Below are 280,131 nucleotides of genomic sequence, written 5' to 3'. Positions count from 1 at the left end.
TTAACCCTATAGGTGCCGAAATCCAATGCTTTGTGCCTACAGTGGACTAAGGCCACACCCCTATTACTGCTGTGGCCCAGCCTGAGACATTACTCCTTCTACTGAAGACTAGACCATCTTTACAACCTTCTCCCCTCTTGCTTTTCACACCTTCTTGCCATTGCTTTGTGGTGTTAATAAATGTCACCTTTTCCCCCACCTCTCACTCCTGTTTGTATCACAGGATGCAGTGAAACAGAGGTGCTACGTGAGAATCCTGGAGTAGATGTGCACTCTGGAAAAGCACACATAAACTGTTCTAGTGTTGTATTTCTTTATTGTTGCAGTCCCTTGCTACATATGTAATGTCTCCCTCACGATGGAAGGTTTTGATGAGTGATATGATGGATCTATCCTGTTACCTGTTATATGACCTGTTAACCTATTAGACATAATCAGTTGTCAACTGTATATAGAATTTATTACGAAAATGACCACCAATGTAAAGATGATCTAACAACCTTCTGGTCTTAAAATTACTTGTACTTGTCTATTGCAACCATTTAATGACTATTAAAAGTGCATTGGTTGTATTTAATGTACTCATGCCTTTCATGTCTTTGTTTCCTTGTGGGGAAGCATGATATATATTCAGGTTTCAGTTTCTCAGTTGTGGTTATCTATTGTAGCTTTTGATCTCCTTCCCTGTGGAGCCAGGAAGGGGCTGGCCCAGGTTTGAATAACCTAATCAGATCAAAAGGTGCCAAGCTTAGCTTCCCCCACCTCTGTCTCAGATAAGGCGGGGACACAAATTAAGTGTTCAGGCAACTCTTCTGTCACTATTGTTCAGTCAACGTCTGATGAAGTTGTCTTAGTGTCTACCTGTATATAAATACCTCCAGCTGATCAAGCAAGATCAAGTAAACACCTCAAGTAAGATCAAGCTGAGTCGCTCCGCAGGGGGTTTGGGATGGGGTGATTACCACTGCGTTATCTGCTTCGTGTGGTATTGTCTGCCTCTGCATCCCAGACTACTGACAACCCACCAGCTGGAATACAAAGAGGAGGAATGGGACTCTTCTATACAGTGTTCCCTACTTGGTCAGTTGTGGCTCTTCTGGGGGCATTGAGGAGAGAAGGCAAAAAGAGGGAAAAGAAGAGTTTTGTAGGCATAAAATGGTTAGTAAAATATTGACACTTATTGCAAAAGCTGATCATTCCATGCCGCCTACAGGAACCCTGCTAAATATATTGAAAACTATGAGATTAACTCCATAAAATCTAATTAGATCGAATCTAATTTTATCAAATCCAAATCAATCAAAAATCTAGCTATTCTAGTTTTTATATAAAAACTCAAATTGTCATTAGTTTTCTATATATAAAATGTAATTTTATTGGATTGACACCTTGCTACCTGATGTGGCGGACCAGTGGATCCTAGTGCCATTTCTTCTCAATTTCTCAAATAGGCACTCGATGGGGTGCTGACCTGGTACAGCTGGCCTGTTTTGATCCTTTTTAGGACATGTTAATGGATGACAAATGTGTGAAAACCACACGCCGACATGGAATCTGTTTCCGCTTCTGTCAGTTCTCTGCTGCTCTCTGGTAAAGTAAGTCCTGTTGTGGGTGTTATTCATGCATGTAACCAGGAGTCTCCTCCAGATCTGTCAGACAGGGCATCACCTGCTTGACGGTATATGAACATTTTGCTGTGTTTCATCATGCTGAGTCACTGTGAGAGGAGCTCTCTGCTTTCTTGAGACAAAAAAATGACCAGCTTCAAAATCATCTCACCTGTAGTTTTTCCTTCCACACTATAAACTATATAAGCCACAACATTAAAACCACTCCAAAAGAAGTTGTCCTGTTGTATCTGACACCACACATTTACCAGTAGATCCTTTAAGCCCTGTAAGTAGTGAGATGGAGCCTCCATGGATTATATATTTGTTTTTCCAGATATTCTTTCGGATTAAGATCTGAGGAATGTTCCTCAAACCATTCGAGAACAATTTTTGCAGTGTGGCAGGGCACAGTATCCTTTTGAAAGAGGCCACGGCCAGTAGGGAATTCACCTGCCATAGATCGGTCTGCAGAAATGTTTAGGTAGGTGGTACATCCACCTGAATGCCAGGACTGAAGATTCCCCAGTAGAAAACCTTTCCTCCGCTGGCTTGCCTTCTTGGAAGAAGGTGCCATTGCAACAAGTGGTTTTAATATTGTGTCTCAACAGTGCATTTCAAAAAGCTAAAATTCATTCAAATGTGTCCAGTTCTGTTGCTTCAGCAGAGACATTTTTATCATTTTAATCATTATTCATCACACCTGTTTCATCACAAATGATATTATAAAAAAAATTAAAGGCTGTTTAAAAATGGTATTTAGTGTAAAAATGATCCTTTCCACAAATTATGTAAAATACTGTTTTTTTAGTAATGATATAGCACAATGACACTATAGTGAAGCCTCTCTTTTCGAAGAATCATCATTTGACATGCTCTGTTTGCTGCCTCTCTGATTGGCCAGTCTTCTGCAGTGGAGAAAGATGTTGAGAGGATGGATGAAGGTCAATAAAGTAAGAATCGTCAAACTAAGGTTCACCTGAAACATAAATAATAAATAATCATAATAATTGTAGCTTTAAACATTGTCTGTAAGGTAGTCTACTATTCTATTAATTGGACTATTTCTTCTAACAACAGACTAGTCTGAAATTTTTCAGTCAAATCAAAATGGCTTTTAAATCACATTTGTATGGCTGTTTTAGGTATGAGACATTAGACTTACATAGAGGGGATTCCCTCCAAGAGCTTCTACCAGAGTAAAGCATGGGTACTGCAGCACTGACACGACCGCTGATAGAGACATCGCCAGACCGTACATCTTACCAAAATGTTGTGCAGGGAACCTGTTAGGATTCAAATTCCATTCACAGTTCATGGCATTCAACAGGGCTACATGCAGGTTTTTAACTTATCAGTTATATCTATTTTCATTTGCATTCACTCACGCAATGCTGATGAAAGCAGCGTTGCCTCCATAAAGAAAAGAGCGGTTTAGGACCTGAAGGATGAATGTGGCATATTGGAGAGGGAGGAGAGGAACGGTAGCACAAACAGAGAACAGAAGGCACTGAAGAGAGGTGAGAAAGAGTGATAGAACAGAGGAGCGCAGGTCTGCTTCGTTTTCTGTCTCTCCTGAGAAAGAGGGAGAGTGATTTAAAAATGTAGTGATTTAAACATTTCCAAGATATATGGTAGGATTATATCTAATCTGCACAATACAACCCGTCCACTGACCTGGGTTCAGTGCTTTCCTCTTGTGTCTGTCCATTAGAAGTCCATTCCAGGGAGCAAACAGAATCCCACTTAGCTGAGTGAAGGCAAACGCATTGGTGTACTGGCTCACTGAGAAAGAAATATGACCAGGATGAAAAGTTTTACTACTGAATGCATAATTCAGTCATGTAGCAAATGGGAACTTTTTTTAAACGGTCTTACACAGAGTGCATCTTATAGAGTAAATGACAGGTTTCCGTTTATTTACCTACTGCTGGGTCATGGTTTGCCAGTAGATCAAGCATGGGATTCAGGGTTCCAATGAAGAGGTAATGACGCAGCTGCATGACTGAAAGCCATATCAGATGCCAGAGAAAGAACCAGGATAGAACACAGCTCTTAAAGCTGCTGTCTGGAGAGGGGGAGAGAGAGAGAGAGAGAGAGAGAGAGAGAGAGAGAGAGAGAAAGAAACTGAATAAGAACGGGAGCATAGCTTGGTGTTTCAATCTTTTAGTGATGTCCTTCCATTTCAAACTCATGAAGTATTATGATTTTAACAAAAACAAACAAAAAGAAACATTTGAGACACTGCATTTCCCCCTCAGATAGTGACAAAGCAGTACCTTTCTTCGTGATGTCTTCCGTCCTAGGTGAGTCATTGGTCTCCAATGGCTCAATGTTTCTGTCGTTCCTACTTCTGTCCGAGGCGTAGTTCAGCTCTTGCTGCGTCTCGCACTGTTCCAGGTTATAGCTGGCTGATTTACCACAGCTGATCCTGTACCATGAGAAAAACAGTGTCAGGTGTTAGGATCAGGCAGTATAACTGATGGAACGAGTGTAAGTGATGATGTTTTCACCCATATTTGTAGTTCGCTGGGACTGGGTAGGGGACATGTGATTTAGGCATGAAGAAAAGAGTCCGAAGCAGATGGAAGACATTACAGGCAGTCAGGAAGAGGAAAGAGGTGCGAAGAGAGATCCCTTTTTCATACAACACCTTAATGAAAAGATTCTGGGTATAATTATACAAGGCTGAACTTTATATTGAATATACACATTTGAAAAACTTTAAAAGATTTGGCAGATTAGACAGATTTAATAATAGAGAAACTTTCAAACAGCTGGAAGACAATGAAAAGCAAATCATGATTGGTAACTCTGCACATTAGGTTTCTTTTAATGTAAAAGTAAGGTTTTCTTGATGTGAAAATGTTACATTATGTTTTAGCCATTGGGTGTTTATTTAAGCACATTCTTTACCTTGATAATCAGGAAAATTGCAGAAGAAGAGTCAAAGGCACCATTGTAAAGCGTAATGATGGTGGAACGATGAGTTCCAAAAAGGTTCCCCACCTAGTGGTGTGGAAGAAAACATTTATTTTTACAAACATTGAATAACCTGAATGACTACATACAGCATGATATACAAAGGTCATCAACTTAATCAATTAGTCACTAAGTATTATAGTTGTATTTAGATAAAAATGTGCTTAAACATGCAGTTTGTGTATGATTGTCAATACCTGTATGTTTGTGAGAAGAAACAAAATACCTCCCACAGCAATAAATGAAAGAGCTGGGAAAAACAGAAGAGCCAGAGCTGGAAGAGTAAAAGAAGAGTCATTTAATCAGCCCATAAGAGTACTTGGGTAAAAATCATTTCAATTAACTAGTTCTGCTTTACCTCTACTAGAAAATGCCACAAGCAAAGTTCCTGTGGTATACAGCGCTCTATGAAAGTAAAATACAAGTGAATACAAGTCATAAAAAAAAATGTGTGTCTTAATTGTGATTTTGCAGTATTTTGTATCTCCTTTATTTATCTGATTATCTAAGGGGCCAAATGACTGGGACACATCAAATAAGAGTAGTTTGAGACACTGTAAACGTAAGTGTGCAAGTAGTGCAAAATGTTAATAATAAAGATTACATATAATTAAGATTTTATGTATTTGAACTGATACCATCACTAAAGTGACAAAACATGAAAAAATCCTATGGCACCCAACCAGGGTGTTAACACCAGAACCAATGTGTCTACAATGTCACTCACTACATCTTAATAATAAATGCCATAAACAATACTTTCATTGAAAGTAGAATTGAAGGTATCAATCTTGATTAAGTAATATTATCCTGTCTAACTCTTCTGCAGTCTAACCCAACATTCAATTTCTGATGAATATTTTCATAACTTCAGATAAACCCTCTGGGATTGATGGATACTACTGTGCAGTTTAGCAAGATAACATTATCCATTGCTGCATATCTGTAATTTAAATGGACTCACATTGCCAGAAATCTAGTAGCCATTGTTCCAAAATGGTCAAAAATGAAGCCATTAGGAAGAGTGAGAAAGTTGTTCATGAAGGAGGCAACGGTGAAGACAAGCGACAGTTGCTTATCTTGGGCACTGCAGCCTGGGAGAAGACAAGCATAATGAATGATTGTATGCATGGAGGAGGTGTTAACCCAGGGTCAAGAAGGAAACCTTCTCAACAAATTAGAATACACTATTTAAATATCTGTGCTCACCTACATCCATATTGCTATTAGCTTCGGTCACATTGACACAAAGATCACTGAAGTATCCATCTGACTTCAGAACAAACACAAGGGAAGCCCATCCAAACACAACTCCGGCAAAAAACAGACACTCCAGGAGTCCTGTAACTAGGGTGAGTCTGTATCGACCCTTTGCCCCAGATACACAGTCAGATCCATGCATCTTCCTCCGGTTCCTCACCGTGTCTCTAAGAAGACACGTTACTCTCCGTCAAGCCAAAGCAGAAGTGTGTGCCCAGAGGAGCAGCTGCTCTCTCCTACTTATCCTGTATGCTAATGCCTCAGACGTGGTTTTAATGTTCTGTGAGCGGCTTTTCGCCCAGACGCATCATCGCTGCTGTTCTACTGCATGCACCAGTGTGATAGTACAGAGAGAGTGCTGGGATCAAGCACCCCAGATGTATGCATGAATGAGATAAAAACGCTGCACTTCTGTGAACCAAACGTTATTTCTGTGAGTTCTCTTTGCATTCTCCATAGCAGCATAAAGGACTTCTGGAAAGCCATATGAAGTACGTAAATAAAGCAGACAGCACTTAGGAGGAAAAGTGGTGATTTAAAAGTGAAGTAATATTCAATGTTGAATATGCCAGGTCCCTCTTATAATTTCAGTTTTATTTACTATGCAGTTCACGTGATAATTTACACTGTACATAATAATTTTGTTCCTCTTTGTGTGTATCAGTTCCTTATAATACCCAAATCCGGTGGTATTTTACACTTCTGTTAGGCTACAACTCTAAATAAAGACAAATATTGTTTATGATAGAATGATATATTCTACCAATAAAAACTATAATTTCCAATACACCGTGCCTGTAATTTACGAGTTAACACATGGCAGTAAACAGTAGCTCTACACGCCCTCGCACTCCGGCGAATGGGCCTTAATCCAGAATTAGGACTTTTGTTTTCTCTAATCTCCCTGGCCAACAGGTTTCCTTTTGGAGCGTTAAACTCAAAAGCCTGTTGTGCAAAATATAGGCTGCCAATTAATATACCAATTTACCAGTTCATATATAATTGCCATAACTCGTCTAACAACAACATTACAAAATATCCACAATTTAAAATAACCTTTTTAAATATTTTGCACTGTTTCATATATAAGGCCTATATAGGCCTATATAAGGTTTCAGGCTGTAACAAGGTGTTAGCTAAATCGCCTAATAAAATCATTGCTTTTTGCTGCTTTTAAAGCGTTTACAGCTTACATTGAGTATAATTTAAGCATATACAAACGTATATCCTTGACCGGTCAGTTTTCTCTTCAGTTATCCTGCAGAGGCAAGGGGCAGAAACATGCAAATACATGCGATTTTGCAGTAACGCCAAACGAAACGGACACGCGCGTTCACGATTCTTCTGGCTTCAAAATCTGTGACGGTATTGCTAGGGTGACGTACATACAATCGTACGGATTTCTTACAAATTACAACACAATTTCCCATATTGCATACCATGTATACCATGACATATGTTTTAATGAGTTGTTAGGTCATCTGTTTCTTTTGAAAGATCATTTTTAAAATAACTGATTGTAGATCTTTAACAATGCATCATTCAGTGCAGAATATTTCCAGCTAGTCAAAAGAATAACAGTCTGGATGATTTCAGAAATGGTTGTAATGCCCTTGGACAGTTACCATAATTCAGACGTGACCGTGACTGCATCTGTGACTGAATTCCAGGGCTTACTTTTAGGACCACGGTCTTTTAGTGCAAATTAACAAACCTGAGGATTGCAGAAGTTTTCTAGTTAAATGAAAACCACATTTTTGCCAATAATTACAGATATACAAGGGAAAAAACGTGGGAGAGCTTAATATGAAATAGACCAGATAGTATCATGAGGAAAGATACACTGAAGCAATACTTCAGTATGCCAGAACGTTAGAACTTTTTCACAACTAGGTCTTCTAGCAGGTTGGTGATCCTGATCAATTCTGTCTGAAAGCTGTCTTAAAACAACAAAGAGAAAGAATCGCAATTACAAGTCCTGACCTGAAATGAACTGTGGACTGAACTAAAGAAGCATGTCTGAGCAAGGAGGTCAACAAGCCTGAGTTACATTATGTTTGTCAGGGGGACTGGGCAAAAATGTCAGTAATGTACTGTGAGAATCTTGTGAGAAGCCACCCTAAACATTCTATTTATGTCAAAAGGCTAACAAACAATACTTTGTGTGTCTGTGGGATCTGAAAATCAGAAATGGTAACTGAAACCTGAAATGAATCTTTTCCTGGCTATTATTGTGAAAGCAGTTCGTGAAATAAAGTGCACAACCTAACTGACTTAATACAGGAAATGTATAGCAATATTAGAGATGTTGAGTTGGTAAAGAGTGCCTTTATCTCATGTGCATATGAACTTTTGGCCTAAACTGTATAAACATATTTCAAAGCAAACAATTTATAATTGCAATTTATAGTGTTTTGGGTCGCATATTTATCCATCGATTTCAGTGTTGATTAAACATTTGAGTTAACAATTTATATACCAGTCAACAAACTGCACAAGGCTGGCAAGACATCACAGTTCAATATTGTGGGGTTCATGCTTAAATAACCAAAACACAGGAGATCACAGCTTTTGCTTCCAGTATTAAATGTATATTTCAAATAATACTTCAGACAGAAAATCTAATTTACTGCATTTGCCTGACACCTCTCATGCCCAAAGTTTTTCCCTGAAGCTACTGAGCAAAGCACCTTTGAAACTGCCAAAATAATTATTCATGTTTTCATTCATGTTTTAACTGCACTGAGTTGTTAGATAATATCAGACTTTATATATATATATATATATATATATATATTTAAAATTCTGAATGTCTATATATATATATATATATAGACATTCAGAATTTTAAATATAGAAATATTGTTTTTTGATCTTCAAATGGTACGACATAGCCAAAATTGACATACATTCATACAGTTTGCTGGAAATGTTTCACTAGGAATAACCCCAATGCTGCTGCTGCTGCGGATGATGATGATGACCCACATCTACGATGTTTGTTTCTTTCAGATGGCATTTAGTATTTGACTAGCTAGACAGCTATTTTTTCACAGAACAGAAAAAAATCCACAACCAATGTCTATTCATTCGACATGTAATTGGTATGCATAGTTGGATGGTTGGGTTTACCTGACTCACATGTTCTAACCACAAGATGGTGCTCTCAGCACATTTGTTCCGCGATCATGCACTTGTAATTGGGCTGTAAAACGGAGATTCGATTGATTTAAAATGATTGGCCATGGGATTAACTAATCGGGAAGCTTTAACAACAATTCCAGTCACACATACACATTTCTCGGCTAACACATACAATAAACGACAATTAAAATGTGCATTTGGCAGGTACAGTTCTGAATGCGACGTGAGCTTCTTTTTTTTTGTTTGTAGGTTACAAGAGACAAAAACATCGCTTCAGTCTGACACAGACTAAAGAATTCCCTCCCGCGGCCCATCCCCGCCCTATCCTGGTTCTGTGCGCCTTGCTCAAGCCTAGCTGCGCAGGGGAGGGGTCAGGAGCAGAACTGGGAGCGAGGAGAGAGGAGTGAACAAGGAGACCGAGATAGCTTAGGTGGGTTTTTGAAAGGACCGCAACGTTCATATCTGTCTCGGCCTACGGTTTTTTTTGGGGCCACACATGCGTTTGAATGGACACGATACCGTTAACATAAGTACGAAGATACCGAACACGGTGAGCCAGATACGGTGTGTGTGTGGCGCAGCGGGCTACGACGCCCAAATTTAGACCCGCTGGAATTACAATTAGTTCGTAGCGCTCGGAGGATCGGTCGCGTCGCTGGCGTCGATAAAAACGGAGCCTGTTTCTGTAGGCCAAGACCACAACTACACGTCGGACTTGCACAAAAAAAAACACAAAGGTAGACTTTCGAAACTCTTCTCTTTTTTTAATCGCGTGTGAGTGAAAATTCCTGGTGTTCTCAAAGCTTCGTGAGGGGTGTTTTTCGCTAATGCGATACTTGGGATTTGTTGGGTGGGAAAGTTTAGAAGTCACCTGGGCTAACGATATAACAGCCGTCGCGTTAACGACCAAACGCGTTAGCGGTTAGCATGCTAGTAAAGTTAGCTAGCTTAGTAACGTCGCCTGGTTGGCTAGCTAAGCTGCCGACTACGACTCTCGTTTGCGTGGTCTGTTGTGAAAATGGCCAGTGTTTCAAAGCTAGATTGGGTTGTGTTTAATTCGACCATTCGTTGGGTTTAAACCCCCCACAGCCAGCGAGCGCGTCCGTGTGTCGCATGAGGAATCCCCGGTGGGGAAGCGTTCATCCAGGCTGTGGTCTGTCATATTCTCGGGATAACTTGGCTCGGCAAACCCTAGAAGTTGTTCTCTGCTTACGTTGGTTGTTTGTATTTTGTGTATAATTGTAGGTGTCTGAATAACGAATATTACATTTGTTTCGTTCAAACATTTGTTTAAAATGCCATTTAGTATTTCAGTTATGTGCTTTTCCACTTCTTTGCTTGGTTCGGGTTCAAGCCAGACATAGATTTTTTTTTTCGTTGCACCTTTATGTAATTGGCACAACATTTGTGCATGTGTTTTCTTTAAGTATTAATTTGCCATTTTAGATAGTTTACGGTGAATAAACCTGCACATGTGCACATATTAGAAGCCTGAAGGTAAACTTGGCGAAGGGTTTTGAAGTTCAAGCGACCGTCTTGGGTGATATGAAGGTGGACAAGGCCCAACGACACCTGCACTTGCGGAAGTGCCTTGTCGAAATCTGGGTTGGTGCCTTGGTTGGTTCACCAGTTTCGAGGTATCGTTTGTAAACTGGTGTTGTAATCGCCTAGCACGGTCAGAGGCCATACGTTGGATCATAACGTGAACTAGCTACTGTTTCAGTCTTCTGTCCGCCGATAACTTTTGTGTCGTTTCATCACATTCGCGTTTAACCTGGCATGCAGTCATTTGGCGGATTTGGGTTCCGTAACCAGGCTGTTGTTTTTAATTAAAATGCGAAGTATTTCTTTTTTTTTTTACTAAACGTAAAGTTTAGCACAGGAGTTGGTAAGCTGGAACCTGTTGAGTCGGTCTTGTGTGGATGGGTGTGTATGTGGGGGAAGGGACAGGCGTGGCTCCATGTTTTTTCTTTGTAGCTCCTTCTTTGCATTTACAGACAACGCAGCCGCCGGTGTGAAACAGGTCAGCGTGACTACCGACCGACTGGCTACTCGCTTACTAATTCTACGTCCATCTGACTTGGCCGATTTATCTGGCATGAGTCATTTGAGATTGTGTTATAAGTGTCCGTGGGGGGATTCATTGCTTTTAAAATGCTTGGGATCTTTCCCGGTTTGCCTACGGGTCTGTGTACCTTGACCTGTGGAGTCCAGAAGGGGCTGGGCGTGTTAATACTCGCAGGTTTCCTCAGAGAATGCACAACGAATCCCCGAGTGCTCCGGCACCAGACTGAGTTGGTGAAGAATGTTGTGGCCGGTGAGGTTTTGAACCAGTTGAGTGCGCTTTTGAGACGTATCATTTTTGAAACACTGTAATGACTGGGTTTACTGTTACACGGGTGTGTCCGTCAAACACGGAAGGGGTTGAGCACTTTTTAAAAACACACGTACAGCTAGTTCCTGCGCTTGCGGTCTTCATGGACTATGTCGGTACTAGAAAATGTAGAATTTGGGGGACCGAAATATCACGGCTAATGCATAGGTTAAACGAAGACGTCCGTTGCTTTTTACACCTTTTTGTCCCGAGGGAACAACGGTTCAGCGCCAGTCCAGTACACCCCCCCCCGCCCCCGGAATGCTTGCTTTAAAAGGCTATGTCATCGGCTCTCCAGTTTCCGGGTTGTGCTGACCACACGCGGCCTGAAATAATGAAGTAATGACTTGGGGTGAACTTAAAACGCTGTAAGAGTTTGAGCTTCATGAATACTCAAGTTACTCATGAATACTCAAGACATGTTAAAAGTCCTGAACTTGGGCTGTGTGTAAGGCGGGTAAGCTTGTGAATCCGTGTAGGTAGGGATTGTGAGGAAAGGTCCAAAGTTCGAATTATTATTTGGAATCGGGCCAAACCCATGGGATTGGCATTTGACATTCAAATGTAAACCTTAATCAGTATGAATTGTGACACTTGTATATTGATCAGCTAATATACCACTATCGCGGACAAATTAAGGTGTCTGAAGTTTTGGGAAGAAGTGTATTTTCCATCCACTCACAAAATTTGACATCAACAGAGTTTTTACATTCAACAAGTGATTTCATAGCGTTAAATTATAACAGGAAAGAAAAACCTGGCAAATGCAGTTAGCTATCTCTCTTCACCCATGGTAGTAGGTGGTCATACTGAAGAAACCTGACTTTCTTGTTTTCATTTCTTACCTTTTTCTTTGGACAACAGTCTGTTGGTTTCAGACCTTCACCATAAATTTCTTCTGCATTACCCTCTTTGGTGGTATATGTTCACCACTTATTCTTTAGATATTGTCTGCTTTCTCTTGTTGTAACTTGGATGCCATGGTAAAGTCAAAGAAATTCAGTGTGTAAATTTTCATTCATACCCACCCACCCAGATACCTGTTGCCTAGCTTCAGTGGGATATGCACACACTGATGTCTGTTTACATGTATTTCAGTGTTTCAAGCTCATAGCTGTAGGTTTAAGCTGCATAATTCAGTCATTATGCGATGGCCTGAACAGTGGTGTTTGCAGTCTTTAAGGTTTCTATTTTCCATGGACACAGTAAGGACCAAGCTAAACTGAATTACTTTGGTCTAATGTAACTTGTGGCTAATGGTGCCTTTCCTGTATCTACTAATCATAACTAAAAATTTAGTATGTTGATGACATCACCATGATTGCATCTATCTGTTTTCGCTCTGTGCTCAAGGCAGTATCAGTGGGTCTTTGCCTCTTACTTGCTGATCTGTATGTACAGATGGGTCTTTGTGATGAATATTTTCTATCTTTGTGATGTAAAAACTGAAAAGGCTGTCAGGAATGCAGTCTAGCTTGGCTCAGTGGTAGTGGGTAAGCCCCCATAAATGTAGCTTACCTCTTTGACATAATTTCGGTGATCAAGTTGTCTTTGACACTTTGTAGTTGAGTTCCTTGGTTGTTTGCCCAGCAAAACCTACATAAAGTTTCACTCTGTTCTGGGTCAGGCCTATTTAGAGGCATGGCATTTTTTCTCCTCTGTCACAGACTTTGGAATCCTTAGTACAGTTGCCAAAAATAAAACAGAGCTGTTATGCACAGAGGATGCTCCATTAGCTTATCACTATAAGCCTAAGTATCCAGAAGTGCACTTTGAAGGTATACCCTTTGAACATAAGACTAGGTTATTAGGCAGTGTATCTATGAACAGGCATGTATTTCAACGCATCTTTGAGAAATTAGTATGAAAATGTGGGTGTTCTTGTATTTTTAAAAGTTCAGAACCCCACTGAGTTGGTGCCTTCTGAAATTCGTATAGGTGTTACAATTCTTGCATGGAAGTGTTGATTTTTCTGCATGGACAGTTTATATTGTGTGTGTGTGCGCACTGGTAGCTTGGGAGTTCGAGTGCAAGTGTTTCAGGAGAAGGTGTGCATCATTGAAACTCGCCCCCCTCAGACTGAACCATTCTGAGTCACAGCTTTCACGCTGAATCGGACATTGTTAGACTGAGAGCAGACATGGAAATGGATAGGATAGGAGGCGGAGAAAAGAATAGGGGTGTGTTCGGAGAAGGAAGAGGACTTTTTAGGCATTTTTAAACTGCTGGAGAGGCCAAGGCAGGCTCTGACATGCCACCAGCTGGAATGTGTGTACGCATGCGTGATTTTTTGATGAGTGTCTTTGCTCTTTGGAAGGGATGTTGTGGAAGTGCGTTGAAAAACAGTTTCAGTAGTCGGTGAAGCTAGCTGCTGTCTCTGTGTTTTCAAGGACGCCCCCCTCCCCACCCTCCATACACTCTTGGACACACATTTACTATTGTTCCCCTAACCACCAGATGGACAGCTGCAAATATTTCCTCTCTCTCTCTCTCTCTCTCTCTCTCTCTCTCTCTCTCTCTCTCTCTCTCTGTGGTTGCTGCAGTGAGGCAGCGGGCAGAGCTCTACTAGAGTACACTTCTCGCTCACGGCTGGCGGGGGCCATGGCTGCTGTGCCGTTTTAGCATAGTTTTGACCTCGGCCAGAGCAAGCTTCATTTTCGAGCTCCCTCTCATTTCGGGAGCTACTGTTTGCTTTGAAATGTTCTTTCTGTCTGCTCGCTGATCTCATTCGAGTGACTGCAGACTTGTGCTCTTGGATTTTGGTTTGGCTGGTGAAGTAGTTGGACTACACAAGATTCTAATCATGGATATTTCTCTTTGATATGGTTGTCTTGATCTGAAGAGAAAACTTGCCACTCTTCATCTTTTTGCCTAGGTTTCGTGTTCTGCGGTGTCATGTTGTTTTTAGACTCAAACTTTGGCTTACAGTCTAGTTATTTCTCGGTCTTAAGTCTTCTCTCTAAGGATAGGACCATATTGGGCCAGGTTCCCTTCCTTTTTAGCTGTGACCTTAAACACGATTATAATGAAGGCAAAGTGTTCAGTAAAGTTGTAGTCGAGCACTTGAGTCATGAGCACATGTATTTTCTATTTTGAAATTTAAGTGACGACACGTTTCACAGATAAAAAATTTCCACCAGTGTGACTGGTGCATTTTTGCAATGCCTTCAGAAGTCGTGGACTTCTTCCAGCCAGTTTCTCTTTGTGTTAGAAAGCTTTTGCCGTGTGGAGCGCAGCACCCAGAAATAGAGCACAGCAGCTCAGCGACAGCTTCTCACCTGCCGTTCACACCGTGCGTCTCCCTGCTCAGCTAACGGGTGCTAACGAGGAAACGCAAATCAGCACGGCCGTTTATTTTTACGCACAGCGCGTGTTGAGAAGGCAGGCAAGCGAAACTTCCACATGTTACCGAAAAGCTCGCACTTTGGAAGTGCAGGCGGGACATTAGCGTCCGTGTCTGAAGCAGGTGCGTTAGTGTTTCTGTTCTAGACTAGGCACGCCCATGTTACCAGCGGTTCACTTTCAGCTCTTACGAAGAGAGCCTTTATGGCTGGTTGGTTTCAAAAGTTTTTAAATTGTCTTGAAATAATGATCCCTGTAAAGTTTATTCTACGTAATTGCGGCTTTTATGCAGTGCACAATGGCTAAAATTACAGAAGTTTACAAGCTAAACGTTTCTAGCCAATAGAAAAAAAATAACATTTTAAATGGGGGGAACTCGTACCAGTGTCTGAAGTACTGCTATTTTGTTGCAAATGCTGAAATCACACATCTGATTACCATCAGTGTCACTAGTGTTCTGAAGGTGAATAAATAATTCATTAGATGGAAATGACTGTTCTTGTTAAAATGACCTTTCCACTTGCCTTGCAGCGCTAATATTCAACACTGGCCATGGCAGGTCATTTAAATTATCAAACACAATAGGTTGTTTTGTATAGAATTTGTTTACTATTTTGGCTGTCATTTTTAATATTAAGTTCTAATTCACCCATAGTCATTCTTTGATCAAAGGCTAAATGCCTCTGCGAAGACAGTTTCACATGCAGAACAGGCAAAGATGCTTTGTAGCATCTCGTTTTTCTTCAGTAAATACAACTGGTCTTTGTCATGGCGGCATCTGCGTGGACAGGACCTCTCTGCGTGTTTAATGTTGGGAGATGTTCCTCTTGACCAGGACGGACGTTATCTGCTCCTCAATTTCAGTGTATTGTGAGCCGTCTGCCTTCTTTAGTGCACCGAGTAGCCGAGCGGCCTCCTTTAAGAATGGAGCCGCTCAAAGGACAGATGCAGGTGGACTTGGTGAAAGTGAAAGTTTGCTGTATGCTTACATATAGGTGGGCAAAGAACACTGCAGCAGTCTCTGTGCTGTTTATTTGACCTCTCTGAATGAGAGTAAAAGTGAGTCTTGCTTCCTCCCAGTAATGTACCTGCTGTGAAAGAGCTTCACATTCTCAGGCCCTGTATGATGTGGCAGTTCAGTGTATGTGGAGGTTGCCTAATACTGAGTTGTTGTAGTTGTCTGGTGTGATACGAGAAGACCTTGGCTAGTTTTATGTTGTGACTGAGCTCGTTATGCCTGCCTGAACATGATAGATATTCTCCATCACACGCATGTTAATCATCCTTCTTAAAAACCAGTTTGGTTTCCTGTCAATGGTGCTGTGTGTGTACCGTCAGTGTTGGGACTGTATCGGAAAATCGGTCTCACTTTCATCAGGTCTCTTGGTTTTATCTTTTTCAACATGGCTTTCATAGAGCATAACCTTTCAGCAGCTTTCTGATTAGTTTAACATCAAATCCCATATTTTAGACATGTGGGCAGATTTATAGTTACCCCTCCCAAATATTCCTAACCGCTTTCAAACCCTTTCCTGTTGTCCCAGAAGATTTTTAACTTGACACTAAGCTGCTTACTAGATAATACAATAACAGCTGCTGTCTTTATGCTGCTATGCTTCTTTGAAACTAGGCTGCTCTGTTGTAGCTGTCAGGCTAACCGTGTGCTTGTTAGTCATTCTGTCCATGTAGTGTCCTCTGGGAAAACCTTTTTCCAAGGTACACTTAAAATTTTTTTGTTTCTTTGGTCATCATGTGAGTGTGTTTCGGAGAGAGTGCTGGTATCTCGGTCCATTGAGAATAAACGTGAATGAAGGTGTGTGAGATCTTTCTCGGTGCGTACGCAGTGGTGCGAGTGTGTAACGCTTTCTCTTCTCTCTCAGTGTGTATGGAGCAGTGTGAGAATGCCGCATCTCTCCTGGCGTCTGTGCGCGAACAGGAGATGCAGTTCGAGCGTCTGACTCGAGCTCTGGAGGAGGAGAGGAGGAGTGTGGGTCCCTCCGGCACCCTGCCCCGCCCCCTCCCTACCCTGCAGGTAACACCTCCTCCAACCAGTCACGTGACCGCAGGGGTCATGCCTCGTTGCCCCATCCCACCTCCCATTCTCGTTCTTACCATAAGGCCGTACTCACACCCCCCCTCCCCACCTATGAATCTGTTCGTGTCATCATGCACGGTGACCATCATCCTGCATCGTCATGTTCGTAGCATCATCTCCCTTACAGTGCATGATGACTCACCACATTTCCCCTCATTAACCCATCATCCCTCCCCCTCCATCCCTTCATTTGCATTAGTTGCATCCTCTCTTCCCGGTTGCCCGGGATGCACAGACTTCCTATTCATCTTGCCATAAGTCTTCCACATTGCCTCGTAGCATCATGTCTGCATCGTTGCATCACTGGAGAAATGCTGGATCACGTCACCTGGGATCAGCTTTCTTACAGCAATCATGCATGCTGCTGCCCCGTCGCCACTAAAAGACCACGTGCTTCACTCATTATATATATAGTTGTCATCTCCCTGTTTGTCAAACGCATGCTTGTATGTCTTGTATTACATGGATGAAACCTATTATATTTGTTGAGTGCCAGTGGATCACCTGAAATGATTCTTCTTGGACCAACATTGACGATTAAACTAGAGGACATCTGATTCATATAACCTTGGGCCGTTGTTACGTTTAGAATTAGGTGCTATATGAAAACGTCATCACTTTTTGGATTTTGATATATCCTGATAAGGCTGCACCTTGAATGGTGTGATCATATTTCTACAAGGAAACTTTCGCTGGTTGGAGATATTGTGGGTTTTTTTTTTTTTTTTTTTTTTTATCAGATCCACAAATGTGTTGACAAAAGGTGGTGAAGGGAGTTTCTGATTTAAGTCTACCAGTCCTGGCTGTCCGAGATGAAGGCCAGGCCGTGGGGCCCAGCAGCTGTGTTGTGGATGTCCTGCTTTGCAGCTGGTCTCATTTCAATGTAGCTTTTCTCCATATGGCATGCAGTTGATTTAAGGTTGAAGAAAGAATTAACACCTAGCCTGAATACCTTTTGCCATTTCACAGTGGTACAATGGTAATAATGCAATAAAATAGGACATTGTTTTAAGGAATTCAGAATATTTGCCTTCTGTTATTAGTGATAAATGAGTGATTCTTTTTAAAGAAACATATCTATACATTTACATTGCAAATTAGAAGCATGTAGTTATATCACAGCCCCATGCTAAAGTGAATATTATTTTTTTCCTTCATTGTGCTTCAAAAACAATTACTGTGAACACAAAGTATTATGTAAATGTAAAATAAAAAAGGAACAATTACATTTACAGAGGTGTTTAGAAAGTTTACTGGACACTAAAGGATATTCACAAACTTGTCCCAACACTACCTGCCTTGTCTTGGCTTTGAGTTTTGGGTCCTTGCCATTCTGGAAAGTGAATCTTCACCACAGTGTGAGGTCCTTTGGTCTCTAGAGTAAGTTTTCCTTGAGGATATTTGTTCTTTTGATCCTGTAATATTCATCCTTCTCTTTCAATCCTGACATCCGTTTTTGAGAAACATCCCTACAGATTGGTGCTACCACATACAGGCATTACCGTGTGGAAGACGAGGACCATGTCCATGAGCGGTGCCCCTGGATTACTCTAGGTCATGAGCGGTGCCCCTGGATTACTCTAGGTCATGAGCGGTGCCCCTGGATTACTCTAGGTCATGAGCGGTGCCCCTGGATTACTCTAGGTCATGAGCGGTGCCCCTGGATTACTCTAGGTCATGAGCGGTGCCCCTGGATTACTCTAGGTCATGAGCGGTGCCCCTGGATTACTCTAGGTCATGAGCGGTGCCCCTGGATTACTCTAGGTCATGAGCGGTGCCCCTGGATTACTCTAGGTCTTGAGCGGTGCCCCTGGATTACTCTAGGTCTTGAGCGGTGCCCCTGGATTACTCTAGGTCTTGAGCGGTGCCCCTGGATTACTCCAGATGTAGTTTAGGGGTTCAGTCTTGATCGGATGCGATTCATGATCTATTAGGTGCCTTTTTCCAGCAAGCTCCAAACAAGCCATGTTTTACTGCGGAGTAGATTCTGTCTGGTCATTTTACCATGAAGAACTGATTGGACTGCTGCAGAGATGGTTGCCCTCCTGGCATGTTCATCCTCATGCTGGGCCTCTAGGTTATCAGTGACCTTCAGGTTTTTGGTCATCCGCCTAACAAAACCTTTTCTGCCCCTTTGATCCATTTGTCTGGGCAGTTGGATTTAAGCAGATGCTCAATGGTTCTGAACTCGTTCTATTTTAAGAATGAAGCCACCGTGTTCTTTGGGACTTTCAAAGCCGCATATTATTTATTTAATTATATATTCTTTGCAGTCTTCTCTAGATCCATGTTTCCACAGTCATGTCTGAGGTCCGTGGACGATTTATTATTATTATTTTTTACAATTCCGCGTGTCGTGGCTTGTTTTTCCTCAGTCATGCTCTGTCCGCTGTGGGAATTTATGAAGACAAAGGTGTGGCTTTTTCAATTGCGTCCAGTCCGCTGAATTTATCCTTGAAGATGGTTTAAAGAAACAGGATTGCTGACCTCAGTTTCATAGCTAATTTTGCAGCAAAGGGATCTGAATGCCAGTTTAAATACAACATTCCAGGTTTCTATTGTTGGAAAATTTACCTTTGTAAAAGTGAGCTTTTGCTTTCTGTTTTGCAGAGAGATTAGAAATTTCATTTGTTTTTGTATGTATTTTAGAAAGTTAGGAGGCCTGAGTATTTTTTGAATACGGTCTAAATATGTGCACATGACTGTCTTTTGTGGTGCATTTTACGTATTTGTTGCTTTCATGGACAAATGTACTCATACATACACATGAGTTTTTAAATAGCATAACCTTAAATCAAACTGTCCTGCAAAGACATCTGTTTTTCTGGCAGCTTGTATGAACAAAAGCGTGCTTCGAGCTGGAACGATGGAATAGTTGATGTGCAGAATCAAAATGATGTCTTTAGTGCTGCTTGGTTATTTAGCGTTTGAAATTTCTGCCTGTTCTGTTACTTGTGCTAGACATGAACTCGAGAAGGAAAATAATAGGCATTGGGTGTTTTGTAGTCAATTTCTGTGATTGTGTGGGGTGCGGTGTGTTTTGTAACCCCTCCCTCTACCACCCCAGACGCTGAATCTAGTTTCAACGTGTTCAGGCAAATCTCCCATAGTTAATTGGGGCTAGTCTGCCCAGAAACCCCCTGAAAACCCTGATGGTTGTGTGCTACATGCTAGATAAGAAAGGGGAAAAAAAAAACTGGTTCTGTCAGTGTTGTGCTCTTTGAAATGGATTACACAAAGCTTTGACCCTCACCGGAAGTTGCTCAATGTCTAGCAGACATTTTACTATTCTAATCTCCTGTCGCTTGTGAATGACACATGCTACTCCCTTTTATGGTAGTCATATGCTTTGTTGCCGTGTGAGGTGATAGGTTTTATCAGTGGTATGACTTTCGCTCCTTTTTACGCTTATGCACGTCCTTTTCTATGTGAACTACACTCATTTCGTGTGTGCATCTCTGTTGCTGTGATCTCAGATTAAGGAGATGAAGCAGGGACACAAGCCAGTGGATCTGGAATATTTCTTTTCGCCCTTGTCTTCCCTTTGTTGACATAGTTGTGGCAGAAATAAAGATGTAGGGTAGGTTCTGGGCCTAACAGGTTCTCACAAGCCTGGGCCTCGCCTAGACCTTTTTACCCAGCTCAGAAGCTCCCTCTGAGGAATGGAATGAGTACTGTGCTCATTCCTTTTCTGATTTTTGTGTGTCTCAGCATAGTTGCAAGATTGAAAGCTATGCTCCACTAGCCTCCTTTTACTTATTAACAAACTTCGTTCATACGTTAGTTTTTGTTAAGGAACGTGTGTGCTAGCGTTTGTCTGGTTGTGTGTGTGTGTGTGTGTGTGTGCTAGCGTATGTCTGGTTGTGTGTGTTTTGCACTGATGGAACGCCATTTCTCCAGTGTCCCAGAAACTTGCTGCAGCTCTGAATGTTTGGAATAGCTAAGCAGCCCTCGCACTGGCAACTGTGACGTCTCTGCCATAATCCTGCAAGTGTGTGCCCGTGTGTGGATTTTAATCTCTTCCCCCCCCTCTATCTCTCTCTCTCTCTCTCTCCCTCCCTCTCTTCATCCACACCTGCTCCCCCAGAACGGCCGTATTCCTGGTGATGCAGAGTTAGAGAGACTCAAACTAAACGAGGGATACATCAACGGGACACAGGTAGGGCGGGTGAGGGCTGTGAGGACGTCTGACCCCTGGTCTGCAGCCAGGTGGCGTTTTGTAAGACTTTCCACCATACGGTGGCTATTCACCATAGTGTGTTTGAGCATTCGTGCTCACCTGTTTTCATACATGTGCCCTTTACAGTACAGAATGTTGGACCCTGGTCATGTTGTCGAGGAGACGGTCACCGTAGAGGAGGACCCCCGGGACACATCGCCCGTCATATCCGTGGAAACCAGCGAGGACGGCACAACCCGCCGCACTGAAACCACAGTAAGAACTTTCACACGTCTGTATTCCCAAATCAGTCCCCTGCGCCTCTGTGCTATACACACGTTAGTGTGTCCCTGGCTCTAAATACTAGTGAGAAATCTAGAAGTTTCTTTAGAGGTTATTGTTAATCTCCAATGTAATTCTGATGAGAGGAAAATAAACTTTAATTTCTTATCAGGTCAAGAAGGTTACCAAGACTACCACAACTCGAACGATTATCCCCTCAGTCTCCGACACACTGTCTCTGGATGGCACTGGTTCCGTCACCGGCATGGGTGGTTATAATGCCCCAGTAGACCGCATGTATAGGCAGCCAGGTGGACCCATGGATTACCCAACTGCTACAGTCCCTCGTAATTACCACTATGGACCACCAGGGGGCTACGAAGACTACCGCAGTGCCCCACCCTCTGAGACCTACGCCAGCCTCAACCGTGGTGTCCGCATGGAGGATCGCTACAGGTGTGTCAGCGTTAGTCATGGCAGGCAGATGAAGGCTCGTTTAAAAAATATCAATCACTTGTTTGCGTCAAGTAAAATTCAGCAATAAAATGCACCACATTGTGGTTTTTTTTTTTTTTTTTGTTACGTTGCCAATTTCACAAAGATCTTTGAGTTTGTTAGTCATGTTAAATTGCCATGTGGCTTTATAAGAAATTCACGTCCAATATTTTGGGTGTGGCAGTAATAGTCTGAAGTAAGGGCGTTACAGATCCCAGGTCTGTGTTTGCGCTCTTCTTAGTAAACCTGGTGCGTGTATCTCTGCAGACCTGTGGACGGCTACCGAACGCTGGACTCGGGTTATCGTGCCCACAGCAGACCCCAGCTGGACCCCTACGCAGCCCAGCCTCAGGTGGGCCGCATGGGCAGCGGTATGGAGATCTCCGGTATGCAGCGCTTCATCCCGGAGCCCTACGGCCTGGAGGACGACCAGCGAAGCCTGGGATACGACGATCCCGATTACGGCATGGGCCCTCCCATTCACTACAGCACCATGCCCCGGCTAGCGCACGCACACCACGCTCCCCCTCCGCGCAGGACAGGGTGAGTGGGGGGGGGGGGGGCAGTCTTGTTTCTTGGCACTTTGGTGCTTTACAAATTGCTGGGTTTTTAGGGAGTAAAAGTGACCAGTTGTTTTTGGGTTGTGCCAAGACGTGATGGCCCATGTGATGCTGGTGTGCACAGGTCGTATGAGGGCACTCTGGATGGGGATATGAGTGGGGCGGGCGACATGTACTACTGGGGAGGAGGTGCACCTCTGGCCCAGGGAGAGAGGGGCAGCATGGCCTCTCTGGACAGCACCCTGCGCAAAGGACCGCCCCCAACATCATGGAGACAGCCCGAGCTGCCAGAGGTCATCGCCATGCTCAACTACCGCCTAGACCCGGTCAAGAGCAACGCTGCTGCTTACCTTCAACATCTCACCTTTAAAAACGATAAGGTACATATGCGTACATTCTCACGTTTGCACGCGGTGCGCACACCACACAAGGAGCAGGGGGAAAATTCCTCTTTTTCTCTCCTATCTAGGTGAAATCGGAAGTAAGGCGTCTGAAGGGCATTCCCGCACTGGTGTCCATGTTGGACAATCCAAAGAAGGAGGTTCATCACGCAGCATGCGGAGCACTGAAGAACATCTCATACGGGCGAGACCCTGACAACAAGATCGCCATCAAGAACTGTGACGGAATCCCCGCCTTGGTGCGGTTACTGAGGAAGACCAGAGATCAAGATCTGACAGATACCATCACAGGTACACGCCCAGGACCACACACACATACACAGCAGCGCTTCACCGTAACGGATCGTGTTGATCGGTACCTCTCGTGATCCTCAGGCACACTGTGGAACCTCTCGTCTCATGACTCTGTGAAAATGGAGATCGTGGACCATGCGCTGCACGCTCTGTCCGACGAGGTGATGGTGCCGCACTCGGGCTGGGAGAGAGGCAGCGAGGGCGGAGAGGAGACCTGCAAGCCGCGACACCTGGAGTGGGAGACGGCCCTCACCAACACGGCCGGGTGCCTGAGGTACTACCTGAGAGGCTGGGGCGGACCGGCGGGGCTGGGGTGTGGGCCAGTGCAGGGCTCAGCAGAGCCATCTGAGGGAAACCGCAGAGTAGAGAAGGGCATTTTGTTTTTTTATGTTGGAAGTGCTCAAGACACATCTGTAAGGGACCAATGGGGGCAGGGGGGGGTGTGTGTGTGTGTGTGTGTGTGTGTGTGTGTGTGTGTGTGTCCGTCCTGCATCAGGAAGCTGCTTCGTTTTACACAAGAAAGAGGGGAAGTTGAAAGGGAAATGCTTTGTGATTTGAGTTAAAGGGGTTGGGGAGGGTGGGGGGTTGTATATGTGTCAAAAGCTCTGTGAAGGAGTTTTGGGACAAAAGTGAAATGTGATCTTTAAATCCACTTATTTGTCTTGAGTGCTTCTGAGATGCTGCTTTTTGTCTATAAAATGTCCTCTGTTCACTCTTGCCTTCCACCTGATTACATCCACACCAAGCTAAACGTGTCTTGTTCTCAATCTCTTGGACTCCATTACATTACTCCTGTCTTGCCTTTTCAGGGTATTGTCCTTTAGCAGATTATCGTAATGAGTTAATTAATGGTCAACTTCACTAACATTTAAGGACTGGAGTGAAAATGTGCTCTGTGGTGGTTGTCATGCAGCTAATTACTGCTCTGTGTTAATGACGACACATGTCTGCTGTCAACAGTTTGCATTAGGAGAAACAAATGTAGGTCATATTTGGAAGCATTACATGAAGCTTGTGCTCTTGTTCCCTTCCTGTTCTCCTGTACAAAATACGATGAGTCATTAAGAGAGCAGTCAGATTTTGAGAGAGCATGGCCTCACCCCATTGACCTTTAACGCGGGGGGCTTTGCTCTTTGCAGGAACGTGAGCTCAGAGCGAAGTGAAGCCAGGAGAAAGCTCAGAGAATGCACTGGGTTGGTCGATTCACTCATGTACATCGTGCAATCCCAGATTAACTGTAAAGATGTGGACAACAAGGTAATATTGGTTACAAAGGACTTTTGTTCTTTTTTTTCCCTTGCCTTCATTAAGAAACCGTGTAATGTTTTGCAGTAGGAAACTCTGCCAAGGTGTCCAATTTTCAGAAACCCCATTTCCGTATTCATCTAAGATTTTTTTCCGTGTCTCTAGTTGGTGGAGAACAGCGTCTGTCTGCTGAGGAATTTGTCCTATCAGGTGCACCGGGAGGTGCCAGGTTGTGAACGCTACCAGGAGACCATGCCTGTCAATCAGGGCCCTGCCCCTGCCAACCAGAAAACAGGCTGTTTCAGTTCCCGCAAGGGCAAAGGTGTGTGTGTATGTGTGGGATATATATATTGGTGGGATACTTTGAATATTTTGTGTAATTCTGCTAAATATCGCAGATCTTAGCTTTCTTGCATGTGCTTTTGGTCATGTGGGTATATGTGGTGGTGTAGGTTTGTGAATGTAAGCTTTTTGCTTTTGGTGGCTGGGGTGCTGTGGCTGTGTTTCTCTCACTGAGATCCTCTCTCCCTGCCGGTGCATTCCTGCCCTGGCCTTTCCCCCCCCCCCCCCCCCCCCTTTGCTGTTCTTTCTTCTTTCGGTCCTGTAACAGATGAATGGTTTTCCAAAGGTAAGCCTCTCCTTTTGTGAACTTTGCTTGCTTCTCAGAGATCACTGTTATACTGTAGTCATTTCACCTCACCATCACCTCTCCTTGTATTGGCTTAGGCACATCTATTGGTAAATTCAGGCACTGCTCTTGCTTATGTAGGTAAAAAAAAAAAGTAAAGGTGAATATAGTCCATAGTCTATTATTCAAATATTTTTTGTAATACTATACTTGGCCTCTAGGGGCACCATAATCCCCAACACTACCTGTGCACCTTACAGCTTAACTATAGTTTGCTCAACTAGAACACTTGACGTTCTGTTTGATATTAGGACAATGTCTCACTTCTGGGACTTGGACTTGACTCACTGATTTTCCTACCAGATTTGTAAAGGCAGATGTGGCATCAAGTGGATCACTTCCAGTCTTGTAGAACCTGTTCTGTAGATCTGGCATGTGTCAAGTGTTTGCCCTGTTTTTGTTTGACTTTTTTTTTTTTTTTTTTTTTTTTTTTTTATATCTGACAATTTCAGGGCGGAAGGAGGATGATGGATCTGCAGACACAATTGACATTCCAAAGAGAACCACACCAGCCAAAGGTAAAGAATCTTGATTGTATTGAGACCATTTTCTGATATGTCTTATTGTCAGTGTTTACTAACGTATTCTATACTGTAACATTTGATAAAGAGCAGAGTGCATGTAACTGTAATTTTTTACAGCAAAGTTAATGAACAGTAATAACACTTGCTAAAATTGATCAATCGCCCTCTTCCCCTCAGGTTATGAGCTGCTGTTCCAGCCGGAGGTGGTGCGTGTGTACACGTCACTGCTGAGGGAAAGTAAGAACCCATCTGTTCTGGAAGCTTCCGCAGGAGCCATCCAGAACCTGTGTGCAGGCCGCTGGACTGTGAGTACAAGCCTCCTGCCTGACACTCGATCGCTATGAAACACTATTGCCATGGTCAGTGACATTTTTGCTTAGTCATTGACGCAAGCCCTCTGTGGTGTCTCTGTCTCTGTCTCTCTGTCTCAGTATGGGCGCTACATAAGGGCGGTCATGAGACACGAGAAAGGGTTGCCCATGATGACGGAGCTACTGGCTCATGGGAACGACCGTGTGGTCAGAGCCATGTCTGGGGCTCTGAGAAACCTGGCTATCGATGCCCGGAACCGTGACCTGCTTGGTTAGTATTTGTCCATGCAGACTCATCTGTGCATGCGTATGTAGGGAAAGCATTTGATCTTCGGATAAACGACTGCAGATAAATTTGGAAATTTTAAGTGTAACAGTAGCAATTTAGCAAGTCTTGTGAAGATTAATCGCATCATAGTCCTTCTGCTTTCAATGCTGAGTGGCAGACTTCACAGTTCATCTCTGCGTAGGCTATTCTTGGTAGCTTACTTTCACACTATCAAATCAATTTAGAAAAAATAGCATGTGGTGGCAGATTGCCTATCAGGCATGAGCATGGGCTGCAAACTTCTACCAACTTTTGAAGTAGGAGCCTATAAAGAGCAACACCACAGGGAGAAAAACCCCACTGCATGTGAAATGTTTATTATGCCTAGAGCAGTACAATGGTGGAATGCTTCATGTTCACATTCCTCTCTTTCACTCGCGCGCTCTCCCTCTCTTGCTCTTTCTCTATATCTATCTATCTATCTATCTCTATATCTATTTATCTTTCCCTCCCCCTCTCTATATTTCTCAGGTAAGCATACCGTGCCTAACCTTGTGGCCAACCTGCCGGGTGGCGGGCAGAGCCAGCCCGTCCGCGCCCTCTCTGAGGAGACTGTGGTGTCCGTGCTGAGCACCCTGGCAGAGGTGGTGGGCTCCAGTGTGGATGCCGCCAAGACCCTGCGCAGCTCCCAAGGCATCGAGAGGCTGGTGCTCATCAACAAAGACGGGTCAGTCCGCCCTCGCTCTAAAGTTCCACCGTGACTGTTGGCGACTTTTTACGCGGGCCACTTGTCTACGTCTGCCGAGTTCTCTTCGGTTTGGGTGGTTGACCGTAACCACGTCTTGACGTGGCCATCTTTGCATGCGGAGGGATTTTAGAAAATATTGGTGTCTGCCTTCCTTCCTGCAGCAACCGTTCGGATCGGGAGGTGCGCGGGGCTGGCCTGGTGCTGCAGATTGTCTGGGGCTTTAAGGAGCTGCGCCGCACGCTGGAGAAAGACGGCTGGAAGAAATCAGACTTCGTGGTGAACGTCACCCACCCCAGCAGCAGCCGCAGCAACGGAGGCTACGAGGACAGCAGCACCCTGCCGCTCATCGACAGAGGTGAGGAGCCCCGCTCTACCCGTTCGTCCTTCCCTTCTCTCTCGCTTGAGTTCCCAGCGTGAACATTTTTGCTTGAGGCATCGTTGAAAGTGTGTATGTATTTTTTTTTTTTGCCCTCCAGGGGGGAAGCAGGACCGAGACAGGAACATGATTCCACTGAATGACATGGGATCAGGTGACTCGCATTACTCAGTCATAGAAGCTCTTGCTCCTTGATGCAATGGAGCTGAAAAAATATTCAAACATTTCGGGTGAGATTGATGGAAATGTTAATTTCTGACTTTGCTTTGTGTTCCAGACGCTTACACTACACTGGACCAGAGAGGAAGAAGGAACACTTTAGATGACACTCTAGAGCCTGCAGACAGTGACGCAGCTCAGGTACAGACGAACGTTTAAAGGACTCGCACCTCCTCTCACTTCTACAGCAGTGCAACTCCTGACATTTTCTATAAAATGAGAAGAGAAGACTTCAAGCACAACTCACTAATATGCTTTGTTACATGACTCTTAATTCCTCACTCTCACTAATAACAGAGATAGACAATTTCAATTAACCCCCTTGACCTTTTCTTTGTTTCCTTTCCCTTTCTTAAATGTTCTTTTGTCTTGGTGACCCTTTTCACCTCAACATTTTCTTTCTCTCTACCCCTCCTCTCTATCCCTCCCTCCCCTCCTCCTCCCTCCCCCCCCTTTCTCTCTCTCTCTCTCTCTCTCTCTCTCTCTCTCTCTCTCTCTCTCTCTCTCTCTCTCTCTCTCTCTCTCTCTCTCTCTCTCTCTCTCTCTCTCTCTCTCTCTCTCTCTCTAACTCACTCAGGGAGGGATGTATGGGGAGAGGCGGGGCTCCATGCCCTTGCTGGACTCTTACGACGGTTAGGCCACTCCCCATCCCTCCACACTCAGTGCATGACCGAGCATGGTATGTGTGTCCACTGCCTCCTTCCTTCACTGCATGGGCTCTCAGTGTATGTGGTGTTTGTGTCCTATTTGTCGCTGCAGCTGTTGCCTCCTTGACGATATGATTTGCTGTTCTTGCAGTCTAGTTGTGCGGTTGCTCCTTTAGTGTAGTCTTTGTATATCCGTGTTGTTCGGGTGTCCACTATGGTGCCATGGCTTACGTGTAGTTGTATAACCTTCTCCCACATGTACGCTCCTGATGGGTTTGTGCATATGATGGCACATGCACAAAACGCCCTTCATACGTTTTGTGACATTAAGGTTTTTTTTTTTTTGTTGTTTATTAATCTGCATATCCTTTTTTAAAAAGGGATTGACAAGTTCACTCTTGTTTAACATGTTGCTTAGCTTCAAAACTAAAATGAATATTGAGCTTTATTTATAGCAGTGTTGCATATATTACAGCCACTAATCTATAATACAATTACCAATTGCTTTAATGATGTGCCTGGCTGTTATATGAAGAAAAATGTTTGGCAATAATCAATCCTGCATTTTGTTGAATGTTTATTTAGGACTAAATTATTGGAGGGAGCTCTATGCATTCATAACAGCATAGTTTTTTGGTGTAGAAATAGGGGTGTGATTAATTAAAAATGAATAACATAACTGGGAATGACATTGGAGTTGTCTATCCCCTTGAGTTAAAAGTTTGAAATTTGTCTACCTACATGTTTCTCTTGACTCTCTTCACAGAAAAACTGATAGTGTGTATTACTCGCGGTGAGCGCCCCCCTCCTGCTTACTGTCCCTGCTGAGCCGCCGATCTCATCACGAAGGGACCACAGACACACTAATCAGTGATGAAAAAGAATCTCGTCCTCAATCATTACCCCCCAACACACCCCTCTCTCTCCTTCTCTGAGATCCTAATGACTGACAGCCACTGTTTGAGGAGGCAAACACTACATTGACATTTTTCCACGTGGTACTATTTGACACAGACCACAAATTTTTGCCTTTCGTGTGAAAGAATAGTTTAACTAAAACAAGTCTCTTCCTCCCATTCCTACATCTTTTTTTTCTATTTTTACTTTTAGTAATTCTTGTAGAACAACATCGTATGTGAATGTGGTCTCTACAAAAGCAGTTATGACTTCATCGATTGGGTTTCTTCTACATTATGACCTCAGTCCTCCCACTACATTTGACATTTGTGACCTCGTTTACTAATAACTATATAAGTTGGCGCTATATTTATTCGTCCCACCACTACATTTGTCACTGTATTGTGCTTGTCTGTATCTTTTAGACACTAATGACTTGCATTATTTCATACTCATGCTTTTCAAACTGCCACTACCTTACCTTTTTTCTTAGGAATTTATGTAGCTATAAGAATGATCTATACTTGCATTGGATTTTTTCCCATGTTTCAATTTGCTTTGCAGTAGACAGTGATGAACATTTATGCCAAACACCACTGTCTTGTAAGTGACAATTTAAGGGGAGAGAACCTATGTATATACAGTATCTCAAAACGTGTCATTTATGTTTTGGGAAGGGAATGGGTCCATTTTGTAATTTAACCATTGCCTCACAACTAAGTTACCACTGAAGCAGATACCACTCGCCCTTGGTCAGTTTTTGCAGCTTGTTTGTTGTTGTTGTGATAACTTGTTGACTCTCTAAGGAGACTGGTGATGCCAATTGTGTAGTTAGATATTGATAGAGGAGAGGTTAAGCAGTGATGTTCAGTTATGGGTAGAGAAACCTGTTCTAATTGGTTTGCCCTGTATCAAGTGCTCTATAAGGCATCGATGCAAAGAAAATTCCCCCCTTCTCAAGATGTTTGGAAAACAAAGTGAGAAATGGTTCCTGATTCTCAGTTTTTAGACAGGGTGCCATATTTATAAAACACCTCAGAGTGGGGAGTGCTGTCTGTGGATCAGATGACTAGGATGAACAGTTACCATAGAGCATATGATCCAAAAACGGTGCTTGCACTCTGAGCTAAATCCTGTGGACCAGTTGAGTTCTTCATTTCCTGTTGTCTGAATATAGATGAGTGTGTAAATATGATGGCGTCTAACAAATCCGCCCTGCTTACACTCGAACGCTTTGCTCACAGATCAGTCACCTGGGCTTCTGTGTGAGTGTGCGTGTACGAGTATGAGCATGGGTTTTGGAAGAATGTGTGAGGAAGTGCTAGGTGTAGGCTTTAGGACCCAGAGTGGGCCCTGTGTTCAGCCTCTCCCCTCCAGTGCCTGTCTGTGTTGGGTGTGAATGACGGAGTTTGCTTTGGTTTCCACGTGATGAGCATGGCGCTCGTTCCTTAAGACTGCAGATTTGAAATGCACAGTGCGTCTGATGTAGATATTTGCTGAAGGAATACTCTAGCACTAGGAGTTAAGGTTGTTTGAAATCAACCCCACCATACACACACGCACACACGACCAATGATTTCTTTAGTTTTACCTTTCTCTCCCTAGCGTTTTCCCTGTAACACACTACAGTAATCTGACCAGTTAAACAATGGATTTTTAAAGAGAATCTAGAAAAGTAAGGGACAGTCGACTGTGTTTGGTTGTTCATATGTTTCATGAACCTGTGGACTTTCCGAGGGATGGAAAAGACTTCTTAATGAATCTCTTAAAATGACAAGAAATCTGTTACCAGAGAAATTGAGGCTGAGCTCGGATTTTGATTCTAGCTTGATATTTAGATAAAAAATAAAAGCACATTTAACTATATATACCAGAGAATATTTGTTAATTTTAATTATTTTCCCTCTTGGTTTTATGTCTCTTTGTTATTTTGTTTTTTCCCTTTTTTATATTATGATTTTGGGTAATTGTTTTTCTTGGGCTGTTGTGGGTGAATGCATATGCAATCAGTTTTATTTTTAATTAAATGCATTTACAGTTTATATCTTTTAATTAAAAACAAAACCAAGAAAAAAAATCGTTCATGTGTCATGTATTGTCCGTTGTCATACAGTTTATATGCAAGACTAAAAAAATCTGATCATTCTGGTAATAAATATTTCATCTCTTTTCCTTGGCTCTTAAACATTGCACCTTTCTTCCTTGAACATGTAACTTAGCAATACCGTTTTTAATAAAAGGATGATTTTTTTTTTTTCCAAAGCTTGGACGTTTTTATTGTGTATTATTGACGTGAAAATCGCTGTAAAGCTGAAATTCCTCATTCGTAATGTTACGGCTCTGGCCACTTCCATCACTTCCTTGGTAATGCGTTCACAGAACGAGTTAGAATATGGAAGCAAATCTCACTAGATTTTGAAGTGTAAACGCCTTTGAATTTCTAGAGCTCAAAATATTTGCATTTAAATTGGGCACCCCCTCCTGCTTTCAACCCTTTTTTTTCTTTGATTCATTTTCACTTATTTTTAAATATTTAAAAAATCAAAAATGTAACTTGCATTAGTTGACGCTAAAATTCGGATGCAATACAAAATCCAGATTAAACGTCCATGACACTAAGGTTAAGCAATCGAGGCCATCTCTGATCAACGGTGGCCGAGAGAACCCACCGCGCTGCAAATATGCAAAGCAAATTCATCAATGTTAAACGTGCAAATGCGAATGTAGTCACAACACGTTAAAGTGCATTTTAGTAAAGCTCTTCAAATGTAGCTAGCTATTTAGAAAAGTTATTAAATTGGATTTTTAAACAGTTTTTAACCATTAGTTTGTTTAAATGCCTAGCTAGCCAAGTACATTGTAAAATGTACTGCGGCAGTGCATTTTGACATGGTAGCATGAATCGATAGATATGTCTATAATTTTGCGCTACGGGTGTGAGCTGACTGACGTGAAATTAGCATGCGCAGTAGCCCTAGTTGGACAACTCGATGGGTAGATTTTCAGAACACCGGCATATCTGTGTCATTTTTGCTGACTGAGGGGACGAAAACACGAAAACTGACTGGGAGATAGCTGCCCCACACAAGCTGATAGCTATCACTGCCTCCTGTCATGTTATTGCTGTTAATCACCAGCTAACTGTGTGCAAGAAAAAAGCAGACTGGAAACAGCAGGTCTAAAACAAACTCCTTGAATCAGTCCTTGAGTCGGCTCCCCTTCAAAGAACAGTTTTTCTTTATTTCACTCGCTCCTCCTTTCTTTATAATGATATAGAATAATCAATTTTTAATTCAGCCATATTAAAAAAAAACCACACAGAAATTGTAAAACTATGTTGCATCTGAGGGCAAAAAGCCGGTGTTGCACCTAAATCTGTGACCACAGAGACCATTGTTGCGCATTCTCTGCGCAACAATGTTGGTACAGTGAAATGGTACAGTGAAAGGTAGTGTTGACATATATTCTGGTATAGGTACACAATAATTTATTGTAATTTAGAAGGAAGTTAATGTAAGTAACTAAATGACTTGTCTATCATACATGCACAAGTAAACATTTTTGATGTTTACAATTAATTTCACTACGTAGAAAGAATACAATAAAAAAAATTTTCCTGAAACACTTGGCTAAATTGTTCAGTTTGTACTTACTACTGACATGCTATAGAGTGGTTAGTACGATAATTTACCTCTTTTCTCATAGGAATCTGTTACTATCAAATTCTGTAACCGCAGACCGCTGTTGCACATTTTATGCCTGTGTGTTGTCTCTTAAATATTACAGTTCAGATGAATCCATGTCCAAGTCTTTAATCTCCAGATAACTAAGAGGTAAAGAATCGTACCTTATTTCTCACACATGCGGAGAATGTACAACAATGGTTTCTGCGGTCACAGATTTCGGTGCTCACAGATTCCTGTGTAACACCAGTTCCTCGAGAGCCAACTGTTCTTGGATTATGACGTACATGGAGGTGTGAGTGAAGCCTTTCTCCAAAGTTCCAGCACTTTCCAGGCCTGGAAAACAGAACGTTAAAAGTCAAGCATTTTCCAGGATTTCAAGCACCCGTACGAACCCTGCATTTAGATTACCTGATATAAGCAGTGACTGAAAAGTGATTTTATCAAGGGTAAGGTAAATGATATAGTATGTCTCATAGTATGTTGCTTGTGTACTGATGGTCAGAGTTGTATAATCCAGGTTCAGAAAGTATAAATCCTCACCAGGATTTTGCTCAAGCTTGCTAGATTAGCTAATTAGTGCAATCCAGGTAAAATTAGTGGAATCAACACAATCCAGGAAGCCTGAGCAAATCCTGGTGAGGACTTTTACTTTCTGAACCTGGAATTGACACCTCTGCCTGCGTAAGATAATTCGTCCAGACACATCCGTTGTGTTATGACTGGATTTGCAGTGTGTTGTCATTTTGATGAAGTTGCTTTGCATATTTGCAGCGCGTTTTTCTTTTGCACCGCGATGGGCTTTCAGGGCCACCATACTAGCTAGTAAACCTGACAGTTGCAATTAAGAAAGACAAACTCGTTCAGTAACATCTTTTGTTTTTCTGCGAGGAGGTCCAAAAAGTCAAAAGGTGGGCAAATAATAGACAATTGTACAATCTCACATTAGGTAGCTAACATAAATTAGCTGTCAAGCTAGCTACCTGTCCCCTAAACGATGCTTATTCAAATTAATGCAAATTTATTGTAGTCAAGCTTTGTAATGAGTATGTGTTGCTCCATTTCTTCGGTAGTATATTTTTTAAAACTAACTTTAGTTAGCTAGGCCTAAATCGACATATATCTTGCTGACTATTACCTACCTAGCGACGATGGAAGTTTGTCATGTCGTGTTACATCGGTTTCAACTTCGTCATTTACTTCTAAGCACTCGTGTAGTTTACGACTTTGAGTGTAAGTAAACTGTAAGATTTATGATACACGGAATCTTGTCCAGTAATGTATGATAATTAATCCTCCACGTCTTCAAACTCATATAGATAGCTGGTAATGTTTGCTGTGGTGTTTCATTTAAGTATACAAAACTACACCGATGGTTGGGTGTGATCATTCATATATTACATTTTTAAATCTGTGTTTATGTCTGATGGGCATCAGAACTGTATACAGCTACTGTGTTTAGTAGTAAATATGACCATGTGTCATTACAACAACATTTTTTCTGTTTTCGTTTCTACGTCGAATTGTTTCATGTGAAGTTCTCAAAATGTGGAGACACAGGCACCCTGGCTTTGCTCTGCTCCTCCTCCGTGAACTACAGAAACAGCAGCATGGCAGCCTCCACTGTGACACACTGCTGCAGGCCGAGGGTGAGAGAGAAGGGAAAGAAATACTCCTGCCAGGCCTGTTCTGTGGTTGCTGTTGAACTCCCTAAATATTTCTCACTGAACCATATAAGTGGATTAAATTACTCCTTCAGCTTTATCTATTTATTACATTAATGTGGAAAAGTAAAAAGTAATAGAAGCCAGCACCACTCTGCTTTTATTTGCAATTTCTAACCTCTTAAGAATATAATTTTTTAATGATACATTTTAATGGGGCTAAAGATCATTTATTTAATTTTGTTGCAGTATTTGTGAAGTATATGTAAGCTTAAGGCAAGTTTTACCATTTTGTGTTTAACTTGGGTCATTTCTGTGTGCCGTAAAAGGGTTGCTTAAAGCTTCTATAATGCAAAATTATTATACTCTTACTCTCCTAGGTGTCTCCATTCCTGCACATAGCTGTGTGTTGTCTGCCCTCAGCCCAGTTTTTTCAAGAGTCCTCGCCAACTCTCCTTCACTTCCAGTGGGGCAGAGCAGACTGGTCAAGCTTCATGCAATAGGGGCTAATGCCCTTCTCAAGCTAGTTGGGTTCATGTACTCTGGGGAGATAGAAGGAGAGAGTCTTGGTGAACAGAAGGAGGTGTTTGATGTTGCCCACAGACTTGGCTTCAGTAATCTGTTAGGTGGGAAGAAAAAACATGCAAATGGGCATCAGGACAAAGCTACGAGTTGGAGGGAAATTGGTCTGCAGACAGAAGAGGAAAGGGAAGCGCCACTGGTCCTGACAGAGGGCCAGAGCTTTACACATGCAGGGACTCAGACAGATAGTCCTGAAGGTATTTTTACAGATGCTTGCTGTGTGTTGGAGTCTGGACTGTCTACAGTCAGGTCTCCTGCTTTAGCTTTCATGTCTAGTGAGGACAGCACCATTTCTCCACTTGCTGGTGTTGACTTGTTAAATGACACTGCTGCTGCCTCGTGCTCCAGCCTTAGTGAAGCACTGGCTCCTGCTCACTTGAAGTGCTGCCAGCAGATGGAAGTGAATAGAGGCAAAAATCCTAAGAAGACAGACCAGTTAAGCAAAGAAGGTCAGGAACAAAAACAAATAGAGTTTTTGAATGTTAAGCAAACTGGATCTGAACCTCTGAATCCTGGGACCTTGGAGAGAACAAAAAGAATTGGGGGTAAAGACTTCCACAAGCTAATTGAGAAGCTTGGTCTCCAAAATAGCTCTGCTTTTGAACAATCTGGAGAGACTCGGATTTCACTGAAGATTAAACTGAAGAGGAGAAGCAGAGAGGCATTGTGGGAGATTGTTAGCATCCACAATGAGAGCCAAGCAGATGAAACAATAGTGAGTAGATCAGCTGCTTCAAAGCTCTGTCATGCTGGTCCAGGAATTATGTATTGTGACTTTGAGGTACTTCCTTTTCAGAGGATAAGTTGTATTTAGAAAATAATTTATACATGTTGGTAGCCATCTTACATTTAATTGCATTTAAATGTTTTTTATTAAATCTGCTGCTGATTCATGACGTGCCCTCCCCCCTCTTGTCTCACTACATTCATACAGAACCAGATGACCAGCCTTGGACTTCAGATGGACCATTCTCCAGCACTGCTGTGTCGGAGCCTTGGAACTGTTACACTCACACCCCCTTCAGACATGAACACATCATCTCCTGCAACCCCTGCCAGAGCCAGTTCAGAAAAGCCTCATCTCCCTACCCATGATCCTGTTCTTCTCTCCTCTCCTTTACAAATGCAGCCAGCACCAGAAGGTCTGCCACAGGCTGAGGAGTCTGATGAGCATATTGTAAGGCTGCTGGAGGATATGGTTATGATGGGTATAAACATCTTGCCCTCAGAATCAACGGATGGAAACGGCATACATCATTTAACCCAGCTATGTTCACACCTGGATCCAAAAATGGATCAGTGTGAAGCTGCCCCAGCTAATAATGACAGCCATAACATTGAAGCTAGTGAACGTTACACTGGCAAGATGACGTCGGTTTCCTCTCGACAACAAGCAGCAGGTAAATGTCCTACTTGTACAAGTGTTGTTCAGGTTTGTTTGCTTGATTTACTTTCCAGAAAAGTATAAACAATTGCACTGTTTACATCTGAGCATTCTTCCTAAATTACAAAATGATGCATATAATTTTCTTTCCCCAGAAATAATTATAAAAAATTTACCAAAAATAGTTGCTATAAGAAATGAATGAGCAGTTGCTTATTTTCAGTAAGTTTTAAAACTTTTTAAAATGAAACGATGGTAATACAGTGAATAGTTACTGAATATGATTCGTCAACACTTTAATCGTTTTTATTTAAGTGAACAGTTATTTTCTCTCCCAAGTATCTATTATTTTCATCTGCACATTTTGCTCTTTCCTGGCCTCAAGACATGTCATGTTAGGAATATGTTGTGTATTATTTATGAGAAGCATAAACATGTGTATGGGTATTGATAAATATCATGCTTTGATCATGCTTTGTTGTGTGTAGGTTCTGCAGGTCCAAATTTAGAGTGCCAGTCCAGATGCAGGACAGTGGAGCTCAAGAATATGGCATCAGTAGGAAGTCATTCAGCATCATTTGTTGAGTCTCTGCATGTTGCACCACAAAAAGAGTCTCATTCATCATCTGCATTTCTGTACACTGTATCAGAAAAAGTCCCAGCATTCACCCTTCCTGTTTGTACTGAAAATGTCTGGCTGCCACACCAAAATGTAGGTGAGTTGAAGAATGTGTTGGACAATAATTTATGGACAAATAACTATGTTCAATCAATGAAACAAGCTCTTTGTAATACCAGTGAAGGACGTCGTGGCGATGTGCACATTTCAAAGGTGACCACAAGCGGTCTAGCACAACATTCATTAGACAAAGTAAATGTAGTCACCGAAGCCAAAAGAGACATGGCCAACTCGATAGCAATGAAGCACGCAACATGGTTTAAGCAAACAGCCATTGTGGAAGCCCCAAATTCTGATAATGGGGCCAATTTCAATGAGATGAGACTCCCAAGATGCCTTTCACCCCTTGCATCAGAAAAGCAAGAGTCTGGTACTCTAAACCCATTGGAAATGTCTTCATGGCTGTCTGCATCACCTGTTGACCACCAACCACTATTGATGGTTTCTTTACCCCTGCCGCAGACATTTTGTGGTAAAGCTGACCAGCTGAATCCATCACATACTCCTCTGTATGTAAAGCAAAACAATTGTGCTTCCTTGTCAAGTCAGGGGATGGTGCTAAGGAAACGTTCAAGTAAATTCAGACCAAATAAGGATTACTTTGAAAAGGCCACTAACAACAGATTAGGGCTGGTAACTACACAAAGCTGGTGCCTTGAGACTCGGACATCACCAAGAACAGTGGAGAAAAGCAAGACAGACAGACCAACAGATAAGGCCTCGTGCATCAAGAGGACCTGTACGAAAAGATGCAGTGTTGAGGCAATGGCTAATGAACAAGACAAGAAAAGGACCAAGATCACTGCTTTTAAATCAAATGGAGTAGATGTACAAATGGTCAAACCTTGCAGTGTGAATGAAGGGAATGGGGCAAGCATTGACACCACAAAGCAGACTGGTAAGACTTGTACTGAGGAAATGGATTGGCTGAGGTCTGGCAAGACAATCAAAAGAGTGCCAACTAATTCGACATCCTTAGGAGATAAAACTCCATGCAAAACAAGCCGACCTCTTAAGTGCAGAAAACAAAGTGTATCTAGACAAGGGACTGATCTGAAAGAACCTACTCTTGTAGTAAAACGTGGGCATGGGAGGCCCCGTAAAAAAGCAGATTGTGCTGCAGGTTTTGTGCAAAACTTAAGCAAGGTAAGGAAATTGAATAACTTGTCTGCAGGTTTTGATGATTTCAGCTCTGCTGACCATTATAACTTACAGTCTACACAAAGGAGCAAAATCCCTGAGTCTGTACAGAATGAAGGACATCTGGAGAAGGATAAGAAACGAACTGTAGTAAAACGTGCACGTGGAAAGGCCCGTAAAAAAGGGAAACATGATTTGGGTCTTCTACAATCTGAAAGCAAAAAGCAGGCTATAGCTGGGTTGTCTGAAGGATTTGCTAAGCGCCATGGTTTGCCCAAGGCAAAAAGCCTGGTGAAAAATGAGTGTAAAGACAGTACAGCACTAGAACCACAGCTCAATAATGTCTCAACAGGGCATGGGGAAGTAAACACTGATATGAACGCTGAGACAACCAAACAAGCCATTCGACATGCTAGCCAAAATAAACGGCCAAGCATTGTTGATCATATTTTCCACCAGGCCGTTTATTCTAAAGGAATGACTGAGAAAAAATGTTTCCTGCCAATGGGCCTGCGAGCAAGGTCCAGTTTTCAGAGCGCAGAGAATTCTAAGACGACTGAAATAAAATGCTGCACCAATCTTTCACCACCAGGACTCACCCCTAAGAACTTGAGAGAATTTAGAGTACGGAGCCTTGCAAAAAGAAGCAAGCTGGTGATGGGCATTGACGAACAGGAAGAGAAATGGGCAGCTGGGGAGAATACAGTAGAGAGAAGGGTGGAAGAGGGTGGTAAAGAACAGACCAGGATGGTAGTAGATGGTGAACTGGAGGACGTTCTGTACACAAGTAAAAACAAAAAGACAGACTTGGAAAACGGCACGGTCAACAGTGGGGACAGTGAAGAGATGCAAAGTTCATACAAGTGCAAAAATGGATGCTTAATTGATGGAAACTGTGTGACAGACACTGGTAGAATCCAAGCAGATAAAAAGACAGATGTTGGCATTAATTCCATTCTTCCTTATTTGTCTAGTCACGACATTGATCTGAATAATGAACTTGGTTCTGACTTCTGTTCTGTTCCGTTTATAAACACATGTAACAATATTCGTGCCACTCAAAGTGAAAGTAGTAAAATTACCGAACATCCTTTTAGGTCTGAAGATATTACAAATAATGTGACAATTGAGAAATCAAGATTAGGCGCTAAAAATGCTTTAAAAGCTGAACAAATTTCAGAAAGCTTTTGGGAAATGCAGACTTCAGGTTGTAGTGAATCAATAAAGGCAGTATCGGACAATACTGGAGATTTTGAATATGGGGCCAAGACAAGTGATGGTGATGTGGAAGTGGTAGAAGAGACTCTGGTTACTACAGATGGAGATAGGGCAGATAATCCTGAATGGAGCGATGAGAAGACTGGCATGGATGGAAGCCACCCTAGTGCAACGATAACAGAGGGACGGGCTACTGCTGAGGAGGACAATTTAAAGGAACCGCAGTTTCCTGAAGCTGAAATCATTTCATCAGATGAAGGTAATGGTATATTTTTCCACTATGAAGTATTTTTTTAATACATTTGTTTGGCCAAGTGAAACGCCCAAATTAGGTTTGCCTAACTGGAAATACACATTTAAGCATTAATAAATTAGGGAAACGTGATGCACATGACATTAGGAATGTCTACTTTTTTGGTTTACCTAACAGACATGACAAGAATTCATTTTTATTTTGAAGTTGATTTTACCATGTTGGCAGTCTAATTTCTCTGCATCTCCACTGTATGACCTGCTTATGACTAAAGGCATTGATAGTGTTTATAGTTCTGTCTGAACAGTATTTACACTCATAGCTAAAGCATACACTGAGTGGGAACTAAACACACTTGCCCTGTATAGGCTATTAGTCAGAGCCAGTGCTGCAGAGAATGCTGTCTACATGTATGCTTATAGCCAACTTTAAGCACATGCACAATTAATGGGGAGAAGATTTGTTTATTTAATCAGGACCTTACTTTCATTTTTTCTAAGGCTAGCGTTAAACAGTGAAACTTTCATGCATCTAGTTACATATTGTGAACTGTAACATTTCAAAACGTTTCTGTACAGTTTGACAGTTTAAAATGTTTCTTGCATGATTTCCAATGTTTCTTGCATGATTTCACTGTTCAGCCAATTAGCAAATTAGTTTATTTTGAATGCATTATTGTTCATTATCTAATCTATATATAATATTGATTTTCTGGTTTGTTTTATCTGTTAAAGCTGTAACACAGACACCATCAAGAATAAGCAAAGAAGTTCTTCCTGAGTCTGAGGAGACCGATGTAATCAACCCCCTGGGGAATGCTATGGGTCCTTCATCAGTGCCTTCAGCTAGAGTGAACTTTGAGTCCACAGACAACTGGGACTGCGATGAAGACGAGGAAGTAGTTGTGGACGATGTCTGGGGCTCTCCTGGTGTTCTGCCACATTTATCGATGAGGCAACTCCTCACCATTCTGGATGAGGACGCAGGGGAGGACTTGGAAGAGGAAGATGAAGAGGTTGATGTGACTGGAGAGGAGACTGATTGATCCCACCTTGCTTTTGCAAGACTGGGGAGTATTTTCAACAAGTTTGGTCTAAACCATGCACCTAATGTTTCTTTAAAGGTTTCCTGGGTTGTTACTGTTATACGCACAAAATAGTTAATTTGTTAAAGTATTTCATCGTTATTTAATAATGCATATGTTGGAAAACCTCGTTCGGGTGATGGATAGTGGAGGTGTGTATTTTGTATTCCTGACTCAGGAAGTACTGTAAATGTACGTTATTTTTGTTTTTCTATTTGCCATTGTAAAAAGGCAGGATTTGCTGTAAAAATAGTGACAATATCAAATGAACAAATTTAATACATGTTTTACAGACTGTAAAATTACATATTGTTTAGCGAACTGATTCGTTATAGCAGCTAGCTAGCTCGCGCGCTGCCGACCCAGGAGGCACCGGAAGTAGTATTAGTGAGCGGGACCAGCACACGTGTTCCGTCCACTGAAGGTTAAACGTTGCTCTCGGGGTTCTTTGTAAGGCGGGACCCCTCGGTTGGATCGCGCTTACCGGTGAGGTTTCAACGGCGTGACCGAAAACGTGAAGTCGCCGAGATGGACCCGATGAAAGCCCAGCAGCTAGCGGCGGAGCTCGAAGTGGAAATGATGGCAGACATGTACAACCGGTAACGTTATCAGCCTGCTGGCTAGTTAACTCGTTACCTGCAGTTCATCTTGAATGGTCGCTCAGGCTAGGCTTTGCTTTAAAGACTTTTAATTAACATTGTTGCAGGGTTTTCTATTGGGCTCTTTATATTTGGAAAATGCATGACTAGCACTCGTGGGTGTCTTCTAAACGTTATGCTAGCTGGGCTGGTATCTAGGTTAGCTTGGAGCAAATTGGGTTTGGGTCTATAAACTAATGTGACATTTATGTCGGTTGATGGACTCGGGTTCAAGTTAGGTTAAACTGTAACTGACTATTTTGGAATTTCATAGGAAATGTGCCATTTACATCTAATGGTTACTTTAGCTGTTTACCTGGCAATCAAACACGAACCTCTTCAATCTCTTGAATTATCTTTAAAGGTTAGCCAGCTTTCACGTCCACCAAAACCACATCAAAGTGGCAATCAAGGCAGCTTATTGTGGTAAACTAACTTTTCTCTCAATGAGAGTAGTCTGAAAAACTACAAAAGGTCTAGATCTGTCCTGCTGCACACGACCAACGTCTTGTCCAAGGTCAAGTGTTCATTATGTATAGTGATAGAAATTATAGGTATGGAAAATAAGATGTTGAAAACTGTCTCCTTGATACTTGTCCTTTGAAGAATACTCATTTTGACATAATTCAAATTAGATATGTATGCTCTATATAGATATATACTTGATTAAATATATGAGAATTCATCTTGTGAGTAAGTTGTAGTGTGTGTCAATTGTGTCACAAAAATTGTGTCAATTTTGTAAGATGCTTGCCACAATTATGTGTCACAACTTTTATTCAGATTCGCTGGTTGCCTGGTGTTAACACGGATGAGAGAGAAAAAACTTCACAACTCAATTGCATAATGGAACATGAAATTCTTTAACATTGTTTCTTAATGTACTAGACAGAAAAGGCATCTTACCAGACAGACCCCACCCGTCATAGGCACTAATTAAGTTTATCCACAGCCATACATAATGGATGCAATCAAAAGTCGCGCCATCCACGGTGTACGTGTAGATTGTTTTACTTTCTTCTTTCTTTCTCTCCTGCAGAATGACCAACGCGTGTCACAGGAAATGTGTGCCCCCTCACTACAAGGAAGCAGAACTTTCTAAAGGCGAGGCAGTGTGCCTAGATCGATGTGTTGCCAAGTACCTGGACCTGCACGAGAGACTGGGACGCAAGCTCACCGAGCTGTCCGTCCAGGATGAGGAGATGATGAGAAAAGCTGCTGCAGGCACTGGTTAAAGCCCATTCAGTCTGCAGAACTGGGCCAGGCCCATCATGAGAAGACGTTGCGCACCTGACCTCAGCCTTCATGTGTTAAATCTCATTGAGATTGGCAGTGGTAGAACTTTAATATGTTTGAGTTATTAATGGTCCAGTAATTGCTGGAAAGCACTCTCTGGTGAAACAGGCAGTAGTTGTGACTACATGATTGTTGATGGAGTCATCGTAATCATTATTTGTTTTGCCTTGAAGTATGTGTGGACAATGTTGTGTATGAATGCTGAAAGTTTTTTTTGTTTGTATTTGATATCAACTAAACTTGTCCTTTTTTTTCTTTTCTTTCTTCCCCTTTATATATTTAACTCTGTGTGACTGCTGACACACTAAGTTATGTAAAGTTTTATTGCATTCATTCTACTTTGGGAAGTTTACTTTTGTTGCACATCTTAATTAAATCTGCTAGAGTTTATGCATTCTATGTCCACCTTTATTATTAATTCCAAAGAAAAATTAAGGGAAACGATTTAATAATATTGAACATCCTTGGTAAAGCACCACTCATTTGTCTTAAGTTAAAATAACATCTTAACAGGTATTTTGGAACAAGTGTGTTTTGTTTAAAGATTACTACAGGGATTTTTGCCTGCTCTCATGCTTTTGAAGATGCATCTTCAGTGATTGCAGTACATTGCAGCATGACATTGTTTGAAGTGCCTTACAGTCACATGCTTGTTTACGTTGGCATAAATATCCTAAAGGCAACCGTCGGAGCTCCTTAAATTCGAACATCAGGTAATTTATCTCTTCACTGGGGCCCAATGTGATTTCTTTTCTAGGACCCAAAATCCTTTGCTGTGCCGTAGCTCAGTGCTTCCTAAATGTTTTGTCCCTATTCCAAGTCCGAATGCACGTGCAATCCGACCGTCTGAAATGGTGCTGTATCTTTAAGATATCGCAAGAAGGGAAGTGAAAGGCAACTTTCGCTTCCTCTTGTCAAGTTTGTCTCAGTTATTCGTTTTCCAGTCTTAACAAAAAGCAATGTAGCCTATTAAGAGCAGGATCATTTCAACTCTGAAGGGGGAACATTTGGTGCACGCGCTATTCCGTTGCATGTCCGTTAACTCGTTAGTGTCGAGTACGACTTCACGGGACCCGAGTATAGATCGGTAGGTTTGCTATATTTGTTCAGTCTGTTTACAGTACGTAGTGTGCAAGTGCAGCTGGTTCGACATTTAGACGTTTTGGGCAGGTAACAGAAAATATGTGAGTATGGCTAAATAGTTAAATAATCAGGAAATAAACAGACGTCGTACCGTAGAAATCTTAAGTTAATATGCATTGTCAGATGATTTTGGTGTCATATTTCTGAAACGTTTGAATGATACTTCTTAGTTTATTTATTAGAGGCTTCGTTTGCTTGTTACTCAGAATTCATAGACGTTCCTGTGATTTTGGACGGAATCCTAAAGTGTAATATGCCTGCTTCGCTTTATTTAACTGCCGTCGTATATATTATGACCTGCTTAGTTAAATGGTCGCTTTAATTTTACTTAAATATTTAAATTATCAGGTATAATCGCACTTTCCGGTGCTTAATTTCATGATCATTGTTTTTTCGCACTTTTGAATGGCCTTGAAACGGATTTCAGTTTGTGTGATTTGGTTAGACGTTCTACCGTTTGGCCACCAGATGGCAGCAGTTAATACAGAAGACAACATATACTGCGAGGCTGAACTGCAGGGTGTGCCCCCTGCTGACGACCACGATGATCGACAGCTGCCGTGTCAAGAAGGAAACGTACAGGGACAGGTAAACGTGAATTACACAAAGCTTTTGCGAATTCTCTAAAGGAGTTTTAGATTGCGCATAAGCTTCGGGTGGTCATGTAAACGGCAATTAATGCTGTCCATATGTTCAGTTTAATTAATTAAAATGACTACATTTCCTTTACGAAATGGAGCCACAAAACCTTAAAGCCTATTTTTTAATCTCATCAGCCAATGAACTCTTCTTTCTCAGGAAGACGAGTTTCTGGGGCCACACCCAGACTATGATGAGGAAGAGGAGGAGAGGAAATATTACAGGAGGAAAAGGCTGGGCGTGGTTAAGAATGTGGTGGGGGCCAGCTGTGGGGGCATGATCATCTACAGCGTTTACATGGGTATGTTTCCTCCTCACTACTCTGATCGTTCATCAGTCAGTTTGTTGGCACATTGAAAATATGTAAACGTGTCTATTTTGTTAAGATTAGATGCATCACCAATAATGGTTAATAAACATTCAAGTGCAGATGTTCAAAAACAAATAAGTAGAAATAACAGTAGACCAACGCTTTACACGTGTGGCATTACTGTAAGCTCGCACCATGCCCGGTCTCATGCGTCGTGCTGGAGCGTTCTGGATGGTGACGTGCACAGTGGTGACGTGCTGTGTTTGGCAGGCCTGCTGCAGATGCAGTTAATCCTGCACTATGATGAGACCTACAGAGAGGTGAAGTATGGCAGTCTAGGCCTGGAGGACATTGACAGCAAGATGTTGATGGGCATTAACGTCACTCCTATCGTGGGCCTGCTGTATACGCCTGTGCTCATCCGGTAAACGGAAGCCCTCTCTCTCTCTCTGAAATGATTCTGCCTATCTTCAGTCTGTCTGCATCTGTTCCCCTCCCTCTATTTCTGTCACCTTCCTGGAACAGTTGGAAATGTGATAAGTTTATGCAGCTTTCATTTGATTAGCACTTTCACCTGTTCAATATTCATTACATGATTTTTTTTCCTTCTTGCATACTTTTCATCAAATTACATAGTTTTGCTTTTTACTCTTTTAGCTGTGGATTAGAAATGCAGGTATTGGTTATAGTTTGAGTTTGTTCATGCCCACCTCCCTCCTTTTTCTGCATTTCTTTTTTTTTTATCACACATCCTTCCCATCCTTATTTCATCATACACTTCATTTTCCCTGGTTTTTGCTTTCGTCCTGACTCTAAAGGCCATGATGTCACTACAGAGTACTCACTGTCAACTGTGTGTGTGTGTGTGTGTGTGTGTGTGTGCACATGTGTAACTCAGGTTTCTGGGTACCAAATGGATGATGTTTCTTGCTTCTGGAATCTATGCCCTCTTTGTCTCAACCAATTACTGGGAGCGATATTATACGCTGGTACCTTCAGCTGTCGCCATAGGGGTTGCCATAGTTCCACTATGGGCCTCTCTCGGAAACTACATCACTAGGTGGGTGCTGCTCATTAATGGTGTTTTCTCAGGTAATTCAATAACTTACAGTAATTTTGTGCAGTCCTAATTTAAATAAGCAGTGTGTACACCCAGCAGTCATTTTAGAGATGCATCCATCTGTGTGTGTGTGTGTGTGTGTGTGTGTGTGTGTGTGTGTGTGTGTGTGTGTGTGTGTGTGTGTGTGTGTGAATGCAGGATGGCCCAGCAGTACTACGAGTATGTCAACTATAAGGAGGAGCATGTTCAGGAGCAGAAGAAAGTGCCGAAGGGCGCATTCCATCGTTACATCATCATCTTCCAGTCCGTTTTCTACATCTGCTTCCATGTGAGAACATTTGTCTATTTTTATAGGCGTTGGTAATTGGTTTGCACTTGGTGAGTGTGTGTGCGTGTGTGTGTGTGTGTGTGGGGGAGTGGGGGGGTGTTGATGTATGATACACACACACACAGGTGCTTGAGCCCTGCCCTTTTCCTGCGTTACTCTCACATCCATAATCGTCTTTCTATCTGTTTATTTCTATGTTTTCAGCTTAGTTTCGTGTTTGCAGAGTTTCCCATGGTTCTCTTCCTCAACAGTTTTCTGAGTAACTACAATCACACTCTGTTCAACGTCAAGCTATGTGGTAAACTCCGCTTTTCTGCTTCCTGTTTCTATTTTTATAGCTGGACCATCCAGCCTATATGTATCATACCCCCCACCCTCTTGCCCCTCTCCCCCCCCCAGGTGCGGATGGGAAGGGCGTGATCGAGGGCTTCAACAAGACCGTACTGCACCACTTACCTCGCTCCATGCTCCTCATTGAGGTGGAGAGTGTTCTAATGGGAGCTGCCTTCATCGCCATGATCGTAGTGAGCCTCCGTTCTCCTCACATTTGGACCTGCTTTCACTCTCCCCTTTTCTCTCTCCGCTCCACCATCGGCTCCGAACGCACCGGGTCGTTTGTAATAACGAAGCCCGAAGCTGTGGTGCGGCCGTTGGGAGTCTCCTCGGTGCGGTGTGGGACCCAGTGGGAGGTGGTAGTAACCCAGGGCTTCTCTCACAGTTCCTGGCCTTGTGTGGCGCGGCGTACCGGCCCACGGAGGAGATCGACCTGCGCAGCATCGGCTGGGGCAACATCTTCCAGCTGCCCTTCAAGCACCTGCGTGACTACCGCCTGCGTCTGCTCTGCCCCTTCTTCATCTACTCGGGCTTTGAAGTGCTCTTCGCCATCAAGGGTCTTGTACTGGTAAGCAGCGGACGCCTTTCCTCCCCGCTGCCTCGTGGGTGCAACTCGCGGCTTCAATCACAAGAGTGGGAGACGTCTCAGATTCTATAATAGCTGTGGCAGGAGTAAATGAATACATCCCAGGTGTGAGGTCAGCCTCGTAGGCTCAATGAATTACGGTTGCTTTTTTTAGCACATAAAGCCACATCTTTATGTTGACAGCGACTTTGTTTACATGACCCATGTATTTCTATATGTGTTTATATATTTGAAAAAAAAGGCTTTTTGAAATGTTAAACATTTCATGCCTTGAGCACCATGTAAGGAGATGGAAGCTGGACAGTTGCATCTCCTGGGAGCTTCCTGCTCTATGTACCTCTCACCCCCTCGATGGATGAAATCACTGAGAGTAACCCAGAGAGCTCCAAGTCCTTGCATCTCAAATCCCCTCCTCTTTTCTCTCCCTTCTCCCTCCAGTCGTATGGCGTGTGTGCGGCGGGGCTGGAGAACCTGTGGCTGCTGGTGATGGTGTACGGCCTGTCGTCCTCCGCGTGCTCAGCCCTCTCTCTGGCCCTGCTGCTGCAGCGTCTGCCCCGTCAGGCCCTGCTCCTGGGGGGGGCAGCCGTGCACCTGGTGCTGCTCGTGGTTCTCATGTGCTGGTCCTCCACTCCCAGGAAACCCGAGCAGCTGCCTCAGCTGCTGGTGCTGGTGGCTCTGTGGGGCCTGGGCACTGCTCTGAACAAGACCAGCCTGAGCAGTGAGTGGGGCGCGCACGCACACACACACACACACACTCCACACCGCACACACACACACACACACACACACTCACACACACACACACACACCACACAGACCACACCACACACACACACCCCACACCACACACATACAGACACACACACACACACACACACCACACCACACACATACAGACACACACACACACACCACCACACACATACAGACACACACACACACATACATACACATACACACACACACACATACATCTACATCATCATCATCATCATCATCTACAGGTGTAAAACAATGAACCAAAAAGCAAAACCTAGTCCAAACTTAATAACATCATGGATGCCATTGCTTTATTTCTTTCTGTTTGGAGCATGTACAGTAGCCCTGCTCTGGCTTCTGAGGGAGAGTGATGTTCTGTACATGTCCCTCTGTGCAGCTCTGCTGGGCATGCTTTACGAGGACAAAGAGCGCTTGGACTTCGTCTACACCATCTACCACTGGTGGCAGGCTATCGCAATTTTTATTGTCTACCTCTGGTCTAGCCTGCCTATGAGGGTAAAGCAGTTTGTTTGTGCGTGTGTCTTTGTTCCATGTTTTGTTAAACTAGTATGCCGGCAGGTATGCAGGTTTGAAACAAGCTGCAACAGGTTTTGCACCAGTTTGTGTCTATTGTAACACAGGGATTATTGAAGGAGAGTGAATAATGAGCAGAGTATTAGGAACCTCAGCCGTCCAATCACAAGTCTCGACTGATCAATAGCGTGCTCTTTAGATTTAGCTGAGAAACCTTGGCGCTGTTTTTTTAATCAATAAACTTTTATGATTTGAACATATTGAAAAGACAATCAATCTGAGACTATCACCTTTTTGTTGTCTTTTATTCTCTCTCCCTTTTTCTCTCAACATTTTCTTCTACTTCAGGCCAAGCTTGCAATCCTATTGGTTACTCTGCTGGTTGCAGGCTTCTGTTATTGGCAGATGGAACGTCGTCTAGCCAAGAAAATCCGTTTCAGGTTGCCACGGATTCCCCGTCCACGACACAAGGTGAGTCAGCTGTCCACCTGTTATTTACCACAGAGCTGTGTAGGTTGTGTTGTGTGTTCTTACTTTCAGCTCACGATGACACAATTAACATTTCTTTAATGAATGTTCCCATTTAAGAAATTACATGATTTGGGTAAATACGGTGTTTTGAGCCATCAGTAGAGCAGGCAAGTTATATGGCTTCACGTTCAGTGTATTGGCGTGAACAAATGACCAGTTTTGCACCATGATGATTTTAGTCATGTATTTCAGTTCTTGTTCTTCAGACTAGTAAGAACTTCACCTTTCACTCACAGAACCATCTTTCTGTATCATCTCTTTCCATGTAGGTCAAAGGTTACCGGTACCTGGAGGAGGAAAACTCTGACGAGTGCGAGTCAGACAAGAGCGATGTGGAGGATGAGGATGAAGAGGGCGGGCAGAGTGAGGAAGAGAGGGTGCAGCTGGATTCCAACTCCCAGGACTCTGATTCGTCAGGGTCAGAGAGAGGCGGAGCTAGAGGGCGACGGCGGAGGCGGCGAGATGATACAGCCTATGAGCAGGCAGGACACAGAGAGGCATATGACCCGGCCATGTGACCAAATACTCTCCCCTGAGATGGGAGGAAGGGCTGATCATGGCGCCAAAACAACCTCCCAGTGAATATATGTGAGTGAGTGAGTGAGTGAGTGAGTGAGTGAGTGAGTGAGTGAGTGAGTGAGTGAGTGAGTGAGTGAGTGAGTGAGTGAGTGAGTGAGTGAGTGAGAAGGAATGAACGAATGAGTAAAAAGATCAATTGACTGAATGAATGAACACGTGAGTGGGTGGATGAATTAAAAGTTCATGAGTGTGAGGATGAGAGTAAAGGATGAGAGATTGTTGAAGGGGAGAGGGTCAAATTGATTGTTTTGAGAGGAAAAAGGAGTATTAGGTTTTTTTAATCAAGAAGATAGAAAAAATTACCATGACAGAGAGAAGAGGAAGGTCTGTAAGTATTTCAGTAAAATGAGAAGTGAAAAGAGGAAGCAACTACTACCTTATAAGGCCAGGTGGTGTGTTGCTATAGCAACAGACTGCACTGAACTGTTGGTCAAGGTGATGGTGGAGGTTTTCATCTGCTTTTCATTTGCTTCCACTTTTCCATCTTCTGCTTTCACACTGGTTGATTTCAAGAAGAAGGTCTGTTGTCATAGTTAAATGACTTTAATTGAAAGAGGTGATATGTATTTTTTTCCTTTTTTAACTTCTGTGTTTAAAACATGTCTGTTACTATATTTTTAATAAACGTGTTTACAATCACACACACACTTTTCTTACTCAGAGATTCACTCTCAGTATGACCACGAAAGTACATTTGAGGCAAATATGTATTTGTTAGTCATCGACCATCTTCTGTTGCACACCCATCTGTCCCATATAGCAGTTACACGTCACAAAATGTCAGTAGCACACTTGATGTGGACCGTCCAACTGGTCCTCATTTCCCGTGGAGCGCACACACTACTCTGGACGTGAACCTGGATGTAGTCTCGCCGGTTCATGCAGTGACACGTCTCTGTCCATACCACAGTTCGACCACTCCCAACAACGCTTGGAATGACAGGTGGAGCTGTGAGCGCTTAAACCCCCCCCCCCCCCCCTTCAGTGCTGCCCCCTGCTGCTGCTGGTGGATTGGTGCCCCAGTTTGTCCTGTCCCTGTCTCCCGGTAGTCAGGTAACTGGGGTGAGGGGCGGGGATTAGAGAGGAGACTGGACAGAGATGGATGGAGCAGAATTAATGGAGAGCATATGAATAAGTGTGAGCAGGATCACACTTTCTCAGTAATGATTAACTATAATAGAATGTTTCATTAACAACATTTTTCGTTAATTTTTTTTGCACACATGTTCTTCACACTGTCTGGCTTACCGTCCTTACAGCTTACGGTGTACTGATGATTTCATCTGTTACACAGAACCTTATTTACAAAGCTGTGTTAAATCTAAGGTGTCATCAGTGAATTTCACTAACACTCTTGATTTGTATGTCTGCTCACTGCTCAGGTGTGGCGTGTGATCATAAATTATGATTTAACATGGCATGTTTAATAGCTGTAATTTCTGCTGTCCTGTAAGGAGGCGTAAAAATGTGCATAATGATTTATGTTCAGTACTTGAATATATACAGCTTTGTATGTCACAAAATCTAGGGTGACATAATTTTGTGTGTCTGCACACGTGTGTGAGTGAGACCTACGCAACACTGCACGTGTGTGGAACCCGCTTGTGTGTTACATAGCCTACAGAGAGGGGTAGTCATCAGACACCTCCACAGAGCATACAAAGACGGGCTCCTTCTCAGACATCTTTAGACAACTTGTCTCATAGGCCACAGAAAAAGATAGAAAGATTTAGAAGCTCAGTAGAATTACAGTGAGGTCTTGAGTCGTTAAATTGAATATCTAACAATTATTGAAACCAGTCATACCATCTCTCTATTTCATTATAAAGGCGAAGCTATGTTGATACATTCAAAGATTAAAGATTAAAAAATGGTCGTCTAGATGTTACATTTATGTTACGTTTTTTTAAGGTATCACTTCTGTAAATATAGCCATTTACGCCTACAGCTTTACCTTTGCATTACTGAAAAACCTTCTCTGTAGACTGAGGTTGTGAAACCTTCCTTGTTCAAACACAAATACACCCACAGCACTGTGGATGGGGCACAGAACATTTATTCTTTCCACATGCCAACCAAACCTGCCTCTGTAGGGACTACCCCAGTGGATCAATAACCCAGCCTGCCTCTGTAGGGACTACCCCAGTGGATCAATAACCCAGCCTGCCTCTGTAGGGACTACCCCAGTGGATCAATAACCCAGCCTGCCTCTGTAGGGACTACCCCAGTGGATCAATAACCCAGCCTGCCTCTGTAGGGACTACCCCAGTGGATCAATAACCCAGCCTGCCTCTGTAAGGACTACCCCAGTGGATCAATAACCCAGCCTGCCTGTGTAGGGACTACCCCAGTGGATCAATAACCCAGCCTGCCTCTGTAAGGACTACCCCAGTGGATCAATAACCCAGCCTGCCTCTGTAGGGACTACCCCAGTGGATCAATAACCCAGCCTGCCTCTGTAGGGACTACCCTAGTGGATCAATAACCCAGCCTGCCTCTGTAAGGACTACCCCAGTGGATCAATAACTCAGCCTGCCTCTGTAGGGACTACCCCAGTGGATCAATAACCCAGCCTGCCTCTGTAGGGGCTACCCCAGTGGATCAATAACCCAGCCTGCCTCTGTAGGGACTACCCCAGTGGATCAATAACCCAGCCTGCCTCTGTAAGGACTACCCCAGTGGATCAATAACCCAGCCTGCCTCTGTAGGGACTACCCCAGTGGATCAATAACCCAGCCTGCCTCTGTAGGGACTACCCCAGTGGATCAATAACCCAGCCTGCCTCTGTAAGGACTACCCCAGTGGATCAATAACCCAGCCTGCCTGTGTAGGGACTACCCCAGTGGATCAATAACCCAGCCTGCCTCTGTAGGGACTACCCCAGTGGATCAATAACCCAGCCTGCCTCTGTAGGGACTACCCTAGTGGATCAATAACCCAGCCTGCCTCTGTAGGGGCTACCCCAGTGGATCAATAACTCAGCCTGCCTCTGTAGGGACTACCCCAGTGGATCAATAACCCAGCCTGCCTCTGTAGGGGCTACCCCAGTGGATCAATAACCCAGCCTGCCTCTGTAGGGACTACCCCAGTGGATCAATAACCCAGCCTGCCTCTGTAAGGACTACCCCAGTGGATCAATAACCCAGCCTGCCTCTGTAGGGACTACCCTAGTGGATCAATAACCCAGCCTGCCTCTGTAAGGGCTACCCCAGTTGATCAATAACCCAGCCTGCCTCTGTAGGGGCTACCCCAGTTGATCAATAACCCAGCCTGCCTCTGTAGGGGCTACCCCAGTGGATCAATAACCCAGCCTGCCTCTGTAGGGGCTACCCCAGTGGATCAATAACCCAGCCTGCCTCTGTAAGGGCTACCCCAGTTGATCAATAACCCAGCCTGCCTCTGTAGGGGCTACCCCAGTTGATCAATAACCCAGCCTGCCTCTGTAAGGGCTACCCCAGTTGATCAATAACCCAGCCTGCCTCTGTAGGGGCTACCCCAGTTGATCAATAACCCAGCCTGCCTCTGTAGGGGCTACCCCAGTGGATCAATAACCCAGCCTGCCTCTGTAGGGACTACCCCAGTTGATCAATAAACCAGCCTGCCTCTGTAGGGGCTACCCCAGTGGATCAATAACCCAGCCTGCCTCTGTAGGGGCTACCCCAGTGGATCAATAACCCAGCCTGCCTCTGTAGGGACTACCCCAGTTGATCAATAACCCAGCCTGCCTCTGTAAGGGCTACCCCAGTTGATCAATAACCCAGCCTGCCTCTGTAGGGGCTACCCCAGTTGATCAATAACCCAGCCTGCCTCTGTAGGGGCTACCCCAGTGGATCAATAACCCAGCCTGCCTCTGTAGGGACTACCCCAGTTGATCAATAACCCAGCCTGCCTCTGTAGGGGCTACCCCAGTGGATCAATAACCCAGCCTGCCTCTGTAGGGGCTACCTCTATTGATCAATTTCTGGCCCTGGAAGTCATGGTGCTCAAATCTCACACCAGTCACAGAAAAATGGCAGAGAAACCTTGGAGGTTTCTCAGAGATCTGGCAGACTCAGATTCATGTTTATCTGAGCATTTTATCAGCTGTGGTCATTTGATGTGCTATAACTTTCTAAAAAGCAAAGTTAAGGTATACAAATAATGACAGGAACATAGACCATGTAGATCAGTATAACCTGGAAATGCACACTGGGTTCTGGATGTTTCACACACACTCAGAGAGATGTGTGCCTTCGTGGGCCCTGAGCTACAGGTAGGGCTGATCGCAGCTCACACGTGTTGTGGAGGTCTCGTCCTGTGGCTCCGCGTTTAACTCTGCCAGCCCTCCAGCTTCAGCTGCAGTGAGGCCTGCTTGGGAAACACTTATACCTGAGGGAGAGAGAGAGAGAGAGGGAGAGAGAGAGAGAGTGGGAGAGACTGCAGAAGTCTGTGTAGTTTGTCTCATGTTCACCTTGAAGAACCGTGCTTTACCCATTCCTGTGTTAATTGCTATGTTATCACCTTCATAAATCTCCTGTTCGTTGTGAGAAAGAAGAGAAAGAAAAAAATGACATGTAGGGGAAAGGGTGAATACACAAAGAAACATGCTGTCAAAAATACTCTCACATTATACTTGGTCTTGGATGTAAGTGGCAGGTCTGGAGCAGGTCTGCCTGGTAAGGTTTTGTTTCCATGCACACAGTGCCTTGGACTGCCAGTGGAGACATACCAAACAATGTGATGTGTGAAGCTGTGACAGTCGTCTACTGTCCAACACACTGCTGTCCACCGTGTTTTGCAATGAGACTTCTTACATAGCTACATTTAAACAAATATCACAATTATATATATATATATATATATATATATATATATATATATGTGTGTGTGTGTGTGTGTGTGTGTGTGTGTGTGTGTGTGTGTGTGTGTGTGTGTGTGTGTAGAATATAGGACATTGTTTTATACCATGTCCAGTGAGTAAACTGATATGTACCCTCACTTTTAACCCACAGAGTGAAGTTGACCATAATCTCTGTAAGGCATATGGAAAACATGCAGTGTTAAATGGGGCACTGGGAGACAGAGAGCTATACAGATATAAATACATATATATATATATATATATATATATATATATATATATAAAGAAGGTTAGTTTCCATCTGGTCTATCACTGTAGCACTTTGTTTTATTGGGTTGCTATAGTAGCACAAGATTGATGTTGCTGCTTATACTTGACAAGGTAAAGTTTAAATGACCTTAGTCACTTTCAGAACTGAGTTACTTTCCTTGCACTGACCCAGAATCATTCCATAACAAGTGATCTTACTTTATCTGTGCTGTGGTTATTTATTTCAATGCTTTAATTTTTATTAAATATTTTTTCAACATAAAAAGAATTCCATGATTGCCATTTTTCAATGAAATAAGTATCCTAATCTTCCATTTTATTTATTTTCTCCTCCCCTGAGTTTCTCTCCTCTCTCTCTCTCCCTCCTTCCCACTCTACCTGATGATGGGGTGATTTCTGTCTTGCGTCTGGGGAGCTGAGCTCAGCAGGATTGTTCCTCTGGGTCTAGTACCCACGTTGGTGGCCCATAAAAGAATGCACTGGGTTTCAGTCAGACTTGCTGAGTGAGAGAGACACTCATGTCCATATTCTAAATAAGGACGTAGAGAGAAAAACACAATACTACTCTAACAATGAAATCTTTAAATAATTTAAATATTCATGTAAAGTCTTATGTAACAGGAATAAGATAGTAGAAAATGTGATTTCTTTGGTAAAGTAGGCCCCATGAGAATCTTTCTGTAAAACGATGAACCATTTCAAGAGAAAATTACATAGAGCAACATGTTCATGCTGTCAATGCGATGGACGTGTAATCTCAGCAACTGGTAAAGCAGTTTTGGGAAGCTAGCAGAGGTGTAACACTGCAACATGCTGTTAGTGTGTAGTTTTAGAAAAGAAATGACAAAGACACAAAAGGGACCGTGTGGGTGACACCTCACACAAAGAGAGGTAGAGTGAGGGTATAGCCAGAAAAAGAAGAACGTTGTCAGCGCTCAAATGTCCAGCATGCCGGAAGACATTGTGTTCTGAGGACAGACAGAGAGCAGCATCACATTTTTATATGAAACATAATTCTGGGTTCTTTACTTCTTAGCATGAGGTGTCGGATAAGGTATTGTGGTCTTCGAGTAGCTTCAGCTAGTTTTAAGCTAACAAATTATCATCAACATAATGGTTTTCAGAACAGAGCTGCCTGCAGCTTTTCAGAGAGGTTCTAGTAAAAGTGCATTACTGCAATATGGTACCATATATGAGCCTGTGTTAGGAGTTCATTGGTGGGAGGTAACCACCACAAACGAGTAAAGTGCCCCTGGAGAGGCAGCTCTTGTACCCAAAGCTAATGCTAGCCTACCAAACCTCAACTGTGATGATCCATTCCCAAATTGACCAGAAAGCTAATGGACTGTGGCCAGTCAGTCACAAGTTAGTTATTGGAATCAAAAGTCTTAATTAAAATAAATAGATTTGACCTTCCTTTCTCTTCACAGTCATCATGACTCGTTGTGGAGAGAAGCTCAAACCTTGTAACCACAGACTCTGAGTTCAGCACAGGACCCTAAAAGGTAACACACACACACACACACACACACACACACACACACACACACACACACACACACACACACACACACAGAGAGAGAGAGAGAGAGAGAGAGAGAGAGAGAGAGAGAGAGAGAGAACTACTGTGCAAAGAGACGTACACCAAATTTTTTTTATAAAAAAGCATGCAGATGAGTCTTCAAGTCTATTCTTGAGAGCGGTTTCTAGTTGCCATAGCTATGTGTGGGTGCTCCCCCTAAAGAAAAATGCATGATTGTATAACATAAAAATGACCTCGGGATTTTATATTTTCTCTTCCTATAAGTCTTACACTTTCCCAGTATTCCTAATAGCTTCCCTGATTCGTACTGATTCTTCTCATCTCTGCCTGCTCTGTTGTAAATTCAACATCTTTCCCTCTAATAATATTCAAGGGGTTACAGGAAAATCAGTAATGAGTATTTGAGCGTGTATGAAATGGCCAGGGAGAGCCACTCCTTGTGTGTAGAATGTTGTCTGTGAGTAATACGCACATACACACACGCTTATCTCGAATGTCACAATAACAGGTACGTGAGATTCTCAAGTCATGTTACTCATGGTTTCTCTCTTTCTCTCTCTTATCCTTCTCTTTCTATCTCCCCCCATTCTCCCTGTAATTTTGTTGGTTTTGAGCAAAGGAACTTCCCTGGTGAGGTGTACATCCTGGAGAAAGATGAATACCCTCACAGGGACTGCCAGAGGAATGAATATCTGCTCTTCTTCATACCTGTCCAGACTGTATAATCTGTTTCCATCTTCAGGCCTGTCAATATGATATAATCTCTTGGTTCAAGCTTGAGGCCGGTCCGTATAGTATAATTGTCATGTATGGCTCCGCCCTCCACCCCTGTCTTGTATCATGTGCTTTAGTTCCGCCTTTGATTTTGGTTTCCTTGGTTTCGCTTGTGTTTCCACGCCCCTGTTTCCTGTGTCCCCGCCTTTGATTATTGTTTTCAGCTGTGTCTTGTTTGGTTCCTCAGTCAGTCCTGTGTATTTAAGCCCTGTGTTTGCCAGTCCTGTTTGTCAATTATTGTATATGCTCGTTGTGAGTTTGTTCTTCTGTTATTCTTTGCTATTCCTCTATAATCCTGCTTATGGATCCTAGCTCTGTGTTAGTCACTCTTTCCTCATTTAGTTAGGTCTTATGTTTAGCTGCGTGTTTGTTACATCTCTCCATGTTTGCATTTCCAGATATCTCTCTACTCTTGTGTCTCTGTGTGGTTTGGTAGTTGTGGCTGTTTTATCCTTAGTTTGGTTTGATGTTACTTTCTTTGATATCAGCATTGTTGTCTCCTTTCTGTTCTTATTATTAAACACATATTCTCCTACATGTGTGTCCAGCCTACCTTGTCAACACATTGCAATAATCTCCTGGGTTGGCCTGTCCATATGGTATAATCTATTATTTCCATCTTCAGGTCTGTCCATATAGTATAATCTATTATTTCTATCTTCAGGCCTGTCCATATGGTATAATCTATTATTTCCATCTTCAGGCCTGTCCATATAGTATAATCTATTATTTCCATCTTCAGGCCTGTCCATATGGTATAATCTATTATTTCCATCTTCATGCCTGTCCATATGGTATAATCTATTATTTCCATCTTCAGGCCTGTCCATATGGTATAATCTATTATTTCCATCTTCATGCCTGTCCATATGGTATAATCTATTATTTCCATCTTCATGCCTGTCCATATGGTATAATCTATTATTTCCATCTTCATGCCTGTCCATATGGTATAATCTATTATTTCCATCTTCAGGCCTGTCCATATGGTATAATCTATTATTTCCATCTTCATGCCTGTCCATATGGTATAATCTATTATTTCCACCTTCAGGCCTGTCCATATAGTATAATCTATTATTTCCATCTTCAGGCCTGTCCATATGGTATAATCTATTATTTCCATCTTCAGGCCTGTCCATATGGTATAATCTATTATTTCCATCTTCAGGCCTGTCCATATGGTATAATCTATTATTTCCATCTTCATGCCTGTCCATATGGTATAATCTATTATTTCCACCTTCAGGCCTGTCCATATAGTATAATCTATTATTTCCATCTTCAGGCCTGTCCATATGGTATAATCTATTATTTCCATCTTCAGGCCTGTCCATATGGTATAATCTATTATTTCCATCTTCAGGCAGGTCTGAAGATATGGTCAGATATGTCCTGCTTCCACCTCCAGATCCGGCTTTAAACATGTTAACCTCCTTGTCACTCAGGCTTGTGTGTGACCCTTTTGTGAACTCATTAATAGTTGGCTACTGAATGTGTCACGAATTGCACAATCTTCTGTCAGCCAAAATATATTTATGAATATGAACAAAAATGTCCTTCTCTGATCTTTCCCCCTGCGAGTCTATTTTTTTTGTGTTCTCTCACGAAGTTATAACGTGTGTGTGTCTAAAATGTTCACTGCAGAGCACAGCAGTAGAATGAGCACATATGAAATGAAACCATGAAGGATAACTACTGAGGAAGTTTTAGAATTGACGGCAAATTATATCGATACTGATGATGTGTGTGCCTCAGGACGCAGAGAAGAACAAGGTCTGTGTGTATGAGGTTGGCCATTTCGAGGGTCGCAAGATGGAGATCATCGATGACGATGTCCCCAGTCTGGATGCCCACGCCTTCACTGACCGAGTTGGCAGCATTATGGTGAGATCTGGCACGCAAATACTTACGTGTCTGTGTCTGTCTGTCTGTCTGTCTTTGTCTGTTTTTGTGTGTGCATACTTGAGTGTGTTTTTCCAAGAATTATGTTTAAAAGAAAGTGGAAAACTTGCCTAAAGGTTGAGAGTGAGCTGCATGTTATGAATCTTCCAGCCTACAAGACTCACTCCACACACTTTTTAAGTAGACTTACAAAGTAAATATCACCCATCCCCAATCTTCAAACACCCTCAAGTGTATGTCCAACGTGGTTTAAAAAGATTTATCCCCTGAAAACTTGGCAGAAAGGTCCACTCTTCCCTACATCTTCACTATAAATCACTTCACGATCTCTGTTCAATCCCTTTGCTCTCCTACTGAAGGCTTCTCACTCTGTTTGTCCCTGCTCTGTCTGTCCCTGCTCTGTTTGTCCCCACATTTCATCTCTCCTCCGTTCTTCTCCTGTCTTCTCGTCTGCCCTGCTTTCTCAGCTGGGCTACCATGCCACCCAGTGCACACTGGAGAAGAGTGACACTAGGGCCACATTAACATGCATGGCCACCAAGTGGGGGAGGAGGGGGAGGAGCTAAGGGAGGGGGGGGGGGGGCAAGTGTGGGCAGCCCTGGACAGCAGAGAGGCACAGACAGGAGATGGATGCCTGTAGGGTAGCGGAGGAAAGACGTAGGGGTCTGATTATTCACCTACCTTAGTGGGAGGAGAGGACATGACAGCAGAAACTGTAGATGTCAAGTGTAGATGGAAGTGTTTGTTAGACATGCAATCTCTCTTTCATCTCTTTCTCAACCTCACCTCATCTCCCCCCGGTCTCTCTCCCCTCCTCTTCTTACAGTCAACACTAGGCCCTTAACAAATGACCCTGCATTCTGTCCTCTGACTGGGAGACAGGGCAGGCAAGATGACTAACACGGATGGTTTGGATGATGGGGTGACCATCAGTGTGACCATGTGAGACTACACATGTGCTTATGGAACTGTAGTCAAAAGAACACCTGGGACAAAAACCTGATATCAAACATACCATAACAGGATATAACTGGTCTCAGCTTAGGAAAAAAGACTTCTACCAACTGTAGTGCATCAAATCTAGCACTAATATGAGATCTTCATCTTAAAATGTTAAATAATCTCAGCTCAAATATATATTTAGAAGTACTTTGCAAACTACACAAAACAGACATTTTCTATATTACTTTCACCTGGAAATTAAAATAATGAGTTGATCAATAAAAAATGTATGCTATACAGTATTTGTGAGTGTAATTCTTGGAGTCTTGGAGTATCTAGCTAATACATACATTCAGAGGGACCAGCAACATTACATAACGCACAACACAGCAACACACAACACAGCAACACACACACTTATACAACAACACACAACACAGCAACACAACACACTACATAGCAACATACAACACACAACACAACAACACATAACACAGCAACACACACACTTATACAATAACACACAACACAGCAACACATAACACACATCACAGCAACACGCAACACACACTTATACAACAACACATTCACAGCAACACACAACACAGCAACACACACAACACAACAACATACACACTTACACAGCAACACACTACACAGCAACATGCACACTTTGCACAGCTGGTGAGGAACCTTTGTCCAAAATGTTTTTACTGGAAACCTTGTGTGCTGCATAAACTTCAATTAAGAGATCGTCTGTCCTCAAAATATAGAATAGTTACTTTTCAAAGATATTCAATATTCCAATATTTATATTATTCGTTTGATACCTTTCCCTGAGACCTTCTACAATGTGGAAAATAAAATCAATGTAAAGTGAACATGAATATATATATATATATATATATATATATATATATATATATATCATATGAATATATATATATATATATATATATATATATATATATATATATATATATATATATATATATATATATATATATATATATATATATATATATATGAATTATATATATTAAACTCTTATTTCCATTTCCGTAGATATATAAAAAGCTATTATTCCTCAGACACACACTTCCTGCAGCGCAGAAATATAGTAGCCAGGCGTGGGACGGCAGGCAGAGTGTGGTGTGATTGATCTGTTTCTCTCCTTTCCCTTGTTCCCTCCATTGGACTGAGGAATAAGGTTGATTGTGAAAGTATGGAGGAGTGGTGACTGCAGGAAAAGTTACCTGAACTGCATGTGAGGTGTCTGAATAACAGGGTATTGCAGTACAGCCCTGCCACCACTAGAGGATGTGATGAGCTGATACATTCCGGCCTTAAGAGGCAGCGTCTTATTCTTCTTTCTCTTACTCTGCTTCCATTTTCTATGGAAACTATCCTAATTTCTCATCAGAAGCACAGTCATAGTATGTGTTGTCTATCCATATATAGTAAAACAAAAATATATAGTCTTTCTTTTATAGAAACCCGTGTTGCAAAGCTGTAAAACCCAGTCTTTTGCTCTCTCTCTCTCTTTCTCTCCCCCTCTCTCTCTCCCTCTCTTACACACACCATTTGCGCTATACTCGCCCGTTTGCGTCATAGTCACGTTGCGAGTTCACTGGGGGAGATGCAGTTCTTTTTCTGGAGTCCAACAGAAAGACTTTTCACAGTGTGTGATGTAAGCTATTTATCTCTTCCTTAAACAGCACAGTGGGTGTTAACACAGCACAGAGGAAAATATAGATATACATATCGATCAATATATAGATGGATTGATAGAGCGAGAGCAAGAGAGAGACACAAAGAACAAGCGAATGAACCACCTGTTGTTGCATGTCTCCTGTCAGTTATCAAGAACAAGGCTGCAGGTGACAGGTATGATAGGTGATATATAGATAGAAGTGTCAGAAAGCACCAAATCCATCTCAATCTTGCCAGCTTTATCCCCACCTCTCTCTCTCTCTTTCTCTCTCACTCTCTCTCAACCCCTCACATCCCTCTTGTTCTCTCTCTCCTCCCTCTATTCTTCCCTCTATCTCTCAGTGGCTGTTGGTGTCAGTGTTGCGTTCGCATCTGCGTCATTTGTCTGAGCTATGTCTGAGTGACTGGACTGGGTTAAAAATAAAAGCAGGGAGCTGTGTGTGTAGAGTATGTGGTGCATGTAATGTGTGAGTGTGTGTGTGTGTGTGTGTGTGTGTGTGTGTGTGTGTGTGTGTGTTAGATAATGAGAGGGAGAGAGGAGAGAAAGCATGTGTAAGTGCATATGTGTATTTATGTGTGTAGAACCAAACCCAACCTGTAGGTTGTAAGATTCTACAGTCGAATAAGAAATTCTGCAACATCCCAGGTTGGGAGAATCATCACTTGATTCACTTGATAGAGATCAGAGATTCAGTTTACATGCAGTGGCTCATGGCTTTATTTATCCAAATAAGCTCAGGGCTTACTACAGAATCAGGACTTACTTACTAATCAGGGCTTACTACAGAAAGAGGCATGTACACTACAAAACAAAGTCAACCTGCAGGTTTGGGGTGTGGAGCACACATTCCCGAAACAACTCCGTGCCACTCTGTGAAAAATGTCATTGAGGAGTGAATTCATGTGTAAATGAGAGATACAGAGGGCAGACAGGATATAAACAATAAATAACAATGAAGGAATTACCAGCGGTATATCAAATCTGCAGACTGCCCTTGCTTTATAGTGTACACAACTCTTTCTGTGTGTGTAGAGAATGCTGTAAATATGCACTCAGCCTTACATTTAGCCGAAATACATGCAATGATCACATTCTTTACACTCCTGTCACGAGGTGCTATATGACAAACCCAGCATGGGAAGCCACAGAAGAAAGTAAAGAACATTTGAGAGGAAGTGAGAGGAGTCTCATTAGGACAGAAGAGGACAGAATGAAAGCACGGGGAACACAGGGAACCTGTTTAACAAAGGAGAAGGTGCAGAGTGAATGGAGTAATTAGCTGAAGGTGCTCGTGTGAAACGGAGAGAGGGAGACAGAGAAAGACAGAGACCATGAGAAAGAGTGAACGAGGGAGAGAGAGAGCATGAAAAAGAGAGAGAGAGAGAGAGAGAGAGAGAGAGAGAGAGAGAGAGAGAGAGAGAGAGAAACAGAGAGGCTGAACGTAAGGCGTCCTCTGGGAGAGGCAGTGTGCAACCTGACGTCAGAAACTAAAAGTTATGAAAGTTTAATCATCACATAGTGATGCAGGAGTGGAAGATCAAGGAATAGATAAATGAGCACATGATGAAACAAAGATAGAGGCTATTGTTATACAAGAAGTGTGAAAGACGTCTCTGGATATTACAAAGGTATGAAGGAAATTATGGATCAATAGTTACATTTCTGTGACATTTCTCTGACAAAATAAAGATTAAATTATAACACTGAACGCTGAAATACGTTGAACCTTGACAACCTGGTGTAAAATTCCTTAAATAGCTTTTGTTAATGTGTCAGGAAAGGGGCATGCCATCATAGCATGAAAGATTCATTCCTTGATGTTAAGTGAGCTACATGTTAAAAATGCTTTCTGAGTTAATGAAATGTACTGGGTGCAATAAATGGGCTGCAATACTGATGACGTAGTACATGTACTGACATCCAGTAATCTACACTGACATCCAGTAATCTATACTGACATCCAGTAATCTACACTGACATACAGTTGATTATTATCTGATTATTATCCTTTAAATTTGTATGATTTAGGAAGATTTAGACGTGATATAGACATAAAACCACATGTACACAAACATTTAATACACAGACACACAGTTTTAACTTTATTAAGTTAACCTTTCAAACACTTGTTAACACATTTAATCAGCCAATCACATGGCAGCAACATGCATTTAGGCATGTGGACAAGGTCAAGATGACCTACTGAAGGTCACACTGGGCATGAGAATGGAGAAGAAAGATGATTTAAGTGACTTTGGATATGGTGTGGTTGTTGGTGGAATACAAGATGATCTGAGTATTTCAGAATGTTGATCTATTTTCATGCACAGTCATCTCTAGAGTTTACAGAGAATTGTCAGACAAAGAAAAATCAGTTCTCGGGGCAAAAATACCTTGTTGACATCAGAGGTCAGTGGAGAATGGCCAAACAGGCTTGAGCTGATAGAAGGCTAACAGTAAGTCAAATGTTCACTCGTTATATGGAGATAACATATGGAGATATGCAGATGAGCACATTGAACCGTGATGCTGATGGGCTATAGCAGCAGAAGACAATGCAGGCCACTCCTGTCAGCTCAGAACAGGCAAATGAGGCTGCAGTTTGCATCACCAAATCTGCTCAATACAAGATGAGAAAAACAATGCATGATGAGTCTCGATTAGGGGTGTATTCAACTAAGGATTTTCATAGTCGAATCTGATTCGTCAGATTTTCCCTTTAGTCGACTAATAGTCGAATCAGGGGTTTTTTAAAGAGCACCTTAAACGGGATCCCGTTCTCATTCAGGACTTTTTTCCACTTCAAAGTAAAAACCTAAAACACTCAGATAAATGAATAAACATGGTAGGTTGTCTTTATTCAGCTTTTATTTATTACTTATTTATTTTTTAATGAAACGTTAGAGAACATTAACCGTCAGTGCGCATATCGAACTGTCAGACAGGCACTGTGCAAAATGTCAAAAATATTTTAAATAAAATATGCCTGCCTGAAAATATATATAAAACATTTCCACACAACAGCAAACTAATTATAAGGAAAGGTTCAAGTAACGGGGTTTAAAAGCAAACAACAACAATAAATGTTTATAGGATTACTTGCCGAGACGCACCGCGACGAGACGACAAACGGCAAACGTTTTTTTCGCCTTACGCGTTTTAAATGGTATGCCATGTTGGTTGTTGTCGTGCGAAATAAAAGACGTTGACGACATAACTTGCACTTTACTTTATTTGATTCATCTTTATCTTTTTCAAAATACTTTTGAAGTTTTTTTAGTAGACATTATAATCTCGGCGGACGCTGATCCTGTAGCGTGTTCAGCTCCGCTCGTTTGGATTGTGCAACTGCAGGGTGTGATGTATTAATGTGTAGTAAGGAAGATGCCTATTGTTAATGCGCACACATCATTTTAAAATATTTATTAACAGAAATTAGAATGATTTTATTTGACAAAAGGCTATATATAACGAAAACAAAGACATTTAATGTAACAACTAATGCTTAGCAGCGTCCTTGGGCACCCCCATGCAGTTAGAATGGTACATTCGACTATGACATTCATGGGGTTGTTAAGCTGTGACGCATCATCTTTGCGAAACGTCACGTCCGGGTCCAAACACTCGCTGCATTGAGTCCCTTAATATGCCGCAGTGCTGTGTGCCCTGCTGTTTTAACAGATCCGAGTCTAAAACAACGACCCTTTTGTCTTTCTACCGCTTTCCTTGCAATGAGAAAGAGAGAAGAAAATGGTTGCAGTTGATAAGGTAAGTTCTATTTCTAAAAAAAATCTTGACAGTGCCTCCGTGGGCGCTAATGCTAGCTAGCTAACCCCACAGAGAAAAAAAAGCCAACTTGCCCCTTTTTGGATTGCTTGATATTCTAGCTATGGGTTTAATACAATGTTTCTTGCCACATACAGATATTTTAGTTCTTGTTTTGTTTTATTTGTTGTCCAGCTAAAGTAAAACTAAAGTAAAGATAGCTCTGGTTAACTTAGCTAGTGGCGCTAACACTAGCTAGATTAGCTAGCTCGTAAAAGGCAACACCAGGATATCTTTTTGGATATCCTTGATATATTGTATGGATACACACACAACGGTTAGCTGATCAGGAGTGTCCGTAAAAATACCAAGCAAAAATACAGCTGATGCTACTGTTGCATCCTATATTTACCTTTTTCAGTATGCATATACATTACTGCTTAGCCCGTTTCCATTAGTTTATTACTGCCGTACACTTACCATACATAATTCTCACATTTTATTGCAATATATATATATATACACACACAATTTTATAAGGTCCTTATTTCTTTAGCACTTTGTTAGAGGAACCCAAGTAAGCTGTGACTAATGATTAATGATAATTTTTTCTTCTTTTACAGACGTGAAAACTTCACCCCAAACTGCAACTCCAGGGTGTGTAGTTGGCACTTTCCCAATGGCAAAGCTGCTGGACCTTCGCGATTCGCTTGGAACCAGGGAAAGGCTTTTCATTTTCCTGACCACCCCAGCAATCCCCCTAAGCAGAAGAAGCAGATTGTCCCTTCCAGTGATGATGCAACAGACACAGGACACACAGCTGACATGGCAACCCCACAAACCCCTACTACATCCCAACCAAGTCTTGTCATGCTTGAGGTTGAGAATGACATGCTTAGAGAAGAGAACAAAAAATTGAAAGAACAGTTGGAGAAACAAAAGCAAACCTTTTCTTTCAGTCAGATTTCCTCCCATCCTAACAAAGTCCAATAATACACTGGATTACCTGATGCTGCCACAGTATTTTTTTTGGAAGCACTTCTTTCTAGATTTGAGCTACAGTATCATTCTGATTGGACTGTCCAAATTATGCCCCTTATTGATCAGTTACTCCTTACTTTGATGAAGCTTAAATTGAATTGTGGCCATGTAGACCTTGCAACAAGGTTTAATTGTAGCACAGCAACTGTAACTAACATCTTTACCACCATCATCTGTGCTCTGTATGATATTTTGTATGTCGGTCTACTTGAAAACATCCCCTCCACGGCCAAGAATCAGACTTCGCTGCCAGACTGCTTCCGACCTTTTCCTAACTGTAGAATAGTCCTTGACTGCACAGAGGTTGCTGTCTCCAACACAGAGAGGCTTGACACACAGTGTCATTTGTACAGCCACTACAAAGGACGGACCACGCTAAAGGCTCTAATTGGTGTGGCTCCCAATGGTGTGATTACTTTTGCCAGTAACCTGTACGGTGGGAGCGCCTCAGACAAGTCAATAACAGCTGACAGTGGACTTCTCCAACATCTACAAGCAGGTGATCTGGTTATTGCAGACAAGGGCTTCACAATTCGGGACATTTTGCCAGAGGGAGTTCTTCTTAACACCCCGTCTTTCTTGCTCAACGGACAGTTTACACAGGAGGAAGTAAACAATAACAGACTTATCTCCTGTGCAAGGATACATGTGGAGCGGTCTATTCAGAGGCTGAAACTGTTTTGCATTTTGGACCACATCCCTTACCAGTACAGGAAAAATGTTAACAAGATACTGAAAGTATGTGTGTGTCTTACAAATTTGCAAACCCCAATTCTCCGTGAAATTCAATGAAATATCTGATGTATGTAAATCAGTTAGCAGGACAGTGGCAAATTAAAACATGTTTACAATTATTGTGACTGAAGAATGATTTACACAACTTTGCAGAATACCTTTATTAAAAAAGTAAAACCAGATTAAAATGTTTGTCTTTTTTACATTCAGGTAAATGTACATTCAGATGTAGGTTGCCTTGGATCTGATGCCAATAGTGGTGAGTTTGTTTTAGTTTGAGGGAACTTGTCTCTTCATCCAGCTCTAGAAAAAAGTCTCTCTTACTCTCTGCTGCCTGCTGGACAGTCTTAGTTCTGGCGGACCATGGGCATTTCACCTCAATGATGCAGTCATCAGACACTGTCCCATCTGGAGATCCACCAAGTAGACCACTGTCAGACAGGAACAATCCCCTCTCCTGGATCACCACACCAGCGTCCGCTGTGTACTGCTGCTTTGCCCGCGACTCATGTAGGATTCCCCAATCACATGCCTTTAATAAAAACACAGTCACTTACTCTTAGATACACATAACTTAAGTTGAAATATTCATGAAGACCCACAACTTACTTTAGATCCTTCTTTGAGGTTGTACTGGCCAAGCAGTGTTTTGAATAAGGAAGGGGGGTAAGATTTCCAGGTTTGGAAACCGCAACTTAAAACTGCATAGCGTTAAGCTAATAAACCATGCAACATTGACATCAATTGCAAATTATTTACTAACCTCGTGATGTGGATGGGGCCATCTCAGATACTCTCTTGGCTGCAATTTCGTCCGTTTTCGGTGTCTTCGCCCTTTTCCACACGCATTCTACATCGGTGCGGGACACGTTTTTCTCCACCCAAATCAACAAGGCTGCCATATGATGGCACTTGTCTTTACCGATTGGGCAAACGCAGCTGCTGTACCTCACTGCCTGACCCTCAACGTGTACCTGTATTAAACGTTATTTGACCCATACTCACTTCAGTCACCACACCTCAACCTCGTAAATCGTCTTTTTCATGGACGCCTGGACTCTACCCCTAAATATACCACCTGGGAGAACAGATACACTTAGTACTCTATTGGAGTTGAAAGAGTTTAGACCTTTTTTAACCCTCAATGGTGCCTCACTAAAGAACGAAGTTATCGTAAACAGGTTTACAGGCTCCGCCATCCTTGTTTGTTTGGACCCGGAAGTGGCTGAAACGTCACGCGTGTCGTCACACTTAACAAGCGGATAGTCGACTAGGGGGTATAGTCGACTATAGTCGAATCAGCGACTATTGCAGGTCACCCCTAGTCTCGATTTCTTCTGTGACATTCAGATGTCAGGGTCAGAATTTGATGTAGCGCCATCGGTGTTTGAGGCTTGTGGTTGTTGGTGCAATGGTGTGGGTGAAATTTTCTTGGCCACTTTATTATGTACATGTGTTCAACAGGTCATTAATGCAAATATCAAACCAGCCAATCACATTGCAGCAAGGCAGTGCACTTCAAGATGATGTTCTGCTGAAGTTCAAACTCATCAACAAAATGAAAGAGAAAATTTTGATTTAAGAGACTTTGAATCTGTTGTTGGTGCTAGTTGGGCTGATCTGAGTATTTCAGTAATTGTTGATCTATTGAACATCATGAACAACCATCCAATAGCTTGGTTTTCTTCCAGATTCCACCTGAGATTAACTCCAGTCCAAATCTAACAGGCCTGTCCTGTTCTTATATGTCATACCACAATAGAATAACCTATCTTGAATGATTACCCAGATTGTTCATTCAGGAGGAGCATCAGTTCTAATACTGCATGTTTTCTTTTAACGCTCATGCTTTTAGGATGAAGCGCTGGTATCAAACTTACACGCTTCTCACCGGCTTTTAATTTCCTTCTGCTATTTGTCAGATGCACAGAAAATTTCACTCAGATACTCAGATATGCACATCACTCAGATGTGCATAGCAGGTAAATATAAAACACTCAAGAAATTGGCAAGCAGAATAAACAGACCGTGTGTCCACAAAACTGACATGATTATATTATATATTATAACAAACAAACGTTTTGAGTTGGAATGGGAGCAGAGGGAGCCTCTCCAGATGCTTTTGAATTGCAGCAGAAATCAATACTGTCTTATTGCTCTTTTATTGCGCACAATGATGTGAATTTGAAGAAAAAAGAACCCTCAGTGTGCAGTGAACACCAGTGAATATGTAGCTCCACACCCTTCTGCTGAGATGCGTAAATGCGTGGCGTGCTTGGCTTAAATATCTCTGCCTGCAAAAGAAAAAGTGAATGATGGTCCCTATTCATGCTGTGTATGGCCAATCGGAAGTGACGGCAGGAGCTGATGAAGACAGAGAGCATGACTTGTGTTTCAGAAGAGTGTATGAGTGCGAGAGTGAGAAAGAGTGTGAGAGGGAGTGGGCAGGAGAGAAAAAGAGGAAGAACAAAGAAAACACGTTCAATGGCTGCTGTCAAGGCATACAAGAGGAGTCTGTAAGCCTGTCCCTCAGTTGCTGTCAGAGGCGTGACTGGGTGTCTCTTTCTAATAATGCTCCTTGTGCGTTGCTGTGATGCCACTATGTTGCGCTGCTGCAAACGCACAGATCTGAGATCAGTCAGCTCCCTCTAGTCCTGCTGACTACTGAGTTGTCACTGAAAGCAGCACAGTCTGAGTTGAACTAGTAGTTGCACTAAAGTTTTATTTTGCACTGAACCACCTGGGCCCAAGATATGATTCATAAGATTTACTGTTGACAGTTTGCAGTGTTACAGTTTCAGGTTGAGGTACCTGCCAACTAAGATGCTCCTCTTCAATTTACTCTGAAACTCCTGGTCCTCAGGATGGGTCACCTGTCTTATGTCTGAGCGAAAGCTGAACTTCACACGAACTTCACTTTCCAGGAAGAGTTCTGGGAGACCTTTGTGAATAGACAGCAGTAAATCTATTTTATGAATGCTGGTCTGACTGCTGACATTGAACTTCACATCAATATCTTAGGCACTGCCTGTTGGGTTCCAGCACATAAAAAGGGGGGGGGGGGGGGGGGGGGGGGGTTGGGTTCACAGAGATGCAAGTGTATGAAGATATAGTTGGTCATCTCCAGTGAAAGTCTCACACCCCAAAGGGGTGAATGTTACTAAAAGCACTCCAGTGGCAGTTAACACAACACACAAAGCAGCGCAACTAAAATTCAGGTCATCAGTGAAGTAGGTATGAATCAACCTTAAAGTCGCTGTGTGTTTGCAAAGGTGTATTTTGTCATTTCATGGCTGTAGTCAGCTCACCAGAGTTCAGAAACATCCCTGAGGCAGTGTGCGATTCAAATTTGCCTCAGACTGTTGATCCAGATTACGAGTGTAGACACAGTAGATGTAGGCCTATACAAAAATAATACATTATGACTTGCGAATATATACACTGTAATAAATTTCTGTAGTTTTCACAGCATTATTACTGTAAATGATCAAATTCTTACTGTAGAACCTGTTTACAGCATGTTACTGTAGTTTTCACAGCATTATTACTGTAAATGATCAAATTCTTACTGTAGAACCTGTTTACAGCATGTTACTGTAAATCTGCAAAGCATCATGGTCAAAATTCAGTGGCGGGTGAATTCTACAGTAAATATAATTTTGCTGTGAATGATAATACAGTAATTTTGAGCGGGATTTATTCAGCAATTTAAACAGAAATCCACTTTTGCTAATGGTAGGCAACATCCACACAGACAGAGGACAATGTCTTTATATCCTTCATAGCTGATACATGCTGTGTAGTTCGCTGTATAACTATATATATATAAACCCGCGATGAAAATTAAGGCGGTTTTATATGAACCCGCCTTGAAATCACTGTTTTTATTGTAGGCACGTACACCAGCAGCCAGTCCTCTAGTGCTAATGGTTAGCTCAGCTAACGCTATTAGCTCGCATCTTTCAGCTAATAAACAGTCGGTCTGTGTCGAGGTAGTAACGGGTACTAAGCGAGATAAATAGCATTGAAAGCTTTGCTTTCATCAGTTTATTCCAGTATAGTGTAAATGAACATGAAACCGGTGTTTATCAGCTCTCACTTCCACCATTCTAAGATGCTGCTACATAATCCTACACTGCACTGGAAGAGGGAAACGTTAGAGCATTTAGTGAAGCTCATCACTCGTTTTTTTGCTAGCCGTGAGTACCAAGTACGGAATACTGTGTTGCCAACTTAGCGACTTTGTCGCTATATTTAGCGACTTTTCAGACCCAATTAAAGGATTCCCCAGCCCAGAAAAGAGGAATTTAATTGTTTTATTTCTAAAGCTTTTTGTGGTTTTATACAGTTCCACATTTAATATTGTACCTTGTATTTAAATGTTCAAATGTTCTAAAATGTTTTAAAATATTCAAAGCAATACAATAAATTTAATTTTGTGGGACAACAATGTCGTCTTCATTTTACAGTATATAATCCTTTTTACAGTAATTAATTTACTATATTAAAATGAATACAGTAATTTTAAGCTGTAAAGCTCTTACAGTAGTTTAATCATTACTGTAATAGAAAATACAGCACCCTACTGTGGTAAAAAATACAGTAAGAACTATAAGTACTGTGAGTAAATTTACAGTATGCATACTGTGAAATTGATTACAGCAACTTACCAGCTAATTGCTGCCAGCAAGTTACTGTAAATTTCACAGTAATCTTTTTACAGTGTACACTACCAGTCAAAAGTTTGGACAAACCTGACTAAATGCATGTTCTTAATAGTTAAAGAAGGCATATTAATCTATGCTTAAATTTTCTTTGATAACAAATATAATTTGGGGAAAGGTGTTAAATGTATATATATGAATATATGAATTAATTCTCAACACACATACACACAGAATTCATGTTAAATGCACCCTCAGCAAATTGTTTTATTTCAGAACTAGTTCCTCACTCTACAAGTGCTCTGTATATGTGACAATGTCTTCAGGATTGATGGCTTCAGATAGTTAACAGAACACCAAGATTGTGCAAAGCTGTCATCAAAATATAGCATAGTTACGTCAAAGAATCTAATATCTAAAGTAGTCTATATTTGTTTATTAGAGCATAATAACGTGTTATTTCATTGGTTTGGCATTTACCCTGTTTTTTTAAATGTTGAAAATAATAAAAATAAACAGAGTAGGTGTGTCCAAACCTTTGACTGGTAGTGGAAAAACTCTCATGAGAATTATCGATAGTAAGTGATGTGCTGATAGTTTACTGGAATTTACAGTTCCTCTTTATGAATACACATAAATATTAATGCAGTATACTAAAAGCAAAAAGCTAAACTGAATAATTGATGCGGAAATAACATTAAAAGCAAAGCAGAGGGAAAATGAGAAGATGGAACTGGGGGATCATTACTGGTTCTTAGTCACAACTGTGGAGACAGAACTGAGAGGAAGAGAGGGTGAGAGGGGGAGGTCAGAGTTCTGCATAAAGATACAGATGAGAGAAAGTTAAGAGGGAGTAGAGAGAGAGTAGAGAGAGAGAGGAGAGAGAGAGTAAAGAGAGTGATTAGAGAGTAGAGAGAGGGAGTAGAGAGAGATAGTAGAGAGTGATTAGAGAGAGGGAGTAGAGCGAGAGACTAGAGAGAGAGAATAGAGAGGGATTAGAGATAGTAGTGAGAGAGAGTATAAAGAGTAGAGAGAGAGAGTAAAGAGAGAGTAGAGAGAGGGAGTAGAGAGAGATAGTAGAGAGTGATTAGAGAGGGAGTAGAGCGAGAGACTAGAGAGAGAGAATAGAGAGGGATTTGAGATAGTAGTGAGAGAGAGTATAAAGAGTAGAGAGTAGAGAGGAGGGAGCAGAGAGAGAGACTAGAGAGAGAGTAGAGAGAGGGAGCAGAGAGTAGAGAGAGAGAGTAGAAAGTAGAGAGAGAGAGAGTAGAGAGGGAACAGAGAGAGAGCAGAAAGAGTAGAGAGAGAGAATTGAGAGATAGAGTAGAGAGATAGAGAGTAGAGAGACTAGAGAAAGAGAGTAGAGAGAGAGTAAAGAGAGTAGAGAGAGTATGGAGTAGAGAGAGAGGGAGTAGAGAGAGAGAAAGAAGAGAGTAGAGAGTAAAGAGAGTAGAGAGAGAGAAAGAAGAGAGAGTAGAGAGAGTAGCGAGAGGGAGTAGAGAGAGAGAAAGAAGAGAGTAGAGAGAGAGTAGAGAGAAAGAAAGAAGAGAGTAGAGAGAATAGAGATAGTAGAGAGTAGAGAAAGAGTAGAGTGAGGGAGTAGAGAAGTAGAGAGGGAGATGGTGAGTGCAGAGAGCGAAGGACAGAGAGACACAGAGACTGAGAGAGAGAGAGAGAGAGAGAGAAGAGGCAGCAAACAGAGAGAGAAGCCGGAAAAGAGGGAGAATGTGCAGAGGCTGAGAGACAGCATGAAGGGACAGCAGGAGCGTATTAGATTTTGATTATGATTGTGTATCATGGGACTTCTCATCATGTTGCTCCCCACTGTCAGTCTTCCCAAATCAGGAAGAACAACAAAAGGGGCGGGTTAACCTGTTGTCATGGAGATGGACATTGCACACTGGCATCAGTTCTTAGTCATCAGTGCTTTGTTTTCATCACTGGTCCACAGTATCTTTAAAAAAGTATAACTCTGTTAGGCTTAAGAGTATAACTCTCTTAGGTTTAAGAGTATAATTCTGTTAGGTTATAAGTATAATTCTTGTTAGGTTTAAGAGTATAACTGTTAGGTTAAGAGTATAACTCTGTTAGGTTTAAAAGTATAACTGTTCTGTTAGGTTTAAGAATATTACTCTGTTAGGTTAAGAGCATAACTCTTAGGTTTAAGAGTATATCTCTGTTAGGTTTAAGAAGATAACTCTGTTAAGTTTTAGAGCATAACTGTGTTAGGTTTAGGAGAACAACTCTGTTAGGTTAAGAGCATAACACTGTAACAATCCAGCACTGTGATGAACAACTTTGCATGGTGAATATTAAGAGAAGAAGACCATGTATAAAGGGGAAGGCAGAGACTCACTGCTCATTTGATGCTCTGTGTTAATGAGCAGAACTCACACACTTAATCAACACTCCAGCTCCCACAGAAGCCAATAGAGGACTGAACTCCCAAACAAGTGGGATGAACAGCATGGTTTAAACAGGGGGCCACAAGAGTGGCAAACGCAACACACGCCGCCAAGATAGGTGGGAAATATGCAAATGAAGACACCATTGCCAAAGATACGCAATACACAAAATAGTGCAATATGCTTTCAGAGAGGTGTGAAAGTGTCCACGTGGTGTTCCCACCTACTCCTTATCCCAAAGGACAGAGTCACATGACTTCTTTGCAGTTTTTGGATTAAATCCTTCCACTTACTGCTGGATTATCAGTGCAAAGCTCCTAAAAATATCTGAAATAAACACCTAGACTAAATGTTAGACTAGTAAGTAAAATGGCTGTTAAAAACATGATGAATTATAAAACACATGCACTTCAATTAAGAGTTTAATCTTTATAATACTTTTAAATTGCAAAGTCCAAAATTATATTGAATGTAAATAAATTTAAATTAATACTTAGATTACATTTATATTATTTATCCTGTATATATTTTATTATATTAATATATTACTATATATTAATATAATATATATTATTATAGTGTTGTATATTGTTACTATATTAATTTGTAATGCCACTTTTGTTTCTACCCAGTTAATGTTACATTGCTATTAATTGTTATTAATTCTCTCAAAAACAATTCTGATTTAATGCACACAATACACACAAACAGTTTCATTTCAAGTCTAAGCAGTTGTTTTTGTTTTAGGGGGGAAATAACCCCCAATCTCTTATCCTCTTTGGTGTTGTAGGAAAATCCCTGGTATGAACACGTAAAAAATCTCTGATTGTGACTGGTAATAATATTTAGAAGTTCATATTCTTTTTATCTCTACATTTACATTTACATTTACGGCATTTGGCAGACGCCCTTATCCAGAGCGACTTACATTTTTATCTCATTTTTATACAAGTGAGCAATTGGGGGTTAAGGGCCTTGCTCAGGGGCACCTCAGTCATGTCCTCAGGTCTGGGGATCGAACCCTCGACCCTCCAGTCACAAGATCAGTTCCCTACCACCAGGCCATGACTGCCCTCTCTCTCCATCTTCACCTGCTTTTTGGAACGGATCGTTCGCTCTCGGTCCATCCTCTATGACCTCTTCGATGCGTTTGACTCCTTTTTCACTTCCTCCTCAATACAGTTCTGGCATAAACGGTGTCAGTCATGGCATGCCTCTGGCCTGGTGATGATACATGCAACAATCACACATGCACAAACACACAAAGGCTGCACAAGCAAGCGCAAACTCAAACACACACAGACATGCACACAATCACTCCCAGCTGGTTGGTTGGTGTAGGTGGAGCGGGGAAAGCCTGTTTGTCCACTCATACAGTGTTGGTGTGGAGGTGGAGAGGGAGAGAGATGCGCTGTCCAGAACATGAAAGAGTACGGAGGCGGTGTTGAATAACAACATGGACATCCTCGGGCTCTATATTCTCCACCCATCTGTCTGTCTGTCTGCCTGCCACACTGTCCGTACTTCTGTCTGCCTGCCTGTCTATGTAAATCTTGTTATTAAGAACTTTCACCATGTTTGACCATGGAAAGCACATTCATACCTGCATACACAGTTTAGTGTAAGTAGTAGACTCTGTAGTTAAGTGATGTGTTAATATAGTTATGAACTACAATATAAACCATATAGTGCCATGGAGCAGTCCAGAATTGCTGTATGGAAATAAGTAATATAAGTAATAAGAAATAAGTAATAATTGTGATTATTAATCTTCACCAAGTTCCTTGACCTTAAGGTTTAGGTATTTACGTATCAGGTAAGTTGTATATTGTGCATTTACAGAACACATACTTTTATAAGTTTCAGCATTCAAACTTTATTTGAATATATGACTTCGTCTCCAGGGCACAGTTTCTACTCTGCAAAGTAGGAGTCTACCACAAGCATTGCGTTTCATTCAAACCTCTCACTAGGAATGCGCAGGAAACTACTCCCAAACGGGCTTCGCAGCCGACGCCAACTGTGTAGCCGTGTGTGTAATTGCTTGCCTCGTGCTGCGTTCATCTCCTCCTCGCGATTCAGATGTTAACCGGCGCTGTGCCCGCTTCCCCCGCCCATCCCTTGAGTGCGTCCCCATCCTCGTGGATCTGTAACGTACATCTCTATCCAATCTCTGACCAACTTCCCTCTCGCCTTATTGATGTGCGCGTTCTCGAGGAACACTCATCTGCCCCTCCCTTCTCGATGTACCCCTCCTCTTCCGTTTGCCACCCTCGCTGGAGCCTGACCCAGCTAATGACGTAGGAGAGATTCCGTGGTGCCCACTACCGTAGGCGCCCGCCGGCTTGGGTATAAAGTGTGTCCAAAACGAGCTTTCGGCACTCTCTCAGTCGCTCCGACTCGGGAACCAGAGCATCAGCGGAGATAGCAAGGAATCATTCGCCTCCTAAGGCTAACTCGCTTTCGGCTTTGGTTCAGAATGGAAACGTCTACTTTTACGCGGAGCCTGCGAAGCTCCTTTGCGCACGACTTTAAGAGTGAGTATCTAACATTGTTGGCTTATTTTTCCATCTCTTTATGCTTATTTGCACTGTCGTTATTCATTTACTGACTTTAGACTGAAAAGTGTCATTTCTGTACGCTAGAAAAGATCGATTTTATTCACTTACATGCGATTTTACGCTCCAATAACTGAACGAAGCAGTACGGTAATAGAAATGTTACTGTGTGCATCCTGAAAATGCTCTAAGTTAGAACTTGATGTATAAGAGGTATAATAACTTTTGAAGATTGGAGAACTTAGTTATAAAAATGATCATACTTTGGCCAGCTCTCTAAGGAAGTCAGAGTTAGTGCAAAGCGCTGTCATGCAAAGAAACTGTATAACTTCGTATAGTTAGACTTTTAACTATCACGAAGTTAAAATTCACGATAGATAGTTTTATTGATGTGATTTTAATGTTAGCTATTAGTTAGAGACACAACATTAAGAATACGATAGGACACAAGTCTGATATCTGTTTCATAACCTCGGTTGTGTCCGTTTCACAAGTGTTTGAATACATTTAACAGTTTCGATAACATCTCAGCACCAAAGCATATGGACAGCTCCTAACAGCCTGTTTCCAGTTTGAACTCATTCTAATGTCACGCGCTACGCTTGTTCCGTCAGGTGGTCTCGCGCTCTGGCTGGTTGTCTGGTTGGTCGTGGTGAAACCCGCTCCTGTACAGGGCTGTCCACACCTGTGCGTGTGTTACCCGAACCCCATGACCGTGAGCTGCCAGGCGCAGAACTTCACTTCCGTGCCGACCGGCGTGCCCTACGACTCACAGCGCGTCTTTCTGCAGAACAATCGCATCACTGAACTGAGAGTGGGCTCTTTTGGCTTTGGAACTCAGGTATGAGAGAAACAGAGAGTGTGTGTGTGTGTGTGTGTGTGTGTGTGTGTGTGTGTGTGTGTGTGTGTGTGTGTGTGTGTGTGTGTGTGTGTGTGTGTGTGCGCATATCTAGACTTTAATGATATAATGTGTTTAATAAGTGCACATATATGTCTGGTTCTCAATCTCACCTTCTCACTCCCCCCTCCACCTCACTTACTCCCCTCACACCTGCTCCTCCTCATGTTTCATTATTTATTACTTTCTTTTAATCTTCCTTGCACACCTTTTTCATATCTCCCCCCTTCATCCTTTCATCTTTCTGCACACCCTACCTCTCCTGCCCTCCAGGTCCTGTGGCTCTTCTCAAACAACATCACCTGGATCGAGGCCGGGGCCTTCAGCGAGCTGCGTGACCTGGAGGAGCTGGACCTGGGTGACAACCCCCACCTACGTCGTCTGGAGGGTGGAGCTTTCCGCGGCCTGGAGAAGCTGCAAAGCCTGCACATGCACCGCTGCCGTCTGGCCGCCCTCCCCCACGACATCTTCCACAAGCTCTACAGCCTGCAGTACCTCTACCTGCAGGAGAACCAGCTCCACTTCCTCCAGGATGACCTGTTCGCCGACCTCATCAACCTCAGCCAGCTCTTCCTGCACGGCAACCGCATCCGCACGCTGTCCGAGAACGTGTTCCGCGGCCTGGTCAACCTGGACCGCCTGCTGCTGCATGACAACCGTATCCGGCAGGTCAACCGCCGCGCCTTCCGGGACCTGGGCCGCCTCACCATGCTCTTCCTCTTCAACAACTCACTCGCCGAGCTGCCTGGCCAGGCCATGCGCGATGTAGAGTCCATCCAGTTCCTGCGGCTGAACAACAACCCATGGGCGTGCGGCTGCGAGGCCCGTCCTCTCTGGGAGTTCTTCAGGTCCAACCGGGTGTCCAGCTCAGAGCTGCTGTGCGCCTCCCCCGCGTCCCGCCGCGGCCTCGACCTGCGCTTCCTGCGCGAGATGGACTTCGCCCTGTGCCCGCTGCCCGATCCAGGCTCCATGGCCGGAACCACCACCACCACCTTCAGCACCAAGACCCGCTGGTGGTTCTCCAAGCACAAGCCCGTCAGCTCCACCAAGGGCGTCTTCGAGAAGAGCTCCGAGACCGTGAAGCCTCACCCGTTCTCTGGCAAACCCTCTGTTACATCTACGTCCATGAAGTATGAGCTGGGGGAGGAGGAGGCTCTGCTGCCCAAGCTGGACCCAGAAGAGTACTGGGCCAACTACGGCAACGAGGATGCCGGCATCACCTCGCTCCGCTGTTTTGAGCTGGAGTGCCCACCCGACTTCGACGCTCTGCCACCTTTCTCTTCCTCCTCTTCTTCTTCCCCTTCCACTCTCTTACTGCTTGCCATGACCGTCTTGACTGTCTGTGTCCATCTTCTGTTTGGCTGAGTTTTTGTGTTTAGCGAGGGATCTTCATCCCCCTTTTCTCCTTCCACTCTCTGGAGAAGAGAAAAACCCCTTTACTCAACCTAACTCTCACATACTTGGTTCCTGGTTAACTTCCACCTAACCTGTATCTCTGTTCTGTTCAGTTTGAGCCTCTAGTACCTGAAGGCATCTAGAGGGCACTACACTGATTTAGGATACAGCAGGGGAAGCAGATAACACAGGACAGGTACTGCAGTGCAGGCCATTCTTCACAATGGAAGGGAATGATAGCATCTACCAGAGGGCTTAGTTAGTCAACAGGTACACTGTCCTCCTTCCTAGTGGACATGTTTACTAAATAATATATATATATATATCACAGTCCATATGGACTGAGGATATATGGTTCCATCCTAGATGTATGTACAACATTTGTATACTTCTGCCTTTTTGGCTGGTATTAGTGCTACTTTAGCTATTGTAACTGCCGCTTGCGATAGTCCCATGACTAGAACTGTCTTTATAATTGCAGCTAGTACTGTTATTCAAACTACTCCAGTCTCAGTGCTGCTACTAGCACTGGTCACAGTAATGTTGTTAAGTTGACATGACTTCTAACACTAACGTCACTGGTGTTAACAGTTCTTCGGATTACTATCTGGATCAATGGCTGTCCAACGTCATTCGTTATATAATGGATATCAAATGATATCATGTGATTCAGGGTGAGCAAAGCAGACAGATGGAATGTGAAAGCAAGGAGTGAAGCTGTGACAAGTGACAAGGAAACATTGAAGATCCATGGAAGAATGAAAAGACCATGGAGAAAGAATGTGTCTGAAAGAAAGGGAGAAAGAGAAAAACGAGACAGCATGCCGAGGTCAGAGAAAAGAAGGAAAATATTTCTTTAGCATTCTCATTGTCATCTTCAAGCAATGACATCATCAGTGCCACTTGTAAATACACCATGATATTGTCAAGGTGGAGAGCTGTAGAAAAAACTTTGTGTTTAGGTCTGTGGTCTGATTGGCTCAGAATGTTCCTGTAAATGATGTCATCTGTGTTGTCCACAAATGGCAAGATCAGCCTACCAGCAAGAGAGAGCAAGTGAATGAATTTGCTTTTTGTCTTTTATGTTAAACTTTGTCATGGCAGTGTTTCACTCCTATCACCATTTTGGAACATATTTTCTTCATATGTTTTTTATTTCTTATTCAAATATAAAGACATTTATGTATCAACTTGCTCACTGTGAGACTCTCCTTTCAAGCTCTTTCAACTCTTAGAGATTCAAAACTCAACTGACTTCACCTAAAACATAAATCAACATTACCTAGGAGTCTCATACCAAGACAACTGACCTAAGACCCTCCTAAAATCGGACTATGGATGATAAGAACTCGGAGTAGTTCGGAAGATGAGTCAAAGTGACTATTTTGCCTAACTTAGACTGACTGTTTGATCCAACAAACATTCATTGTTTAGTACTGCTGGAATTGTTGAAAATGGACCACAATACTTATTGGCTGAATGGGTATATACTAACAAAATTGGACTGATGTTAGTAGTATGAGAGCTCACAAATTAATTATAAATAGAAAACATATGAAATTATGACAGATTGTCTTGATAAATGGGCATTGTTATGACTAATACTGTTGTACACAGACTAAAGACTGCAGTCTGCTGGAACGGTATAATGTTCTGATTCCTAAAGAAGTGGTAGACGATGTTAGCAGTGTAACCAAGAGAGACAATATTGGAATGCAAAAAGGTTATCTGTTTTTTGTTCTCTCTAATCCATCCATCCATCCATCCATTCATCCATCCATCCTCCTAAGCCCTAATTGGAGTGGGGACAGACATGGCGATGCAACAGTTTTGCACGTCCTGCATTTCTGTTCTTTTATTTTCCTTTACAACCATCTTCTCTGCCACAGATCTGCACCTGAATCTTCTGAGTCTTTTTCCAGCTGTTCACTCTCTTGGTTTCTGCGTGGAGAAGTTCAGAAGCGTGAGACAGGAAGCGACAGTAATGGAGAGGGTTGCTATTCTCTCTTGGTTGCTAGTTTCTCTTTTTACTGTAGCGAAAAATGGAACAGTGAAGGTGGAAAGGACAAGGACACAGAAAGAGAGAGGAAGAGAGAGATAGAGATAGAAAGAGAGAGAGAGCAGAAGGCTACTGGATGGGTGGTGGTGGGTGGTAGAAAGAGATAAAAGAGAAATGGTCAAGGAAAATCAGGAAGAGCTACACTCAGATGGAGGAAAGTCCATTTTCTGCAGCTTGCTCATGTGGGCTGAAAAGAGCTGAGGAAAACAATGTAAACGAGACAACTGAGAATAATGGACCTGGGGTTTTAAGTCTGATTTCAAAGGTGTCAAACAGATTATAAAATACAGCTGGATACTTCTCTACATAATAATTGGGCTTCAATGGTCAATTTGAGCAATATTTTGTGAACTTTGGAAGCTAATAACATTTTCTTTCATAAGAGGAGGTTTGAATGTTACCATGACAATGTTAGTCTTAATATGTAAAGTTTATCAGCCATCAGGGTAAGGTCAAAGTGCAAAGTGGTGCTCTTAAGTGACCATATTTGTTAGGTCACTCACAGACGACCAAAGCTTAGTTGTACCTTTTTACCCAAGTATGTATGTATTTAGTTTAACAATGAATGTAAGCGTATGAAAGGATGAAACATGCTGTCATTTCAGCAAAAAGAAAAATAAATATTTGTGGTTTTCAACAACGTTTAGTGGGAGTCTCTTTTCATTCTATGGATGCAATCCAACAGTCAAAGGCACTTGGGAAAGAAATCACATACACACTCCCTCTCTCTCTCTCTCTCTCTCTCTCTCTCTCTCTCTCTCTCTCTCTCTCTCTCTCTCTATGTATCTATCTCTCCAAGAAATCTTGCTGTCAGCTTGCTTGTCTATCTGTCTCTCATTGAAGCTCTACCAGATGGCATTCGCTGAAAGAGCAGCTAACTGATAAGTCCTGCTTCCATCTCCCGCTATGAGCTAAGCTGGGCCGCCTTACCAAGACATCACTATAGCCCAAGGGACACCACTATATCCCTTAAATAACACTGCACAAATGCTCCACTATTTGATGGTTTACAGACAGTTTGACGATACTTCAAGCTACTTCAGGAATAATTGGGCAGCAGAGCAGCCTACCATGACATCATTTTGACATCTTCTTTATAGTTCAAGTCTGATTTGTACAGGTGATAAAAGAGATCATAGCATGGTTTAAACCAGCCAATTAATTACTTTAGCATGTCATCTTCTCATGATGTGCGTGCTTACTTCTAGCTTTAGGGTTTAAAATGTATGACATCAACTGCTTACTGCTTAAGTGCGCAAACTGTGCCCCCTCATCTACCCACTCACCATCTGTGAGCCTATTGGCTGATAGCCACGCCAGTCAACAGTAAGACACAATGGGTTAGCGCTGAGAAGGAGGAGCAGGGACTGTGTCATCATCACAACCAGCTGATGATTGAGGAATATTAATGGAAGTCACGGGTGAGTCATTGAATGCTGAATGAAATTAGGAGGAGGGGAGAGGAGAAAGTGAGAAAGGAGGATGAGAGGCATTAGTATGAGCTTTTTTGGGCGTGGAAGTTAGAATTCATAAGAGTGAGCTGCTCAGAAGATATAGTGCTTCGCCCCCATTCTTAACACATTCTACAGTATCTGCGTCGTTGCTGCCACAAATTACAATAGGAAGAACTCGTCAGATACCCATGTGTGTCATTACAGTTGACGATTTCACACATACGCACAAAAACAAGTGGTACAAACAGGTATGCATATATTTTTACACCAACAGAGACAAACATTCAGACAAACTATTTTCTTTTCAAATAGGCACACACTAACACTAAAAATGCTTCGAAACACGAGCATCTCATCTCAGTTCTGTTTGGACATCCTTGTCTACCGTTTAGATCACATTCTCTCTCTAAGCCCCCCAACAAGCTTCTGTTTCTCTCTTTCTCAACAAAATATACAAAGCAGTTAACAGAAACACCTAGGTATAAACATAACATATATAAGAAAAAGACGTATAAAAGTATTATAGGCAAAATTATAGCTAGGAATAGGGTAATGGAAATTATGTAATTTATAAAGCTATTACTAATCAATTAAGGAAAAGGAAAATAAATAGGTAATAATCAATAGATTAGATTAGATTAAATTGAACTTTATTAATAAGTCAGTCAATATTCATGTAATTGATTATCCTGGTTGTCTCTGAGGTTGTGACAGGCTGACACGTATGGTGCTGCGTATGACCAATTCACTCTCCTCTCCTAATATGTACATCGGTTTCTCAGTGTCATTACAGCGCTGAAACTCTCTCTCTCTCTCTCTCTCTCTCTCTCTCTCTCTCTCTTTTCTTTCGTTTGATACCCTCCCTCCTTGGTGCTCCTTTTTGGCTTGACGTCATCAATGTCACTCTTACTATTTCACTCTTTCTCTCTCCCTGCAGTTTGCTCCCACACTTCCGTTTCTCTCTTGTCTCTCCCCTCTCGTCTCTCTGTAGCTGTATATCTATCGTCCGTCCCTCTCTATTTCATTATTTATTTTCAGTGCTTTGTACTTTTTTTGTTTATTCTGCAGGCATTGATTTTTGCACTAGAAAGCAATGAAAAGGTTTTTCTTTCTCTCTCTCTGTCTATGTGTGTCTGTCTAATTCTGTTTTCTCTGTGTCTGTCTGTTTCTCTCTCTCTCTCTCTCTCTCTCTCTCTCTCTCTCTCTCTCTCTCTCTCTCTCTCTCTCTCTCTCTCTCTCTCTCTCTGTCTGTCTTTCTCCCCTTGTCTTCTGGGCTTAATTTAACAAAGCAAAGCTTAGGGACCACAGTGCTTTGTCCAGCCGTGAGTCAGTTTCGATCTGTTTTTGAGCACCACTGCTTTTGATCGCTTTCTCATTATATCTGTGTGTGTGTGTTTGTGTGTGTGTGTGTGTGTGCGCGCGCGCTCGGGTGCGCACACAAGCGTGTGTTTGCATTTGCGTGCCTTTTACAGGGAGATAGCCAAGAGATGAAGAAGAACGAGGGAGAATGAAGTGAGATTTGAGTGGGTGTGCTTTCTGAAAAAATAAATAAATAAATCAGTTCTGTATGTTCTAACTTCGCCATGTTGCTCGCACTTGCTGTGTCTCTTGGAGTCCGTTTCTTCTTCTCTGAATCTGACATTCACCAAAACGTCAACGTGTATTGCACTGTGGAAATCAAAATGAAGAGGAAGAGGGTAAGGGAAGCAGTGCAAGGGAATGAAAGGACCATTAGCAGAGCTAAGACAGCGTTGGAGCGATGGATAGAAGATGAGTGAGGGAGAGATGGAGAGCATGGGTGAGAAAAGAAGTGAGAGGAGAAGTGAGAATTTTGAGTCACATTCTTGGAATGCTTAATTGTTGCAAACATTTGAGGGCTTATGTAGTGCCAATTCTGGAGCATGCACACACTCACACACACACACACACACACACACACACACACACACACACACACACACGCACACACATATTTGAACATGATAACACATTCTGTGTGCGTCCCATTTGTCCTGCAGAGAGGCAGACGGTTTTAAATGGTATGCGTCATCACTCGTCATTGGACCAGTGGAGGGTTCACGTGTTTGTTTCACTCGTGTACCTAACACACACGCACGCACATACACTAGCATGCTCTCTCTGAGACCACAGAGCACGTAAATATAATTCCTCCTATGCGTCTCATCTCAGGGTGTGTGTCTACTTAATACCTCGAGGCATCTGGGGAAAGAACGCCTTCTAACCAATTAAAAACTTAATTAGGCCACTCACAGTGTGAGGAAATCTCAGGATCTTTGTGTTAGGAGGTGCACATCTGTTTATGCTATCTCAGTCTAATACAGAGAACATATGTCCATCAGTACATCCACATAGTCTGTGATTCCATACCATTGGATCAATTACAGCATTGGCAATGAGTATGAATTAACACAAATACTTCATATTTTATAGAATTTAACCGGTCTCAGAATTAACATTAAAATGTAATATGCAAAATGGCGATATAATCCTGAATTTGCATTTACATGTTCTGCTTGGAATGCATTTTCAATATGCATTTTGACACAGATTGAGTGCTGTTGGTATTGTTATGTTATTTCAAACAGGAGAGGCGCTATTTCCCCTTTAGCGGTTCAATTTTGACATCTTTTTAGCATGGTGGTGAGGTTGAAAATCGCATTTCAAATGCATCATCACGGAATGCAAATGCATATTAAGTGAATAAAATTTAAATTATAATTTTGATTTATTCAAATTGGGAAATGCATTTCAATTTAAATAAAGCCACAAATAAAGCCTAATTATGTGTAAATTAAATATGAATAGATGTCTACCAAAGTGCATTTGAAAAATGGAACAGTTTTCACTGAATTTGAATTTTGTAACAAAGGATGACACAAGGATCAACAAACCTGGAAATCTGTTGCAGTGGCGGACTGTTGGTTGTAACCACTATTTGCCTTGTTCTGATGCATTTAGTGTCTTTTTCATTACTTGCTGTCACGGTGAGGGGGCCGGGGCGCCACCAGAGGGCGCGCATCCCGGCCAGCAGCCGATCCCAGCACACACCCCCGCGCACGCAACCACTCCCACAGTCGCAATCACCATCATACTAAGCACCTGTTTCTTGTTTACTTTGCTCTTCTTAAGCCCGCAGGTCGTCTGGTCCAGTGCTGCACATTGCCGCTACATGAGCGTCTCTGGTCTCTGCGTGTCTGTCACTGCGTTCCCTACCTGCGTGCGCGCTACGAGCTTTACCTTGCATCACTTGCAGTGCGTGCTTTAGGAGCCTTACTAGTGTGCGCTACAAGCTTTACCTTGCATCACTTATAGTGTGTGCGCTAAGAGCTTTACTGGTGTGCGCTACGAGCTTTACCTTGCATCACTTGCAGTGTGTGCGCTAAGAGCTTTACTGGTTTCAGGGGGGTCCCGTTAGTGTGCTGTAGGCACAAAGCTAGCATTCTTTCAATATTGTCTACTCTAGCTACACCTGAATGATGATTCAATATTTCCTGTGGCACCTGAGCCACCTGAGCCAAAATTGAATGGGTTTTATAGTTTACTGCTAGCTCCTTTTCTGTCTCTACAAACAGTACTTCAGTATGCCAATTTAAAGGTTGTTCTCATATTGTAAATTGTATTGTAGTTGGGTTCCAGTTTCCCTCTGGTCAATGGAATCTTTATGTGCTTCTGAAGAGTTAATTGGCTTATATGAGCCACTGGCTAGACAGATCTTTTGTATCTTTCCTTTGTGTACCTCACTGAAGATGGGCCAAGTAACTGATATTGCCGAATGTGTGCAACTGAGATTTTGGTGACTAGTGAGCACCCTTTGCTTACCAGCCTGTTAACCTTTATTTATGTAACCTGTTACATAATTGTGTGATGGGTGAGGACTGCAAAATAAAAACAGAAGCGATCACATCAGTCTCAGGGAAAAGGCAGGATTTAATGAATAATGTGTACAAACTCAAAACCTGTGAACTATTCTAAATTAAGGATACAATAACCAGCAGTCAGCTAGTGCAGACACAAGACATATAGACAGACAAATGACCCTTGGGTGTTGGGTTGCCCACCTGAGGGGCAAACACAATGCAACAGGACAACATGTAATACTGCCGTTGCTGTTGGGGGCCGCTGGCAGGGGGTTGTTTTTCAAGTAGATTATTATATGTATTTCTTACACTCAACTCATTCCAACTGACCTTTATGTATTGATCCTGGGTGACCCATCCCAAGGGACATGGCACATGCAGTGGCACATACAGTTTGCAGGTAGGACAAAGGGGTGATGAGATGATCCAGGTCCCACTCGACAGACCCCAGGAAGCATGAGGAGAGTCAGATGCTCTCCTGACACACGTGGCCTCCAGGATGAACTGATACAAGAAGGTGTGTGCCTTTGTGTTTTTGGAAACTGGCCTATAAGTGATAGAAAAGTTAAAAGTGGAGAAGAAAATTAACCACCATACCTGTCCATCACTGACACCACACTTGGTAGCTTATAGTTACCACTGAGCACCCTTGAGCCACTATCTCAACTCTCCATTGAGGCCACCAGCCTCATTTTGGGGCTCAGCCACTGGGACAAGATTGTTTCCATTCTGACTTTGCAGGAGGCTGCCTCTACGGTAAATGGTTTGGATGGATCTGGGTGTTAGAATATGGAATTAGTGAAGATGGTCTTGAGTGCAGTGAAGGTTGCAGAGCTCCAGTCCAGGTTTTTCTGCTTTCCCTGCAGGAGGGTGGTGAGGGGATAAATCATAGAACTAAAGGAATGGATAAACTACCTGGATAGAAGCTGTGGATGGAGTGGATTGAAGTTTGTAAACCCTAGAAAAGTTCATGGCACGTCCGGGCCACAATATCACTGAGCTTCTGCGTCACTGCTTCAACCTTACTGAACTGCATCTGCTCACAGGCCTCACTGATGACGCAGACAAGGAACTTAACCTGGCACAGAAGGTATTAGCACTTCTTCAGCTTGCAATACAAATTATTGATGTGCAGGAGAGTGCCTAGGACCTTATGTACATTGCAGACATGTTGGTCCAGGAAGGGAGAATAGATCAAAATGTCATCAATGTAAGTGACGACAGAACTACTCAAATACTCCCATAGGACCTCATTAATAAACACCTGAAAGATAGAATGGGTGGTTGCTAGGTCATGTGGAGGAACTAGGTGCTCACCGTGACCAGAGGCTGTGCTGAAAATGTTGATCCATTCATTCCCCTCCCTGATACATATCAGATTATATGCGCTGCATTGATCTAGTTTGGTGATCTAAGCAGTCCCATGTAAGTGCTCTAAGGCAAGTAGAGTGGGCACTTCACCAAGAGGACATTTTTAGCCCATATAATCTACCCAGGGACAGAGGCCACCTCAGTGGGGAGTCTGCAGTCACCAGCATGGTGCCCTAAGCCTGGTCTTTCTTGACTAATGATGAACAGCAGTCTAGTGTGCTCCAGCATAACTGGCTAATATATTAAATACAATTCACATTGAAATAAAGAAGCCTTCACAACCATCAGAGTCACCATGATAAACGTCTGGGATAGCTACATGATACCGACATGTCATGGAACTGCTACCAGCTATGGGAGTTGAGTTCATTGACAGAGCTTCCACACAGTAGGTCCAGGCACTGTTCCTCCAGCTCCTGATTATGGTGACAAATCGTGTGATCTGAGCTTCTCCATCAAGCCCACTCAGTGCTCTCCTCTCATCAGGATTCACGTCCTGTGACATCTCTTACTAGATGTAGAGCAAGACGTGAGTGACAGGAGCAAGAGGGATTTAAATAATAAAGAAACCATACAAAGCCCAAAAATCAACAAAGAGAACAAGGGCAGTTGGACTAACTTCTGTAGCTTTGATGTTTTCTGGACCATAGCATGCATGTGTCTGTGGTAGGCAAGTGCAACATAAACAGGCATAAATAGTGAGGAACATTTGGTACAAGTGAAGGTGATAAAATGATAGGTGGGAGATTATGATCTAGGGTGTGATCTGGAACTGTGATTGGTGGTTGTGCAGGATGAAGTTTGGCTGGGTGCCATTCAGGCCATGAAACAAACATTTCAGTTGTCATTGTGTCATACAGAATGAACATGTAAAAACTTTTGAAAAACTTTAAATACATTTGTGATTCGATAGATACAATCCTCATTTGACTATAAAATGTCATTCTTAAATTCCAGATTGTCAATCAGCTATTTATATTTTGCATCCACTGTGTCACAGTGATTTATTGTTTAAATCCTGGCTTGGAAAATGTTATGCACAAAAACCATTGTTTTTGTACCATGTGGGTCCTTCCACAATATGCCTCCAGGAACAGCAAATGTGCACCTGTTCCTGGCCACATTCCACAATTATAAATTACTGTGTGTATATATATGTGTGTGTGTGTGTGTGTGTGTGTGTGTGTGTGTGCGTGTGTACGTGTGCGTGTGTGTTTGTCTGTTTGTTTTGAAGAAAGAATTAATCAACCTGGTAAGAGCAACCAATCCCATTATACACTCTAGTGATTCAGAGAACAGGAGTTATGAAGAAACACACATCAATGAAGTGACTGTACAGAGCTGCTTTGAAGGGAATAATGAATGAGTGAAGGCTTGTGTGTACAGGTATGTAGGGCTTTACACTAACATCCCTCCTGTCAATATGTCTGTGTGTACTATTTCACCTAACAGTATGTGAAATATATGTGTGTTGTGACTGTACTGATAGAGGAATAATTCACAGCTTGGATTTGATGTGATCTATGTGGTATTTGACTCAGTGTAGTTGATTCAACAGAGCTCACCTGTGATCATTTTTATGCATGTATCCAAACTGCATCACTGCTTACACAGGGTTTGGTTGCAAGTTTTGAATTACATTTGAAAAAATCTACAACATGGTATTTGTATTTTATTATATAATATTCATATTTATGTTGTGACAAGCAGTTTTTTCTGAATGCTTACGTAAGCATAATCAGCCAGTGTGATGAAACATATCCCTATGGCTGGACAAAGTGCTTTTAGATCTTCTATATAGATTAGATTAGATTCAACTTTATTTTCATTGTCAGTCACAAGTACACAGCAACGTAATGAAGTTCATCTGAGGCCACGTTGTACAGCACCGCAATCCCACAGTGTAGAGCGGCCGCTGCATCAGAAACATTCTATTTGTATATCATAGTATTACTACCTAAAGTTTTGCAAACGACATTTTCATTTTAGCAATCAAAGAAAAACATTTAGCAATTCTATGAATTTTTTTCATGATAAAAATTTTAAATACAAATGAAAGCTTAAAATGGAAAAAAGTGGCATTCTTCTAAAATCGAATTTTAGAATTTATTTATTAATGCATGATAAAATAAACTAAAAATTAAACGTACACTGTAAGAGAATACAGCATTGAAGCACCTGACACTTGTTCCTGGTTGAGCTGTATATACAGAATATTCCTATGAATTGAAAAGTGTGGTGGGGGTTAGCATCAGCAACAGGCTGGTCACCATCACCCGGCTTGTTCAATGTTTGGCCACCAGAGGTCCTCGTCCCTGAAGTACTGACTGTCAAAGCTACTAATTATACATACTGTTCACTGGTAACGCTAATCAAAAAAAAAACATGCTCAATAAAATGTAGGTTACTCGTGTTCAACGGTTTATTCAGTTAAACATGAATTTGTAAGCCTACATACTGTACATTAAAAGGGGTTGATCCCAGCATGAATATTCTGACAGAAGCCGTTATTTTAAATTCAAGGTGAGTCACCTACATTTGATTAAAATATGGTTAGCTAGTAAATACATATCTTAGTAAATTTATCTTCTGAGTTGCGGCTAATGTATGAGGTGATTTTAATAAACCCTCAGCTAACCCCTCTGGATAATCATAAAACCCGATCAGCAAAATCAAACAGTTGTACCAAAAACGGATGCCCATCTGTGGCTGGACATTATTTCTATATGGTCATGGCTAGAGCTAAAATTATCACTACGCTACGCTACCAAATGATAAAGTTATATGAATCACTGCATTAAGACTTCAATAGTAAGTAACGTTAACTGATGTTGATGGTCTCAGCCACAGATAACAGCCGACGATAGCATTCGCTATAAGTAGCTAGCCACATTAACAAGTTAATGCCAACTATAGCTACCTAGCTGGGTTAGCATTGATTTGAGTAGCTGATGTTCTTCAAGCAAAACGTTCAAATTACTTCATTTATCGAACGCTTTATTATAACTAGAGGTCACAAAATTAAATGTTAACAAACGTGTATCTTTGTCTATTTTAGGCTTCACCCCAAGAAACGTGTGAAAAGGAGGCTTGAAACGGCATTCAAAATGCGCACATCAGACACTTTTTTCGCATTTCAAATAAAAAATAATAACTTGTTTACAGCCTATCACTTCTTGTGTGTTCATTTTTATTCCATATGCAATACCCGGATTTACTAAATCAATAAAATCTAAGTTGTTTTAGAAGTAACATAAGAAGTAGACCTAAACAATTTAACACATAAGAGACGTTTAAAGGACGTTCCTTAAACGTCCGCTCATTGTCCTCTGGATGTTTCCAGGTGGTCCTACAAACGTCCTTTGTAACGTCCACTGAACGTCCCCTGAAACATTTTGGCGACCCTACAAAAAAACGTCCAGAGGACGTTCGCAGTGTTGGTTCGCGGGACGTCCTCGGGACGTTTTTTTGTTAGCTGGGTAACGCCGTTAACGGCCCACCACTTATATATATATATATATATATATATATATATATATATATATATATATATATATATATATATATATATATATATATATATATTCAGAATAGCAGATTAGCACTTCTGCATTTGTGAATTACCTTTATTATCGATTAATATATATTTATTATATTTATGTATCCAGAGTTGTATAGTAACGAAGTAGAACTACTTCGCTACTGTACTTAAGTACTAAAATGCTGTATCTGTACTTTACTGGAGTATTATTTTTTTCTCCTACTTCCACTTTTACTTCACTACATATTTTCCATCAGTTTAATACTTTTACTCCGATATATTTTTTACGTGCTGTATAGTTACTCGTTACAATTATAAACATGTTAGCTGGCGCTGTCACCGGGTCAAGCGATCAGGCTGTCTTATGAAAACTGCGCATGCTCCGGTCGCGTCTCGTTAACTCTGCTGCTGCCTTCACTGAACACTTGAGCTTCGTAATCTAGGTTCACTTGACACGCTGTTACTGCGGCAAGGGTCCGCGCGGCAAAAATGACGCAATCGCGGTGGCTCCGTCCATGCGCGTTAACCACGCGCGCAGTCGCGTCGCGAGGTCGTGCACCTCTCGATTTTTGTGCTTGTGAAGTTACAAGGTGGAATTCATGCACTTGTACGGCACTTTGAAGGTCCATTTTCAGTATTTTCCAGCACCTTCAGCTTCATTTACATATTTATACAAATACACATATATTCGAAATGATTCCAAATAATTCGCTTTTTATCTCATTAAAAGAGATGGTACCGTGTTTGGTAACAGCAGAAGAGCGCAGTAAGCACTAGTTGGTTAGATATCTTAGCTAACTAACCTAATTATGTTCATGGCGTGCTGTAGAATTCACTTAACATTAGCTGGCAATAAAGGCGACGTGCTGACTAATGTGCCCATTTTATAGTGTAGTGTTTTTATAGGGTAAGGGCATTTATTGGGGGTAAACGCAGGGCAGTAAGCTCACCATTAGAATCCGACGGACGGATTTTACGTCCAAAATACACCTCGTTTTCTCAGCTAAATTATGGCGAATTTGTACTTTTGCGTCAAACCTACAACGCAGCGGGACATAGGTTATCTGTTTTTTGTGTACGAAGTGTTAACCCCAGTTTTTTAAGTACATACAGAACACTTGTATTTGTGATCTTTGACATCTTTGATTTGTAAGTGATATATAAAAACAATTGATAATCAAACTTTGATGGCTTTCTTTAATTAATTCAAAACACAATACTTGTACTTTTTACTTTCAGTACTTGAGTAATAAATTTTAGACTAAACTATTTGCAATACTCAAGTACAAAAAATGCTGAATACTTCTGTACTTCTACTTAAGTAAAGTTTTTAAAGAACACTTCAACTTCTACTCAAGTAAATGTTTTGATAGAGTACTTGTACTTTTACTCAAGTATGGGTCTCGAATACTTTATACAACACTGTATGTATCCCTGTGTTCCTGTGTGTGTGTGTGTGTGTGTGTGTGTGTGTGTGTGTGTGTGTGTGCAGAGCCGGAGTGGCTAATCGGGAGATTCGGGAGGATTCCCGATGGGCCGGCTCATGTCAGTCTCTAGTTTGGGCCGATTGGGAGGGAAAAATAATTTTGGGCCGGATTTGGGCATGAAACTCCCGGGCTGAAAAAGTGTCCCACTCTGGCCCTGTGTGTGTGTGTGTGTGTGTGTGTGTGTGTGTGTGTGTGTGTGTGTGTGTGTGTGTGTGTGTGTGTATGTGTGTGCATGATTGTGTGTGTCTATATGTGAATTTGTATGGCTGTTTGTGTTTGTGCGAGTGTGTGTGCATAATTGTGTGTGTATATGTGTGCACGTGCATTATTGTGTGTGCGTATGCGTGCGTATGCATGCGCGCGTGCGTGCGTGTGTGCGTGTGTGTGTGTGTGTGTGTGTGTGTGTGTGCATGATTGTGTGTGTGTCTATATGTGAATTTGTATGGGTGTTTGTGTTTGTGCGAGTATGTGTGCATAATTGTGTGTGTATATGTGTGCACATGCATGATTGTGTGTGCGTGTGTGTGCGTATGCGTACATATGCGTGCGTGTGTGCGTGTGATAGAGAGTTGTGGGCAGTACTGATGTCTTATGATGAAGTCAGGGGAATGTGGGCCTCGTTTGTTGCCTGCGTTCATGTTTCTCAGCGTCAGTGGAGGGGCATGGACCCGTCCTTCGCCAATCTGGGACTGACTATTAATAACCCTTTGCCAGACAGCGGAGGATGAGAAATCTGAATGGGTAAAAACGTCAGCTCTTTCCTCTCACTTCTTCCCTGCCAACGCCTTCATTCTCATTATAGAGTCATCCTCATTCATAAAACATCAATTACGCTACGATACATATGAATAAAGTGCCCCTCCCACTCCTTCCTGCATGTTTTTTATAACCTGTATCTTATTTATAACATAAAATCTATTTTTTTTTTCTTAAAGTTGACTAGGAATCACTTGGTGAGCAGTATGTCTTACTTTATTTCAGTTTGGAGGGGTTTTTTTTAGACTTTTTCTCCTGGAATCTTCATCAGTCTGAGTCTTGGTGACACTTCCTCTCTGTCTTTGCCTAGTGTACTGTTTGGGGCCTCTTACCTACTTCTTTAAACTCGTAACTTTTCACCCACTTTCATTTCACCTTTTCTCCTCAGTCTTGCTCCTCTTGTCTGCCCCAATTATTTTCCAAGTTTATTTTTGTGTCTCGTTGTTGTGGGTGTGCATGGATATTTGTAGTCAGAAATAGAAAGGCACAGATGTAAAACGCAGTCCCAGGATGACCACTGATCTCCAATCATCATTCTCAAGATGGCTGCCTGGACAATGAGTCATCTGCCAGCTCATTGCATTTATCAGCTTTCCAGAAGGGCTGCTCTTCAAACCCTCTATTATACAGTCTCAGTCTTGCTTTGTGGGTATGTGGGGCTAATGAAGTAGGACTTCAGTGTAAGTTAAGAATTCTTTACTTTTACCACATAGGTATTCTAAGCCTTGGCTCACCATTTGTGCACATTAGAAACAGTAAGTGACATTTTCATTCATCCCTTTAATGGACAGTGTCTCTTGAAGGTAATGGAACAAGGTGTGGAATATGAATGAAATTGTAATATATTGTAATATATTACTATTAGTCATCCAATTATGTTTCTAACAAAACAGGCAGTACTGGGCAACAACCCATATTTGGCAGTTTAGAATCCCATTTTGGTCAATCTTATTTTCTCACATGTTTGGTGCCCTCGTGTGGTAACAGTATAAAACTGCAATTTCACTGTTAACTATCACTGCCAACTAACATTGGTTTTTCCTTTCCATTACATCTGTGTTCAGTTTTCCGTGTTGGAGTTATAACTTCCCTATAATAATAATAATAACATTTTATGTTAGTTATTTTACCAGTAGTGATATATAAATGCTTAATTCTATAAAAATAGATTAATTCTACTTTTAATAAAACACATTACATCCAGCTGATCGAGAGTTTCAAAGTGATATGTCTATGTATAGTCTACTGGAGTCTGCTTCCCTGAATCAGGTGACCACGTGTTTTGAAGAGCTACATGTTCCAGCTGCTGCCACATACCTATTTTAACCCAGGAAGAGGAAGAGAATTAATTGATGAATTGAATCAGGTGATTTACAGTACAAAAAATAAACAACTGTGCAGTATAAAGAGAACTAGGTCCAGTGCTGGGAACGACCGATCACACCCGTGATAGAGGAGCGATCTCCAGTCCTGGATACAGAAATACACAGTTTAGTGTTTCCCTACCCTAAAACACATTATCAGTAAAATATCAGTCAAATATGCTTAGACACTGTACTATTCAATGTGGCTGTTGGAGAATGTTGAATTGGAGAATGTTGAGGCTCTGATATTCTGAACTGCTGCTGTCTCCTTGTGGTCAGTGGGGGAACATTCCTATATGTTTCACCACTCCACGATCACTGAATTAGATATTGCTTACCATCGCCTTTAATTACCATCGCCTTTAAATCCTAATGACCACTTCCAGAGGTCTTGATTTGTCCTTTTCCAGTGCAGGCCCGTAGCCAGGGGGGATCGAAGGGTTCGTTCGATCCCCCCCCGCCCCCGCCCCCGCCCCCGCCCCCGCCCCCGCACCCTCCCTCCGTACACACATGCCCCTCAAGATAGGTAGGCTATTCAATGAATGAATTGTTAATCTCCGGTGAATATACAGACAAACAAATAAGGACAGCAACAACAAATTCACAACAAACTTATAACAGTGTTGCCAACTCTCACGCAATGTGAATATGTGAATTAAGCCTTGTTTCCATTCATTACAGTTATGCGAATAAACTTTAGATCACGTGAGAGGACGCCAAACAATAGTGGTTTTACGTCCATCTGGCAGTTACGCATTTTTGCACGTTGAGGTTGTGAAACATTTTTTTCTTTTTCTTTTCTTTACATGGAGAAGTTAAATTCAATTTTTGCTCTCTCCAGAACTGTTTTTGTATGCATTTGCCATCTTTACATCGCGATTATGTACAGAACCACTTGACTTGAGGCATGATACGTCATCGTTTATGCGAAAAACCCTTTTCCATCCAGTTTTTCCGAATTTTGGCGATGCGATAGTCTAACTTTTCCACCTCCTCCTAGCGTAAACATCTTTTTGCGATATTTGGGGCTTTTTTCGAATTTTGGTCTTTTTCCATCCAGCTTTTTTCATGCGCATTTTCAAAATGCGCAAAAACTCGGTGGATGGAAAACCCACTGAGTTACTAGTTCGCTCTGGCGCCAACCACTGGCGATCGATCGCTACAGGCGCAGCATAGAGGAAACATATAAGACATAACCCCCCCCCCCCCTCACTCCACTTTTGGGGGAAAAAGATCCCCCCCCATCACAATGCTGGCTACGGGCCTGCAGTGGTCCATTACACCCCAGGCCTCTAATAAAGGGTTAAGTTGTAAAATGCATGAGTGTGTATACCTGTTCTAAACATGTCAAGACCAAAGATACCAAACACCACAATTTATTTACACGTAACAGAAAACTGAATGTGACATGTTTTACAGTACACAACCACTATGGTTCTTAACTAGAGAGGCGGACCTCAACTTGTCAGTCAAGTCTTCTAAGGCAAATGTAGAGTCAGACTTACATGGATAAATACAGTGGTGTAGTCCTAAAAAAATAAGTGGGGGGTCGTTTTTGGTGTGGCGGTGTAGCAATTCTAAATTGTTGAGCGGGGGGGGGGGGGGGGCGATCGTAAGTTGTTGAGCTGGCTTGAGTGTTAAGTTGGTGAGCGGGGGGGGGCGGGTGGCGAATTACTAACGCATTTAAACCGTTTGACGTAACAGTCTCAGCAAGAGCAACATCCAGTTAAAATGAGTGGGGTGACGGTGTTCCCCCGCTACACACTCCCACTACACTGCTGGGGGGGACGCCCCTGTTAAAATAAGTGGGGGGACGGCGTCCCCCCGCGACCCCCCCCCCCTACACCCCTGGATAAATATCAAACAATACAAATGTGGACAAATGTGATTACTCTGTCCTCATTTGAGTAGAACAAGCCAGGCAGGCACCATTTTTGGTGGAGAAGCTGCAAACATATAAACCAATGAATAAATTTAGTTCTTCATTTCTAAAATAAAGGCAGATTTATTTAGCTCTTCCTGTAAGGAAAATATGATATGCTAAAAACTGACAATTGATGAAACATAGGCGCAGATGGCTTCAAAATGGTGCAGCAGTCAACAGCAGACAAAATAAATGCTGTGCACATTTTATGTTATTGCTGGTTTGCTGTATAGTCACATTATATGATCATAATCATTAAATGACTAAAGTAAACAAATGCAAAACAGTTGTTTTGTAATTCTGTCCATTCTTCATTACACACATACTGAATTGCCACATTATTAGAGACATTCATCTAGTGTGTTGGGCCTCTTTTGGCCTTCAGAACCCCAGCAATTAATTGTTGCAAAGATTCCACTATGTGTTGAAATTCTTCTGCTGGAATATTGGTTCATACAGACTGGATAGCTTCTTGCAGTTGATGCAAATTAGATGGAGGTATTGGCATGCTCTGAACAGCCCATTCTGTTTCGTCCCAAAGATGCTGCATAGGAATACAATCTGGGGTTTGAAGGTCAGAGAAGCAAAGAAAACCCACTGTCATGTCCCGGGAACCAATCGACCTTTGTGGCATAGTGCATTGTCCTACTGAAAGGACCCTTCTACCATATGGTAAACAGCAGCCATGAAGGGAAGATGTTTGTCAACCACAGTGCTTAGGTAAACCCCACTGTCCGAACATCCACCCATAGGTATCATCCACACCATTACTCCACCTCCACCAGTCTGAATTATTGACAGCTGACAGGAAGGACTCGTCGATTCATGCTGATTGCATCAAATTCTAACCCTCCCATCAGCATGGTGCAACAGAAACCTGCGTTCATCTGAGCAGGTGATGTTTTTCTTTTCAGTTATTACATATTTGTGGTCCTTTGCCCACTGGAGTTTTGGTCTTCTGCTGTTACAGCCCATCCATGCTAAACAACATTGACTTGTATGTTTGTCCATGCTGGAGCACCAGTCGTATACGTGGCCTCAGTGTGCTTGACTGTGCACCACCTGTTCACCAGAACAATTCTTGACATCTTCCTCTGACCCCTTTTATTGTTGAGTTGTTTACATCTACAGGATCCCCTTTGATTTGATGTTTTTTTTCCATGAACTCACCATCCACTGTATGCTCTCAACACCATTGCACAAGGAAACTCCACAAGGTTGACAGTTTTTTGAAGTACTGGCTCTTTGCTGGTCTTACGCCTCATCCAAAGTCACTCACAGCACTCAGTGTCCCCATTCTAATGTGGATCCACACTAAAACATCCACAGAAAACTCACTTACCTGATTTTATGCTGTAGGTACACCATTTTCACATGTCTAGTTTCCACACAGAGACACTTTATTGGAAATGTGTCTTGTATTTTCACTGGTCAAGTAAAATTGTCTTCTGATGCTTATTATTATTATTTTTTTTTTCAGGGGGTGAGGAAGCAACTCAAGTTTCAAAAATGTTTTATGTTTCTTGTACTTTCTCAAAGAGTCTAGGCCTCAGAATGCATCAGAAACATATCCAGACAGTACTACTAAATAAAACTGAGGATAGACATGGCTAGTTAGGATACTTTTTACAGTCCCCATGTTGTACAGATATTATGTAGACTTTGAACATTTCCATGCTGTAATATAATAAGTTTCTTTAGACCCAGAATACAGAATAGTAAAGTGACTCTAGTTGTTTGCTATCATTATACATTAGCATGTATTTTCAAGCATAGTTCTTAGAATTCCCATTTTATATTGACTGCAAATCTCCTCCCTGGATTTCTCAGTCTTCCGCCATGCATTCATGTGAGCCTTCAGACGTGAGCGTTATTATTTGTGGAGGCATCCGTCTTTCATTGGGCTTGTGGTTTGTGTGTTGCCTCTCAGCACTGTGGATCTGTGTTGGTTATGTGAAGGAGGTGGTATGACAGATGTTGGTCAGCTTTGCAGGGATAATAAGGGTGGAGGGTGTGGTGTGGTGGCTGGTGGTCTTATCTGTAAAACTCCTAATGTATCTTTAATCCTTGACGTAAACATGTTCATAAAACGCATGCATATACATGCACAGTTTTACTTTGTCAGTGTGTTGGTTTTATTCTTAGTGAAGCATAGTTTTCAGGCTTTTATTTATTGATGTATGTTTAAAAGGAGGATATGTATCTTTTTGTGCGGGTATGTTTTCCGAAATTGTAACTCCTTTCCTTTGTTCACAGTCCTTCCTTCATTCACTCAAAATATCATAGAACGACAGGTGTAGGATACATTTTTATGAAGCAAAGCACAAACAATGCCTGGGATTGCAAGTCCCCAACCTCGCTGAATGCATGCTCAGCATTGCTTATTGGTCGTTATGCTCCGATTGATTGACATTCCCTGCAAATGGGATCACAGGAGGCGGGCTGAGCTCTACGTTCCGGGGAGCTCGTGGAACTGAAGGCTGTGAACGAAAAATGTATAGCTAGCCAGCTAGCTAGTTTTAGAAAGTGTAGCTAGCCTTATGCTAATTGCAGCGTTATGAAGTCGTATGACAGGTTGTGTATGGACTCGTCCGAAGGAAGAGACTAATGATATCACACAAAACCGAAACGGTAGGCACACATTCTTTGAGGATATTTTAGCCAATAGTGGAATATTCCAACCTTTATTCGTGAGCTAGCTAAATGACTAGCTAGCTATTTAGCGACTTTGGGCAGCGACCGAGAGACCAACCATCCAAAGAATAAGAGGGAGATTAAAGCCATTATCGAACCTATTTAGAGAGGTTATCCCCTGTCACACACACCGCTTCCTCCGAGGAGGCGCCGTGTGCTGGTGTGCGAGAAGTGACAGGTAGGTATAATCAGTCTATTATATTTTGTTATTGAAAGGAGTCTGTAAATGATCGAACTGGTGGCTAGTGAAAGGTAGCCGGGCAGTTTTTGAGCTTGTCGTTGAAGTAGCCAGCGTTAACCTAGCTAGTTAGCTGATACTTAAGCTGGTTAGATTTTACTCGATAGCTAGCTAGCAGGGTCCCCTACCTGGACGTTTTAGCTAGCCATTTTGTTCTGTTAAATGATCAACAGTTAATAACTACTTGTGCTACTAGCGTGATTTCCGGTACTCTCGTGTCTTTAACTAGCTGAATAAAACTAGATATTTAGATATAAAGCTTGTTGGTCGCGAGTTTATTTAAATTGAACGAGCCCGTTAGACATATCCTGTAGCTTTACGTTTGCCAGTTAGCTAGCTGAATATTTCACTTGGAGTGTGTTATATTTTCCTCGCCGGGAGTGAATCCCGCTCCTAACTGAATATAAAGACGAGTTCAATACGAGTTCTCGGTTATGTGGCCGAACTGACGTCGCGTGTTCGTGTGTAGGCAGCGGTTTTCTTCGAGTGCGTTAAAGTGCGGCTAATGAACCCGAGTAGGTAGAGTTATCCTCCCCACCCAAACGGCCCACATTACTCATCGGTCTCGGCCTCAACCGTCGTCCGCGGGAAGCGCGCGCCAGGCGGCAGAGCGTTGGCTCGCGCGTGGGCTCGCGCCGGGCCCTGCTGCTCAGGCACCGAGCGTGCTAGCTGCAGTGAAACACACCCAAAAAGACACTCGCTCGCTCTGCGTGCAAACTGCCTTTTCTTGCAACGAGACACTCCATGAATTGGCATTGTAAGCAGTTTTGTGTTGATTGGAATTGTTTGTTATTTATTGCAGATTCGTTTGATTTGATGGAAAAAATCGGCCAACGCTGCATTTGGAGTAACGCTGGCGTAGTTTTGCGGATTCAATTACCTAAATACACCTGGAAATGAAATTCCATGTAAGATTTATACACAATGCACGTGTAAAATTGCTGCGAAGCGTGATTTTTAATATATAGCTACACATCTGGGAGGATTCTACGATACTCAACAGTCCGTTGTGTCGGCAGATTAAAGCGAATCTGACAGTTGCTAGTGTAACGTTTGGCGTTGATGACAGCCGCTACACCCAGTTTGTGTTGCTCTGTCACAACATAGTCTGACGGTGCCAGGCGTTACATTACTTGTATGTAACGCTTAATAAAGTGTACTTTTGACCGAGCCACTAGTTACGTATGGGGTGATATGGAATGCGAAATGTGCCTTTTAACAAGGTTTATCACCAGCAGTACTGGACGGGGCATTTCTTCACTTTATATTCACCGTAGATCTTTTTGTCAGCGTTCCACTCCAGTGGCAGACACGCGGAAGGTATAGGCAGAGGATTAGATCTTGGTGAGAAATCACACAAGAGAATGTTGGGGAAAGTGTGACACTTATTTCCATGCCGTTGTTCTAGTAAATATGGTAGAGAAAAACCCTTCATTAATGGCCATTTCCTGACCGCAGCCCTGGTGTTGGCTGGATATATTTTTTGTAAAACTTCAGAAACACAGCTGTGTCTAATACACCCCTACAAGCTTAACAGTCATTATCATGTGTACAATATCATATTGAAAATGGTCTGCCAGCCAAATTGTATCTGGGTAGCAGTAGACATGTGGTCAGAAACTGACCAGCAATAAAAACAGAGGCTTACTTACTTTATTGTATATGGCAACGGATGAGTAACAGTGTGTAATTATACAAGATGTATCTACAAGATGTTTGTACCTCACAAACTACAGTGCCGTAACGGAGTATGTGTGTAAACATGTGTTTTTGTAATGGAGTATGTGTGTAAACATGATTATATATATATATATATATATATATATATATATATATATATATATATATATATATATATATATATATATATATATATATATATATAAATAATATAAAATTTATATTTTTATATATATATATATATATATATATATATATATATATATAAAAATATAAATTTGTTTTGTAGGACAATTACTGAATATAATGTTTACAAATTATTCTAATTGGGGAAAAAATAACAACGGCTTATATCAGTCTTAACATGTTTTGTGCATTTACCATTAACTAGGGTATGTATATCACCCTCTCAGGATCACAGAAGGACATCCCATGTTACAGTCCATTTTAGGTGCACAAACAATTCATTGAAACCAGCAGCTCACAATCTTAATGCATGAGGAGTAGGGGTGCACGATATGGACTAGAATTGCGATGTGCGATAACATTGTTGGATATCCCGATATCGATGTGAACCACGATAAATTAAGATTAAAATACAGAAATGTAGTGTCTCTCTGAACAGCAGCACGCTAATTTGTTTTGTTTTTTACTGTGTAATGAATCCAGAATAATTCCAAATATTTTGCAGGTTTATTCAACAATAGATTCAATCTAGGTTTATACTTTCACGAGTGAGCGACTCCGCACACCTCGTTAACCTCCGCGAACGGCGGAAGCGTTTAATCTTGCCTTGTCACATTCTTTGCAGTGTTGTCCGAAACGATATGTAGGCCTAGTAGTATAAAAAAACACCCCTCAAATACAGGGGAATGAACTTTTACCTGACCAATTTTAATGTTGCTTTGTGTTTCAGGTTTGAAAAGTGCTGGAATTTAGGCTAAAGTATTTTAAAAGGCTTGAAATTGTAACTACTTCGTTTCACAACAAATATCTGTCTGACTGAACAATTCTCTTGTATTACGTTAACAAATACGAGCCTCTTGTAATTCCAGGACGAAACATGAGAGAACGTGAAGACGTTAAGATTGGGCGTTTTGAAAATAAATATCCATTTAATAATGTGATAAAAAAGCGAATTATTTCGAATCATTTAGAGTATATGTATAAATATTTAATTCAATAACGTGCTGGGAATTATTGAAATGGACCTTGAAAGTGACGTACAAGTGCTTGAATTCCACCTTGTATAGGTGTATGAACCCTGCAAACATGACTGTTCTCATTGCGCTGAGACGCGGCGCGCGCGAACTTACAAAATTCGAGAGGTGCACGACCTCGTGAATCGACAGCGCGCGAGGCAATTGCACACGGGCGAAGCCACCGCGATTACGTTATTTTCGCCTCCCGGACCCTCGCGCCGCATTAAGTGTAAACCAGGCTTAAACCAAATCGCGTGTCTGATGAGCGTGTTCACCCCACTCCAGGGTTGCCAGGTCCTACAAAAGTTTTCCGCACAAAATCTGCGAGTGTAAGTTGTCGGCGGGGGGGGGGGGGGGTTGCGAGTGTGAACTGGAGACAAATTAAGTATTATATCGCGATCGATTCTTAGTGTTGACTTGTAACTTCCGCAGTAGCCCAACTCAAAAGTAGCCCCAAAAACCGCACCCCGCGGCCCCAGAATTTTTACCCGCGGCTGGATTTTCAAACAAGCCCAATTTGGCGTGAAAACCGCGAACCTGGCAACTCTGCCTCACTCTGCCTCTTGCCTACTTACGTCACGTGATCATAGTCTGCAGCGCGAATAGCTCCCTCTATTGCTGGACGAGGATAACGCAATTTGAGTTTGCTGTTATTCAAGGAGTTATCGTGGCTCTTTCGATGTGTTTATCGTGAAACTTCACATTGCGATAACGATAAAAATACGATTAATCGTGCAGCCCTAATGAGGAGTGTATGGAACAGTGGCAGAAGCCTTGAAAAATGGACACAAGTGAAAAGATGGATGATTGTGTGTTTGTCGGGGGGGGGGGGGGGGGGGGGGGTTGCACATCTTTTCATAAGGGGTGCAGGTAAAACCTTAAAGCAGCAATATGTACAAACCAACATCTAATCCGCTACCATTTTCCATGTTTATCTTAAAAAAAAAAACTTTTTCTACCATTACTGTGATCATGTGATGCTGTAACCAAGCCTGAAACAAATTATGGGATTTTCATTTATTAGGCACAAGGATCAAGATACCTTTCATCTACTTTATTTATTTGATGTGGGGACACACACACACGCACACATACAAGAGATTCAAAACTTAGTAAGCACTTTCTTCCCTTTAAAACCAGCTATGAACAATTAAAAGTATAAAACATGAAACAGTATTGGAACATTTCCTGTAATCACTGTTTTAAGTCTGTAATTGTACACTGTATGTTCACGATGTATGTAGACTTATTTGTTTTGAACGTAAACACATTTATTTGAGCATGGCAATTCTTACTGATACAGATCTGTGATTTGTAAGGTGCATTAGATGTCATAGCATGCAAGTTCTCCCTTGATATTTATCAGGGAATTTGCAGAAATGGAACATGTTGTATAAAGCCTATAATTGTGTTGCATCAGCTAAGGAGCAGCTCTTTGTGTAACTAGTTAATGCTTGATTGTCACGCACCAGGTGCCCATTAACTGCCTTATGGATGATGTAATTTCAGAGGGCAAATTGATTTTGGATGCCCTCGAGTTAGTAAATTTGCTGGTGTAATTGTCAAACAATACTTAAAAAAAAAAAAAAATAAGAACTCTTGTTTCCTGTTAGCTGGGAGGTATAGATGTGACATATATTCTAATGGCCATGTGTTATGCTTGAAACTAGTAGAGTTGAAGTCCATTCTGTAGTAAAATTCAATCTGCTGGCTTTTTCAGGACCTGATTTAAGCTAGTTAAACATACACATATGTGCATACACATACATGCATGTATATGAATAGAAGTAAAAAAAAATTCAGAATTCACCCCCAAAGCGTCCCGTTGCTCTGGAAGTGTTCTTCACTACAATTTTGATCTCTATATATTTTACTACAGTACAGCAGTACACTGCAGTACTGCAGTTACATGATACTCACATGATGTATATCCGGTGTACATTTTCCCAACCAACAAGTCAGTCATACTTTGGTATGTAATGCCTCTTCCTTTCCCAGAGCACTCAGGTGCTGCTGGTGTCTTTCACATATGTTCACTTGCTCGTTCATTCTCTCTTTGATGAAGGCATCTGTCACTTATCTCCCAGTCACAAAGTCAGTTATAGCCTCGGGCTGGAGCACATTTTTAAAGCTTTGAGAGATAACCACTAGGTCGAGGAAGCAAAATAACAAAAGCAGCACGTGTCCTCATTTGAAATATACTGCCTGCACACATGGCTCTTATTACGTGCTCATAATTTAGCGGTCTTGAAGCTCTGTTAGAAAATGTCTGCTTCTGCATAGATCATTTGATAGTAAGCGCTTGAGGTGATGACATGTCAGCACGCAACAGAATGTACTGTAGGTGTGTCTGATGTGTTTCACGTGCAGGTGATCTAATAGGCAGGAGGGCTAGTGACTGTAGACTTAGAGAACGACTGCCTCAGACCACTGACACATGTTGAAGGGGTAAAACATTTTGCCTGCAGACTTTGTGTGTGGGTGTGAGATGACGACAACCCCCACCCCACCATGTCCTGACATGCAGACTGCTACAATTGTTTTAAAAATGTCAATTTACCAATGGTTCCTGCTTTAGATCTACTCTGATTATGATAAATACATTAAGCGGAACATATTTTAAATTGCTTTTTATTATTGTTTAAACTTTACTGTGTCAACAGTACGTGTCTTACTGTAGAAAATGCTTCAGTCTAGCTCCTCCTTGAATGATTTATGACTTGTGTTCGCTTGCTCTTTCTTTCAGATATAGCTGTTTGCATAGTGGTATGTGCAACGACACACCCTTCACAACGAAGCATCATTGGAACACTGGACTAACGTGCTAACCTGTTGGACTTAATTTCCCTTTCAGTGGATTATTCTCACACACACACACACATGTAACTGTAGGCATGGACCAACTTGCTCTTTTGAGACTAGATCCCTCCAAGCTGCTTATGTAATGGTTCAGTGTGTGCCAGGGAACAGCATCTGTCCATTACACATAAGCACAAGTCCTTCAAAGCCTCCCAGGAGAAAGCTGAATCTTTTTGGTTTGTTTTTGTTTTTGGCTCTTGCCATTGTCCCAGTGCACTCACTCGAGCAATCTGAGATTTGCAGCATCTCTTGTGGTCTTCATTTTAGAATCGCTCCACTGACCTAAATCAACAAGTTCTGGAGGAGGTGTGTGAGCTTGAGAGCACTCTATTCTGGGATCCCACCATGTGAGGCAATGTTTTGAGGCATTGAGCTGTCCCAAAGGATTCTTGTAGTTTTTGTTTCTCTTTCTTGTAGATGCTTCTCATATTATCATTAGGCGCAGGTCTGGAGCAGCGTATAGGCTTGGTTCTCTGGCCACATCACACAAGTTGTGTCTAACAACTGCCTCACTTTTTTATTCTTCCCCCTCTTTTTTATTGATTTGATTTGATGTAAGTGATACATAAGAATATTATGTGCAGAAAAGTGCATTATACATGTTGAATGAAATTTCGAACAAAGAAGAAAAAATACATTTTTACTTTTCTAAAGTGGCAGAATTTTTTTTTGCCACAGCTGGCAGTAATTTGTGTGCCAACCCCACAGCCCTTCCTACATCACGTGCAAATTAAAAGGCAGGAGGGACGCTAAATCTCACTGTACTGTCCCCCTAGTTTTACCTCCCTTTCAAACCTGATTTAGTCCTCAAATCAAAACTCAGACCCAGTGATTCAGCATTTAAAAGCTTTAAAATTCACTCACACATGAGAAATGCAAAGCACATTCCATTTTTTTTCAGAATGCCAATGTTTGCAAAAAACAGAAAGCAAAACGGACCAAGTATAAACATTTTGCCCACTACCTCTTAAATTGTAAAACCAAATTTCTTTTAGTAGCCACCACAAAAAGGTAGTAATTCATTCTTTTGTGGTTATTAGATTTCAGCTGCAGAGCAGTGTTCATTGATTGTAAAAACAGAAGAAACACCTTGTTTGTAGTTCTTATTTTTGTATTTGCGCCTTACTTAGTTTATTCTTAATTTTGCTTTTACCAAAATCTTTGAGCCATATTTTTTCTTATAATTTTTTTTATCTGTGTCCTAAGCCGTTTTAGGTTGAAAGATTTGATATTTTTTTTAAGTACCAAAATTGTTTCTTCTGAAGCCCATCAAATAAGTGTTGTCTTTGAGCTAATACATCTGTAATCTTAAAATTATTTGGAAAGGAGGTCTTTCCAAGTCTTCCTCCTCAGTAACTCCTCCTCAGTAATTGAGTGAGCCACTTATAAAAAAGAAAAAAGATTGTGTTTGGTGGCAAAGTTAGGATAGTAAGTAATTTAGTAAATGTATCTTTACCTTTGGGCCTATGTAGAGAGATTCAGGCAGACAGATTGATCCCTGCTCCTTATATTTTTTCTGTTTTTCTTTGGTGTTTTTTTTCTCTGCTTTTTCTCAGCTTTTTACCTGTTGAACCTTTCTGCTGAAAGTATGCAGAGGCTGTGGCATTTCTTTAACTTAAACCAGGGGAGAAAAGAACTACCACTCCTTCCTTAGTCTCCCGCTGTTCCTTACATACACACACTTGCACACGAGGGCAGATTTTCTGTGGTGGATCCCCTGGTGTTCCCTGGGTAATGCCGAGCAGCAGTAAGAGTGGGGGTGTGTCTGGCCCCGTCTCCCCACCACACCCCACTGCTCCATCCCGCCCTCTTCGACCTAGTCGCTATGTTCCAGTGTCTGCAGCCACGGCCTTCTTAGTGGGAGCAACTACACTCTTCTTCTGCTTCACGTGAGTATGTGCGCATAATCCCACACACACACATACCATCCATTTTTATGTTCATGTCCTAAAGAAAACTGCCTGGTCGGATACATTATCAGCTATTTTCATCAGCTTCCCAATGGGATTTGCTTTCACTAAAATTAGATGTTAGAACAGCAGGTGGACTTGGTTTGCAATCATGGGATCATGGCTGACGTCAGCTGGAAGGCACGGATATCAAAACGCGGACCTGAGCACATTTACAGCCATCTCAGAATTAAGAAGTTCATTGTTAAAATGCACAGAAAATGAATATAATGTGTATCTGTGCCTGAAAGCATTAAAAAAATAATAATAATAATAAACATTAAAATCCACTTGCGTTCCCGTATTTGTGCTCGTAGGCAGGATGAAGAATTCCCAGAGTCTCCTTCCCTCCACCATGATGTTCACTTTCCTTCAGTTAGACGTACCAGATCAGCCTCAGACCTGTTGCTCTGTTCCGTTTTAGGGTTGTTTTCTGGCCTAGCTAATACATTTAGACCCAATGTGAAAGTACCCATGATGTTTCAGACATCGGAATAATCATTAGCACTGGTAACCGACACATTCCTGTTTGTAACTGTTTATATGTCCTTGTGTCTGTTGTCCCAGTACTCAGTGGGTTCTTTAAAAGGATAAATGTTTAGCAAAATGTGTCTGTTGTTTATTATTGCATTTTGAGGTTGGCTTAGTCTTTGTGAGTTTTTAGGAAACCTAAGAGAAACCAAATATAGTGTTGTACAGGGCATCAAATATTGTGATTACTTGGTCATATTGTCCATCCGTTCACACCACAATGCTGAATGGTGTGTTGATCTCTGCTCTCACTTCCTTTCAGTTCTGATTATTTGTAACCTTAACTATCTTAACTAACCGCATATTTTAACATGATTTGAATAAAATGTGGCTATTTGGTATAACCCCAAATGATTTTAATAGTAGCTTTTCTCATTGCTATGACTAGTGTATAGTAATTTATTACTGGATAATATTATGAACCTTTATAGTTAGTTGTAACATTCCATTGTTGGTGCACATTCAGATGAATACATTATGATACTTTGTTTTAATGTCTTATTATTCTTCCCTCTGTCCTTTGTGGCTATGCATCTGGTTTTGGTGTTGGAGAAGGCAAGGCATAGCTAAATATGATTCCATTCCCCAGGATAACCTAGCCCAGGATAACCTAGCCTTTACCTGTATCAGGATTCCTGCACATCGGGATAAGTCAGCTTATAAGTGCTCAGCTAAGTCTGTTAATGTCTTTGAACAGCTTTCCTTTTCTTTTGGTATCCCAGGTGCCCGTGGCTTTCAGAGCAGTTTTCAGTTGCTGTGCCAATATATAATGGCATCATCTTCCTTTTTGTGTTGGCCAACTTTTGTATGGCCACATTCATGGACCCTGGCATCTTCCCTAGAGGTAGGCAAACCATTACTGTCGGAATATTATGTACACTTGTCCGCTGTATTGGGGGAGGGGGGCTGTTTGTTTATGGTGGAACACCCGTCCAGCATAATCACAAATGTGTTTAACGCTGTCTTTGTGTTGTAGCCGAGGAAGATGAGGATAAGGAGGATGATTTCCGTGCTCCCCTGTATAAGACCGTGGAGATTCGGGGCATACAGGTGCGCATGAAGTGGTGCTCCACCTGTCGATTCTACAGACCTCCGCGCTGCTCACACTGCTCGGTGTGTGACAACTGTGTGGAGGTATGGATGCGCCCATAAGCACATGCAGACACGCCCACTTCCTTTGCTCTCAGGCTCATAGATCAGGGGTCAGGCAAGGTCAAGCAGCTGCATTAGTGTAATCAGGCTGCTGCTCTGCACTATATATATATCACTATAAAGTTTGTAATCTCTCTCTCTCTCTCTCTCTCTCTCTCCCCCTGTGTGTGTCTGTGTGTAGGATTTTGATCACCACTGTCCGTGGGTGAATAACTGTATAGGTAGGAGGAACTACCGTTACTTTTTCCTCTTCCTGCTCTCCCTGACCGCCCACATCCTGGGGGTGTTCTTCTTCGGCCTGTTCTACGTTCTCTCCCACACGCAGCAGCTGGACCAAGTACACTCCGCCGTCACGTATCCTTCTGTGAACGAGGGTGGGAGGTTGAGTTTCACTGTAAACTGCCAGTGGTCGCAGCATCTTTTATTCACATGTGCATTCTGATAAGAAGGGGTGAATATTAAGGGTGCAGGAAAAAATCGATTCGAGCTCGAATCGTGTTTCTAACATTGAACGATTCAGAATTGATTTTCATTTTTTTAAAATCGATTATTTTCGGGTGCGTGTGTGCCTTCTCAGCCACCGTAGTGCTAGGCAAAACAAGGCAACAGCTTTGACTATGTGCAGGCATGCTAGTAAAGCTATAGAGGGTTGTGTAGTGTACGGTATTTGTTGTTGCGCCGCTAAAGTATGAAGTCCAAACGGCTCCGCGGTCTTTGAATGCAACCATTTGGAAACACTTTAGATTTTACCGTCAACCCGGCCCGGGTAAGAATGGGCTTGATCGTTTGCACACGCATAAAGACGCTGCCGATGATATTCGGGAGTTACAATGATTATAACTCCTGGTAAAATAAAGTTAAAATAAAAATAACTTGGTTCATTGAGCACTCTAGTTTTGTCCTAACTAGATATTTAGACATAATACTGCTGTAATACTGCGAAGTCGTGGTCAGAGGTGAACTTCGGTATAGCCGGTGTGCATTTTATTTAAAATAATTAACACCCTTGAGCCACTGTGGCTTTGGACATAGATAATGCCGTGCCGTTTGCTGTGATGGATAATTAAAGTCTAGCTCTTGTTGATTTTCGTTTCTATGCATAAATAATATAATCTGTAGCGTCTTAATGCGGATAAACGAGGGGAGTCGGACTTCGCCACAACACACAAGCCAAATCTGTCGCACATGAAATGCTACAGGCACAAAACTGATCAGTTCAGTTAAATGTACAGTTCAGTAGATATATGCGGCTTTTAGAAAATACTGTGTGTGTGTGTGTGTGTGTGTGTGTGTGTGTGTATATATATATATATATATATATATGTATATATATATATATATAAATTTTCATCTGTGAAGTGGAAGTTCTGGCAGCTAACGTAAGCCTACCCATTTTATTAATGTAACAGCACTTTTATCTTTGGAAGCACTTTCATATATTTTTTATTTTTGTCATTTGTTAAGGAAAAACGTGTAATTTTGTTTCTGGAAGTGGCATGTTCTCAGAAATAGGCCACTAGTCTAAGCCTAATTCTTGTATGAAGCAATTTGTTGTTTTTACAGAAAGAGCAGTATTTTTGTATAATAAAATTTTTGAGTAGTGGCCAGTTCTGGCAGCTAGCCTAAGCCTACCAATTTTATTTACTTTACTACAGTTTTAGTAGTTTAATGTAGTGTTCTGAGTGTCAGCCTCAAACAGACATGTTGTCTTGGATTTACCTTTGTGTGTTTACATTATTGCAATATGTTGATAAAACCTTTACAATTATAATATCTTTATAAATGTACTCTGCTTTCATGCCAGCAGACCGAAGTAGCTCGTTTTGAATTGAGAATCGTTTTTGAATCGGAAAATAATCGTTTTTGAATTGAATCGTTGGGATCTGAAAGAATCGGGAAAAAATCGAATCGTGACCCCAAGAATCGATTCTGAATCGAATCGTGGGATTCCCAAAGATTCGCAGCCCTAGTGAATATAGAAGTGTTCCTATGTGATGCTATTACCTTGACCCTCTTTTGCTCAGTATGGCTGTGATGTGTGTAGCTGGACTTTTCCTCATCCCTGTAGCAGGCCTTACTGGTTTCCACATCGTATTGGTTGCAAGAGGCAGGACCACTAATGAGCAGGTGGGTGGTTCTGTGGGTCTGTCTGTGTGTTCATAAGTGACATATACTGTCTTTATCTAGAACCTTCTTGTTTGGTCTGCTGGTCCATCAGTAATGGGTTCATACGTCGGTTTTACGATCCCTTCATATATCTTCTGCTCAGCTCTCCTCTTTAGATGAGCATAATATAATTGTGATCCTCATTGCCTTGTTCTCTGCTTTTATCCAATTCTTTCCTTATCTAACAGCCCCAGTGTTTGTATCTTCAGATCTTTATGTCCTGTACTTCCTGTCAGAGCTCTGCCATTACTTGGTTTGAAAGGTCATGCTTTTGTGTTTTTTAAGGGCTGCTCAAACCCCTTTGTACATGGAGAGGTGCATGGGCCTGTGAGCAAGTGAAGCGAGAATGTTCCTAAAAATGTATCTGCTCTTCTCCCTGCAGGTGACGGGGAAGTTCAGAGGAGGAGTGAACCCGTTCACTAACGGCTGCTGGAGGAATGTGTCACGGGTCCTCTGCAGTTCCCAGGCACCCAGGCATGAACTCTACCTCTCCTTTATCTCCTTAAACTCCTCCATACCTCTCCTTTACTGCCTTAAACTCCTCCATACCTCTCCTTTATCTCCTTAAACTCCTCCATACCTCTCCTTTACCGCCTTAAACTCCTCCATACCTCTCCTTTACCGCCTTAAACTCCTCCATACCTCTCCTTTACCGCCTTAAACTCCTTCATACCTCTCCTTTATCTTCTTAAACTCCTCCATACCTCTCCTTAAACTCCTCCATTCCTCTCCTTTACCTCCTTAAACTCCTCCATATCTCTGCCTTTACCGTCTTATTTTCCTGAGCTGTTTTAGTTATTTTCGTTGTCACGTAATGGAAACAGCCCTACAGAAGTAATCTCTGAGAATGATGTAGGCCTCCTTTCGTAGTGCTGTGTACAGCTGCGCAGGGTGTAGGCGTAGGTTATGCCTGGACCTGCACTGTTTCATTGCAAGATTTTTATTGACTGTGCCAGTACAGTAATCCAAACACAGTCCAGTAATCCAAACACTAATCTCTGTCTAACAACCAGCAGCATAGCTAAACATTGGAGTCATAAGCCAGTGGTCCTTGTAGGACTGCAGTCAATCCTGAACTACTACAGGAACTACTACAGGGCAGCATGGTGGCTTGGTGGTTAGCACGTTTGCCTCTCAGCACTGGGGTCTTGGGTTCAAGTCCCTATCTGAGTGGAGTTTCCATGTTCTCCCTGTGTCTGCGTGGGTTTCCTCCGGGATCTCCGGTTTCCTCCCACAGTCCAAAAACATGGAGGTTAGGTAAAATTGGCAGTCCCAGACAAATTCTCCCTAAGTCTGTGTCTCTCCCTGAGTGTGTGTCTGTGTCTCTCTCTGTTCAATAAAAAAACAAGTTGTTGTCTGAGTGTCTGTGCATGAATGTGTGTGTGCTTGTATGCCCAGTGGTGGATGGTGCTCTGTCCTCTCTCCCCTTCCTGCACCCCATTCAGTCCCCCAGGGGGCTGTGGATCCTGGTAGAGAGTACGCTGTGCGCAATTGGCTGCCGCTTCTCGCCGGTGTGTGATTGGTTGTCTGTAACGTAGCTGTGTTAACAATTGTAAAGCGCCTTGGGTATCTAGATAAGGCGCTATATAAATTGAAACCAGGACTTGCTTGTGATTCTCACTGTTCTTGAGGTTCAATGAGCTGAGGACTGACCTTAAACCCTCAGAGGTCTTTGCATTAGAAAGTGATATTTATTTTCTTACATTCTTAAATTCTCTTAAACAAAACAAGTGTTCACCTTCGTTTGTAGTATATCCCTGTCTGTGTGGTTTCAGATTACTTTGGTCATACAGATTTACTGCAGCAATAGTGTATAATATTGCCAAGCATTACCATAATGAAATACCTTTGCTAACAGCCCAGTATAAACCGCTGTCCTCTTCCTGCTCAGATACCTGGGCAGGAGACGGAGGTCTCAGACCGTGTCTCTACAGCCCCCCTTCCTCCGGCCACAGCTCTCCGAGACACAGCTGGCAGCCAAGGTGCTCGACAACGGTATCCAAGGAGACCTGCACAGGGTAGGCCATCTTCACACGCACACACAGTTTTCTTTCTCTTACTAGGATGTGTGTTCCTTTCTCGTATTAGGATTTAAAAACAACATTATTTATTCATGGATTATAGTTTAGTATTGTAATTAAAGGTTTGTGTTCTAATTGATGTTTGTTTATTAGACGAATTTAGGTTCTAAGGTCTGTAAAGCTGCAGTATTATTATTGACACTATATATACATTTTCTCTTAGTAAACTACCACTTAATCATGTGCTCCAGTACTCATGTACTGTAGACTCTACTCTTCTTTATTAAAACGTGTTTGTTTCTTGTTTCTTCAACACAAATCTTTTTTTAATCAGATGTTTTTTAAATGAGCTATAAAGTTAGCATTTGTTAGGTACCTGCAGATAACTGGCGGTTCAACCCCAAACTAAACTATTGTCATGTTTTGCATGTAAAAACTAGCACATTAACCAGTTGTTTGCCTATGGTTAGTAAAAAAAATTACAACCTTTTTTAAAGAAACCAAGTGCTACTGGAGCACCTGCGTGGTCTCACAAGTAATTTCATTATCATACTATAAATGAAAGGACAGCTTTATGAAGAGTTAAACAAAACCAGTTTCAAACAGTTTTGAAAGTTTTATTTATTTATTTATTTATTTATTTTCTCTCCTTTTCTCTTGCTAGCTTGTTTACATCAGTAATAGTGATATGGCCTAATCCCACACATCCTTACACCATCCTCCGTGCTCTGTGACAGTGTATTGCACGCACTCGCTCACTCTCTCTTGTGCAATCTCTCCCAATGTCTTCCTGTGCCCACTGATCTCTCTCTCTCTCTCTCTCTCTCTCTCTCTCTCACACGTACACACACAAACACACTGTCTCAGTCTAAGAGTAGTTTGGAGATGATGGAGAGTCAGTCTGCAGATGCTGAGCCGCCCCCTCCTCCTAAACCAGAGCTCAGATACCCCGGGCTGTCCAGAGGATCCAGTGCACACTCTGAAGGTACACACACACCACAACTGATCATCACAGTGGATGCTGTAAAGCTATAACTTGTTTCCAAAAGAGTCCCTGAGTTGCACGATAAATTGGTTACACCAGCATATTGCCTCCCTCTAAACAGACTGAGAGACCCTAGTCATTTCAGTATCATCACATAATGCAAGAAATGTCTGTCCACCAGAGCATCTCTGCTAAGTTGGATCGTGGTGGAACAGGGTTTTCTTGTAGAACTATGTCTTTGGGGGGGAGGGGGCACTGAATCAGGTTTCGTGTGTGCCTGTGTGAACCGTGTGTCCCACTGTGTTTCTTTCAGAGAGCAGCCTGTTAAACAAAGCTCCACCAACTCCCACCATGTTCAAATACCGGCCTACATACAGCAGCCCAGGGAAGAACCACACCGCACTGACGCATGCCTATGCCAACCAGGTAATGTGTGTGTGTGTGTGTGTGTGAGAGAGAGACGCTTGTATGAGGGCTGATGCCATTTCGTGTGTGTGTGTGTGTGTGTGTGTGTGTGTGTGTGTGTGTGTCTGAGTCTGAGAGACACTTGTATGAAAACTGATGCCATTTTGTTTGTAGATGTAGTTTTATGGAAGTCTGCGTGTGACTGTCTGCATGGATATTGGATTTTCAGCAGTCCGGCTCTGGTGTTGCACACAAGCACTGATTTTAATATGTAGATATTTACACTCCTTCATCCTTCACTGCATGTCTTTAACTTCCAGTTTTATTTTAAATCTCTTCATTTTAATCTATTCATTTATTTCTTATTAATTTCTATATTATTTTTTCTTTCTTTTGAATTGATTTACCCAGTGGCTTTCAGTTGAACAGTATCAGTAAGTCGACACTGTACTCATCCGTTTTATTTGTCCGTGTATGTGTGCGTGCGCGCGCGTGTGCGCATTTGTCTGTGTATTTGTTGTCTGTGTCTGTTTGTTAGTGGCTTTTCTCTTATTGCAGCTCCTAAAGCCTGAGAGACAAAGATTATCCTTGCTAGCATTAAACTCCCCTTCAGTCTGTAGCCCTTCATAATGTAGACTTTCCCCACACAATAGATGCATTTTGTAATGTCATTGGCATGTGCTGAGACTCCTGTCCCATGTTCAATAATGTAATGGACTGAAAATAACAACTCATTAATCAGCGACACCATTTGTTCATTGCAAGGATAGCTGTTGTACATAATCTGGCCTCCAAATGGAGATTAATGCATATTCATGGAGATTAATTAGAGCCTATGAAGAGGTGGTTTTGTTTTGTTTATCTTTAATAGTGTTAACAAGTGATTCAACTACATTTTCATTATATTGCAGTTTCAGGAGAGAGATGGGCATGCAAGCTTGCTGGGTTATGGTAGACTATATTAGAAATGGCACCAAATCATATTTTAGTCATTTTCATATTTATTGCTTGACAGCTTTGTTCCATAATTAGCAAACAATGTGGGATATCTCTTCCCTTCCTCTTCTAATAATTCACGCTACGTACCTACGTATTCATGGGCCGTACGTGTTTGGAGAGGCTATTGGAGTCTGGTGTGGCTGTAGATGCACCGTTAGTGGCAGCTCCGTGTGTCTCCGCGTGTGAAGGACGTTTTGTGGCGCGAGTCTCACGTGGCTGTCCTCCAGCGCAATAAATATCATGACATTTTTCAGAGTTATAAACTTGACCTCGTTTGCCAGAAAAGTGTTTTCTGGGACAAAGAATCAAAAGAATGATTTGTCCATCCCTGCTTGTGAGATTCATGGGGCTGGAGATGCTCCTCTATGTTAGTGGAAACTCCAGAGGAGCTAATTATGGAACAACTCATCTAGTGCTCCTGTATTGATGCTCAGTTGATCACTAGACGTGGGTGGGATTTGAACCTTGGGTTTAGCTGCTATATTAGTTTAATAAACGCATTCCTTAAATGCTTTGACTATAAGATAAGTGCCTGGAATTAAGTGCCTGCCTGGAATTTACCTGTGGAGTCCTCCAGGTGCAGAGAGAGAGAGAGGGGGAGAGAGAGAGAGAGAGGTCCTTGACGTTAATTGGACACTGACGAGCGTTGGAGGTGACTGAGAGACCAGCTCTGCTCAGAACCGTAACACGTTCATTAAAGGCAAGGCCAGAGAAAAACATGGTGTGCAGTACAAAATGACAAATGATTCACGTGTGCCGCATCCACAGGACGGCTGTCGTCAGCCTACGTCTGCCCCTTCTAGCTGTACAAGCTGCTGCTTCCTACACCTGCTGTGTCCCAGCAGATATCCTGGCCGGATGTGCCTAAAATTCCTGCATTTTAACATTTTCTCTCAGTGTACCCAAACGATGCGGAGGTTTCTGAACAGTCATTCTAGAAAGGTTACCAGCGCCATCAAATCTGAATAAGTAAAACCTCTCCCATGTGGCAGTTCAACCGGCAGCATTTGTGTTCCGGTAACATAAATGCACTGGAGTCTGGAGAAATTATAAAGGTGATTTAAATGCATGTGCCAAAAGTGCAGTAAACAAGTTAAAGGGAACAAAGAGACACACATCCTGCCCATGCTGCCAAGGATAAGTTTGTAGCAAGTAGAGCAGTGTTGTGTTTTTTTTAGTACACCTAGTGCTTCCGCTTTGACTACCGTGCTAGTGGTGATGCTTTTATTCCTTCCTGCCTTCTCTTTGACATTTTCGTACCCTACTTTAAATGTTCCTGTTTTTGATATTGCCTTCTCTGCTTCTCTCCCATACTCTTGCCCTCGCGCTCTCTCTCACGCCCCCTCTCTCGCCCCCCCCCCCCTCTCTCTCTCCCTCCCCCCCCCCCCCCCCCCTTCCTCCAGATGAGTCGTGGGGACAGTCTGAAGGAGTCCTCCTCCTCTCTCCTCCAGTCCAGTCAACAGCCAGGCTACCGCTCTGAGCCCAGTCTAGACGGCCGTGAGGGTGGGGGAGGAGAGCGTGGGGGTGCTGAGCGACCCCCTGGATGCCACGGGGCACCTCTGGGCTCTGGAATGCCCGGTTATTCCCTCGGAGGGCGCTCTTACCCCTCCTTCTCAGAAAACGCTGTGCTCTCTGGGGGTGGCTCTCATTCCTCCAGTGTTCGCTCCTCCCATAATCTGCCTCCCTCTGACGCCACCACCTCCACCAGCTACAAGAGCCTAGCCAATCAGACACCACCTCCAGCCCCTCGTAATGGCAGCTTGTCGTATGACAGCCTGCTCACACCCGAAAGCCCGGATTTTGATTCTGCAGGACCAGAGTTGTCGCCTAGGCATTCGCGCGCACCGGTGCTGGGATACAGCTCTCCCTTCCTATCTGCGCAAATAGCCCACCAACGGGAGGCGGAGCTTCACCAGACCTCTGCCTCTAGCTCCGCCCTGCTTGCTTCGCCGCACCGCGCTGCGTACCTGCGTGGCTCCGCCTCCTCCCCTCCCCTGCCACCTGAGCGAGAACGCGAGCGGCTGCTTCATGACTCACACCCCCACCACCACCATCACCACCACCACCACCACCACCACCGGCCCACGCGCTTCTCCCGTCCCCCGCTTCTCTCGGACCCGGGAGCGTCTCAGCCCTCGTACCCGTACCGCACCCGCTCCACGGAGGCTTCACTGCCGCCCTCCACTCACCCGCCGCGCACTGGCCACCCCCCTCCCTTAGGGAAGTCTCTGTCCTACTCCAGCGCGGCAGCCGCTGAGATGCAGTACCGCCTGGTCCGCAAGGCCTCCGCCTCGGTCGGGGGAGTGGGCATTCAGGCGCCCAAGTGAGTAACACCCCCCTCAGCCTTTCGACGCTCTGCGCAGCCTGCTGCCTCCTTCCTCCTCCTCCTCCTCCTCCTCCTCCTCCCAGACTCCCGTGAGTGGATCTCTCTCTCTCGCTCTGCTTTTCTGGTTTTTCCTACCTCCCACCTGTATTTCCTCTCAAGCTCGTATTGCACCATTAATTGTTTGGTATGCCAATATCAGGTTCTGTCTAGTCTTGCTGGCCACAGTTGAAGTTTAGTCAGTGAATCATTGAACTTGTAGTGTTACCAATATACCTGCATGTATGTTATGGTGTAAGTTTTGTTCACCTGTGCAGTGTGAGAAATATAATTCTGATATGTTTTGTGACCTTTTGCTTATGGAGGGGAACGGAATTACCAAAATTGTGACAACTTCATTGTAGCTTAATATGTTGACAAGAAATTTCACTTGGAGATCCCCTCTCACGTTTGCACCAACCCCCCCCCCCCCTTTCTCTCTCTCTCTCTCTCTCTCTCTCTCTCTCTCTCTCTCTCTCTCTCTCTCTCTCTCATATATATTCAGGGACGAGATTCAGATGAAATCTTATAGTCGGACGAATGGGCAGCCCAGGACATCACTCCCTCAGTCTCCTTCTTCTACACCCTCTTCTCCATCTCATCCAATCAGTGTCTCAGCCCGCCCAGGACATGCATATGCTAGTGTCAGTTCAACTCAAAGCCCCACCCACAAGACAGGAGGGGGAGTGAAGAAGGTGACAGGCGTTGGAGGGACAACCTATGAGATATCGGTCTGAGTGATGGGCCTCTGCTTCAACCAACCATGGCTAAACCATGGACCTGCTTCCTCTCACAGACTAGAGGGAAATGTTGTATGCAGACAATACACACTTCCTGTCGCCCACGTTCACAGGATAGAGTGAAGGACTCAACTCTCTGCTGTGATTTTGCAGATAAGGAAAGTGTAATAAATCTGATGAGCAGGTTGAAGGTCAAATAAGACATTGAGGAGGAGGAGGAGGAGGAGGAGGAGAGGAGTTATGTCATTCAGCTATGGCATGTAGCCTCGTCGTACAATCCTTTCATATGAGGCTGGACTTCTTGACTTGGCACTAACGAGGATGTGTGACACTTTATGGGTGTGGCAAATTAGACTGCCTTAAAAAAAAAGTCATTCAAGAAAAAAGATTGCGCTATGACTTGTGTAATTGGGGGAAAAAATGTATGTTCTGTATAGACAAAAATGATTTCAGGTTTTGTTTCCCCCCACCCCACCAGGAGTTTTCTTCGAGGATGGATTTAAATTCACAATTTTGTGGCATGCAGCTGCCATTTCGGACCACTGTGATTGGCTTTTGACCTTTCTGCATCTATTGACCAATCACAACTGGAGAAGCAAGTTGAGGCGCTTGGTAATGGAATGGCATAATTTACTGATTAATGATGCGCCATTTGAGAGAGTGTTTTACAACAATGGCCTTGGAAATCAAGGAAATGTTTTTTTATTTTATTTAATTTTTAAATGTTGTTTTATATGAATTTATAAATGGCTATTGATAAGATCAAGAATTTGGGGTGTAGTTGAGTACTACAGATTTTATGCAAATCCTATGATCTACATATTGTGCATGTTAAAGCACTTGATTTGAAGATCAGTGAATCATGCATAGAAACATGAATTCCTCAACTTCAACCTTTTGTTTTCTATTAAGGCTAATGAGATTTCTGTGTAGTTTAGGATTTTTAACCAATCAGACTGGGGGGAGGGGACTTGCCTAATTTTGTTCGATTTCTACAGCCACTCGAATTTGTGTCTCCAAGAAAAACAAGTCTCAAAATCACCTATGTGAAATTTATATAAAACATTTGATGGCATGCAGCAGATACATGGGACACAAAGGTTAGCCCATTTATGCTTCAGAGTTATCTGCCTCTGAAAGATTACAGTTTTGGTTATCAGTTCGAACACACTCTCGAGTAGCTTTGTCTAGCAGCTGACTAGGATGCAAAGCTGGCCGGCCAGAGAAGTGGGGGAACCAAATCAGTGTACGCTGAGTGATTGTTGTAGTTACATCAGTTATAAAATGCACCTTTGTTCTTTCTCAATTTTATTTTATTATTTTTATTATTACTTTTTTTTTTTACTTTAAAAAGATATTGTGGATGTTTTGCAGGTCCTGTGTTTCAGTGATGTCTAGAATCGTCATTGCGTTTGAGCAAAATTCAGATCAAGGCTGGACTAAGTGCATATTTGTCCAGTGGATAGAAGGTGTATTGATAGCACACCTAACAGCTAGTGAATGCCCTCTCAGAAAGAAACTGGGTCTGAAAAGGGTGGTGTGTGTAAGGACAGAAGTGTACTGTATATCTGAGTGTGGGTGAGTGTAAGGGTGTGTGTGTGCGAGTATGAGATTGAGCGATTGAGCCTTGGTAATAAATTCTTTATAAATCATTTGAGCATTAGACTTGCTTGATACTTTAATTATTGCACCAATTTTCAACATAATTTTAATTGTTTCCCAATTGTGAAGATGCACACACTTGATTATTATTTTATTTTTTGGTGGTATGTGGCCTAAAAGATTTCTTTGTGTAAACAACAAGATAGATTGCTTGCAGCAAATATGAATTAAGGAAGCAAACTGGAAACTTTTCACTACAATTGAACATGATTCTGTTAACTTCCATTCAGCTGTGAAACCCTTAAGGCTCTTGAAAGAGGGTTTTGTTTTTATTTCCCTTTTGTCAATTCCTTTTATTCTTATTACATTTTTAGTTATTTTTATTATTTTCCTAAATTAATTCTTACTGCCTTTGGTAGTACTTTATTTTATAAGACATTAAAAAGTTTCATTTCTTTTTTTTTTTTTTTTATATAAATATACAGAGGTTTTTTTTTTTTTTTATAATGTTATGTTTAACAATGTATCATGAGTGGTGTTTTATACCCATGAAAGATGACACTTGTATGATAGGTTATACAGTAAAAGAAACCTTAAAAGTAATTTTTTATAACACTGACTTCATTTGTAAAACTGCATGATGTCTTCGTTTAAAAAAAGAGGACTTTTTCAGATTTGTACATCTTTTGTATAAGGCCATTATTACTCCACCTTGACTCCCACATGAGCAAACCCTGTGCAGTAAAAGTTTGAAAAGAGAAAGGTTCAATAATCCGTTCTATGAGTGGCTTTTGCAAAAAAAAAGCTGAGTATTTTGGCAAAAATTGGATTTGGTGTTATAGTTCTGTGAATGTGACTTGTAACTGCAGTACTTCCTGGACAGTAGAGCAGCTGTTGAATTTTAAATCTGATACTTTGAGTGGCTTCTCCAGCAGCACAAGTTGTAGCCTAGACGGATGGAGTAACACCGTGAACACCTGTGTGGACTCCTCCCACGATCGCCCACTATTCTAGCCGTTGGCCTCAGGCCTAGAATTTTGAGCAATCTTGATTTTACGATTACTGCATATCTTTTCACCAAATCTATTGAAATGTTCTATATATTACTTACACAGATGAGATTTGCTGACCTGCTAAGCATTAGCCTTAGCATTATTGTTGGCTTCATTTTCCAAAAAATAAAACTGAAATCATAGGGACTTCATTCAAAACTGTTTAATACCACATTACTTATAAAGCTTGGCCATTAATTGTACCCCATAGTCACACAAAACAAAGCTGTCAAAAATCAAGGTTTGCATTTTATTGGCAGGAAGTTAATCCAGAACCTCTGCACAAAATCTACTTACATTAAAGACTGTTTGGTAATTGTGGTTTAGTATAACACAAGAATCAAGTCACTAGGCACATGCACAGGCTGTGAGCAACTCCACTGGTTAACTGGAAATGAGGTTCCGTGCAAGCATGATGTCTTGAACAACGCAGGGTTCCACAGGAATATGGAGACTCGGACGGAAGGAGAACAGTACTGTTGCTTTACCTTGCTTGATATTATCAGCATTCCAATACAACCCAAAGATATGGTAAACTTGGGGCTTTGAGTACAAAGCCAAATTAATGTAACATTTTTTTGAGTAGCAATTGAATTTGAAGATTAATAAGAGCATTATGTAACCGTGTCAAGGTATTGGAAATACAATGGAGTTTTGGTACTTGTATATATATAAAAAATCTTCATGATACCTGTTGCACCAACAATAACATGCATGTGAAAAGCATACCAACTTTTAACTTTTAGAGATAATGTAAATGGTAGTGGTACACAGCCTGCTCCGTTTTGAGAGCATCACTTACTGGTTGTGCCAAAGGTAATATTAAGCAAAAAGTGTTACCAAATTAAAAGAATCACAAATGAAATAGGAATGATTTAGAAAAAAAATGAACAATAGGCAGGTATACAAGTAAAAAGCCCATCCCCTACATTAGCAAACTGCTACAAAATATAACCTATCTATAAATTAATGTTATTCCCATCATTAACCATGTTGAGAGGTAGCATGACCTGTTTGGTTAAAATAAACACTGTCTACAGCTAGAATCCACGCAATTGGATCTCATTTAACCTCTGAATAATGGTTGTGAAAGGCTAGAGGTTTTTTATACACTGCAATAGTCAATGCTTTCCAATTTATTTAAGGTTTTGTTTGTAATTATGTTGTTACCAGGGAATGAAGTCAACATAGTTGATTCCCGCTCAACTTTCTGCATTGCACATCAATCTGCGAATTTGCATAACAATCAAGTTCCACAGTGATGTCACAGTGCTCTCCTCAAGCCTGACTGTCCTATTTGTCCTTCTTGCTCTCTTTTGCTGCCTCTTGTGTTTCAGTCTCAGGCTCCTCCTCCTCAGGGACAGGGGGGAACTGTGATTCGCTGGGCTTTTCAATCCTCTCTCCTTTGCTCTTATTGAGTTTCTTTGACTTTTGATACAACTCATTTAAGTTAAACTCTCTGATGATGTTCTCCTGAAAAATTATAATTGTAACACTTGTGTTAAATATTTTGTTAAACATAGAATCCAGGATAGACTGCTAATACCATATACTACAAAATAATGCAATTAAAGTCCACATTATAATTTACATATCAATATATTGACAACCCTAAAATGTGTGCCTGCATTTGAGAACCCTAAAATGTGAGCCTGCATTAATCTGACAGTAATTTTTATATGCATGCATGTTTGCACCTCACCTCAGTGAAGCTCCAAGATACGGCTCTTCCTTTCTTGTCCACTTGGGGGCGCCTCATGACTTCCTTACCCCCTTGAAAGAGCACCAGAGATGGTAGCTGCTTGGAGAGAGGAGATGTGCTAACCTTGTACCTAAAATGAGAAGATGTCCGCTTTAGAGACCCATCAAGAATTTCAATCAGTATAGTATTGAGAAGATGTTTTATGTGCTTACTTTTTAGATACTTCACTATAACGTCCAATGTCGACTTTCCCAAATTTCAGTCCAGCACAGTTGTATCTAGTAGTAAGAGAGGAGTATTTAAAAAACCATCCACTTTCTCAAAAATATTGTGCCAGAATAGAACATTCTAGAAAGTTTCGCCACACCAATAAAGACTATACATAGCCTTGTCATTAAGGAAGGGTACTATACATGTGTTTCTGATACGAGTGATTTACTTCAGGGACAAGTCTGCATAAACAGAAGCAAAAGACTGGCACTCTGGAGACCAGTTGGCGAAGAACTCCACAATCCAGGTCACACGGCTATCTCTTTCCAACTCCTCCTGGAAAACAATGCATAAGAGATTATTTCTACATGTACATAATTACCAAAGGCAGTTTTTAAGGCTAGATTTTAAATTCTGACAACATTCTTTACACTCTTGCATGACATACACACACATTGGTGAATTTAAAGACTTACGTCTATTGTCTTATCACTGAAATATTTGATGTACTCTGGGCCCATATACAGGGGAGGCTTGCAGGTCATAAGGAACACTAGGATAAAAGTAGAATAGTAGGATAAAAGAACATAATTAGTACATTGAGAGGAAATAAATGCCTAAATAAATATTTTTTACAATTCAACAGGAAATATCACTTAAAAATGTAAAGGTAAGCAGTGTTACTGAGATTTTGCAGTCTTGTAACAATCTATAATTTGGAACTGCCGCTAAACAGCCGTCTCAATGGTACACAGTAATCAAGGGCTGATGCTGAGTCTTGAGATCGAGTGGTTGCTATACCTTTGTTACCCACTGTAACCCAACTATGAGAAATTGGCAATATGTAATTGATTATCTGTACTTGTTTTATCTATCTTAGTCACACAACTTTTAAAATATTCATGACTTCTAGAAATAATCTATAAACAGGTTGGTGGGAACAGGCAGGCACTAATGGTTTAATTCATGTGTGAATATACAAGGCAGTAAACAATTTGGACTGTAACAATTTCTGTTGTTTGGGGTTTTTAACTATGAGTACGAGGTGTCAGTGCCAACACCTTTTCAGGAGAACAATGGTGGTTCAAAGGTCAACAGACGACCAACTGTCATATTTCTGGGTTGCTAATCTTTTCAATGACTGGTAATGACTCACAGATATCACCAAATCAGTGTGCTGAAATAAAGAGCCAAAATAACTAAAATGTCCCAACTGTTTTTGCAGCACTTGTGTGTCCATACTGACCGATGCACAAGGTCAGGTAGAGCAAGCCCATGCGGATATCCAGTCTGAAGAACAGAATCACGTTGGCCACTTTAGAAAAGAGAATGATGTTCCCCACATGCTGTTCAACCGTTACTGTGTGAATGAGAGAAAAGTTTAGCCGAAGAAATAAGGGGGGTGAAAAGAGAAATGAAAAAGAAACAATAAACGCAATAACCAGCCCAACAGGCCCAGGGCAACTTAAATCACACCCCCTAATGAACCAGATTGCATACAGTAAACAAACCTTTTGTTTGGGCCCACCTATTCAAGTAGTATCCATCTTATATAATGACTGCAAATCTAACTACAGCATAAGTTGTACATACTTATTTACTGTGCATTTTCGTTTGTTTATATTTAAAACAATTTGCTGATGTGTTTATATATCTAAACTGTTTTGACCTACAGTTATGCGTATGGTGCCAGGTAGGATAATGAAGGAATCCAGGGTAAGACACTTACTCGCTCTTCTGTTCTTCATCATGACTATGGCACTGAGAAACATCAGTATCTCCACCTCCCTCTGCAACAGAAATATTAAAATGCAGTTAACCACATAACTACAGGACACAAATCTTGCAATTTCCACGACTGTGTATGCTGTAGTTATGTAGCCAGCCAGCTATCTAGCAATGGAAAAGACTGACAATCTAGATAGCTAACCTGCGTCTGCAGGTCTGAAGAGCACCTGTATCTGCTGGTATTTTTAGTGGGGGAAGAGACAACCAAAAACATGAAGGGCCAAGTGTCATTCCTGGCTGAGTGACACCTGAGATCTCAGTCGGCATTCAGTGTTTCTGCCCAGATCCATACTAGTCCTTGTTCTCTAAATAAATGGCTGGCTGGCTATCTCACGTTACCGAGTAGACCAATTCTACTCCTCCTCATTGTGCATGCAGCATTGCAGCTAAAGCAAAGGGCCTAAGCAATTCTCTGGCCCTTCTACCATGCACATTCATGCATGTTGGCTCTTTCTGGAAATGTGATACTAACCCAGTCGAAGTCACACGGGTTCCCATCCTCGCGTTGGGTGGAGAGATGTTCACAGATTCCAGGGGTCTTACGAACCATCAGGAAAGCCACCGACATAAACAAGGATGCTATGTAGTATGGTTTCAACAGCCATTTATAAACTTGCGGTAAGTGATATAAAAAGGCGAAGAGAGGAGTTAACAGTGCCATGTTTTCAGAAAACGGCTCAAAGGAAAATGATAAACCGCAGACGAAAGCTGCCGGAGATACACCGTTGTCTGCGTGTGAATTTTTGAGTCGGCGAAAAATTCGACAGTTAAAGGGACAGAGGTCACTGCGGACGAAGGGAAAATGGGCCCGCCTCCTCCTCGTGCGCACAGCCATTGGTTAGCTGTATAAACGGAGACTGTGTATTGGCTGGGGAAGTACAATAAAGGGGAGGAGAACAGGAAGTTATCACTACGGAATTCTTGTGAATTACCGTCGTAACAGGAAAGGCGTTCACAACACCGTTGACGGTTTTAAAATTTCGGTTAAAACCAGCAAATTATGTATCAGCATAGTTCGTCTAACAATATGTTATGTTGTATAATATCTCTCCATTCACGATATTTGCAACCGCAAGGCAATACGGTATAGGTTTTAAGAACGTGATTTCGTTGTCGAAGTGATATTAGAGATATTACGGTAAATGCCGAACTACACGGACAGCACCGGAAGTCACTTTGATTAGGAAGAGCGTCAACAATAACACACCGACCGCCTACACCATATTTGAAGGACCTTCTTTACCATGACTGAAATATTCTCATCACTGTACAGCCAAGCCGAGACTCAGGGAACTTCGGGATCTTCCGGAATGGGGTATGGACCAGGGAAACCCCTTCCACCACCGGTACCCCAAAATACGGTCCACATGTCGGTTTCGATCCCACACCAGTTTGTGGACGACGGGCCTCCACTTAGAAAACCATCCGCCACGAATGACCCGTTTTACTTACTGCGAGAGCTCCCAAGTAAGTCCCTTATCTATTTTTGTTGCTTCCTTCATTGTTAGATTTGTCTTACTCTTACTAATTCAAATATTAGTAATGATTAATTGTTATTATTAACTACTTACAGTTCAGGATCTGATATATTTTGCATAGCTTAAGTACCTAAGTATGTAAGAAGTAATTCTTAAGTAGCCTTTTGTTAATCATAATTTATTTATTTTGTCCTAAGTGGAGAATGAACTGACTGGAAACACTAATCTCATCACACACTACAATCTGGAACACGCATTCAATAAGTTCTGTGGCAAGAAAGTAAAGGAGAAACTGAGCAACTTTCTTCCAGAGCTTCCTGGTAAGCATTCAGTATGTTTGACCATGATGATTAATCTGAAATAAGAGCAGGATCCAGGCTGCTGTGCTGACTGAAAGGATAAACTGGGATTGGGGAATTTGTCTTTTTTCTTGTAAATAAAAAGAAGCATTATTCTGCTTTTGTTCCAGGTATGATAGACAATCCAGGTGTGCAGGACGGAAGTTCTCTGCGTTCACTCATCGAGAAACCACCAGTGTGCAACAACTCTTTCAGTCCTCTTACTGGACCCATGCTCACTGGGTTCAGACTGCACACGGGCCCTGTAAGTGTGTCTGTGTTTTAATGTAACTGTTACCAAGGGTTTATGTGACATTTTAAGACCTTTGTGTTAAATTCTCTAACTATTCCCCATTGCTCAGTTTTGGTTGCATCTCGTAATGCTCTCTTCTGCTCACAAAGCTTTCTCTGATTGCTCCACAAACTGTTGCATTTAGTTGGAGCCAGTATACAGTAATCCAGCTAGCATAAAAAAACATATAGGTTTTCACTGCACATTATTTTCAATATGAAGTTAAAAAAACATTTAAATGGAAGTGGTCTAAACCACTTTTGAGAGCACACCAAAAAGGTCAGTCCTGTACTATCTAAAAGGGTTTGGAGGGTAACTTGGCATTTAATAATTTGAGTGCAAAAGCTTTGGTAAGTAACAAATTACTGTAAATTTAGCTGATAGGTGAACAGAGTCATAAATCAAATAAAACCAGCTCCGCTACAAAGCAGAAAGGCTTCTTAATTTTATTTGTATTTATGCATTATCTTATTTATTATTTATTATAATTATTAATTATTTTCATTTTTTTGCCTGTAACATTTCAAGCTTCCAGAGCAGTACAGACTGATGCACATTCAGCCTCCAAAGAAAAAGAGCAAACAAAAACACAGACACCATCGCCCCCAGGATCCCTTACCACCAGGTAATTATACAACACACACACACACACACACTTTTAAAATAAGTCATGTTTACCCTCTCTCTCCCCCTCCCTCTCTCCTACCACTAGGTAACAATAAACACACACGCATGCTTTTTCACACATGCACCTAATATCATGCTAAACTGCATTACAATGTCAGTGTTGGCGCAAATGCTTCAAAATGTCTATCCAATGTCCATATTCGACGGTCCTTCTTACAGAAACACCCTCAGACTCTGACCACAAGAAAAAGAAAAAGAAGAAGGATGATGATCCCGATAGAAAGAAAAAGAAGAAGGATAAGAAAAAAAAGAAGGTTAATAACTTTGTATTTCAAAAATGTATACTAATATACTAAGACACGTACATAAGTTAAGGGTGTCATTGTTTCTATAATAATGCTCATGGAGTATGTTTTGTTGTTCACCTTTGCCCTCAGAGCCGTCATAGCCCTGATAATTCAGGAATGAGCGGCTCACAGCCCAGCAGTAGCAGCCTCCGATAGGAGCAGACACGTTGGGCGAGAGGATTCAGTGTAAATAGCATCGGAACAACAGTGGTTGTTTTTTATTTTGTGTGTGTGTGTGTGTGTGTGTGTGTGTGTGTGTGTGTGTGTGTGTGTGTGTGTGTGTGTGTGCGCGCGCGCGAGAGAGAGAGAGCAAGCAAGCGGGTAAGCAAATGAGAAAATGAGCTGTACAATCCGGTTATTTTTACTTGCATGTGAGTGTGTGCATGTGCATTGTGAGACAACTGAGGACAATTGGCAGCAATATACGTGTGTGTGTGTGTGTTAGTGTGTGTTACAACTGTTTATAAGCATTCAAGTGCCTCTGCATTTTTATTTATGGTATACTAAAACAGTGAGAAATGTACATTACACTTTTCTATCTCTTTGGAGTTATAAAGATACTTCATAAATGTACTTTGTCATTATTTCACTTTTTTATTTGACACATTTAAAGCGGTAAGCACACTGCAGAGCAAAACATAGCACTCTGGCAATGATAATGATGATTAAAATGAAATCATAATGAAAAGCAGAAAATAATCCCAACATTTGAACACCACCAAGGCATTTTTGATTAAATAAGAACATGTATTTAGAGAAATCTGATAGGTAATCCACTTTACCATTAGATATAGATGAGCTTCCATAAAGAAAAGAGACTAGTAAACACAGATGTCTGTAAGAAGACTCTGCCTCATCTATAAGTCCCCAACAGTGTTTATCACATGTAACAAATTATACTTGGATTGTTGGTGCACAGAAGCATCGCATGTCAACAAAGAAAAGGTATGTTATTCTTAACATAACACAGGCATAAGTACACAGAATAGACCAAGCGGTGGAGCAATACAGACAGTTTTTTTTGTTTCTATATCTAACAAGTAAAAAAATATCACTTCAAAGTTTATTGCCTTTAACTGACTTCATAATTTACTCAACAGCCTAAATTGAAAGTGTTCATAAATACTAGAGGACAATGAAGTTCTCAAATGGTTATTTTACAATAATTCTATGCTCTACAAATTAGTACAGTTCATAACTAAAGGTTTCAGGAGTATGAATCATTCATAATTGCCACATGATGGCAGTGCTGGTGAAGAGACACTATGCTGAGGCTGAAGAGAAAGCCAAACCACAGCTAGAGTAAAACCCCTATACAATGCACAAATAACACATTTTGCACACAGTAAAACAAACTAAGACACACTTTTCATTACAAACATAACAAAATAACAATTTATTAAACATGGGTTACAAATGAAGAACATACACTCTGTACCATGAGTCTGCACATTATCTGAAATGACAACCATCTGCAGTGAGGGGACAGGAGGAGGTAGCTCATAATGATACCAGACAGTCTGTTGGCACAACAAGAATTCATTGGTGTTCTGAAATAAATGATTAAATCCTGGTCTAAAAGACGCATGCATCATAGATCATAGGTGGGGGTGATGATGGGGGAGGGTATTATGAAGGGCTTAGCTACAGTGTTTTTAAGGCTTTGGTGAATGTGCATATGAATTTGTATTTGTCTAGATTTGGTTTGAAGGAACAATGAATTCTTTGTCTTTATAACAAATCACATTTTACTATACCACCACATTTAACTGCTAATTCAAAGCATCTTTTGGAGCAAGCCCATTGATTTGAGATTTCAAAGGGCCATCTGCTGATTGGTTCAGTACAACCATATCCTGTGCTGATTGGTCCATTGCCTTATCCTTCAATTCCCTCTCTTTAACAAGTTGTCGGCGATGGTAGAACAGGTATCCCGGCAAAAAGAAACCAGCCAATGAGAAAATAAGCAGGCCAAAGTTGATCTGGTATTGGAGGAGAAAGACAAGAAGCTCTGATGCAATTAATCAGTTATAACCCCAGTCAGCCACTTCAGAAAATGGACATTTTAAAGTAGATGTCTGCGTATGAGCGTGTCTCACCCAGTAAGGGTCTCCTTTGAGTGGTCCCAACATGCAGACGAAGAGTGGTTGTTGTAGAAGTGCAAAAAGAGCACTAACTAAGGACTGCAGGCCCGTCAGAGTGCCAAAGTGGTTAGTGGGATACCTGACAATCAAGAAGGAGAATGTCTTGTTTATCTTTTAGAATGCATTGTTCACTTATCTATAGAAGAATTACTTGTTAAATCAGGGATGGACCATTTCTGTGCTGGATAACAATGAAGTCATGTATTTTAGTTAAGAATGTCTAACTCTGTTCTAATTATTTTAATAGTTTTCCATGTTATTGTTATCTTATTTACTTTACTTTATTATTTTATTTAGTTACATTTTATGTCTGTTCTAATTATTGTCACTTTATTACAGTGTTTTATTGTTTGTATCCTTTATTTTTAATTTCTTTTAACATTTTCCTTTTGTCTCCTTATCTTTGCTTCCTTTTAATGTTTCTTTTTTATTAATTCTGTAAAGTACTTTGAGTTGCATGTATGTATGAAAGATGCTATACAAATAAAGACTATTTTATTATTATTATTATTATTATTATTATTATTATTATTATTATTATTATTATTATTGTCTTCCCTATTGTATGCCTAGTCCAAGCCTTGATTCCTTCCAAAATACACAAACAATGCTTGAATACCATGTATAGTCACACTTGCAGCTAGGTTATTATAAAGGTTGTGCATTGTTCTATGGACCCTGATGACTGGATTGAGAAACACCTCATCAAACAGTACAGATAGTCCTGGAGCAAAAGATGGAGGTTCTGTTCCAGGGATTGGAAAGGGAATAGTTTCAGTAGGAGATAAGTATACTCACACAGCAGCGTAGAGTCCACCACAGCAGGAGTGAATGAAACCTCTTACTGCAGTATGAAGTATAAAGGAGACCATCTAAGACCATGAGAAAGAGACAGGGGGGGAGAGAGAGAGAGAGGGGGGTGGAAGCAACATTATTTAAGTGCAAAACTGTCACGATACTGAGGCCCCCTGCTGGCCACCTCCTTCAGCAGCGGCAGTGTTAGTGTTGTTATGCCACCTGAAGGCTTATGTATATATGTCTGGGGTTTCAACCAGCATATCGCTGGTTATTGTCTTAATGTCACAGGTTTTTGTTTGCGCACTTTGTGTGTCATTAATTCATGTTTCACGGTCATTAATTCATGTTTCACGAGCCTTTCACTTCCTTTATTCTGCACATGTTCCACCCGTGACAGAAACATTTAAAGGCACATTAAAACGTTGTGTGCTTTTCCACATAATTTCAGTCTTGTTACACATGTGTGTCTTCTACATTAAAATAATGGTTGCTGACAACAGGAGATTGTGCAGGTGTATCACCTGTACTGGCAGGTTGTCTATTAAGCAGATGATGCCAAAAATGACCAGCAGTAAGTTCGTGAAGATAAATGCTCTGATTGCATTGGTGAGTTTCTGGATCTTTCTGTCTCTTCTGGGAGGCCTAATGAAAAATAAGTGAGAGTAATATAATGTTAATTAAAAGATAAGATTAACTCTCCAACTGGGCAGCAGGGTTTCCATGGGCGCTCTCTCTCTCTCTCTCTCTCTCTCTCTCTCTCTCTCTCTCTCTCTCTCTCTCTCTCTCTCTCTCTCTCTCTCTCTCTCTCTCTCTCTCTCTCTCTCACACACACACACACACACACACACATAAATAATGAAATAATTACAAAGTACATTTATGAAGTATCTTTATAACTCCAAAGAGATAGTAAAGTGTAATGTACATTTCTCACTGTTTTAGTATACCATAAATAAAAATGCAGAGGCACTTGAATGCTTATAAACAGTTGTAACACACACACAAACATCACCTTTTCTCTCCTTCCACTACAATTGTCTCCTTCTCACACTCTTTCATCCGCCAGTCCATGATGTAACCAATCAGAGGGCAGGTGGCCAGACACAGCAGCTGCAGAGTGCCGAAGATGGAAGAGAAGAAGTTCACTGTGGAAAGGCACAAGCGATGGCATCAGCCATGAAGAACCACAGCATCTGCTCCTCAGGTCCTTGAGAGGCATGACACACACATGGTACACACACGGTACACGTACAGCACACACACTGCGCACGCGTGGAGCATGCATGGCGCACACACGGCGCACGCTTCCATGTGTAGTTAAAGAGTACAGAGTAAGAAATCCGTCTTCCTTAGGTTCATGGAAATCTTCTTACCTTGTTCATCTGCCTCTTTCATCAATTCTTCTGGAGCTGGAACACATGGGGTTAAAGGGTAAATATGTACATGTATGCACACATAACAGCCTATTGTTTTTCTTATTTAAAAAATACAGCATAGCCTACCGACTGGCTGGTTTGAGTTAATATGTGACCACATTTTTTTCCCAATCCAAATATGTTGGATGTTTAATTTAAAGCACAAGCTAGTATCATACAAACAGTTAACATTTTCTACACAATCTGTTCTCTCAGACTTTAGAGAGATTTAGAGATTAGAGATTTAAAATCATTTGGTCTTTGACTGACAACAAAGAGTTAGTTACTCATGACATGCATCATCCATGCAGTGTGACCTGTGACGTGTCTTCATTGAGGTCTGAGATCTGCTTGTGATTAGTCCATCACTGATTCAGTATTTCTTGTGTAAATCAGCCATGTGAAACAGCAACCCTGAATGGAATGCTCACGGTTGGGGTCGCCATGGGTTACCAGGAACTCCAGCATCTTGTTCATGGCTCCCATATAGAAGATGATGCGAAGCTGCGTCATCGGCATGATGATCAGACTCCACAAGAAGATGGGCGAACACATGGAGCGGCGAAAAGATGGTGAACCTGAGCAAGAGCACAGAAACACACAAGTAAAGTCTGTACTGTGTGTGTGTGTGTGTGTGTGTGTGTGTGTGTGTGTGTGTGTGTGTGTGTGTGTGTGTGTGAGAGAGAGAGATACTTACCCTGATTTGGCAAAACTGCTTCGCTGCTCTGCATGCAGTTGTCAAAAAGCTGTTTTTTAGTCATTCCTGGCTCTACAGAGGCCACATGACTGTAGCAGTGATCCCCTGCTATACTGTCATCCATCACTAAACCATTCAGCTTCGTACTTTTACTGTCAGAGAAGGAGGGGAAGAAAACCAAGAGTGCGAGAATGTGAGGAGAGTTTATATGTAGAACAACTCAGGCAACCCTGTTATGCTATGCGTGTTGGTTAAAATACATTTAACTCCTCCATTATTAACACATAGACAAATGTACAGCATTACTGATGATATTACTGAGACAATGATGCTGGATGTAATATCGATCTACAGTTGTTGATATTTTCTAAGATTGTTGTGTTGGATATAATACTGACATATAGTTGACATCATCTGGGGCGGGAAAAGACTCCACTGGCCAATTAACATAGCAGTTGAGGAAGACAAGACAAGCTAAGCCTGCCCACACCCAGAAGATCACATGGAAGGACACACCCACGTCATAGATTAGCTAAAAAGATTAAAAAAATACATTAGCAAAAGAGATTGAAAAATAATTGTATAGGTCAGTCTGTCGTGGCTAGTGTATGTGCAGGATTAGTGCTTTAAGGGGTCTGATGTTTAGGGTTAGTACTTTAAGGGATCTGATGACGTGTAGGGTTAGTGCTTTAAGGGGTCTGATGACGTGTAGGGTTAGTGCTTTAAGGGGTCTGATGACATGTAGGGTTAGTGCTCTAAGGGGTCTGATGACGTGTAGGGTTAGTGCTTTAAGGGGTCTGATGACGTGTAGGGTTAGTGCTCTAAGGGGTCTGATGACGTGTAGGGTTAGTGCTCTAAGGGGTCTGATGACGTGTAGAGTTAGTGCTCTAAGGGGTCTGATAACATGTGTAGGGTTAGTGCTCTAAGGGGTCTGATGAGGTGTAGTGTTAGTGCTCTAAGGGGTCTGATCTCATGTAGGGTTAGTGCTTTAGGTCCTACCTTCACTCCTGGGAATGTAACTGCAGAAGAAGCATAGGAGCCAATCATGAGCGACAGAATGGTGGAACACGCATTTCCAAACATGTTGGCCAGCTGAAATGAAAAGTGAATAGGACACATTATAGATGAGAGCAGAGCACAGATGATTAAAACAACAACAGCAACAACAACAAACAAAAACAAAAAACATGCCACTTCATTTTAATGCACGTTTTTATTAATTTAGATATAATTTAATTAATATAAATTAATGTAGTGTGTTTTAGAGGCCAGTAGAGGGCGCACACATCCACCCAGTGTTGAAAGGAGGAGACAGCCTGGTGTAACTTTAACAGCACAGCTGTGTCTAACTAAGGTATGCTTCCCACCTCTTCCTAAAAAGGTTCTGTCACCTTCTCTCCCTTCCTCTAATGACACTAAGAAACACAATGTAATACACAATGGTATATTTGGTATAATACACAATATAAATTGTCCATTGTGAGAGTATGACACATGTGTCATGACAACAGATGTCAATCTGCCCTTGAGTTTACAACTGTGTAAATTATATGAAAATTCTCCCCAATATCACAGTGTACATTCAAAGTCTTTCTATCTTTCTTTCTTTCTTTCTTTCTTTCTTCTTATTATTAATTTAATTTAGCTTTAGAATGATACAGACAAATCCCAGTAAGGACCAGGATGTGTACACACAGGTCACCTACTCAGCAGCTGGTCATTCTCTCCCTTTATATCTCTGATCTTAAACGACCTTGAGACGTGTTTATACTTTCTCGGTCTCCATCACTACTGCTGTCTTTTAACCAGAGACCGTATACTGTCTCTGCTTTTAACTGTCTCTGCTTTTAACTGTCTCTGCTTTTTTAACCTTCTACATTCTGTCCATACCATGTTGGAATTCTCTCATTATCTGTTTCTCTCTGTATGTTCCCTCATTTTTGAACATATCAGTGCATAGTACTGGACTCTGCTAGCCTAGAAATATGACAAATGCTGCAGTGTGCACGCACGCACGCACGCACGCACGCACACACACACGCACACACATACACACATACTCTAAGAAGAAATATGAGTGTGCAGAATCATAAATTAAGTAAGTGGGGTTTATAATATCAATGTATCAGCCTCAGTTGTATTACTGCACATCTGGGATTTCTAAGAAATATGGCTGTGTTCCCCATGATTTCATTTGAATCATACAATTAGCACCACCGTGTTTGGGTTCTGGCAGAAGAGAGCAAAAAGGTACTGGAAATGAAAAGGAAAGTTGGAAGTGGAAAAAGACGAATGAGAAGAGCAAAGGGACAGGGGTGGGGGGGGCAGAGAGGTGGGGGGGCGGGGGGGGGGGGGCAGAGAGGACCATGTGTCCTTGTGGACTCAGGAACGGTCTGCATGGCTGAAACAAGGGCGTGAGAGCAGCCCTGCTCTCTGATTGGTTAAATGCATCATGCCAAAATTCTAAGCCTGGAAGTGCAACATGTGCCTCAGCAAGGTGTTCAACCAAAATACACACACACGCACATGTACACACCCCCACACACCCACACACCCACACACCAAAGGTCTCAGTGACAACACTCATTTCACCAAACACAGTTTCAAATATTCCAACAATTCTAGCAGGCACGTTTAAATTCACTGACACATCTAAAAATAACAAGCTACAGGAAACACACAAAGGAATCATCCCGACATTCTGCTCTCCACGTTAATGAAGACTTTTATGTCATTTTCAGAGGTCACATATCATATATGAATAACAAGATCTTCACTTATGATTGTGTTTGCATTTGTGTTTGTGTGAGTGTGTGTGTGTGTGTAAGTGCATGCCTGCGTGTGTGTGTGTGTGTGTGTGTGTGTGTGTGTGTGTGTGCATGTTTATGTGTTTATCTTACTGTCAGTGAAGTAAAGGTCAAACAGATTCCACCAAAACCATTGAAGGAAACCGCAATGAAGATTAGGGCAGATAATACTGACAAAAAAAAGAGAAACAGGTTGATTTGTTTTCAAAATATCAAAATGTATCACTTTACCTTTTACAATGTTGAAAAACTTACATCTAGATACTGTATATAAATCACTTTAAACTTGCATTTTTAGATCACTGCTCATATGTAATGCAATAAGCACCATTTTATTTCATGTTTAAATATATTTTCTGAGATATAAGTAGGACATTAAGGTCAGTACAAACACACACACACACACATCTACTGACCTGAAGGATCATATGCTGCCACAGCGATCAAAACCATTGAGAAGGCGAAGCAGGTACTGGAACAGATCGCGAGGCACAAATGTCCCAGTTAGTCTCAAACTCTTATGCTACAATAAACATGTACTGGTTATAATGGTGGTAATCCACACATATGGCTGCTGATAATGAGACAGATAACGATAATAACAAAATGACTTCAGTGGAAGTTACTGATACATTTTGTATGACAGCTATATTTCTAATAGGAATATTATGATGAATGACATACTGTAATACATCTCATACCTGCCTAGAAGCCGGAGAGGGCGTGGCCCATATTTGTCCATCAGGATTCCCAACGGCAGTGTGGCCGCACTGATGATGAATGAGCCAATGGTAAAGCCGAGATTTAGAATCTCCTCCTGCTCCACACAGCTGGGAAACACCACGCTCTCCTCTGAGCTTCCATTAGCATGAGATTCCGTTGTGTTTTCTGTCAAAGAGGGAGGCAGGCCTCACCAAATGTTGTCAATATCTGCTGGGTGTCATGTGTAAGATCCCCACCACTGACTTTATTGCATCTAATGAGCTTTACATAGTGGAGATGGTGGTCAATTGAACATTATAAGAGACAATACAATACTGCAGATTTCACAGCACAGGGCTGCATAGTTGATATGTTAACAAGTATGATATTAAGTTCTAGTTGGCCACACCAGGTGAAGCGCACGCCAGGCACGTCTAGGTACCTGTGCACAGGTGAGAATAGAAGCCCTCACTCTTCAGCATGATTAACAAAGAGCCCCAGCCCAACAACACAGCGGAGAAGAGGAGGTTCTCTATTACTGCCGTCACAGCCATCCACCAGCGCCTCCTATAGGCCTGCGATAGAGATGGCGCCATGGCCTGGGAGAAAGAACAAAAGAGAGAGAGAGAGAGAGAGAGAGAGAGAGAGAGATGGCTTAAAAATGTGATACACTGTGTTGCCACTTTACATGTGTCTTACATTCTCATTTATCAAAAAAGGCAATCAGATTTTATTTATATAGCCTTTTTTTTACAAGTACCGACACAATGCAGCTTTGCATCTTGTAAGTACAACAACATTGGCAATAGTGATTTTCCCTAATTCTCCCTAGGACCATGAGGAAGAAAGCTTGAGTGGAACTGGCACTCGGACTGGGGGCCATCTCCTGTGTTGGGCACTAACAACTCAACCACATGAACTGAAATAAGCGATAAAACACCAAGATGCCCAACAGAAAACCACAAAAAGAAGGGGAACGTACTGCGGCTTCGACATCTCTATATCCAAAACATGACTGGAAGCAGCTCTAAACACATTTAGTAGAGTAGTAGAGTAGAGTGTTCAGATACTCAAGTGAGCCAGTGAGGTTTTGGCTGACCATTGATAAAGAACTCTGCATGATAACAAATGGGATATATACTGTATGATGGTTTTAATGAAGTAAGTATACAAATTTGACTGGCACTCTCAGGTGGAGAGAAACATATCCATTACTTGGCATATCCACTCTGGAGCTAAGAATATGAAAAATATACATAAATGGCATATGACTGTTCCAAGCCAAGTCCTGTTACAAGTTGCAGACATCTCCTCCACGTACATGCAGATCGATGGAGTGTAAGTCATTGAGCTACACGCTGTGTACATACGTGAAACAACAAAATGTTAGTAGATCATTAATGCATGTCATTAATAAATCATAATATCAAAGATACATTGTTGTGAATTCCTACCGGAACACTTAAGATAAAGTTCCTAAGAAACAACCGTGTGTATGTGTGTACATGTAGGTTTGGTGGAGTGGTTGCTGTTCTTGTTACTGTTGTTTAATTAAGTGTGGAGTGCATGTCACCCTGTACTGCTGATACCTCAAACAGGCTTGAGTGCACAGAAACCCTGTGGCACTGCATGGGCACTGCAACAACACAGCCCTGTGGCTATAGCAACACATGCAGTTACCACTGACAGCATTGTAACACTCCAGCTACCTTTATGTAACTAATCTCGTATTACATTAAGTGGCATTTTACTATAAACATGAATGTTGCACTCATGTCATGAGTAATCTCTCTGTATGCTGCTTCAAAATCAACTAATGATGCAATTCAGTAAGCAGTGACAGGAGGCAGAGTGAACCTCCTACAGTCAGTCCTTTATTCTGCACTTATTTTAATCTTTCAGGCTTTTCTCACACACACATAGCCACACACAGAATTTATGCTGCCCAAGTAAATGATAATCTGATAATCACAGACTCATTTGGGAAATCAGCAAGTATAATGGCTATTACCACTGATTGCCGACAGTCATGAATATTATGATGCGGAAAACATGCAAATCATTGTACCGGTTTGGCTAGGACTGAATAATGACCAAGCATTGAGAAGTGGAAAAGACTTAAATGGAGGGAAAGATCTTCTTTTTTTTTTTTTAATGCTCAAGTGGACAATTTTCTACAGAAACAAAGAAACACAATGCAATGTTAAAAGAAACAAAATGACTCTGGAGTTGGAGTAAGGTTAACACCATGCCAGATGCTTCACTGTGAGTGATCATGCAGCTCTATAATACACATAAGGCAATCATGAAAGTGAGTGTTCATTAGAAGTGACATATTAAATCAGTGCCTCTTTGAGCGTTTGCCGGTACCATAATTAAAGCTTTTCAAAAAGGTTGTTTTAATTTATTGAAATTAAAACTAATTCAAAGCTCTGCGTTATTCAAGCTTGTGTGAGTGAGATCTAAATACATGTATATTCCTCTTTCCCATAATGTACTTCAACATGTTCAGTCACTGCTTTTGTGTCTGCATACTATATAAGTTCTCCAGTCTGAACATTATCCATTACCTTACTGTTCATCCACAAATTAGTGGGTTCTTCACTCATAAAGCTACTGAAATACACTGAAAAAAAATAACTTGTTGGATTTACTCAATTCAATTGGTTGCACACATTTGTTTTGCTTCAGCAGCAACTTACTCTCTCTGTGTGTTGTGTAGTTTTTACACAATAAAATTGCATGTCTGTTTAAAACATGAGGCAGTTGTGTTAGATACACTCAAAATGCTTACATAAATCCAAGACATGGCTAGTCTCTTTTTTTCAGTGTACATCATCAATATGACTGATCTAACATATTACTTATGGCTATTACTTACTCTACACACAAGGACACCATAAATATTTCATCAGACCAATGCTAGATGTAAAACACAAAAAAACTTTAATTTTATATATGGCTTTGTCATCAAGAATATAATGTCCAGAAACGTGATATCCTCAACAGAACACAAAATGGCATCAGATATCAAGCAAAAAATGCTTCAGTCAATGAGTCAGAGATTGGACAGCAGGTCAAAAGGTACTTCCAAAAGTAAGTGATGACACTCAACACCAGTCAAACCACACACACACACACACACACACACACACACACTCACACACACACTCACACACACACACACACACACACACACACACACACACACACACACACACACACACACAAACACACACACAACCAGCTGCTTCCTTCACACCAACTGCAAATGCCTGCTCAGCTCCCCTCTGGCACTAGACTGCACATTTCAGCTTCCTGCATCTTTTTTTTTACATTTTATTAAATTATGTTTTACATTTGGAACAACCTTAATGTTTGTTGTAATGCTGTTACACAAGTTTTGACCAGTTTCCAGTTTCTAGTGGAACATTAGACCATCTCAAGAAAAATAGACCCTTCAGACTTCACCTGGACAATGTGACTGAAGCAGTTAATGGGAAAGTCTGTGTGTGTGTGTGTGTGTGTATGTGTGTGTGTGTGTGTGTGTGTGTGTGTGTGTGTGTTCCTTACACTTCCTGAAGCACATTTTTTCATGTCTTTGCTTTTTTTGCAGATGATCATTTTCATCTTTACCGCCACTTTGAGTCTTTCTGAAATATTTTCATTCTAGTTTTTTTTCTAAAGCATTAATCAACAGCCCTGACATTTGCACCAATGTAAGCATGAATGCCAAATTTGAGTTCAGTACAGTGTAGCCTACTTAATATACTTTTAAAGAAACATACCTTATATGTAGATGTTGGTATAACTGAGTAGTTAGTATAACCCCTTTTTTCTAGATCATTTAAGTTTCTCTCCACTGTTTGTCCACAAATACACAAACATTCTTTACATATAGATATGCGTACAGCAACTTACCAGTTTCCTAAAGACGACAATTTAAAACAATTAAATAAGTTAGAATTATTCCTAAAGAAGACAGACTTTTCAGGTCAGAGCGTCTGGATGATCTGCGTTATTTGCCGTTTTTTTCTTTGAAATGGAAATAATTCACCGTTGTTCTTCTACACAACTACACGTGACTGTCGGTTAAACGTACGATACTCCCTCACTCAGTCAGTCCACTTGCATGGTCTATAAATGGCTTTCCCCCTCCCCGCCTATTTAAACTTAGCGCAACTTATGGTTATTTCTCCGGGCGCGCACGTGCAGTTGTCAGGGGGCGGGGCTGCGCTGACTGTAAGCAAGTCCCGCCCCTTCAGACTTGAAGTGCATTGAAGTTTCAAAAACTATTCAAAGGCACGTAAATGGTGATGAAATGGTGATTCTGTGACTGAGAATGGCAGCTCGTTATTTTTATACGGCATTTTCCCGTAAAAACTAAACTGCTAGACTGCTTGTTAAATGGTTAAATATTTACATTTTTATATTAATTAATAACTGATATGATTTCACTGAATATTTCGTTTAATCTCTAACTGATATATTATTTATTCATTCGTTTAAAAACCTAGTGTTCCGTAAACCATGTTGTACCCATGTCGTGACGTTATTCTAGCACTGCCTTCAGTCCACAAATTCACACTCGTATTTCTTGGGATTCTCAGTATAAACCGTTATGCCCAGAATTTGACTAGTGTTGTGTCCAGACGAGCACGTAAGCCATAACTTCTGATAATCCTACTGCCGTAGAGTACCACTATCTGGCCAACCTGGGTAATTACATCTGTGTGCAAAGTTCATGGAGTAAAAATATTAAATGGTGATACAAAATAATAAACATACAAGGATATGTGCATTACGTTTATGTATAATTTCATTATGAGTATCAGTGACGTGAACATTAAAATATAACCTAATACCAGTTAAACGACTGTTATATATATTTAACTACATATAATCGATTTCGATTACAAGCATAGTTCCAGAGGGGAGCTGTGAGAAAGGTTTCTGTTTATGAGAAAGAGAGGAGCTTTTCAGCTGGGAGACGTCAGCCATGAAATTTACATCTCAGAAGTGCACTTGTGAAGAAAGAGCTAGCAACCAACGTCTCTCCACGTCATACAATATACTGTAGGCCTACTGCACTCCACAGTACAATGATAAAGAATCAGACCGAAAGAGATGACCGCATGGTTGGCTCTATCCTGCAAGCTGCATAGGCGGAGCCAAAGCAGGGGCCGGGGTGGCACTGGACATTGCGTTTTGTAATCGGTAATAATACTCAATGCTCAATTTCATTTAACTCATGCAAGCAGCAGGCACGACGGAGAATTTTTTTCAAACGAACGTGTTGTGCTGAATTCCGAGTCCCCTCGTTTGCACACGCCTAAAGACGCTACAGATGATATTCGGGAGTTACAGTGATTATAACTTAGTTCATTGAGCACTCTAGTTTTGTCCTAACTAGATATTTAGACATAATACTGCTGTAATACTGCGATGTCGTGGTCAGAGGTGAACTTCGGTATAGCCAGTGTGTATTTTATTTAAAATAATTAACACCCTTGAGCCAGTGTGGCTTTGGACATAGATAATGCAGTTTGCTGTGATGGATAATTAAAACCTAGCTCTTATTTATGCATAGAAACATAAATCGATAATATAATCTGTAGCGTCTTTATGCGGATAAACGAGGGTTGTCGGAATGCCCCACAACCAGAAACTGATCAGGGGTGAGTTTCCTAAAACGTTCTTAGCGCTACTTCGTAACCTTGTACGAGGTTACGAAGTAGGGGAGAGTGGGGACAGTTGCAACGTGTGGCAGTTGCAACACTGCAGATTTATCAAATCAGAAACAACCTAGAGTGTTGACAGTCATACTGCACATGCTCAGTTGGACCCTCCTTCTTTCTGCAAGATTGCAGCCACTTTTGAACATCTCTTCTGGGTAAACAAAAAAACAAGGTAAAAAAGTAAAAAGTTTTATGAACAGAATTTTTCTCATAGTGTCTAATCTGTTTGCATCAAGTATTGGAAAGTTGTGTCATTTTAATCTGCAGTTTCTTAACTTTTAAAAGACACAGCTACCATTTGTCAACGCTAATGTGCTAAGCTATTATAACTAGTTTTAAGATGGCTGCCAGTGTGGGGACAGTTGCAACATGTTGTTACAACTGCCCCCACACTGTATTGCAACTGTCCCACATGACAATAATAATGGAAATTAGATAAAATATAAATTGAACAATTTTATTGGCCTGATCATGTATATCAATAGTTTATTGTATTAAAAGAAACAAACATGTCTGTATTGTGTTTTTCACAAGTCTATCTGTGTTTTTTGTAAGGATGTTACTTACGCCTATGGTACAACAGTTTTTGCAATAGGTTAACAAGGCTGTTTTGCCTTCCCCACTTCTTATCAAATCAGTAAACTCATTGAACACTGTCAGATCACAATTAAACAAAACAACATGAATAATGATTCTCAAGAATAATCTTTGATTACTTTTTTATAAGTGTTACAACTGTCCCTCGGGACTGTTGCAACCGTCCCTTTATATGGGGACGGTTGCAACATTTCACTTTCTCCATTATAATGTAATTTACTACAATACAATAATATTTAGACATGTTGAATCAGTATGGCTAGATAGGTGACAGATGTGGGTTTAATGTATTTAAAAAATTGTCTTTCTATTGCAAATGGTCTCTGAGATACTGAAGGAAATACATAAAGTGTTGCAACTGTCCCCACTCTCCCCTACTTAGCGCTAAGAACGTTTTGGGAAACTCACCCCAGTTCAGTTAAATGTGTTCAGTTCAGTAGATATATGCGGCTTCCCGGTGCAGCTTATAAAACATTTCCTTTTTTTATGCGGGTAATATTATGAATGAATTATATTATAATTTTACATATTGTACACAAATAAATAGTAAAAAAAGACACTTTTCTAGGAAAAAAAATATTATACTACACATTACATCAACAGTGGTTTATTTGCCCGGACTTAAGTTTGTGTGACCGTATCAGTGATGTAAGTTACTGAAAATATGTACTCAAGTGCAATTAATTATTTCAAAATCAGTCACTCACTGATCGAGGGAATGCTGAAAGCAGCTTTCCTATTTCGTATATTTGGATTGTAAGATATGCCAGAAGTAGTACATCTGTGTTTTTACTTTTACATGTTGTACATTTTGCACATTGTTAAAAAACAGCTAATTTCATACACAAATATGATCTCCTGCGTGCTTAAGATGTACTTGATATGAAAATTATAACATTTACAGATTTTGATGTTCCCAGGATATTCAGTTGGATTCCTTCTCCCCTCTTCCTGAACAAGTGATATTCAGTAATGGGGAACGAGAGGCTGTCGTTGTGAAGTTAGGCGATGGTGATGGAGAAGGTCCGTGTGATACCATGCTTAAGCTGGCTAATTAATGGATTAAAAGTCAGAAGCAGCTTCCTGGAATCACCTCAATGATGATGAGTGTATATGATGTTGAGTGTATGATGATGAGTGTATATAGTGATGAGTGTATACGATGATGAGTGTATATGATGATGATGATGAGTGTATATAGTGATGAGTGTATACAATGATGAGTGTATACGATGATGAGTGTATATGATGTTGTGTGTATATGATGATGAGTGTACATGATGATGAGTGTATATAGTAATGAGTGTATATGATGATGAGTAAATATGATGATTAGTCTATGATGTGCAGTGTGGTACGCTGTGGGTTCTTTACTTTCTCATTCCTTTGCTTTAGCACAGTGGTGATTTCCAACAGTGTGGCCCAGCCAATCTTTACAATGGTCACAATAAGCCCGACTACTCCACCTAGGAGGGACAGAACCTCTGAACTTTTTGCAAAAGAAATATCAGGACTAAGTGGAGTGGCAACAATCTGCATCTCAACACCGCAATGACGAATGGGCTGGTCATTGAATGAATGAATGAATGTTCAATTTATATAGCGCCTTTCAGAATACCCAAGGCGCTTTACAATTTAACACAGGTACAAGTCACAGACAACCAATCACACACACACCGGCGAGAAGCGGCAGCCAATTGCGCACAGCGTACTCTCTACCGGGATCCACAGCCCCCTGGGGGACTGAATGGGTTGCAGGAAGGGGAGAGAGGACAGACCCTAGTGGCAGAGCACCATCCACCACTGGGCATACAAGCAAACACACACACACACTCAGACACTACTTTTTATTGAACATAGAGACACAGACACACACTCAGGGAGAATTTGTCAGGGACTGCCAATTTACCTAACCTCCATGTTTTTGTACTGTGGGAGGAAACCGGAGATCCTGGAGAAAACCCACACAACACAGGGAGAACATGGAAACTCCACTCAGATAGGGACTTGAACCCAAGTCCCCTGTGCTGAGAGGCAAACGTGCTAACCACCAAGCCACCGTGTTGCCCAGGAAGGCGAGGAAGGACATCCAACACATAACTATCAATGGGGACTGTGTAGAAAGAGTGACAGACTTTCACTTGGGTATTTATTTCCGGGAGGACCTAACCTGAGGTGTGAACATCAAAGAGCTTACAAAGAAGACACAGCAGAGACTCTTGAGGACTCTGAGGAGAAATAACATCAGACAGAGACTGCTGGTGTCCTTCTACCGTTCCAACAAAGGGAGCGGACTCTGTGTCTGGTTGTCCAGCTGCAGAGAACTACAGAGGATCATGAGGTCTGCACAGAAAATCATTGGGTGCTCTCTACCCACCCTGGAGTAGTTCCCATTGTGTTCAGGGAGCCCACAAAATTGCTTGTATGCTCCAGGGACCTAAGCAGCCCAAGGGGCCGTTTAGAAATGATTTACTTTTCACTAGAATGCATGAAGTGTACTTTTTAATGTCAGTGTCCATTTAACAGGACAACGAGGCACTAAAGCTCCAAAAGATAAAAAAAAAAATGTAATGGCAAAATTATTAAAATCATAGAACTATGTGTGTGTTTGTGTGGTATGTTTCATGTAAGCTCTGCTTTTCAGTCAGTTCCAGTGTTTATCCAGTAGATGGAGACCAAGAACTGCCATGCTGATATTATACTGAAGAAATAAGATTTTTTTTGTGAATGTAAAGGTCAGAGTTGTATAGTAACGAAGTAGAACTACTTCGCTACTGTACTTAAGTACTAAAATGCTGTATCTGTACTTTACTGGAGTATTATTTTTTTCTCCTACTTCCACTTTTACTTCACTACATATTTTCCATCAGTTTAATACTTTTACTCCGAAAAATTTTTGACGTGCTGTATAGTTACTCGTTACAATTATAAACATGTTAGCTGGCGCTAACACCAGGTCAAGCGATGAGGCTGTCTTATGAGAAAACTGCGCATGCTCCGGTCGCGTCTCGTTTACTCTGCTGCTACCTTCACTGAACACTTGAGCTTCGTAATCTAGGTTCACTTGACACGTCGTGACTGCTGCAAGGGTCCGCGCGGCAAAAATGATGCAATCGCGGTGGCTCCGCCCATGCGCGTTGGCCACGGCACTTTGAAGGTTCATTTTCAGTATTTTCTAGCACCTTCAGCTTAGTTTACTTATTTATACAAATACACATATACTCGAAATTATTCCAAATGATTCGCTTTTTATCTCATTAAAAGAGATGGTACCGTGTTTGGTAACAGCAGAAGAGAAGCTTGTTGGCGTTTTAATGTACATATATTGGCACCTTCCACACCTTCAACATCGAGTGATCGTGGCGGTGAGGGTTAGGAAGGAGGCGATGTCACGCTGAGTTGTGTGTTTTTAGCAACAGTAAGCAGTGTCTCTTCATGCTGACTAATTATGTGCCCATTTTATATTGTAGTGTTTTTATAGGGTAAAGGCATTTGTTAGGGGTAAAAGCAGGATAGTAGGCTCACCCTTAGAACCCGACGGACGGATTTTACGTCCAAAATACACCTCGCTTTCTCAGCTAAATTAAGGCAAACTTGTACTTCTGCATCAAACCTACGACGTAGCGGGACATAGGTTATCTGTTTTTTGTGTGCGAAGTGTTAAGCCCAGTTTTTTAAGTTGCTACTTGTTTATACATACAGACCACTTGTATTTGTCTTTGACATCTTTGATTTGTAAGTGATATATAAAAATAATTGATAATCAAACTTTGATGGCTTTCTTTAATTAATTCAAAACCCAGTACTTGTACTTTTTACTTTCAGTACTTGAGTAATAAATTTCAGAATAAACTACTTGCAATACTTAAGTACAAAGAATGCTGAATACTTCTGTACTTCTACTTAAGTAAAGTTTTTAAAGAACACTTCAACTTCTACTCAAGTAACATTTTTGATAGAGTACTTGTACTTTTACTCAAGTATGGGTCTCTAATACTTTATACAACACTGGTAAAGGTTCATTTTGTCAGGCAATGTACTTTTTGTTATAATTTGTAATTCCAACATCAGCTTGTAGATCTGAATTATACAAGACCAATTGCTTGTCTAAATTATGCTTAACATTACTGTAGTGTGAGTTTAGATTTCTGTACTGTACTGTGATAGAAATGCAGAATCTGCTCTTACAGAGAAGTATTTTTAAGAACATAGCGTGCAACTGAAAGAGGAATGTTTCACATGACCGACCAGCCCTTACTGTATAAAAGGATTGGAGGTTTGAACAATAAACTAGAGTGATTTGGTAAAGTAACCATCATGTGTGTGTGTGTGTTGCTTTTGCTAACTATCACTCTCCGAGCGCTCGTATCTTTTCTTACAGAGAGACCCCGGTTGTTGTGACGGAGAATTTCCACGACAGTACCATCCCTGAATGGTCAGTTTGCACCAAAAGTTCCATATCTTCATGGTAATTAGAGAAAAGGCTATTTCTTGATTACTGGTATACACTAGCTGGGGACTGTAGGGACATGTTCCAATTACTTAAAAAAAAATGCTGATTTATTGACACTTTAAGTGTACTCTAAAAATATTTGTCACGTAGGGCTGGGGTGCCGTCTGTCTTCATCAGGGGTGCAAATATTCTAAATATTCTTATGTGAAATAAAAAACTATAGTTTTAAAAATTGAAGTTATTATACGCTTTAAAAATCAATAAAATTTGTTTCATATGACCAGATCTCTCAAGTTTGGTGGGCGTGAGCTTTTTTTCAGGCGGGGGGATTGGAATCTGTCGCGATGGTTAGTGTAGCGGCTGTGTGTGTGTGTGTGTGTGTGTGTGTGTGTGTGTGTGTGTGTGTGTGTGTGTGTGTGTGTGTGAGTGTGTGTGTGTGTGGTTGGGGAGCGGGCGAGAAGGGTAATGCTGCAGACCGGAGCTACAAAAGTAGCTGAATAAAAACATTAGAAGAGCCATGACTTTAGACATTTTTAAGTAAAAGTTTAAAATACTTCAGGTAAATGGTTTTAATATTCAAAGGCTCTACTATGGTGTGATTTTTGTTTCAATAGTTCCACAAAAGCAAAAGTAAATCCAAGAGCAGAAAGTATATGTTATGAATGCAAAACAGAAAAATATATATCAAAAGTATATATTTTTTATATAATTGGTTATTTGAAACTTATTTTCGTTTGCATTTTGACAAGTTTTTGGTTCCATTGTTTTTGTTTTTTTGGATTTTCCCAGTAAGGTCTTTTGCTTCTGGAATCTCTCTTTGCTTCTGGTTCGTTTTTTGCTTCTGACTTTTGGAACACATTTCACGTGTGGGAGGGTCTTAGATGAAGGCGTTCCTCTGCAATCTCCATTGGTCACTGATTCCGGACTGACACAGAGCTCTGAGACCGCCTCTGGGACCAAGCCACGCCCACCCCACCAGCCTCCCAGCGTTTTCAAACGTGGCGGAACGCGGTGGTTCTGTTTCACAGTAGCATGTAAACTAAGTTTTACCATAAAAGTTTATACAAAGGTTATAATTAATTGGTAAATGGTCTGTAGATATTGCAAATGTACACTGTATAATAACTACATTAAGCATGGCAGTTAATATTTAGCACACTTCACCAGCGCGAGCTTTTTAAAATTTTAGTGAACTGGATGCAGACATGAAAATCTGTCACCTTGCGGCGAAATTCGCCGTTTTTGAAGTATTTTGCGGTAAAACAAACTCTTATGAAAAATAGGTAGATAGTAAAATAAGAAACAAGATTTTTTTGTAGTTCTAAATGATGAACCCTGGTATTTTTTACACTCATTTTTGCCGCTGATGTTATTTATTGGTTCATTAAGATATAATGGTTTTGACTGAGCCATCTGGAATGGCGAAAGCGGCTCGCGTTTACGGATCTGGCTCCATATATTGACAAGAAAGGTCAATATTTTTCAGCGCGACATTACCGTGAGAGAAGTCAACAGGGAAGAGCGTGTTTAAAGCTAGCCTTTAAATTATTTTTAATTTAATCGCTGCTGTAGCTTCTGTCACCGTTTTGCTACATTCACAATAGTAGCGACTAGTTACTCGCTCCTCCTGGATCATTCGCTAGCGTCCCCGCGGGTCTAAAGTGAGAAGGAAACTAATCCGCACTCTGCGTTTCAATGGACTACTCTTCTTACTCCCACCTCTCCAAGTTAAAATCTTTTTGTTTTTATCTCTGAGTCGGACAGTGTCTGAATGTCATGTCTGACATGTATTATGTTTAGTATCTCTATGTTCAATGGTTCAATGAATATTGTTCACTTCTTAATAAAATATGGACAGCACAAGATGCATGTGATGTGTGTTTGTGTGTGGTACCTGCAGAACACTGAAAAACAGTGTGAGTGAACAAAGCTGGTTGTATATAGGGTGGCCACTTTTCAGTATTGCTTTAATTTTGGTATTTGGCTTTAATTTTGGTATTTTTTACTATTATGGATTTTACTATATTTGGCATCACCTCTCGTACACCAGCTGCCCCCCACCCCCCGTCCGTCGCCATACCAGATATTGCAAATACTCATATTTCTTCCACACATCAATGTTCTCTCCATCCAGTTCACTAAAATTTTAAAAAGCTCGTGCTGGTGAGCATGCTTAATGTAGTTATTATACAGTGTACATTTGCAATATCTACAGACCATTTACCAATTAATTATAACCTTTGTATAAACTTTTATGGTAAAACTTAGTTTACATGCTACTGTGAAACAGAACCACCGCGTTCCGCCACGTTTGAAAACGCTGGGAGGCTGGTGGGGTGGGCGTGGCTTGGTCCCAGAGGCGGTCTCAGAGCTCTGTGTCAGTCCGGAATCAGTGACCAATGGAGATTGCAGAGGAACGCCTTCATCTAAGACCCTCCCACACGTGAAATGTGTTCCAAAAGTCAGAAGCAAAAAACGAACCAGAAGCAAAGAGAGATTCCAGAAGCAAAAGACCTTACTGGGAAAATCCAAAAAAACAAAAACAATGGAACCAAAAACTTGTCAAAATGCAAACGAAAATAAGTTTCAAATAACCAATTATATAAAAAATATATACTTTTGATATATATTTTTCTGTTTTGCATTCATAACATATACTTTCTGCTCTTGGATTTACTTTTGCTTTTGTGGAACTATTGAAACAAAAATCACACCATACTCTACAGCAGGGGTCGGCAACCTATGGCCACCGTTGGCACGCCGAGGCATAATCAGTGGCACGCGACACGCTGGACCAGCATCAGCAAAAAAATTAATACTAAAAATAGAGCACGATCCTCCAATCGAAATCGCTCCTCAACGCTCTGCTCGGCGGAGGCGTTTATACTTGGCGATCGATCGCGATATAATACTTAATTTGTGTCCATTTACACCTCCCCTCTGCTAACAATTTACACTCGCCACATATATATATATGATGTACAAATGATGCAATACGTGCAATAAAGGAAAAAAAAACATTGAAGTGCCGTTCCAGAATAACAAGTGAGAAGTATTTTAAACTTTTATTTAAAAATGTCTAAAGTCATGGCTCTTCTAATGTTTTTATTCAGCTACTTTTGTGCAAGAATGGCATATACTTCTGTTTAAAGAGCTTCTCCGTGCAGTTTCCGCCTTCTTTTGGCAGATCTGTTAAGATGATTGGCTGCAGTAAAAAATGATTGACAGCTAACTCTGGCTGATAATTGGCTTAATAAAAATTGATTGACAATGAAAGTCTAGTATCTGATTGGCTGCATTCGAAAATGATTGACACATGCTCCGCCCTTTACCCACGCCCACCGGGGCTCCGGGCTGCATCATTACATATATGTGAGCGGGCTGGCTAAAGTCTACCAAGCAACAGCGCTATATTCCAATCAGCCAATCTATATTCTGCGCTATATTCTGATTGGTTCAACCGATGGATTGGCTGAATATGCTGCGGTATGCATCGATTAGATTATTTTAAAAATAAATTATTATTATTATTAATAATAATATTATTAATAATAATAATAATAATATTCAAGCGTGAGAAATTCCATGCGTGGCGTGAGAGCGTGTGAAATCGCTAAAATGCGTGCGTGTCACGCTCAAAGCGTGCATATGACCTGCATATGACCCTTACCAAGGTCAGCATGTGATTACGCAGGTTTCCCACTGACTGTAATAATAATAATAATAATAATAATAATAATCTTTATTTGTATAGCACCTTTCATACATACATGTAACTCAAAGTGCTTTACAGTATAAATACAAAGAAACATTAAAAGGAGATAAGACAAAAAGACAAAAAGAAAATGTTAAAAGAAATTAAAGATAAAAACATTAAAATAACATAAAAAGTTAAAAAGTAAAGGAAATAAGATAATAAAAAGTAAGGTAAATAAGATAAAACTATTAAGATAGAGTTTCTTAACTAAAAGCGGATCTAAACAGGAATGTTTTGAGACTGCTCTTAAAACTATGCAGGGATGAAATGCCTCTGAGCTCTTCAGGAAGAGAATTCCAGAGCTTTGGGCCATAGTGGCTAAAAGCACCCTCACCAATCTTTAATCGGCTTTTAGGAATCACCAGTAGGTTACTATTTGAAGACCTGAGAGACCTGACTGGAACATATCTAACCATCATTTCACTCAGGTAAAGAGGGGCAAGACCATGAAGACATTTAAAAACCATGACTAGAACCTTAAAATCTATTCTAAAGCTGACAGGTAACCAGTGCAGTGAGTGGAGTGCAGGTGTAATATGATCTCTCTTTCTCCTGCGGGTCAGAACCCTTGCAGCCGCGTTCTGAACTCGCTGTAGGTGCAAAATATAGCTCTTTGGAAGAGCAGATAGAACAGCGTTACAATAATCTAGCCTTGATGTGATAAATGCATGGACAAGTTTTTCACTGTCAGCAGGAGAGAGCATATCTCGGACCTTAGCGATGTTTCGAAGATGAAAGTAAGCTGTCTTGCATGTAGTCATGATGTGTGATTTGAAGCTGAGCTCATTATCAAAGGTGACGCCCAGGTTCTTAACACATTGTCTGGCATTCAGATTCATTTGATTTAAATAAGTCTGGACATCATTCCTTTGTGAATCACTGCCAAGAACAAGAACCTCTGTCTTCTGTTTATTTAACTGCAGAAAATTGTCAGACATCCATGTCTGTATATCATCTATGCAGTCAAACAGTGAGCAAATTGATTTTAGGGCTTTAGGTTCTAGCGAAATATAAAGTTGAATGTCATCTGCATATTGATGATAACTAATACCATGTTTATTAATGATGTGTGGTAACGGAAGCATATATAGGTTGAATAGTAACGGCCCAAGAATTGATCCTTGGGGGACGCCACAAGTTATTTTTTGACGTGTGGAGGAAGAGGTACCTAATGCTACATAGTAATCACGCCCAGTTAGATACAATCTAAACCAGTCTAAGACTAAGCCACTAAGGCCTACCCAGCTCTGTAGTCGATCAAGAAGTATTTCATGATCAACGGTGTCAAAAGCGGCGCTTAAATCTAGCAGAAAAAGGACTGAGAGTTTGCCTGCATTCTTATTCAATCTCAAGTCATTTACTACCTTAACTAGGGCTGTTTCAGTGCTGTGGAGAGCTCTGAAACCAGATTGAAAAGTGTCATTTATTTGATTTACTTTGACATAGTCATTCAACTGGATTGACGCTACTTTTTCAATTATTTTGCTAAGAAAGGAAAGGTTAGATATAGGTCGATAATTATTAAGAATTGTGGGATCAAGATTTCTGTTCTTTAATAGTGGTTTAACCATTGCAGTTTTAAGAATTTTAGGGAATTCACCCAATTGCAGAGACTGATTAACAATCGTTAGAACTTCATTTGCTAATGAGCTCAGAACCTGCTTGAAAAAGCATGTTGGTAAAGGGTCCAGTTCACAGGATTTTAGTGATGAGATCACATCAAGTAGTGTTACCATGTCAACTTCTTGGAAATAAGACATATTAAAGTTAGGCTGAGTAACTGATGTAAGGGTTGATGGTCTATTAGTGCTTGTTGCTATGTTCGGCCTTATACTAGTAATCTTGTCCCTAAAAAATATAGCAAACTCCTCACATTTTTCAACTGAAACAGTCTCAGGGAAGCCACAGGAGGTGGAGTTTACTAGCTGATCTATGCTTCTGAACAAGACAGCTGAGTTATTATTGGATGAATTGATTAAGGTAGAGAAATAGTTTTTCCTTGCTGATTTCACTTCACTGTTGTAATTCTGCACTGTTGTTTTATAAATATCAAAATGTACTTGCAATTTTGACTTTCGCCAACGTCTCTCAGCCTGCCTACAATCTTGCCTAAATTTTACAATAGATGGAGTGTTTCTCCAGGGCATCTTAATTTTACCAGAGATTATTTTAGTTACCTTTGGTGCCACAGCATCAATACAGTTCCTAACTCTGTGTGCGAAAGTTTCAACTAGCTCATTCCCATTTTCTGAAAGGGGAGGGAGGGACTGTATCATGTCTGTGAAGGCCACGGCACTGCCAGCACTGATATAACGCTTGGTTATTGTGCGCTTTTCACTGAGTGTTCTAGTAGATAATGACATATTGAAAAATACACCAAAATGGTCAGAGATTGCAACATCAGTAATTTCAGTATTATTAACCTCTATACGTTTAGAAATGATCAAATCTAAAATGTGGCCATGCTTATGAGTTGGGCCTGATACATGCTGTATGAGATCAAAAAAGTTAAGCATCCTCATGAATTCTGAAGTGATTGGATTTGTGGATATATCCATGTGAATATTAAAATCCCCAGCAATTAAAACATAATCAAAATCCATTAAAATCCTTGAAAGCATTTCTTCAAAATCTTCAAGAAAATCTGCATGTAGTCTGGGAGGATGATAGATAACAATCAAAAGAACTGAATAAGTACTGTTGAGTTGTACTGCCAGATATTCAAACGTAGGATGTTCCCCTAATGAGATCTGCTTACAGTGGAATGCTTTATGGTAAAAACATGCAACACCACCACCTCTCTTATTTACCCTGGAGACATTAAAATAGTTAAAGTCGGGAGGTGAAGCTTCATTTAGCACTATTGCTCCATTGCTATCAAGCCAAGTCTCTGTTAGAAAAAGAAAGTCCAGACAGTAATCTTCAATTAATTTAGCTATTATAAAAGACTTGTTTGTGAGTGAGCGGACGTTTAGTAAGGAGACTTTGAAGACTTGATGTGTTTGATCAGCATCGCCTACATCACCTGTGCATTTCACTGGGATCAAATTTTGTTTGTTACAATGTTTTGTACCCTTATGTTTTCTTCTGATTACATTTTTATTTTGATTCTGAGAGCCATGCCACCAGCTATTAAAAATAACTGGAATGTAGCACTGACTAGGAGCATGGGTTCCAGTGTGTCAGACCTGAGAATTCACTGAGTGTGCAGGAGAAGTAGGTGAGTTCCTGCAAGACAGCAGACTGTAGTGTTGCAGAACCTCTTCAATCTCCTGGAGTTTACCTCTGAGACTGTGGACAGATTCTCTGACAAGAGATGGTGGGCTCCTTTGACTGGCATTACTGACGTTACTGCTGGCGGTTGGGTGCAGATTCCGCATGTGAGTGATTCCATACATTAGATTATCCACAAGCATTTGAGTCCCAGCCCTGTTAGGGTGAAGCTGATCAGGTTTAAAAAGCTCAGGACGCCTCCAAAAGATGTTGAAATTGTCAATGAAGTTTACCTTCCGATGTGCACAGGCTGTAGTGAGCCAGCTGTTTAGAGCCAGCAGTCTGGTAAAGTGACCACTGCCTCGACGTGCAGTTGGTATCGGTCCAGAAATGAACACTTCACACCGGGAAAACTCCAGAATGTCGAGCAGATGGTTAAAATCCTGTTTCAGAATCTCAGACTGTTGTTTGTAAACATCGCTAGCCGACATGTACAATCAGTCTTTCCGTAGCTGGATGGTCATGCAATATGTGTGGAATCATGGGTATCACTTCACAGACAGTAACACGAGGAAAGCAAAAGGCCTTAATACTGTTGCTCCATACATCTCTGATGACTGAGTCCCCAATTAGCAGCGTTTTGGGCTGTGGTGGTGTTCCTCGTCTTCTTTCACCATTAATGCCTCGGCGGCTAACATGGTTAGCATCCCGATGGCTAACATGGTTACCACCCCGATGGCCAACATGGTTACCACCCCGATGGCCAACATGGTTACCACCCCGATGGCTAACCCTCTTAGCATGCTTGTTAGCATGCTGCTGGCTAACAGTAAGTCACATTTATGTGCTCTCTGTTAATAGTCACTTTTTTGTGTTATGTTGGCCTGGAGATGGTTGCAGAGAGTATGTTTTCAGGGTTGCCAACTCTCACGCATTGAGCGTGAGACACACGCATTTGACCGTTTTCACACGCTCTCACGCCACACATCCGATGTCTCATGCCGAAAAAAAATCTAGTTTATTTACCTCTGATCCACATCTATGATTCAATATCGCCATATCGCAATATCGCCAATATCGGACACAATATACCTAATTTGTGTCCATTACGTTCGCCACCCCCCCCCCCCCCCTCCCCTCAACAAACTTATCTTCAAAAGTTGGTAAGCCTGTGTTTTTAGGGCATTGTAAACCGAGGTGTCTTTAAATTTTCCATGCATATAAAGGGTGCCACAACTGAAAAAAGGTTGAGAAACACTGGTTTAAAATCACTGATATTTAGTTTACTGTTCAGCACTCTTGAACCAGCAGTTTTTTCAACATGCAGTCCAGATTCAAAGGAAAGTTTTACCCAAGGGTATAAAGAACAATTTCACACATGCTCTGTCTTCTCCCACCACAGCTCATGTAATCTTTTATTTCTGTTAATGTTCCTCAGCCAAGGCTTCACTGGACATTTTACATGTATTTATTGGATGGCACTTTAAAACCAGCTTGCTCTATGAGTTTTGACATGTAACTTGTAAGTGAGGGCACACATTGTGGTACCTGTAATGTGGTGCTTCCAGCACACTTGCCTTGGAGGAAAAGAATTTTAAATGAGTCATACACAGGCTCACATACACACAGACACCATTACGTCTTCGTCTGTAGAGTATGTCAGAATACATGAATATCAATGCCACCAAAAGGAAGATTAGGCAAGAGTTCCTTGGAAAGTCAATCTGTGGGGTATCTGCCTGAGGTGATTGATATAAAAGGGCAGAAGGATGGGAAATCAGGAGCTGAAGAAGAACCAGTGTGTAGATCACACAACTGTGGCACCTCAGAGCCTCCGAGATCCATTGGATCACTTTGAGCAAAGAGAAGACATAAGTAAGTATATAAATACATATATACACATTTGTGTTTGTATGAGAGAGTGTGTGTGTGTGTATATATATATATCCTTTATCAGGTCCTTTATCAGCTGTGCAAATAAAGTGCGCAGACATAGACATACACACACACACAATGGCATGCCGTTTAGGAAATTATAAATATATGTTATGATTGAAAACTACGAATGAAAACATTTCAAGTGAATGGGTGAACGTTGTAGGTAGGAATCGTTGGGCTCTTGTGAGGTGAGTAAACCTTGTTGCCTGATGAGCGGGAATTGCCTCACCTGAGAAGTTCACTGAATCATCTAGCCATGGGGTGAAACTGTAAATGACGTTTTCATCAGTAGAGTGGTATTGAATGTGGTTACCAGGATTATTTTGTCCTGTACATGCATCTGCCAGGGTATTAATAATGTCTTCACATTGGACATTGGATTGTTGCTAGATTTCGTGCTGAAGTTGTACTGAAGTATCTCTGTGTTATATATATATATATATATATATATATATATATATATATATATATATATATATATATATATATATATATACCTCCATCTGAAACAATCAGTGTCTTCATTAATTTTAATACATATACATACATACACATACACACAAACACACACACAAACACATACACAAACACACACTCTCATACACACACAAACACAAACACACACTCAAACACACACTCAAACACACACACAAACACACACACAAACACACACAAACACACACACAATTGTACACACACACATACACACACACACACATACACACACACAAATAAAAAAAAATAAAAAAAAATTTTTTTTTAAAAGGGTCAAAAATTTAAAAAAGGGTCAAATTTACCCGAACAGTATCTATGTGATATAAACATGCAGGGGGTGGTTGCAAATAACTGACATGAATTATTTTCATATAATATGTTGATTACACTAATTAACCCAAGCAGAAGAAGTTTCATACTGAAAAAATTATTTTAAATAGTTTTCCTACATCTTCAAACTTTGAAAAGGGTCAAATTGACCCACAACACGATAGGAGGAATACACTTCAGTATGTAACACAGTAATATGTAATACATTGCTGGTGTTTTTCTCCAGTGCTTTTTACCATCTGTAGTTTTCTGCTGCTGTCCTTGCTCTGGACGGCCTCGTCCATGCCAACCATGACGTGCCAAAATACATGGAGACAGATTGAGAGCATACACACCTCGCTGAAGACACTGAGAAGTGCTTTTGGTGGGATGGTGAGTTTCCCTTGGAGCACTGTGATAAAAAGGATTTATTCATCCATCAATTTATTCATTTGTTAGTTTGGATGATTGTCATTTATATTTAATACTGTCATCTCTTTCCACATGTATTCTCCAAAAAGACAAATCCAGAAGACACCAAACTCAGTTTACCAGCAAATAAAATGGTAGGACCACCTCACATCAGTACAGAGTGAAAAACAGTTATATACTATTTTATATGTAAATGATTTCAGGTCATGATGTATTCTTTTAAAATATTTTTTTCCATTTTATTTGACTTTGTTTAGTAGTAGGTCATATCCACTGTAGCAGTTGTTCTTTGCAGTACCAGTAGCCCAACAAGCTACTGGTTAGGTGACAATGCTGGGGCACACTGCTGTAATACTAAAGAGAAAGCATTCAGCTCTGGTCTTAGACCCATCTAAATCATACACCACATTTGACATCCAGCTTTTGAACTTGATTTTGTTTTCTTTCTGAACTTCAGCACTTAGCTTTCAGTAGTTAGCTTAATTGTACTGACTCGTTCTCCTTTCAATCCTAGTCAAAGTGTGGACTCGAACAGCGGCTGACGAACTTGCAGGCATGTGAGCTCAACCTTTCTTCACAAATCCAGAAGATATTTAATCACATGAAAACAGAAACACAAGGCTTGGTGGATAACATGCAGGTAAGATGTTGAAGGAAAAAATAATCAGTTCAGTGAATGGAAAAGTTTTAAAAGCTTGATAAAAACAGATTTTGTGCATTTGCAGATGAACTCTAAGACTGACAACTGCGTCCTGTCACCACCTGTGTGTCCCACTTCAGACCTTTCTCTGTGGAACCAGATTACGGTCCTGCTGGAGTCTTGGTCTAAGGATGTTGTAGTATATTCAGATAAACTACTACACCTCTGTCCTCTCAGACCTTAAACACTGTATTCTAGTTTCAGGAGTTCTTCCCCATATTTAAAATATTGTGTTTAGTATTTAGGATAGTACACAAGTGCCTAAAAATGTTTTAAAGTTACAAAATGTGTGTGTTTTTTAAAGAAAGTTGTTTTACTGTTTGTTTTACTGTTGCATTACATTTGTAAAATGGGACACCTTTTATTTTAAGAATTTATGAACTTGTTTATTGGAACAACAGTATTGACAGTTTTGGGAAGAGTAAGGAAGGCATTCTTTTTTACCACTTTTAAAACCAACCATTTTAAATAAACTGTACCTGGTTATTTCCATTTCATGAAGCAGTTTGATTTTTTTCCCCCAAAATATTATTTAAACAATGGCTATCAGTTACATCAATAACACGATACTACAAAACTCATTCCCTCAAAATAAATAAAATGAAAAAAATTAAATAAAATGATCAACTTTCTTAAATAATCCATTCTTTTTTAAAACTTTTTTTGCACACTGGTTTCCATTTAAAAGTAACACAGTTTAAAATAAAATTAATGAGACAAAGGTGAAGGATGATTGAATACAAAGGGAAAACAAAAAGTGAAGGTAAAGAACACATCTCCATCTTTTTTTCTCCTCTTATGCAAAGCTTTTGCCCCTCCTTCTCTCCTACCTACATCCAAGCTCCTCCTCCTCATTTCAAAACTAAAGCCACCCTCTCATCCCTTTCCCTGTCTAGTCTCCTACGAAGAGTAATGCACAGACCCAGTCGAAGATCTGAAGTCAGACACAAGGATACAATGACACAAAGTACATTGACTGTATTGTGATCATAATATCAACAATGACTCAAAGGTTGTGCAAGTTGACAATAAACTGTAAAAAAATAAAATAAAAGGTAAATCAAAAGGTAAATAAAAGCCAATCAGGAGGAAGGGATGCACAGCAGATGTTTTATTTGCTGGGCAAAGCTCAAGGAAATCTCAAGCAGGAACATGTCTGAGGGATCCTGGACAAAGATGACCAAAATCACTTTATGTTACACAGTCAGGTGCTGCTTACGACATCCAAACATGGTATTGCCCTTTGGATATTGGGGAAATGGGGTATTTGCCTAGAAGACCCACGGTAGTGTGAGTCATGTTAATGCAGTACAAGGAGATTTACTAAACTGCACATATTCAGAGTGGAATATTTATTTTGCTGTATGTTCCTGCACCTTCCAAGATGATACAAGGTCTCAGATCTGTTCTACATATCTTAAAAGGCATATGGAGCCCAAACAGGAACACAGTCCAAACAGGAACAGTGTCATAGTGTGTAGTTTTGTCATGAAGAGAATTATATTTTTTTCATGAAAGGTATGAAGAATGACAAAAAATATGTAATAAGAGTTTAACCGCCAAATTAACCAAATTAAATATTACAAATTGTCATGGTCTGAGCTGCAAATAATAATAACAATAATCATAAAAAGTAAATCTGTAGGCCCAGGCATTCATTGCAGGCTGGTGATAACAATAAAATAAATAATACAGCCACCTTTCTCAAGTCCTCCTGAAAAAAAATCTAAATGATAAATATCTAAATGATATATCTAAATTATAATATCTAAATGATAAATATCTAAATGATATATCTAAATTATAATATCTACATGATAAATATCTAAATGATAAATGCCTGCAACAGAATCAGCTGACACTTTCTCCTGATCCACTGACTACTGATCCAGTGATTACTAACTAGGTTGTACCACACTCCTGCTTGCTCTGTGCCTGAGGAATGTTGCAGGCCTTATCCATTTATATCTCTACATGAAACTATGAACACGATGCATCCTTTAAAGTGCAGGTGAACAAATATAAATATTTGTGGCTATTTAAAAAATGAACAACGGAAACAAAAGTACATATATCATACTTTTTAGTGTATGGGTTTTACAATATGTGTTAAGTTCGCCTGTTGATTTTAAGTAATGAACAGGCAATTAAAAGTCCAAAACCATGTCACAGAAATATTTCTGAAGTTCTGATAACTCTGAAAACAAAAGGAATCTGAAAGGACACAAGCAAACATCCTAGAAAACTGAACCGACCGAATTTTGAGCTTGACAATGGACAATGTAACACTGGCTTTCCTGTCCATGTTCACTGCCTGTAATAAGCACACCTTGAATATGGACTGTCCGGGCTCAGTTCTTCCAGTCACTTCCTTTTCCCTTTTTCCAGGTGTAGTTCTTTTATGCTTTTTTGTGTTTTATTTCTCTATCTGCCTTTCTTTGACCTCTCCTTACTTTAGCAGTTTAAACAGTTTAACTCCCGCAACCCCACTCTTCCTGTTGAAATCATGCTTGCTTCTCTCTCTCGATCATGCTATCCCTCACTCTCACTCTTCCTCTCTATCACTTTACTCCCAGAAGATATTGGTGATGTCCGAGTCCAGACTGTAGATCCAGACCAACAAAGGAGCAGAGATTAACACGAAAGCCCAAGACACACCCTTCAGAGCCCGACGTAACTTTGCGATCAAGCCTTCAAATCCCCCACCCTCTCTAAGGACATGACGATGCTGTAATCTCTCCTCTTCCTCCAAGTCATTGCTAGGCTCAATGTAGTTCCTTGCCAAGAATTTGAGTGCTTCATCCATCAGGATAACTGGAAATGACATCTTCAAGACTGTCACCCACTGCGGCCAAGACAATGGCCTGATCTGGAAAATCATCTGTACATAAAAAGAGATAAACAAATTAAACTACACTAGGTGACCCCCATCACCTTTCTTTAACTGTTCAAAACATATTTCACATGCTATTCAAAATGTATTTTGTACAGCAGTCTTGCATTGTGTTTAGTGCGTTTATAGCGAATGCTGTGTAGCCACAAGACATACGTTTTGTTTCATGCTTTCTATTTGTGAATCAACCTTAATTTCATTTTCTCTTAGCCCAAATGAAACTGTTCTCATGACTTTAAAAGTTTCTTGTAGATTTGAAAACCCAGTGTCATATCCCTGAGGCTTTTACTCCTCTGTGGTTGCATCATTTGACTTTGACATAATATGTAATAGAGTCATCGGATTTCAGTGAAAGAAATAAAAAGACTAAGATGAACAACACATGAGCCAGCGCATGTCATTTTACAACAAAACATTTTGTTACTCATTTGTTACTCATTCTAATTACAGATTTTATTCATAAATCATTTATTCATTCTCATGTTCTCATGAGGTTTTCGAAGGTTAAAAAGAATACACATCATGCACTTACAGGCAGTGGGTCAACGTAGAGAATGAGGAAGTGAAGGGCCATGGAAAGACAGATGGCTCCCACTAGCCAGGGATTTGCCCAAGGAGGCATCTTTAGCAGTGACTGGTTCTCAGACAGGCTGAATCACACACACGCACACACACGCACACACACGCACACACAAAATCAAAGTCATATTTTCTAATAACAATTTAAAATGTCACCTATATGGTGACATTATTCTCAAAAATACTGTCATCATAAATTTGTACCATGGATATATAGCATTTAATATATACAAAATATATTTAAATACAAAAGAGAGAAACTGTTGCCACAAACTCATTTTCAACTACAACTACTTTTCAGTCCTGGATTAGGTTTCCTGGTTTAGTGACATTCCTGGATTAGGTTTCCTGGTTTAAGTGTATTCAATATTTAACTTAAAAGTTATCTTGATAGATGCATTTGAAATGTAAATGAAATTAATGAGTTGAAACACAATGTTAAAACCTTGTGTAAGTCCAAACCATCTGGTCGCAATTCTGAATCTTTCTTGAACTTATCAAATTGGCCTACATTCTCTCTGAGCCCATTATAATGCACTTATCATCTTTTGTTACCATTCAGTTTCACCATGCTGCTATTTAATTTTCTACATACTCTCATTTTGCACAGAAGTAGATATATGTAAGTAATAGAATAAAACAATATTTGAATAATAAAATCGTAATTTGAAATGAAACATTTATTGTTAAAATGACATTTGCATTTATTTTTCTCCATTGCACTGATGTCTCTCTTATTTAAAAATTTCTTATTAGAAATATTTTTTAATACACTATATTGTCAAAGGTATTCACTCACCCATCCAAATCATTGGATTTAGGTGTTCTAATCACTTCCATGGCCACAGGTATATATAACCAAGCACCTAGGCATGCACACTGCTTGTACAAGCATTTGTGGAACAACTCGTCCCTCTCAGCTCAGTGAATTCAAGCAGGGTACCGTGAAAGAATGCCACCTGTACAAGTTGAGTGGTGAAATTTCCTCATTTCCACATAGTGCTCCCAGTGATGCCTCCCCGGCTGCAGCACTGCCAGAGGATGCCATCTTGTCAGCCAAAGCACCTCCAGATCCACAGTCGGCAGCTACAATGTCACCACCTGTTCACTTCCCATTGCCGCAACCAATGTAAGGTAAGGGTCGTCCCATGTTCCCATGACCTTAAAAGGGTTGTCACCTCCTGCACCTCCTGTTTCTGTGACTCCTGTGGCCCTTAAGCAGCCTACCACTGTTCCTGAGGCCTGGGGCCTACTCCAGAGGCCCAGAAACAGCTGGTTCCTGAAGCCCTTAATGTAACGCGGGGTGTACAGACCGGTACACACCGCATAAGAAAACGAAGGGAGAATTGAACCCAAATGCCGTTAGAAACAAATAGGGAGAAGTGCTTATCACTAGGGCTGTGTGTATGAAATAAACACACGCGAACAAACAGAAAGCACAACAGAAAACCACTCTGCCAAGTCTAGAACTGACTTGGGTGCTTCTTATGGAGGTAGAAGGCGTGGCATCCGAGCCAGCCCTGACACTTAAGGGGTCTGCCAATGTTACTGTGACCCTGAGGGAGCCTCTACCCGTTCCTGAGGGGGCCCCAGTCAATGAGTCTTCTAATTTGAGATGTTGATGCTGTCATCCAGCCATGTCATGTGATCATTCTAGTTGCGACAATGACTTGGGTGGAAAGCAATGGCTCAGTGAGCCCTCATGACTGTGGTCAACTCCAGGCCCCTCCCTTTAGTTATGCTGCTATAGATAAGCCACATGCTAATCACTGGCACGGGAGCTATGTAGGTCTGTTTAAATTGATGGCTGTCTAAATTGATGTCCACATACTCAACCTGTACTTTATATCTTGGTGGCATGCTTCTACCAAAGACAATTCCATACGAGCACCTAAGAGATGATCTGGTTTGCCAGTGGATGTGCCGATGACATGGTTGGATGTGCCGTTGCTGCAAGAGGACGTGCTGATGCCAAGTCCTACCTGAGGCTCACCATCTGCATTGAAGGGACTGTGACTTCTCGGCCTTGAATTAGAACTATAACTATATAACTATATTTGAACTATAAATACAAACTTCTGCTAGCGGGCCATCCAATGGAGGATGGATTCCCTTTTGAGTCTTGGTCCTCCTTGATCCTCGGTCTTGTTATCTAGCCCTGTTTCCATTATCTGTGTCTAGGGTTTAATCGTCATGCCTCATCGCCCTCACACACCCTTTGTGCTGGTTACTGTGGGATTGTTTTTAGTTTGGTAGAGGGGGGATTATGGTGTGGGGTTGTTTAGTTTGGTAGAGGGGCTATTATGATATTGGGTTGTTTAGTTTGGTGGGATGGGGGTTTATGGTGTGGCATTGTTTAATTAACTTGGTGGAGGGAGGATTATGCTGTGGGGTTGTTTCGTTTGGTGGAGGGGGGATTATGGTGTGGGGTGATTTTCAGAAGTTGGGCTCGGCCCCTTAGTTCCAGTAAAAGGAATTCTTAATGCTTTAGCATACCAAGAGATTTTGGACAATTTCATGCTCCCACATTTGTGGGAACAATTTAGGAATGGTCCCTTCCTGTTCCACACCAGTGAGCTTGGCGTGGAAGAACTTGACTGGCCTGTAGAGAGTCCTGACCTGAATCCAACAGTACACGTTTGGGATGAATTAGAGCAGAGACTGCAAGCTAGGCCTTCCTGACCTACATCAGCGCCTGACCTCAAACGCACTTGTTGAAAAATGGTCAACTATTCCCATAAACACACTCCTACACACTTTCCTTGTGGAAAGTCTTCCCAGAAAAGTTGAAGCTGTTATCACTGCAAAGGGTGAGCCGACATCATATTGAATCCTATGGGATGTCACTCAAAGTTCATATGTGAGCGAGTGCAGACAAGCGAATACTTATGGAAATATAGCATATGTCAAATAACACATTACACAGTATGTAGCTGTAAATCAAGTGATGTCCATGGACATACCTCAAAAAAAATTTAAACTTTAAAAATCATTATAAGGAGAAAAGAAGTGGTGATTTCATTTTCCTGTAATATATTTATGTGTGACACAGACACTTCCTGCTGTATGATGTGACCTCCTTCACTGGTTCAGCTTCTGCATGCCTGTACGTGTTTGATACCACGTGTGATACAGCATTGAAAGCCTGGAAATTCTACAGTAATAACAACCTTGCAATAAATCTGTATTCAAAACCCATCATTTTGACATGGTTTATTATTTAGGAACATCACTACAAACACCATTTGTGATAAGATGTGGGCCTTCATAGTCTTACTATCATAGGGGGGTACTCGCCAAAAACTGTACTCGTGTAAAAGTACTGTTACTTCAAAATAAAATGACTCAAGCAGAAACAGTATTTTAATTGATAATTTAAGTAAAAGTAAGGAAGTATCTGTTAAAAAGACTTAAGTAAGTCACTTATTGGAACTTATTTAATTATGCATATACTGTATATACTACCAGTCAAACATTTGGACATATCTAGTTATTTATTTTTAATATTTTAAAACAGTGAAAGAATCAAAATAATGAAATAACAAATGACTGTGCTATGTTGAACCAAAAGAGATGGTATAGTAGATGGCTGTAGATTGTAAAGCTCTTCAGAGCCGCCTATTACTAGACAGTTTGGGATGAAGCTCTAGATGCTCTTGGTGTTCTTAACCAGCTTCATGAGCACCTGTGATGCCCTGAAAACACTCTCATGTACGCTGATGTTCTCATGTTCTGTGTATTTATAGTCCCAGTGTTTCCCTTGTCCGGCATCGCGTATTTTGTGAAGTTCATGTTTCTTGTGAAAGCGGTGAAGTTTAGTTCAGTTCGCACGCTCTAGTGTTTGTCGTTTGTGCCTCCCGTTTGTTCCTGCCTGTTCCGTTTCCCTGCCTGGTTTTGTGATAATCTGACCTGCGCTATCCTGTTCAACTCTGAGTTTGGAATTTCCCTTAATAAGTCTCGCTCTCCTCAGCGTTTGTGTCTGCCTCCATGCTCTGCGCAGACTGTTACACCCTGGCTGCAACTGCATACATGCTGTAGTCTCAGTAACTTTCTATAATCTCTAATCTAATCTCTAATCTTTTTCTCTAAATATATCTTATTATTATTGTAATTTCTGCACAAATACTAAACTGTGGTGTGTGTGTATGTGTGTTGGTGTGTGTGTGTAGAACAGTATTCTAACAGTGGTTTTATTGGTGTTAATATAAATCACGCAAGGGCAAATTGCAGCCTTCACGTCTGTGGATGTGGGGGGTGATTTTATGTGGCATTACAATTAGGCAATAGTCACTAAATGCTTCACAGCGGGGAAGTGTGCTACTGGGTGGCTGGTTTACGTTATGAAAATATTTGCACCTTTAGTCATTCATTGTGACTGACAAGTCAGACCGGCTGGCTACATAGCTAGACATCCTATGTTGCCTAGCTAACAACTGAACTTGTATGTGGTCATTTCAATAACTCTCCCACACTTGAGATGTTGTGGCAAAACGTACAAACATAGGCGTGCACACATAGACATAGCACCACCAACTCTGCCCTTTATCAATGAAAGTGCCCTTTTGAAACTTTGGGTTTTTTAAATATTATTATTATTAACATTTTACTGATGTCGGTTTGAAATGATCTTTTGAAAACCTGAGCGATTAAAAACAATGCCCTGAAATGCGCCACCACCTCACACACACCCGACCTCTCTCTTCCTTTAACACCAGATGCGCTGCAGCAGCAGTTCAGTTCAGCGAGTGGAAGGAAGCGTCTTCAGCACAGCACACACGGTCACAGATAGACTTCTTCTCCCGTGCCCCACCAGCCAGGTCACATACACATCAAGTAAAATCGTACCGTTTGCCCTCTAAGCCCAACGTAAAATCATTTTGTTGTGCAGTAAAATGTCTCATACAGCACCAAACTACTAAACATTTTTAGCCTACTAGTCACCTGATAAACTTGTCGCTCTAGCCCAAATCAATGATAGATAACGTGAGGACGACCACATACAAATAATTAAGGTAGAGTTTGCAAATCTATGTGTTAAGCTGAACGTTTTCTGCTGTATAGGATTTGTTAGGCAACATAAATTAACACATTCATTTGTGAAAGAAGAAACTGGAACTTCCCCATTACCTGTGAAAAATGCCCATCTGCATTCATAATGACAACACTCAGTAGCCTATAACTCCTTCTCATACTTTTTGGTCTTTTTACTGTCTTAATTGTAGGCCTATAATGATTTACTAATTGCAAAATATATGCAACAAGGCCTGCATACAGTGGAGGGTAAACAGAAGTTAACTGAAGGACTTAACAATGACTGTATATAGTTAATATTGGATATGGATTTTATCAGTTGGTGGTGTGACTTTTTTCCATTGAAAACTCACGTTTAGAAAATGTTACAAATAAGAGTCAAATTTCATTCAACATGTGCATGTAATTTTTTTTATAATGAAGTGTTCCACGTGCGCTAAAAAGTGCCCCCCCCCCCCCCCGCCCGAGCATTTGCCCGACAAAATGTCTGTGCACGCCACTGCGTACAAATGTACAAAACTCTTAATAGAACAATTTGTTCAAAACCTTAAATGTAACATGAGAACCCAAGAGGAGCTTGCCAGACTTAAGACTCAATAAACAGTAGACATTAGGCATAAGTAAGCAGCGGTGTCTATCTTATTACCTTTCTTTGCTTTTTTCTGCTCAGGCTTGCCTAATCCTTCTCACTGGCTACATTTGTTCCCCATTCCAGTCTCATGACATTTGTGCATATGTACAGATACACGAAAGTTGAGCTTAAATAAATTAACTAATTAAAAAGGTGAAATATATAGAACATTGACCTAGTGCTTGCAGTGCATTATTAATGATTAATAGGAGAACAATAAGAAGGGCACAACTGAACAGGCTCCACTAACGGAGCAACTAGCTCAAACCCACTGGTGTGGCCATGTTCAAATGATCTAGGACTGCCACTGGCTCCAATAAAATAAACTCTAGAATGATTTTTACACTTACATAGCGCCTTACACATACCCAAGGTCACTTTACAATTAGAGGGAAGACCTTAAAACAAAAGCTAACAAGCATGTACAACTAAAAATGGGTCACAAAAGGATTTCTAAAGACTTTGGGGGATCTACAGGCAGTCAGTTTACAAATGAAATACATTCAGCACCATTGCTACTGTCCCCAGGAGTGAGCATGGTAAATATTCTGTGTGTGAGACAACAGCACAACCTACTGACAAAATGAAGCACTGGCACTGTCTTGCCCACATCTTGGCTCTGGTCAAGTGTGCCTCTCGCAAATAAACACCTGCAGTCTATAAAACGTCTGCTTAGCAGGTCTTCACCATTTGTTTAGGTGTTGCCAGGTGCTTAGAGCACTGATAGGTTATTTCTCCAAATCTGTACTCACCCAATTTAATTTTATTTTAATTGGATGCACAGCTTCTGATTGGGCGGAGCCGATAATCCAGTTGCACTGTCAAGATTGTCAACACTGACAGCTATGAATGTATTTAGCAGTCATTCAAGTGATAAACTAATTTATTGTGAAAATAAATGCATAAATTTTTTTTATTATTATTTAATTCAATACAAATGTTGCCATTTTTTCATCTGACAGGCTAATTTTGAATATTGTAGCAAAACAAGCTTTCAAAACACTAGGCATTAGAGACCAAAAACATAATTTTGAAATAAATAATTTTAGCACTCACCTGTTAAGAGCATTGCACATTTCTATGGTGACCAGCACTGACAACGCCATAGTCATTGGGTATGGTGACTCAAACACAGAACACTGAACGCCTGCAAAGTCAGCGTGCCCCTCACTGCACTGCAGATAATGAGACTGAGAGACAGACACAGAAAGAGACAGACAAACAGAGAGAGAGAGAGAGAGAGACAAACATGAGAATTAAACTGCTGGTATGAACAACTTTTTAAAGAATGTCAACGTAAAGACTAACAAAACATTACCATTCTTATCCAGTAAATATGCATGCATTTAATGATATACTATATAACGAATATTATTATCGTTGTGGGTAAGGTGCTTAACTGACCAGCTGATAGAAGGAGAGTTTGGGTCCATCATGTGCTGCCATGAACCACCACGCGGCAGCTCCCACAGTAGCAACCCCCACATAACCTGTCAGAGAGATGAAGCATGACTCCATAAAATCAACATCCTGGAAGAAACTCGTCAAGCAGACATTATCTCGTTTTATCAGACTGATTCTGGCATGTGCTGCAGCCACTCACAGCCAATGATGAGGTATCTGCAGAAGAGCCATCCAGAGATGAGGGGCTCCCTGGGGGAGCGCGGTGGGCGGGACATGATGTCCAGGTCTGGGGGGTTGAAACCCAGGGCAGTGGCTGGGAAGCCGTCCGTCACCAGGTTCACCCACAGCAGCTGGACAGGGATGAGAGCCTCGGGCATGCCCAGAGCAGCCGTCAAAAATATACTGAGAGGGTGACCAGATGGGAAAGAGAGGGAAGGGTGAATTTAGGAGGGAGATTATTCAGGATTACACCCTTTGTTAGTGAATCTAGTACAAGCATAATCCAATATAGCAGTTTAAGACACAATTATGGAGACACTGAGAGAGAAGCTCACCAGACCACCTCTCCTATGTTGGAGGAGATGAGGTAGCGGATGAACTGCTTCATGTTGTTGTAGATGGCTCGGCCCTCTTCCACCGCAGCCACGATGGTGGAGAAGTTGTCGTCTGCCAGGATCATCTCCGAGGCTGACTTGGCCACAGCCGTGCCTGACCCCATGGCGATGCCGATCTCTGCCTTCTTGAGAGCAGGGGCATCGTTCACCCCATCGCCCGTCTGCAGGAGAAAGAGAAAGAGAGAGTGAGCCGGGGAAACACATATGGGATGTGGTCTCACAATGGACCGTATACACGCACACACACACACACACACACACACACACACACACACACACACACACACACACACCATGGCCGTGATATCGCTGAGGCTCTGCAGGTACTCCACGATGCGACTCTTGTGAGTGGGCTCCACGCGGGCGAAGCAGCGGGCCGTTCGGCAGGCTTGCCGCTGCAGGTGGGGGGGCAGCTCGTCGAACTCGCGGCCGGTCAAGCCGCCACCGAAGGGCGCGCCCTCAGCCTCCTGCTCCTCCTGCTCCGTGATGATGCCAACGCGCCGGCAGATCGACAGCGCCGTGCCTTTATTGTCACCTGTGTGCCCCGCGAAAATGAATGCTCAGCGACTAAAATACACATAATTACCTTGTACTATAAAATAAAATGTACTGTTGGATACAAATATAAATAGTTTTTATTGTTGTGTTTATATGGTGTCTTTGATGTATGTGTGTGTGTGTGTGTGTGTGTGTGTGTGTGTGTGTGTGTGTGTGTGTGTGTTCGGACCGACCTGTAATCATGATGACACGTATCCCAGCCTGCCGACACATGCGCACTGCGTTCAGTACCTCTTTCCTAGGAGGGTCCAACATCCCCACGCACCCCACGAATGTCAGGTCCGACTGCACAGGAAGAAAGAGACCTCATATTGTAGTCCTGCCCTAAGGCTTTCTCAGGCCTTCTGAGGCCTGTTTAGGGCAAAGATGGAAAATCAAATACAAAGTTGTGTTTGAGGTGACAATTCTGGCTCCTGAAATCAGGCCTGTGTTTTGTAAGTAGGACTCTGGTATTTCTCCCACTTCAGCTTTCCAGTGACTCTACTCCTACAGCTCTTCAGTGTTCCGGACGGACACATGCTGCACCTGCTCCCGTCCGGTCCAGAAGATGCCAGAAGATATTCACCTCATACTCCGAGAAGGCAGAAGAGTTCTCCAGGTTCAGGGTTCGGGGGTCAGGAGGGGAGTCTCTGGTTGCCATAGCAAGACAGCGCAGGGTGTCACGCCCCGAACCCCACTCTCTCACTGTGCCTAAAAGCTGCTCTCTGAGTCCAGAGGTCAAGGGCACCCGTGCACCTCCCCCGACCCGAATCCAGTGGCAACGCTCCAGCACACTCTCTGGTGCCCCCTGAGGGAAAACAGAAAAGGAAGGAGGAAGATGAGGAGGTGAGTCCCTGCTAAACCTGAAAAATCAAGCTACTATGGTTTATCATATCCTATTACAGCCACTGAAGCTGCTTTGGAACAATTTTACATAACCAATTATCTAAAAACCTCTAGATGGGGAGAGAGAGGGCCAACAGACCTTAACAAACATCTTGGCTCCTGAGGCAGAGCGGGTCAGCTTGTTAGGAGAGCAGAAGACAGACATGGACTTCCTATCCCGGGAAAACTCTAGAGTCAACTCCTTCCGCATTAACTGCTTAATCACCTGAAAACGACAAGAAGGATGAAGAGGAGGTGGTTGAGAAAATGTCTCATCTCACACACTCTGGACATGCAAAACAGTGTTGAATTATACATAATTGAACATCCTCAGCTTGATCACACACACTCATACACACACACACACACACACACACACACACACACACACACACACACACACACACACACACACACACACACACTTACCCCACAGCAGGCAGTAGCTCTTTCTGCAGGTGTGAGACTCCTCAGGTCTGTATCAAACACATTCATCTTCTCCACTAAGCAGCACAGAGCAGTCTCCGTCGCCTCACCCACCTTCTCATACACACATTTACTCTGTGTGTGTGTGTGGCGGGATGAGATGGTAGTGATGGGGGAGGAATTAGAGAGTCAATTATTTGTACATAGAAAAATATGCTCATGATTGATCACTTATTACGTTAATAGTTATGATTTTCTAAATGTCAAAAACATATGCTAAAACAAATCATTTACATTTAGATTTAGATCCAGATCAGTTTAGATCTCTAAATTGTAATCTTTTTATAGAGAGAGACCTGCTTTTTATACAGAGAGATCTGCTTTTTTAATGCAAAAAGCTGTTTCACATCAGTAATAAAATGTCAAATGTAATGCAACATTTGGCTCAGTACTGTTTATCTGTTCCAGATGCTAGTGGCTGTAATCCCATGGGTTATCATCACTGGAGCTACACTCCCTGTTGGACTGCATGCCTGCCATTGTTGCATCAGTGTATGTTTGTATCTGTGCATGCATGCTTGTGTGTGTGTGTGTGTGTGTGTGTGTATGTGTGTGTGTATGTACACACCTCATTGTAGTCCAGAGAAGAATCGTTACAGAGGGCACATATGGTGGACATTTCTACCAGGGCTTCGTACTGACTACAGTGCACCAACACTCCATCCTTATATCTGAGAGAGGAGATGGAGTGAGATTAGATGCGTAGAGAAGAAAGTGGCATTTAAAGAGGAAGTTAGAGAAAGAGGTGTGAGTTCATGATTAGAAAGGTTAAACCATGAGTAGTCAAATCACACGGGACAGAAGCAATGTCAATTTCACTATAATGTCTGTGTGTGTGTGTGTGTGTTAAGTAGATGTTAAAACCACTCACACTTCCCCTTCGGGTGCATAAGTAGATCCAGTCACTGTGAACTCATTCAGAGCACACCTCTCACCCGTAACACCATCCACAACAAACATCTACACACATGCATAGTCCAGAGACCCAACACACACACATGCATGATCCAGACACAAAACACACACATGTATACACACACACACACACACATACGCACGCACGCACGCACGCACGCACACAAAGTTAGTTTCATAGGTCGGTTATGCTGAAAGATGCAAATTTTTAGTAGTTCTATGTTAATATTTCTATTATCGTATAGATTTAGAACAGGACTGTTTATAGGAGATATTTGATGTACACTGCAGTGTAATTTGCTGATACATCTCAATCTCACCCTGCAGACAGACATCTGGTTGGTGGTGAGCGTGCCCGTCTTGTCAGAGCAGATGACCGAGGTGCAACCCAGCGTCTCCACAGAGGGCAAGGAACGCACAATAGCATTCTTCCTCGCCATCCGCCGCGTGCCCAGTGCCAGGCAGGTGGTGATGACCGCTGGGAGACCTACAGGTAGAGGAGAGGGGAGGGAGAAGAGGATAGAGAGAGGGAGAGAGAGAGATAGATAGAGGGAGAGGGGGAAAGAGAGGAAGGGGGAGAGGGAGGAAGAGAGAGGGAAGAAGAGAGGAAGAGGGAGAGAGAGGAAAAGAGAGGAAGAGAGAGGGAGAAGCAAGAGAGGACAAAAAGGACAAGCTAAGAATAAATAATAGTAGATATTATTTAGGGCAGTCATGGCCTGGTGGTTAGGGAACTGGTCTTGTGACCAGAGGGTCGTGGGTTCAATCCCCAGACCTGATGCCATGACTGAGGTGCCCCTGAGCAAGGCCCTTAACCCTCAATTGTATAAAAATGAGATAAAAATGTAAGTCGCTCTGGATAAGGGCGTATGTCGTAAATGTAGATAAAATACAGTACCAGTACAGTACCAATCAACATTATGGACACACCTACCCAAAAGAAAAACAGTGAACCAATGAAATATCTTGATTATCACGTGAAATAATGTGTATATAATTATGTTGGGATAAATATTGACTATCTTAGATATCACAATCTTCAACATACCGCAACAGTACGGCACACACCGCCCCCATATAGTCGCTCTTGGTACGGTCCGCTGTGTCTGTTGTGGTTGTGGCTGTTTACTCTTGTGTTGCCACAAGTCCTCGTTAGCATGTTTCACCTGTCGCTAGGTATCCCTCATGTTTTTCCCTCCATTGTCGGTCTTAGAATGTAATTGTCGCTTTGTCAAAAATGTTCTACTGCTCTCTCGGCTTCTCCTCCAACACACCGTGACAGTTTAACCAGCTTCATGAAGCAGCTACTTAGGATGATTCCCCATCAGTCTTGAAGACATTCTCACATATGCAGAACACGTGTAGAGTGCTGCAACTAAAGATCTGAAAGAACCCTATTTGCCTAGTGTGCATCTAAAATTCTAGAATTCTAGAAAATTCTAAAATCGATTTATATATAGGAGCCCAACACCTTTCCCAAATTAGATTTGTTTTAGAAACAAACTTAAGCATAATCCATGGGATTAAAATGCCTTTCTTGCTATTGAAAACATACATTCTGTCACGTTTTTACTCTCCCTAACATCCCAGTGCTTTAGCATCCTTGTCATGCACGTTTTACTATCCTTGTGCTTATTGTTTTCATACTTAGAGTTACGCCCCTTGTTTAGTTCTCCACCTATGTTAATGGCTGCACCATGTGCATATGTATATATCTTCCTGGTCTTTTCTTTATTTGTTTGTTATGTCAATATCATATGTGCAATGTCCTTTAGTATTAAAATATTTTGCTAATGGATACAACAAATACTTAATTTTGATGGTTCTAAAAAAACAATCAGCCATCTTTCTCATGTAAAGCTGATTACATATCTTGCAAGTTATACAATAGACAACAGTAGTAATGCGTGAGGATGGTGATGATAAATTATCCCTTCGTGACATTTATATTACAGGCTATGTTAGCAAATTTACCTGTAGCACATCTAGAGTGGTTACAGGCTACAGTCCCACAATTATTATCTGACTGGTTATTTATCTCAATCTCACTCAAGACTATTCAGATTGTAAAGGTATTGTTTATTTTACCCTCTGGAATGGCGGCTACGGCCAAAGCCACTGCAATCTTGAAGTAGTACACAGCCCCTCTGAGCCAGCTGCCCCCGTGCACAGGATCACTGAAGTGGCCAATATTAATGCCCCATACCGCCACACAAATCACCGTGATCACCTGGAGCAAGACACAGACAGGAGATCAAACCTTGAACACTGTCTGGATCAGCATCAATACTGACATACCTAGATCCTACATAGATCGCCACAGAAAACATTTAAATGACAAATTTGATTGAAACTGTGAAGAGACAGACCTAGAGAGGTAAAGTGATGAATGGGGAAAGAGATGGTGTATATGAGAGAAAAGTGATGTGCGTGGGTTGTCTAAGAAGAAATATTAAAGGCTCAGCTCTGTCTACAAAGTTGGATCTGAAGAAGGATCATGGCATGATAGAGGAGAAGAAGAAGAGGAATCTCACGACCTTGGAAAGCTGCTCCCCAAACTGGTCCAGTTTCTGCTGTAGTGGAGTTCTCTCTGGGTCCGTGGAAGCCATCTCATCCCTGATTTTTCCGATTTCTGTCTGCACGCCGGTTGCCACTACGACGCCTATTGCTCTGCCTGCTGCAATGTTTGTGCCCTACACACACACACACACACACACAAACCCAGCATAGGCTCAGACAGCTGTAAAAGGTTTCAAGAAATGCATTTAAAAATGTTCATTTCACATGGTTTATTAAATGCACTGAAAGTGAATGTTTTGTTGCATTAACTCAGCAATGCTAGAAGTCTAAACAGCCTGCAAGCCTTGTGACACTGAACTGGTGTCCTTTCATGATCTGATAGATCCATTAGATATGTGCAGCTGGTGTGAGGTAATGGAGGCTTTGGTGGTGTGTGTGTGTGTGTGTGTGTGTGTGTGTGTGTGTGTGTGTGTGTGGTCTTTGAGGCTGATGCACCCTGGTCATTATCCATATAAGAGCTCAAAGTGCTTGTGACGTTAGACCTCAGTCCATGAGAGAGCAAACAATGTGTCTGATGTTTTATTCAACACACACATGGGCTGGATACACACACACACAGACACAAACACAAGCACATACTGTTCACACTTGTCATTGGTACTCAAACAAAACATGCCAGTCACGTCATAAAATGTGATATACACTCACGCACTCCAACACCAGTGCTGGTAATGAGATGGGAAGAGGATATCATGCACCCACATATGCACTTACAGAAAAGAGCATGTTTTTCTTGTCCTGGTTGACAGCACGTGGATCAGGTACAGGGTCTGTGTGCTTGAGCACAGAGACAGACTCTCCCGTCAAAATGGACTGGTCCACTCTCAGAGTAGTGGAACGAATGGAAGTCAACCTGATGTCTGCTGGAACCTTATCACCAACTGTGGAAAAAGGGTGGAAAGAGAGTCCTGTCTATTCATGTCCATGAAAAATGGACATAGTGAGACTGCTCATTAAACACACCCTTGTTTTGGAAACCTTGCTATAAAGTTTGTAGCACCCAACACATTATCAAGTGTAGCTGATTTGCTGGAAAATACTGAGAAGCCAGGTGCTTTTCAACTTCCAGCAATGGGTTAGTCTACCCTTCAGGGTTACTAGAAACTTGTAATCATTATCTTATGTTAATAGGATAATATACATATGTAGACACTGTTGTAGAAAATCATGAGTAGGTGATATAACAACATATATGATATAACAACATATATAATATAATGTGTTTAATAACAAAAGTTACAACACTGGCTATGGCCTGGGGGAGTTGTGAATATGTAAAAGAAATAACCAGTAACCAGTTTGGGGGTTATATAATTGCTACAGGTGAATTATTGCTTCTGCCACTTTGCTTTTCTAAGTCATTCAAATGATTTCAAATGTCTTGAGGCAACACAGCCTTTTCACAGATATACACTAACTGAAGACTCATTAAGTGCTATGTTGCTAACAGCTGTTAAGACAATCACATCCCTCTAATCTTCATAGAGCATGCTCCTTTGGGGGAGCTCCTATTTTGTCCCTTCAGGGCACCAGTATTCAGCTCATTCACATGGTGAACGTGCTGAACTAGCACAAGCCCTTTCCTGCAGTAAATCTGCCACTGATTTCTGAAGCACACAACCACACATGCTTAATCCAGATATCACAGGCTATGGGTGCGGTGACTGAAATTCTTGCATGCCTTGAAATTATTTTGGAACCAATTCCAAAAAGGCCATACTGCCGTGATACTGCACTGATTCCAGGCCTTACTGTGGAACAAAAGGTATTAGGGCACTGTACCACACACACACACTAAAATCTTATTTTTAAACATGGCCTTCGGGATTCTTAGAATAGAGGTTCAAACAGTATGCACAGAGAATTACAAGACTAGTTCTTAACCCTTTCAGCACGAACCGAAATTAAAAATGAACACAAAACTAGTTACCATGATTCATTTTAGAATCTCTTTCTGTAATATTATTCAAAGATACATCTCCAGATATAAATTCATGTCAGAGAAACAACCCTGACAAATTGTGGTAGCATTTGACCACTTTCTTGAGAATGTTTTTTCCCTCCAGCAGTGTATTTATAGCTTTTCTAAAATGAGCAGTTGTTATTATTGTGTCTGTACGCAGGCAGTTTTGATTGGCCCAAACAAGCAAACAAAAAGCCAGTTCACATCACAGCAAAAAAAAACCCTTTACAGTCACCTCTAATATCCACCGCCAGAGGCCTTCACTCTGCTTTCTAAGGGGGGCTTTAAAGCCCAAAGCACATCTTCTACAGTTTAGATTACAATTGTCAAAAGTCATCAAAGTATGTTAGCACACATATATTTGTATCATATGTTGTGATTTGTGATGTATGTATATTGAACACCTTAGCCACACTATCACAAGATACAGTAAATCAGATCATTCATGTGAATTATGTCATAAACTACTGATGGCTTAGAGTTTGATTTTTTTCTGGTTTTTTTCAGTTTCTCATGAATTCATCAATCTTTTTCCATGCTGCTTTCATGCACTGAATCACTGTGCTACATTCCTCTGCAATGAATGTGGGGGACTCCCTCTCGTTAACTAAGCAGGACCTAATGGATACAAACAAGGCAGTGAGGATGACAGCAAATGTCGTCTATTTGTTGCTATTTACCTGCCACCTCCACGATGTCTCCAGGCACGATATCTCTGGCTCGCACTCTCTGTACGCTCTTCTTGTCCTGTCTGTACACCTTACCCATTTCTGGTTCATATTCTTTTAGCGCCTCAATGGCATTTTCTGCATTACGCTCCTGAGAACACACACACACACACACAACACACACAAACACTAATAAGTGAATGTGAACAAATACACCAACTACAGATATAATTAACCTATAAAGTTCCATAAGCAAAATGTCCATAATACTGTAAACTTATACGTGATACACATTCATACACTCACCTGCCACACTCCCACAATAGCGTTAGCGATAAGTATGAGGAGAATAACGAAGGGCTCGACAAAGGCTGTGATGGTGCCCTCACCCTCCTCGAACCAGGCCAGAGTCTACAACAGAGTCACACACTACAGTCATCCACAGAGCAGAGGTAGCTGAACTGTATGATGGCCACTGTGTTTTTTACAGATGGCTATGGTAAGAAAGATACTTTGCAGTGATGTGCGAAGATCTGTCACTGTGTGGTGATTAAAGAGGACCCAGAGTATTTTTCACACTGAAATCCACAGTGTTGAATTAACTCATAGCTACAGGGTACATTTGTGTCTAGTTGAACAGTGTAGGTGTTATTTCAAGACCGTAGGTGTTAATTTAATATGAAGATTTGTTATGCAGCACTGCTGTTTTGATGTGTTTTAAGTGGATGACTGACTCTCATTAATACTGCTTACAAAGGAAATACATGCTGCGAGAAGCAAAATCCGCACAAGCAGATCCTCAAACTGCTCCACAACCAGTTCCCAAAGTGACTTTCCTGTAAATAGAGAGGAGGCTACATAGAGACAGCTTCAACTATGAGGATATCAACAAAATTCCCCTCTGTTGTCATAAAAGCTACAAATAACCCAATCAGCCTCTAAGAGACACAGTGTTTCTAAATTGCATCCATTCAAAACTCACACAGGTCACACAGCAACTGAAAACCCCCACAGACCCCCCTCAAGGGGACCTAATAATAACCTTAATTAGACATGCAAGTGCCATCTCTCATACAACAAAGGTACACTGTCTTATAGCAGACAGCACATGATGAAAGCATTACTAATTATTACAAAGACTTGGCACAAAAGGCTGTGGTTTCTTACCTTCCTCTGCTGGTAATTCTGCATGACAAATTATGACAAAACACAATGAAAGAGCAAAATCAGAACACATGTCTGTTAATGACATTTTTTTCCTACTTATCATAGTGGTTATAAATAAAGTGATATTGTTGTTACTGGTTATAACCACAGCAAGAGATATACGTGTTATTTATACGACACACTGTACCGTTGGGCCCCCATCGGTCTCTGTTCTTCCTCAGTTGCTCACTGCTTAGACCTGTCGACTCGTTCACCCCGAAATAACCCAGCACCTCCTCGACCGTCTTTGTATGGGCATTGTCCATCCCTGAGAGGAAAAAAATCCCAGTAGCGGTAATAACATGGAAACGCGTCGGCATCTTACGTTTAAGGTACACTGGCATGTAGCACTGACATCTTACGTACAGGTGACAATGTGCAAATGCCGAAGCCACTGGCATTCGTTTTGTGACATTGGCATATATTTTACTTTGTGGTGGAATATCTTTCCTAGCACATTGATGTTAAGCTGCATACTTTTAGCAAGCACATGTATGTTTACACTACTAGGCTACTTTGTAAACAGACCTTAAGGCATTAACATACAAACATTTGGCATTCCATATTAGTTAGCACATAGTCCAACGTCAGTGTTTGGGGACAACTGAATTACAAGCTGTTATCATGCAAGCATCATGATAAATGTCTGTGTCAGGCACAAAAGCCAAGAACTGAAAGTAATTTATAGGTGCCAGTAGCTAGTGGAAAGGTGGGTACATAATAATACTCATCTTTGGTGCCAGTTCTTAGAGATAAACCTATATGACACTCTTCAAGACCACAATAATACATCATCATGTCACACTGCTGCAGTGCAGCATTAGATTAATTCAAATGTCATTACTGCATGTGATGCTCTGATGGCACTGCACAATACTGCATATCAGGCACTTAAGACAATGTTTAGCTTTAACATATTTATTAGGCTCAAAATATATATACACATGCAACTCTACAGGCACACAACACACATTTCCCTTAAAACATGTCTATCTGTGTCAGTATGTGTCTAGAAATTGGCACCTGTATAAGATGGTGGTGTATTCACCTTCAAAAATTGTCTTTTCACCAATCAAATTAAATTCAGTACATAAATAGAAATTGCACTAAGTTTAATTTTGTAGAGGATGTTTTTTCAATTAGAAAATCATCAAAATATGGAATTGGTCTGGGACCATTCAAACATTTGCATAACAGTGAACCACTAATTACAACTAGAACCACAAATTAGTCCCATTGTCTCAGGCGCAGCACAAAGCCCATATGGAAATGACTCATACAAATGTTCAATTTTCTGATTAGTCCTGCATACAGTGGAATATGGCAGTATCAACCAACTGTAAGATGCCGAAGCAGTTGCATATGCCATTACTCAGAACAGAATGCCACAGACATGTGCCTCTGTCACCCGTACGACACCCATGACACTGGCGTGTGCCAGCGTGACCCGAGCGTACGATGCCGGAGCCTTTCCATGTTATTACTGCATCTCAGTAATATGTGTGATCTTCACCACACACGCATTTCTCTAGAGTATTTATCTTAGCTAATGTAGGTGTCTAGGGTTCATCGTTTGCGTGGTGGTTTGCACTGTAGCTCCTATTCTGTACCATTCGAGCACCGGGCAGAGACTTTAGACTTTAGTCTTGCGTTAACAACGCCGTCACGAAAGACATTTTACACAGTCATGAATTAGGTATCCAACTGTTAGGACTGGCTAGCTAACGCTATCTGTCCACGTTAGTCCCTGAAAAAAATGTCCTTTCTGCTCATACATCCTTCTGAAATAATGTCCTTTCTGCTCATCCCTCTCACACTTCTCTATCTAGTGTGCACCTGTTACCTATCTAGCTAGCTGTTTAGCTAACAAAGCAGATTTCTAACAAAGCAGGTTTGAGAAATCCTTTCCTTATATTTACACATTGCTGAAATGTTTAACTGACTTAAATATATAAACAAACAGACGAAACGAGCGACGTTCTTGATATTTTTCACAACTATAAAAGTAAGGCATTAACTTAATTACACTCTAATACCGGCTGGCCGGTTGATCACACATTATTCTCCTAATACACAGACGACGTGATTTGTTGGTCCTGAAGACAAGTTTCGCAAAAACATGGACCGTTAGTGATGCTCTGTGGCCCAACACATCCTGTTAGATGCTGGTCTGATCGTGTTTCTCTTGAGTGGTTATTATTATCATCATTATTACAGATATATCGTTACCTAACCGGCTCCGCCGTGTACCTAACGTAGGCCAGCAGGAGTGTGTACTCACCAGTTCAGTTATGATCCCGCCCGATGTAAATCGATGAGTGCCCGTGTTTGTACGTTGAAATAAAGCAAACGATTAAAAAAATCTAGCCGACGTTTGCTAAAATACCCAAGATACCAACCCCTGAGTGTTATGGCAGAAGAAGATGCCCGAGGAATAGCCAGATGGTTCGTGATATAACGGCGCTCAAAGCAAAATCTCTATTCTTGCTGTGTGTTTTCAGAATAATTCAACATGATCCAGGGAAATTATAGGAAATCCACGGGCGAATAAACCAATGGCATTTCCTCCAGCGATCGAAAGGCTAAGGCTGTGTGAACGCAGTTCCTCTGCTGTTTTAAACCGCAACACCCCGGCGCTGGACGCTTTAACCACACGCCACCTCCTCTCTATCCGTGGAAGCACCGCTGCTCTTAACACTAGGCCACACAATGACATTACTAACACTGGATACTGGCGCAGGAGGCCATGTCGCTGTTTTGAAGCCAATGAATGAGCGGGGAAGCAGCTTGACATACTGAACGGACTAATTGTATTGCTGTTTTCACGACTATCCCGCCTCTCACTTCTTTGCTGCAGGAGGGCGGGCCCCCAGTTTGCCCAGTTTATGGTTCTCCGTTTAACCAGTAACCATACCGTACAACTGTAGTTGTCGGCTTCATTCTCGCACGGACCACTCATAAACGATATCCATTTCGTGTTTATTTACACGTATTCTTCGAATATGGAGTCCCATCAATATTTTTTTTCTGTCAAGGTAGGCTGCTGTCATCTAGAAACATTGTGGAGCATGGTCATGTGCGTCTGGAGTCGCTCTGGAAAACCCTGTGAAATGGGGTCGGTACATGTGTGTTCTTATGGGCCATAACGTTCAGTGCGAGGCTGAAGTAAATTCGTCACCGTCAGCAACGTCTGCACGCAGGGATGGGTAAAAAAGGATGCCTCAAGGCAAGCCTGACCCAATTAAGCAACCATAATTATCTGTCCTTATATGTTGCTAATTACTATTTTACTCTCTAAAGAATAAAATCTTGTATAGATGTACGCCTATATTTATCTGGCCATGACCCTCATATCCTTAATGTGAAGCAGATTTACTTCCTTTCTTTAAAAAATAACTGCAATTTCTTCTTTGCGCTATTAGTTACTACTATTCTCCACCCCATACCACACTATTATAAGCTGGTTAGTCTAGATGAAGAAGGCTGGAGACTAATGTATATTGGGTTTATTCCATACTAACTGTGCAGAACCTATTGAAAGGTATTTCTCCATGCACTTGAGAGATATTTCACTTGCCAAACCCTGATCAAAGAAAGGTGATTAGGGAATAGGCTACTTTTCTGTAAGGATTTGCTATCCCTTTCAAATTAATAGAAATAACAACAGATGTAAAAACTAAAAGTAGATAACCTAAAAAAAAAAACAATGTGAAATGTCATAAAACATTTGCTGAACAGTTCATCTGTCTGAGACATCTACACTAAGATTAACTGTATATATATATATATATATATATAGGTTGCAGATTCATGATCACATTAACTTGCAAAAATAAATAACACAAAAGGTGGAATCTTGCTTTTATGTAAAATGTAAAAGTTTTAATAAAAATGTAGTGTATGGATCACAAGTTGAATAAACATGCAGCAACAAGCAAAAATGAACTATCAAACACTTAAATCAATCCGTCTCATTGTCCTTCTTTCTCCAAATACTCTGTTCTCTTCTTCTCATCTCACAAGGGATAGCTATGCCAGAGGCTGAAACACAGAACCGGAAACATAATAAACGTACATTTGTAAAGTATAGGTTGCATTTTGTTGTATACAAATGTATATGAATGTATACACATACCATGTCTATACATGCTCTGTGTGTGTGTGTGTGTGTGTGTGTGTGTGTGTGTGTGTGTGTGTGTGTGTGTGTGTGTGTGTGTGTGTGTGTGTGAGGGTGTGTGTGTGTGTGTGTGTGTGTACACGTACGATCATCATTGTGTTTTGTTGGTTTGTTCATAGTACCTCTCTATGTAGTCTGGGTCTGTGGTCTCCTTCAGTAATATGTCTTTAATCTGCTGTGGGGGGTTCAGCCCATGCAGTGCTGCCCTCTCCCACCTCTGCAACCGACTGATCCCTACACACAGAAACATAAATTCTGGAGCACAGAAGTGTTGCTGAAGCAGAATGACAGACAACAGAAGCCCAAACCTAAAATGCAGTCTCTGTACAACATAAGTTCTTGCTTGTAATTTCCGGTTCTAAGTTCTTATTATATAAGGCATTGCCAGAGGATTATCAATTTCTTACCTGTGCAGGGTCCAAAGCGCCAGTCCAAGTCAAAGTTTTTCAGTTCTTGCAGATGAGTTTCTCTCTCACTCAGGCAAGGAGGTTCTGGATCTTTGTGGTACAACATGGTAATAACACATTAATTTCATATTAAAACTAAATTGACTTATAGAATTTTACTGCATGATGATGTAATATTAATACAATTTGTATTTGACAATTTGAGTGAGTTTGATATGGGGGGGGGGGGCACATTTACTGAATCAGAGCCCACCCCATAATATTTTGAGGGAACAAAAGAGGCTGTTTTCTATTTTGGGGGATCCCCCACATTCCCCATGTTTCCTGCACCAATACGTTACACACAACATATGCACGCACACATACACACAACATCTCACTTGCAGTGGGGGGTGAAGGAGGTTTTTTGTCCCTTCGGTCATTCCTTCTTGCCTTCTTCACTACCTTGAATGTGTCAGTGATGAGGCCTCGCTTGGCTGTCATGCCTAGGACGAATCGATAATGCCTTTAAACATACGTTTATCTCAACCATAACTTCACAGTGGGTTTTTGTTATTGTGACATTTTAGTAGGCCTAAACATGTTTATATGTGTAAACAGTTTATATGTAATGCTTTATATACAAAGTAAAGAAATCGATCACTATATTTTTTAAACCATTATATGAGTACATTCTGCTGTATTGAGCCGAGTCTCTTCTTGTTACCAGACTGAACCACATAATGTAATGCATCATTACGCCGATTGACGGTTTTTAGGATTCAGCTAAATTAATCACATGTAGCATAGTTCCTATTGCATGAACACGCCATTCTGCATAACTCACCGGCAGGTTTGTGTCAGATCAATGTAATTGCCTAAAACTCAAAACAGTGATAGCAAGTCAATGGATTCTATTTTCCTAGGTTGAACAAAACAAGGGAAGGAGTGTGATACGTACGCTACGTGATTACGTAAACGTACGTCTTTTAACACGTATACGTACGTTCTTATAAGGTCCTGTATCGACGCATGCGGGAATAGGCCTGGTGGTTTCTTCCCGTTCCCGGAGAAACAGTAATGCTGATTAACAATAGCTAATTACTGTAATGCTGATTAACAGTATTATTCAGACAAGTGTAATTACTAAAACCTGTAATCAACAGAATTGTTTGGCACAGTATACCGCCGATTCTGTATACATATTTGATGCATCGTGTCCCTTCACTTTTCAAAAGAAACATTAGCTAATCTGTGGTTTACTAGCAAGCCTAGCCACTGAAGTGTCTACCGACGTAGCTAAATGCTAATCATTTATTAGCATTAGCTGCGCTATTAGCATTAGCTTGCTTGCCGTATCGCTAGGTGAACCTGCGTACTGTCAGACCAGTTCTAGCTAGCTGTATTTCCGCTATGCACAGTGTAGTGATATACAGAACAGCAGTTAGAGCTCATTGAAATGGCCAAGGTCAACTCCCGCACTGTGGCAGTCCAGGCACCTGGTGTAGAAAGAAGCACCTACACATTACATTTGCACAGAACAGTATTCAAAACAACTGATACGTACTTACAGTGTCAATTTTGGGGCAACTTTCAAACATTTTATGATTATGGGTATAAAACATGTTCATATCTGACTCTTAAATGTTCCAACTTCAGAGAACACTACATTGATAGATGTTATTGTGTAAACTGAAATTATTCTTAGCTTGCAGTTACTGGTTCTCATTTTCTTCTGTTGAGTAGATTTTGAACATCGGTGGGACTTGACAGTAAAGTTGCTGCAATGACTGACACTATGGAATTTAATGAAATTTATCAGGAGGTGAAAGGTTCCTGGGTGAGTAAAAGGTGTCATTTTCATTTTAATAAAGAATATATATATATATATATATATATATATATATATATATATATATATATATATATATATATATATATATATTAGTGCTGTCAATTCCAGGTACCGCGATTAAAAGTCCTCACCAGGATTTTGCTCAAGCTTGCTAGATTTTCTAATTTACATTTACATTTACATTTATGGCATTTAGCAGACGCTCTTATCCAGAGCGACTTACAAAAGTGCTATGTAGTTGCTTGGAATCTCCAAGGTAGAATAGATAGTCCTAAACACAGGTACTCTAAGCTGGAAAAACCACTAGACGAAAGTCAAATGATACCTAACAATTATACCTGAATATACACATCCCCTGAGGAAAAAGACAGTATACAATTCCTATAACCCAATTATGCACAATACCTGAGGAAAGAGACGATAAAGTACAATAGACAAAGCATAATTATGCAAAGTGCACTTGAAAGAGGTGGGTCTTCAGTCGGCGTCTGAAGACAGCAAGTGACTCCGATGTTCGGACACACAAGGGAAGTTCATTCCACCACCTTGGAGCCAGGACAGAGAAAAGTCTGGATGCTTGTCTCCCATGTGTCCTGGATGATGGAGGGTCAAGACGAGACATACTTGAGGCGCGGAGGGCTCTAGGTATGCATCTGGGTTTTACCATGGCCATCAAGTAAGCTATCCAGGTAAAATCAGTGGAATCAACACAATCCAGGAAGCCTGAGCAAAATCCTGGTGAGGACTTTTAATCGCGGCACCTGGAATTGATAGCACTAATATATATATATAAAATATGTGAGTTGAGTTTCATCAGATCGATGACACAGAGGTGTCACTCATGGAAGTCATCTATAAACAACTGGATTCTTCTGTTGTCTTACCTTTTCCCTCTATCGAATCCTTTTCCCTCTCTGTGCGTCTCTCCTCCTCTGTCTTACTGCAGAACGATGGACGCTTACGATTCAGTAAGCAGACAGTGGTGTATAAGAGCAGTAAAACGGGGAAGGTGGACAGCATCTCTGTCCCAGAGCTCACTCATGCCCAGTGGAGGAGAGTCTGCCTGGGTCATGGCATCAAGCTCTCTACCATCACTGGACACGTTTATAAATATGATGGCTTCAAAGATACTGTGAGTCTATGGCTCACTTACTTTACACAGGAAGAAACCAGAGCCAGGCTCATACAATGTGTTTAATTTATGTGTCTGTGATTTTCAGGACTTTGAAAAAATCTCTGAATATTTCAAAACTAATTACAAAGTGGAGCTAATTGAGAAAGATATGTGTGTGAAGGGCTGGAACTGGGGCACTGCTAAATTCAATGGTCAGTGAAACTTTGTATTATGACACCACTTGCATCTCTTTAACTCACGCTGAATACCTTTGGAGTAACATTTTTTCATGAAAAATTTTGATTTGCTGTTAAAGATCATCGTGTTACAGATGACATTGTTATATGTCTTTATTGCAAAAAAAATGGTATCCTTGTAAGTATAAACGTTAACGTAGCTGTGTGTGTGTGATTTGCAGGCCCACTGCTGTCATTTGAAGTAAGTGACAGTCCAGTGTTAGAGATACCGCTCTCCAGCGTATCCCAGTGTGCAACTGGAAAAAATGAGGTGACACTTGAGTTTCATCAGAACGATGACACAGAGGTGTCACTCATGGAAGTGCGCTTTTATGTACCACCCAGTACAGGAGATGAGGGAGCAGACCCCGTGGAGGTAAGAGTATGTGTGCATGCTTGAATGGTTTAATTTTTTTAATAAACCATACTACTGCTGAGAGGTTATTGTTATTTTTATTATTGTGCAAGATGTTATGATTTTAGTTTTCTTCCTTTCACCAGTAGGTGGTATGCTTTTGCTACAAAACGAAGCCAGTGAAATGAGCCAGGGTTCGTTTATAATGATAATTTTATTGTAACAGGACTGGACCTGTTTTCCTGAGCTAGCATCGCTTTAAATCCTTTCAGTAGACAGGAGTACAATAGTCTGGGTAATTAAGAAGATATTTACACTAAAATACTATGAGGTTCCTAGAAATGTTTGATGTGGTGTCATTTCAGGCATTTGCCCAGAACGTACTTTCTAAGGCAGATGTGATCCAGGCTACAGGAGATGCAGTGTGCATCTTCAGAGAGCTGCAGTGTCTAACACCCAGGGGCAGGTACACACACACACACACACACACACACACACACCTAACATGTTTCTTCTTGTTCCCATTGACAAGCTGAAAGTTTTTATTGTCAAAGGTTCCACTTTAACAGATTAAGCAAAAGAAGTAAGATTCAAAGAGGTAGCAATTTCCTCATTAAGTCGGGAATATCCTGCTGTGCCTTTCCTATGATAGGTATGATATCCGGATTTACCCCACCTTTCTGCATCTGCATGGTAAGACGTTTGACTATAAGATCCCTTATACAACAGTACTGCGACTCTTCCTGTTGCCCCACAAAGACCAGAGACAGATGTTCTTTGTAGTAAGTGGATGTTTAGCATTTTTTATTCGAATTTTTCCCCCTAAATTGTTTGCCGTTTTGTAATTGAGAACATTGCTTCAATAAAGAAGAAAGGAAATAGAGTGTTTGTTGTTGCATAATTAAATGTATTCTTGTGGTAGTGAATATTAATTATATTTTCATACATATCTGCATTTGAAAGCTCTCGAATGCAAATCCAGCATTATACTGATGAGGATGTGATTACATTTGTTGATTAATATGTAAGTTATTTTTGATCAGAGTCTTTGGCCAAATGCAATAAATGTAAAATGTAAATGTCTTTCTGTTCTCCCTCATCTCTCCTCCTATAGATCAGTCTGGATCCTCCCATTAAACAGGGTCAAACCCGCTACCACTTCCTTATCCTGCTCTTTTCCAAGGAAGAGGACATTAACCTCACCCTCAACATGAGCGAGTGAGTGAGTGAGAGTGGAAAGACTATGAGAGAGCAGTAGGAGGAATTTGAAAGCAATTGGAGGAATATTGGGTTCCAGTGAATTCACAAAGGGACAAATGTTCTGTCCAGCATAGTGAAAGAGGATGCATTGGCTATAAAACACTCAAATGAAAAAAGGTGCTGTTTGAGATAAAGATGTAATTGAAGACTTAATTGAAGACTTTGAGATGAAGTCAAATTGTGTTTTGTTAATAGTTGTGAGTGTTCTTATGCTCCCTTTTTTGTCCATTCTACCCTCTGCAGGGAGGAGGTCGAGAGGCGTTTTGAGGGCAAATTGAGTAAAAACATGTCTGGCTCTCTCTATGAGATGGTCAGCAGGGTTATGAAGGCACTGGTAAACAGGAAGATCACAGTACCTGGAAACTTCCAGGGGTAACACTGTCTCCCATCCCTCTGTAACACACCCAGTGTCCTATCACACTGTAGTAGATCTGATCTATAGTTGTTTTCATGAGTGTTGCTCAAATCTCCTTCTGTTCTGTTCACTCTTCCTTACACTTTCTCACCCATTCCTCTTTTTTTCCTCTGCAGTCACTCTGGTGCTCAGTGTATCACATGTTCGTATAAAGCCAGTTCAGGGTTGCTGTATCCGCTGGAGAGAGGCTTCATCTATGTTCACAAGCCTCCAGTTCACCTACGCTTCGAGGAGATCTCCTGTGTGAACTTCGCCAGAGGCACCACAACCACACGCTCTTTTGATTTTGAAATTGAGACCAAACAGGGCAATCAGTACACCTTCAGCAGTATAGAGAGGTAGGAAGCACATTTCCCACAGCCACATGTATCGTTTCAAAGCCTGAACAAAGTGTAAAAACAAATAGGATCATAGGGATCTATACACAGTAGGATTTCTTGTTCATTATAGGATTTTGGACTTCAGATGACATGATACCAAAATGAACATGAACATGTATACATACAGTATATTAGGCATAGTCCAGTTTCCTGTTCAAAGACCATTAGGTAGACATTGGCATAATTCATGTTCTAGAGCAGGGCTATTCAACTATATTTTTCTGTGGGCCAGATTTGGCAGAGAGCTCTGACCTGTGAGCCAGACAATTTTCAGACCTATAAATTAGTACAAATTCATTAAAGGGCCGGATCTGGCCCGCGGGCCGCCAGTTGAATAGCCCTGTTCTAGAGTGTCTCAATATTCAAAAATAGAAGGTTCCTAATTTCACATCAGGAAACATTAAATATCTTTAACTGAAGAGAGCAAATACACAGATATCTTTATATCTTTACCATGTTATTACCATTGTAATGAGCATATATGTATAACACAGCACAGAGTGAATGGGACTCCAGTCACCCTTCGAATGTTTTGTCTTTTCTTTCCCTTCCTGTAGAGAAGAGTACGGAAAGTTATTTGACTTTGTCAATGCGAAGAAACTCAGCATTAAGAACAGAGGCTTCAAAGAGGTACATAATGTAGATTCCTGTCTGTCATTCAAGTTTTAATTTCAATACAATGCTCACGTTTTCACACTGAGAACCCCAAAGAAACCCGCATGCTGTTCAGTAGATAAACACTTATTCTCCTCTGTGTCTCTGTGCTGTGTGTATCTACGTGTGTTCCCATAGAAAAAGGTTGGTATAGAGCTTATGGATTGAACTGGTTTGGGTGCTCTCTTAATCGCATGATTGCAGTGTGTTTACCTTTTGAGGGTGAATATCACGTCTTTTGGCTCAGTCACAACCTGTGTCCTTCGATATCAGTTGTTGAGTGGACTGGGCCAAATGTGATGGCTTTAATCAAGCACACTGGCACTTAACCTGCTGGGTCTGATTTACACAGCCGTGAGACACAGTGTGTGTGCTGTGCTCATTGAGTGTTCTTTTTTTACTCCATAGACTTCAGCAGCCATTTAGATTTCAGACAAGCTGTGTTGTCAGACCAGTGAAAGTTAGTTGTGTGTGCTATGACCACAACCACTGCTTGAGGGATTGAAATGGGATGTGAGAATACTGATTTTGTGTGTATGTGTGTTTAATAACAAGAATGATTTACTACAATCAATGCTATAATTGGAAAGGGCAATTGTAATCACTAATTTTGTGATGGATGAAGTCAGGTGATTGTGCGTATGTGCGTTCATGAACAACTCTGGTTATAATGACTATTCAATAGCACGTTTTAGTGATTGTGTGTTTCTGGTGTATTTATTGTCATTTTCACAATGGCAGGGTATGAAGGCCAAAGATGACATGTACAGTGACTCAGATGATGACCAACATGATGCCTACCTGGAGCGCATGAAGCAGGAGGGGAAGATCCGTGAGGAGGCCAATGACAGCGATGACTCTGAGGCCGGCAGCGGTGAGTGGCGACTGGCACAGCCAATCAGACGAGCCTTGTCACTCAAGGTAAAGCTCTAAGTTCTAAGTGCCAACTTGATCCTTCTTCACAGATGAATCATTTAACCCCGGAGAAGAAGACGAAGACATTGCAGAAGAGTAAGGCGCTTTCAATACAACTTCTCTCCAATTTGGATTATTGATTTCATTAATGACATTAACATTTAGATGTTTGGAAATTTCAGTTGTGTATTTCCATGGTCTTTGTGTGTGTGTGTGTATGTGTGTATGTGTGTGTGTGTGTGTGTGTGTGTCAGGTACGACAGTAAGGCATCAGCCAGTGAGAGTAGTGGTGAAGATGCAGACAGTGATGATGACAGGAAGAAGAAACCAGCCAAGAAGGCCAAAGTGGTGAAGGAGAGAAAACCACGCAAGAAAGAGGTGGATCTGCAGATCACTCCCAACACATGCAGCTCACTGCTGAAAGCTGGATGTGTTCATGGTTTTTGCATTATGCCGACTTGGTGTAGAACTAAAGAACACGAGTGGAAATCAGATTGCTGATGGTTAAGAACAAGTTGGTCTTACTTACATGTGTGTTGCCTGTGTGCATACAGAAGAAGATCAAGGACAGCAGTGCCCCCAAGAGGCCAATGAGTGCGTACATGCTGTGGCTAAACTCCAACCGAGAGCACATTAAATCCGAAAACCCAGGAATCTCTGTCACTGAGATTTCAAAGAAAGCGGGCGAGATGTGGAAGCAACTGAGCAAAGACAAGAAAGAGGTATCTTCTGAATATCTTCTCCTCTCTTCCTGTGAGAGGTGTCTGTCACTTCTGAATACTCTCCTCTTTTCCTGTAAGAGGTGTCTGTCTCTTCTGAATACTCTCCTCTCTTCCTGTAAGAGGTGTCTGTCTCTTCTGAATATTCTCCTCTCTTCCTGTGAGAGGTGTCTGTCTCTTCTGAATACTCTCCTCTCTTCCTGTAAGAGGTGTCTGTCTCTTCTGAACAGTGATGTCAGTAACGCGTTACTCTAATCTTACCACTTTTTTTGGTAACGAGTAATATAACGCGCTACTATTTCCAGTCCAGTAATCAGATTAAAGTTACTTATCCAAATAACTGAAAAAGAGTGACTGGCTCTAGTGTGTGCTGATCTGGTGAACGTTGGAGGTTGGAAGCTTCGGTCAGAAAGCTGGGCTCCGAGAGATTTTGGTTTTCCACTTTTGCTTTATTGAACATGGAATGTTACAAGGATTGGATGAGAGATGGATGATACAGACATGAATTGGGATAGATGCCCGAAAAGATATGTGTAGATGGTTGTATATGTGTGGCTGTAATTACAGGAAAAAACAGATGAATTACTCAAATAGTACATTCAATCAATTACTACAAGGCTAAACAAACACATCCTCCAAATGAGTACAGTGACAAACGGAAATTAATCCAATGAATGAAAATGTTACATCTAACAGATCACCGATCATGTGTAGATACATTGAATGATATAACAGAACACTGTAAATTACTCAATCGCTCGTAACGAGCTAACAACAACACAGGTCGAAATAATAACGGCTCGCATCGACCTAGTACATATATCACACTCGCTGCAGCATGTACTACATTAGTACTAACAATATTGAACTCACTTTTGATATATTGACGCACACAACTTTCAGATAAAGATGAGACACACCGCTGTACAAAGTTATCTCTCCTATCTTTCGGTAAGGACCAACGGACGCTGCGCGTGCGCATTCTACAAGCCCGGACTAATGTACTGCAACGCAATGAGAACAACTTCTTATATAAAACAACAAGATAAAACGACAGTCTTTCGTACACGGCCGCCCCCAAATTTAGTGTTAAATTTGTCCTTATACTGTACATTAAAGAAACATTAAATCTTTGGACTGTCCTCATCATCTGTCCATGCCGGTAGTCTGACCAGCCGTGCAACCGGTCGTAAGTAGGTCCGATCCTTGACCTGCACCTCTGCTGTACGGACAAGTCCATCGCCACCTGGGAAAACATTAATCACCCGACCAATGGGCCACAAAGCTCGTGGCAGCTGAGCATCTACCACCATCACCACTTGCCCGACAGACAAATTGTCCAAGTCCTGATGCCACTTCTGCCGCTTCTGGAGATCAGGCAGGTGATAACGAATAAAATTAGACCAGAAATGGTCTGCTAGGACTTGACTATGTCTCCAGCGTCGCCTACCGAGGAGATCGGCTGAGGCATAGATCGCTTGTGGGAGCGATGCATCCCGTCGACCCATCAGTAATAGATTTGGTGTAACTGGGTCTGGATCAGCGACATCTGATGAGATATAGCCTAGTGGTTTTGAATTAATGATGCCTTCCACCTCAATCATGACAGTGCGTAGCACAGACTCACTCACCGTCTGTCCTCCCAGGACCACATGTAAAGCAGCTTTAACAGACTTGATCTCTCTCTCCCATGTGCCACCGAAGTGTGGAGCGTTTGGTGGATTGAATCTGAATGTGATCTGCTGCTCCGAGAGATGTTGCCGGAGTGAGTTACCAAGCGAGGCGAAGGATTCTTGGAGTTCCACAGTTCCACCTCTGAAGTTTGTGCCCCTGTCTGAGAGGATCTCGAAAGGTTTACCCCTCCGGGCTACAAACCTTCTCAATGCCATCAAGAACGCGTCTGTATCTATACTCTCTAGTATGTCTAGATGGACACAACTGGTCGTCATACATTTAAATATGATTCCCCAGCGTTTCTCTGTACGCCGTCCGATTTTGACACTGTAAGGGCCAAAACAGTCCACCCCTGTGGACCAGAATGGTGGTTTGAACAGACGGAGTCTGGCAGGTGGTAGATCAGCCATCTTAGGAATCACTGGTGTAGCTCTCCATTTGCGACATTCAAAGCAGTTGTACTGATGTCGTCTGATAGCCTCTCTACCCCGTAGGATCCAGTACCTGCGTCTAATCTCGCCAAAGACGCGTTCTGCTCCAGGGTGATGTAAATCTTCATCATATTTCTGAATGAGCAGCTGTGTTACACGATGCTTAGCGTCCAGCACTATGGGATGAATAGTGTCTGGATCTAGATCCACTGCTCTTCTAAGTCTTCCTCCTACACGTATAAGACCTAAAGCTCTGTCATACTCCGGAGCAAGAGTGATCAGGCGGCTCCGTGGAGTCACTGACTTATCTGTAGACAGGGTGTCTAATTCTTCTGGGAAACTTTCTTTCTGAGCCTGTTTGAGCAGGTAAAGTTCAGTAGCCAAGACATCCGCGGCAGTCATCTCAACACCTTTCTGAGGGTTGGCCGCCCCGTGAAGGAACTGGTGAGTGACATTCAGGAGAGCTGACCAAGTTTGGATCTGTGTGAGATCAGGTAGCTTAGGACTGCTGACTGTCATATTCCCCAAAAATGCACTTCTCTTCTCTTCAACATCCTCCTGAGGAGGTTTTAATGTGGGTAGTATTGGCCATGAGTCCTCATGTTGATGGAGAAATGATGGGCCGTGCCGCCATCGGTGTGGGTGACTCAACTCTATTAGAGTCTTTCCCCTTGTCAAGTCATCTGCTGGGTTATCCGCTGTATTCACGTATCTCCAGTTGGTTAATTCTGTGAGATCTTGTATCTCAGCGATCCGTGTGCCTACAAACACTTTGTAGCGACAGGAATCAGACTTAATCCAATTTAGCACTGTTGTTGAATCAGACCACAGGGTTATGTCTCTGACAGGAATTTCTAACTCAGCACTGATGACTCCCGCCAGCTGTGCTCCAGTGAGTGCTGCACACAATTCTAAACGCGGCATAGATATCTGTTTTCGAGGAGCCACCCTAGATCTCGCCATAATGAACGACACATGTACATGTTCTTGTATACACTGCGTGCGAAGATAACTCACGGAACCATAGGCTCGTTCTGAAGCGTCACAGAATATGTGAGCTTCAATCCTAGACTCGCCATTATCTGCGCAGGGAGGACGGTAGCATCGAGGTATCTGCACTGAAGGTAAATGTTTGAGCTCGGCTTCCCATGCTCTCCATCTCTCTAGCAATTCCTCATTAGGTATGCGCTCATCCCAGTTTATTTCTGACTTCCAGAGATCTTGAACCAGGACTTTAGCTCTTGTCGTGTAGGGTATGAGGTACCCTAGGGGGTCGTACTGTGTTGCTAGAACTTTATATACATTTCTGAGAGTGGGCTCTGAATACTCTACGGGTCGATGCCTGTAACCCAGGCAGTCTGTGAGACAATTCCAGCGCAGTCCGAGAGTCGACTCTTGTGGATCCCCACACTGTTCGGAGAGCCACAATTCTGTATTGGTAGCTCTAGCCTCAGTTGGAAGATGTTCTACTGCAGCTGGAGTATTGCTGGCCCACTGTCTTATCTCAAACCCTCCCAGAGCCAACAATCCACGCAGCCGGTCTATAAGGTCTCTAGCCGCCTCTACGGAAGTGAGACTTTGGAGGCAGTTGTCCACATAGAAGGCTCGTTCTATTGACTGCACGATGTCCTCGTTGCCTTCTCTCTGCTCTCTCACATGGTACTGAAGTGCATAAGTGGCACAGCATGGGCTACACGTAGTACCGAACGGGAGCACCTGCCATTCGAATACTGTTGGCTCTTCCTCCTTCTTATCTCTCCAGAGGAAACGCAGTAATGGCTTGTCTTGAGGGAGGAGGCGGATTTGATGAAACATCGCTCTAATATCCCCACTTATGGCTACAGTGTGTTCTCGAAACCGGAGGAGGACACCCAACAAGGAGGGTCCCAAGGTAGGACCAGTCAGGAGATTACTGTTGAGGCTTTGGCCCCCATACTGGAACGAGCAGTTGAACACAAGCCTCGTCTTACCGTTGTGATACACCAGATGGTGCGGTAGGAACCAGGACTCTTCTGTGGAGTTTACCTCCTCAGGAGCCACTCTTTGTATGTAACCGGCCTGTACTAACTTCTTTACCTCCTGGTGGTAAGCTTTGGCTCGCTCAACATCTCTAGCCAATCGTCGTTCTGTACTACGTAGTAAGGAAATGCAGGCAGTTTCAGGTGCTCTAAGTGGTGGTGAATTCTTACGTCGTAACAGTGGGGTTGCATACCTCTCAACTCCACCCACTTTTACTCGAGTAGTTTGGCTCTCTAGTAGCGCTAGAGCCTGCTGGTCTAACTTTGAGCGTATAGCCTCCTTGCCTCTGATGTAGGGCAGGGTATCGACTTGCCACAGCTTCTCTACGTGATGCAGGAGGTCGGAGGTAGGGGGTGCAAGTGCTGTGAAAAGACACCTCTGCTCCCCTGCAGGCGGGTGGATTAAGCTAGCAGGTCCTTGGAGGGTCCACCCAAGGGGTGTACACACCGCTACCGGAGCTCCCGGTGGACCAGCGATTATTGGTTGCGTAGGGAGGAGCAGGTGGGGGAAGTCGGAACCTATAAGTACTAGGGGACATACTCTATCTAGAGTTTGAAGAGGTAAATCCTGTAGATGTCGGTATTTTCCCATTAGGGATCTAACAGGGTGACTATGCTCCGAGAGGCCGAGTTCATCTGCCGTGAAGGCATGATGAACTCTGAATCTCTTGCTTGAGTCATTTGCAGGTGATATGTCGAAGGCCACAGAGGCACCTTGAAGATCTACGACATCATGTCGAACCGTTCTTAATGCCAGGATCTCAGGCTTTGTCTTCAAGCCCAGGTGCTGAACGGCAGGGGAAAGGATAAGGGTCCGTTCGGAGCCATCATCCAGTACAGCATACGTTTCTAGTGAACGGCCGCCATTGTGAAGGTTAACCTTGACTACTTTTAACATGACTCTCTGCGGTCGATTGGGACGATCAAGGTAGATTGTCTCGGTGGGAGTGTTGACTATAAGGACCTGGTTAGGCTCCTGATAGACCGCTTCATGTAGTATTGTGAGGTGCCGCCCCTTACAGATGCTGCAGGGTTTCTTAAGCGTGCAGGAGTCCGGTTTATGATTGCGTCCACAGCGCCAGCAGCTTTTGTCTTTAAGCCATTCCGAGATCTGGCTGGGAGTCAGTGACTTGAACTTAGCACAGACACTCAAATAGTGTTCTCTCGCATTGCAGTAAGGGCAGTAAGGTTTTGGCTTCTCCTTAGGCTTGGAGAAGGCTTCCTTAAGTTCAGGGGGTTTATTGGGCCTCCTACAGGCACCTTCATCTGCTCCATAGTAGACAGTTGAGGTCATACTAGAGGCTTTCTTAGTTTTCCTCACCGACGTAACTTGTTCCGAGGATAAGGCAGCGGCTCGACTAGAAATGCGCTTAGCTTGCGCTTTGAGTTGTAGCCACGCAGAGAACTCACTTAGGGTGTAAGTTCTATCTGTTCCAGTTTGGAGTATGCCACGGTTAAGACAATACTCTACAAATCCATCACGATAGTTTACAGGGAGTTTGCTAAGGAGTCTATCTACATGTGAACCGCATCTCAGTTCATAACCATTCTCGCCTTCTAATGAGCGGAGCATACCGACTAATGAATGCACAGATAGAGCGAAGTTATCAAAGCATTCTGCGTCGCCTATCCGGACAGGAGGGGAGTTCAGTATAGTGCCCAGTTCACTCTGAACTAGCTGACGAGGCTGTCCATATTTATCCTGTAGGGCCTGCATAGCTGTGGTGTATGGAGTAGGATCATGCATATAAGATTGAGCTAGTCTATATGCGCTTGGCAATTTTAAATGGTCTAGGAGCACCTGGTACTTAAATGGCTCAGTCAAATGAGAGTGCGCACCCATGAGGTTATCGAAGCCCATTTTCAATAAAGCGAAGTCAGACTCCTTACCACTGCTAAATCTAGGCAGAGAGGGTTTAGGTATCCCGTAGGATGTAGCAATAAGCAGCTCCATTAAATTGGCATTGGGTGTGCTTGGCTGTGGATAAGCAGGCATATGATCTGGAATTGGGGATTGTACTCGAGGTTCATTCCAGGGCTGTGCCGGCATTAGAGGAGGGTCCTGTGATAAGGGCCGATGTGTTTCATTCCTCCCTGCAGGTTGGATGACAGCTTCTGGACAGGAGTCCCTATGCTGATTAGGTAATTGGGTCCTTTGAGTAGCTTGTAACTGCGTTTGTATCACTGCTGAAGGTATCGGTTTAGCAGGGTTCGTCTTACAGCTCTCGGTAGGAAATACAGAATTCACGGGCTGAATCTGATGTACTGGTAACACTGCTATGCCATCCTTAGGTGTGGAGTGCTGTGGGTAAGCACAGCTCGGTGGTATTGTGTCTAAAGCCGCTACTATGGGTTGAATCACAGGTGTAGGCGCGCGAATGTGTGAGGGTTGAGAAGACTCCTTAAGATACGCTGCAGTGAGACGTGCTTTCTCCAACTCTATCTCTTTATCCTTCAGTCGTTTCCGAAGAATGGACTGCTTGGTCAGGAACTCTTTACTTCTATGCGCAGCGTGAGCTTCCTCATCTAAATGACGGCTCTGTCGCTCCTTTTCTCTAATAAGTTCCTCTCTCTGAAAGAGGGCTTTACGCGCCTGATTATCTAGTAGCCGACACTGTTCCTCTATTTGGCACTCCTCCTCAAACTGGCGGTGTAGTTCTGTCAGTTCCAGGCGTCTAATATGTTCATCTAGTTCGGCTGCTTGGACATCGCTTAGGGCGTCAGTTATGGAGCGAACTGGAGTGGAGCTTGCACTGACCTGTGACATCGGTTTACTACCTCGGGATCCAGGATCAGTTCCGCCTGAGGGAGAGAGGCTATGCGGCGGATGGGGTGCATCAGCTGGCTTCGGGTGGTATTCCACTTCATAGTCATCAAGGTAGGCTGGTGGACATCTCTCTCGCTGGATACGTGGCTGCACTGAAGGTACGTGAGGGCCTTCGCGTGATGTATCCATAACCTCTGTAGTTATCACCGATCCGGCTCGAAGGACCATGAAAAAGAGTGACTGGCTCTAGTGTGTGCTGATCTGGTGAACGTTGGAGGTTGGAAGCTTCGGTCAGAAAGCTGGGCTCCGAGAGATTTTGGTTTTCCACTTTTGCTTTATTGAACATGGAATGTTACAAGGATTGGATGAGAGATGGATGATACAGACATGAATTGGGATAGATGCCCGAAAAGATATGTGTAGATGGTTGTATATGTGTGGCTGTAATTACAGGAAAAAACAGATGAATTACTCAAATAGTACATTCAATCAATTACTACAAGGCTAAACAAACACATCCTCCAAATGAGTACAGTGACAAACGGAAATTAATCCAATGAATGAAAATGTTACATCTAACAGATCACCGATCATGTGTAGATACATTGAATGATATAACAGAACACTGTAAATTACTCAATCGCTCGTAACGAGCTAACAACAACACAGGTCGAAATAATAACGGCTCGCATCGACCTAGTACATATATCACACTCGCTGCAGCATGTACTACATTAGTACTAACAATATTGAACTCACTTTTGATATATTGACGCACACAACTTTCAGATAAAGATGAGACACACCGCTGTACAAAGTTATCTCTCCTATCTTTCGGTAAGGACCAACGGACGCTGCGCGTGCGCATTCTACAAGCCCGGACTAATGTACTGCAACGCAATGAGAACAACTTCTTATATAAAACAACAAGATAAAACGACAGTCTTTCGTACATAACTGTGCGTTACTATTTTTATTTTCCCTAGTAAAATATATATTTTATCTTTCTTCTTGGTCAGTTCTACTTTTGCGTCTGACCGTAGTGCTCGACTCCGCACGCTGCGCGCGACTTTGTGAAAGCGTGAGCACGTTTTACAAGTCATTTTTTGCAGTGTCTTCCCGTAACGATATGTGGTAGTATAAAGAAACGCCCCTCAAAAACAGAGGAATGAACATTTACCTGATGAATTTTAATGTTGCTTAGTGTTCCACGTTTGAAAAGTGCTGGAATTTTGACTAACGTAGCCTACTTTAAAATGCTTGAAATTGTAATGGTATTTCGTTTCACAAGCTGTTTGACTGAACAGTTCGCTTGTATTACGTTTACAAATAAATTTACAAATAATACCGCACAGCTACACAAACGTAATGTCAGGAGATACTGTAGTGACTACTAGGGGTGACCTGCAATAGTCGCTGATTCGACTATAGTCGACTATACCCCCTAGTCGACTATGAACGTCATAGTCGAATGTACCATTCTAACTGCATGGGGGTGCCCAAGGATGCAGCTAAGCATTAGTTGTTACATGAAATGTCTTTGTTTTCGTTATATATAGCCTTTTGTCAAATAAAATCATCCTAATTTCTGTTAATAAATATTTTAAAATGATGTTTGCGCATTGCCAATAAGCATCTTCCTTACTACACATTAATAAATCACACACTGCTGTTGCACAATCCAAACGAGCGGAGCTAAACACGCTACAGAATACGCGCAGCACCTGCTAAAAAACTGCCTACTTAAAAACTTCAAAAGTATTTTGAAAAAAGATGAATCAAACAAAGTAAAGTGCAAGTTATGTCATCAACGTCTTTCATTTCGCATGACAACAACCAACATGGCATACCATTTAAAACGCGTAAGGCGAAAAAAAACGTTTGTCGTTTCAGTCGTGTTGTCTCGTCGCAGTGCATCTCGGCAAGTAGGCCTATAAACATTTTTTGCTGTTGTTTGCTTTTAAACCCCGTTACTTTAACCTTTCCTTGTATTTTTTTGCTGTTGTGTGGCAATTATTTATATTTTCAGGCAGGCATATTTTATTTAAAATGTTTTTGACATTTTGCACAGTGCCTGTCTGACAGTTCGATATGCGCAATGCGCACTGACGGTTAATGTTCTCTAACGTTTCATTAAAAAATTAATAAGTAAATAAATAAAAGCTGAATAAAGCCAAACAACCATGTTTATTCATTTATCTGAGTGTTTTAGGTTTTTACTTTGAAGAGGAAAAAAGTCCTGAATGAGAACGGGATCCCGTTTAAGGTGTTCTAAATAAAAACATAAAAACAAACCATTAATCGACTATTAGTCGACTAAAGCGAAAAGCTGACGAATCAGATTCGACTATGAAAATCCTTAGTTGAATACACCCCTAGCGACTACTACTCCTCATGGCGAGTCTTGCCCTTTAAGTGACACTGGGGGGGCGGCGACGTCGCGCGCCAGGGTTGCGTTATCAATAAAGTTTCCCTCCTCTGGATTTTTGGATTAAGCAGTTTCTGCCTCGGTTACCGAACCTGCTTCAATACATTGTTACTGTTAAAAATGCACTTCCAATAAAGTGAGTATTGGAAATATTTATTTTGCTGCTGAATGTAACTATTAAAGTAACTTGTAATCTAATGTAGTTACTTTTAAAATCAAGTAATCAGTAACGTAACTAAGTTACTTTTAAAAGGAGTAATCTGTAATCAGTAATCGGATTACTTTTTCAAAGTAACTTAGCCATCACTGCTTCTGAATATTCTCCTCTCTTCCTGTAAGAGGTGTCTGTCTCTTCTGAATACTCTCCTCCGTTCCTGTTGTCACCTACATTTGGTTGCACCTACAATTGGTCTTTGTCTTCCCCTCTTCCTCCCTGCTCCCCTTGCTCCTGCCCCTCTCTCTTCTGCCCCCCTCTCTCCTGCCCTCCTCTCTTCTGCCCCACAGGAGTGGGAAGGGAAAGCTGAAGAGGCGAAGAAGGACTACGAGCGGGCGATGAAGGAGTACAGAGAGAGAGGCGGAGGCTCATCGGGATCCTCGAAAAAGTAGCGCACCCATCCTTCCCATCGCCGTGGCAACAGCAGCACACCTCTGCTCAGAATCACAGCACACCTTTAAATAGACCAAATAAAATAATTGTAGCGTAGCTGGAGGTTTCTTGAATGGTCTGCTCCAAGTAGACCAGTAGAGCTTTTACATGGTGAGCTGTAAATTCCTTTCATTCTTTATCACCCCTTATTTGGTTTGATTGATCTTCTTAAGGGAGAAGAAGAAGGGAAAGAAGGTGGAGGAGAAGAAGGTGAAGAGCAAGTCTGCCGGAGTGAAGGAGAAAGAAGGGGCTGCAGGCAATGAGAGCTTTAAGAGTCGAGAGTTCATCTCCAGTGAAGAGAGTTCATCTGAATCTGACCGGGGCAAGGGGCGCAAGCGCAAGGCAGGAATACACACACACACACACACACACACACTGACTTTTGCTGCACATGGACAACCATTAATATCCACTGGTCTGTCAGTAGCCCTGCACTGTGCTCATGCTCTTAAGTGTTTCTGCTGAACCCCTAGATGTCCTAATATTTGAAAACCTTTCACTTCTCCCCCCTCTGACACCCCCCCCCCCCAACATCACTCTCAGGGCTCAGATGATGAAGAGGAGATGACCAGCACTCCGCCTAGTTCCGAAGAGTCTGGCTCAGACTGAGAGACTTTATATAAACAGAGCACACAGAGAGAGAAATAATAATTAGAATAGTCATCCTTTATTGTATTTTATTATCCTACAAAGGTGTTCCCTCTAACTACAGTATATCTTCACAAATATTGCAATCTAAAATTAATAAGTATTAACTAGTATTAGGAGCTGAAAGTTAATTCATAAACTTTCATTGTAATTTCAGACATGTAACATATTTTATGTAAATATCTATTGTAGTTTTAATAGAATGTGTCCAAATTCGGTTATTCTGTTTGTGAAATCACAAATTAGTTTTTTTTTCCCATGTTAGTTCTTAAGACATCTTTACACAGATTTTTTTTTACTAACATCTCCAGTGCACTTTCAGTATATCAGTGATGTGTTTTAAAATATAGAAATATTTGTGATAAATCATCATGAAAAAAGTATTTCCTTTAATATAAATAATCAATTTCATGTTTTTGTCAAGCCAAGTAAAATGTCTTAAAGAGGTTTTAATGGATGTTCAGTATCTCACAAAAGCTCTTTAAGGATGTCTAATAATGTATGAGCCAGTGTTCTTGTTTCCTGATAGTACACTACACCAGGCGATCAGGCAGCTGCCTCAAGGCATAAATCCTGTTATTAAAGCTATTTATGTAAGTAATGTATTTGTTTTATGGCTTATTAATTGTGCTAGTCTCTAGCCCAGGCGCTTTTATTTTGAATCCCAACCTGGATTAACCAGACACACTTTAATGATGCTGAAGTGTTGCATCAGTCTTTGGAGTCCTTGTGAAATGGATAGTGATTGCGGTGTAACAAAATGCTTTTTGTTACAAGTGTGGTCTGTGAGTGGAGAAAATTAGAGAGAGAGAGATGAGAGAGGGAGAGAAGATGGGAAGGGCAGGCAGATTTTAAGGTTTAGTCGTCTATCCCGTGGTTTTTGAGTGGAGTCAGACAAACCACACTAGACTTGGTAGAGTGAGAGAATGTAGGCTCTTATAATGCTCAAATGAGCGTAACCTGAACCTGGACGTGCACATTCTCATGCACACGATGGTGCACATGAACAGAATCTGATCATTTCACACCACGCCTCACCATGTCCTCTGGGTCTACGCCACTCTATCAAACATGTTTCATAGTGCCCCACTCCCCTTTAATGCTCAACTGGCCTCTCACCTTATCTCAGAAATGTATGTCTACTTCTGTGTCTGGCTGATTTATGTGGTGTCTTCCAAGGCACGGTGCCCTCTTGAGTTTGAAGTCTTCATGTAAAATGCTTCATGTGCATGCAATGCATTCTATTCTTTCTTCTAGGATTTTTGTTTGTTCTGATTGGGCAAATGTTTAAAATGTTGATATACACTACCATGTTACACACTAACTGATTACACACTAGTGATTATCAATTGGGACTCCATGGCAACCACTTCACCTTAAGGTACCATAGCAAACTAGCAAGACAATAACAACCAGCTGGAATGTCATAGCAACCACTTAGCAACTTCATGGCAGTTAACTGGAAGAGCATCACAACAACCTTAGACTCCATGGGACCCACTTTATCAACAGTTCTGGATGTCATAGCAACTAGTAGAACCCCAGTAGCAGCATTGCAACCATTTGTGGCTCCAACCAACTAGCAACAAGCAGTAACCTGGAATGCAATAGGAATCACCTAAGGTCATAGCAATCACCTGGTACATAATAGCAACCAGCTTGAACTCCAAAGCAACTACCTGTCATATCGCTAAAGCTGTGCAACCACTCTGCATTCTCTTCAGGTTAGCCCCCCCCCAATCTACAACTTTTATGGGTATTCATCCCCCACTCGTCTTCCTTGTCCTCTTTCTAGTCTGACTTTCCATCTATACCTCCAGCCATTTTGCTCTTTATCACATTTGCAGCAGTCTTATTCATCAATTTGTATTGAGTCAAGTCCATTTCCCTCTCATCCTCCTTCTCATTCTTTCATTATCTTAACATCTTCTGTCCCTCTCCAGCTCTCTCTCTCTCCATCTCTCTTTTTGAGTTCTTGTTTCAAGAGAATCAAATTATCACTCATCACTTAGCATTACTTTTGTTTGAGAGAGACAGTCCTTGTAATGACTATGTTAAAGATGACCTACATGTATAGTATTTGTGTGTGTGTGTGTGTGTGTGTGTGTGTGTGTGTGTGTGTGTGTGTGTGTGTGTGTGTGTGTGTGTGTGTTATGTATGGCAGGCTGAGAAAAGAGGAGGAGAGTGGAGAAAAGAGAAAGTACCAGAGTGTGGGAGGGTCTGTAAGTCTGAGTGAGAGGATCCATCACACACCAACGTCGGTCATCTTACGCCTTGTTTCATCTTTAACTGTCAAACCAAACTGATAGTAGAATTTATTTATTTTATCAGAATTCTGTGTTCCTTTAATGTAAAAATCTTGATTTAGATTTACAGTTAACACTCAACTCCACTATTTGGTCTTTTAAAGGAAACCGTCCAAACACAAGAGGTTTAAATTAATATTATCTTTTGTAGTTGGTAGAGCTGTGTGAGAAAGATGTGGAGCTGTATAACGGATTTCTTCACTTATGAGACGACCAAGTCTGTGGTGGTGAAGAGCTGGACCATCGGCATCATCAACCGTGTAGTTCAGCTGCTCATAATCTCGTACTTTATTGGGTAAGGTACATGCACGTGTGTGTGTGTGTGTGTGTGTGTGTGTGTGTGTGTGTGTGTGTGTGTGTGTGTGTGTAATCAAGAAGAGTGATATTGTACCTTTGTATGTTTCTGATACTGTGTATAGTAATTGAATATGCAAATCCAAATGCTTTATTTAAGTAGGTTTGTTAGAGAAAAACTGTACAGAAAATGACTTTCTAACATTAATTGGTTATGAAGTACACTGACTGTACAGCATACATGCTGAAGATGAGATGCCTTTATCTCATTTTTGCTCACTCTTTCATCACATTAACTTCTAAATTACAGTTGGGTGTTTTTGTATGAGAAGGCCTACCAAGAGAGAGACACAGCTATAGAATCATCAGTGACGACTAAAGTGAAGGGATTTGGAGAACACCATAATAAGACCATGGATGTAGCTGATTATGTAACTCCTACACAGGTGAAGTCTGCTTGCAATGTACCTGGTTTAATCCATCTAATCTACTGGATTTGTAAATCTACAAGTTTAAAATTTGTATGTGCGTATTCTGTATACATACTGTATATTCACATGGATGTGTATGCTTGTTCACCAGGGCACCTCAGTGTTCTGCATCATCACTAAACTCATTACAACCGAGAATCAAGTGCAGGCCTCGTGTCCTGAGGTTAGTCAGACAGTACTTAATCATTACAGTTGTTTCATCTAAATGATACGTTTCTGCTAAATCAAATTTTTAGGGTTATTAAATAATGAGTACAGTTTATTATCTAGAAACACTGAAATTTCACACCATGTGTCGGTACATATACGGTATGTTTCATATCTTTCAGAGTGCAACAAAATATGCATGTGCACATGATGACAACTGCACAAAATTTATGTCAAAACCAGCTTCAAATGGTAAGATGTGTTCTTTCTATATACAGTGTGTTAAGAAATTGAGTCCTTTTTATTGCTATTTGATTTGATTGTTATAGCAAGCGATCAAAGGCACACTTTTCTAATATGAACTTAATGTTTGTGTTTTTATGCATGTGCACACACACACATTCATGCATTTCTCTGTTAAGGTTTGTTGACGGGCAAATGTGTGAACTTCAACGCTACATTTAAGACGTGTGAGATCAGAGGATGGTGTCCTGCAGAGATAGATGATATTCCAATGTAAGTAGGCCAATGTCTAGGTGGATGAGTGAATAGGTGGATGACTGAGTGAAGGAGTGAACGTGGATTGCTAAGTGGTGAAGAAAATGGGTGGATGGGGGGGATGGGTGAGTGAATGTGTGTGTGTCTGGTTGGATGAGTGATAGTTTTATAGATTTTTTGTAAACCAAATTTCTTGTGCACTTAAATTTTTTAGATGTAATGAAAATATATAATTTTCAAATGAATGGTATGTAGTTGTTTTTTTTTTATTTAGTGTCTACTTATTGTTTAAATGGTTTAGTTGTGCTGTGTGGTAGATGGATTGCATAAATAATATACTAATTAAAATTAGTTTTTTTTCCTTTACAGAAAACCCATGATGGAAGTAGAAAACTTCACTATATTTATCAAAAACAGCATTCGCTTTCCCCGCTTCAACTTTACAAGGTGAGGTTGGGAGGGATGGATGGAAAGTCTATAAAATTTATTGTAACGTATTAAAATAATCTGCCTATATATTATATTTGAAACATTCTCTTTCTGTGTCCCAAACCTCTCTTTGTCTGTCTCTAATATAGAGGAAACTTCTTGACGACCATCAACGAATCCTACATAAAGAAGTGTAATTTTGACTTTGAAAGAAATTCCAACTGTCCCATATTCAGAGTGGGAGATGTAGTTCAGATGGCGCACCAGAACTTCGCTGCGCTGGCTAACAAAGTAATACCTCATTACCATCTCTGGTCTCTTTGCATTATATATAGCCCAGATTTTTCTCTATTACTTACATTCAACATCTCTCTCTCAGGGTGGAGTCATAGGTATAAAGATAGCCTGGCTGTGTGATTTAGATAGATTGGAGGATGATTGTAAGCCCGCATACTCCTTTACTCGTCTGGATGCCATGTCTGAAAAAAACAACGTGTCACCAGGGTACAACTTCAGGTGCTTACCTTTGTGCTCTTACGTTTGAACATTCACTTTTAACCTTCCACATTCATGAAATGCACATTAGATTTTTAATCAGTGAATTAACACTTGTTTCGCAGGCTAGACTTTATTAAAGGTCCAAAAACTGTAATTGCTTTCAGGTTTGCAAAGTACTTTAAGATGGAGAATGGAACAGAGTATCGCACTCTGCTCAAGGCATATGGCATTAGGTTTGATGTGATGGTCAATGGAGATGTAAGTTACCAATAAACAATGCACAAGAGTAGACATGGAGTACACTTGGAATATACTGTGTGTGTGCATGTGTTAAGCACACCACTGCTCAAAGCACATTCTGACATCTTTGCAGGCAGGGAAATTTAATATGATCCCAACTCTGATTAACATGGTGGCTGCTTTCACTTCTGTGGGTGTGGTAAGCACGACATTATTACCATCTATTATGGCCAGTTTAACTCTACAATTTCAGAAGAGATTCAATTTATGATAGATGATATCCCACTGGTAGGCAGATGGCTGTGTGTATGAGAGGATGGGTGGATGAGTGGGTGTATGAGTAGGTGGATGAGTGGGATGAGAGGATGGGTGGATGAGTGGGATGGGTGGATGGGTGTATGAGAGGATGGGTGGATGAGTGGGAGGATGAGTGAAGGGGTGTATGAGAGGATGGGTGGATGAGTGGGAGGATGAGTGAAGGGGTGGATGAGTGAGTGGGAGGATGAGTGAATGGGTGTATGAGAGGATGGGTGGATGAGTGGGAGGATGAGTGAAGGGGTGGATGAGTGAGTGGGAGGATGAGTGAATGGGTGTATGAGAGGATGGGTGGATGAGTGGGAGGATGAGTGAAGGGGTGGATGAGTAAGTGGGAGGATGAGTGAAGGGGTGGATTAATGGGTGGGTGTATGAGAGGATGGTTGGATGGATGAGTGATTGGTGGCAGGGTTATATTGATCTTGGCTGCTAACATTTTGACTTTTCGGTATTTAATGTGTATTCCTCTATTTGTGGTAGTAGATCTGAACATTGTTAATGATTATTGTTTTCAGGGGGCAGTTCTTTGTGATATAATTCTTCTGAATTTCCTGAAAGGAGCTGACCAATACAAGGCAAAGAAATTTGAAGAGGTATTATTCATTGACATCTATCTTAGTATTGTTTTTTTTTTGTGTGTGAGAAACATAGTCAGCAGCTCTCTCCTTCCCAACAGGTATCAGATACAAATATTGAAACGTCTGCCTCCTATATCAGTGGAATGTACCGGACCAGAGATCATAGCCAGCTATCAATCAGGCCAGAAGACAAGTTCTCTAATGACTCTGGGGCATTTTCCATTGGCCAGTATAGTTAACACAGCCTTGGAATTATTTAATGTTTGAATAGCTTCACTTCATGCGTTCCAATGGGGGGATGCACAGCAAATAGGCGTAAGGTGTCAGATTCTACTGCTGAGTTCATTATGTTGAAGTTTGTCTGCATTAGGTATACTATTTGCATAGCCAGTTTCAAGGATAACAGAAAACCAAAGTATTCTCCATATTTCAAAACTAATATTGTTAGTTAGAATTAGCTTTGGAATTAGAAGAACCTTTGCACGTTCATATTAACACAAATGATCAGTTGCCTCATTTTCAGCTAGATATGTTTGTTATATTATTACAACTTTAAAATTTTAAGGCTAAAGTGAGACTGTTATTAAACATTTAATGAGTTTAATATATAGATTATCAATACTTCATGAATGGGCATTTGCATTTAGTTATCTCACTTTAGCCACAACGAAGTGTTAGACGACAAACGTATAAATGGAAATTGGTCATTTTGACTGAAATGTTTTATTTTGGTCAAAAATGAGTGTGTTAAAGGAAAATAGGTAGTAAATAATGCTCTAAAAACATGGACTCTTCTGTGTTAACTGAAATTGCTTTATTTTTCAAGGCAGCAAAAATTTGGAGAAATCAAAACAGAATTTTTCTTTGTTCAGCTACATCACATCTGCTGTATGTAACAAGAGCAGATAACCATCAGAAAGCACATTAGTCCAGCTAGAGGACTAGACACAGGGCCATTGGAAAAGCATACCACATAATTAGAACTGGTAAAAAGGTCAGCCTAGGAACTTACTGCACTGGTATGTTAGTAGTAGGTCATTTTTTTTCTCTCTCTTATCCCAGTATATAACGAAGTGCTTTGTTGTGTTTAGTAACACTACTATCTTGATCTTATAACCTGTGTATAACTAATTATTCAGTATATATCCAGTATAGTTAATGGGAAAAATGTACATTTATATCTGTGCTTCTACTTCTGAAAGTCTGAAGTTCTCCTGCAGGTCTTGTGTAAATCAGCAGTTTTCATGTTTTTATTATGTACTCCAGAAATGAATTAGGTTTTCAGCTTCCAAATCTTCAGTTTCCCACCTGCCTCCTTTGCCTTTTCCTGCAGAGGCAAGATAAAAAAACAAGATTAATACAAGATTAATACTAAATACACATTTAGTTATAGGGTTACAATGCTTATGAACAGGAAATTATTTATAGGTATGCCATCCTGCATTTCTTAGAAAATGAATTTTTCAAACATGTTAACAGTCACTGTCTAAGAAAACTCCAAAAACCAAACAAAGTGGAAAAAGTCAGTTAATTTCAGTTAACTTTTGCATATGAATGTGTGTAATAATACATTTTTCTTATTCCAAAAGCTTCTAAAATGTTCACTATAATTTCAATATAACTTGATGTGACTGACCTTCTTTTCATTGAGTGCTGGTGTCACAGAGACAGGAGCCACTGATGACTGTGGCAAACTGTAAAATACAGAGGAAGGAAACATGGAAGATGCCTGGGGAGACTCAGTGGGGGATGAGGTTGAATGGTCATAGGAACAGTCCATGAAGGTTTTGAAATTTTGTGTCACTTCTGACTTTCCTGGAATGTGAACAGAAATAGAGAGAATTTCACTAAGAGATTAATTTAGCTTCGTGTCCCCCCCATCAACCCCCCCCCCCACGTAGGTCGTCCTTGCCCACTTCTAGTTACAAGGCGACACCCACTCTTACCCTTTTTTCTCAGTTTTGGTGGTCGATGCTTCCTCTTTCTGCTCAGCAAGATTCGACTCTTTAGTGCAGAACTGTCTAATACTCCAAGTGACTTTGTGGAAGGAGAAAGCAGTATTAACACTACCATGTTTCATTAATTTTGATCCAATTAATTTTTTGTTAAGCTGAAATTCAGGGTATCTGTAAATTTCACATAACCAATTACTGCAAAAGAAAAACTTGGGGCCATATTAGAAGTAATGATCACATCTGTTGTGTTATATCCAGAGTATCTATTTCCTCACCTTGACAGCAGACAAGTCCAATGGAGGAAAATCTTTTGACTTTGGCTTCTTTGTGATATTATTAGGAAACATTAACACTTCAATAAAGTCGTAAACATGATCTTTGTGATCTTTCTGTGGCACGTCAGGTTTCTGTTGTTTTATTGCACAGTTTGATATTAGTGCCTTGGGAACAACAAAAATGCTTGAATCTTTCTCTCCCTGTCTGCGTTTCTCCTGATTGGCTCCATCCAACTGACCAACGTGCAGGTGTCCAATGTTGACCTGATCTTTCTCTGACTGAATTGTGGCTGACTGTTTTTGATCTGTTGATTTATCCTGATTTATGACCAGGTTCTGAGATTGGATATCATCATTTAAATGACAAGACTTCTGTGCTTTAGAGTAAACATTGTCTTCTGCTTGGTGTGTCCTGTCTTTGACTGGCAGAAAGCTTGCACATTCTTTTCCTGTAACAAATTCCTCCACTCCATTTATGGGTTTCTCCATTTGTGATTGGTTGCGGGCTTCTGCTTGGGGTGGTTCATCTTTGACAGGTAGGAAGTTGGCCCATTCTTCTCCTATAAGGATCTCTTCCAATAAGTTGATGGGCTCAAGGGCAAATGTGAAATCTCGAAGTGTGAAAGTCCTGTTTAAGCAATGTAAAATTTAGAATTCATTTTCATTTCATTTTTCAGTTTTGCACAATTTTCTATTTAAATGAGCCATTTTTTTTGTTTTAAATACTAAATGCAACTGAGTGCATAGACATAAACTTTCTCAAAACAATGGTAAGGGAAATTGAATTTCAGATTCAATAAGGAAGAAGTACAACAATAAAAAACTCAAATGAGTAATTCATCATACAGGTTGTAGTTATAAAGTCATTAAAAGGACGACCAGTGCATTTAGGTTAGAGTTACTAAAAATGTTCTATTAATATGATGACACCTGAGATGGAGATAAAGTTACTGTAGAGCTAATCAGTTTGTGTTGAGACCAGTAATGCAGTAATATTATAAACCTATGATTCTCTGCATCCTCATAGCAGACACTTGATTTTTAAAATGATACAAGAAAATAACATTTCAAAATATATAATTCAACATAATGTGTCACTGGTAATGATTGTGCAGTTAATATTGACTTTCTAGTCTCACCACACAAGGTCATGTTGCTTGTGTTATTTAATGAATGAAGATTGTAGGAATGTAACTGAACTAGAAATGTGGCAATCTGAAAGAGATGTGCTTGTGACATATGCAAAGCATGTCTTCACATTTGTTTTTATGACAATAGATGCCAAGCTAAGAAAACTCCAGAAATAATTCAGAATAACAACTGACATTTATCTAAATTTATCTGAGTCTAAACATGTATCTGAAGTAATAGATAGCAATTGCAATTGCAATTTTTAATGTATACCATACCAAAACTACTGCTATATTTACCATAAAAAGTAATATTTCTTTAAAAAAAAATACACACAAAAAACAATAACATATACAAACATATGCAGATACATGTGCACAACCACACTTCTCCCACACATACACACACATATACACATACTTGCCTTTGTAACCTGACTTGCACTGCACTGGTACTCTCCTCTTTAGGGTAGTGCTGTGATCTATCTGGCAGTTCGTTTTCTTCCTCAGAGCTAACCTGATTAATCAGTATCAATAACTTGATTAATAAACAGATGCATTTAATTGGTAGGTAAATCACAACAGACAGCTTTACTGTTTGAAGGTTTTCCAGATGTATATATGTGCTGAGTGAAGTAAGCTAAGTGACTTACAGATTGTGTCTCTGGACTGTTTTTCTCTTTCAAGTTTGCCTTTAGGTTTTGAGCAAATGTCTCCATGTTGTTTTCACTCTTCACCTTTTTTTGTATATTGAAGCTCGCACTGTCACAGTCTATGACCTCAGCTTCATGTTCTGGAGATTCTTGTGCTTTCTTAATGTACATACCTGCCTCCCTGGGACAGACTGGGTCTGAGACTGAGCTGTCTCTCCTGCTACTGTTCCCTACATCTGAAAGAGATTGTGTTGACTTGCTGGTTGGGTTTTCATGGGATCCAAAAAATCTACTCTCCATATCTTTTTTGGTGATGTGATTATCCTTGTTTAGCATTTCTTCAGCCTCATATGTCGCTTTCCGGTCAACATCATGCTTGCACCCTTGCAATTTTAATTTGGATCGGGGTGGTTTTGGGGGAGTAGGTCCACGTTTAAGCTTCATCTCATTTTCCTTTGACACTGTAGTGCCTTTGATAAAACTATAGACTGGGGTTTGAGGTAAGGACTCTTGTGACCAGTGAGGATCTGTTTCCATGTTTCCACACACAGGCGGACTCTTGCTGGGCTGTTCAACTTGCCCAGTTTCTTCTGTGGAATTGTGCAAAACGCTAGAAGCTTGTTCTCTTGTTCCAACAATCAGAGGTGGTGAGGACTGTTGAAAGTTTGCTCCCAGTTTTAAAGATGGTGGATCCTCTGTATTGTCATTTCTCAATATGGTCTCTGAATTATCAGGACTAACTGAGATCTCTGAATAAGCTTCTTCTGGTGAACCCCACTCCAAGCTGCCTGGCTCCTGAGTGAATTCACACTCACTCGGGTTCAGATCCTTTGAGAGGCTGGTGTGCTGAGATGTATTAACCTTCAGTCTGCTCAGCATTGTCAGAAGCATAGAAATTCTGTTGGATGCCTGTCCTTCCTCAGTCATCTGAAAGAGGTCACAAAGATGTCAGCCGATCTTCTTACCTCTTGGTAATGCAATTATTGATTTCAAAACTATTGCTCAGTAATCAGATCTTGATACAGATCACTCTCCTGCCTTAAATGCATGATGTTTTGGAGCACATCATTAAATCCAAGGTATGTCTCAATATATGAAAGATATGTCTACTCACTAACCATTCACTTAGAACTGTGTGTGATCTCATAAAAAAACATGTATTATGAATAGTTTTCCCAAGCACTTTTACACTCCTGATGTTTGTGTAGAACATTAAGACTTGCAAACTATGTCAATATCTGAAGGGGGTTTACAGGAACATTTTCTTACCTCTGCTGTTGCTTATATTGTGTCCTATTTTCCTCATTCTGCTTTTCTGTTCCTCCTGTCGTGATTCCCTCCTTCACCTCTTAAGGTTCTTTTGCAAAACTCATTCTTTCTTCTCTTTCCCCCCTGTGTCCATGGTGTTTTCTCCTCCCATTTCTCTCTCTCTCTCTCTCTCTCTCTCTCTCTCTCTCTCTCTCTCTCTCTCTCTCTCTCTCTCTCTCTCTCTCTCTCTCATATGCTTTTGCCTTTTAGTGCTTCGACTAGTTTCCAAAACTGCCCATACCTGTTGGTTTCCTGTCTACTTAACATTCTTTTCTTTGACACAAACCAAAGTTACTCAAAGTACAAATAATTAGATGGCAAAACTATTGTTATTCTTAATTGATTAGATTTTAATGTGTAACGCAAATGTTTAGTAAAGTCACTTTGTGAAGGGATTCTTTGGGAGCTGTATTTGGAAGGCCCTACAGTAGATGTTATATCTGATTTTGACATATTGTGACACATTAGATATGATTTATGACTGGGCAGCAGACACACGCAAACGCTTGCACACATACAGAGAGAGTGAGCAAAAGAACGAGAGCATTCCCGTCTATTTTGGTTGACGAAATTGTTGCTTCAGTGGTCTTACAAAAATTGACATTAGGTACTGATAAAGAATAATGTTTTTGTTGGAGTCGCAAGATGGAGCAGATAATTTGCAAGGAGAATTGCCACGCTTATTAATAGTCAGACGCTAGAGGGACGCGATTGGATGCTGGTATTTCTGCTATTACGTCGTCAGCTCACCGGCCAATCAACATTCGGTTACAAAAATGGTGGCGTCCTATTCAGTTTATACCCCAAAACCTTTTGCTATAGAAAAAAAGAAAATATACAGGTACATTTTGTCTTCTATTTTAGTGTATTACATACTTGTGCTTTCCAAAACTAAAGAAATTTCCAGCCAAGTAATGAGAAACTATTTTTAGTTTTGAGGCGTATAGCGCAACCCACCCCCCATACAGCTGTCACAGGTGCCCTCTGGTGTTTTGCAGTCATATTTTATGTAACGAGAGGATTAGGAAGTGGCCAGACTCCGGTTGTACTTTGATCCTATGACCAGAAGTATCGTGCTATGCGAACGCTTTGCTTGTCGTAAAAGCATTTTCGTATTTCATCTTAACATTAAGTTAATTTTACATTAGTCCATCGCGCCACACTTTGCAGAAGACCGCAAAGGCGGACAGAGTTTACGCCGAACGGCCCGGAAATAAATTTGTTGTTGTTTTCAGAAACTATTTTTTCTTGTCGCATCTTGAAGAGCAGTCGTATGATGTCCGCGGTCGTGCATGTTTTTCTGCCATTTTTTCTTTGTGTTATTTTTGCTAACACCGGCATTTTCGACAAAGTTGTGGTAGATATATCTTATGATGCGTACGCCGAAAAGAAGGTGGCCCAACTGCCTGCGTTTCTGGCCATGCCCTTTAATTGTCTCATAAACGTGGGCTACGTTATCGTGGGCATCTACTGGCTGCGTCGACGCGTGTGTGGCACAGACGCACATTCTGCTGCCTATATGAAAGACGTTTTTGCGTTCATGGCTATTGCTTACGGACCCGTTCAGTGGACACGCCTGGCCACTTTTCGTCGTGTGCCCTCGGTTTTGGACCAGTGGTTCACTCTACCAATATTTGCTTGGGTGCCGATTTGGTGCCACGTTATAGAGAATGGATGGTCCACAAGTTACGCATTAATAGTTGAAGCATGTTCGTTTATCAGCTACGCTTTGGCACTGCTTGGTGATCAAGGGTTCGAGGTGGCGCTTGGCTGCCACATTGCTTTCGCCTTGCTGAGAAGTATCGAAGTTCAACGACGTCACGGGGACGCAATATCTCTGCGGTACTTTGCGCACGCTGCGCTGGCCTGTAGTGGGTTCGTAATTCTGAAGCTTCTGGACCACACGCTGGCGGAATTCTGGATGTTTCAAAATCTCACCGGACACTTCTGGTCGAAAGTGTGTGACATTCTGCAGTTCCATTACAGTTTTTGTTTTCTTACGCATCTTACACAAATTGCGCACAAGCCGACGTCATGAACACGTGTGTAAACACTTAGTATGACAAGTCATTGTCGTTGGCTCTTGCCATAATGGAATTTACAGTGCAGTGATAATTCACACAAATTGTAATAGGCCATGTTTTTCATATGCTGTTATAATACCAACAGGAAATACACAGACACGAAATAACGTTTACAGTTTGACACCTAAATGTTTCTTTTCTGTGTCAAATACTAAATGTCTATCTTTTTAATGCTAGTCAGTACAGGGTCAGGTAAGCATGACTTTCTCTTAGCCCACAGCAGTGCAAGTACTGCCTGTCGAAAGTCGTGATTAGTGCAGTAGATGATGGGGTTCAGGATGCAGTCCAGATATGCCATTACTGATGAAAGTGTTCTCAACCAGTCTGGGGATGGTGACAGATCCAGCCTCCCAAGCAAAATCAGCTAAAAGACATTTACAAACTAAGTTTTAATAATTTTGTCTGTGGTAGGCAATCAGGTATACATTGCCTACTCTGTTATAAACAGGCTTACAGCTGGCAAAGATAACGTATGCTGTGACCACAGACGTAATTTTCCTGGAGATATGTCCCCACCACTTAAGTTTTAAAATATTTTCTTTCCTCTACAATCTGTCTTTGCTTCATTTATTCAGTAATAATGCAAGTAACAACATGCTTGTTCGTCAATAAAACAAAATGTTTTATGTTAATAATGTCAGAATCAGAACAACTTTGTCCATGATTATATTGTGTCAAATGATGTTGCAATAATAAACGCTGCACAACTGACCTATGGTGAAACAAACCCATGTGATTTTTAATCAAAGTAAATCGAAAACACTCTTTTGTGGATCAGCAATCCTTATGTGTATATTAAGTGTATAAACTACATTCAGTATAATTGTCCAAATAAATGTAATTTAAATTAAAATATGTTAAATTTAGGATTATACATATTATATATGTATGTATATTATACAGATTAAGTTGAATTAACATTCAGGATATATTAAAAGTATAAATGGAATTTCAAGTTAAATATTAAAATCCAACTATACACTTGATTGGCTACACTTAGGTGTACACTTAAATACTGGAGCCCATCTATTATCATGGAAAGATGATGTTAGCCTGTCCTATTGCCTAACTCTCAGTCAGTGGTTCCTGATCATAAGATTGCTATTGACTGGATATTTTTGGGAGGTGGACCAAACACAACCCCACAGTGACACTAATGTGTTAAAAAAACACAGGCAGGCACACCACTGTGCTTAATAAACCTGTACCAGTGTAGCAGCCACAGACATGGTGAGAAATGGGATGCAATATGTATTGATTTTTTTCCACAGATATGCTGTAGAGTATAATTGTGAACTGAATGAGATATACTTTAGGGTTTCTAGAACATTCTAAAAGGCCATCAGAAAAAAAACCCAACTACATCATCAAGGACAACAAACACCACAACTGGTGCAAAGTGCAAAAAAAGCAAAAGTACACACCAAAAGTAAACACCAAATAATGGCAGGAACACCTCACCTCGGACACAGCAAAAGGAGAATAGCAGAGCAGATAGGATCCCACCAGGAGAGGAGTGACAGAGGACAGATCTGCCTGGCTACACACAGGAGGAGGGTGAACTGAATCAAGGAATTTCACTCAACATATAGATAACTGCAGTCACAGAATGTTGTTTGCAAATAAAAAAAACAGTATTTGAATTTAATCTACGAACATCTTCCATTAATCAAACTAAATCACTGTAAAATAAATATCAGTATATACAAGCAGTAGTTGATGCAGGGTTTGATGCCATACCTGGTGCAGTTCTTCCTATAGCCAACAGAGGTCAGGAAGGAGCAGGAAAGGATGAGGAGTAGTGGGGGAAAGATGGAGATGGAGAAAGTACAGAGTATGTACACCAGCATATCAGAGTAACTACTCTCCCAGAACACAGCACACATCATCTCTGCAGGATCATACCTATCATTTGGGATAATACAATTTTTAGTGATTGTTCCAGTGATTTGTTTTTTTTTAATATTGTATGTTAATCTAGTTTTTTTCTGAGCTGTGGTGAGTACTTTTAATAATCATTCACTGATCTCACCTCACCCAATTATAGATCACTGGTACCATCCCAAAGGTAGTTCCCATTAACCAGAAAGCCAAACATGCCATCACCATGACAATAGAGAAACGTCTTCCTGTGGATGCTATGCCCACAAACCGCTGTACAGAGAGAATTGCTGACATTCAACAAGACAGAAACAAGTGATTAATTAGTCTCTTGAAGGGAAGAACTCAAGCATGAACAGTTGGCAAACAGTTGGTTTTAGCTCAGCACATATAGGATATAACGACACCACAATAAAGTGCTTTATTTCACACCTAGGCTTCCAATGGAGGATGTGATAAAAGTGAATTTGAACAGGCTGACCACTTCACACCATGGCGACCTTTGACCACCAGTCAAGACAGCAAGCAAGGAACCGGTTATGATCAGCACGGCACAGCAGAAATCAGAGAGAGTGAGACTGACAAATGGTAGCCAGTACACACACCGAAACTGACCCCGACACTGCAAGGAATGGAGAGAAACTCACAGCAGAACAAAAGATTGCATTTGCATGTTCGCCTGTTAACATCTGTTGACATCATATGCATAAAAAGCTGAGCATATAAGGGTAAAACAATTTGAAAATTCAAAGTGACTCTGAAGAACAGAACAGGCTTTAAACACAGTCTGTGTATTTATCTACATCAGCACATACATAGGTGACAGATATCCCTCTTAAAATAGAAGTAGAAGCAACTCAGTAATAAAGAGTTTGTTAAACATAAACATTGTTCTTACCCCAATTTTAACAATCAGAACCAGAGCATTTCCCAGAATTCCCAGCACCATCTCAACACTGAGAACGAGAATGAGTACAGTCTTCTCCACCCTGGCCTTTTGTTCATCCACCAGTACAGTAATATTAGTTGTAGAATTCACTAATGCAAGTATGGAACACAAGTGAACAGCAATAAAAATTAAGAAACAAACTTGTTAAGCTCAAACTTGTTGTTTGTTTATAGCTTCTACTCTGGTTGTTTGCATTGTCATGTAGTTTTACTTGGGAACAATGCTTTTAAGTAGTCATCATTTAAATAATAAATAATTAAGATGTATAATTCAGTAACTTATAGTACACTACAACATAAACGATGAGAACAAAATCCTTATTAGAACTACTGAGTCATTTACTGAAAAGATTAATCTATAGCTATACCTTGGAATGTCTTCTTCAGCTGTACAAAAACACTAATGCAATTTTAAAATGAAATTACTTACTTTATTACAGAACAATCCACAGTAAACCAACAAGCAGCTCAAACACTTAAGCAGTTAATAGAACTACGCACAAATTTATGGTGAAGGCGTACACAATACCCCTATGTTCAATGTTCAATTAAATTCCTACTGCTTCATTAACCTTGAGTTGTGATTGTGTTATTCAGCATCTTTTGTCTGTCTTGGAAATTGTACGGAAATATAGGCCCAAGCTCGGCAGAAACAGCAACGCTCACTACTAGCTATTGTTCACCAGGATTTCCATTTTATGTCAAATGTTATAGTGAGTTATGTTTGTTAAGACTGTTTGACATACACACTTAACTCTTCAATGTAGCATATGTTATTTATTTATACATTGCTGTTACATCCATACTTTAAACATTTTCGTTTAGCTATTTAACAAGACAACTAGATGATGCCACTAAAGCAATGGTCACGGACCTCTTTGAAATCTGAACAAAATAAAGATGCATGAATTTAAATACTGGTTAATGTTTTAAGTATTCTGGGGAAAAAAATCATTTGTTTGGAACTCTCTCGCGAGCGCCTCTAACGTCTTAAACCCGGAAGATACCCAGGGTCACGTGACCAGACACCGCACTTCCGGCGTTCCTAACGTGCGACGCTTAAATCGTCCGCTGTTCTGGTTTAGGAGGCCAAATAGCGACAACTCGGTGAGTGCTAGCCAGGTTCATTAATTTAAGACTTAGCTACCACTTTACTTTCGTGGAAATTCGTGTGGTCGCCTGTTAAGCGTTGTACTAAACGTTCGCGTTGCAGTTAAAGCAACAAATAAACAGAGCGTTACTACTTTATGCACACGATAGCACGGCAGTCATTGAAAGTCCTTGAGCGTATGCTGGGTGTTGTGTAGCCGGCTAGCTCGCTAAGGGCTCTGAAACTTAATGGTAGCTCGAAAACCACCTAGATATATATTTAAAGAGCTTTCATCATTGTGAAACACGTTGTCATTGCCATGCACTTAACGCATGTTAACAAAATGAACGCACTTTACGCTTTCATGGCTATTCATCGACAGCTAGCTTTCCTGTTGAATACACGTAACTTAAACGATTTCATGTATTCACATATGCAACGTTTTCGTTACAGCCTGCCATGCATGAAAGAAGTCTAGTGTTATATTCGTAGGTAGCCATCAATTTGAAGCACATATAGGTAAACTAGGATAGTTATCTAACCAACAATAACTTGACTTCACCGGAACCGATGTGTTTGGTTTGTGTTTCCTTTCATGTAACGTAAACCTGCGCAAAACAATGACATGGATACGTTTTAATCAGACAGTATTTAATGCTTATTTGACATGGTGTTTGCTTGGGTCCTCGCATCAACAAATGTGTAGTAATTCGGTCATTTGTAAAGCAGCTTTATTTGTGGCTTGTTGTGTGAATCAGGTAGTAAAAACACCCACTCTCTGCGCATCTTTCGACATTTACATAGTCGAGTAATTGTTTCCACCTGTGGTCTTCAGCGCACTATAACAGTCGTGATGTCTGCGGCTTTACGGGTCATCTACTCCGTGTCACGGCCAGGTATGGTTTTATGGAGCATGCTCATAAATATAGAAAATACGTATTAAGTCATTATATGTGTACCTATATATGTATATGTATGCATGTTTGTATATATATATATATATATATATATATATATATATATATATATATATATAATGTGTGTGTAATACCGTCATCCCCAAAATACGTGATTTGGATCTTTTTTTTTCCTGTAGGCTTCATTGCAGCAAGCCCAAATTTTTCACGTTCTCTCAGTTTATCTGCACATAGAAAGGGATTCAGTAAGTGTAACCTTTTAAAATGTACTATTCTATTTTTGGCATTACACTATGTTGTTATATAAACTCTCCACCTCTTTTTCTGTAGAATATGTAAATGCTCAGGAGCTTCCCACAGATATGAAGTCAATCACAGACCGTGCCGCTCAGACGATACTGTGGACCGAGTTATTCCGAGGTCGGTTACTTTCTTTTACTTTTTGAATAACTTGTTCAAATTACTACAGTTGCTACTTCGACATTCATACTCACTTGAGCAAATAACTGCATTCCTGAAAATCATGTAATTTTAATGCCTTGTAGGTTTGGCAATGACTATGAGCTATCTCTTCCGTGAACCTGCCACCATTAACTACCCGTTTGAGAAGGGTCCACTGTCCCCGCGTTTTCGTGGAGAACATGCACTACGTCGGTACCCATCTGGAGAGGAGCGCTGTATCGCTTGCAAGCTATGTGAAGCTATCTGCCCAGCACAGGTATGTACACACAAACATACAGTACACACTAGTGCTGCATGAAATGAACTAAGCAAATTGGATGCCCAATAACATTGTTTATTATCCTAATTTTCATCTGAAATAGTACATAACTGAGCAGAATTTGAAAGGTATAGATTGATTTTAATATGTAGTGAGACCAGAATACCAGTTTTGCAGGTTTATTAATCAGTACATAACATCTCTTTAAACACTTGTGCAAATCATAATAGTAGACCATGTAAGGCTGTATTCCTTTACAACCAATTACACAAATATGTATGTAAATAATTTAAATAAGATACAAAATAAATGACTTCTAGTACAAGCGTAACTCAGTGGTGGAATTAAACATGGCTGGTGGAAGATAAATAAAATAATAAGAAGAACGTTAGTTCTTGGCACGGACCAGTCTTATTATGGAGAGGCTGGCTAGCATGTCCAGTGATGCTCAGGGCTGTTCCAGCTTTGGGATCTCTCACTGTCTCTCTCCCTCCCACCCTCCCTCCAGACCAATATGAAAAATATATATTCAAACACAATTTAAGTTCCATGAAGTAAAACAATTAATGTAACATTAGTACTGGGTGTGGGATCAAATGAGCAGCGACCAGACTTTTCTTCTCTCTAGTTTCTGGATTGTCTCTATGTGACCTGGGGGGGGGGAGTCTATTGTCAGGTATAACTAGCTGAAGTGCTTCTCTTACATCCACAACCATAAATAAAATACCATAAAAAGCAATACTGTTTAATACTTCAACAAAATCCATACGGAGGGGTTGACACTGAACATGCATTAATGGTGTCAGTGTGGCTAGGTACAGACACACTCTAATATGAAGCTCTAATCGATTGGCATAACATATATTTGTACATCTTATCCTGTGTATATGTACAATAACATTTATAGTACTAGAACACATTTTGGCTAGTCTGTCTCATAGATTATACACCCTTACTTTGCTATCTCTCCTCAGGCCATCACTATTGAGGCAGAACCTCGTGCTGACGGCAGCAGGCGAACAACACGTTATGACATTGATATGACTAAATGTATCTATTGTGGCTTCTGCCAGGAGGCCTGCCCTGTGGATGCCATTGTAGAGGTGATTTCGTAGTGAATCCCTTTTCTCATGAATTCATTTATTTATATGTGAAATGCAATGTCTTGTTGAGAGATTTGTTGAAAATAAGATTTAAATGAGGTACTTTTTAAGAAATGTTGAATTTTTTTTATTTACATATTGCATTTTGTAGATGATAAACAACATTTCATTACTTCCTTTGTCTGTGTGTGTCTGCCTTTTTCCCCAGGGACCCAACTTTGAGTTTTCCACAGAAACACACGAAGAGTTGCTCTACAACAAGGAAAAACTGCTCAATAATGGAGATAAATGGGAGGCTGAGATCGCTGCCAATATTCAGGCGGACTACCTCTACAGATAGATGCATTTTCACCCTTTCTCCATCTCTCATACACACAATGACTGACTGAACAATCATGGCCTGACTCACCTTCACCAATGGCATTCTCTTTGTTCAGGATTAAGTGACCCAAAAGGACTTAAGCATAATATAATAGTTGGGTGGTTTATCACTAAGAATACTCTCTCTAAAAGATAAACAAGCATAATTCTACAATATGTTTGGAGGAAAATGGCCCAAAACACACATCCTGATGTTTTGTTTTTACCAATAGGAAGTCAATAAAAAATGAAACTGTACTGATCTTCAGTACCAAGGCCAGCAACTCTGACTGACTGATATATCACTCGCCCTTACTTTGCAGATAGGCATATTGCGGGCATCCTCACATCACATGACGACTGTTTTTGTTTTAATTTTTTTAGGCTCAGACACTTCAATGTCCCATTTTTACTTCAAGAACTTGTTGGCCTGCTTATTAATGTATGTAAAGATGTGACATGAAATCAGTTTAACTGCAACTAGCCAAGTTTTTTTTTCACCACTCCTTGGCTTGAAGGTCGCGTCAAAGCAGCCAACCCATTCTCCCATCTCTAATTTGAATTTTTCCCCACCAGTATAAAAAAGGTTTTCTGTATGGAGATTTCAACTTCTTTTACGAAGTTATTCTCACATAATAAACATGAAAGGTACAGATATTTCCTTGTGAGAACTGGAGAAACACATCAAGAAACAAATAAATTAAGATTCTGATCAAAAAGAAGTTTACAGCCTCTTAGTTATTGTGTCCTTTTTATTCTTTTTATGTATCATTCGCCCTGATCTGCAGTGTCATACGGGTTACAATGACCAGTAACGATATAACTCGTCCCCTGATGGAAGTTTTACGTCTTGTAACTGCATTGTATAATGATTGTGCATAGACAATGCGTCTCCGGTTGACGGACTGAAATCTGATTTGCAGTTTAGGGTGAATTGTGACTGCATCGCTAATAACTAAACTAGAAATACTACGTACATTTTAGTTCATTTGCATTGGTCCTGGTCGTTATTTTCCATTTTGTAATATTTTAAGAAAGTTGAAACAACGCTATATTTGCAGCCGTCAGTTAGTTATATTATTGCATTTGGAAAAGTTGATGTGTTGAACATGCGTGATGTACGAGGCGCAGTGTTCGACGCAGATGAACGGTGAACACGTCGGCTCAAAACAGGGAGATTAGACAGCGCGCAACTGTTCTAATCCGTCCTGAGAGGATAGATAGGTTTAGGAAATCTACAAGTCTGAGAAGACGCCGTCATTTTCTTATTTTGCGATGAATACATTACTGAATACCACTTAAACATTAAGTGAAATACACAGTCGGTGGTAAACTACGAAGAGCGCACTGTAAAATCAGTGTGAAGTTTGGTTATTCAGGATATGTGAGTAATCTTGAATCTTGGTTTCCTGTCAGACGTTGTTCTACTTTTGTTTAACGTTTTGGATTAATTTATAGTCGAGGTATTCGAACCTAGAAGATCTATCATCACGGTACGACAAGATGAAGGACCGATTGACACAGCTGAAGGAGGTGAGATGAATAGACCTGTCAAAAGAGCAATGTTTATACTCTGACGTATACAATGATGCTGATGTAAAATACGTATACAACGGATTTATGTGGCTATAATAACTTGATTAATTCACAGACGCTGTTTTTTATACCTAAATCCTAAGTTAGGTTAAAACCCAACTAAACTGTTATAAGAGTTTATTCATACATTCTCTTCGGAAGAACCATAAAAGTAAAAATTCACTTTTTAAAACATATGTTAGGTGAAAAATGCAAAAATAACTGTAGATTCACTGCCTCGAAAAGTGTAGAGAAATCCCATGTGGATTCTGCCATAACGTGATGGGAATGTCATGCATCAGAAGAGCTCACGTCCTGTACAATATGGAGATGGTGTAAAGAGACTCAAAGAGGAAGGGCTTTAGCCATGAAAGATTAGAAGAAGCTAACTTTAGCCCCTTTTTTCATTGCTTCAGATGGACACTTGCTTATGCACTATTTACATTATTTGATGTTGTGGCATTCAAGATGAAGTCTCTTGTCATACACAAATACTTAGGATATTGCTTTTGATTGCTTTAAACACTGTAGGCTTACATAGTAAGCTTGAGTTGGAATTTGACAGAATTATTGTATGACCTGTACAGAAGGCTGATCAAACGCTTGATGAGGTGGAGATTCAGGTGGAAAAGAAAGAATTCATGGATGAGTTCTTTGCTCAGGTATGTCATTTTGTTAACATAGGCTTATCGCTTTGACATTATATATCATTTGTGTGTGTGTTTGTGTTTGTGTGTGTGTGTGTACATGCATGTTTTGTCAGATTGAAGATATACGCACCAGTATTGAGAAGATTGATGTGAATGTGACTGAAATAAAACATGTGTACTCAATCATCCTTTCTGCACCTACATCAGATCAGAGTAAACCTCTATTTTCATCTGTCTTAATCTCTTTTCATTATCTTTTGAATCTTTTGAATGAACGATCTTCATGATCTTATCTTATTGATTCCCTCTTTTGGGTTCATTTATCATTCTTTTCTCTGTCATGTTTACATTTGCATGTTCTGCTTGTTGGCATCTTATACCACAGAAATGTCATAAATTGCTAATACCAAAGGCATGTACACTGAGATTTTACCATTTCATAGTTTGTGTTCCCCCTTTCTCACTGATCTTTCTTATCAATGTCTCAGAGACACAAGATGACATGGAGGCCATCACCAATGACATCAAGAAATTAGCCAACTATGCACGCAACAAGCTCAAAAGTGAGTTTCTATAACTGAAATCTCTACAGAGTTTTTGAAACTTTAGTGTATTTGAAACTTCTAAATCTCAGTTAAACCTTAGTTTACTCAGGAATTTCTGCAGTTTATGTCTTATTTTGAAATCTGTAGTCAGTGTTTTAAAATCTTACCACTGAGATGAATTTCAAAAGTGTTTGTACAAAAGACTAGCTTCTTCATCACTGTAGCACATTTAATTTTGTCATCAGGCATTGAGCAAAGCTTGGAATCAAACCTAGAGGACAGAGTTTCGGCTGATATGCGGATAAAGAAGTCTCAGGTACCCTGCCACTGGCACCCGTCCTATCTTCTGATATACTGACTGACTGTATCTTCCTGTCATACATCTTGTCATACTGTGTCACCCCTACCCCCCAATCCAGCATGCAATCCTAGCAAGAAAATTTGTGGATGTCATGACCAAGTACAATGAAGCTCAGTTAGAGTTTAGAGAGAAGAGCAAAGGCCGTATCCAGAGACAGCTGGAGATTAGTAAGTCATGTATAAACACACAAGCAAGTACACTCCCAATAATACATATCTGTGCAAGGCTAAATTGACCACATGTCATCCGGTGAAAACACATAAGTCTGTTATACAATCAACAGTCTATAATATATACCTGAAAGTTCAGTGTCACTGAAATGTTATGAACATTTTTCCTCTTGTGTCCCACAGCGGGGAACAACACTACTGATGAGGAGCTGGAGGAGATGCTGGATGGGGGAAATGCTGCTGTCTTCACAGCAGGGGTGCGTGCGTGTGTGTCTGTGTATGTGTGTGTGTTTTTTGTGTGTGTGTGTGTGTTTGTGTGCGTGCGTGTCTGAATGCATGTGTGCATGCGTGCGTGTCTGCGTGTGTTCTTATTTTCTTTGTGTCAGGGTAACCATTGCATTTACATTTTTGGGCACAATTGTGTGATTAAAAAATCATTGAGTGTTTCATACAAATGATCTTTCCCTGAAACCTTTATGTGTTAGATTTTGGCCTCAGGTATCTCCAAACAGGCCTTGAGTGAGATTGAAGCGAGGCACAAAGACATAATGCGTCTGGAGAGTAGCATTAAGGAGCTGCATGACATGTTTGTGGACATCGCAATGCTTGTAGAGAATCAGGTACCCAAAGAGAACAGAACATGCAAGAATTTAGACCCATTGGTCTACCTGTTCAGATAAACCATCACTTTTGTATTACCTGACAGCAATACCATTTTTTTTAAAGAGACAGTTTAAAGTAATAATTGGTATATCATCTTGTGATTATATTTGTGTTGTAAAACTCACCAGATTACTTTGCTTTAGAACCATGATCAGGTAACATGGTACTTTGTCATAAAAAATTACTGATGGGATTTTTTTCACATGTAATTATTTGTTATGTATAGGGAAGCATGATTGACAGGATTGAGACTAACATGGACCACTCAGTGGGCTTCGTGGAAAGAGCAGTGGCTGATACCAAAAAGGCAGCCAAGTTCCAGCAGGAAGCACGCAGGGTAAACTGGAAGTATAAGTGTCTAACTGGTTTACCACATCAGACTGTTAAACAAAGTTAGACCACGAAATGCAGTACATGTCTGTAGTACCCTTATTTCATTTGAAGCAAGAACTGAATGTGGTTCTGTTATCTCTCTGATACTTTTTATTCTTGTGTTGCATCCTTTTTTGGCTACGACGTCTCGCGTCACGCACTACAGAAACAGATGATGATCACATTGTGCTGCATTGTTTTTGCGGTCATTATTCTCTCTCTTGTCTACAGCTGGGTGAAATAAAGGTAAGGTCAGGTAAAATGCTAAGCCTGAATGTTACACTGTTCCCTATAGGTGACATTGTGCATAAATGTAAATTTGTGTCTCAGTATTGACATTGGTTTCTAATTTGATTAATCTGTAGTATGCTTCTTGGTTAATGGTATCCCTTTTTACTGAATATGTGAATCAGCATTCTGAGATTTTTGATAAAGCTTCCAATGAAACAATAAATGGTGAAAGAGGTTTAAGATCAGACCACTAAAAGAGAGTATTTGGGATAGATTGTTACTACAAATTGTTGTTACATTTGCTTTCACTTCTGCCCTTTTGTTCAGGTGAAGAGGTGACCTATCTCAAAAAGGAAGTCAGGTCGGAGGCGTCACCATTCAAGGCATGTTGCTGACTCCTGGGGTCTTCATCCGCACCTCTAGTTGTACATCCAGCATTTTCATATATTATGCTTTTTGTTTTCATTTCATTTATTTGTCCTCTTAAACCTTCTAGTAGCTTTGTCCTAGCATGTTTTGTAGACATGCTCACATTAGGTCTCAGATGAACAGTCAGTTTATCTACCGTATTGTCCAAGCAAAATTTGACTGACTCTTTTGAAGTAGGTTCTTATTATATGTTAAGGGACTTGAACGTGAAACCGAAAATTGTTTTGTTCAATAATTTTTAAAAATTTATGCCACATGAATATCTACCAGTAGGTGGTATGTATGTCTCGTGTTTTGTTGTTGTATTGTTGATTTGAACTGATCTAATTTTTGCACAAAATGAGTGTTCGTTAAAAAACGATTTTTGCTCAGAAAGGATGCAAAGCCTCCGCAAGGATTATATCAGATATTTTCTGTTCAGGTACGTTACTCTATTCCTCTAGTTTGTGTTCTTTTCCGATCAAGTTATGAATTTGATCACTAGAAAAAGAAAGAACTGTATTGCATGTAACCGCTGTTTGTGCAACTAGTGTCTGCTTTTTTGTTAACATATTTATCACCTCTGTTAAAAGTCGTCGTATAATTAAAGTGATACTTGAATAGTTATTAGGCCATGAGCTATTACTTAATATTTCTAGGCAAATTATAGTAGGCTAAACATGATAGTTGGGATCCGCTATGTTTCACTGAAGTTTGGAATCTGGGATTGATTGAACCTTGTGCAACTCTTAATTACAGGACATTCAGTATGTTTTTTGTAAAATGGCCGCTTTTGGTGCGTTACTCTCGTTTGTATCCTGGCTCAAGGCCGGACAGACAGAGTAACAAGTCTCCAGCAATATAAAAGTTCTAAATTCCAGCCCCCTGGGTTTGACCAAATCATGTCAAATCTTATTAGAAATAAGACAACATCACATCAATTTCCTAAACATTGTCCATGACCATTATCTGGACTCGTTTTCATAGAACATATTATAATAAATTCCTATTTATATGATTATGGTTGTACTTTATTAGTTTCTTTCAATATAATAATAATAATGGGAAGTTAATCTCTTGAGTTAGGAAATTCCCTGCCCTGGTTCCTGGTCACGGTACATTGACAATGTACAACATATAATATACGTGTAGAATTGTTTAGTTGGGGTAAAGAGCAAAACGTCAAATTTGTTATTGTCCAAAACTTGTTTAATAATAATGGTAACCTTTTCCTAATCTAATTTCTGTATTAACTCGTGCACAACGTCTAAACCAATCAACACCGTCATTCCCATGGCGGCCCAATCGACAATCACTTCCTGGTTATATACTACCATAGGTGCTTCTGAAGTGCGGCCATGCGGACTCACCAGCGGTTAGGAACATACTGGATTTTCTCTACCGCTTTGTTTTGGCTTGGAGACCACGCTGCGTCAGACGCGTTGTGAATATGCCGATTCGAATTTGAGTCCTTAATGTTTTGTCTTATTTAAATGGAGTTTTAATTTCTTCTGCAAGTCTGAATACTCATTTGCTAACATGGATGTGTTTGCTGCAAGCGACAGACTTTCCAGTTCTGGCAGATCGAAGGTAACTAACAGTTCTTTAAGGTTGGGAGCCACTGTCATAGATCTCAAAAGTGTGTTGGAACAGTGGTCAAGTTTATATATAACTACGAGTTTCTTATTGATTATGAATGTGATCTTTTATTGAAACCGGCGGATGCACGTTTTATTGATCGAGATATTTTCACCATTAGTGAGAGCGCAATTGGTTTGATTTTTTCAACTATTGGTTCATTCCGCTAACTCTTACTATTTTGCGATCCAATCTGCAGAATGGTGATCATGATATATTCGGGAGGTGTCTATGATTATCTTTGTATATGGCTTAGAGTGGCATACTTATGAACCTATTGAAACTGTGCGCGGTATGTCGCATTTGCTTGTCATTGGGGGCACAATAACCAGTAGGTGTGACTTTCTGAGAGGGCCAGTGGAGTTTTATGACGATTTGAACATGGCGGCGAATGGTTCACCACTTTAACTTTATCGTAAATTCATATAGAGGAGCTGCCCAAACAACCCATGATTTCCCTCAGTACTGAAAACTAGATAAAGAAACGATTTTGGAATGTACGAGGTATCATTAGAAGAACGTTTGGAGTATTTTACGGTGGGAGTTCTGGTGCTAAGTTAGCGAAGTTCGTTACAAATAATAATAGCCTTTCGATTTATCGTACAACTTGTACGCTCAACTGAAGCTAGTGCTAACAAGCTTATTCGGATAATGTAGTTTTCTGTTTAAAACTTGGGCCAGTTAGCCAGCTACTTGTTTCATATATTCACTAAATTGTCGATTTTGGCTTAACGTCTGTGTAAAACGTTTCCACGGACAAGATTCCGTCGCAGTGTAGAAGTAAAACGACACTACGAGAGCGATACGAGTGCTAGCTAACGATTAGCTGGCTACTTTTGCCGAACCGTTCAGTGTCCCCTTCACGCGACGTCGCGCGCGCTCGTGCTAATCCGTTGTGGAGCGTTTCGTTCCCGCAGCGATATGATCCACTTTAGTGGAGGCTAGTCGAGTCGGCTAACGCTAGCTGGCATAGCTAACTTGTTAAGCTAGCTAGCTTGTAGTTCTTGTGAAACGTTGGCGTGACCGCAAAATTTGTATTATTTGTTTATTATTATGGTAATTGGGTGTAGTCTATATTAGCTCTATATCGAAGTACACTAGCTGACCAAGGAAAGTTAAATAAAACTACAAATAAAGCTATTGAATAATAGCAAGCTGACAGACGTACAGTCGACGTTACTTGTACACTGAACAGCAGCCGAGTGCTAGCTGAGTTAGCTGGGTTAAGTATAATCGATTTAACCGTAGCTAGCTAACTTGGATAATTAAGTTACTTGATGCGTTCGTGTACGTGTTTGACCGTGTTCAGCTACGGAGTGTTTGGGTTAGTATCCGATATAGCTAACTAACTGGGTTAGATAGCTAACCTAGACAGCGTACGCTAAAATTGTCAACGTTCAACCTGCCTCAGTGTTGACGGACGAGTGTATACGCGAGTTGCTGTTTGTGGGCATTTCCGTAATAGTGTCTGGACATGGACGACTCAAAACCACGATACAGCAAACGACTGGTAGGTAGCTTTAATGTCTGGAAATACTTCCGCAGAGTTTTCTGAATCGTTTTGTCAGCTGCTGTTGCCATTATAAATAGTTCTAGCTGCATCTGCCTTTATTAGTTTAGTTTACTTTAGTAGTTTATTGTTTACTATACGTTGAATAGCTAAATAACTAAAGGGTAAGTCTTATATTAACTTAGTCTTACTGTTTTTGTAATTGCTATTGTTTAGTATTGTGAACCACGTTCATGTAGACTTTAACCAACTTTCAATATCAGGAATGCTTGTGAGACTTAAGATTGTTTTTAATTAAAGGCATTTGGCAACATTTTCTGGTTTAGCATTTAATCACTAATATCATCTTTACTTTGTGTTTGGTATCTGACAATTAACACTGCTGGTATTGTATGTCAGAATCTGACTAATGCACATCCCATGACGTTGGAACGTGAAGTGAACTGTTTTTTGTACTTTTGGCCTGTCAGGGGCTCTTGTACCTCCAGACTTGTGTAGTCACTGTGGACCTGGTTGTTATACTTTAAACATCATCACTGTACATTTTGTAACGTGTACGTTTGCATAGCCCAATGCAGCAGTATCTTACCCAAGGTTGCCCAAGGAAGGATCCTTCCCTCTGTACAGCACACATTATGCAGTTTTATATACAAGTCAAATTTTGAGTGAATAATGATTTGAATGATCCTTCTTTATGAATTGACACTTCATGAATTCACCAACAATATCTAATTTGTCTTGTGTGTTTTATGTCTATTGTTTGTCAAAGTACATGACCAAAGGTTTGCTGCCATTATGTTTACACTGCCCTATGAACCAACTCTTGAGATCTCCGTGTTTATGTTAATGGCGAAACCGTGCTAACATACTTGGAAGGTTCTTGCAACAAAAGACAACTTCATAGTAGTATTTGAAATGAATTGACTTCCAGTATGTTACAACCCACCAAAGACTAGGAGAAATATCTAAATTCTCACTGCACTGTATGTTTACATTATTAAATGGGAAATATACCAATTTGAGGTATGTCATTGACTAACCTTTTATAATTGAAAAGTACATTGTGATTATGGAGTTTGAAAAATCCTGACTGTAAATGAGAGCACGTTAGGTGATGTGGAGACGAGGTGGTACATGCTGTGAGCGGTTTTGTCTGTATTTGAAGAGAGATGGGAAGTAGAGTAGGGGTGTAGTGATTGGCTGAGCTGACCATGTGACCAGGGATGCAGAAGCGGAGGGGGTTGGGGAGTGAGAGGGAGGAGACACTGCAGAGGCAAAAGGATAACAGGAGGAGTACAGATCGCAGGTCTCTCCACGAAAAGAGAGGAAAAAGACACGGCGATGGAGGCCAGAGAGGAGACATTGACCTTTTTAGATGGACGGGTCTTGAAGAAGCGAGGGAGGAAGAGGAAGATTAAGAAAGTGGATGAAGATGTGACACTGAAGGTGCGAGGTGTGTAGTGTTTCATTGCCCTCCACAAGGGCTACATCGAGGCGCACTGCAGTCTCGGGCCTGAGAGGAAGAATAGAAAGGGCAGTCGAAGAAAGGGGGCAGATGGCTTAGACGAGGCAACGCAGGGGCTGCCGTGTCCTGCAGTGCTCCCAGTTTTTTGTTCTTTGCTCTTCTGTGGCAGTGACCATTTTCTTTATGCTTCTGGATTTCATTTTTGCATTTTCTGTACGTGATTGACTCATGCAGTCAATGTGTAGTCAGGGTGTCTAAGTTACTTCTGTAATAAATACATTGTGCTGTTGTCTGAATGATGAGCTGTTGTGATGTTTCATATGTAGTTTTTTGGGGGACTTTCCTCACACACACACACACACACACACACACACCCACCCACCCACACACACTCACCCCCCTCCAAGTGAGGACAGTATGTTCCTGGACATCTCGTTTTGTCTGCCCACTCTGATCATGCTTACTGAACTGTGCAATGTGAATGGATTTGGTACAGATGAATTTATTATAGATTGTAAGACGAAAATCCGAGATGGCAAGGTCTGTGGCCCTATTCCCATAGAACAGGATAACACGTCTGCAATTTTTAAACGAAATGGAATTGGACATATTAAAGGTTTGCTAACCGTAGCTGTGGTTATATCTGTGGAACTGTCTGTCTGTGTGATACTCCATGGGTGTCGGACACAGCATGGTTTGGTTGGGGCTTGGGCAAGTTGATGTACTTGCTACCTGGATTGTTTGCTGGAGTGGATATATTCAAATGTTTTCATTTCACTGAATAGGGAGACATCTGGCAAATGTGACTGATTTGGTGAAGGTATAGGTATCCATATATCTTTATGGGCCAATATGTTGTTCATTGAAGGCTTCTAGAAAATGAATTAATTTGCATAGTCCATTACAAAGAAATGGTTAAGTATTTTCAGTGAATAGAGATTAATAATGGACCTTTTATAATTGTGACAACCTTTCAAAAGCAGCATGCATTTGGTGTTTTTGTACTAGCGGTCATAAGACATGCCTGTGGATGTTGCAGAGTCATGCCCAGATTCTTTTATTGATTATTTTTTTCCTCTTGCATCTGTGTTTGAGACTGTGACGACAGTGTTAAAACGGGCTTGTGATTGGCCAGTAGTGGACCATCACCATAGAGACACTTTAGAGCTGAAGGCACAGGCAGCGGGAGGAGGGGGTGCTTATTGTTCATTGTGTGTGTGTGTGTGTGTGTGTGTGTGTGTGTGTGTGTGTGTGTGATAAATCATTTGGTGCAGTAATTGCCAAAATGGTCATGAATCTTGGCAGTAGTTCTTTCCTATACGGAGGACATTGTAGTCCTTTTGATGTTTTTTTCAGACGATTCCTAGACCTGAATACTCATTCACCAAATCCTTCTGTAGTTTGTACAATTTCCTGTTTAGCATGAAAATAAAAGGCATATCAACTGTAGTAAAATTACAATAAAATGGATTTGGTTAAGATACACAATCTTTGTTTTCTCTTATAATAGAAGTGGCATGAACAGGCTGACTGGGCTTGACTAGGTCGAACATGAATGAGGTCAATGGTGTAGTATGTTTGCTATGAATGAAGCAGCAGTACTTACTACATTATTAGTTGTTACAGTTATGAGACATTGAAAGGTCTTTACTTTCAGCATTGCTCAATGATACCAAATGAAGTATGAATTCAGCGATTGCTGCTGTTCAAAATAACTTTACAGTGCAGACAACCGTTGTCCTTGTCTTAATTATTTGACCTTTTGTTCCTAGCTAGTCAGAACCCAATAACAACTGTAGACTAACATGATTTTCTCAATTCGCAGTATCGACTGCAATTGTGACTTTTAGCACTACAAATGGCGTTTTACTGTCAAGAATTTTTAGGGAAAACATTTGAAAACGAATGTATTTGTACACATTTTTCTTTGCTTTTATTGAAGTGATTCAAGATTACTTTACAATAGGTTAGTGTACTCATGTGATGTTTAACTACCGATCTGATACTGAATGGCTCTTCAGTGGAGATGAATGTTAATAGGTTTTTCATTTTTCTTGTCTCCTCTTCCCAGCGGTCGGGCACGCGCCGCCGTTATCATGATGATGGGATCTCTGATGATGAGATTGAGGGGAAGAGGACCTTTGACCTGGAAGAGAAACTACACAGTGACCGCTTTAGCTCAGACAGGGTCAAGCGCATGGAAGGCAAAGGTACAATCACAGCCATTCCTAGGTTATTTCTATATCTCCATATAGAAGGAATGTAATTTTATTATTTTTTGTGTAGTACTGTCAAGAAAACTGTGCAGGTCATTAATGTTACTGAGATCTGGTTAGCTTTTTGTATCCGACTCTGTCGTGCTTGGGTTGAATGGTAGGCAAATTATTAGAATTGTACAAAACTTTAAAATAATTTGTGGTAATTATTGGTACTTTATTTTTTAATGAAAATTTTTTTTCCATAGTTTCTACATAATGCATGACTACCAGGGAATTTCTCTTCCATTCATGTTTTATATTTTCTGAAAGGGAGATTTTAATAGAAACTGTAATACTTGTTTATCTTGGTGCAATTTGATGTATTGTGATTTTGTAGGTTTTGAGGTTGTGTATTTTTAAGTTTAGTACATAGTGTGTTTTTTGTTTTGTGTTTTTTGAGTATAGATTTCACATTTGAGTACATCCAGAGAGGGGGACTGAGGGACCCAATTATCTTTGAGAGACCAGATGGACTTGGAATCAAGTAATGTATCCTGTCACGTTTATAATATTATAATTCGAACCATCTGCCTTCGCTGTAGTAAATTGCACATTTCTTCCTTTTGTTTTGTTGCTCAGCCACCAGCACAGTTTTACACCTATTGTGCATGTCAGTTACCAAAACCTTCCTATGCTAATTCATTGTCTGTTCCACACATCGGACTCTCTGCTTCTATTAATCATCCATGTTTTTGAAACATGTAATATTGCATTATTTCTATTTTTTTCCTGCCTTGCTTCAGGATGCCAGATCCAGACTTCAGTGTGAATGATGTGAAGATATTTGTAGGTAAGCAAGGTGGCTCCTTTCACCTCAGCTGCACTCCTCTATCTCTCTGCTTTTCTTTCTCCTGCTCTCTTCTGTTGTCTTGAAGTAGAAAGTCCTTTCAGAATCAATAGTCATGAGATCATAATTTCTAAGTTCTATATTGGTGAAGAATGGACACTGGTACACCCCCACCTGTTAGCTGTGGTTGAACTTTGAGCGAAGTGTTTCTTTAACACTCATTAAAAATCGGAGAATAACAGGGTCCTGTCCCTCTATGGCAGGCAGTCGGCGGGTGATTGATGTGATGGATGTATCCACTCAGAAGGGCATCGAAATGTCAATGGCTCAATGGAGGCGTTACTATGAGACTCCACCGCCCCAGAGGGAGAAGCTCTACAATGTCATCAGCCTGGAGTTTAGCCACACTAAACTAGAAAACTTAGTAAACAGACCAGCCACGGTTAGTGCCTGCACCCACTCGTACACAGCGCCATTCAGTTTGTTAGTATGTACATTCACGTACAAACACAAACCTGACTTGTATAGTGAAAATGTAATGGTCATGATCTTTTACTCATTTAGTACTGATCATTGTTGTCTATTAGGTGGACATGATTGATTGGGTGGACAACATGTGGCCACGGCACCTAAAGGAAAGGCAGAGAGACTCCACTAACTCCATCTTGGACATGCAGTACCCTAAAGTACAAAAGTAAGCATGCATTTTATCTGGTTGGTCTGTGGGTGGGCTGTTGATTTATTTAACTAGGCAAATGCCATACAACCATTCAGTATGCTTTTACCTGCTGTTTTTTTTCCCTTTTATATTTACTTTTACTTGTTTGTTCCCTTATGTGTAAAGGTACTGTTTGATGAGTGTGCAGGGCTGTTATACAGATTTTCACATAGACTTCGGAGGCACATCAGTGTGGTACCACATACTCAGAGGAGGCAAGGTAAGCAGGTGTCCATTGTTCTTTGTAAAATATATATATGTGTGTGTGTGTGTGTGTGTGTGTGTGTGTGTGTGTGTGTGTGTGTGTGTGTGTGTGTGTGTGTGTGTGTGTGTATAATGTGTATATATATATATATATATATATTTTTATCTGTTCTATCTCTATAGGGATGGAACTACTCTTACATTGTTGAGTGTCTTTATTTAAAAAAATGGTATTTGAATGTCTGTGGAAGCCTGTAGCGGATTGATACAGTAGCTGACTTTCTTTTCCTCAGGTATTCTGGTTAATCCCGCCCACCCCACAGAACCTGGAGCTCTATGAGAACTGGGTGTTGTCTGGGAAACAAGGAGACCTCTTCCTTGGCGACAAAGCCACAGATTGCCAGAGAATTGAACTTAAGCAGGGCTACACATTTATCATCCCATCAGGTGAGGGAATGGATGCTAACAAGATTACCCAAGATGGTCCTGATTATTAACAAGATTACACATCCATATCTAGAATGGGAAGTGTTGGTTTAATATTGGAAAAAAATTTTCTTCGAGCTGTTTGCGTATGCACATACGTGTAGGATCCATGCAGTGTATTAATGCAGCATGTTCATGTTTGTGTGCGTGCTTTAGGTTGGATTCATGCAGTGTACACACCTGTGGACACGCTTGTTTTTGGTGGTAACTTCCTACACAGCTTCAACATCCCTACGCAGCTCAATATCAACAGCATTGAGGACAGGACACGGGTGAGGGTCAGGGAGAGAACATCTCATCATGCATCTTGTATTTCAGTTATAAAACATCTACTATTGTAGTTATTAAAAAAAATATTAAAATAATTTAATCTTCGTTTCAAATTGATGTAGTTGTCATGGTGTCCAGTGTACTCTGTTCCCTCCCCAGGTGCCACCCAAGTTTCGATACCCCTTTTACTACGAGATGTGTTGGTATGTGCTGGAGCGCTATCTCTACAGTCTGACCAACACCTCCTACCTCATCCCCGAGTTTCAGAAACACTCTTTGGGCATCGGTTGGTATTTCAGATATATTTATTATTATTATTATTATTAATAAAATAAATGAATTTAAAAAGCCTAAAACTGCATATCGGGCTAAGAAAATGAAAATTATCTTGGATCAGTTGACCATGATTCACATGCATAGTGCTGATACTGTCCTCTTGTAGCGTGTGTGAGTGAGAGAGACTTGCCTGTAATCCATATTTTACCTAAATAATCTTGAGCACTGATTTGAAATTCCCATCACAGGCCTTAAACGAGACGTCTCCAGTTGCGAGACCCTGAATGGCCACGTAAGGGAAGAGGAGGAGGAGGATAACGATGGCTCCTCTCCTCCAAGTCGGCCTGGAGTCAAAGTTCACCTGACGCCTTTTGAGCTGGAGGGCTTGTGGAACCTGTTGGGGAAACTAGAGGCTCTGCCCTCCCACAAGAAGTGTGTGCCTGCAGGAATACACAACGCCCCAGCTCTACTGCATGACATACGTGTGAGTTCATGTAGAAGCATTCTGATGCAGACTGCTATTAATATGTGACTGTTTGAAAATACTTCCTAGAGTGTACCATAAGAAATGTTTGCATTTCTTTCAGTGAAACGGAAAAGGTTTTCTTATTAGAATTTGCTCTAACGTGTATTACACATGTATGAGATGTAATTAAAGTAGACTACAGATCAGTTGCAAAGTTTAAAAGCACTGATCACCATAAATTTTCCCTGGAGCTCCTCATTATGTATAATGTGTAGTAGTCTGTAGTAGAAAATAAGTGAAGACATGAATACATGTTGATTTGCTTACTCATCTCACTTGTCTTTACCACTGGTACATCTATGTTTTCAGGCATTACTTAAAGAACACGCTAATGACATCCCCAAACTCTCATATACTGGAAGACCCATTGTTAAATGGCCTAGCAGGGTAAGATAATTATCATTATGAACTTTTGGCTACAAAGCACCTTTACCCTTGTAAAAAGAGCTCATGTTGATTTACAATAGCCTAAACAATGCAAATTGTCTGGTTTCTACTGGTTTTTTTATTTTTATTTATTTATTTATTTATTTTTGCCTCTTCCTGTTCCTCTGCCTCTCCGTCCAATCAGCCGTCCTGGTACCAGCCTCCCCCTCCACCTGCTCCAGTGGGCCGGCCCAAGCTGGCGACCACGCCCATCGTCCCGCGGCCGATGAAGCCGGCCTCCTCCATGTCGGTGCTACGGCGGCGGCGTGTGCGGTGTAAGCGATGCGAGGCCTGTCTGCGCTCCGAATGTGGCGACTGCAACTTTTGTCGAGACATGAAGAAGTTTGGTGGCCCCGGCAAGCTGAAGCAGACCTGTGTCCTCCGCCAGTGTCTGGCTGTGAGTGTCAATGGCGTCCTTTTATTTGGCGTTATTGCTATTGTGCAGAGGGGGAGAGTGAGAATCTTTTTGCTTAATCTGATGTGTTTGTTTTTCGTTGTCCTGCAGCCTGGTCTGCCTCTCTCAGCGGTGTGTGAGATTTGTGAGGAAGGGAACCAGGAGACGGGAGAAGAGCTCATGGAATGCTCCAACTGTGCTCAGATTGCCCACCCAGGCTGCCTGAAGGTGTGAACACCTTATGTGATCTGGTGTTGCCTTCATATGTTGTCTTGGTGCTGGAACACCATGTGTGGTTTTTTAGTAAGAAATGCAGAAAAGTTAGTAAATGTCTCTTATAATTAGAGTCTGTCTGCCTTTGCCGTGTCTTTTTGGACATAACTTGAATTCATTTGCATTGCTCTTATTTATTCAAGGTATCTGGCGATGGTGTAATAAACAAAGATCTGCCCAGTTGCTGGGAATGTCCCAAATGTGTTATGGGCAAAGACACTGACACTGAGGTAACTCGTGCGCACACGTAACACACACTGTGTTCTGTGATTGGGGTAAAGAATAGACCCTTGAGTTAATGTGGGTACACCATTCCATCAGGTACAAGCTGAGTTGGCAGCTACAATGCTGTGAGCTTGGTAACCTGTTTTATATGGGGAATTCATACTGTCACCTTTTATACCAACCGATGCCCTAGTTAGTGTGTGTCTGTCCCTATGACAGACACATGCACACCACACTGGTTAACAGTAATACTTCTTCCCCTTTGTGTCAGTCGTCGGGCAGTGGTGATGACATCACGGCTCAGGAGGGGTCGGGGGGGCTAAGGGGCGAGGGCGGGGCGTGGCACGGGGTCGGGCGGCCCCCTTCCTCTCTCTCCCACGGGTCGCTACGGAAACGGGTGCTGGCCCCAGAGCAGCGGCTCAGGAAGAGGGTGAGAGGCTCCGCCTTCCTCACGCCACTGCTGCCGCACGCACGCCCGCTCGCTCTCCCTTCCTCTTCTCTCTCCGTTCTGGCTCTTCAGTCTTTGCTTTACTGCCTCCATTCTTTTATTTTATTTTTCTCTATCTCTATCTTTCTCCCCCCCCTCCCTGCCCTGTTTCATCGTCATCCCGTGCCCCATTGCTGCTCGGACTGACTGGTGGGGGGAGAGAGCGTTAAAATCAGTTCTCTCTATAGCATGTTTATTTTCACGTGCAGAGACTGTTTTAACTGTACAGAGGTAACTGAAATGGTCTGCATTAAATAGTTTTCTGTGATTTTGTTACAGATGAAATTGGAAGGAGGCAAAATGCATGTAAGTATGGTGATTAAGAAATACAGTTGAAAGGGGACTGGACTGGTACTGGCTGAATTTCAAAAATTTACTGCAAAAAATAGGGTCAGTTAAATGTGCCTGCTCAGAATCATTAAATTGGGGACATTTTTAGATTTGACTTGATTTGATCAAGAACAAAGTGCTTTAAAAGCCTAGAAATCTTCAAGGTTGACCCATTAGGTTTAGCAGTCAGATTGTTTTTGTCTTTCTGTGTGAAGTACTGTTTGATGTGTGAAGGATTTGAATTTGGAAATATTTTTAAATAAGCAATAATTCGAATCATCTTAATGTGCATTAGTATTCTCAAAGTTGAAACTTTAGATGATTCCATATGTTTGCTGAATTGTCTTTTAGAAACGCAAGTCTTCCCTGCTGGATCCTCGTGTGGCTAAAATCTACAGGAGACACGGAATGGAGCGAGATGATTCTGTCAGTGAGGATGAGGATGGCGATGCAAGGAGAAAGATACTCCACTCGAGGGGTGGGGTGTCGTCTCGCCGTGGCTATAGTAAGAAGGGTGTTTGGAGAGGCTCCTCCCATCGAGGAGGCAGAGGGGGCATGGCTGGAAATTCCTCCCTGAAGATGAGGCGTGGACATGGTGTAAGGGGTGAGCGTGGGGGGCGTGTTCGTTTACGAGGAGGCTCCAGAATGCAGCGGCGGCGTTATGAAACCGAGGATGAAGACGACGACGACGATGATGAGGAAGACGATGACGAGGAGGAAGAGGAGGACGAGAGTGATGAAGAAAGGTACATTGGCCGATCAGAAAAAGACCATCGCTCCCGGCGTCGGCGGCGCAGAGGTGAAGAGGATGATGATGATGAAGATGACGACGATGACGACGAAGAGGATGACGATAGTGAGGAACGGGACTTTGATGGTGAAGATGAAGAGATGGAGGACTTGGATGACGGAGGAGAAGAAGAGGACGAAGAAGAGGGAGACAACCACTCTGACTCGGAACCAGACCCTCCCGTTTTGCTTGTCTCCGACTTAAACGATGACCTATTAAACGGGTCATATCTGACTGTCACGCTGCAGCGCCCCCCGAAGGCTAAGCGTGACCCTGGCTCTATTGTACCCAAACTGGAGGCCGCCATGTCCCCTCGCACTCCAGGCGCTGCTGACTTCATCCAGCGCAAATCCCTCCACAAGTACCGCCACAAAAACGGTGGCGGTTCCCTCAACGCTGGCAACGGCCTCTCCCAGCCCAGAGGTTCCCTGGCGACGGGCCGCGGGTCACGCCACAGGAGCTCCAACTACGACGGCCGCCAGAGGGATAGCGCCTCGCCATCCTCCACCTCCTCCCGCTCTTCCGTCTCTCCTCCTCCTCCGCCTGCCACCACCAGCTCCTCTCCTCCGTCACTCCTCTCTCATCCCTCCTTCCGGGATGTGGGGAACGAGCCGGGCTGTGAGAAGGAAGTGTGGGTGTCCGTGTTCCGGTACCTGAGCCGGACAGAACTGGCGGTGTGCATGAGGGTTTGCAAGGCGTGGTATAAATGGTGAGTAGAAAAATGTGTACCGAATGTCTTTATTTGATTATTCTGGCCTTGTGTTGATCTTTCGTTCTGGTTCTTCCTCTCTGCAGGAGTTTTGATAAGCGCTTGTGGACTCATATGGACCTGAGTCGGTGTCGCTCCCTCAGCATGCAGGCTCTGTCCGCCATTATTAAACGACAGCCCGTCACACTCGATCTCTCGTGGACGCCCGTGTCCAAGAAACAGATGATCTGGCTCCTCCATCACATGCCAGGTGTCTACACTGGAGCTCCTCCACCACATACATCTCAGTAGTCTGCATCTTTCTGAATGCTCCACCTTTTTTGTATGGAAAAGGTTGTTCCTGAACTGGAATTTTTTTTCTGCTTGATTTCCCCCCATCCTCCCCATATTCCTTATTTTTTGTTAATCCAGCATGCTTGATCTTATCTCTGTGTTCATGTAACTGATTGAGTTTCTCTTTCTTAGGTCTGAAAGATCTGATCATGTCAGGCTGTTCGTCTACGTGTTTGTCGGGCCTGAGTTCTCAGACTAACCCTGGTCTGCGCACTCTCGACCTGTGTTGGGCTGAGGGCATCAAAGACTCTCAGCTCAAAGACCTCGTCACACCACCAGGTCACACGCGCTCCTTAAGTTTTTGTAGGCATGCCATGTTGACACAAGTACTGATCTCCTAAAGTCGATCAATATTTTCACCGTTGGCATTAATATGAAACGTACACAAATAAAATATATATATTGGACTCATTGCCATTCTTTATCATCTCCACATTGGATCCTTCAGGTAGTGAAAACCGCATCAGGCTGAGAGGCTTGTTGTCCCTGAGGTTGTCGGGTCTGGAAGTGAGTGACTCCACTCTGAGGCTCATCATCAGGCACATGCCGTTGCTGAGGAGGCTGGACCTGTCTCACTGCCATGACCTCACAGATCAGTCGATCAGTCTCCTCACAGCCAGTGGCTGCAACACGCGTACCACCCTCAGAGAGATCAGCCTGGCAGGTACCCCAGCACTCCACCTCCAACACAGGAACTTGCATGAACAGACAACTCAACATTATGGCTATTATCAATGGTCAAGGCTACAAATGCCACAGAAATATTAGTTCTCATTGATTTTTTTCTTTCTCTCTCCATCTCCAGGTTGTAATAAGCTCACAGACGCCTGTCTGTCCTACATGAAGCGCCTCTCTGCTCTCACTCTACTGGACTTGCGGGGCTGCAAGGGAGTGACGCGGCGTGGTTGCGAGAACTTCATTTCTGACCTTTCCTACTGTACCTTCTTCTGCCTGACAGAGGACAAACTCATTCAGAGAATATCTTAACACACACACGCACACAAACACACACAGACATAAAAATGTGCTCTCACACAGCTGTGCTCTACGGGCTCCATCACAGTGCTCCGACGAGACTCGAGCTCCCCCACAGTCCAGTGGGGAGGGCTGACGGATGGACAGAGGCCGCGCCCCGGGAAGAGGATGAAAGCACAGAGTCTGATGGAGAGAGTGATGTCCTTTTGTGCAGTATGATTATCAGGCAATTAGGCTTATTCAAAGTGACTTCTAAAAGAAGATGGCAGGGTTTGTGCACTATTCTGAAATAAAACGGCGTGGATCCAAACGAAGGATTCCATCGAATGAACAGGAGGAGCCTGATCATAGAGGTAGTAAGGAGAGGTTCTAAAATGTCACCACAGATGTTGCGGTTTTGGATATGCCTTGAAATTAATGTTGTTAACCAGCATCACCATGGGGTTGGATGGGCTGTGAAGAAACGAAGCATGGTGCAGTGTGTGACATTTTAGCCTACAAATATCAGTATGGGAAAGGAGAAATTGGCAATCATTTGCCAACAGAAAATCCACTCAAAGCTTCAATTACTTCAGCCTACTACCCCAAATGACCTCGCACACAAAAATACACACTTTCTGTTCTTTACTCTCCTGATCCTGATCCTGATCCGATTTCATGCCAGTCGGTCCTCTGAGGTTTTGGTTTCCTGTTTCTGCTTGTATGTTTTCACCAACCCACTCTACTACACATGGGCTTTCATCGGGTCTACCTAGCACAAATACACCCCCCCCCCCCCCCCACCCCTTCCTGGTTTTGTTTGGGATTTTTTTTTTTTGCATTCTCGTGCATCTCCTGTGCAAAGCATTTTCTTGATGATAGGTCTGCTGGGTTTAGTGTGTGCTGGGTTTTTTCTTTGAAAAGCAATGTCTTAACATGGCTTGTAGCAACACTTTTCCAAGTTTTTTTTTCCTTCAAGAAAAGTAAAATAAATAAATGCCATACTTCGTTCAGGATTTGTGGCCAAGTATAAGTACTTTGCTTCTATGATTATTCATGGTTTTTTAATTAGCTTACAAAACAAATTTTGTAGCTGCATTTGAATTTGTGGTTCTTCTGGAAGACGGCTTTGGAACATATTAATGGTATTTCTGATGGGCCATTTGTATGACATGCCTTAGCATATAATAAAAACTAGAGCTTTAGGCAGTTTATACTATTGGGAATAATAAACATGGAGAATGTACGAAAGGTAATTTGGAATGAGGTACATATTCAAAAAGGTTAAAATGTAATTCCATACATGGGCAAACTATTATTAACACACTTCCTATTAACGTCTGGCATACAACATTTAACACCCTTGTTTTCTTCCTGTAGAGATTTCTGTCTTAATCAATTTACTGTACATGTAAACTGAAAGACTGCAACATTTTCCTTGCTGGTTTTCTCTGGAAAATACACAAAGATCAGTCAAAATGACAATAGCAAGTAAACAATTTTATAAAAGAATAGTTTATAAACTCGAATTGTTATAAAGTAACTTCGAATTGTTATAAAATAACTATGTGGTCTGGACGCGGCTCTGGTTTTACTCTGCAACCTACTGAGGAGTAGGAGGAAGTTGTGCTGTTGTCGCCATCTACTGTTCTGGAGGCGGTAGTTCAGCAAAGGAATTGGGCAAACGTGTCCTCTACGATTAATTCATGGTGCTTCAGATTAGTTTACGTGCGATTAGTTTTGAGACGCGTAGCGACGCTTGTTCCAGTCTGAGTGGGACTGAGAGAAGTTTGGCACTATCCTATTATTTGCAATATAGGAGTATAAAAAAACCCAGATATCTTTTACTGTAAAATTGTAAATATGGACACTAGAATCAATATGGCATTACAATTATATATTTTACATAATATATGTAAGACAACACACATAAAAAAAAGCATTTATTGCAGCAATTAAATGACTAAACACTGATGATCGTTAGAGCGTTGCAGTTTCTAGTGCTACGTGATTTTGAACCTTTGATTGCTATCTTTTTGGCAAATCATCAGACTGTTCAGGCAATGTCTTTCAACGTTGCAATGCTTCGAATATTTTACCGGCACTATCAGGTCTGGTGATCACTACGTCATTTCCGGGACTGGTACATGAGGCACATCTCCAGGGACAGGTGCACTAAGAGATGAGATTTATGACCGGACACATTAGTTGAAAACACGGATGGTATAAAGGCCTGTCTGTATGCAAGAGGAAAGCGAAGTGTAAAGAAAATTAGATGAGCAGGACTGGCAGGATGCTGTACTGCTTTTCCCATTTGGACAAACATTTTCAAATTAAAACGGCACATCTGGTATCCTGTGTTTTACAAAATTTCATTCAGGCCGGGGCGTGGTAAGAGTGCAGTACCATGGAAATCATGTTGTGTACATCACAGGACTAGAACCAAACCTATGCTGGATCATAGGTAGGATTCCACAGAAATCTTATTTTGGGGCTTTGCAGTTCTCTCATTCTTATGCTCAACATCAAGGCCATTGCAAACTAAAAACAAAAAAACATTTCCTGAGAAGAAAATTGAAAATTCTTATTCGGCCATGATAGCTATAAGCATATACTGTACAAATTATAAATTAAGCATAAAAATGTAAACTTTGTTAATAATGTATGTATATATACATTTATATAAAAACTATATATATTCCTTCTCAGGCCAATATTGAAAGTAAGCTTAATAATTTTGTCAGCTTAAGTCCGATACATGTGTGATGCAAATGAAAAAGGGTTCAGTCTGTATCCGGTTCCCCGGTAGAACTTGTTCTGAAATTCCACCCTGGACACAGAAGTTGGCAAAAAACATTTGACTCAACTAGCAAGTGAAGGTTATTGAATTTGAACATATGCACATATGGATACGATGTGTGTAAATATGCATTCCTACACTAGTCTACCCATATTCACCTGCACTCAGTGCATTCTACCATGCAAAATGCAGCCGGGCCGGAGCCAAAGCTAATCTAATCTTCCGTGTTGAGGGTGATCACATTTCTAACAGCCTACTTACTGATAGGAACTGTGTGGGAGGTGTGTATGTCTCACCAGTGTAGACGCAGGGCATGCAGGAAAGCAGACAACCCTTCCATGATGAGCAGGATAGATACCGTAAGCATGGCAAAGAAAGAAAAGACGACAGCCAGGACTACAGATCCCACGTAGCCTTGCCATGAGAGAGAGATCCTCATTACCATTACCCACAGCACCTCCGAAAGCTCTGAAACGTATGCGCATGTCATTAGCTGCATGAGTTGCTGTGAAACCGCTGCCTCTGAAACCCGATCTGTCTTCCCCACCTCATTCCAGAGCAAAATGACAGGAAGTGCATTTGTCGTGTGTGTAGACTGTAGCCCAAACCCATACGGTCACAGTGGTGTTAGCCTATGTTTGTACAAATGAACTGTGTGTGAATTCTGTAGTCATGCGTGTTACTCACGTGCATGGGCAAGACTAAGGGCCCACAGTCGTAGGTAGGACGCAGTGTTGGAGATGCAGCCCAGGCAATACTCTATAGTATGAATAGCCTGATTCATAAAGACCTCAGCAATGGAAAACTCCTGAGGTACAGAGACATCAAGAGTGATTAAATAGAGTAAATAAACAGTAAACAGTTTTCCTTTAATCTCAAAGGCCCCATCCCTTTCCTGCCCTTGTTTTGGCGCTTCAGTGACTCGCCTTATTCTCTTTCCCTCTTCCTGACTCCAGGTCTCCTTGCTGAACATTGATTGAGCAATGGTCCGAAACTAGGGGGCGCTGTTCTTCCTGTGCCAAAACCACAGAGTCAAATTCCAGTGAGGTAAATGCAAGTCCATCCATGTGCATACCGTGTATATTGTTCACAGATGTCCAGAGCATATTCAGTTGCTCCTACCGCAACCCTGCTCCTGTGTTTCAGATACAGGTGAACTGGCTTCCCAAGTAACAGCACAGGAATGGCACACAAAGCTAAAACCACAAGTAATGTTTGCACCACTATCTGCACACAACAAAGACAAAAACAAACAAAAAAGCACTGAACAATCATCAGGTTTGTGCTTTCCCATATAAGCCTACATTAACAAGGATGCAAGACCTAATGCATTGACTACCTATCCCATCCCACCCATCCGAACAAGGACGCTAGACCTAATGCATTGACTACCTATCCCATCCCACCCATCAGAACAAGGACGCTAGACCTAATGCATTCATAATGGCTGGGGAACTTTGCTGAAACAATATTGTTGATTGAGTGAACCATTATTAACTCTGCAATTACTGCTGGATTTTCATTAAATTAAAAATCTAGGCAGTGTAAGACATTTAAATAGAGTTTGGTCATAATCAAACTGGTTTTTGTTTATATGCATGGGAACAAACACAACCCAAATATGAATCTAAAGTATAAATCGAATATGATGATAGGTGGCGCTATCCCTCACCTGTCCTTTGTAGAGGGGAGGGTTGTCTGGATTCTGGGTAAACAGGAACATGTCTATGAAGTGGATCAATATGCTGGGAGCATGACTTGAGTTGTGCGGCCCAAACGCAACCCACTTAAACACCACCATGCAGACCAGGTACCCAAACAGGCAGAGCATAAACACCAGCTCAGGAATCAAGACCAGGAACACACTGCTCATGTCCCCAAAGTGTCTGCAGAGGGGGAATAAAGGTGAGAGGCCAAATACATTAAGTAAAAGCAGATGAAAAGCAAAGCAGTCACGATTTGATGCAGCCTTCAGGAGTCAGAAATACCAGCAAATATTGTAAATATCACTCACATGTAGTTGAAAAAGGACAAGCAGACTCCAAAAGTCATATGGATCACCCCAATAATGACTGACATCTTCATCTTATACGAATTGAGGAAGGTCAAGTGGTTATTTGCCAGCCGCCAGATCTTTGGAAGGATGGTTCACAGTATGTATGTAAGCGATAAAGAGCTAACAATCTGTTAGTACAGTTGTTTCAAAGGGCTAGACAAAGGATTGTGTCTTACTGGGTCAATGCCAAAAGGGTAAGGCCCCTGGAACACCGCTGTAACATTTGGATCCAGACTGAGGTACTGGTTTTCCTTAAGTGTATCATCACTGAAAGAAAGTTTCAGTGCATGTTTTGAGTTTTTTCAGCTTGACTATACTGCTCACATAATCACAAAGCACTTTTGTAAGTTAAATGGTATATGTATATGTTTTCCTGGGCGTGCATACAATTTATAGAATTTCCACACTAAAGCAAGCTAGGTTATGCTCACAAGGATTTGCCCTTTAGCCAATAAACTACATTCTGTTGTGGTTCTGGTAGACTGAAACTAGGTGTGTGTGCATTAATACATGTATAGACAGGATTACAACCTCCAGTTCATAGGCCTGACACGCCAGCCGGAGGGGAACGGACTGAGACCTCTGCTGAAGCATTCGTTATAAATGGCGCCAGTGTAGATGGAGAAGAGTCCCATTAGCAGAATCAGATAGCGCCCACCAAAGACTGTCCGCCACATCTGCGGCAAGGACGTGTGGGAAGACAGTTTACAAGTGCATTACGTAGCCACTCAAAAGGATCTTACAATGGATGGTGCCGGAACTACTGACCTCGACTTCTTGAGATCCATAAGTAATAAGAGTGAGATTTGACTTGGGTTTGTGGGAACGTACCTCACTGGTGCTGCTTTTCATTTTGGGGTCCCTCTCGTGTAGCACCATCCAGACAGCTGCCAGTGTCATGAGCAAACCATGGCCAACATCCCCAAACATCACCGCAAACAGGAAAGGAAACGTGATGATAGTATACACAGCTGAGGACAAATTAAGAGTATTAACATAACATAGAACGTTAACATCCTCAGTGCCGAAGGAGAATAAGCAAAACTAGCTGAACAGTATGGCAAGTGTTTACAGGCTTGAACAGCCAGTTTTACAGAACAAGCCAGTAGTGTACATGTCCACACGTGTGTGCGCAGGTGTGATACCTGGGTTGACTTCTCTGTAGCATGCCACACCATAAGCCTCCACAATGCTCTGGAAGCCAGTGGTGAAAGCATTGGTGTTGAAGAGGGTGGGGGGAGAGGTGGGGGCAGGCAGGCGGTTGTAGAACGACTCCACACTGCTCCCACTCTTCCTCTGCAAACCACAGGAGGAACAAGAAAAGCACACATAAATAACTGCTTAAATAACGAATTTGTGAATTAGTCTTGTCTCTATAGCATAGCTGAAAGTTGTTATAGCATTTTTTATACTGTGGACTTGTTATAACAATTTTGGCATGAAGCTACATGTCCTTTTGGGCCTTGACCTGGCGCTGGCTCCATCTTAACTGTTCCTTTTTGCTTAGGGTCAGAGATGTCATGGGCACCTGGGGCGTAAACCTATTCATTCTGGCAGACCACAATCCAGAAACAAGTGCATGTCATAGTGGAGTGCTGTGTGAGTGTGCCCTGTGCCCTCACCGTGCCCTCTGCCAGGGCGCTCTGTAGCAGGAGCAACCTGCTCACGGGGCACCAGGCCTCAGCGATCAGGCACTTGTCTGTCACAGAGGGACTACACAGGTTCAGGATCGCCTGCACCGCCTTGCACTTCTGCACGCGCACCCTCCACTGTGGCAGCGCACACACGCAGCGGGCCAGGAGCTGCTGCATGTAGCACTCTGTCTGAGAGAGCACCTATACACACACACAAGTCAGCACTAAAAAAGTGAGAACCACTTGCTTTACCTACTTTTTTGATACAGGATACAAGTTATTATATCAGGGTTTATTGCTTGTATTGTCCATCGTTACTGTCTTACAGTTCTGAGGTCAACGATTCTGTCCTGCAGCCCCCGTAGTATTTCGTCTCTCTCCTCTGAACACTCCGGGTAAGCAAAAGTGTGTGTGTGGAAACTGTTAAGAGTGGCAACAGAGACGCAAGTGAAAAAGAGCAGACTAAGAGGCATGAGTGAAGTGAAAGGATATGTATGATAACACTATAAGGAGGAATTATGTAGTACCAGTCACAGATCTTCTTTACTTTCTGGCCAATCTGGTTGCCCCAGAAGGATATGAGAAACACTCTCCACTGCACCATCTCCCTCTGTGTTTGGAAAGAACAATGTTTCCATGAACTGTACATCACTATGGTGACACAGAGGCTGTTTCCTCATGTTCGTTCCTTCTTTCTTACCGTGTCTTCTTCCTCAAGCTTCTCGTCCATCTCCCAGAAGTCTGCGATGATGAAGCCACGGCAGGCTCGCCACAGCAGCCTCTCGAAGGCGGCGGCCTTCCACGGGTGGACCACACCGGCCACAAAACTACAACACACGAGAGCTTGCATGACTCTCTGAACATGCAGCTGTCAGCAGCGCATTTCCAGGTATGCGCGCCATGATCATATTTCACTGTATTGTACCGTTACTTCAGCTCACCTCAATCTGATGTCTTGACCATTATCTAAAAGAGCCGTGGTTTCCAGAGTACGCAGAGAGACCTATAAAAAAATAATTAAAAAAACACAAGTGAAATACTATATGTGTGAATATAGTGGCGATATGTTAACAGTAGAATGCAATGCATTGATGCAAATGGAGCCCGCACCTGTGTGGCTGTGAGCAGGTGGGTCTGGACAAGAACACCTTGGTACTGACTGAGCCGGCTCAGCTGGTTCCGTAGACTGTCTCTGTTCCTTGACACCTAGAGCTCAACAAGACCAGGGCAGTAAATTCCACTGAGCAAACAGAACACAAGGAGACCTGGAGCCTCCTAGGGTAAGACTCATTAAGACGGTCTAATCATGGCTGCTAGTACGACTACTGTACTACTGCCCCTGACTGTTTCTCTCACTTCTCTGAGTTCTCTGGCCAGTCTCTCGCTCTCCTCCTCGATTGTGAGAAGCTCTCTGGGTTGAGGAGCTGGGGGTAGTGGGCTGGGAAGGGGAAGAGGTCCAGACAAGGGAGGAGAGAGACAGCCATTGATCTCCTGTTCCAGGAACGCTGAGCAAAGGATAAACACAAGAAGAGAAAGAGACGAGGAAGGGAAAGAGTTGAAATGAAGGTAAACAATAACTGTCCATGTTGAATTCTAATGTTTTTATGCATTAAAATTACTGTAATTTGTAACTTTTTTTTTGCTGTGTGGGTGATTAGGTCTGAGGAAGACCATAAACACTCACAGAAAGTCTTCTCCATTTCTTCACATCTTCTCACTTCTGAGACAAACTTTCTCTGAAAGGCATTCACACTGGGGTTCAGCTGAGGACATGGAACAGAGAAAGAAGAACAGATTAGTATGATGCATACACAGAGAAAAGGCAGGAATAAAGAATAGTGTAGACAATTGATTATAGAAGAAATTTAATCTGACTGCAGTCTGTTGCTATTAATTATATGTTGTTCACTCAGTGTTACTAAACTTACATCTCTGAATTCCACAATCCCTAGCTCTCCCAGCTCGCTAACACAATTGTAGGCAGATCCCGACTGTAGGAAGAGTTGGACCAAACAGACCTCCTCACTGCGGAATAATGACCCCATGGTAATCTGAAAATATCCAAAATCTCTATTACCAACACGTCTATATAAACATATATACTGTTTGTCTCCCACCCAAAGTTCAAATTAAATGTATGTATGCCACTGGAAGGGTCGCCTTGAACTTACATGACCTTAGAGGTTTAGCCAGGCATCATTTGAATTTAGGCAGGAATCTGAGGGAAGCCTGTGCTGCAAATAACAAATTTAATTTGGCGATTTTTTGAAAGAGGATGGACACACCCTGATCTGTATGACAAAGACAGCAATGTGAGGGGACAGAACCTAAATCAGAGTCATCTGAGACTGGTGTAGTTTGCCCTCTAGCAGGATTACACTCACAATAAACACATCCTGTAAGAATTCTGTTTCTGTATCAGTTTTACGATTTCAAAGAGAGAATAAAGTGTTAATGGGAGTAATCAATGACAGAAATTGTCTAATAGCTCCTATAAAGTACGTTACTTTTCAAAAAGGGCACAGGCCTGTAGCTTATCCAGTTAACTATCATACATTTGTAATTGCTGCATAGTACATCTAGTACTACATACAATACATCTAGTTCTATTGTCATAAAACTAGCTAAAATTCTTCTATGAAGGTGATATGTTAGCAAGGAACTTTACCCACTCCTTCACAACAGAGTACAGAGAGACAAGGACCTGAATGAACGATTATATGTTGAATCTGATTAAACAACGCATAAAAATGTTAGTTTGAGTGACCTTGTACTGAAGCACTCATCACTATTAGCATACAGGTGTACTGTGGCATTGGCCAGCAAGTTAGGCTAGCTGTGCTGTCCCAACATGGCCAAAATCAAGCTAGCTACGTTAGCACGCCACTAGCCTACAAAATGGGGAGCTGCCAAACCAAATTGGCTGAACAAATTAACTAGCTATTTACAGTCAGAATCGGAGTGTCGGCAAATCTATTACTTGTCAACGCACTGCAGCCAGCTGTTTAGACATGAACGGTTTTACCGTTAGCTAGCTAACCTGAGGTAAGATGCGCTGCGCGAGCATACCGTTACAAGCGGGTGGGTTGGCGCGCGAGAGCCTGTTCCGTTCCCAGCATCAAAACAAACAGCAGCGCAGCATCTCCGCGACGTCGCCAGCGCGCGTCCGCCCGCGTGTCCCTCAACGGTATGACCGCTTCACTGGGGATACCGCACGTCTATGTAGACCTTTTAAAACCTAATAAGCTGGCTAACTAAATATTTGAAAGAAATTCTTAAACGTGGGGAAAGATAACTTACTTCACCGGATGTCATTCGGTGGTAATCTATTAAAAAAATTCGTTCCAATCAGAAAGCTACTTCCGCTTGTTCATAGTGAATGCAGTCATTGTGGTGTGAATACAAAAGCTCACATTTCCATCTGCCTGCTAACAAAACTTGTAAGCATAGGCTATTGTACCTCTATCCATATGGGCAATGCCTGTACTGTTAAACCATCGTTCTGTGTCACGTTACTTCCTATAAACCCGCACGCCAAACGCTGGACAAGTGAACTCTCCGTACCAAAGCACTGATGCCTTTCTTACTGACAAGACACGGTGTTAGGTTTCTGAAATCGTCTTTTAGACGTAGATCAAAACCATCTGGGTTGATAAACAACATTATACATTTGTTCAGCCCTCAGTTGTAGGAAACAGATTCACAACACACAGGTGTAAGGAAAGAGTTCCAACCAAATAACAAACCAATAAGATGTGTCTTAAGACAATTGCGTAAGAATAATAAAACATATGTATGAGAGGAGGTACAGTAGGGGTAATGGAAAAAGGGGTAATGACTGGGAGAGAGAGAAGTTCTAAATGAGGAGCTGAAATACAGGTAAGGGAGTGAACAGAATGTGTTCTGAGGGTCTAAGACAGTAAATCACAAATCCCTTTGCACACTGTATATTCTCCCTTTATAAAACTAATGAAAAATTCAGTGGTTTTATTTACTGAAATATTTTACTGTAATACAGTTGTACAGTTGTATCAAGATCTTCTAACAGGGAGCGTGCTTCACATATTCTATTTTTAAAAGACATTAAAACAAAACTAAGAAATGTCAGGAGAGCATTAATAATACACACACTCTACTCACAAAAGGCTATGGATATACCATAATGCAACCACATCTGTCAGCCATCTTTTGTGACAACCACTTCAGGGGGGCAGTCATCGCCTGGAGGTTAGGGAACTGGTCTTGTGATCGGAAGGTCGTGGGTTCGATTCCCAGACCTAAGGCCATGACTGAGGTGCCCTTGAGCAAGGCACCTAATCCCAACTGCTCCCCGGGCGCCGGGCTAGGGCTGCCCACCGCTCTGGGTACGTGTGATCCACAGCCCCCTAGTAATCACTAGTGTGTGTGTGTGTTCTGACTGCACAGATGGGTTAAAAGCGGAGGAAAATTTTCAATTGGGGTGTAAAAATCACAATTGATGAAATATGGCACATTTACATTTACTTCACCAGTGTCAGCTTGATCCAGAACCTGCATGCAAAGTCAAGGCGATGGTACTTTCCCCTGTTTGGATATGTGCCTGACCTGTGCATCTCAAACTCCTGGCTGGTCTACAAGAGAGACTGTGAGTTAGTGAAATAGAAACCATGCCTCTCAAAAGATTTCACCTGGCAGTTGTTTACACGCTGAAACAAGTCAACAAGGCCACATCCTGGGCTGGCAAACCTGCCCCCCCCCCCCCCCCCCCCCCCCCCATTGATGTCACTGAATAAACGCTACACCCCACGACCCCCAGAACCACAACCAGATGTGTGGTATGACAACAGTGGACACATGCTACGTCACAGTGACAAGCGGGGGTGGTGCAGGCTATGTCCAAGGGGCGTGTCAAGATGAAAATGTGAGAAATGCAATGTGTTTTTTGTGTCTGAATGGAAACCAGAAATGCTTCACAGCATACCACAAATAAACAGAATGAAATGAAGAAGAAAGCATTGATGACATCTGTTTAAAAGTTTAAGAGTTAAGAAATGTACCATATTATTGCACTTTCAAAACGAAAAATTGTATTTATTGCTTGTTTTATTTGTTTTACCATAACCCGCCATCTCAACCTTTTGGTAGAGGCATATATTTAATAAACTGTGAGGTCTTTGAAAAATAACAGAATTTTACTTTTTATTACTAACCATAAACATACATAAAAACCTTTAAAAAATTCCATAGCTTTTTTCTTGGTGTGGATACTAAAGGATTAATATGAACTCTGGATTTATTACTGTGTCTGGTCACCATGGCTTTTGTGGACTGTTCTATGGATTGTTTATCTATTGTTGTTATTAAAGACACTTGCTGATCGTATTGCTTTGTGCTTAGCTTATCTTTTTGTCACTGGCTACCTATGAAACTCCAAATCTGAATTGGTTGTTCCTCTCTTAAAAGGTGGAGATTACAGTCTTCAATAATTACAGATCTCTCAAGAGAGTATAGAGTGCGTGATCTTAGACCCCAGTTCTCTGTACTTCCCACATTACCACTATAGGGTGCTACAGGTTGGTGACTTCATCCACATAGGGAACTGTATCTTGTTCGCTAGATCAAATTTAAACCTGCCAGATGGGTTTTACTGGCTGTCTTTTCATCTTGCATATATCTTAACCTGTGTATTGGTCTGGTTCCTGTTGTGTGTCTCTTGTAATTCTCTGTCACTGTCGCTCTCCACAGTAACCCTTGGCTCACATTAAGTCAGTGCTAACCTCCCAAGATTGTTCAGTAAAAGCACATGTAATGAATATGTTCTGGCAGACGCAGGAAAGGGCACAGCCACTGGGTGGAGGTTTTTAATAGGAAGAAGCAGTTGGTGCTTTACAGAAAACAAACAAATAGCTTTTGTTATGGAGCATTTGGCCAAAGATACTGCTGTAGACTAGATTCAACTTGAATTCTGCTGGTAGCTTCTAAAAAGTTTCTTTGCAAAACTCCTGAACTTTCTATTCACATAGATGGCATAGTTGTTAAATGGCAATCACAGCAAAACTACACAAAAAATGTAACAAAACTGTAATGTTGTAGTTAATGTGGTATTTTTATAATTACTTTATACAAGAGAAATGTCTTTTTGTCATTGTGTTTTTGAAGTGGAGCGTCCAGATTGCTTTGGGGTAAAGTCAGGGGCCTTGATGTCAGCATGACAAAGAGGCATGGCTTAAAACCATTGAACCCATCCCTATAGGTAGGTAAATTATCTGAAGAGCAGCAAATAAAAAATCAAGTCAAATTGGTTTAATTGTCACATCACACAAACGGGATGTAGGTTGATGAAAAGCTGAAGTGCAAACTCTGGCAGTAATTAACAAATATCTCTGTCATTATGGTACTTACAAAGTCTGGGGGAGAGAACAGAAGGATGTATACACACCGCTAAAGACCTAATAGGTAGAAGAGAACAGACATGTTCATTCATCATGCATTCATTGGACATCCTGTGCACCACTGCAAACAACCCTGAGTATGTAAAACAGTGCAGCATGAATGGGGTGGCAGTAGTATCACTAGATGTTCCATTTTTTGACTAAGCTAGACCAAGCTAACTTGACATTGCTATAAAGAGCAGAGTAAGACAGGTGTCATGTTGGTGGTCATACTGGTGGGATTGTCCATGTGAGTGTGGATGTGCCAGTGTACAGGCCATACTGGAATTCTACTGACTAATGAGGTCTGATGGCCTATGGAAAGAAACCATCTTCCAGAAAGCAGCAGTGAGAACATACTGTGGCTTTGGTGGATGGGGTCTCCAATGATCCTCTTAGATGTCCTCAGACAGTATTTGGTATACAACTCCAGGAGGGATGAAGGAATTCAACCCATGATGATGTGTTGGGCTGTCCTTAGTACCTTTTGCAGACCTTTCTGGTCCAGTGCAGTGCAGGTCCAGTACCAGGCAGTGATGCAGTCTGAAAGGATGTTCTCCACAGTGCATGTGTAAATACCCCTGAGAATGCAGAGTTCATGCAACCTTTTGAAGTAGAAGAGACTGTTTTGACTTCTTTAGAACCTGATCTCCTCTCTACAGGCTTTTCCTCGTCTGAGATCAGAACTACTAACATTGTACTTGCACAATGGAGCTGTGTGACTGTACAGTCGTGTTTCTACAAGGAATACAGGAGAGGGGCGAGCACACATCCCTGGGCTGCTCCGCTACTGAAAAGTCGATACTGCTCATCCTCACCACCTGGCAATGGCCCCACAGGACCTTCAAGATCCAGCTGGCCTTCAGACCTAGATCACTAAAAGCAAACTGAAGTGGATCCCTGATGGCAGGAAACAAGGTGCAGATTAATTCTCTAACCAACCTCTCAATGCACTTGCTTATAATGAAGATTAGATCTGCAGAGCACCAATCATCCTGACAGGTTACAATGTTTGATTTCAGTGCTGGATGAAAAGTGGCTTGATTTGAAACATTGGAATCAGACAGGGAAACTGAGAGGTTGAAAATGTCAGTAAATTCTCTAGCTCATTGATCTTTAAGTAGATGCCCAGGAATGCCATCTGGATTGGCTACTTTACAGTGTTTATTTGTATAAAGGAGATGTGTACATCAGCTACTGATATGCCATGAGATTTTTCCTCAGTGGGAATAGGGTCTCTTTCAGGGTGCAAATGTATGAAAGTGTTTAAATCATCTGGGAGTAAGGTGGCAGTGTCAGATATGTGGCACGTTTCCCCTGATGTCTGCTATCAGTCCTGCCCCATACTCTCCCTACTGGTGATGTATTAGCGACACCTAGACATTGGCCCTTACATATACAGATGAAGGGCAGATGAACAAGGTGAGCCTGGTTCCAAAACATCTCTGCTGTCACTGTCAGCCATTGTGCTGCAACCTGATCATTACTCATCTGCTAGCTGTAGCATCACAAAGAGCAGGAACAGTTAACTCAATACCTTTAGGGATGTCCCTTATCACTAAAAGCCAATTTGCATTGGAATAGGGTGCTACATAGATGTAAAGGATTATTATTATTATTATTATTATTATTATTATTATTACTATTAGCATTTATAAACGACACTGTCCCTTCATGAATCGGGAAATGCATGGCCTGTCTGGCTGTCAGTATTGTCAATCCCTTTTGTTCCAGGACTATGTGTGGCCTTCTGACAGTCAGGCTCAAAAGGCAAAGAAGAGTACAGGTACAGAACCAGTACAAAAACAAATACTTTTAATATCCAATGGGAGATTCAGGCCCAAGGTTAGAATACAGGACAATACAGGTTCATAGACCAGATAAATAAAGACTCAATCATGTAGAACAAACGGGACATACAAACTGAGTCTGGAAAACACAATCAATGGTCAAATATAATATAACATAACAATAATGAAAAAATACAAAGTCGTCAAAACACTGCTTAGAAACGTGCAGACACACCGAAAACACAGCATACATAGGAAGGGGCATAAGGAGAAAACAACACACGGGTGGCTTCAATTATCTGGGGTTGAGGAATGAACATGGGGATTCTGGGGAATGTAGTCCACAGAGGGGTGGTTAGAGTCCAGAGGCATGATAGTGATAGGCATGTAGTTTGTTCTTTCTGTCATTAACCTCACTCACTTATTCCCAAGTAAATTCGGTCTCTCTTTATGATTTTGGCAGGTTCCAGCAACATAACTTTAAAATGTATTTTGGTTAAACAAACCCCAACTGCATATTAAAGAGCACTTGCCCCGACAGGGATTTAACCCTGCTCCTTCACATGGGCAGTAGTAGCTACTGCTTCAGTAATGCGCTACACCATAGCAACCAACTTGGGTAGGAAAACATTGGCCTGCCTTCATTTGTATGTACTAAATACACTGGATATAAAAATGTATATCTCAGATTACCTGGAGTGAGCGGGGGGAGGGTGAATAATGGCCACGTGCCGTCATTTTAGGACCCTTTAACTTCCATTTTATTTTCATATAATCAAACGTCTTGTACTTTTTTTAAATAAACCATTAGGTTGTAAAATATTGTGTTGATGACTGAAAACTTAGGTGAAGTCATGATTGAGAAAATTCTCACACAGTACCTTAATCCAAATATTATACGGACTATAATTTTTTTTTTAGTTTTCAATGTCTAAATGTATTTATTAATCACAAGGTCTCAGTATTTGTTTAAACACGTCATGCTTCGTGGCGGTTTCATTTTTCAACATTGTCTGTGTGGCGCAAAAACACTTACATTTTCTGATTCTACATACTAGAATGTTGCATGCATCTCAGCCGCTGCCTTCGCCATGACAAGCGTTCAGATGTGTTGTGTGTGGGGAAGATCAGTGTTCCGGGTTACTCTAAAGAAGCGGGCTGGAGTTCTCACAGCGGTCTTAGACAATACTGGCGGCTTACACCAACACCGCCAACTCATATTTTGCGCTTTCAAGATACACTGCGGATAAAACCGAACTGTGAGTATGTGGACTTTTTTATGAACGGACTGTTATTTTGGTTCTAAGGTGAATACGCTATGTTAGTAAAACAAAATAAAAACAAAGAAAAAACTTGTAGGAGTGTTTTATCCCATCGGATCGAGCATTAGGACTGGCGTGAAAAGCTAGGTAAGCTGTAGTAGTAGAACCGGGTTTGTTTACTATTGCTGCACGACCTTTATTTAAAAATCAGAAAGTACTCTTATCAATAATGATTTTAAATAATCGACTTCACGAGTATTTTTTAATGTTTTTTTCTGGTAAATGATCAGACTGCGATCAAAGCCACCCAACTGACCCCACCCCTTTCCGTGCGTCCTGTGCAAGCTGGAAAGGCAACACCGTTACCAGTGATGAATCAATTAAATACACGCTCAACTAAAAACCAATTTATTTGCAGTATTTGTAAGTAGACAGGTTTAATTTAACCCCCATATTTAATAGTTTCGCAAAAATTGTGACTGTGACTTAGAAACGGTATTTCACACGTACTGGCCTTACATGAATTTCCAGGTTCAATCACCTCTTCCCTTGTTTGAACGATCATTTTTGTGCTTTACGGGTCCAGTTCATCTATTAGTTTATCGCAGCAGCCTCCCCCCTTCAAAGGTCTATTAGTCAGGATTAAGAAAAGGGACCTCTAGTGGTTAAGTAGATGGGACGAGTGTGTATTGTTTGGATCCATGGCATTCCCCCACAAAGCACGCCTGGAATCTACGGTGGCCAGCGGTGTTTACGTGTTTACGGTGACCAGTGGTGTTTAATTGGTGTTCTAGTGTCACCGATGAGTTCACTTCTGAGTGATGAACTAGACTGGTTATTAAAAATACCTAATTATTTTTAATAATTTGTTGAATAATATCAGGGCTCTCAAGTTTTGGATTCATGCCAGAGTGTGAGAGTTGTTGACGGGGGGCGAACGTTAATTGTTGAGCGGGGGGGGGGGGGTGTATGTGGCGAACGTCAGTTGTTGAGCGGGGGGGGGGGGGGGGGGGGGGGGGTTGTATATCGCGATCGATCGCCAGTGGAGGATATAGATATGGATCGGAGGTAAATAAACTAGATTTTTTTTCTCGCCGTGTGAAATCGGAGGTGTAGCGTGTGAAGACGGTCAAATGCATGTGTCACACGCTCAATGCGTGAGACTTGAGAGCCCTGATAATATACATGTTGTTAACCGAATTGAACCGTGTGGAAGCTGGTATATCAGGGTGGGAGTCCTTGTATGCATCAGGAGAAGGATATAAGCAGGTGGTGATCTGGATATGCGACTGTAGTCCCCGGTTTTGTTTTGTAACATGAAACGTGAACTTTGAGCAGAACAGTTGTAGAATAGGCCTATAACACAAATTCAATCACCACCAGGACTCAAAACGGCAAAAAGTAGCGCCGACTGCAACACCCAAATTTGATATTATACTAACAATCTCCTCGTCACCTCCTTTATGTCGTCTGAAACTTAATGTGAATGATGCGACGGCGACATAGGCCTACACAATTATGAATAGGGTAGTGTTATATGGAAGTAAAAATGTTGCAAAATCTATAAAAGGTTAATTTCATTCTGTTCAGCAACTAGCCATTGCATACTGTTAGTAAGACTTCGGTGGTAAGCAGTTTGTCAAACTGTATGCAAGGTTTGTATGGCAAGGCAAGTTTAATTGTAGGCCTATAGTACATTTCATTCACATGAAAATTCAAAGTGCTTAACATAAAGAAGAATAATATTAAGAGTATACAATGTCTAAAAGGTTAAATTATGTAGACTGTTGAAAATGAAATAGGTACAGGTATTTATACAATTAAAAGGCAAAAATGAGTCAATGTTTTAATATATTTACAGTGAAAATCATAAAACACATCAAAGCTGGAAGGGAACTGAAATGTTTGTTTTAAAGTGGCTGGTCTTTGGGCTCCTCTTCTGTGAAGATAGTTGCAATAGCAGAAGCTCAAAGCTGCCTCACAATGCTTTAATTCTACAAGAGGCCATACTGGGTTTGTATTCATCCAGCATGTAAGAGATGATAAACCATTTAAAATTCATAAAGAGATACAAAATTTTGGAAATCAAGCCTGTGTCTAAATGGAAGCTAATATAATGTCCTGAATTTTGGGGTAATATGCTAATATTTGTATGCAGGTATCCAGATTATTCTTTTTGAATAGTCTTAACAACTACAATGGTTTTGCAAGATACCTGACATGAATGAAGAAAGGGAACATAGATATATAATTTGTCCATATTTTTTTATTATTGAAAACTGTGGCAATTGATATGAATGTCAAAAATATTTGTTTTCTTGCCAAGCTAATGCAGTAATTATGCAAATATGTTTGTGTTTAAGAAGCTTTAATAGATGCGATGGTTTGGGACAAGGTTTGGTCTGTCATGGTCCAGATTCCTTGATGTTCCATTGATGTCAATTCAAAATGTTCATTTTGTTCATTCATAGAAAATGTGGTGCTTTTGGGTCCTCTTCTGGCTGTCTTTTGCTATGGGTAAGTTTAGACTAATAGACAAACTTAGATATTAGAGTCTTTGAAGTAATTATGCTATATTTTGATGAAAACTTAGCATGCTGGTGTTATGTTAACCTGCTGAAGCAGCACCTACAATGCCTTTCCATCAGTTCTGAAGACATTCTCACATATGCAGAGTTCTGAAACCAAACTGCTGAGGGATGTGATTAAAGTGTGATTTAAATTGTACAATAAATCTGGCTCCCTGAACTCCCTAGTCTCACTCTATCTTGTGTTTGTGTATATATGTGTGGAATACCATTTACACACACACACACACACACACACACACACACACACACACACACACACACACACATATATATATATATATATATATATATATATATATATATATATATATATATATATATATATATATATATATATATATATATATAATATAATATCTGTTATAAATATTTATGATCATATATTGACCCATGACCCATTTTCCTCTTTCTCTGTAGACTCCTGTGCCGTTAGAGTTGGGATCTTAAAAGTGCAATATGGGACTCAACTGAGTCTCAAGCTTAAGAAAGAAACCACCTCATTGGAGTTCAGCTCTGTGTATGAAACTGAGAAGTTCGTTATCTGGCCCAGCAGTATGAAACACAAAAGTGGGCTAGTGACAGGACAGAATAGTGACAGGCGCTATATAGTTAACTCTGCCACATTTGATGATGGAGGTAACTACACCCAGAGGAACAGCTGGAAGAGTGTGGTAGACATTGTTACAGTGAGGATTGTGCGTAAGTATGTTTTGGTCTAATTTAAACATCTTTCTCTAAGCTTTTTCTACTTTTTCCTCTATGCCTTTGTATGTCGTGTCCATATTTTCACCACATTTTCATACATTCTAAAAGTACAAAACTGCTTTGGTTCAATGTCTAATGGTCTCCTTCCCAAATGCTTTTAAAGCATCGATAATGAAGAAGGAACATGTGGCAGGGGAGACTTTGAGGATTCCATTGAGAGGACTTACAAGCAAGCAAGCCACCCTCAATTTTTACAGCCAGGATCTGAACCTCACCCTGGTAAACCTTGGGTTGCCTGTTGGCAACACCCATCCTGACTACTATGAACGGATCATAGTGAATGCTGATACTATCCAAGTGCTTCATGTCAATATGTCTGATGTGGGCAATTACACACTCAGAGATGATCAAGGTCGCATGGTCTTTGTTGTCAGTTTGGAACTCGTTGGTAAGTTGCCACTATTTACATCATTTCAGCATTATAGGTGTTTCGTCAGTAAAATCAGTGAAGTAATGGTGGTGTATAGAGTCTATACTGTATTTCCGTCTTTGCTGAACTGAGAATAATAATGTGTGGCCTTGTTTGCTAGTCTATGTTTATGTCTGTGCCCATCTTTGTTTCTGAAGATAAACACAAAACTTTGAGTCCCCTGGTGGCTTTGATGCTCCTGCTGGGAATCCCGGTTGGTATTTGCTGCTGCTGTAGGAAGAAGCTCTTTAAAAAAAGCAGCCAGTCCACCACAACAACCATCCTACAGTCTGGGACCCTGGTTCCCCCACCCGGGCCTCCACCCTCCTACAGCACTGTTGTGGTTCCTGCAGTCCCTGGCCCGGTAAGATCCCAGGACACAGCAAGGGTTGTTTATTGAAGGCATTTATGAAGTGTTCAAATTATGGAATAGCATATTTTTGGTTTTCTGAAACTCTATTGAGTTGTTGTGTTTTATATATCTTTTTAATGCAATTATTCTTGGATTTTTACTGCAATAGTGTAGCCACATTAAACAATGTTGTGTTGAACTGCATTACTTATCAACGTATGAATGAATGTATTGGTGTCAGGGTGGGTGGTGTAAGTATGTTTGCATTGTTAGTGCTGATGCTGTTAAACCGGTCCGCCTACTAATTACGTTTTTTCTCTGTTGAGGCGTGACTGGAGGGAGAGTGTTTTAAAATTGGTGTATACTATGGTGTATTTGTGATATCTGATTATTTATTTCATTTGTGTCTGTTTATTAATTATATACATGGTTAGCAATGTCTAATGTCAGTGAGTGAGAAAGTCTGCTCAGCACTGAGATTTACAGTAAAATCCATTTAAATATGTTGGTCATAGTTGTATGGCATGTTTGTGATGTTGGATTACAGATAAACACTCCTGCCTATCCTGTCCCAGGGGAGAGTACGGTTCATCCTCCTCCAAACCCTGCATTTCCCCCTCAGGCCTTCTATGGTGGGCAGCCCGCCATGCCTCCTAATCCTGTGAGTCATACAAACACATCTCTCGGGTATGCTTCCCCAGGGGGAAATGTTTAAAGGCACAATATGAAACTGCTGGAATAGGCTGCCAATAGTACAGCACTAGTACAGTAGTTTCTACTCATTTGAGTATACCTGAACCTGTGCAATATGCAGAAACTAACAAGACAAATTAGAAAATGTTTTTTTTCTGAAAGCTCTGTATACTGTTTTCTGTTTGCTAGGGCATTATTTCTGGATACAGCCATGAAAACCCTGCTTATCCTGTTGCCCCTGGATTTCCTCCTGCCCAGCCATCCCAGTTGAATGCTTCTTCCTATGGCCCACCAGCTCCTACTGTATGGTGGTTCCATTCACAGATATGTCTTTTGTTCTGTCTATCATTCTAATCAAGCTACAGTGCCATGCAAAGGTTTGGGCACCCCTGATCAACATTACTGAAACTGTTAAGCAAGTTGAAGATAAAATTTTTAGATTTAAGGAAAAAGGAAAGAGTACCTTGCACAAAGGTATTGGAAGCCTAGGAGATTTGAGCACTCAGATAATGTTGATAGAGCTCTCGGACCTTAATTAGACTGTTAGGGTTAGGTTTGTTCACAGTCATAGTTAGGACATTTCAAAGCATTATAAAAATACAGACTCCTCTAACTTTGTCCCAAAAACCAGCTGTCATGAGTCCTTCTAAGCAGCTGCCTAGAACTCTGAAAATGAAAATGGTTGAGGCCCAAAAAGCAGGAGAATGCTATAAGAAACAAAAAATTTTCAGGTTGCTGTTTTCTCAGTTGGAAACGTAGTTAACAGGAACACTGTAGGTCAAGATAAGGTCTGAAAGATCAAGAAAATGTTCAGAGACAGCTGCTTGTAGGATTGCTAGAAAGGCCAATCAGAACCCCTGCATGACCGCAAAAGACCTTCAGGAAAACTTGGCCTACTCAGGATTTGTGGTCCATTGATGTACTGTTCAGTAACATGCACAAGTATGGCCTTCATGGTAGAGTCGTCAGAAGAAAACCTGTTACACCTCAAAATTCATCAGAAGTTTGCAAAAGAACATCTTAAACAAGCCTGGTCCTGTGGACCAATGAGGGTAAAACTGAACTCTTTGGCTGCAATGGGCAAAGGTATGTTTGGATAAAACAGAATTTCATTAAAAAACCTCTCCAACCGTGACTGCTTTGAGATTGTGTTGCAACCAGTGGCACAGGGAACATTTCACAGATAGAGGGAAGACTTAGCTGGATCCAAACATGGCACCATCTGTTGATATAGTTGAATAGAGGATGGCTTCTATAAATGGATAATTATCCTAAACACACTTCAAAATCCACAATAGACTATCTCAAAAAGCCCAGGCTGAAGGTTTTACAATGGCCCTCACAGTCCCCCGATTTGAATATCATAGACCTTAAAAGAGCAGTGCATGCAAAGACAGGCCAGGAATCTCACAGAACTGGAAGACTTTTGTGAGGAAGAATTGATGAAAATACCTCAAACAAGAATGGACTCTAGGCTGGCTACAAAAAGCATTTACAAGCTGTGCTACAAAGATGGTGCTCCTGGGTACTAACCATGCAGGGGGCCCAGATCTTTGTCCCTTTCCCTTTAGTGATATTTTGAAAATGTAAGATGAAGAAAAAAGGTTTTGTCTTGACTTTACAATGGAAATGTGTCACTTTAAGCCTTTTGATGATCATTTCATCTTCAACTTGATTAACCGTTCACAGTAACAGTAATTCTGACCAGGGGTGCCCAAATGTTTGCATGCCACTGCATGTTGAATGTCCCTGCTTTTATAACAAAATATCTGTACTGAAGATTGTTGCATGATGGTCATGGTGGTGGATGGGCTGTAAAAAGCTTAAGAGCTACAGTAGGAGCGAGCATGGCTACAGTCATGGCTACAGTCGTGACTACAGTCCTATCATATCTTCGGGGCTCCTGCTGGCTATTCTGTGCTTGCTACTGCTGTAGGAATAAGCTCTTTAGAAGTAGCAACAAGTCCACCACCACAACCATTTTATGGTCTGGGACTCTGATTCCCCCACCTGTGCATCCACCCTCCTACAACACTGTTCTGTAGTCCTTGGCCCAATTTGAGCTCAGGGCACAGCAAGGGTTGCATTTATTGGAGGCATCAGTTAACTGTTCAAATTACAGAATAGTATATTTTTGCTTTTGTGAAATGCTGTGCTTTGTGTCAAATATTCAATTATTCCCAGATTTGTAAAGGTACTATCTCAACACCCAAACACTGTGGTCACTCTAAGCAATGTTGCAATGCAATGCATTGAATGCAGGTGTCTTGGGTATCTGTGCTTTGTGAGAGACCTGATTCTAGTAAACCAGTTTGCCTACTGGTTCAGTTTTTTCATTTGGTAGAGGAATGCTCACACATTTCTAGATGATCTGTGCTAACATATATGATGATTGTGCATTATTTATAATGTTTTAAGACCACAGTGTTTACACTGTTTGTAGTATGATGATATAAAAAATTGCATGGCTATTGTTGGAATATTTATGTCCTTAAACATAAAACCATGGTTGGTAAATCCTATATGTCTATGTTGGTCATGGTTATATAGCCTAACAGTGTTTGTGATCCTGGATTCCAGAACATGGCTGCTTACCCTCCCCCAGGGTTAAATGAGGTTCATCTTCCTCCCAACCCTGCATTTCCACCTGAAGCATACTATGGTGGGCAGCCTGCCATGCCTAACCCAGTGAGTCTCTCACAAACACGAACGTACATCTCTTGGGTGTGCTTGCCATGAATTGTTTATGGTGGTGTGTACAGTGCCAATAAGTTCTTTCTTAGTTCATGTGCTCACAGTAATCAAGAATAATTTGAAAATGTTTCTCGTAGCTTTCTACATCGTCTCTTGTTTGCTAGGGCGTCAGTTCCGAATCCATCCATGAAAACCCCACTAATTATCCGGTTGCCCCTGCTGTATGGTTGTTTTCTTTCAGAGACGTTTCCTTCACCATAATCTGAGAGTTTTTGAATGTCACTACTCTCATTAAACTTCTGCACTGAGTGCTGTTGCTCGTTTATGCCCATGTTGCTGTGTGGTTGTGTTTTACAGGGTTTGGCTCCAGTGATGTTCCACGCTCCGGCTGGTCCTGCTTCAGTCACTGCGGAAATGAACATGAATGAAATGTCTCCTGCCACTCCACTGTTACCGCCTTCTCAGCCCGAGGTACCGCTGGCGTCTTGCACGTTGTTTGTAGTTTCTCCTTCCTTTTGTCCGTCTGGCTGGTTTTGCTTTTTGTGGTCTTGCTTTCCTTTTCATTGTTTTAATCTGAGCGTTGATTTTATTTGGTGGCATGTGCACTGTAGTTCACCGTTATTGCACTGGTCAAGCAGGCCTCAACTTGCGCTTAGTAACGGCCTACGCTCACTGCTGATATACTGGCAGAGCGGGACTGTAGCCACCGTTGCTGCTTTGATGCTCCTCTGGGGGAGTGTAGAGATGCTTGAATGTCAACGGGAGCTGCTGTCTCATCTAGATGACTGTGGTTACCACCTTGAAGTGCAGTGGCTTCCTTCATTATCCTGCTCCTCCTAGCACCTCGTTTGACTTAGTCATCCAGTCCAATACTAATGAGTAGATATGTTGATATGTTCCTTTAACATTTCTTTGCCAAATTATAGTTTAATTTGCAAATCTTGTTCTATGGGCCATGGCAGTGTCAAAATTGTAATTTTAACAAAATTAACATTTCGAACTCTGTAACATCTGCCACATTCATTGGGCTCTTAAAATGCTTATTCTTCAATCGTTCTCCTATTCTAATGCACACCAAAACCCAGCCTATTTTTTTTTTTACACAAATAATCTAAATTCCTCACGTGTGCTAATTAAATTTTTCCCACTTACTGATCTCAACGTTACAAAAACCTATTACCCAGCCTGTAAATTCACTAAGTACTCGATTGACTGTTTTCATCTCATCTAGTCGGTAGACTTTCCCACTCATGTTAAGGGAATCATCCTCAATTTGGTTTGGTTTTGGTCTGTTCTTGTTCATGTCTTATCTTGAATCTTCATTCTCTCCCCTTCCCTGGTTTACACAACATACTTATTTTGGTTACGGTATTTTTGCATTCCCATCATTATTCAATTAAATGACTTATTTATTGTGGCAGGGCACACTGCTCTGGCTCAGTCAGTCACCATTGCTCGGGCTCTTCTACTATTTCTTTACAGAGTTCTCCTGCATCTCCTGATGCCCTTATGCTACAGTGCCTAACAGGTCCCTTGCCGACCATGACGAATCTGCTCTTCTAAAAACTAACAATCTCTTGCCAGTCTCTCTCCCTGCTTTACTCCAAAGCTTTGTAATGTAAAACAGGCTGGTCGTTATGGAAGCTACTGCTTGAAGAAAAACAATGTCCATACAGTATCTCATAATTATGACAGTCATAATTGAGATAATAATATCATAATTATGACTTGGTGTAAGTCATAATTATGAGATACTAAGTCAAAATTAAAAGACAATTATGAGAAAGTAAGGCATAATTATGAGGTACTGCATGGATTTATTCTTCAAGTGGTGGAAATAGGCTTCCATTGGTCGTCGTTTGGAAAACTAAGAAATGTAACATCTCTGTCTAAGCAACGTACACGCAGCAAAATCTTATACTAACAACAACCAGAATTTAAACACTAATTCGCGACATCTCCTTCTAACAGTTGCCAGGTCATTTAGACTTCTTCAAAACTAAATTTTTTTTAAACAAAATCTCCAACATCTACAGCTCTTTACCAGCCCTACTGGTCAGGCTTCCACACACTTATTAATCGCATCTCCTTGGTCATGTTCCCTCCATTTACAAGATTGCAGCAGTTAACCATATTTAAATAAATAAAAGTCTAGTCCCTATTAATTTTGCTAATTATTGTCCCACCAAGTAATGCCTGACTGTAGACCAGAATACTGTAGCAGCATTTGTTTACTCCCAATACTACCACTGGACTAGCTCAAAAGGACACAAACTTTGTCTTTGCACAGCTTCCAAACCCTTTATATTCAATTTAACCACCCACACACACACACAGACACACACACACACACACACATCTATAATATAATAGAATAGCATTTATTTGTCATTGCACAACAAGGTACAGCGAGATTGGTACCACCGGGGATATGGTGTAAAGCACTGTGATCCCAGGGGCGGCCGCAGCGTCATAAACGCGCTGCCGTCTCCAGAGATTGGGGGGAGAAACATAGAGGGATAACATTTGGAGGAGACAAAAAAATATCACAGATTATTCTCTCAACTGGACAACACTCTGTGAACATGCAAAAAAATTCCCATAGCACAAACAAGCATTGATAACACAGACAGTCAAGCAGTGAGAGGCGTGTTCATCTAGACAGGGGAGGGGGGAGCCAGAGGCCTGGTGCACAGTTTTTGTGTCAAAGTTCGTGGTGGAAAGCGAGAGCAATCCTGTGACAGTCTCTGTGTGGGGGAAGGAGCAGGTAACCAAGACAACAACCTTCAGGGAGAATTTTGTTTGGGCGCCTATGTATATACGAGAATGCTGAATTTAGCAAGGAGCCCGTCCTTGAGCATGAGAACTCCTCTTAAGTCAGCGGTCTCCCAACTGATCCAACTTCATGTAGAGCAGAGACCCACCATGATCGAATCCAAGCTTTTACTGACAGTCACAGTCTGCGTTTCGACAGCTTTACCCATCGCATTGGGCACTTTTTGTGGCTGTTCGATAACTGACCCCACTCTTTTAAAATACTAATACTTTTAATAAATACTGCATAAGTGCTAAAGGTGCTGTACTGATGACCGTGCAGTCTATGCTGGTGGTGGTGGTGAAGGATTAGAGGTAGCTTAGTATAAATATCTAGTGTAAATTGATTCCTCGTGCCTCATTCTAAATCTTTTCTATTTTTTCACTGTCTTTTCCCCCTCAGTGCTTTAATTGTTCATCTCCTTCTCCTAGGTGAGGCAGGGCTCCTATACCAGTGCTGATATCCTGAACTCTGACTCTGCAGTCCAATTCAACATCAACACAGGGAAGGACACTACTTCCAACTTTCTGTAGTTTTCCTGTTTCCCATGGGACCGTCAGCAAAAAAACAAAAAAAAAAAAACCAAAAACAAAACACATGCAGGGGCAAATAGAACCATTCTTTCTAAGGAGGGTATAATCTCCATTTTTAAATGTTTAAGGCTAAAACTAATTTGACGACTCATAAAGGAATGGCAGTGTCAATGGACACTTGAATGCAGGTTTATGACTTTTATTAACATATCAGAAAAGTATGCAAAGGGGAAGGCTGAATTCATGGGTTAAAGACCTGGTTTCAGACATACGGATACGGATGTACTGTCGTGTTTTAGGTGTGTCAATTGTATAGGGCTGCAATGGTTTCCAGGTGTCGTTGATGACAGGATAAATATACTAGTACTGTGAAAGCATGCCAGTGATCTGTAATGTTCATTGTACCATTCAGTGTTTTTTCCTGCTTTAACACACCTGGTTCATCTCATCAGCTAATTGTTGAACCCATTGTCAGTGGAATCAGATTTATTTAGAATCTTTTTATTTAGAATGATTGTATTGTGATATCCATTATGCAAGTTTAACTGTCTTCAATATTATATACATTTGAAAGCAGTATGTAAAAAGGATGTACTTACTGTGTTTTAATGATGGTTACCTGATACTACCCATGTATAATATCCAAAGTTATATCTGGAAGTGAAAATCCTGGACTTGAACAATGTTCCTATTTCATGTAGCCCAATTTGTGGAATACCATCCTTTTTATCGAACACCTAAATATTAAATGCATCTACATATCTAAAATAATAAGGGGTAATCATGCATTTTTAGTGCCCCTGAAAAGGTAAGCATTTTTGGGCAGGGCATAAAATAAACACAAAAATGTATAAGCCTACCTGAGTTGTCCTGAGCTTAACTGTTACACTGATACAGCCAGATGATTAAGGTACCTCTGGTAATAAGACATGTCATTTCTGAATGGTGAGGATTTTAGTATGTCGGCTGTGAACCCTGTTCACCAAACAAGTAAAACTAAATCATAGTCTTTAATAAAGACTATAAGACACCATAAGCAGATCCAGTTCTTGAGATGAATGAATGAAATTGTGGATTCAACAATATTTTTTAAGAAGGGATTTTAAACCGTTCACATGACTACTCATCACCATTTTATCAGTCACATTACTTATACCTCCAGCTCATTTGATTCCCAATGCGTTTTAACAGTAATTAATTATAAAGAAAGAGTTTGTGGTTGCCAAGAGATTAAGGCTAATTTTGTGTTTTCCTTGTGCCAACACACCTGATTCAGTCCTGGGACGTGAGACTTTTGAGTTAGTCATATGACTGTCTTGAGGAAACATATGGGGAATTGGATTTAGTTTCTGCCAGAACTATTCGTTTTTCCTCCTCTTTTCCATCTCTCTTAGCCGGCTCTCCAGCACTTTGACTTTCGCCTCTATGTTGGTCGTAGCATCCTTCCGAAAACGGAAAGACGATGGTCCAATGCCAAACAGGACGCAGGCAAACACTAGGACACCTAATCTCATTGCTGTAGTTTCAGCACTAGCTCCGGTGTCACTTAGAATCAACCCAAACATGGCCACAGCAAAAGTTATTTTAAACAGCCACAGCGTACTTCTCACAACCCCTGCAACCAAGCTGACAGCCAAGGACAGGATCCAGTAACCGACCACCACCAGCAAGGCCCACTGAGTGACGAAGACCACACCTTCAGGGGTGACGCGCTTTACAGGCAGCTTGGCTTGACAAAAAAAGAAAAAAGAAAAGTGTGTATCAGTAATCATGCTTTAGAAATAACTTTAGAATTTGTGCTTTTACGTTCATTCAAGTGGTACACAGAACAACATTTCCGTTCACAGCCATGTCTGTGTGCTATTTAAAGTATCGACAACATTCACCATCGATTCCTGCTGCAGCAAGAACTTCAGCTATGTATACGCCCGCCACGTTCAAAGCGTTAGCCATGGCCTCCGAGGCCACTTTTACGGCATTCCGTACGGTCTGCAGACATCAAGACACGTTAATCTTGAAAATATAGACATATTCCACAAGCTTATATACGGGACAAAACGTCATTTATTAAAAAATTGAAAACAAACAGAACACCTAACCCGCTTACCTTTATGGATGTATCGACTGCCTGTTTGCCGCATAATGAAACCAAGTAACCATGCGCGTCGTCGGACAGGCTTGTTACAGTCGCTCGGACAGTTTGCCACATTGTCGAAGCTGTCGGCTGATTTTCTGATCCCAAGTTGACATTAAAACAAGTCCTTATGTTTAAAAAAAGCATCACCATGAAGAGAACTCTTGCCATTTTAGATTCCCCCAAACCCTTCTACAAACTCAAAAGTCTTTTCTTTTATTTCTATTCAGGGTTGTTCTATGTTACTACTTGGCTGGGTATATAAAAACTTGAAATGGTACTCTTGACGAAAACTAGCTTACGACTTTACAATAACCAATCGTAAAACCAGGAACTAGGACAAACCCTGGAAAATGAAAACGAAGCAACACGTGGTTAGCGTGGAGTGTTGGGCAGGCCGGTGTTTCTGAAATTTCTTCGTTTAAATTTGTTACTTTAACACCAACCAAAATATAGCGTCAGCAACTTTACTGGCTAACTTCGCTTCTTCTCTGATTAAATACGTTAACAGTTGTCACCACATGATAGTATGGCCTACGCTTTGAGGGGGGCGGTCTAGTTTAAGAAGCAACAGAGCTGCCTATCGACAAAGACAGGAATTTCACAAAATTCTTAACTCATTACTTCAGTATAAGTAAACGTTTTTCCGCACCTGCATGGCGACAATGGCGAGGAAAAACTACCTACGAGTACGAGGAAGAAATCTTCAGAGGAAACAAGACAGGGAGTCCAGAAACTAAAGAAACTAAATAAATATGAACAAATACGCAATTGAAATTATTTTGATTTCTAAGTCAATTCTTGTGATCTGATAGTAAGTATATGTACTGTTTAATGAAATTATGCTTTCTATCCAGTTTTATAAATCGTTGTTTTCTGCAGTATGTTACTAAGGAAGGCATATCATTTGGAGGTGTTCTGGTATCGGCACATTTATTTCTTCAGAAGTAGCAGTTTAAGAGGGCTGTCAGTATTGATTCTTCTCTATGCTGTATTTCTGTTCTGATTCTTGAAATATTTTTTCTTTAAATGAGCAGACAAATAGTGACCATCTGTCCAATGTGTCAGTCACAGAAACAACATATGTGTGTTCGCATGGCTTATTCCAGGGGTGTCACTTTTCACAGTGAAGGCCAGATTTGGAGAGGTGAATATGTGTGGGGGGGGGTCTACCATTTAGTCTGGCATTCAGTGGGGTATGGTATAGTATAGTACACCATACGTATACATACTACAATATGGTATACAGTATATATAGTATACACTGCCATCTTCTGGTGAAATATAAAATACTGTGGTTAACGGAGGCTGCGGGCCGGAAAATTTGAACGCTGGCCGCACTTTGGACACCCCTGGCTTATGCAAATGTATACGCGATGTAAAAAATAAGGACAGATGAGACACCTGGTCCACAGTGCACTTGTACATGTAGTTATTAATTTGCCCCCCAGTCCAAAGCATTTGAGCTTCCTTACAATGATCAAACAACAAAGGATGCCTGTCCCATGTTTTTCTGAATATATCAAAGTGCATTGGATTTTCCATTAAACCATTAAAATATGTAGGCAGAACAAATTACAGTTCATCATGCAGATCTATAACACGGATGGAGTCAAGGTATTTGAAGGCAGCATAATGTCATAAGGTTGTTTCAAATTTTCAAGAACACTATTTGTACATCAAATAGTACTTTTAAGTAAATATTGCTAATGGATGCATGAGGCCAGTGACTAAAATGGCTTGTACAGAAGACAAAGTATGCTACAGGCCATTAGTGTATATGCTAGTGTGTTAGTGTGTACATTTTAAAGCATGCAAGCCTGTCCTCTCTATTAAAATATACCGTTTCGCAGCACCCATTCACCAAGCCTTGTATCCCATGATGAAACCTCCAAATATTTCATCCCTTCTAGAGACTGTCTAGGCTGAACTTATGGGACTCATGATAAATTCTAGGCAGGCTAGGATGTGATGCAGCATGAGTATAATATGGAATTGCTTTGATCTGTTAGAGAAAAAAACTTCAGATTTTCAGGTGTTCTCAGGTTCCAGAAATCTACTGAAAAAGACATTGGTACATAAAGTAGACTGCTGTTAACCACACACAGGTGCAATCAATTTGTATTACCCACTGGTACACCTGGGCCATTTGCCTGCCCCCCAGACAATGCTCATCCTCCTTCCACTCATCCTAAGAACCCTGTGGAAGGAGACTCTGGACAAACATGACTTTTGGCTCAGTCTCTCAGGGCTCCCCACTAGTGAGAAAAAAATGCATTGTGGGTCTTTTTGTGGAGCCAGGGAAGGCTACCTTGGACCCAGGTGTTTCCCTGGTGTAGCAGTGCAGTGATAACCAGAAAAGGGGGGATGAGACTTTAAACTGACAGTCCCTCCCAGGCATCATGGGTCTTGCAGGTCCAAGCCCTGCAATAACTCCCCCAGCCAGCAGGATTTACCCCTGGGGCTAAACAATCACAAACCCCAGCTCCTCTGAGTGTTACATCCCTGATAGTGTCAATTCTGTTGTTGTCATTTTCTTTGCTCAAGGAGAGTTGGTGAAGATGTCACCTTCTATAAAGACCGCAAAGTGTGGCCATTATCTGGGTTGGCTCCTGTGCATCACGCTATGAAAAGGTGCATGGAAAGAAGACAGGGGGCGCTCTCTCATTTTGTTGTCCCTTTCAGTTCTTTTGTAGCCTCATTTTGCTTTTCATTGCAACTTGTGGGTTCGTCTTTTTTATCTTTGGTTGCGTTTCGCTTGTTGTCAATATATGTATTTGACTCTGTGACTAAATCAACACAGATTTGGGAATAGTACAGAGCTGATGCCTATTTTTGTTCTCTTTTTATCTTATTTTCACTCTTTTGATCTTCTGTTTTTTGTACCAGGGAGTCAGACAGGTAAAGTGTTTTAATTGTTTTATTTGGGGCTGCAGGACCAGTTTCTGCATAGCGCCAAACATCTCTCCCAGTACACAGATATGTTGGAGGGAGATACAAATTTGAAAGGTGTAAAAACCATGTTAACACACCATTAGCATAACACCATTCCCACATTCCAAAATAAATGTGTAAAAAATGAGCAGCTGGGAATAAATCTCTTTTAATCGTCCCTTTCGTCACTATTGGCTTTACTGCTAGATGGCAGTCTTGCAATGTCTACGCATATAATTGCTCTTTTTGTAGTTCCAAATTGGCACCCATCTCTGGCTTTTACTCCACTGAAAAGACTAGAAAGCTTTTAAATCACATTCAAACATGTTAAACTATACAAGTGTGTAGTTGGTGTTCAACTACAGTTGTCAAAGGTTACAAGCTTTAGTTTACCATAAAACCAAGTGTTTTGGTGGAATTATTTTCATTTCCTATCACTTGGAAAAAAGATCCATTTGGGTAGATTCCCTGGACCAATGTAAACAGCACATTGCCAAGAAATTCATACATGTCAAATCTATGATTGAATTCTGACCAATTCCAGAGCAATGTTTTGGGACACACAACATGTGCTCTGAACAAGAGCTGTTTCACTATAACAATGTCCATACGTGAGATTACAGGGTTTTTGGATTCCCAGGTTCTAGGTTATTGAAAAATTAGAGGCTTAATAAAGTGGATTTTATCTCTCTACCCCAATCATTCAGACCCATTCATGAGCTATCACCTTTCCACAATGACTCCCATGTGCTTGACTGCACCAGTGAAAATGCACGTGTTATGTTATAAGGGCAAATCTCTTAGTGTCCAGCATGCTGGCACAGCATGCTGAACAGGATTCTATTGCTGCAATCAGAGTGCTCTGAAACACTGAGTGAAAAGGTCCACCAAGTTTCCCAACAAACTTACTGTATGAGAAGCAAACACTTTCACTGAGGACTATAGCACAGCTGTATATGCTTGCAGGAAGAGAAGGGCCTCCCTCTGCATTGGGTTTATGATCCTGTCTGTTAATCTAGATATTGTGCAAGTAGAAGCTTCTACAGATCCAGTAACAGGTCCCTCCCATACATTAGTCTTTCCAGGGGTTGTGAAATGTGTTTGAGTCAACACAATTAATTTTCACAAAGGATGAAACCTTTGGAAGTATGAAACTCAACTTGTTCTCACTACCCAGTACAGCTTAGAATGGCTCTACTACAGACATTTATATCTGAATTTAACTCTTAATGGATACACCAACTTTACTATTCTGGGAAGAATCAAATCAAATCAAATATATTTGTATAGCGCTTTTTACAACATATGTTGTCACAAAGCGCTTTACAGGATTTACAAGGTTAACAATACTATGGGTCCAAATCCATAATGAGCAAGCCAAAGGCGACAGTGGCAAGGAAAAACTCCCTAGATGGTGGGGAATAGGAAGAAACCTTGGGAGGACCAAGACTCAAAAGGGAACCCATCCTCCATTGGGCAGCCCGTTAACACACAAATTACACAAAAACAAATTATACAGACTAATACACAAGTTACAAAGAAATCACACAATCAGGCTAAGTATAAGGTAACTAGAATGAAAGTTCTGGGTGTTGATATTGTCAATGTAAATATCTTATGATGAACGCCAGGTTTTCACTCCATGTCGGAGCGATGATACTGGAGGCTCCAAATGCAGTGTTACTCCCCAAGTGAACCTCGGAGAAGAAAGATATGTGATGTGGTAAATATGTAACAGATTACAAGTAGCAGACAGGTTTTCATTAGTGGCGTTAGGGAAATGCCACATCCAATTGTCTTGCCATTATCAAAAATCTGTTCAGAAAAGGAACATTAAGGACACCATTATCACGGTACGGCGGGCCCCCTACTGGTCACCTCCGTCTACAGAGGCAGCTGTCCTGTTGTTGTGTTGTGTGTGTCCCTCAGGTAGGCGGAGCCCGTGATCCGTCTCACCTGAGGGTCGTTTATTTGCCTATATATGTCTTGTCTTTGTACCAGTTGACCGCTGGTCATTATATCCTTCATTTGGATCAGTTCACAGGTTTTGGTTTGCGCACTATTTCAATTAAACCATACTTTTTCCCTGAGACTTGGCGTGATCGCTTCCATTTTGTTTCGCTCACCCTGCCCGTCACAACCATTTGTGTGAATGGAATTCCAATTCCAAACACAATCAGTATATCAATATGATTTTTATTCAGGGACAGAATGTTAGGAACATTTAAATGTAGATTAAATTTCCAAAACAAATCTGTTTTCTTACTAAATAGAGTCTTAGAGAAACTCCAATGTGGACACAGTACAGTACATATAGACACAATGCTTAAACATAAGTACATGCTGTCTGGCTATCTCAATTGATTTTATTGTATATGACATATGACACATTTACTGTTAGTGTAATTTCAGTCCTCTATGAAAAATAAAATGAACAGTGAAAGGTAGAAATGTAAATACAGTGGTGAGAAAGAACAGTGGAAAGGGAGATGGTGTAAATACAGACAGCAACAGGACGACAGTGTATGTTCTTTATGAATTCTGCTGCAGGTAGGCCTGCTTTGTGGGAAAGTGTTTGGTGAAGACAGGGTCAAACAGAGACAAAATGGCTGTGTCATTACGGGCCTGGTCGATTGCTGTCTCCCCCCACACATCGTTTTCCTGAAAAAGAAGTAATTCTATACAGGTGCATCATGTATGTCTCAAACGTCCTGTTTTGTATACGTGTATGTCTGACTGCAAGCATATACACATAGTATACCATATTATTATATTATTGCATATTATACCTGTCACTTGGTTAAGATGTCCTATATTCATACACACACACCCTGAATGGACAATTGGACACACCTGCTATTTTACAACTGGAGCTTTCCTGCATGAAAATTAGACAAGTGAATCCAGAATGCAGCATAAAATCACTGTTCTTTAGCATGGATGTGCTGTAACTTCGAGTGATATTGCTGTCTAAGGGAAACAGAAAGGCAATACTCCAGTGGGCAAAAGAGCACAAAAACTGGATCACTGTGCAGTGTAAAAAATGCTTGGTGAGTAGAATTTAGATTTATGTTGCACCATGCTGATGGGAGGATCAGAATTTGCCACAAGCTACATGAATCAATGAGCCATTCCGGGGAGTTGTGAATAGTTCAGCCTGGTGGAGTAATAATGGTGTGAAAAATATTTTCTTGGCCCACGCTGGTTGCACTCATACCTGTGGCTGGGTGTTTGGACAGTAGGGTCTACATTAGCATTGTGGCTGACCAAGTTAATCTTTTATGGCAGCTGTTTACCTTAGGACAGTAGGACACCATGTCACAAAGGTCATAAAGTTATTGATTGGTTCCAGTTTTTGATTGGTTCCTAACCCCAAACCTAGATTGTTCAGAGCATGTCAATAGTATCTAATTTGCTGAAGGTTCCTGCAGAACGATTTCAGCACCTAGTAGAATCTACACCACATGAAATTGCTGCGGTTCTGAAAGCCAAAAGAGGTCCTCATTAACAAGAATATGTAATCAGCTAAGCACATGGCAATAACGCATTTGAGCATGTGAACACGGTGGTCAAGATGACCTGCTGATGGTCACATAGAGTATCATGAGGAAGAAAGGTGATTTAAGTGAGTTTGAACATGGTGTGGTCGCTTGACAAGCCGATCTGATCATTTTAGTTTTATTTTTGCACACTTTAAACTCTTAATACCAACTGATCATCGTTTAAACAGCACAGTGTAAGGTAATTTGTGATTTACTGTCTGTGACCCTCAATCAGAAAACTCTTTAACATTCAGTTCATTCCCTTATCTGTGTGTATACTCCATATTCAGAATCCCCCACCCTCCATGTCTCCCTGTACTTATCCATTCCCCTACATCCATCACGGCTGTATCAACAAATCTGCAGAGTCTGATGCTATGTATATGTTATGACAAAATGTTCAGAGAAATGTTTCCAGCATGGTTGAATCTATGTCATAGAAGCAATTCTGAAGGCAAAAGGGGGTCCAACTGAGTGTATATATCTTGGAATCTTGTTCCATACAATCAGGACAGTTTCTTGCAGCAGGAGGTACTGAAATGTTCTGAAAAGTCCAATCTGCCTCATCCACAAGAAGTTTTATTAGACTAAAATCTCCACGAAAGCAGACAATGTGTTTAACTTTTAAGGGACTCGCAGCGAGAAGAATACACTTGATGAATATATGACAACAGATGTTTTGTGTGTTTGACAAACGAAAATTGTTGATGGGGGGGGGGTTTGGCGGCGAACGTAAATTGTTGATGGGGGGGGGGGGGGGAGTATTTGGGCATCTGCTATCTGTTTATCGTTGCCATGGAGGCAATACCCAGCCTCGTCTTGAGATCACGGTGCACGATTTCAAAATAAGAGCGGATAGCGCGATTGAGAAAAAAATCCTTAAAAAAATATATATATATACTTTTTAAAACAGCTCGGCCCGCAAGCCGCTATTTGAGTATAGGGGCTCTAGATTGTCCAGACTCTTTTCTCTGCACTAAAGAACATTCACAACGATATATGTGTATATTGTCATTAGCATGTAGCTAGAAATTTAGTAGGCCTATATGAATGGCAATACTGGCCAACACTCCAACATTTAAAAAGCCACTACTAAGCAAATTTTCTGTAAACTTCCTTTATAACAATAAACAAGATAGCATTTCTCACGAGTGGTGTTGCCCCATACTTTAGTAGTCTTCGAACCATTTCTTGATCTTTCAGTCTGACTGCTTCATGCATGACAGTGCGGCCATTGTAGTCTTTACTGTCTATGTTGACGCCAGACAAAAACCAGGCATATAGCAGATCATAGACCTTTTAACAGAAAACACAAAACTCTACATTCATTCTCGAATTATGATATGAACTACTTTATGATTTAATGCATTTCTTCTTTGCATCTTCATTGCTACTCCGCTGCAAAACGTATTTGGAGATATAACTTATTTCACTACTGAAGAGACTGCCATGACAGAAATAGAATCAGATCAGTTAAGTTAGATTTTGGCACAGTGAATGATTCACATAAGTGCCTATATACACTACTGTCTTGATGGAGAGTGGAAAGTGATTAAAGGAGTGATTAAAATTTCAAGAGAAACAATTTCTTCATGGTTGTTTTGTGTATTTTAGTGCACATTAAAAAAGATAGTACTTGTTCATGATGGTCAGTTGCAGGGGACTGTTTCCAAAGCGGTCCAGCCGCTGGAAGGAGGCTCCATTATCTAGTAAGAACTTCACCATGTCAATCTTCCCCAACTCACAAGCTTTGTGTAGAGGGCTGGTGCCATTGTATTCACCACAGCTAATATAAACACAAACAGTTGGAAGAAAGAAATACAAATATGGCAAAAAAAATAACAAGTGATAGTTATTTGTCACGTCCAGCTCTGCCATCCTCCCTTGTCCTGCCTAGTTCCCCGTTTCCTTGGTTTCCCTTCTGTCTGCCATGCCCCCCGTCCTCAGTGTTCCCACCTGTGTCTCGTTTACTTCCCTGGGTTTCATGTTTTTAATTTCCCCTGCCTCCGCGTAGTCTGTCCTGGTTTTAGTTTGTATTGTAGTGTTGGTTTCCCTTTCGCTATGTATATCCCTAGTTACGTTTTCTGTAGTCTGGTTTAGTTATTTGTCTGTAGCCTAGTTCTGTTATTTTAGTTGCTGTTCCCCTCGTTGTTATATGGTTCTCTTCTTTGCATTTTCATAGTGCACTGTGTTGATATGTTACTATGTGTTTTCCCTCTCCCTAGTTGTTTTGCCTTCCCGTTTCAGAGTATTATCCCTTCGGTGTCTAGTGTTATCCCCATCTGCATTCTCTGTTTCAGTTTAGTTTTTTGTGGTCTTCTTGGTTAGTTCATGATTAGTTCTGTTTCTTAGTGGTTCTGGTTGCCGTCTGGTCGTTTGTATGTTTTCCATTACATGTATTTTCGCATGCTTTGGTGTTTTTGTCTGTTCAGTCAGTTTTTTACTTCCGTTAATAAATAACTTAAAAACCTGCATTTGCTTCGCGCCTCTCCCGTTAGAACGTTACATTATTCTATAACTCTTTGGATATTGGCGAATAAAGAAAAATCATGATTGAAACAATCTTCACAAGGGTAAGGACAACCGGTGTCAAAATGGCAAAAGCCATTGGAATATTTTAATGTCATCACTATTCATGGAAAACTTCTGTTAATAAAAACATTCTGAAAACAGAAACTTCATCAGTTAATTTTTGGTACCTTCTCCAGGAACTGCTGTAGTGATGCAAAGTCATTGTTTTCCACAGCTCCACAAGCA

General features: G+C 41.3%; 24 protein-coding genes, 3 long non-coding RNA genes and 1 pseudogene across 63 annotated transcripts in view; 17 read left to right on the top strand and 11 right to left on the bottom strand.

Moving 5' to 3' along the window:
• The window catches only part of slc43a3a (solute carrier family 43 member 3a), an 8,040-nt gene extending 1,850 nt beyond the window's left edge, over positions 1 to 6,190 (bottom strand). Inside the window, exons 1-13 of one of the 2 annotated variants that reach the window (XR_013121240.1) lie at positions 5,799 to 6,190; positions 5,554 to 5,683; positions 4,948 to 4,994; positions 4,787 to 4,863; positions 4,524 to 4,616; positions 4,121 to 4,260; positions 3,887 to 4,038; positions 3,532 to 3,675; positions 3,285 to 3,392; positions 2,996 to 3,182; positions 2,773 to 2,893; positions 1,397 to 2,586; positions 1 to 1,096 (exon numbers count right to left, since the gene is read on the bottom strand). The exon at positions 1 to 1,096 is cut by the window's left edge and continues 1,850 nt beyond it. Coding sequence is in view for 1 of the 2 variants with exons in the window: in XM_076974298.1 (XP_076830413.1) it covers positions 2,440 to 2,586; positions 2,773 to 2,893; positions 2,996 to 3,182; positions 3,285 to 3,392; positions 3,532 to 3,675; positions 3,887 to 4,038; positions 4,121 to 4,260; positions 4,524 to 4,616; positions 4,787 to 4,863; positions 4,948 to 4,994; positions 5,554 to 5,683; positions 5,799 to 5,991 (1,539 nt within the window). In the remaining variant the exon portion in view is untranslated. Of the gene's footprint in view, positions 2,587 to 2,772; positions 2,894 to 2,995; positions 3,183 to 3,284; positions 3,393 to 3,531; positions 3,676 to 3,886; positions 4,039 to 4,120; positions 4,261 to 4,523; positions 4,617 to 4,786; positions 4,864 to 4,947; positions 4,995 to 5,553; positions 5,684 to 5,798 lie in introns of both variants that reach the window. The other variant, XM_076974298.1, reaches the window with a different exon arrangement.
• Positions 6,191 to 9,146: 2,956 nt separating this feature from the next.
• ctnnd1 (catenin (cadherin-associated protein), delta 1) lies at positions 9,147 to 31,160 on the top strand. Of its 8 annotated transcripts, none has more exons than XM_076974294.1 (21): positions 9,147 to 9,423; positions 16,590 to 16,741; positions 20,892 to 20,963; positions 21,111 to 21,239; positions 21,418 to 21,701; positions 22,008 to 22,283; positions 22,425 to 22,680; positions 22,770 to 22,992; positions 23,077 to 23,269; positions 24,135 to 24,252; positions 24,406 to 24,562; positions 24,851 to 24,868; positions 25,381 to 25,446; positions 25,630 to 25,757; positions 25,884 to 26,034; positions 26,563 to 26,758; positions 26,941 to 27,134; positions 27,256 to 27,309; positions 27,433 to 27,515; positions 27,952 to 28,006; positions 28,788 to 31,160. In XM_076974294.1, exons 2-21 carry the CDS (start codon positions 16,595 to 16,597, stop codon positions 28,847 to 28,849), a joined length of 2,862 nt encoding a protein of 953 aa, XP_076830409.1. In that variant the 5' UTR covers positions 9,147 to 9,423; positions 16,590 to 16,594; the 3' UTR covers positions 28,850 to 31,160. The 8 variants fall into 8 exon arrangements, with proteins under 8 accessions (XP_076830409.1, XP_076830408.1, XP_076830410.1 ...); XM_076974293.1 differs by having other exon boundaries at positions 9,147 to 9,730; XM_076974295.1 differs by lacking the exon at positions 16,590 to 16,741 and having other exon boundaries at positions 9,147 to 9,543.
• A 1,230-nt stretch (positions 31,161 to 32,390) lies between these two features.
• On the bottom strand, positions 32,391 to 42,289 carry LOC143476262 (uncharacterized). The gene is made up of 3 exons (XR_013121254.1): positions 42,150 to 42,289; positions 34,638 to 34,807; positions 32,391 to 32,937 (listed from the first exon to the last, which is right to left on the bottom strand). It is a non-coding gene; the product is annotated as an uncharacterized LOC143476262 (long non-coding RNA).
• Positions 33,297 to 40,807, top strand: LOC143476258 (uncharacterized). Of its 4 annotated transcripts, XM_076974359.1 has the most exons (7): positions 33,548 to 33,834; positions 34,140 to 34,250; positions 34,646 to 35,628; positions 35,782 to 35,989; positions 36,077 to 36,247; positions 36,720 to 39,527; positions 40,256 to 40,807. In XM_076974359.1, exons 1-7 carry the CDS (start codon positions 33,753 to 33,755, stop codon positions 40,564 to 40,566), a joined length of 4,674 nt encoding a protein of 1,557 aa, XP_076830474.1. In that variant the 5' UTR covers positions 33,548 to 33,752; the 3' UTR covers positions 40,567 to 40,807. The 4 variants fall into 4 exon arrangements, with proteins under 4 accessions (XP_076830475.1, XP_076830474.1, XP_076830472.1 ...); XM_076974360.1 differs by lacking the exon at positions 33,548 to 33,834 and adding an exon at positions 33,297 to 33,512 and having other exon boundaries at positions 35,782 to 36,247; XM_076974357.1 differs by having other exon boundaries at positions 35,782 to 36,247.
• timm10 (translocase of inner mitochondrial membrane 10 homolog (yeast)) lies at positions 40,989 to 42,929 on the top strand. Its single transcript, XM_076974365.1, has 2 exons — positions 40,989 to 41,204; positions 42,283 to 42,929. Exons 1-2 carry the CDS (start codon positions 41,134 to 41,136, stop codon positions 42,476 to 42,478), a joined length of 267 nt encoding a protein of 88 aa, XP_076830480.1. The 5' UTR covers positions 40,989 to 41,133; the 3' UTR covers positions 42,479 to 42,929.
• Positions 42,930 to 43,418: 489 nt separating this feature from the next.
• unc93b1 (unc-93 homolog B1, TLR signaling regulator) lies at positions 43,419 to 49,982 on the top strand. 4 transcript variants are annotated; one of them, XM_076974362.1, is made up of 13 exons: positions 43,419 to 43,626; positions 44,128 to 44,270; positions 44,481 to 44,622; positions 44,902 to 45,055; positions 45,530 to 45,691; positions 45,890 to 46,019; positions 46,224 to 46,317; positions 46,419 to 46,543; positions 46,738 to 46,920; positions 47,377 to 47,656; positions 48,095 to 48,213; positions 48,580 to 48,702; positions 49,032 to 49,982. In XM_076974362.1, exons 2-13 carry the CDS (start codon positions 44,151 to 44,153, stop codon positions 49,278 to 49,280), a joined length of 1,881 nt encoding a protein of 626 aa, XP_076830477.1. In that variant the 5' UTR covers positions 43,419 to 43,626; positions 44,128 to 44,150; the 3' UTR covers positions 49,281 to 49,982. The 4 variants fall into 4 exon arrangements, with proteins under 4 accessions (XP_076830477.1, XP_076830478.1, XP_076830479.1 ...); XM_076974363.1 differs by having other exon boundaries at positions 44,110 to 44,270; XM_076974364.1 differs by having other exon boundaries at positions 43,419 to 43,723; positions 44,151 to 44,270.
• Positions 49,983 to 55,688: 5,706 nt separating this feature from the next.
• Positions 55,689 to 59,809, top strand: LOC143475976 (uncharacterized). The gene is made up of 3 exons (XR_013121195.1): positions 55,689 to 55,956; positions 58,527 to 58,655; positions 59,500 to 59,809. It is a non-coding gene; the product is annotated as an uncharacterized LOC143475976 (long non-coding RNA).
• Positions 59,810 to 64,924: 5,115 nt separating this feature from the next.
• LOC143476768 (uncharacterized) lies at positions 64,925 to 67,039 on the top strand (annotated as a pseudogene). Its single transcript, XR_013121383.1, has 2 exons — positions 64,925 to 65,097; positions 65,718 to 67,039. The product of XR_013121383.1 is annotated as an uncharacterized LOC143476768 (transcript).
• On the bottom strand, positions 66,134 to 68,112 carry LOC143476770 (uncharacterized). The gene is made up of 2 exons (XR_013121384.1): positions 67,634 to 68,112; positions 66,134 to 67,402 (listed from the first exon to the last, which is right to left on the bottom strand). It is a non-coding gene; the product is annotated as an uncharacterized LOC143476770 (long non-coding RNA).
• Positions 68,113 to 76,207: 8,095 nt separating this feature from the next.
• On the top strand, positions 76,208 to 81,464 carry rtn4rl2a (reticulon 4 receptor-like 2 a). Its single transcript, XM_076975422.1, has 3 exons — positions 76,208 to 76,476; positions 77,112 to 77,338; positions 77,669 to 81,464. Exons 1-3 carry the CDS (start codon positions 76,419 to 76,421, stop codon positions 78,758 to 78,760), a joined length of 1,377 nt encoding a protein of 458 aa, XP_076831537.1. The 5' UTR covers positions 76,208 to 76,418; the 3' UTR covers positions 78,761 to 81,464.
• Positions 81,465 to 99,060: 17,596 nt separating this feature from the next.
• zdhhc5a (zDHHC palmitoyltransferase 5a) lies at positions 99,061 to 122,273 on the top strand. 5 transcript variants are annotated; one of them, XM_076974750.1, is made up of 13 exons: positions 99,064 to 99,255; positions 100,359 to 100,464; positions 105,185 to 107,186; positions 108,500 to 108,621; positions 108,754 to 108,911; positions 109,111 to 109,283; positions 110,954 to 111,056; positions 111,478 to 111,569; positions 112,987 to 113,113; positions 113,984 to 114,101; positions 114,415 to 114,527; positions 116,909 to 117,828; positions 118,373 to 122,273. In XM_076974750.1, exons 3-13 carry the CDS (start codon positions 107,032 to 107,034, stop codon positions 118,602 to 118,604), a joined length of 2,313 nt encoding a protein of 770 aa, XP_076830865.1. In that variant the 5' UTR covers positions 99,064 to 99,255; positions 100,359 to 100,464; positions 105,185 to 107,031; the 3' UTR covers positions 118,605 to 122,273. The 5 variants fall into 5 exon arrangements, 4 of the variants coding, with proteins under 4 accessions (XP_076830865.1, XP_076830863.1, XP_076830866.1 ...); XM_076974751.1 differs by lacking the exon at positions 99,064 to 99,255 and adding an exon at positions 99,263 to 99,496; XR_013121315.1 differs by lacking the exon at positions 100,359 to 100,464 and having other exon boundaries at positions 99,061 to 99,255; positions 116,909 to 117,920; positions 118,373 to 118,512.
• Positions 121,489 to 125,761, bottom strand: tmx2b (thioredoxin-related transmembrane protein 2b). The gene is made up of 8 exons (XM_076974753.1): positions 125,434 to 125,761; positions 124,903 to 124,963; positions 124,420 to 124,533; positions 123,650 to 123,726; positions 123,403 to 123,509; positions 123,176 to 123,241; positions 122,964 to 123,093; positions 121,489 to 122,734 (listed from the first exon to the last, which is right to left on the bottom strand). The coding sequence occupies exons 1-8, from the start codon at positions 125,620 to 125,622 to the stop codon at positions 122,555 to 122,557; spliced, it is 924 nt and encodes a 307-aa protein (XP_076830868.1). The 5' UTR covers positions 125,623 to 125,761; the 3' UTR covers positions 121,489 to 122,554.
• A 142-nt stretch (positions 125,762 to 125,903) lies between these two features.
• Positions 125,904 to 128,616, top strand: med19b (mediator complex subunit 19b). The gene is made up of 6 exons (XM_076974754.1): positions 125,904 to 126,428; positions 126,637 to 126,759; positions 126,909 to 127,042; positions 127,598 to 127,694; positions 127,916 to 128,010; positions 128,134 to 128,616. Exons 1-6 carry the CDS (start codon positions 126,206 to 126,208, stop codon positions 128,197 to 128,199), a joined length of 738 nt encoding a protein of 245 aa, XP_076830869.1. The 5' UTR covers positions 125,904 to 126,205; the 3' UTR covers positions 128,200 to 128,616.
• slc43a1b (solute carrier family 43 member 1b) lies at positions 128,282 to 140,747 on the bottom strand. Its single transcript, XM_076974752.1, has 15 exons — positions 140,528 to 140,747; positions 137,049 to 137,205; positions 136,606 to 136,792; positions 136,321 to 136,376; positions 135,998 to 136,074; positions 134,097 to 134,189; positions 133,496 to 133,629; positions 133,098 to 133,249; positions 132,832 to 132,978; positions 132,359 to 132,394; positions 131,998 to 132,130; positions 131,507 to 131,627; positions 130,986 to 131,059; positions 130,143 to 130,266; positions 128,282 to 130,025 (listed from the first exon to the last, which is right to left on the bottom strand). Exons 2-15 carry the CDS (start codon positions 137,200 to 137,202, stop codon positions 129,816 to 129,818), a joined length of 1,698 nt encoding a protein of 565 aa, XP_076830867.1. The 5' UTR covers positions 137,203 to 137,205; positions 140,528 to 140,747; the 3' UTR covers positions 128,282 to 129,815.
• A 16,612-nt stretch (positions 140,748 to 157,359) lies between these two features.
• Positions 157,360 to 158,673, top strand: LOC143476272 (uncharacterized). Its single transcript, XM_076974375.1, has 4 exons — positions 157,360 to 157,499; positions 157,628 to 157,672; positions 158,053 to 158,178; positions 158,264 to 158,673. Exons 1-4 carry the CDS (start codon positions 157,410 to 157,412, stop codon positions 158,420 to 158,422), a joined length of 420 nt encoding a protein of 139 aa, XP_076830490.1. The 5' UTR covers positions 157,360 to 157,409; the 3' UTR covers positions 158,423 to 158,673.
• Positions 157,939 to 181,422, bottom strand: LOC143476271 (sarcoplasmic/endoplasmic reticulum calcium ATPase 2). Its single transcript, XM_076974374.1, has 23 exons — positions 180,909 to 181,422; positions 178,776 to 178,895; positions 178,589 to 178,606; positions 178,175 to 178,257; positions 177,728 to 177,832; positions 177,434 to 177,572; positions 175,505 to 175,671; positions 174,748 to 174,903; positions 174,299 to 174,440; positions 172,534 to 172,700; positions 172,170 to 172,258; positions 171,867 to 171,969; positions 171,242 to 171,373; positions 170,913 to 171,038; positions 170,514 to 170,735; positions 170,122 to 170,233; positions 169,684 to 169,925; positions 169,331 to 169,551; positions 168,976 to 169,178; positions 168,777 to 168,862; positions 168,429 to 168,562; positions 161,664 to 161,781; positions 157,939 to 161,119 (listed from the first exon to the last, which is right to left on the bottom strand). The coding sequence occupies exons 2-23, from the start codon at positions 178,891 to 178,893 to the stop codon at positions 160,805 to 160,807; spliced, it is 3,198 nt and encodes a 1,065-aa protein (XP_076830489.1). The 5' UTR covers positions 178,894 to 178,895; positions 180,909 to 181,422; the 3' UTR covers positions 157,939 to 160,804.
• Positions 181,423 to 182,483: 1,061 nt separating this feature from the next.
• On the bottom strand, positions 182,484 to 184,187 carry pold4 (DNA polymerase delta 4, accessory subunit). The gene is made up of 5 exons (XM_076973843.1): positions 184,038 to 184,187; positions 183,592 to 183,696; positions 183,212 to 183,301; positions 182,927 to 183,038; positions 182,484 to 182,668 (listed from the first exon to the last, which is right to left on the bottom strand). The coding sequence occupies exons 2-5, from the start codon at positions 183,692 to 183,694 to the stop codon at positions 182,644 to 182,646; spliced, it is 330 nt and encodes a 109-aa protein (XP_076829958.1). The 5' UTR covers positions 183,695 to 183,696; positions 184,038 to 184,187; the 3' UTR covers positions 182,484 to 182,643.
• Positions 184,188 to 184,199: 12 nt separating this feature from the next.
• ssrp1b (structure specific recognition protein 1b) lies at positions 184,200 to 202,014 on the top strand. The gene is made up of 18 exons (XM_076973839.1): positions 184,200 to 184,267; positions 184,937 to 185,030; positions 185,992 to 186,177; positions 186,266 to 186,371; positions 186,578 to 186,771; positions 187,116 to 187,216; positions 187,403 to 187,532; positions 187,865 to 187,968; positions 188,254 to 188,382; positions 188,542 to 188,763; positions 189,363 to 189,435; positions 190,201 to 190,333; positions 190,425 to 190,470; positions 190,629 to 190,752; positions 190,929 to 191,096; positions 200,916 to 201,013; positions 201,231 to 201,399; positions 201,601 to 202,014. Exons 2-18 carry the CDS (start codon positions 184,977 to 184,979, stop codon positions 201,664 to 201,666), a joined length of 2,103 nt encoding a protein of 700 aa, XP_076829954.1. The 5' UTR covers positions 184,200 to 184,267; positions 184,937 to 184,976; the 3' UTR covers positions 201,667 to 202,014.
• Positions 202,015 to 202,216: 202 nt separating this feature from the next.
• Positions 202,217 to 208,317, top strand: p2rx3b (purinergic receptor P2X, ligand-gated ion channel, 3b). Its single transcript, XM_076973841.1, has 14 exons — positions 202,217 to 202,298; positions 203,870 to 203,927; positions 204,163 to 204,306; positions 204,616 to 204,751; positions 204,888 to 204,959; positions 205,126 to 205,195; positions 205,366 to 205,459; positions 205,811 to 205,888; positions 206,020 to 206,161; positions 206,250 to 206,386; positions 206,533 to 206,626; positions 206,742 to 206,807; positions 207,439 to 207,516; positions 207,600 to 208,317. Exons 3-14 carry the CDS (start codon positions 204,185 to 204,187, stop codon positions 207,738 to 207,740), a joined length of 1,230 nt encoding a protein of 409 aa, XP_076829956.1. The 5' UTR covers positions 202,217 to 202,298; positions 203,870 to 203,927; positions 204,163 to 204,184; the 3' UTR covers positions 207,741 to 208,317.
• An 18-nt stretch (positions 208,318 to 208,335) lies between these two features.
• On the bottom strand, positions 208,336 to 212,921 carry LOC143475960 (uncharacterized). The gene is made up of 7 exons (XM_076973840.1): positions 212,784 to 212,921; positions 211,515 to 212,441; positions 211,287 to 211,378; positions 209,732 to 210,359; positions 209,448 to 209,538; positions 209,138 to 209,316; positions 208,336 to 208,828 (listed from the first exon to the last, which is right to left on the bottom strand). Exons 2-7 carry the CDS (start codon positions 212,439 to 212,441, stop codon positions 208,775 to 208,777), a joined length of 1,971 nt encoding a protein of 656 aa, XP_076829955.1. The 5' UTR covers positions 212,784 to 212,921; the 3' UTR covers positions 208,336 to 208,774.
• An 809-nt stretch (positions 212,922 to 213,730) lies between these two features.
• tmem187 (transmembrane protein 187) lies at positions 213,731 to 215,617 on the top strand. Its single transcript, XM_076973842.1, has one exon. It carries the CDS (start codon positions 214,096 to 214,098, stop codon positions 214,858 to 214,860), a length of 765 nt encoding a protein of 254 aa, XP_076829957.1. The 5' UTR covers positions 213,731 to 214,095; the 3' UTR covers positions 214,861 to 215,617.
• On the bottom strand, positions 215,058 to 218,335 carry LOC143476815 (visual pigment-like receptor peropsin). Its single transcript, XM_076975183.1, has 7 exons — positions 218,308 to 218,335; positions 217,686 to 217,825; positions 217,220 to 217,409; positions 216,939 to 217,077; positions 216,647 to 216,811; positions 216,368 to 216,446; positions 215,058 to 215,270 (listed from the first exon to the last, which is right to left on the bottom strand). The coding sequence occupies exons 1-7, from the start codon at positions 218,333 to 218,335 to the stop codon at positions 215,058 to 215,060; spliced, it is 954 nt and encodes a 317-aa protein (XP_076831298.1).
• Positions 218,336 to 218,769: 434 nt separating this feature from the next.
• ndufs8a (NADH:ubiquinone oxidoreductase core subunit S8a) lies at positions 218,770 to 222,648 on the top strand. Of its 3 annotated transcripts, none has more exons than XM_076975080.1 (7): positions 218,770 to 218,842; positions 219,584 to 219,721; positions 219,922 to 219,987; positions 220,073 to 220,162; positions 220,288 to 220,460; positions 221,438 to 221,566; positions 221,775 to 222,648. In XM_076975080.1, the coding sequence occupies exons 2-7, from the start codon at positions 219,679 to 219,681 to the stop codon at positions 221,904 to 221,906; spliced, it is 633 nt and encodes a 210-aa protein (XP_076831195.1). In that variant the 5' UTR covers positions 218,770 to 218,842; positions 219,584 to 219,678; the 3' UTR covers positions 221,907 to 222,648. The 3 variants fall into 3 exon arrangements, with proteins under 3 accessions (XP_076831195.1, XP_076831197.1, XP_076831196.1); XM_076975082.1 differs by having other exon boundaries at positions 218,815 to 218,842; positions 219,661 to 219,721; XM_076975081.1 differs by having other exon boundaries at positions 218,815 to 218,842; positions 219,630 to 219,721.
• Positions 222,649 to 223,690: 1,042 nt separating this feature from the next.
• On the top strand, positions 223,691 to 227,673 carry stx3a (syntaxin 3a). Its single transcript, XM_076974598.1, has 10 exons — positions 223,691 to 224,163; positions 224,265 to 224,364; positions 224,640 to 224,714; positions 224,942 to 225,012; positions 225,116 to 225,224; positions 225,411 to 225,484; positions 225,713 to 225,847; positions 226,117 to 226,227; positions 226,429 to 226,508; positions 226,821 to 227,673. The coding sequence occupies exons 1-9, from the start codon at positions 224,143 to 224,145 to the stop codon at positions 226,504 to 226,506; spliced, it is 774 nt and encodes a 257-aa protein (XP_076830713.1). The 5' UTR covers positions 223,691 to 224,142; the 3' UTR covers positions 226,507 to 226,508; positions 226,821 to 227,673.
• Positions 227,674 to 228,254: 581 nt separating this feature from the next.
• Positions 228,255 to 242,976, top strand: kdm2aa (lysine (K)-specific demethylase 2Aa). 9 transcript variants are annotated; one of them, XM_076975515.1, is made up of 22 exons: positions 228,255 to 228,491; positions 233,586 to 233,724; positions 234,178 to 234,256; positions 234,516 to 234,562; positions 234,823 to 235,001; positions 235,147 to 235,253; positions 235,404 to 235,497; positions 235,775 to 235,928; positions 236,124 to 236,239; positions 236,376 to 236,523; positions 236,762 to 236,997; positions 237,349 to 237,426; positions 237,611 to 237,862; positions 237,971 to 238,087; positions 238,276 to 238,362; positions 238,629 to 238,787; positions 239,124 to 239,150; positions 239,526 to 240,673; positions 240,760 to 240,923; positions 241,139 to 241,285; positions 241,455 to 241,670; positions 241,812 to 242,976. In XM_076975515.1, exons 1-22 carry the CDS (start codon positions 228,441 to 228,443, stop codon positions 241,991 to 241,993), a joined length of 3,927 nt encoding a protein of 1,308 aa, XP_076831630.1. In that variant the 5' UTR covers positions 228,255 to 228,440; the 3' UTR covers positions 241,994 to 242,976. The 9 variants fall into 9 exon arrangements, with proteins under 9 accessions (XP_076831630.1, XP_076831632.1, XP_076831633.1 ...); XM_076975517.1 differs by having other exon boundaries at positions 228,256 to 228,491; positions 236,397 to 236,523; XM_076975518.1 differs by lacking the exon at positions 228,255 to 228,491 and adding an exon at positions 228,896 to 230,049 and having other exon boundaries at positions 236,397 to 236,523.
• A 914-nt stretch (positions 242,977 to 243,890) lies between these two features.
• On the bottom strand, positions 243,891 to 251,901 carry tcirg1a (T cell immune regulator 1, ATPase H+ transporting V0 subunit a3a). Of its 8 annotated transcripts, none has more exons than XM_076975525.1 (22): positions 251,751 to 251,901; positions 250,622 to 250,684; positions 250,379 to 250,501; positions 250,135 to 250,213; positions 249,807 to 249,955; positions 249,561 to 249,656; positions 249,392 to 249,453; positions 249,151 to 249,277; positions 248,978 to 249,060; positions 248,777 to 248,870; positions 248,439 to 248,651; positions 247,962 to 248,112; positions 247,648 to 247,787; positions 247,348 to 247,493; positions 246,993 to 247,083; positions 246,775 to 246,893; positions 246,433 to 246,646; positions 245,883 to 245,987; positions 245,687 to 245,773; positions 245,448 to 245,568; positions 245,057 to 245,228; positions 243,891 to 244,790 (listed from the first exon to the last, which is right to left on the bottom strand). In XM_076975525.1, exons 3-22 carry the CDS (start codon positions 250,493 to 250,495, stop codon positions 244,706 to 244,708), a joined length of 2,451 nt encoding a protein of 816 aa, XP_076831640.1. In that variant the 5' UTR covers positions 250,496 to 250,501; positions 250,622 to 250,684; positions 251,751 to 251,901; the 3' UTR covers positions 243,891 to 244,705. The 8 variants fall into 8 exon arrangements, with proteins under 8 accessions (XP_076831640.1, XP_076831641.1, XP_076831636.1 ...); XM_076975526.1 differs by having other exon boundaries at positions 250,622 to 250,679; XM_076975521.1 differs by lacking the exon at positions 251,751 to 251,901 and adding an exon at positions 251,491 to 251,744.
• A 5,843-nt stretch (positions 251,902 to 257,744) lies between these two features.
• LOC143476057 (uncharacterized) lies at positions 257,745 to 268,825 on the top strand. The gene is made up of 10 exons (XM_076974021.1): positions 257,745 to 257,909; positions 260,384 to 260,429; positions 260,921 to 261,202; positions 261,372 to 261,656; positions 261,836 to 262,041; positions 262,577 to 262,690; positions 262,912 to 263,025; positions 265,303 to 265,410; positions 265,774 to 265,887; positions 268,663 to 268,825. Exons 2-10 carry the CDS (start codon positions 260,387 to 260,389, stop codon positions 268,762 to 268,764), a joined length of 1,368 nt encoding a protein of 455 aa, XP_076830136.1. The 5' UTR covers positions 257,745 to 257,909; positions 260,384 to 260,386; the 3' UTR covers positions 268,765 to 268,825.
• Positions 267,777 to 271,504, bottom strand: tmem109 (transmembrane protein 109). Its single transcript, XM_076974022.1, has 3 exons — positions 270,872 to 271,504; positions 270,651 to 270,753; positions 267,777 to 270,493 (listed from the first exon to the last, which is right to left on the bottom strand). The coding sequence occupies exons 1-3, from the start codon at positions 271,067 to 271,069 to the stop codon at positions 270,123 to 270,125; spliced, it is 672 nt and encodes a 223-aa protein (XP_076830137.1). The 5' UTR covers positions 271,070 to 271,504; the 3' UTR covers positions 267,777 to 270,122.
• Positions 271,505 to 280,131: the final 8,627 nt, after the last annotated feature.

This window comes from Brachyhypopomus gauderio, chromosome 15, assembly GCF_052324685.1.
Source record: "Brachyhypopomus gauderio isolate BG-103 chromosome 15, BGAUD_0.2, whole genome shotgun sequence".
In the NCBI taxonomy this organism is placed as follows: Eukaryota; Metazoa; Chordata; class Actinopteri; order Gymnotiformes; family Hypopomidae; genus Brachyhypopomus; species Brachyhypopomus gauderio.
The sequence above is the reverse complement of the archived record's forward strand: the minus strand, read 5'-3'. Positions and strand labels throughout refer to the sequence as shown.

Coding starts and splice junctions, on each gene's coding strand:
- ctnnd1 (XM_076974294.1), top strand. CDS start 16,595: ATGGAGCAGTGTGAGAATGCCGCATCTCTCCTGGCGTCTGTGCGCGAA. Junction 23,270..24,134: donor AACACGGCCGGGTGCCTGAG/GTACTACCTGAG, acceptor TGCTCTTTGCAG/GAACGTGAGCTCAGAGCGAA. Junction 27,310..27,432: donor ACTGAATGACATGGGATCAG/GTGACTCGCATT, acceptor TTTGTGTTCCAG/ACGCTTACACTACACTGGAC.
- LOC143476258 (XM_076974357.1), top strand. CDS start 33,753: ATGGAAGTTTGTCATGTCGTGTTACATCGGTTTCAACTTCGTCATTTA. Junction 33,835..34,139: donor TGTAGTTTACGACTTTGAGT/GTAAGTAAACTG, acceptor TTTCATGTGAAG/TTCTCAAAATGTGGAGACAC. Junction 35,629..35,781: donor TTATGTATTGTGACTTTGAG/GTACTTCCTTTT, acceptor ACATTCATACAG/AACCAGATGACCAGCCTTGG.
- timm10 (XM_076974365.1), top strand. CDS start 41,134: ATGGACCCGATGAAAGCCCAGCAGCTAGCGGCGGAGCTCGAAGTGGAA. Junction 41,205..42,282: donor ATGGCAGACATGTACAACCG/GTAACGTTATCA, acceptor TCTCTCCTGCAG/AATGACCAACGCGTGTCACA.
- unc93b1 (XM_076974362.1), top strand. CDS start 44,151: ATGGCAGCAGTTAATACAGAAGACAACATATACTGCGAGGCTGAACTG. Junction 47,657..48,094: donor GAACAAGACCAGCCTGAGCA/GTGAGTGGGGCG, acceptor CCCTCTGTGCAG/CTCTGCTGGGCATGCTTTAC. Junction 48,214..48,579: donor GGTCTAGCCTGCCTATGAGG/GTAAAGCAGTTT, acceptor CTTCTACTTCAG/GCCAAGCTTGCAATCCTATT.
- rtn4rl2a (XM_076975422.1), top strand. CDS start 76,419: ATGGAAACGTCTACTTTTACGCGGAGCCTGCGAAGCTCCTTTGCGCAC. Junction 76,477..77,111: donor CTTTGCGCACGACTTTAAGA/GTGAGTATCTAA, acceptor TTGTTCCGTCAG/GTGGTCTCGCGCTCTGGCTG. Junction 77,339..77,668: donor CTTTTGGCTTTGGAACTCAG/GTATGAGAGAAA, acceptor CCTGCCCTCCAG/GTCCTGTGGCTCTTCTCAAA.
- zdhhc5a (XM_076974748.1), top strand. CDS start 107,032: ATGCCGAGCAGCAGTAAGAGTGGGGGTGTGTCTGGCCCCGTCTCCCCA. Junction 107,187..108,499: donor ACACTCTTCTTCTGCTTCAC/GTGAGTATGTGC, acceptor TTGGTATCCCAG/GTGCCCGTGGCTTTCAGAGC. Junction 114,528..116,908: donor CGCATGCCTATGCCAACCAG/GTAATGTGTGTG, acceptor CCCTTCCTCCAG/ATGAGTCGTGGGGACAGTCT.
- tmx2b (XM_076974753.1), bottom strand. CDS start 125,622: ATGGCACTGTTAACTCCTCTCTTCGCCTTTTTATATCACTTACCGCAA. Junction 124,534..124,902: donor GATGAAGAACAGAAGAGCGA/GTAAGTGTCTTA, acceptor TCATTCACACAG/TAACGGTTGAACAGCATGTG. Junction 123,727..124,419: donor CTACCTGACCTTGTGCATCG/GTCAGTATGGAC, acceptor CTTTTATCCTAG/TGTTCCTTATGACCTGCAAG.
- med19b (XM_076974754.1), top strand. CDS start 126,206: ATGACTGAAATATTCTCATCACTGTACAGCCAAGCCGAGACTCAGGGA. Junction 126,760..126,908: donor CTTTCTTCCAGAGCTTCCTG/GTAAGCATTCAG, acceptor CTTTTGTTCCAG/GTATGATAGACAATCCAGGT. Junction 127,695..127,915: donor CCAGGATCCCTTACCACCAG/GTAATTATACAA, acceptor TCCTTCTTACAG/AAACACCCTCAGACTCTGAC.
- slc43a1b (XM_076974752.1), bottom strand. CDS start 137,202: ATGGCGCCATCTCTATCGCAGGCCTATAGGAGGCGCTGGTGGATGGCT. Junction 134,190..135,997: donor TGACCTTTACTTCACTGACA/GTAAGATAAACA, acceptor TTTTCATTTCAG/CTGGCCAACATGTTTGGAAA. Junction 132,131..132,358: donor GAAAGAGGCAGATGAACAAG/GTAAGAAGATTT, acceptor GCCTTTCCACAG/TGAACTTCTTCTCTTCCATC.
- LOC143476272 (XM_076974375.1), top strand. CDS start 157,410: ATGCCAACCATGACGTGCCAAAATACATGGAGACAGATTGAGAGCATA. Junction 157,673..158,052: donor GTTTACCAGCAAATAAAATG/GTAGGACCACCT, acceptor TTTCAATCCTAG/TCAAAGTGTGGACTCGAACA. Junction 158,179..158,263: donor GCTTGGTGGATAACATGCAG/GTAAGATGTTGA, acceptor GTGCATTTGCAG/ATGAACTCTAAGACTGACAA.
- LOC143476271 (XM_076974374.1), bottom strand. CDS start 178,893: ATGGACAATGCCCATACAAAGACGGTCGAGGAGGTGCTGGGTTATTTC. Junction 171,970..172,169: donor TATGCACCCGAAGGGGAAGT/GTGAGTGGTTTT, acceptor CTCCTCTCTCAG/ATATAAGGATGGAGTGTTGG. Junction 161,120..161,663: donor TCTACGTTGACCCACTGCCT/GTAAGTGCATGA, acceptor TTTTATGTACAG/ATGATTTTCCAGATCAGGCC.
- pold4 (XM_076973843.1), bottom strand. CDS start 183,694: ATGACAGCCAAGCGAGGCCTCATCACTGACACATTCAAGGTAGTGAAG. Junction 183,302..183,591: donor TCCTTCACCCCCCACTGCAA/GTGAGATGTTGT, acceptor TGTACCACAAAG/ATCCAGAACCTCCTTGCCTG. Junction 183,039..183,211: donor GCGCTTTGGACCCTGCACAG/GTAAGAAATTGA, acceptor TTCTGTGTGTAG/GGATCAGTCGGTTGCAGAGG.
- ssrp1b (XM_076973839.1), top strand. CDS start 184,977: ATGACTGACACTATGGAATTTAATGAAATTTATCAGGAGGTGAAAGGT. Junction 191,097..200,915: donor TGAGCAAAGACAAGAAAGAG/GTATCTTCTGAA, acceptor TCTGCCCCACAG/GAGTGGGAAGGGAAAGCTGA. Junction 201,014..201,230: donor TCATCGGGATCCTCGAAAAA/GTAGCGCACCCA, acceptor GATCTTCTTAAG/GGAGAAGAAGAAGGGAAAGA.
- p2rx3b (XM_076973841.1), top strand. CDS start 204,185: ATGTGGAGCTGTATAACGGATTTCTTCACTTATGAGACGACCAAGTCT. Junction 204,307..204,615: donor ATAATCTCGTACTTTATTGG/GTAAGGTACATG, acceptor TCTAAATTACAG/TTGGGTGTTTTTGTATGAGA. Junction 206,162..206,249: donor TCGCTGCGCTGGCTAACAAA/GTAATACCTCAT, acceptor TCTCTCTCTCAG/GGTGGAGTCATAGGTATAAA.
- LOC143475960 (XM_076973840.1), bottom strand. CDS start 212,441: ATGACTGAGGAAGGACAGGCATCCAACAGAATTTCTATGCTTCTGACA. Junction 209,539..209,731: donor TGGACTTGTCTGCTGTCAAG/GTGAGGAAATAG, acceptor CCTTCCACAAAG/TCACTTGGAGTATTAGACAG. Junction 209,317..209,447: donor ACCAAAACTGAGAAAAAAGG/GTAAGAGTGGGT, acceptor TTCACATTCCAG/GAAAGTCAGAAGTGACACAA.
- tmem187 (XM_076973842.1), top strand. CDS start 214,096: ATGATGTCCGCGGTCGTGCATGTTTTTCTGCCATTTTTTCTTTGTGTT.
- LOC143476815 (XM_076975183.1), bottom strand. CDS start 218,335: ATGCTGAATAACACAATCACAACTCAAG. Junction 217,410..217,685: donor TTCTGATTGTTAAAATTGGG/GTAAGAACAATG, acceptor CATTCCTTGCAG/TGTCGGGGTCAGTTTCGGTG. Junction 216,447..216,646: donor TATAGGAAGAACTGCACCAG/GTATGGCATCAA, acceptor TCCTGTGTGTAG/CCAGGCAGATCTGTCCTCTG.
- ndufs8a (XM_076975080.1), top strand. CDS start 219,679: ATGTCTGCGGCTTTACGGGTCATCTACTCCGTGTCACGGCCAG. Junction 219,988..220,072: donor TGCACATAGAAAGGGATTCA/GTAAGTGTAACC, acceptor CTTTTTCTGTAG/AATATGTAAATGCTCAGGAG. Junction 221,567..221,774: donor CTGTGGATGCCATTGTAGAG/GTGATTTCGTAG, acceptor CTTTTTCCCCAG/GGACCCAACTTTGAGTTTTC.
- stx3a (XM_076974598.1), top strand. CDS start 224,143: ATGGATGAGTTCTTTGCTCAG. Junction 225,013..225,115: donor TGCGGATAAAGAAGTCTCAG/GTACCCTGCCAC, acceptor CCCCCAATCCAG/CATGCAATCCTAGCAAGAAA. Junction 225,848..226,116: donor CAATGCTTGTAGAGAATCAG/GTACCCAAAGAG, acceptor TGTTATGTATAG/GGAAGCATGATTGACAGGAT.
- kdm2aa (XM_076975512.1), top strand. CDS start 231,391: ATGGAGGCCAGAGAGGAGACATTGACCTTTTTAGATGGACGGGTCTTG. Junction 231,496..233,585: donor ATGAAGATGTGACACTGAAG/GTGCGAGGTGTG, acceptor TCCTCTTCCCAG/CGGTCGGGCACGCGCCGCCG. Junction 239,151..239,525: donor TGGAAGGAGGCAAAATGCAT/GTAAGTATGGTG, acceptor ATTGTCTTTTAG/AAACGCAAGTCTTCCCTGCT.
- tcirg1a (XM_076975525.1), bottom strand. CDS start 250,495: ATGGGGTCATTATTCCGCAGTGAGGAGGTCTGTTTGGTCCAACTCTTC. Junction 249,454..249,560: donor ACCTGCTCACAGCCACACAG/GTGCGGGCTCCA, acceptor ATTTTTTTATAG/GTCTCTCTGCGTACTCTGGA. Junction 247,084..247,347: donor GTCAGGCCTATGAACTGGAG/GTTGTAATCCTG, acceptor ACTTTCTTTCAG/TGATGATACACTTAAGGAAA.
- LOC143476057 (XM_076974021.1), top strand. CDS start 260,387: ATGTGGTGCTTTTGGGTCCTCTTCTGGCTGTCTTTTGCTATGG. Junction 261,203..261,371: donor TGTTACAGTGAGGATTGTGC/GTAAGTATGTTT, acceptor ATGCTTTTAAAG/CATCGATAATGAAGAAGGAA. Junction 262,691..262,911: donor CCGCCATGCCTCCTAATCCT/GTGAGTCATACA, acceptor TCTGTTTGCTAG/GGCATTATTTCTGGATACAG.
- tmem109 (XM_076974022.1), bottom strand. CDS start 271,069: ATGGCAAGAGTTCTCTTCATGGTGATGCTTTTTTTAAACATAAGGACT. Junction 270,754..270,871: donor CAGTCGATACATCCATAAAG/GTAAGCGGGTTA, acceptor TGATGTCTGCAG/ACCGTACGGAATGCCGTAAA. Junction 270,494..270,650: donor TGCTGCAGCAGGAATCGATG/GTGAATGTTGTC, acceptor TTTTTTGTCAAG/CCAAGCTGCCTGTAAAGCGC.